At 41.8% G+C, this 288,358-nt stretch overlaps 3 protein-coding genes and 1 pseudogene across 3 annotated transcripts in view; 3 read left to right on the top strand and 1 right to left on the bottom strand.

The window, feature by feature from the left end:
* The window catches only part of SPRY3 (sprouty RTK signaling antagonist 3), a 13,022-nt gene extending 8,142 nt beyond the window's left edge, over positions 1–4,880 (bottom strand). The window contains exon 1 of the mRNA XM_043974225.1: positions 4,609–4,880. The gene's annotated coding sequence lies outside the window, so the exon portion shown is untranslated. The remainder of the gene's footprint in view (positions 1–4,608) is intronic.
* Positions 4,881–109,910: 105,030 nt separating this feature from the next.
* TMLHE (trimethyllysine hydroxylase, epsilon) lies at positions 109,911–210,082 on the top strand. Its single transcript, XM_043974224.1, has 8 exons — positions 109,911–110,021; positions 154,899–155,077; positions 169,614–169,790; positions 194,492–194,768; positions 203,023–203,142; positions 207,146–207,382; positions 208,381–208,519; positions 209,734–210,082. Exons 2-8 carry the CDS (start codon positions 154,900–154,902, stop codon positions 209,863–209,865), a joined length of 1,260 nt encoding a protein of 419 aa, XP_043830159.1. The 5' UTR covers positions 109,911–110,021; position 154,899; the 3' UTR covers positions 209,866–210,082.
* Positions 210,083–216,777: 6,695 nt separating this feature from the next.
* On the top strand, positions 216,778–218,801 carry LOC122734003 (annotated as a pseudogene).
* A 13,861-nt stretch (positions 218,802–232,662) lies between these two features.
* FAAH2 (fatty acid amide hydrolase 2) lies at positions 232,663–261,639 on the top strand. The gene is made up of 12 exons (XM_043974549.1): positions 232,663–233,506; positions 233,797–234,282; positions 236,112–236,194; positions 236,820–236,956; positions 237,679–237,888; positions 245,744–245,863; positions 247,089–247,224; positions 251,665–251,782; positions 255,524–255,643; positions 256,178–256,289; positions 258,460–258,654; positions 259,770–261,639. Exons 1-12 carry the CDS (start codon positions 233,396–233,398, stop codon positions 259,943–259,945), a joined length of 2,004 nt encoding a protein of 667 aa, XP_043830484.1. The 5' UTR covers positions 232,663–233,395; the 3' UTR covers positions 259,946–261,639.
* The last annotated feature ends 26,719 nt before the right edge of the window (positions 261,640–288,358 follow it).

Below are 288,358 nucleotides of genomic sequence, written 5' to 3'. Positions count from 1 at the left end.
AGGGATTGAGAGACAGTGTGCACCACTAGGGGGCGCCACAGTGCACAGAGCATTGGAGCTGGAGTCAGGAAGGCTGAGTTCCAATCGGGCCTCAGACACTAACTGTGGGACTCTGTCCAAGTCACTTAACTTCTGTCTGCCTCAGTTTCCCCATCTATCAAATGGGGATAACAATAGCACCTACCACCCAGGGTTGTTGTGAGGATTAAATGAGATAAGATTTGTAAAAGGCTTAGCACAGTGCCTAACACTTAGTAGGCACTAAATACATTTATTCTTATTCTTATTATTATTAATCATTCTTCTTCATCATCATCATAAGGAAAGAACCCCAGATTTGGAATCAAAGGACATGGATTTTCCAATCTGAGCTCCTTCTGTATGAGCTATATGAGTTTAGGCAAGTCTCTTCACTTCCCTATGTAAAATGAGAGGGCTGGACGAGATGACTTCTAATGTCCTTTCCCAGTGGTCCCTTCTAACCCTGACAATTTTAGGGAAGACATGGGTAACAGCCGCCCCAAATAGGTGGGGGATTTGGGATCCAGTGATCCGGCCAGGAGGGTGTAATGCATTCCTTAGGTCTAAGCAATTTGCACCTGGTCACCTTAACCAGCAAGGACACCAAGATTTACTAAGGCACACTGTGCAAATGAGCCTAATGTCCTATGGGTTCCAGAGGTAGAGCTAAGAATGACCCTATTGTCTCCAGTGGACTTCCCTGTGGAATGAGGAATTCAGAAGCATTAATATCCATCTCCTGCATGGTGCCCGAAAAGTACAAATATCCAGTAGGATTCAGAGGACCTGAAAGGAAGGTTGTTAGACTGGAGATCCCATTAAACACTGGCCTCAGACAAGACTGAGGGAACAGTAGGGCTCAAGGATCCACAAAACTGCAAACCTCAGAGATCTGGCTCAGGGCAAGGACAGGAAAACAACGAGAGGAGGGGTGGGGGTCTAGGGCACAGTACTGAGGATTCAAAACCGAGGACCCCAGCAGATGTCAAGGGAGCAAGCCAGACAAAAGGAACCTTGTAGAGAAAGATACTAGGGTTCTCTGGATCACGAGTGTAGAGGTTATGGGATCACAGGCTTTTAGATCATAGAGGTGGAAGGGGCCTCGGAGGTCAGCCAGTTCAAACCCCTCATTTTACTTTACAGAGGAGGAAACTGTCCCAGAGAGGGCAAGTGATTTATCCAAGGTCACATGGGGTAGACCTGGGAAAGAGTAATGAAAAGGAGAAACACTTGGACTGGGTGACCAGCAGAAGTTCCAACATTTCCAGGGGTTGGGGGTGGGAGGTGGGGAAGAAGGGAGGAGGAAGTAATCTCTAAGACCAGATGTTGCCCTCTGGCTTGGGGATGGTTCTGCAGGGGGATGTCCAAGACGAACCCACCAGGTTCCTTTTCGCTTGGCAAAGTCTTTTAATCAGCAGGAACGCTTGATTCCCAAATGGAGGAACAGCAGGACAGTGAGCGGGGTTTCAAGGAGACCTGGGGAAGGTTAGGGTGCTGAACAAGATTGGATGAATGACAGCAAATCGTGTGTCATTTCAGAATGCTGGATCCAAGCTAACTAACGGGAGGAAGGGAAAGGGGGCCAGGAGCTCTGAAACCAACAGGCTGATGCAACAGATACAGGGAGAAATAAACGATTACCAACATGGTTTTTTCTGATCCAGAAAAACCCTGAAGCAACAGCACTGTAAGTTACTAAAGCTGCTGGGCAGTTTCTTTCCCTCTTTGAGGAGTGGCTTTTTTTTTTTTTTAACAAGGCACATACTCTTAAAAGGTGGTTTAGGAGATTGCAAATTCTTGACTGCAGGGTGGAGAGATCTTGTTATTTCAGACGGATGCATAGTGCCTCTGCAGTCATGAATGATGCATTGTAAGCCCACTCCCATTGGCATCCCTCTGCTCAGGTACTCACAACTTCCTGAACACTTTCCCTCTGGTCCTGGAATTTGCTCTCTCTGACCTGATGTGAATTTTGTTTTGCAGATTGCTTTGAGGGGACAGAGACATCCAAAGTCCATTCAGGGGGACTAGGATTTTTCTTCAAGACAAAATACTCTTTGCTTTGTGAATGTTGAGCCTGAAGTTCCCCAAAATGTGTCTATCTGCCACCACCTTGCTGAATGAAAAATGTGGATAGTTGTGGTTTCAGGGCTGAATTCCCTACTGACATAATGGGAGTCAATGTTGATTTCAGAACAAATTGGGTAAGGACGGTGGAGGACAGGCTGACCCCACCCCCATCTAGTCATGACAGTTATAACTTGTCATGTCTCTGTGACATATGAGCTAACTCAAAGAATGACTTCCAGCAAATAGTGGGATCTTTACAATGGTCTTAACTATGTTTAATTCCTTGTTTGGACCCTCACTCTCTAAAATTTCCTCATTGTACAAATGACACCCCTCCTGGCAAATTCCCACTTGCCCCCTTCCTCCATGACTAAGCTCTCCCCCTCTAATTGTTCATACCTTACTCTAACCTTTGCAGCATGCTGGGAAGAGCTCAGATTGGGGATTCAGAGGACTAAGGGTCTTCTGCACTGCAAGGGTGGGACCTCTGCCAATTGCTCTACTTGCTCTGCACCTCAGTTTCCTTATCTGTAAAAAGACAGTTGATACTAGAAGAACTCTAAGACCCCTTCTAGCTTTTAAATTCCATGATTCTTTCACAACTTGCCAAAGTAATCCCATCATAATTCAGCCATCATTTCTGCATCTCACTGCAGGTCCCTATATTGCTTAATTCTTATCTCATCTCACTGCTACCCTACTCTTAGCTAAGGAACTGAGTCAGGCAGTTCATTTCTAACCCTGGCAATTTGAAGATTTCAAGTGCTCAAACCTAATGAATACAAATACTTTTCATACACCAGAACATACTGAGAAACTAGTCTTTCCTTTCTGAGGGCTTTGTGGATTTTCTTTTTTAACCCAAGCTTCTTTGATGAAAATTAAGAGATCTGGATTCTGGTGTCAACCCTACCAGTAATGAGATATACTACCTTGAGACTTCATGTCTTAGGGATTCAGTTTCCCTGTAAATAAAATGTGAGGGGTTCAACCACTAAATCAATAGGGTCCCATCCAAGCCATGGCATTCTATGGGGCTGTGCTAGGTATAGGGCAGGGCAGGAGGAGAGAAGTCCCTAATTCTAAGTCTCTAAGGCTTGGTGTTTTACACACCCCCCCCCGCCCCCGCAACATAGAACACATTCTAAAGCCCCTTCATTTTGAAGACCTCCCTTTCAAAAATGACCAAGGGTGCTTAGAGGCTATATGCCATGGCCACAAAGAAGCCCAAACCCTGAGCCAGAAATTAGATTGAACTTCAGATCAACACTTTGGGGGCTTACTGTGCTCAAGCAGGCTTTTCATTGCATGTGGCTGGCATATTGGGGGGGGAGAGTAACTGGATCCCTAATATTTGCGCATCCACATAATTCCTATGGATCTGGCAGGATATTTGTACTTTGAAATAGCTTTTCTGCCTAGGAGTTTAGTTTTATCTCCAATTACCCAGTCTGATTTTCAATATTTTACAAATACCCAGAAGGATGGATTGAAGAATGACCAGCCCCAGATTCTCCCAGGCAGCCACTGGCTAAATTGATTTGTGTGCAGGTGCCCAGTTTCGGGGAGGGGGGTAATAAACCCAACTCAAATACCACTTTCAGATTCGTGCCCACAAAGACATAACCCCCTAGATTTCCTAACAGCTGCTGTGGCTTAATGTGACGAGGGGGTTCCACTCTGCAAGTTTGGGCCATCTTTTTCCCAGGGCAAGGTGATATGATGAAATCAGAAAGCTGCACCAATCCAAGCCGGGAGCCATTAGCAGAGGAGGCTCTGGTCTGGCCCCTGCCTCAGTGGTCCGCTCCTTTAGGCAGCTTGTCTGTCTGTTATTCCTCCAGCCAGCTAGTGCTGATGACCTGGAGCTGTCTGGAGCTAGGACAGACAGGCGCGCGCAGGCGCGCGCTCGCGCGCCAATACACACACACAGACACACACAGACACAGACACACACACACACACACACACACACACACAGACACACACACACACAAAGGTATTTAAAGGTCAATTGGAGAGAAATGGACGTAGCTTCGGGCTTCCAAAGGGGTGATTATTTAGAGTATTCTTTTAGTTTTCAAATGTCCAATTTGGAGTTTTCTCTAAGTGCTGACTCATGTCAATGGATTTTACTGTTTTCCCAGGCTGGGTGTAATCCACAGAGCCCAGGGCTAGGCAGCTCTAAGGAAAGCCAATCAATACATTGCATAGATAAATAAGGTGAGATAGAGACCTGGGTCTGTATTTAAAGCTGCTGGCAGCCTACAGTCGCCCTCCCCCCCAACACACACACACACTCGCACACAAGCGCTCGCATAGACACACATTCACACACACATCCACATCCACATCCCACACACACTACATTCACACACACACACACACACACACACACACGCGCGCGCGCGCGCGCGCACGCACATACATACATACATACACACACACACACACACACACACACACACACATATCCACGCACACGCTGGGGGAAGTTCTGGTCTACTGAGGCTTACTTACTTGGAGAGGAAGGCAGGTCCATGGCGAACAGGAGCAGGAAAAAGACTGAATCCCCAGGCTGGCTCAGGGGACCTTTTCTGGTGAGTCTCTCAGTATCTCCACCTCTTCAGAAAGTCTGAATGAAAACTCCTCCTCCAGCGGTGGAGCCCGAAACAGAGGTACTTCTGTCTGCGTTCCTCTGACACAGCAGAGTGGGAGGGGAAAAAAAATTCGAGACCTGTTACTGGCAGATACTTTGTATAGGTTTTACATAGAGATATAAATCAGGGGGCACATATTCCCCAAAGAACGCCAGTCAGGGCAAATTCCCTCCTCCTCCTCCTCCTCCTCCTCCTCCTCCTCCTCCTCCCTCCTCCTCCTCCTCCTCCTCCTCCTCCTCCTCCTCCTCCTCCTCCTCCTCCTCCTCCTCCTCCTCCTCCTCCTCCTCCTCCTCTCCTCCTCCTCCTCCTCCTCCTCTCCTCCTCCTCCTCCTCCTTCTCCTCTTCCTCCTTCTCTTCCTCCTCCTCCTGCTGTTGCTGCTGTTGCTGTTGCTGTTGCTGCTGCGGCGGTGGCGGCTGCTGCTGCCTTTCCTCCTGCCCCTGCCCCTGCCCCTGCTCCTGCTCCTGCCCCTGCCCCTGCTCCTGCTCTTCCTCTCTTGCTCCTCCTTCTCTTCCTCTTCTTCTCTTCCTCCTCTTTGACAGATGAAGAGAATGAAGGGAATGCAGTTGTAGCCTCAGTGCATCTCAGCAGACCAATAGCTATTGCTTGCGTGTAGAGCTCTAATCTCGCTGTGTTTGGGTATAATGAGGGTGGGGGGGCGGGGGGCGGCGGGCAGTCAGAGGTGCAGTGTGCTCACTCGGTTCTGCTGGCTAGCTGGTGAATATAGATGATTTCCGCAGGTCTTGTGAATGAGTTCCAGGGGAGGAGGGGAGAGCTTTATTGCTCCTTGGAATCTCTCCCTCTCCCCTCCTCTCTCCTCCCTTCCCCCTCCTTTCGCCGTCCCTTCCCCTCCCCTCTCCTCCTCCCCTCTTCTCCTCCCTTTCCCCCCCTTCCCTTCCCCTTCCCCTTTCCCTCCTTTCCTTTCCCTTCCCTGTCCTTCCCTCCTCTCCTCTCCCCTGTCTTCCCTTCCCCTTCCCTTCTCTCTTCCCTCTTTGATTCTCAGGGCTAAATCTGTTCATGTTTGGCTAAGTGGCATCATCCAATTTAAATGGAACGGTCTATGAGAACTCCCCATAGGAATCTCTGCATCCAGACCCTGGAATGACTGCAACGGAATTTACAGAGGGAAGGGGTGGGGGAGGGGCAGTAACAATTTTAAGGGGCATCCGTTTAAACCTTCCCCAACTCCCCCAGGCTCCCAGCATGCTTTCCAGCCATTTCCCACCTCGCAGCCAGCCAGCCTCTAGAAGGAAAGCAAAAAGCGTCTCCTTTGCCTGAACCTATGTCTCACCTGGGAGCCCCTCTGACCCTGAGCACTGAGCACAAAGGCCTTTATGCTGGATGCTGGGTCACCATAGCAAAGGCTGTGACAACCAGGCAAAGGAGCTTCCTCCTCCACAGGGTGCTATGACATTGTGAGCCCTACCTTCTTCCTTCCTTCCTTCCTTCCTTCCTTCCTTCCTTCCTTCCTTCCTTCCTTCCTTCCTTCCTTCCTTCCTTCCTTCCTTCCTTCCTTCCTTCCTTCCTCCTATCCCTTCCTTCCGTTCCTTCCTCTCTCCTTCCCAATAAAACTCTCCCTTTTCTCTTTCCTCCTTCCCTCCCTCCCTTCCTTCCTTTCTTCCCCCTCCCTCCCTTCCTTCCTCCTTCCCTTTCTGCCTTCCTCTTTCCCTCCCTCCCTTTCTCCTTCCCTTTCTCCCTTCCTCCTTCCCTTTCTCCTTCCCTCCCTCCCTTCCTCCCTTCCTCCTTTCCTCCCTCTCTCCCCACCTTTCTTCCCTAGCTCTTGGTTATGTAGGGCCTCGTGCTGAGCCATCCGGAGCCAGGCTTTCCACCAGGATGCATGAATTAAAGAGAAACCCTGAGGGCTGTAACTTTGTGGGAGGTGCAGAGGAACCCAAGCATTTTCTCCCTGAATTCAGTGAGTGAGTTACAGGCTAAGGAGTAGCAACCAGCAGCATTAGAAGACTGGGCTTTTATGTCCTGCCTTATCACTGACAAACTACAATTCGAGGCCATACACTTGCTAGCAAGAAGAGCAGCAACCAATACTTGGGCACTGAGGGCAATCCAGCATTTGAGTCATTCAGGGTCACATCCCAGAGGGCTAAAATGCATACACATGGTAGCCACATTAGATTAAAGTGCTCTGTGAAGTCTAGGGTGAGGGTAGAAATTTGTTACTGACAATGAGATCAAAGAAGTCTTCCTGGAGGAGGGGGATAAGGACGAAAATAGAAATGGAGGGGCAGGTGGAAGGGTTAGCCAGAGTAAAGGCACATTGTGCTTACTGAAGCCTCATTCGAGCCTATACAGAGTATGTGGAGGGGATTGAGATGAGGCATCTGTGGAGGTGCCAACACAGGACTTGCAGTTTTATTCCAAAGGCCATAGGGAGCCTCTGTGGATCTTCAAGCAGAGGGACTACATGACCTGATTTGTGAAAGCTGGATGGGAGGGTCGGCAAGAAGGGCTTAGGATGTCATGGCAGTAATCCAGGTGAGTGGAGAGGACCTGGACCCTATTGGCCACTAGGGACTCTATTCCCTGGAGACTATAGGAATAGAGAGGAGGGGGTGAATGGGAGAGAGGCTGCAGACAGGGTCTCAAAGGGCTTTGTGGAGTGATGGGATTGGAAGGTAGGGGAGAAGGAAGAGTCCAAAAATAACTCTGGGATTACACACACCGGTGATCAAGGGAATAGTAGTGTCACAGGCAAATAAAGGATTAGAGTAGAGTGGGGAGACAGCTAATGAACAATTTTAGACACATTAAGCCTGAGGTGCTGCTAGCAGGACATCATGTCCTGAACATAGGTAGAGGCCTGGGGCTGGAGCTCAGAAGAGAGGTCAAGACCTTGGGAGGCCAGTAGAGATTTGGGAGTTATAAGCATAGAACATACAGTTGGAGGCATGAGAGTGGAGAGAATGGGGAGGAAAGGGGAGAGCAGAGGCCAGATACTTAAGAACCACCCATGTTGAAGGAAGAGAATGATGAGGGGGTAGAATGAGGGAAGAAGTGAGACAAAAGACTTAGGAGAAGAACTTGGTAACTGTTGTCTATGAAACCAGGTAAGAAAAAGGGAATTCGACAGCAAATGGATAAGATAGAAGGACCAAGGCAGGACTTTTTTAGGACTCTAGTGGGAGACCTTAGCCAGCATGTTCATAGGCAGATGGGTGAGAGGCAATGATGCAGGAGAGATTCAAGTTGCAGAAGAGAAGGGATGGCCACTGGGGGCAGGACCCTGCTAGAAACAGTAACTTTAGTAACTTAACAAGTAGGTAACCAATCCATCCATCCATCCATCCATCCATCCATCCATCCATCCATCCATCCATCCATCCATCCATCCATCCATCCACCCATCCATCTACTGAACCCACCCACACACCAGTCAATAGACAAGCATTTGGTAATTACCTACTGTGTACAGGATGTTGTGCTGGTTATTGATGATGAAGACAATGACATCCCTGTTCTCGGAGAGCTTCTGTTATATTTGGTAAAACAACATATATACATCTAAGTAAATGCAAATTACATACAAAGTAAAAGGGGGATTGTCAGCTCAGGGATCATGAGAGATTCCATGTTGGAGGGGGCATTCGAGCTGAATTTTGAAATGAACTAAGTGTTTGAAGAGGCAGAGATAAAGAGGGAGAACATTCCAGGCAAGGAGGATAACCTGTGCAGAGGTAGAGAAAGGAATTAGAATGTTGTATATGAGGAAGGGAAGCTAAGTGGTGCCGTGGATAGAGTGCTGGACTTAGAGATAGGAAGACCTGAGTTTGAATCTGGTCTCAGACACTTCCTAACTGTGTCACCCCAGACAAGTTGCTCCACACTGCTTGCCTCAGTTTTCTCATCTGTAAAATGAGCTAGAGAAGGAAATGGCAAACCCCTCCAGTATCTTTGCCAAGAAAACCCCAAATGGGGTCACAAAGAGTTGAATACAACTGAAGAACAACAACATGAGGAACAGTGGGTGGGCCAATTTGGCTAGAATGTTATTAAAGATATTAAAGGTGATGAAGTTCTAAGAGATGGGGATCTCTAAAGTGTGTGGCTGAAGTGAGATGTAGATGGTGGTTCTTGGCACTGAGGAAATTGAGGATTGGTGGGGTCAGCTTGTCAGAGGAGTTAGGAATGTGAATTGAAGTTCCCCAAGGGTGATTGCAGGAGATGGCATGAAGAGAAAGACTGTAATCTCTGGGTCATGATGGCATTGAGAAATCTGAGGAAATGACCCAGAGATCTCTCCGTGTGCTACAGTTACCCCCTCACTCATATAACATGGAGATGCTGGTGGGCAATAGTATGGGGTAATGGAGAGAACTGAGGATGCAATTAGCAAAGTAGGCAGCCCTGTGCCTCAAGGAGCTCCCATTCTATGGGTGAGACAACAGAGGGACAGTTTCAGCTACGTTGGAAAGTCCCCCTGGTCCTTGGAATGCAGTGGCAAAGCAGATGGTCAGGTCTCTTCTGTAGTCATTTCCACTGATAAGATCATTTCCATTTCTAATGTTGAACCACTGGACAGGGCCAAGGACTTTGGTGGCATGAACTCCTTTCTGGGTCTGCATTATCTGCCGAAGTGGTCCCAAGCCTGCGTCTCCACAAGAAATATGGCTCAGGGCACTGGCATGGAAGGGAGGTTCTTCGGCTTGGGGTGTCCCCATCAGGGTTTGAGGGAAGATGGTGCTCAAGGGGGTGACGATGGTTTGGCTTGCTTGGCGCATGCAAATGAGATCAAGCACCAAGATTGGGTTTTTTAAAAAACCTTTTAAGGACAAATTATTGCACGTTTACTGATAATTGATTCCTGACATTTTGGAGAAAATCCAAAACAAAAGTTTGGGTATTAAGGGATTCTTTCAGTACAAAGAAGTATGGGAAGACTTAAATGATTCAGAGTGAAGAAAGCCATATTAACATTATGTGTCATTTAAAGTCCTGGACACCATATCTTTCTAGACTTTTTCATTCCTCCTCGTGAACTCAAAGGGCCCCATTTGATGGTCCCCATTTATGACATCTCATCTCTCACCTCTGCGACTTTGCACCAGCCACCTCCCAACCTGGAACATTCTCCCTTCTCATCTTCACCTTGTAGAATCTCCACCTTCAAGACTCACTTTGAGTGTCACCTCCTAGAGAAGCCTTTCCTGAGTGCTCAATGCTCCCCACCCCAGAGATTGTGTAGGGGTGATTTTCCAAATCCTTTGTAATTAGTTACCGGCTGTTTCCCACCCGTTTTTGATGTACACCCAGTCTCCAACACAATATTGAACACATAGTAGGTACTTAATTAATGCTTGTTGAATTGAATTGAGTGGAATTAATAACAGCAACAAGTCAGAAAATACACCAAAGAAAACAAAAGTTGAGAAGATGACAGAGAAACAAACAGGATGATTCTGTAAGAAACAAAGAATATGATGTGGTTACCACCTTATTCACATGAATTTAGACTTTTCAAAAAGAAATCATAAAGAATGGGAGGTTCTGGTTTTGTTTGCAATTGCGTTCTTGTGGTGGTACTATTTTGTGTCTGGATATTTGTGTTTATCAGTGGTTTTGCTAATATGATAATTTCATTTTTGTTTTTTTTTTGTTTAGAATTTTATGTTCCAAATTACATGTGAAAGCAAATTTTGACATAAATTTTTAAAAAAACTTTGTGTTCCAACTTTTCTTCCTCCCTCCCTTCCCACTCCCTACCCCCAAGAACTCAAGAAATTCAATGTAAGTTATACATGAGTGGTCATGGAAAACATCTCTACATTAGCTAGGTTGTGAGAGAAAACAGATAAAAACAAGACTTCGGATTAAGGGATTGTCCAAAAAAATGTGTTTCAGTTTGTTTTCAGATACCATCAGTTCTTTTTCTGTAGGTGTATTGCAATTTTCATAAGTCCTTCAGAGTCATATTGGATCATTGCCTTGCTGAAAATAACCATGTACTTCCCAGCAGATCATCTTACACTATTGCTGTTATTTTGTATATAGTACATTTCTCTCTGCCTCAGTTCATGTGGGTCTTTCCAGGTTTTTCTGATAGCATCCTGTTCATCATAACTTTTATATAGTACCTTAAACTTGATAAAGAATTTTCTTCACAATAGCCCAACAGAGTAGGTACCATGTGTTTTGCCATTGTAGTCAATCATCACAACTATTTCCCTCCATCCTATTCCCTTCCAATGATATTTACTCTATTTTCTATCTTATTTTGCCCTATTCCTCCTCAAAAGTGTTTTGCTACTGACTGCCCCCTCCTCCACTCTACCCTCCCTTCATTCACTCTTCCCTCCTTATCCTCTTCCCCTCCTACTTTCCTGTAGGGTTAAATAGATTACTCTTCCCAATTTGGTGTGTATGTTATTCCCAACAATTTTTTTTAAAGAAAAATATTTTTATACAACAGTAGTAAAAAGGTATTCTGCCCTAAAAATGTTTTCCCTTTACATAGTCAACAATTCAAGTCAATAAGTATTAAGTGCTTACTATGTATGAGGCACTCTGCTAAGTCCTGGGGATACAAAGAAAGGCAAAAATCAGTCTCTGTTCTCAAGGAGCTCAGTCTAAAGGGGGCAACAACATGCAAATAATGATGTACAAACAAACTATGTACAGGATACATAGAGGATCTCAGAGGGAAGGCACTAGAATTAAGAGGGATTGGGCAAGGCTTTTTGCAAAAGAGGGAACTCTATTTGAGACTTGAAGGAAACCAGGAGGTAGAGATGAGGAGACAGAGCTCCAAGCATGGGGGCTAGGCTGGGAAAATGCTCATATATGAAATTACTTGTGTGAGGAATAGTAAGGCTAGTCACTGGATCAGAGTATGTGAAGTACATCTTTTCTTTCTTTTTTAAAATTTAGAATTTTCTTTTTTCCAAATTACATGTAAAACTTTGTGTTCCAAACTCTCTTCCTCCCTCTATCCTCACCCCCCTTAAGAATTCAAGCAATTCACTATGTTATATATGCGCAGTCAAACAAAACATTTCCACATTAGTCAGGTTGTGAAAGAAAACAGAGAAAAAAGACTTTAGAAAAAGGAACTAAAACTATGCTTCAATCTGTATTCAGATACCATCAGTTCTTTCTCTGTAGATGAATTGAATCTTTCACAAGTCCTTCAGAGCTGTCCTGGACCACTGCATTGCTGACAATAACTAAGTTATTCACAGCAGATCATCTCACAATATTGCTGTTATTTTGTATACAGTACATTTCACTTTGCATCAGCTCATGTAAATCTTTCCAGATTTTTCTGATAGCATCCTGCTTATCATTTCTTATAGCACAATAGTGTTGCATCATAATCTCATCCCACAATTTGTTCAGCTATTCTCCAATTGATGGGCATCTCCTCAATTTTGAATTCAACTTTTTGTTTTTTATCTCTTTTTGGATACCAACCTAGAAGTGGTATTACTAGGTCAAAGAGTATGCATGCTTTTATAGCCCCTTGGCCATAGTTCCAAATTGCTCTACAGAATGTTTGAATCAGTTCACAACTTTACCAAGAGTGTATTAATGTCTCATTTAAAAAATCTCACCTTTTTTTTTCTTTTTTGCCCCAATTCCTCTTAATTCTAATGCCTTCTTTCTGTTGAGTATTTCCAATTTGTCTCTATGTGTCTTGTTTTCTACATATGTTGTCTCCCCATTAGCCTGTAAGTTCCTTGAGATCAAGGACTGTCTTTGGTCTTTGTGCCCCCCTGAACTTAGCATAATGCCTGCCACATAGTAGGTGCTTATTAAGTACTTATTTCCCTGATGTAGAGGCAAGTAAAGTATAAGTAAGAGACCCAGTTATGAAGGCTTTAAAAGCCACACAGAAGGTTTTATATTTGATCCCCAAAGTAATATGGAGAAATTGGAGTTTCTTGAATAGGAATGGGGTAGGATGATGGTTAGGATTGCACTTTAGGAGGATCTTTTTGACAACTTAGTGGAGGATGCATTGGAATGGGGGGATACTTGAGGTAGGGAGACCCACCCACAGGCACCAGGGTGGGGACAATGTCAGAGGAGAAAAGAGAGAATATACAAGAGATGCTAGGAAGGTAAAATAGACATTCAAACAGATTGAATGTGGTGGTGGGAGGCTGGTGAGAGAGAGTGAGGAATTGAAGATGACACTCAGGTTGTGATCCAGGGTGACTAGGGGACTACTGTTATACTCTATAGTAATAGATAAGGTAGGAGTGGGAGGGAGAGAGTTTAGGGGGAAAGATAATGAGTTCAGTTTGGAACGGGTTGAAGTTTAAGATGTTTATAGGACATCCCGTTTGAAATGTGAGATGAGATCAGGGAAAAAGTTAAGGATAGATAAAGAGATCTGATCATATCTATACAAAGATGATAATTGAACCTGTGGTAGCTGATGACATCACCAAGCAAAACTGCATACTGGGAGAAAAGAAGCAGGGCCAGGACAAAGCCTCAGGGGACACCCAAGGTTAGTGAGTATAACTTGGATGGAGATCCAGCAAAGGAAACAGAGAAGGAGTGGTCAGACAGGAAGGAAGAGAACCAGGAGAGAGTGGTATCATGAAAGGCCGGAGAGAAGAAAGTATCAAGGAGAAGATGGTGGTCAAGAGTGTTCAAGGCTGCAGAGAGGTCAAGAACAATGAGAATTGAGAGAAGGCCATTAGATCTAGTAATCAAGAGATGATTGGTAGCTTTGCAGAGAGCAGTTTTGGTTGAATGATGAGGTCAGAAGTCAGAATGAAGAGAGTTAATAAAAGAGAGGCAAGGAGAGGAAGTAGAGGCACCTATTGTAGATGCCTTTTTCAAGTAGTTTAGCCACAAGAGGCAAGAGAGATATGGGACATATAAAGGGAGCAGGGTTTTTTTTAAGAATGAGAGAGACGTGGGGATGTTTGTAGGCAGTAGGGAAGCAGCCAGTAGACAGGGAGATGTTGAAGATAAACGATAGAGTGAGGATGATAGGGCAATCTGGTGTAGAAGAAATTGCCGGTCAAATCTCTGGGTAGGGGAAGAGTTCATGACCAAACAAGAGAAAAAGAGATTCATGGGAGGTAAAATGGATAATTTTGATTGCATATATTTTTTAATGCACACAGAAAACCAACGCAACTAAAATTAGAAGAAAAGCAGGAAACTGAAGGGGAAAACTGCAGCAGGCTTCTCTGATAAAAGTCTCATTTCTTAAATATATAGAGTACTGAGCCAAATTTATAAGAATAAGAGCCATTCTCCAATTGATAAATAGTCAAGAGATATGAACAGGTAGTTTTCAGAAGAAGAAATCAAAGCGATCAATAGTCACAAGAAAAAATGTTCTAAATCACTAATAATCAGAGAAATGCACATTAAAACAACTCTGAGGTACCATCTCATATCCATCACATTGGCTAAGAGGCCAGGAAAGAAAAAAGGGAGACAGTGAGAGAGTAGGGAAACTGATACACCTGTTAATGGAGTTGTGAGCTGATCCAATCATTCTGGAAATCCCTTTGGACCTATGTCCAAAAAGCTATTAAATTGTGCATACTCTTTGCTCCAGCAATGCTGCTACCAGGTCTGTACCCCCAAAGAAATAAAATAAAAAAGAAAATGACACAGACATACAAAAATATTTATAGGAGCTCTTTCTGTGGTGACAAAGAATTGGAAATTGAAGGGATCCCCATCAATTGGGGGAATAGCTGAACAAGTTATGGTATATAAATGGGATGGAATATAAAATGCTGTTATATGAAATGATGAAGGATATGGTTACAGAAAAACCAGAGAAGACTTATATAAATTGATGCAAAGTGAAGTGAGCAGAACCAGGAGAAGAATCTACATAGTAACAGCAATATGACAATAAGACAAATGACTGTGAAAAACTTAGTAACTTATCAACACAATGACCCACGATAATTCTAAAAGACTCATAAAGAAAAATGCTATCCACCTCTAGAGAAAGAACTGATGGGTTCAGAGTGGATTGAAGCATATTTCTTTCTTCTTTTTTTGGTGGGGGGAGAGAGCGGAACATGGCTAATGTGGGAATTTGTTTTGCATGACTTCAAATTTGTAATGGGTATTATATTTCTTGCCTTCTCAGTGGGTGGGGGAGGTGGCAGAAGGAGGGAAAACATTTGGAACTGAAAATAAAATAAAGTTGAACAATTCAAAAAAGAAATACAAGTTATAGTAGAGCTGACTATCTACATTGCTTAGCACAATCCCTTGCACATAGTAGACACTTAAATCATTTTTGATTTATTGATTTGAAAAATAATATAGTCCTGGATAGGGTGAGCCATACAGCATCTTTTGTGTTCTCTGCCCTCAGAAAAGTGAAGGCAGTCAAGACAGTCAGTTCAAATCAATCTGTATTTTCACTTGTTTCTATTTTGTAGTGACTTGTCTATAGATTTGTTGTTTATCCCAATAGAATGTGAGTTTCATTAAGGCAGGGATCATTTCATTTTTGTCTTTGTGTCCCCAGTGTTTAGTACAATGTCTGGTCCATATAAAGCGTGTGAGTGAGTGAGTGAGGGGATGGATGGATGGATGGATGGATGGATAGATGGATGGATGGGTGGATGGATGGATGAATGAATGAATGAATGAAAAAGCATTTATTAAGTGCTTCCTATGTGTGAAGCATTGAGGATATGAATGCAAAAGCTCAAATAATGCTTGCCCTTTAGGAATTACATTTTTTTGGGGGGAGGAAGGCAATCACTATTCTGGGCAATATGTTGAGCACTCTGGATGGAGCCTTATATTCCCAGCTTTTCCATGTAGGTCTGGTCATCAGTCCTCCATAAACAAGCAGGATCCACCACAGCATCACTGGAGTAGGACTCATATGGATCTTTTATACTCAAAAGACTGAAGATTTTACTGCAGGCTTTATAAGCAGGGGGCAGAGGGTAGCTAGGTGGTACTGCAATGGATAGAGTACTGGCCCTGGAATCAGGAAGACCCGAGTTCAAATTTGACCTCAGACACTTACTAACTGTGTGACCCGGGGCAAGTCACTTAACCCTGATGGTCTCAAAGGGAAAAAAAGCAAGGCAGGGTGTGGGGAGAGACTGGAATTAGAAATCTGGGTTAGTATTTCCATTTAGTCATGGGCTATCTCCATAATGTTCTAAGGGGGAGGTGGTAGTTGAGGGAGTAGCAATGGTTTGACCTACCTAGTACATGCTGCTTCCTCTCTTTCCTCCAAGTTACCTTGCTGCTTCAGTGAAGCTGGCTTGCCTTTGATGGCAGTTGGTGTTGATAAAAATGGTGAGTCTGAAATGAATAGGAAACCAGCTGCAGGAGCAGGGGTACTTTCAGGACACCAGGACTAGATCAGGAGACACGATACAGGAAATGCCAGGGAACTGATTAGCTAGATCAGAGAGTCTCCCCTAAACTTTAATCTTTCATGGCAGCTGCTTATATTACCTTTCCCCAATTCACACCAGTATGGTAGCACAGTCATGGACTGGGTCTATATGTCCCCTCCGGACTCATCTATGCAAGTAAGGTGTTGGGTTTTGCCACCATCCCTTTCTGGACTTTATAGGCAAAATCTGATGGTGTGACATTGGTAGGAGTCCTTTGTCAATTCTGGACTCCATACACTATTTACTGGCTACTACCTCCTCTCCATAGGGCAGTGACCCTGTCAGTCTACTAAGTAGTAGAGGTAGTCCCATTGCTTCCATTAGTCAAGATGGTAATAAACAGTGCATTCTTCCTACCCATTCACAGTTAGCAAGGAAGTGGAGGTGACAGTTTAATATCTAAGTAAGTAGAATAAAGGGTGGATATAAAGGGAAACCCCAGCCCATGATGGAAAAGGAACCTAATGCATCTTTCTGCTAGTGTCTGAGAAGATGCAGAGCCTATGAGAACACAGCCAGATCTGTGCTTCTCCATGCAAGGGCTCCGGGGGGCGGTACCATGGCAGCTATCCCTTTTGGGACACCTCTTTGGCTACTTGTAAGGTGTAATGAAAATTCAACACCTCCAATCCCTCAAGTTGTCGTTGTAAGAACTGTGGAGGCCATAATTCATATGGAAAGGCACATTTTGGATAGACAAGTGTGCTAAGGGCATGACTGCACTGAATGAATGGTACTGAGAGTAGGAGGCAGATCACTGGAAGTACTGTTCCAGAGATTCTTTTATTTATTCTGTCTTCCCACACAATCTGAAGGATTGTGAACAAACAAAGCAGCCCAGCAAGCCAAACCAAGTTTCCCAACTGGAGTGGTGCTGTGAGATGCAAGACCATACTTCAAAACCTCAACTGATGTGGGGCTTGAGGCGATTAACACAATTAGCATCATCTGCAAACTAAAGTTGGCAGGAGCTTACTCTCCAAAGGTGATTTCACTTCCATTTGGAACTTGCCAAGGCCCTCCACAACAGTGGTAGTCCCCTTTGGGAAGTACACAGCTCTCTGCTTCATGCTGTCTTTAAGGTTAATGATCAGAGAGGGGTTGAGCAGAGTTTTCTCTTTGGTTGTATTTATACAAGAATTTTCCATGATCTTGCTATATGCATGAGAGACTGTGGGAGGACAGCCTTCTAAGCTGCATTTCACTAGACCAGAGCAAATGGTTGTTGGCATTGCTCTTGTTTTGTAATTGAGCACCACTAAATGCAATAGGATCTTGAAATGACAAGGATGACATTATGAAAATGAGGGACAGCCAGGGTAAAGGCCCAGAAAGGAAGTTGGAGTGTCAAGGATGAGGATGGGGCAGGAGTTTGTGGGCTGGGGGATCATGCATAGGAGGACTGGGAAAATGGGGTGAGGTCAGCTTCAGATGCCAGACAGAGGTGTTGAGATTTGGTCTTGGCTCTGTGCTTTCCCATTGTGTTTGATGTTGGAATGAAATTTGTTGATCTCAAAGCATACAAAAGGAGTTCTCCTTAGCCCTGACACAGCGAGGCTACGCGTTAGCACAGTGCCTCGTAGAGGAGATGTTAGGAAGGTGAGAATGACAAGATTTGGCAGCAGATTGGGGATGGGGAATGAGTGTTAGAGACTAGTTGAAGACAACACCAAAGTTGCAAATCTCAGCAATCAATGCCCTTGATGGAGTCCTCCTCTTGTTGATGTTGGATTTTAGGGGTGCTTTGGGAATGTGGGCCATGTATGGCAATGACTTGTAGGCAGACTGGACAGAAAGCCATAGTTCAAGTTCCTCTGCTGACTCTTCCCCATCACAGCAAAAACCCTTTCATTACTGCAGACTCAAGGGAATGTCTTCAGCTCCATAACTTGGCCTGGGCTGATCAATGGCTATTTCTAGGCATCTGTGGCTAAGTAGTTGTGCTTGAAAAAATGGAGGTAGGGTGGTGGAATTCTCTGGCTGTCCCCCTTTCATCACTTCTTAACTGTGTGACCTTTGGGAAGTCACTCATCTTCCTTCTAGAGCCTGTTTCCTCATCTGCTAAATGAGGGTAATAACAGCATCTACATCACAGATTGCATATGTTAAGTGCTTTGAAAACCTTAAGGTAAAAAAGAAATGTGCGCCATTACAATTATCTTGGCTTTTGTTAGGTGACAAGCCTATCTATTCTTTTTATCACAAGATTCCTTGATGACATCATTTACTCCTACAGAGTAACTCCTACAGAGTTTCTCATTAGTTCTGAGTTTCAGCCTGCAAACACCTACCAGGAGCCTCTTCTTTGCTCTCTGGGTGATGCTCATCTCTAGTTCTTCACAGGCAGTTATGTGCCTTGTCTTGCTGCTACAGAGTAACTAGTGATGGTAGGATGATAGTATTGAAAAGTGCGCCTCCCCTGTCATGATGGATGTATCTGGTCAGCCAGTCAGCGGGCTATGGCAACTTGGTTTCAGGTACTTACCCAGGTGGCTGGGACCTTTTATGCCCCAAGGCCACATAAACTAGGCTCAATCAAGCTGTGCGGAGGGAAGAAACTGCATGGGGCAGGGAAGCTGCATTAGGAAACTACTGGTCTTAACACATAATTCCTGGTGGCAAGGTTCTAATGATCTTAGAACAGAGATGTTAAGCATGTGGCCTGTGGGCTGCATGCAACCCAAACCATCTATCTATCTATCTATCATCTCTCTATCTTTTTGGATACCAACCTAGTAATGCTGTTACTAGGTCAAAGAGTATGCATGGTTTTATAGCCCCTTGGCCATAGTTCCAAATTGCTCTACAGATTGTTTGAATCAGTTTACAACTTCACCAAGAATGCATTAATGTCTCTACATATCCCCTGCAATATTTGTCATTTTCCTCTGCTGTCCTATTATCCAATCCAGTGGGTAATAGGTATTGTTTTGACCTGAATCTCTCCAATCAATAGTGAGTTAGAGCATTTTTTTATATGGCTATAGGTAGCTTTGATTATTTCATCTGAAAACTTCATGTCTTTTGATCCCTACACTCCACCATATTGGCTCTGTCCAAATACAGGTTGTTATAGGAATATCTGGTATACGGGGCAGCTAGGTGGCGCAGTGGATGAAGCACCAGCCCTGGATTCAGGAGGATCTGAATTCAAATCCAGGCCTCAGACACTTGACACTTACTAGCTGTGTGACCCTGGGCAAGTCACTTAACCCTCATTGCCCCACAAAAAAACAAACAAACAAAAAAAGACTCCTCAAGGACCTGATATTACATGCTGTTAACTTCATGGGGTGGTTTGGATATCTCTAATGGCCTTCCATTTGTCTGTACCTGCAGTAACATGCCTAGAGGTTGCTGAAGGTGCCCATATAAATACTGAGTCCATAGCTCCCCTCCCCTGAATGGACTTCCCTCTGTACCCTTCTGAATGGGGCAGCGGCTTTGGAGAATACCTCAGGCTTGGGTGGCTTTGAAGGGCCTCTCCTGCCCAGGTGTTTAATGAGCTGGCTATCTCTTACTTTCTTATCAACCCCATGATTCCAGAGTCATACCCAAAGCTTTCCCCCCCACCTCCCGCCTCTGCCCACCAACAGAGAAGGCTCTGTGACTCCTCCCCTCATTCCCGGAGTGTCTATTTATACCAACAGCAGTGTTTGCCCAGGCCACAACTGTCCCAATATCTGCTCAAATTTCACCAGTTGATCTGTTCACGCCTGTATGGTTTTGTGATGGGAGAGCCCCACAGCTAAAGTCTGAGGCAATTCTGGTGGGGCTCTACTTAGAAGCTGGGATCTAATTGCTCTTGAAAAAGGCTGGGCATAGAGTAAGGCTAGCCTTGAAGGGGCCTAAATAAATCCAATCTTTCAAACTCATTTCCTTTAAGAACTTCATCTCCTTCCTGTCTGGGAATTCACCTTTAGAAGGCCTGGTGTAAATAATTCCATATCTTAGCCTCTTAAAAAGAGACAGGAGCCTATCCTTTCTAGAGGCTGGCATTTTCATTTAGCTGGTATTGTAAAAAAAAAAAAAAAAGAGGTCCTCAGAGAGTTCCCCTAGGCCATGGGAATCTAAAGCAAAGAGCCATTCTCCACTGGCTTCTCAGGCAAACTGGGACCAGTGAAAGGCCTCAGCTTAAGAGGCCAAGGTTTCCTACTGCATACAGACCATTGCCAGTCGTCCTGACGTATGTCTTGAACCCAGATGGCTCCAGAGGAGAGAGTGAGGCTGGTGACTCTGCACAGCCCTGCCTCTCTTCATTCCAATTCAGTGCAAGTCATGACATTTGCCATGGTGCTCTTCAAGAATGAAGGACAGGGGCAGCTAGGTGGTGCAGTGGATAGAGCACCAGCCCTGGAGTCAGGAGTACCTGAGTTCAAATCTGGCCTCAGACATTTGACACTTACTAGCTGTGTGACCCTGGGCAAGTCACTTAACCCCAATTGCCTCACCAAAACAAATCCAAAAAAAAAAGAATGAAGGACAAACAACAACACCAACAGACCCATGCTCACAGGAGTCATTGCTCCAGCTTTCTGTTTGAACTTCTCCTGCGGTTACCACCTGCTCTCTTTGGCAGAGATGATCCACCTATCCCTTGTTCCTTCTGGGCAAGGAGGCACTGTCTTCCAGGGAGGAGTGATAGGATGTTGTTGTTCAGTGGTTTCACTCATGTCCAATTCTCTGTGACTCCATTTAGGATTTTCTTGGCAGATACTGAAGTGGTTTACCATTTCTTTCTCCAGTTCATTTGACAGATGAGGAAACTGATGCAAACAGGGTGAAGTGACTTGCCCAGGGTCACATAGCTAGTAAATGTCTGAGGTCAGATTTGAACTTGGGAAGATGAGGCCTGGCGCTCTATCTACTGTGCCACCTAGCTGTCCCAGTGATAGGACAGGACCTTCTAAACACTGGTGGTAGTTCCTTAGTTTCTGCCCCAAGCCTGCTTTCTTATAATTTCATGACTTGAATCTCAGCAAGAACCTGAACCTGAGTGTTAGAGCCCGGAGTATGGGTCCCTGGCTCAGACCCCTTCAGGCACCCTTATTTGAAGAGATCTCTCTGTTTGCTCCTACAGCAGTTTCACTGATTGTCCCTAGGAGTGTAAATAATTGAATCCTAAGGAAGCAGTGAATCAAAGAACAAATCCTAGAAACCATAGATAATTTCATAAAAGAAAATGACAACAATGAGACAATATAGCAAAATTTGCATGATACAGTCTAAACAGTCCTCAGGGGAAAATGAATATTTCTAAACACTTTCATCACCCAAAAGGAAAGGAATGGGATTAGTGAATTCAGCATGCAACTAAAAGAGCTAGAGATAGAAATGTAATAAATTAAAACCACAATTGAACACCAAAATAGAAATTCTGAAGATCAAAAAAGGTGAATGAAATTCAAAGCAAAAAAATGTAATTAATAAGTGAAACTAGTAGCTGTTTTTTTAAAAAAGCTAATAAGATAGAAAAATCACTACCTATTTTCATTTTTAATAAAGAGGAAAACCAAATTATCAGTGCCAAAAATGAAAAAGAAGCATTCATAACAAATGAAGAGGAAATAAAGGAAATGACCAGATATTACTTTGCCCAGACTTTTGGCTAAGACAGAGATATCTGAATAAAGGCAGGCTGCCAAGTTCTCCCACATCTACTATAGCAAAAATTTGAAGTTTGCATCAGACTGAATAATAATCAAGAAATTCAATTAGAAACTATAACAATTGACTTCTTCCACCCCAGAACCGCATACACAGTCAGCATCAGTTCAGTCAAACAAGCCTATAGCCTTCTAGCTTGATGAGAAAAGGGTGAAAGATAAGCATACAGTCTGTAGGGCTTTCTGTTCAGAGGCAGAAAGACTAGAGAGCTCCTTTGAGAAAGCCCTGGGATGGTTGTAAATACATAGTAGGAAACCCTTAGAAGCCCAGGGAGAAGCATCAACCAGTACAAGTATAGTTCAGACTGGGACACTCCTGGAATACAATAGAGGGCCCTCATGGGCTAGGGTGGTGGGTGGAGCATTTACCTCACCAGGAGGAGGTTAGTACATACATGAACAAGGAGACCCAGGGTGAGCAGAAATTAGGCAATGACCAAACAAATTGTGATATAACATTGTAACAGACTATTACTGTGCTGTAAGACATGATGGAGATATCAGAAAATCCAGTGTAGTATGAATTGACAGAATAAAATGAACAGAAACACCCAGCTATGAGGGCAAGAACTCACTACTTGATTAAAAAACTATTGGGAAAACTGCAAAGTAGTCTGGCAGAAAATAGACATAGACCAACATTCACACTATATACCAAGAGAAACTAAAAATGTGTTCCTGGTTTAGACATAAAGGGTAATAAACAAATTAGCAGAGTATAAAAGCAATTACCTATCATTTCTATGGATAGGGAAAGAATTCACGACTAAATTGTTTTTGTTTTTGTTTTTTGTGGGGCAATGGGGGTTAAGTGACTTGCCCAGGGTCACACAGCTGATAAATGTCAAGTGCCTGAGGTCGGATTTGAACTCAGGTACTCCTGAATCCAGGGCCGGTGCTTTATCCACTGCACCACCTAGCCGTCCCATGACTAAATAAGAAATAGAGGTTCATGGGAGGTAAAATGGGTAATATTGACTACATAAACTTAAGAAGTTTTTGTACAAAGGAAACTAATGTAGCTAAAATTAGAAGAAATGCAGGAAAATGGGAAAAAATTTATAGCAAGTTTTTCTGATAAAAGTCTCATTTCTCAAGTATGTAGAGAGCTGAATCAAATTTATAAAAAATAGGATCCATCCTCCAATTGATAAATGGTCAAAGGATAAAAACAGGCAGTTTTCAGAGGAAAAAAATCAAAATTAACAATAGTCACATAAAATGCTCTAAATCACTAATAATTAGAGAAATGCGAATTAAAACAACTATGAGGTACTATCTCACACCCATCAGATTGACTAAGATGACAGGAAAGGAAAATAACAAATGTTGGAGGGGATGTGGGAAAATAGGTATATTGATGCACTGTCGGTGGAACTGTAAACTGGTCTAACCATTCTGGAGGGCAATTTGGAACTAGGACCAAAGGGCTATAGAGTTGTAACATAGCCTCTGACTCAGCAATACCACCACTATGTCTGTACCTTAACAAGATGAAAGAAAAAGGAAAAAGGACACATATGCATGAAATATTTATGGCAGCACTTTTTGCAGTGGTAAAGAATTGAAAATTGAAGGGATGCCTATCAATTGAAGAATGGCCAACAACTCATGCTATATGAATGGGATGGAATACTACTATGCTATAGGAAATGATGAAGGAGATTATTTTAGAAAAACCTGGGAAGACTTATATGAACAGATGCAGAGTGAAGTGAGCAGAAATAGAACAATCTACACAATGACAAGAATATTATAATGATAATCAACTGTGAAAGACTTAGTAACCGATCAATACAATGACCAACCACAGTTCCAAAGGACTCATGATGAAAAATGCTATCCACTTCCTGAGAGAGAATTGATGGACTCAGAGTGCAAATTGAAGCATATTTTTCCTTAATTTTTCTTTCTCCAGGGAGGAGTAGGAAGAATGAATGATACTCAGAAACATGTTCTGCAAAATGTGGGATTTGAGTTGAGTCTTGAAGGAAGCCAAGAAAGGCAGAAGGTGGAGGTGAGGAAGAACAGCACTCTAGGTATAGAGAAAAACCAGTGGGAGGAGGCAAAAGCTGGTGTTATATGTAAGGAACAGCATAGAGGCTGTTGTAGCTAGATCCTATAGTATTTGGGGGGAAATAAAATATATTAGATCAATAAACTCTCTGTCCACAGGGAGTTTATAATGTCATTAGAGCTACGATCTGGTTGTACTCTACCCATATTTTCAATCAGATACCAAATCTTGTTGACTCGATCTTTATAACAACCCTTGTATCCATCCTCTCTTTTATCTACTGTAATATTTAGAGAAGAAACAAATTCCTTCTGAATCTTATAAGATTCACTGCTAATCTAAATATCCCCCTAAATAAGGAGTTGGTAACTTTGTAACAACTATAAGCAGAGACCCAAGGGGAAAAATGAATTCTCTCCAAGGATTACATGAATCCTTGAAATCCTAGATGAAATGAAACAAGAATCAAATGAAATAAAAGTAGAAATAAAATGAAGTAAAAGCCTTGGAAGAAAGAATTAGAAAGAAAATAAGTAGCTTAGATATGAAAGGGGCAAACCTCACCTAATAATATACTCTCTGAAAAAGAGAATAGACCAAAAGGAAAACAAGAACTCCAGGAGATATTATGAAAAATTAGAGCAAAATCATTGCTGATTGGAAAAAAGAAGAAAATGTAAGACATCTGATATCAAAAATAAATTACCTGGAAAACAGATCAGACAAAAGTAGGAAAACAGGAGAGAGACTTTAAAAATTATCGAATTCCCTGAAAATTATGATTAAAAAAAGCCTAGACATTAATTTCTAGAAAATTATAAATGAAATCAGTGAGGGTCTGTTAGAACTAGGGAATAAAATGAAGATAGAATATATCAGTCCCATCCTGAGAGAAACCCCAAAAAGAAAAGTCTCAGGAATGTCATAGTCAATATCTAGAATTCCTACTTTAAAGGGAGAAAAAAAAATCTATGTATCTAGAAATAAGAAATTCAAGTCCCAAGAAAGTATAGTCAAGATTGCACAAAATCTCCAAATGAAAACTGCCGAGAACCTCATAGTCAAAATCCAGAACTTCTAGGTCAAAGAAAAGAATTCCAATATTGAGAAGCCACCTTAAAGTCTGATCACACATGATTTAGCAGCCACCACTCTAAAGGGGCAGAGAACTTGGAATATGATATTCTAGAAGGCCAAGGATATATGCTTCCAGCCAAAATTAACTTACCCAGTAAAATGGAATGTAGTGCTATGGGGGAAATGGATCATTAATAAAATAGAGGACTTCCAAGCATTCCAAGATCAATATTACATAGAAACCTGGAATCTAAGCTCTATGAACCAAGGTAAACTGGATGTGGTCAAACAGGAGATAGAGAGATTAAGCACCAACACCTTGGGTGTCAGTGAACTTAGATGGTAGGGAATGGATGAATTTCATTCAGATGATCACTCCATATACTACTGTGAGCAAGAATTCCTTAGAAGAAATGGAGCAGCCCTCATAATCAATACAAAGGAAGAAAAGTAGTACTGGGGAATAATCTGCAAAATGATAGAATTATATCTGTTTGAATCCAAGGCAAACCATTGAACATGACAGGAATAAAAGTCTATGCTCCAACCACTGATGCTGAAGAGGCAAAAGCTAATCAGTTCTATGCAGACCTGTGACATCTAGAAATAACACCCCCAAAAGACGTCACATTCATTATAGAGGATTGGAATGCTAAAGGAGGGAATCAAAAGATAATTGGAATAAGACGCAAGCTTGGCCTTGGAGGACAAAATGAAGCAGGGCAAACACTAATAGTCAAGATGACTCACTGGTCATAGCAGACACTGCTTTTCAACAACATGGATGTCACCAGATGGTCAACATTGAAAATGGATTGGGGCAGCTAGGTGGCACAGTGGATAGAGCATCGGCCCTGGAGTCAGGAGGACCTGAGTTCAAATGTGACCTCAGATACTTAACACTTACTAGCTGTATGACCCTGGGCAAGTCACTTAACCCCAATTGCCTCACCAAAAAAAAATGGATCAATTCTATACTTTGTAGTCAAAGGTAGAGAAGCTCTACACAGTCAGTTAAAACAAGACCTGGAGCTGACTGGGGTTCAGATCATGAGCTTCTTATTGCAAAATTCAGACTTAAATCAAAGAAAGTAGGGAAAACCATCAGACTATGTAAGTATGACCTAAATAACATCCCTTACGAAAATGAAGTAGAGGTGATGAATAGATTTGAAGCAGAAGACATTGCAAGATATAAAAAACTATGCAAGAAAAAAAACTGAGGGGCAGCTAGGTGGCACAGTGGATGGAGCACCGGCCCTGGATTCAGGAGGACCTGAGTTCAAATCCGGCCTCAGACACTTAACACTTACTACCTGTGTGACCCTGGGCATGTCACTTAACCCCAGTTGCCTCACTAAAAAAAATAAAACTATGCAAGAAAGATCTTAACATCACCAATAATCAGGATAGGTGGGGGCGGCTAGGTGGTGCAGTGGATAAAGCACCGGCCCTGGATTCAGGAGTACCTGAGTTCAAATCCAGCCTCAGACACTTAACACTTACTACCTGTGTGACCCTGGGCATGTCACTTAACCCCAGTTGCCTCACTAAAAAAAATAAAACTATGCAAGAAAGATCTTAACATCACCAATAATCAGGATAGGTGGGGGCGGCTAGGTGGTGCAGTGGATAAAGCACCGGCCCTGGATTCAGGAGTACCTGAGTTCAAATCCAGCCTCAGACACTTGACACTTACTAGCTGTGTGACCCTGGGCAAGTCACTTAACCCCCATTGCCCCGCAAAAACAAAAAAAAATCAGGATAGGTGGTTATTGATCTAGAGCCATTTATCTTGGAGAATGATGTCAAGTGGGCCTTAGGAAGCATTGCAAAGAATAAGGCTAGTAGAGGTGATGGAATTCCAGCAGAGCTATTTAAAGTCCCAAAAGATGATGCTGTTAAAACACTGCATTCAATATGCCAGAAAATATAGAAAACACAACATTGTCCATTGGATTGAAAAAAAAATCAGTTTATTCCCTGATTCTAAAAAGGGTGATGCCAAGGAATGTTTAAATTACCAAACTATTGTGCTCATTTAACATGCCAGCAAAGTTATGCTTAAGACTCTGCAAGCTAGGCTTTGGCAATATGTGAACCGAGAATTCCCAGAAGAACAGTATGGTTTTCAAAGAGGCAAAGAAACTAGAGACCAAATTTCCAGTCTTTGTTGGATTATGGAAAAAGCAAGGGAATTCCAGAAAAACATTTACTTCTGCTTCATTGACTACACTAAAGCCTTTGACTATGAATCACAACAACATGTGGCAAGTCCTGAAAATGATGGGAATACCAGATCATCTTACTTGTCTCCTGAGGAAGCTGGTCAAGAAGCAACATTTAGAACTGGGTATGGATCAACTGATTGGTTCAAGATTGGAAAAGGCTGTATATTGTCATCTTATTTATTTGACTTATATGCAGAATACATCATGTGAAATGCCAAAGTGGTTGAATAAAAAGCTGGAATTAAGGTTTCTGGGAGAAATATCAACAATCTCATATATGCAAATGATACCACTCTGATGTCAGAAAGTAAAGAGAAATCAAGAAGCTTCTTGATGAGGGTGAAAGAGTGTAAAATCTGGCTAGAAGCTTAACATTTAAAAATGGAGATTTTGGCAACTGGTCTCATCACTTCCTGGCAAACAGAGGGAGGAGAAATGGAGGCAGTGTCAGATTTTATATTTTTGAGCTCAAAGATCACTGCAGATGGTGACTGCAGCCCTGAAATTAGAAGATGCTTGCTCCTTGGAAGGAAAACTATGGCAAATCTGGACAGTATAGAAACAAGCAGAGACATCACCTTGCCAACAAAAGTCAAAGCTATGGTTTTTCCAGTAGCAATGTATAGCTATGAGAGTTGAACTATAAGGAAAGCTAGGTGCCACAAAATCAGTGCTTTCAAATTCTGGTACTGGAGAAGACTTTTGAGAGTCCTTTGCACAACAAGGAGGTCAAATCAGTCAATACATAAAGAAATTAATCCAGGCTATTCATTTGAAGATCTAATACTGAAGCAGAAGCTTAAAGTTTTTGGCAACATAATAAAAGTAAGAAAAGATCCTGAGAAAAAAGTCAATAGTTTGAAAAGCCAAATGGGAAAGGAGATAGAAAAGCTCTTTCAAGAAAATAATTGCCTAAGAATTAGGATTGAACAAATGGGAGCTAGTGACTTTATGAGAAACCAAGATACAGTAAAGCAAATCCAGCTGAATAAAAAAATAGAGGGCAATATGAAATATGTCCTTGGAAAAACAGCTGACCTGGAAAATAGATCCAGGAGAGATAATTTGAAAATCACTGGACTACCTGAAAACCATGACCAAAATAAGAGCGTAGACACCATCTTCCAAGAGATTGTCAGGGAAAATTGCCCTAATATTCTAGAAGCAGAAGGTAAAATAGAAATTGAAAGAATTCACTGATCACCTCCTGAAAGAGATAGCCCCCCCCCAAAAAAAAAAAGAAAAGGAAAGATCCTGATATTGGGAAAGATTAAATACAAAAGGAAAAGGGGATGACAGAAGATGAGATGGATAGATAGTGTCATGGAAACAAGGAGCGTGAGCTTAGACAGACTTTGAGAGATAGTGGAAGATAGAAGGGCCTGGCATGCTGTGGTCCACGAGCTCAAGAAGAGTCAGACATGACCGAATGACTGAACAATAACAAAAAGCATTCCTGATGAAAAGACCAGAGCTGAGGATAAACTTTGAAGTACAAAAACAGAAATGAAGAACATAAAAAGGTAAACATAAATGAATAATGATAGAGGAGTAAACAAGGATAAACTGTTTACATTTAAATATGGGGAGATGACATGTATCCCCTGTGAACCCTACCATCATAAGGCTTCAGAATGGTTATGCTATTTCTTGATGATATTAAGAAAAGAATGGGAAGAGAGGGAAAGAGGAATAGATTGGGGGAAGGGAAAGAAGATTATGGAAAATTATCTCACATAATCAAGGGTGCATGAGTGGGCATCTATATAAACAAGCAGGAGGGAGTAGAAGGGAGTTGCTAACACTTGAGCCTTACTCTCATCTGAAGTGGTCAAAAGAAGGAAGAATATACACAGAGTTGAATACAGAAATACATTGGACTCAACAATGATATAGGTTGTTGTTTTTTGTGCTGGAAGAGGGCCAAAATGACATCACTACAGTGATATAGGAGGGAAATGGAAGAAGAGGGGAGGGGAATTATGGGGAGGGTATATTAAATGAGGGATTAGTCCTAAGTAAAATTCTTAGTAGAGTTTCTTCTAACCAAGGATGTACAAAAAACATTTAGAGTTTTTTTGAGGTGGCAAAGAATAGGAATCTGAGAGCTTCCCATTATTGGGGAATGGATGAACAAGCTATGGTATCTGAATGTGATGGAATATTCTGAACTCTTATCAGCATAATGAGCAATCAGGTGTTTTGTTTTTCTTGCTTTCTCAAGGTAGGGGAGAGAGAAGTGGGAGGGAGAAAAGGCTGATCTTTGAAAATAAAATGTAAGGGGAAAAAAGACAAGAGAGGGATCAACACACTTTCCCCACTCTATTCCCTCCCTACTCATAGGCTGATCACCTGAAATCTCAGCACTAGAAAGAATGACTCAGCACCTTCCCAATTCATCCTCAGTGAGTTGCCTCTCCCTTCTGACTAGAGGGCAGAACCCTAACCCCCACCCAAAGCCTTCCTTTATAGAGGACTCTCAGTCTTCCTGGTAAATCCAGTTTGTATCAGCTGCTCTGTTTTTCTTCTATTAGCAGACTAGGGATGCATGGGGTGTCCAGGAAGGACTAGCACCTTTGGTGTAAGGGCTTGCTGGGCCCTTTTCATGGCTGTTCGTCCACCTTTGATGTCCAACCAGTCATGTGATTCTCATCTGGGGCTCCAAGAAGCTTGTAGCATGCACAGCAGCCACACCCTGGTAAAACCATCTTGGCAAATGGACTAAATCAAGTTGAGGGTAACTGATGGGTCTCAAACCAGTCAGTGAGTTAGGGGGATTTCTACTCCAAGCATGGGAAGACTTTCCCTGGCAGAATGGGTGGATGAGAACAATTTCTTGTAATGGCCATGAAGGCAGCTAAAGCCAGCACCATGGAGAGCTTAAAGCTTGATTAGACATCAAAGATGCCAAGGTCACCCACAAATGGTGGGGGTTCATCCTGACTTTTGTCTTGCCACTGGATTTAGAGAAAGTGAGGTTGATGGCTTTGTGTGACTCTGCCTCACCTAAATCCAATTCACCTTCAAGTTAAGACATCACCCCATGATGTCAGTGGTTCTCTTACAAAAATGAAGGACAAACAACAACTAGCACAGCCACCACCCCCCCTTTTCAAGTTCCTTTTAGATTGTAAACTACTTAAGGGCAGGGACTATCTCTTATTTGTATCTCCCAGCACTTAGCACAGTGCTTACCTAGCACATAGTAGCACTTAATAAATGTTTATTGAATTGAAAAATAGAAGGGGGTAGCTAGGTGGCACAGTGGATAAAGCACCTGCTCTGGATTCAGGAGGACCTGAGTTCAAATCCAGCCTCAGACAATTGACACCTACTAGCTGTGTGACCCTGGGCAAGTCACTTAACCCTCATTGCCCTGCAAAAAAAATAGAAGGAAGGGTAAAAAGAATAGTATGTGAGTGTAGAAAAGAGGAGGAGGAGGAGGAGGAGGAGAAAGGAGGAGAGGGGAACTTGCTGTGGCATGTGAAAGGAAAAGGCTATAACTGGAGAAAATGGTGGCAGGAGCAAGAATAAAATGGACTTTGCTGTTTGAAAGGGAAAAGGGAAGTTGAAAACAGAGATGGAGAGGGGGAGAGAGGGAGAGAAAGAAAGGGGGTACAGGTAGAGACAGAGAAACAGAGACAGAGAGAGACACACAGAGAGAAACTGGTACAGCAACACATCAAACTTCCACAAGAGACAAGTGAGGATTGGGGACAGAGTTGAAGAGGAAGGATAATATGGGAAAGGAACAGCAAAGCAGGCCTCCTGATCCTGAGTGAGGATTGAAAAAAGAAAGAAAGAAAAGCATAGAACTAGAATCTCAGTGACTGATCATCAATCAGGAAATGACTGGAAAAAATGTTGTGTGTCAAAGTAATGGAATATCATTGCATTGTAAGAAATTAGGAGAGGGATAACTGCAGAGAATACTGACTAGCATTAACTTCTACAGAGTTTGCTGTGCATGCTACAAGCTTCTTGGAGCCACAGGTAAATAGAACCAGGAGGAGAATTTATTCAAGTACAGCAACATTGTAAAGAAAAGCAATTTGGAAAGATTTTTAAGAATTTGATCAAGCCAATGATCAATTTTGTCTCCAGAGGACCTAAACATGTGATCTACCTCCTGACAGAGAGGTCCTAGACTCCCAATTCAGAAAAAAACAGTTTTGTATATGACCACTGTGTGCATATGTTTTGACTATGCTTATTTGTTACAAGGATTTTTTCTTTCCTTTTTTTAAGTTGGGGGTGGAGGCTGGGGTGCAGAAGGAGTGGTTAGTAATACTGGTGCAAAAAAAAGAAAGGGGGCCATTGAAACTTTTTTTAATGCACAGAAGGAAACAGAAGGAAGTTAAGAAGGAAGCACAGACAAGCAGGACAGTCTGAAAGTAATGTGTGGAATTCATTATATACTTAAACTGAACAAGCAGGATAAAATGTAGATTCAGAGTTTCATATACAATCCTGCTTTTGTATTCTTGTGTGTGGAAATGATCTCTCTTTTTTGGGTTTTAAGTTCAAAATAAAAAAAAAATAAATAAAATAAAACAAATAAGAAACTATTTTCCTCAACTATATGCCAATAAAACTGACAACTTTAATGAAATATATGAATATTTAGAAAAATATAAAATATCCAGACTCACAGGATAAGAAATAGAAAATGTAAATAACTGAATCTCAGAAAAATAAATTTAACATGCCATAAATGTATTCCCAAAGGGAGGGAAAAAACCCTCAGGCCAGATGGATTTACAAGTGAATTCTGTCAAATATTCAAAGAACAACTAATTCCAATATTAAAAAAGCTATTTACAAAAATAAGAAAATATGAGATCCTACTAAATTCCTTCTGTAGCACAAACATGGTCTTGATGCCTAAATCAGAAAGTCAAAACAGAGAAAAATTATAGAGCAAAATCCCTAATGAATCATAGATGCAAAAATGTTAAATAAAATATTAACAAAGAATATAGCAGTATTTTAAAAAGATAATGCATGATGCCCCGGTTGAATTCATACCAGAAATGCAAGGTTGGTTCAACATAAGGAAAAATATAAAAATAATATACTACATTAATAACCAGAGAAAAATTATATGATTATATCAATAAATACAGAAAAGGCTTTTGACAAAATTCAACAGTTTCTGTTAAAAACACTAGAAAACATAAGAATAAATAGACTCTTTCTTAATATAAGTGGTATCTATCTAAAGCCAAGAGCCAGCATTAAATGTAATGAGAATAAAGACCTTTTCAATTAGATCAGGAGTAAAGCAAGAATGTTTATTACCACCACTGTTATTTGATATGGTGAAAAATAGCAAAAAGGCAAGAAAAAGAAACTGATGGAATAAACGTGGCAAAAACTCCCACAAGTATCACTTTTTGCAGATCATATGTATTTTCTACAAGCTTTTTCAGTGAGGCAAGATAAGAAAATGTTTTCATAATTAAAAAAAAAAAAGAAAAGTTAGCTAAAAATAAACTGTGAGCAAAGCAATTCCTAGGCATTTCAGGAACTCTCTACCAAAGGCTTAAACAAAACAAAACAAAACTGCTTTTATATTCTTTTTGTCCAAAAGACCCAAAGCTGGGTTTCATTCAGATCAATTCACCTGGGGACAAAATGAATTGCCCCAAGTCTGCACTGTAACTTCTTTATTTGCAACAGTACCCACTAGTGTTGGGAAAGTGTGGGGAGTTAACTCATCAATTACCGTTTCTTCTTTTTTTTTTTAAAGAAAATGTCACTGCTCTCTTCTGTTTCTTATTATAGTTATCCTAAATATCCCTTCCATGTCCTTTCCCAGAAAGTCATCTTACAGGACAAATAGTATTTATTTTAGAGAGGGGAAAAATCTGTACAACTGATCACTACATTGAAAAAGTATGATAACCAGTGCAATGTGTAATATCTTTGGACCTCCTGTTTCCACAAAGCGTTTGGTTGGGCATGTCCTCTCATATCTCTTCATTTGGGTCATCCTTGATCTTTATAATTTTGTCACATTTACTTTTTTAATTTATTCTTTCCATTTACACTTGGTATATCCTTTGTACTTACATTGTTGTAGTGACTGCATATAGTGTTTTCTCGTCTCTTTTCACTTCACTTTGCATCAACTCATGTGGATCTTTTCATGCTTCTTTGTGCTCATCACACACATCATTTCTTGCAGCACAGTCATTTTCCATTATATTTGTGTACCACAATTTGTTTAGCTATTCTTCAAATGATGGACATCTATTTTGTTTCTAATTGTTATCTATTTTTTTTAAGTGCTGCTATAAATATTTTTATGGAGTCATATGGGAACTTTCTTCTTACTGATAGCTTCCTTGGGAAGCTCAGCACTTAAGGCCAGCAATGGACTCTTTAGTTTAAAGGGTATGGACATTTTAGTCACTTAATTTGCATACTTCCAAATTGCTTTCCAAAATGGTTACACCATTTCATAGCTTCGCCAACAATATATCAGTGTGCCTATCTTCCTAAACCCTCTCCAACACTGACTGTTGCTATTTTTCTCTTTCTTTCTTTCTTCCTTTCTTTCTTTCTTTCTTTCTTTCTTTCTTTCTTTCTTTCTTTCTTTCTTTCTTTCTTTCTTTCTTTCTTTCTTTTTGCCAATTTGCAGTGCATGAGGTGAAACCTCAGGGTTGTTTTTATTTGCATCCCTCTTTTTTTTCATCGAGGCAATTGGGGTTAAGTGACTTGCCCAGGGTCACACAGCTAGTAAGTGTTAAGTGTCTGAGGCCAGATTTGAACTCAGTTCCTCCTGACTCCAGGGCCAGTGCTCTATCCACTGCACCACCTAGCTGTCCCTACATCTCTCTTATTATTAGTGATTTGGAACATTCTTTCATGTGGTTGTGAATACTTTGCAGTTCTTCTTTTGAGAACTGTTCCTATACTTTGACCATTAATATATTGGGGAAATGCTATTAGTCTTATATAAATTTATTAGTTGTTTGTTTTTCTTGCCTCCAAACCCCTATCAGAGAAATTTGATACAAAGACTTTTTCCCATTTAACATTCCCTTCTTATCCTAGGTATATTTATTTTGTCTGTGTAGAATCTTTTCAGATTCATGTAATCAAAGTTATCTATTTTATCTTTCGTAATTGCCTTTATTTCTTGTTTTGTTAAAAATATATCTCCTAACCATAGATTTGAGAGGTATATGATCTTTTTGCCTCTAATTTTTATAACAACAACAACAATATATATCCACTTAGAATATATTTTGGAATATGGTATTAAGTGATGGTCTACACCTAATTTCTCCCAGACAATTTTCCAGTTTTTCCAGAAGTTTTAATCAAATAAGGATTTTTCCTCAGTAATTTGTTTCTGCTTTATTAAACACCGAGTTATTGAGATCTATTTTTTCATTCTTCCTTGTCTAGTGTGTTCTACTCATCTACTTCTCTATTTTTTGACCAATACCATATGGTTTTGATGACTATTGCTTTATAATATAGTTTAAGAATAATACTATTTCTTTTCATCATTTCCCTTAATATTATAGATCATTTGTTTATTAAAAATGAATTTTGTTGTTATTTCATCAAGTTTTATAAGATATCCCCTTTATAATTTGATTGGTATAACAGAAATGTAGATTAACTTTAGTTGTATTATGATTTTTATTATATTGGCATGACTTAGCCATGAGTACTGAATGTTCCTCTAATTATTTAAGTTGTTCTTTATTTCCTTAAGAAGTCCTTTGACATTGAATTTATAGAAATCTTTTGTGTGCTTTGGCAGGTTGATCCCCAGAGATTTTATAGATTTTTCAGTTATTGGTATTTGTATTTTATTATTGCCTCTTGGATTTTGTTTTTATAATATAATAAAGCAGTTGATTTTTGAGGGTCTATTCTATAGCCTTCGAATTTTCTTTTTTTTTTCTTTTTTTTTTTTTTTTTGCTGGGCAATGGGGGTTAAGTGACTTGCCCAGGGTCACACAGCTAGTAAGTCAAGTGTCTGAGGCCGGATTTGAACTCAGGTACTCCTGAATCCAAGGCCGGTGCTTTATCCACTGTGCCACCTAGCTGCCCCCTTCAAATTTTCTAAAGCTATTACCAATAATAGTCTCAATCTTTGCTGATTCTATAATATTTTTGAAGTATGCCATCATATTATCCTTAAATAGAGATAGATTTATCTCCTCCTTACCTATATTTTCTTTTTGTGTTTACTGTTTACTGATTACTGTTGCTAGCATTTTTAGAACTATATCAAATAATAGTGGTAAGAATGAGAATCCTTCAGTTGTTGTTCAGTCATTTTTCAGTCATGTGTAACTCTTTTTGACCCCATTTGGGGTTTTCTTAGCAAAGATACTGTTTGCCATTTCTTTCTCCAGCTCATTTTACAGATGAGGAAACTGAGGCAAATAGGGTTAAGTGACTTGCCCAGGATCACACAGCTAGTAAGTGTCTGGCCAGATTTGAATTTAGGAAGATGGGTCTTTGGGACTCTAAACCTGACACTCTATCCAGTGCGCCACCTAGCTGCCTCAATCATTACTTTACTGCTGAAGTGCAGCCTACCTAGTATTATCATGGGAAGTGGGGAAAGGGTCCTGAGTAAGCTCAGGGTCAGTGAATGTCAATTCTTTTGGATTCTAGGTATCCTAGACCATGGGAACAACTGAAGTTGTTTTATCTTTGATACATAGTTTCTGTTCTGGAGAGGTTTGAGAGAAAATGTCTAGTCTGCCATTTTGCTCATGTAACCTGGAACTTATCCCTCCCCATTTCTACTAATGTAGAATTACACCAGCACGGACCTTCCATCTAAAATTCATGGAATGCCTTCCATCTGAGCACAAATTAGTCCTCTTCTCCTTAATACTCTCTTCTCTCTATGTTTTCTGGACCCCACTTTCTCCTGGTTCTCTTCTTCCTTTTTTTTTTTTTTCACGAGGCAATGGGGGTCAAGTGACTTGCCCAGGGTCACACAGCTAGCAAGTATCAAGTGTCTGAGGCCGGATTTGAACCCAGGTACTCCTGAATCCAGGGCCGATGCTTTATCCACTGTGCCACCCAGCTCCCCTTGCTGGTTCTCTTCTAATCTACTGCACTCCTCCTTCTTGGTCTCCTTTGCTGATTCTTTATCCAGGTCACATCTACTAACTGTAGGTGTCCCATAGGGCTCTGTCCCAAACCCTCTTCCCTTCTCCTTCTATACCATTTCACTTGGTGATCTCATTGCCAAGGGAAGATCATAAGCATTTATATAGCACTGTGCTAAGCACTTTTACCAAATAATTTCTTATTCAGTCTTCCTAAGCACAAGGCCAACCATGTCACCTCCCTCCACAGGAAGCTCTAGTTGCTTCCAGGATCATATGCACAATTCTCTTTATGACCTAGTCCCTATCTACCTTGCCAGCCATTTTACACCTGATGGCCCTGCCCCCACTTCATGTCTTGGATCTAGGCATTTTCTCTGACTGTCCTCAGTACTTGGATTGCTCTCCCTCTTTATCTCTGTCTCCTGGTTCTGCTGGCTTCCTTCAATGCCCAGCTTCAATTACACCTTCTACAGAAAACCTCACCAATTTCTCTTTATTCTAATGCCTTCCTTTCTGAAGTACTTCCTGTTTAGCCTATATATAATTTGTCCATAGTGGTTTGCATGTTGTCTCCCCCATTAGACTGTGAGCTCCTTGAGGGCAGAGACTGTCCTTTGCCTTTCTTTGTAGCCTCAGTACTTAGGACAATGCCTGGCATATATTTGGTCCTTATTAAGTATTTATTGCCTGGTTTACTGATTGACTGATAGTGCAGGGCCCTTTTAGTGATTTCTAGAGCTCAACTTTCATATTGGAGAATGGAGGATGGGCAAATTCAGGAATGGCCAGAGGGTAATCTGAGGGAGTTAAACTCTCTTAGTTGTTCCTTTCTTTAAATTTCCATTGTGATTTCATTAATCCAGGCCCTTGTCACCTTGAGTTGGCATTTCTATGGGAAACTAACTGGTTTTCCTGTCTCTACTATCTTCCTGCTCGGAACTAATGCAATTCAATTCACTGTGCATTTATTAAGCATGTATTATGTTCTGAGCATTGTGCTAGGTACTCGGAGATACAGACAAGAATTAGAATAGTTCTTCTAGTAAAGGAGTTTACAATCCACGTCAGGCAAGACTAATCTATCAAAAACATGGATTTTATGTTAGAAACCCTGCAATTGCCCATAATTCCTCTGGCATCAAATGCCTCCACCTGGTGTCCAGCTTGTCCATAATTTGTTCTATCCTACATAAGTCAATCTTTCACAACCTACATCCCCTGCTCAGTTGAGTTGGTCACTATCTGGCTACATTCCCGACTGGTTATTCTTGTAAATACATTAAGGTCCCAGGTTAGCTTGGTATAGGACATATTCAGTGGACCAAAGCTCATCAGTATCCACCACCTAGTGATAATGAGCAACTCGTTCAGTCAGACCCACACACTGAGTAGTACCCACAGAGCATCAGAACTACACAATGAAACTGTTCCTTTTGGTACAACAAGCATCTTAGTCAGTTGATGTACAAACATTTATTAAGCTCTTACTATATGCCAAGTACAGTGGGATACAAAGAAAGCCCTCAAGAAGCTCATGTTCGGGGACAGCTAGGTGGTACAGTAGATAGAGCACTGGCCCTGGATTCAGGAGGAACTGAATTCAAATCCAACCTCAGACACTTTACACTTACTATCTGTGTGACCCTGGGCAAGTCACTTAACCCCAATTGCCTCATCAAAAAAATAAAAATTAAAAAAAAAAGAAGCTCATGCTCGATTGGGGAGACATGGAATATACAGAAAGTGAATAGAAGGTAAATTTGGAGGGAAGGCACAGATAGCATGTGAAGATGGGATCATGAAGAACTTCTTGTAGAAGGTGGCCCTTGAATTGACTGAGCCTTGAAACAAATCTGAGAGTCTAAGAGTCGTCAGGAAGCAGTGCATTCCAGGCATGGGAGAAAATGGAAAAGTATGGAAATAGGAGTTGGGATGCAGTGTGTGTAGAAAAGTGATTAGATTGTAGAGTTTGTGAGGTACATGGGGTGCTGAGGGAGCACTGGGGTGTGTGGAGTGTTCAGGGAGAACTAGCTGCTCTGGTGTGAGGGCTGCTTTCTACCTTTGGTGTCTACCTTTCACCCAACTCTTATCTGTGGCTCCAAGAAGGTGTAATTTGTGCAGCACCCACGTGCTGGCAAAACTCTCTTGGCAGATGGGGTGAACTAGGTTGAGGGTAACTGACAGGTCTCAAACCCATCAATGAGTTTGGGGGGTTGTCTACCCCAAGCATGTGAAGACTTTCCCATATAGAATGGGCAGATGAAAACCATTTGTTCCGGGGGCAGCTAGGTGGAGCAGTGGATAAAATACCAGCCCTGGATTCAGGAGTTCCTGAGTTCAAGTCCAGCCTCAGACACTTGACACTTACTAGCTGTGTGACCCTGGGCAAGTCACTTAACCCCTATTGCCCCGCAAAAAAAAAAAAAAAAAAAGGAAAAGAGAACCATTTGTTCCCATGACTGAAGCAGGTGCTATGGAGTGCTTAGAACTTGGTCAGACATTAAAGACACCAAGGTCACCCACTGTATCCGGGCCATCATCAGTCATTTTCACTGGACTTTGATGACTCTGTAAGAGAGAGTGAAGCATATGACTTTGTGCAACTCTGCCTCACTTAAATCCAATTCACATGGAAGTCAAGATATCACTCCATGATATCATTGGTCCTTTTTCAAAAATGAGGGACAGGGCTGCTAGGTGATGCAGTGGATAAAGCACCGGCCCTGGATTCAGGAGGACTTGAGTTCAAATCCGGCCTCAGACACTTACACTTACTAGCTGTGTGACCCTGGGAAAGTCACTTAACCCTCGTTGCCCCGCCAAAAAAAAATGAGGGACAGACAACAACAGTTTGTGGAAAGAAGTATAAGATGATTGGAATTATAAGGAGGGGCTAGGCTGTGAAGGGTTTTTAATCTCAAACACAGGAATTTGCATTTGATCCTAAATATAACAGGTTACTACTGGAGCTTATTGATTGATAGTGGTGGTAGAGTGACATGATCAAACATGCTTTAAGAAAATTGCTTTGGCTGCTGGGTGAAGGATAGATTGGAATAAGGAGGGAGATAAAGTAGGGGAACCACTCTGATAGTCCAGGTGCCTGAAATATGGCAGCAGCTGTGTGAATGGATAAAAGGGGATGTATACAGGAGCTGTTGTAAGAGAATAATTTGAAATGACTTGGCAACAGATTGACTATGGGGTGAGTGAGAATGAGTAGTCAAAAATGACTGGAAGGATGGTAACACCCTTTATAATGACAGAGACATTTAGAAGAGGACTGGTTGGGGGGGGGGAGAAGATGGTGAGTTCTATTTTGTTTGGACGTGTGGAGTCTGCAATTCCTACAGGACACGCAGTTTGAGCTGTCCAAAAGGCTATACATCATACAAAAGGTGACACAGGACTTGAGTTCAGGAGAAAGACAAGAGTTAGATATACAGATTTTTGAACCATGTAGGAGGATGATCATCGAGTCTATGAGAAGTTGATAAGGGCAATAAGTGGGACAGTTTAGAAAGAAAATAGGAGTCCCAGGACAGAGTTGTGAGGGAGCACCTACACTTGGTAGAGGAGACATGGACAATGAGTCAGCAAAGGATAATGACGACTAGTTAGAAGGGTAAGAGCAGGACAGGAGGGAGCAGTGTCATAAAAACCCAGAGAGAAGAGAGGATCCAGAAGGAGAGACTGATCAGCAATGGCACATGCTTCAGAGAAGTCGAGAATGATGAGGACTGAAAAAAGGCCATAACCATCAGATCTGGCAACTAAGAGATCACTGGCACCTTTATAGAGCAGTCTCAGTTGAGCAATAAAGTCAGAAGCCACTGTAGATGGTTTAGAAGGGTGTGAGGGAAGTGGAGGGAACTAGTTATACATGGGTTTTTCAAGGAGTTTGGGACAAAAAAGGAGAGTTGAATGATAGAAGGTTTTTTTTTTTAACAGTAGAATAGTATTAGAGAATAATCCCTCACCTCCCCAAGGCGGCAAACAATCTGATATGGGCCATACATGTATGATCATGCAAAACATCACCATACTTGTCCCTCTGTCCAAACAAACTTAATCATAAAAAATGGAAGAATGTGAAAGATAACATGCTTCAGTCTGTTCCATCAATATCAATTCTTTATTTGGAGGTGGATAATATGTTTCATCAGTTGTCCTTTGGGACTGTCTTGGATCATTGTATTATTGAGAATAGTTACATCATTCACAGTTCTTCATTAAATAATATTGCTGTTTCTGTGTACAGTGTTCTCTTGGTTCTGCTCACTTCCCAAGACATCATTTCATACATGTCTTTCCAAGCTTTTCTAAAGTCATGCTGATTGTAATTTGTTTTTTTTTAATTATAAAAGTATTTTATTATTTTCCAGTTACATGTAGAGCTGCTTGCCATTTCTTATGGCACAATAATATTCCATCGCCATCATATACCACAGCTTGTTTAGCTATTCCCCAATTGATGGACATTCCTTTGATTTCCAATTCTTAGCCACCACAAAAAGAGCTGCTAGAAATATTTTTTTGATTGTGAGAAGGGGTGGGAGGTGACATGATTGGGTTTTAGTGGCTGAACAGAGAACAAATTGGGGTGGGGAGAGACTTGGGGTGGGCAAATCTACTGGCAAGCTACAGTAATAGTCTAGGTATAAGGTGATAAGGACATGCACCAGAGTGGGGCAGAGTCAGAGGAGAAGAGGTCATATTTTGGAGATGTTGCAGAGGCAAGATGGATTGGCCTTGGCAACACCTTGGATATGAGGGGTGAAAGAGAGTGAGGGGTCAAGGATGCCTCCTATGTTGTTGGTCTAGGGGATTGGGAGGAGAGGGTTGACCTTTACAATAATAGGAAAATTGAGGGGCTTTGGGGGGCAAGATAATGAGTTCTGTTTTGGACACATTGGGTTTAATATGTCTAATGGACATCCAGTTGGAGATGTCTAAAAGAGTTGGAGATGTAACACTGGAGGACAGTTTAGGGCAGCATAGGTAGTTATGAGAATCATCAGCATGGAGATGGTCATTCAATCCATGGGAGCTGATGAGATGCCCAAGTGAAGTAGTACAGAGGGAGGAGAGAAGAGGGTCCAGGACTTAACCCTGGGAGACACCTATAAGCCATAAGTTGGAAGAGGATGAAGCAAAGGAGACAGAGGTGGAGGTGTCAGATAGGCAGAAGGAGAACCAGGAGAGAGGGGTGGCCTGAAAAGCCTAGAGAGAAGAGAGTATCAGGGAGGAGAGGGTGATCCACACTGTTAAAGGCTGCAGAGAGGTCAAGGAGAATGAGGATTGAGAAAAGGCAACTAACAGATCACCAGAAACTTTGGAGAGAGCAGTTTGGGTAAATGAATGAGAAGGTCAGAAGCCAGATTGTGAGAGGTGAAGAAGAGAGTGAGAGGAGAGGAAGTGGAGAAATGGAGAAGCCAGCTTTAACCCAGCTGGGTAGCTGTGAGACACTGGGTCCTACAAGCCAAGGAGCAACTTCTCCATTGGCTATGACATACCAGAAGTGACCTTTGCATTGGGGGTGGGGGAGGTGAAGTTCTTGCTGCCACTTTAAATGGAACCAAGTTGTGTAGAGAGGAGAGTCTGCTCCAAGCTTATGTTGTATATCACTCCTTGCTACACCTTCTCAATAAATAATCCTTTGTAAAAAAACCAATTGATGCTAATTAGGTCATTGATATTGAGGATGTGTTTACTGATTGGTTGATCAACAGTGGGGAAATACACTGGATTGAGGATTGTGAAAATAGTGTCAGACACCTCCAAACCCTCAGGGTTATCTGAAAGGGAGCTGTTTCCAGCCAAGCTCTAGAAGCTTGACATGTCAGTCTGAGTATGAGTTGAGAAAGTGAGCCTAGTGCTTGTACTATACAAAAATTTTCAGTGGACCTGGTAAGAACAAGTTCATGACTTCCTCTGGCTCTATTCAATAGCACTTGAATTGGACTGGAGGAGGTGGATGGTGGGAGTAATCTAGTAATCTACTACTAGTAGTAATCTACTAGTAATCTAGTAATTTAAAAGTTTGTCAGAGCATGAGTAAAGGGCCAGGGGAGCACTTAGGAGAGTCATCCAGATAAAGGGTTGAAGGAAAATTTGTTCTGTGAACCTTATAGGACATTATTCATACCAAAGCAATGGAGAGGCCCTTAAACTCCAAGCATTAAGCCTATGATGGGGGTACTAAAGGCACCCAAAGGGCTATAAGTTAGCTATATCCTGAGACAGTGATGAGGGAAGCATAGCAGCAAATAAGAAAAATGGAGAGACTTAGGACAACCTCTCCTGGTATTCTTCCAGCCTCTGCTCCAGTAACTTTGAGCCAATTACTGCAATGCTTCTCTCCCAGCCCCAGGAAGTAAAAGAGCACTGGCTCTGGAATCAGAGACCCTGAGTTCAAATGCTACCACTTTTGCCCATCACCTGCTTGACCCTGGGCAAATCACATAATCTCCCTGGAACTCTTTGTCCTCATTTCTGAAATTAGGGGAGTGCATCAGATGACTTCTGAGATCCTGTCTACGTAGGCTGCCATGATTTTTTGAATCCATTGAATGAGACATGTCTACAAAAGGTGTTGGTTGCCTGGGGAAGCAGTGAATCTTCCATCACCATTGATAGGCAATCATAGACTAAGGGCTGTAAAGGACAACGAAGGTCATTCAAAAGAATCTCTTATTTTACAGAAGAGGAAATTGAAATCAAAGGAAAGGGACTTACCTAAGATCACACATTTAGTTTCCAAACAAAAATTTGAATCCAGGTCTCTGGGCTCCAAATTCGGCCCCTTTTCTACATCTGCCCTTAGAAAAGTTAGCTCAGTCCTTCCTATTTCCCATGCTATAGATGCCTTCACAGCCGGGTTAGCAGTGGGTTACCGTGCTGCATTCCTTGGGCTCACTCCTCCCAGTAATAGGCAGCCCCTCTCTCAAGGCCTAGAAACATCATGTCTAACTGCACCCCATCCCCCTTGCTGCAGAGAGCAAAAAGAACCTTTGTGCTGAACAAAATTGGCTTCTTGCCTCAAGGATCAGGATGACTCAGGGGACAGGACAATTGAAAGAGACAAAATCACTCTGAAAGATCCCTTTTTAAGTCATGAGGAGGAAAAGGGAGAAGCTGGTTTCTGTTCCTCATGTGGCTGCTTTCCTCTTCGTAGCCCATCATTCTCTCATATTTCCTAGCCTATCACCCCAAGTTCTTAGCCGCATCTCATCAAAAAAGCGTTACTTGAACTCAGCTTGTGTCTGTTTCTCCCCCAATCTCAGCCCCATTCTACCTTCTAAGGCTCCAGAAACTGGGGAGCAGGGTGATTCAGCTGAAGGAAGGAAGACCAGAGTTGTCTGAAAAGAGAAGAAATGACAAGCAACGTGTCAGAATTGGGTACGACTGCACTGAGAAGGAGAATTCTCAGCATTGAGGGGCTGAGGACAAAGAAGCTTCTTCACCATCTAGCAGAGTAAAAGCCAGAGACACTCATTCCCAGAACTGCAGGAAGAAAGCAGAAAGAGATGTCACGAGGGGCTCTCAACACCCACTCTATTCTTGCACAAAGAGAGAGGAGAGAGAGGCTAGGTCACAGCATCAGAAGATATATGGCCTGGGCCAGGGATCATCCAGCTTGCCTTCTTTTACAGGGGAGGAAAAGAAGGCTCCGAAATGAAGGTAGCATCACCTAGTGTCTTCATGTTAGGGCCTAGACTAGAACTCTGGACGCATGTCTGCTATTCCAGTGCTCTCTCCTTCCCTGGAGGCCTCTGATCACCCAGTGGCATAATAGTACTTACACACCTCATCTCTCCGGACACTCTTTGGCATCTCATTGGCACTCAGAGGCCAACGTTAAAGATGAATGCTGTCTCCAACATCATTAATTGCTAGGCATGCAGCCTCCAGTTGGACTCCCCAAGGAGTGGAACTCCTGAGACAGCCTATCATACTTTGGGACAACTCTTGTTGTTAGCAACGATTTCTTTCTAGTGAGGCAAATTCAACTTATTTAGTATATACCCATTACATAGTCATAATTATAGCTTTGAGAACTTCCCATTCCACTTGGGTTGACTTCCTATGGCTCAGGCCATGATATCCTATATATGTTTTTCTTGAACTCTTTGAAATTCATTTTCCTGAGGTCAAGGGTGAATTTCACACTATTCCTGGTGTTCCCCTTCTTCTTTCAAACTATAAGATGAGATGATCCAATACTAATGTGAGGGTAAATGACTTTAAAGCACCTCAGACCTCTGACTAAAGCAGTGACCAATTCTAAGACATAAGTCAGAGGCTGAAGCATACTTCCCACCTCTTAACTTATTAGGTAATGGATTAGAATAGGGGTTGGCAAATATGGTACATGGGCCAAATACGGCCTGCAAGGCCTACACTCAGAATGATTTTTATCATTTAAAATAATGGGGTTTTTACATTTGAAAATGCTAAAACCTTAGCTCAGAAGTCATACAAAAACAGGCAGTGGGTCAAACTTAGCCCTCAAAGTGAGAGTTTACAGACCCCTGGACCAGAGGCACAAAATCAGACACGCATTTTCCAACAAGGTTTCTGTTTTGCTTAGCTATACATATTCATTATAAGAAACGACTTCTATTTGGAGAGGGAGACAATTTGTGGATAATGATAGACATGAACTCATTTTCCCATAAGGCCAGTTATATCTCCCTCTGAAAATTCTTGTGGTACTCCTAAGAAGGTTAAGACCTTTTCTAATGCTATCATCTCAACAATAGTGTATTCTCCCCATTATCCAATGTACAATGTACAATCCAAGTACTGTGATTGGAGTCTCAGTGTCATTTCTTTTTTTTTTCATTTTTATTTATAGTTTTGAGTTCCAAATTCTGTTCCTCTTTCCCTCCCTCCCCTCCCTCCTTCCTGAGGCAGTAAGCAATCAGATATAGGTTATACAATGCAATTGTGGAAAACATGACCATATTAATCATTTTGTATAAGAAAACTTGAATAAAAGAGAAATATGAAAAAAGTACAAAATAACCTGCTTCAGTCTGTGTCAATCAATATCAGTTCTTTCTTTGGAGGCAGATGGTCTGCTTCATCATTAGTCCTTTGGGATTGTCTTGGACCATTGTATTGCTGAGAATAGTTAAGTCATTCACAGTTTTTCATCAAACAGTATTGCTGTCACTGCACAGTGTTCTTCTGGTTCTACTCGCTTCACTATACATCAGTTCAAGTAAGTTTTTCCAGGCCTCTCTGAAGTCATTCTGTTTATCATTTCTTATAGCCCTGGTGTCATTTCAATGAACATTAATTAGCTTTCCAGAGGGATTTCACTTAGATGATATAGCAAGGATAGAAAAAAGTACAAACATTTCACCGAAAACAAACACATGGGACACATTCCCTCCCCATAGACCACTTTAGTCCCTAGGGAGAATGAGCTCAAGCTTAAAGCAGTTTTTGCAAAACATTTGTCCCATCAAGTTCTCTTCTGAAGGTGGCATAGACAATGGCCCAGTCTCTTTCTCTTGTAGAAGCCAACATCCTGGCTACAGGGTAAATCCCCTACTAGGGTTGAGTCCCTGTCACCCCTTGAAGCTGTGTTGGTGAACCACAAATGCTAGTCTTGATTCTTCCCTCTTTACCTCTGAAAGTTTACTCTGCTGAGCCTCCCAAGCTTGCTAGTTTACAACTTAGTTCTATGTCACCTATCTTCTTAAACTGTGGGGCTGAGTAACTGAATGTGGGGGGTCATGAAAAATTTGACACTAGTAAAAAGTTATATATACCAATACCCTATGTATTTATATACCCAGAATCAAGTAAAAATTTCTCATGTGGAAAGGGGTCATGGTCAAGAGTGGAAAAAGTTTAAGAAGTCCTGCTCTATGCCACCAAGAACAGGACAGAATAGGCACAACAGGTAGAAGAACAGCAAGGCCATGCATTCCTAGGCTATGTAGAGATGGCCCTGGAAGAGAGGCCTCTATCCCCACAGGGAGGCTTACCACAGTCCTTGCCTAAGTCCCTCTTAAGCAACCAGGCAGGAAAGAGAAAATGACTAGGTCAGTGAGTGCCTTTTGAATGCATTCTTATGTCTGCTTCACAAGCTTACTCTCATGTCGCAATGCATTCCTTCTCAGCCTAAACAGGGATTGGGGACTATCACAATCTTTGAACCACAAGGGCATACCTGGGAGTTCTTCAAAGGGCAAAGTCTGCAAGAGCTCTATTAAAAAGAAGGAATGAGGACTTCAGAAGCTGAGCAGCAGAAATAGAGAGAAAGCATCCAAAAAGTCACCTAATAACTTGATGAGTTAAGTCAGGAAGAGTTGGTGGCTGGAGGGGCAACAGGTAAAAGGAGAAACAGAAAGGCAGGCCCAAGCTACTGGCTGTACTCGCCTCTTGAAAAACTAAGGGAAATTCCAAAGATCAGCTCTTTCTCTCACTTTCCCTACCCATGGCTATGCAATAATAAATACTGTCATGTATACTGCTTGCTTTTTTCCTATATCCTGATTTTGAACAAAAAGAAGCCGGGGATTGGCTAGAGATAAACATAAATATAAATTAGTGCAGAGAGCCAAACCTCTGCGGAATGTTAAGAATCTTCTGAATCAGAAGCTGAACTATTATAATCATACTCCTAACTTCTTTTTAATCAGGTACAAATTCCATTAAACAGCAAAGGATAGGACCATGCAGATGTTGAAGGGCATAATGTTGCCATTAGACTTAAAAGGAGCTAATTATTCTAACGGGGTGTGACTGATTAAATCTCCCAGTGAGAAAAGGGAGTTGCTGAAAAAAAATCATTCTACACCGCCCCCTCAGGTTTGGGAGAGAGAGATAAAAAAGTATGTTTTGGACCTATTGAGTTTGAGGTACCTAGGCAATATCTAGTTCAAAATGTCCAATAGGTAGTTAATGATATGGAAGTGGTGCTCAGGAGAGAGCCTAGTGCTGGATCTAGAGATCTGGGAGTCATCTGTATAGAGATGATAATTAAACCCATGGAGGCTGATAAGTAACCAGGAGAGACAGTATGTAGAGAGACTATATAGATATTGTTAAGAATAGGATCTGAGGAGACTACTTTTTTTTTGCGGGGCAATGGGGGTTAAATGACTTGCCCAGGGTCACACAGTTAGTAAGCATCAAGTGTCTGAGGACAGATTTGAACCCAGGTACTCCTGAATCCAGGGCCGGTGCTTTATCCACTGTGCCACCTAGCTGCCCTCAACTACTTTAACTGTCATTCCAGAGGGATTGTAATAGCTGAAGAGATACTATGAAAAGACAGAGGAAGTATGGAGAGAATTTCTCTGCTGAGAGAGCCATTTTTAGCTCTTACCTTATGAAGTAAAATTATAAAGATAAATCTTGAAAACTTTGGCTGTTCTTCTGCAAAGTAAATGGTGGTGCCAAGACAAACCCAAATAGACAAATAGAGCCAGATGTAAAAAAAGGACAAATATTCATTGTTCATGGGTAGGCTAAGTTAATATAATAAAAATCACAATTCTACCTAAATTCATTTAATTATTCTGTGCCATACCAATCAAGATACCAAAAATTATTTTATCTGGATTCATCTGGAAGAACAAAGGTCAAGAATATCAAGGGAATTGATGAACAAAACATGAAGGAAGGTGGCTTAGTTGTACCACAGGTCTCAAACTGTTTTATAAAGTGGTGATCATCAAAACAATCTGGTACTGGCTAAGAAATGGTGTATCAGTGGAATAGAGTAGGTACACAAGAGACAGTAGTGAATGACCATAGCAATCAAGTGATTGATAAAACCCAAAGATCCAAGCTTTGGGGACAAGAACTCATTATTTGACAAAAACTGCTGGGAAAACTGGGAAAAAAGCAGTTTGACAGAAACTGGGCATTGACCAACATTTCACATCATATACCAAAGCAAGGTCAAAATGGATATATGGATACATAAAAGGTGATACCATAAACAAATTAGGAGAACAAGGAATAGTTTACCTGTCAGATCTATGGAGGAGGGAAGAATCTTTGACCAAACAAGAGATAGAGAGAATTATGAGATGTAAAATGGATAATTCTGATTATATTACATTTTAAAGTTTTTGCAAAAACAAAACCAATTCAGCCAAGATCATAAGGAAAGTAGAAAGCTGGGGGAAATTTTTTTTATAGCAAGTATCTCTGATAAAGACTATATCTCTGAAATATGCCCCTTTCTCTAATTGACACTGTCCCAACTCTGATCCAGGGCCATATCGCCTCACACCTGGCCTATTACAATAGCCTGCTGATGGGTGTGCCTGCCTGAAGTGTCTCCCCACTCCAATAGATCCTTCATTCATCCACTAAAGTGATTTTTCTAAAGCACAGATCTGATCATGTCATACTCCCTACTCAATAAATTCCAGGATCAAATACAGAATGCTCTATTTGGCATTCAAAGCTCTTCATTACCTAGCCTCCTCCAACCTTTCCAGTCTTCTTATTCGTTACTCCCTGACACGTACATACTCTTCAGTCCTGTGACACTGGTCTCCTGGCTATTCCATGAACAAGCCCCTCCATCTCTTCAATCTGAGCATTCTTTCTGGCTGTCCCCTATACCTGGAATGCTTTCCCTCCTCTGCTATGACTACTGACCTCCCTGGTTTCCTTTAAGTCCCAGCTAAAATTCCTTCTTTTAACTGGAAGGTTTCACCAGCCTCTCTTAATCTAGTGCCTTCCCTCTGTTAATTATTTCTGATTCATCTTATCTATAGCTGGTTTGTATATGTTTGCTTGCATGTTGGCTCTTCCATTAGCTTTTAAGCTCCTTGAGGGCAGGGGACTGTCTTTTGTTTTTCTTTGTATCCTCATCACTTAGCATAGTGCCTGGCACATCTTAGGTGTTTGTTTGTTTGTTTGTTTTAGTGAGGCAATTGGGGTTAAGTGACTTGCCCAGGGTCACACAGCTAGTAAGTGTTAAGTGTCTGAGGCCCGATCTGAACTCAGGACCTCCTGAATCCAGGGCCAGTGCTCTATCCACTGCGCCATCTAGCTGCCCCACATTTTTTTTTTTAATGAGGCAATTGGGGTTAAGTGACTTGCCCAGGGTCACACAGCTAGTAAGTGTCAAGTGTCTGAGGCCGGATTTGAACTCAGGTACTCCTGACTCCAGGGCCGGTGCTCTATCCATTGCACCACCTAGCTGCCCCACATCTTAGGTGTTTAATAAATGTTTATTGGCTGATTGATTGAGTCCGCAAAGTCAGGAATAGGGCTAAGAGAAGAATGAGGCTTCAGGAGGAAAAAATACACACATATGATTTCCTGACAATTAGAAATATTCAAAATCAAGTATATCACCTGAAGAGATGTTGGGCTCCATCTCACTTGTAGATCTTAAAGGAAAAGCAGTATGATGCACTACTGGATATGTTGGAGAAGGAATTCTCAGTTGGCTACTAGTTGGACTCTATGGCCTCTGAGATACCTGCCACCTTTGAGATTCTAGAATTCTGGGAAGGGCCATTGGCATAAGGTATATAGTTTTCGCATATTTATTTGCTGTTAATTCTGCTGTGGCCTATGCTGAATGAATCATGTGAGGGAGTAAAGTCCAACCGCCTTTCAGATGAATGCATTCATAATGACAGTGCACTTAGCCCAGGGAAATAAGTAAGTGAGGCAGAGGATGTTGAAAAGGGGCATCATTTTTCCCTTTGATTTTTCTTTTCTTTTCTGTACCCTATTTACTAGAATCCTGTGCTTTTGGGAAGTGGGCCAGGGTGGGGGTGAGGTGGACACTGAGGGGGATCAGAGAAGAAGAAAGGACTGAAAGGCCATAGGAGAAGACTCAGTGAAGAAAGTCCTCTACTAGGGGAGAGGTGAGGACAGCGGAAAGGAGAGACTGGGGACTTGTGATTCAGCCAAAAGGAAACTGGGTGAGATCAGGAAAATGAGGCCACTCTCATGATCAATTCTTCCTAAGGAATGACAACAGAAGTGAGGGTTCTCTGCCATCCAGCCACTCTTGCCAGAGCTATATTACTGTAAAGAATCCAGTTAGACTTGGCCAGGCTTTCCCCCTTCCATTGGGAACATTTGGCTAAAGAAGAAAAGAACACAAGATGAGCTGCTTGCAAATGAGTAGCCTTGCTATCGGCTTGACCCCACTGGGAGACACAGAGAGTGACCCAGAGGTTCTATCAACCCAGCTGCCTGAGCCCAATGGCACTGTGTTCTGCCCCCCACCTCATTGAGTCTGTCTCTGGGCCCCTCCTGATGGCCCCGATGGGGTAGAGCTGAAAGAGCTGCTTTTGTCCAAGTAGCAAGTCTTGCCCACTCACTCACTGTGTCACCTTGAAAGAAAGCACCCATTTCTTCATTATCCAGTCAGCATCCCCCTCTGGAAAATGAGGAGGCTGCATTACATTACTTCTTCTTCTTCTTCTTCTTCTTCTTCTTCTTCTTCTTCTTCTTCTTCTTCTTCTTCTTCTTCTTTTTTGGTGAGGCAATTGGGGTTAAGTGACTTGCCCAGGGTCACACAGCTAGTAAGTGTTAAGTGTCTGAGGCCGGATTTGAACTCAGGTACTCCTGACTCCAGGGCCGGTGCTCTATCCACTGCGCCATCTAGCTGCCCCTACATTACTTCTAAGGTCCCTTCTAGCTCAAGTCTTCCGGGCCTCTATCCCTTTCTTTGGTCACCAAAATCCCCTTGGGGACCCCTCCCAGCCTATTCCCTTGTTGGGACAAATCATTCACCTTGCTGGATGAGTCACTTGCTCCTTTGTCCCACACCCATGTGCCAGGAAGTAACTGTTACATGGGAGGAGGCAGCTGCCCAAGAACTTCAACAGTCCAAGGGCAGAAGAGGCAGAGGGATGCCCACCAGAATTCTGAACCCTTGTGGATATGAGAAGGTCCAGAGCTGAAGAGGAACCTCAGAGGCCATTTGCTCAAACTTGTTCTATGGATGGAGAAATTGAAACCCAGGGAAGTTAAATGACTAACCCAGGGTCACATGGATACTATAGCCAGTTTAAGGGTAACTTTTGAACCAAGGGCCTCTGACTTCAGAATCAGTAGCACATTAATTCCCTGAGGGCAACCTCTGAGAGAGCAGTTTCAGTTGAGTAGTGGCTAAGGAGATAGTGGTTAATAATTCTGAGGAGGCATCATTTATAGGGAATTTTTTCATGCTATTAATTGTGAAGGGAGAAAACAGATGGGAAATGAGATGGGCTAGAAGTCCTTTTCTTGTTATTGCAAAAGAGTTCTTCCCCTTCCTGCCCCCCCCCCATAGAACATGCTTAGTCATTATTCCTGGTTTCTACCAATGGACACCTGGAAGAACTGGGGAGGTGGGAGTTAATCTCTTACATTCCCATAAGTCAAATCAAGAAATATTTGTGCTGGGGATACAAAGAAATGCAAAAAAGCCATCCCTGCTCTCAATGAGCTCACAATCCAATGGGGGAGATACCATCGAGACAAGATAGATACAGGATAAAGTGGAGATAATCTCAGAGGGAAGGCACTAAGATTAAAGAGGACCAGAAAAGACTTTTGACAAAAGGTTTATCACTTTAGCTGATACTTGAAAGAAGCAAGGAGATAGAGATGAAGAAGGAGAGGGCTCCAGGCATGGGGGACAGCCAAGAAAATGCCCAGAGTCAGAAGATGAAGGGTCTGGGCCAGGAGACTAGTGTCACTGGATTGAATAATACATGGAAAAGAGTCAAGTGTATGCCCAAAGGGCTATGGGACTGTGCATACCCTTTGATCCAGCAATACCACTGTTAGGTTTATATCCTAAAGACATCTGCAAAAAGAGAAAAAGACCTTTTGGCACAAAAATATTTCTAGCAGCTCTTTTTGTGGTGGCTAAGAATTGGAAATCAAAGGAATGCCCATCAGTTGGGGAATGGTTGAACAAACTGTGGTATATGATGGGGATGGAATATTGTTGTGCTATAAGAAATGAGGAACAGGATGATTTCAGAAAAACCTGGAAAGACTTATATGAACTGATGTATAGTGAAGTGAGCAGAACCAGGAGAATGTTGTGCATAGTGACAGCAATATTGTTTGATGAAGAACTGTGAATGACTTAACTATTCTCAGCAATACAATGATCTAAGACAATCCCAAGGACTAGTGATGAAGCATACTATCCACCTCCAAAGAAAGAACTGATATTGATTGATACAGACTGCATGATGCTATTTTTCACTTTTGTTCATTTTTTTCTTTTATTCTGGTTTTCTTCTACAACATGACTAATATGGTAATGTTTTACATAATTACACATGTATAACCTATATGTGATTGCTTACTGTCTCAGGGAGGGGGGAGGGAGGAATGGAGGGTTAAAATTTGGAACTCAAAATTTTAAGGAAAAATGTTTATTATTTTGAAAAACGAAAACAGTAAAGTGTAAGAAGACTGGAATGGTAGAAAGGGGTCAGGTTATACTTTGGAAGCCAAACAGAAGATTTTATATTTGATCCTAGAAGTAATAGGAAGTAATTGGAGTTTATTGAATCAGGGGTCAACACAGTCAGACATGCACTTTAGGAAGACCAATTTGACAGCCGAGTGGAGGATGGACCGGAGTGGGAGAAACTTGAGGCAGGGAGAGCAACCAGCTAGCTTTTGCCATAGTCTAGGAATGCTGTGATGAGTTGTATATGAGAGATGTTGCAAAGGTGAAATCGATAGGCCTTGGCAATAGGTTGGCTACAGGGGATAAGACAGAGTGAGGATTCAGAGATAACACCTAGGTTGTGAACTCGTGTAACTAGGAGGACCCTCAACAGCAATAGAGAGGTTGGGAAGAGGAGGAGGAGAGAATTTGGGAGGAAAGATCAGTTCAGCTTTGAATCTGTTGAGTTTAAGATTAGATATGTTGAGTTTTAAGATTCCACAGGCACTTGGTGATGTGACAGTGGAGGTCGAGAGAGAGGTCAGTACTAGACAAACAGATGATTTCCATAGATATCACGATTGAATCTATGGGAGCTGGTGAGATCGCAAAGCAAAAGAATATATAGAGAGAAGAGGGCCCGGGTCAGAGCTTACGTTTACCAGGCAAGATGGACAAAGATCCAGTAAAGGAGGTAGTAGTGGAGAGGAGAATCAGAACAGTACCATGAAAACCTAGAGAGAAGAGAGTATAAAGGACATCAAAGACTGCAGGGTTTGAGAAAAGGCCATTAAGATCTCATTACTCATTTTGGAGAGAGCAGTTTGGGTTGAAGGATTAAGTCAGAAGTCAAAATGCAGAGAGCAGAGAAGAGAGTGACAGGAAAGGAAGTGGTAATTTGTGACTTTCTCAAGGAGTTTAGCCACAAAAGGAAGATAAGATAGCTGGTAGGAATAGAGGATCAAGTGGATGGAGGAAACACGGGCGTGTTTGTAGACAGAAGGGAAACAGTCAGGAGACAGGGAGAGATGGAAGTTGGGTGAGAGAGTGAATAACAAAGGGGGAGCAATCTGTTGGAGAACACGGGATGGAATGGAATCTCTTGTGCTTGTAAAGGAGTTTGCTTTGGTGGGGAGAGGGACTACCTCTTTATTTGAGTTTAGTGAAAGAAGAGATACTAAGATAAAGATTTTGAAATGGTTGGTAGACTCAAGTTGGAGTACCCAGTTGGGATTGTTGCTAGCAAGAAGATTGTGATGCAGACATAGAGTAGGTCCAACTAATTGTGCCCTGAGGTGGATTAATCTGGGATCCACATATGGGACCTTTGGACAAAGGAGGGTAAAACTCTTCTTAGGACTGGCAAAGAGCTCTGGGGAAACTTCATTCTGGCTGCTTTATAACCTTCTTGCAGGCAGTTTTTTATATCTTTTTTATCTTCTGGTCTCCTTATAAACTGTCTAAGGGAATGGCTTCTACTTGGTGTATTAGGATATATTTTTAGGAAAAGGATTGTTTGTTCAATCTCTTGGCTCTGAGTAATCAACCAGATAAAGAATAGTAGCCTGGACAGGCTCCCTAAGCAAGAACCCAGCACAAACTGTGATGGCTAAGCACAGAAGAGGCAGTGGTATGTGTTGACAGGTCCTTTGCTTCTGATAACCGTTCCTGTTATGCTATAATAATTAGCTTTAGGCTTGTCAAAACTCTTGGGAGATATCCCATTTTAGCTTCATATCAACACTAGGAGGTAAGTACTATTATTATCATCCTCATTTTATAGATGAGGAAATTGAGGCAGACAGAAGTGATTTGCTAAGAGTGACAGCTAATAAAGAGCCTGAATCCTGATTTGAACCCAGCTCTTCACGATTACAGGTCTGGAGTCCTACACGCTATGCCACCTAGCTAGATTGGTGATACAAGCAGATATGTAGGCATTTGGGATGAAGCCCATGGAGAGGGAGGGTTTGACAATGCATGAATGAGAGGGGAATTGACTGTGTTGGAGCAAGTGGAGGTGATCACCTCTTTTCTGGTGCTGTGTCCAATTTAGATGGAGTTGGTGAGTCCACAGTTACTCGAAACCAAATCTTCTTAAACTGTGGGTTGTAACCCTATATGGGGTCGGTCCATAACTGAATGTAGGGATCATGAAAAAATGTGGCACCAGTAAAAGGTTATGTATACCTATTTTCTATACCTATAGACCCAGAGTCACGTAAAAAATTCTCAGGTGGAAAGGGGTCATGGTCAAGAGTGTAAAAAGTTTAAGAAGTCCTTTCTATGCCACCAAAAACAGGACAGAATAGGCACAACAGATAGAAGAACGGCAAGGCCAGGCACTCCCAGGCTATGTAGTGATGGCCCTGGCAGAGAGGCCTCTCTCCCCACAAGGAGGCTTACCACAATCCTTGTCTAAGTCCCTTTAAGGCAACCAGGGAAGAAAGAGAGAATGCCTTGGTCAGTCAGTGTCTTTTGAATGCATTCTCATGTATGCTTCACAAGATGATTGAATCAATTTAGAATTTTAGCAATTTATGTTTGAAATGTATGTTACCGGTGTAAAAAAAGCCATTTATACAAGAAATGTTGGTTAAAAAAATGAAAAATACAACTCTCTTGACTCATGAATGACAAAATATTAACTCCAGATTCTGAAAAGTGTAAGAAGAGTAAGCAGAAAAGAGAGTACGTATGATTTATTTTGGAAAACTGCTTTGACTTTATCTTGGTATATATACATTGTGAGGTGATGGTCTATGCCTAATATCCACCACACTACTTTGTTTTCCCAAAAGTTTTTGTCAAATAGCCCTGAGAACTAAGTCCTTTGGGTTTATCAAACCCTAGGTTACTGTGCTCATTTGCTTCTGTATATTGCGTACCTAATCTGTTCTATTCATCAGCCACTCTATTTCTCAGCCAGTACCAAATTATTTTGCTAATTACATCTTTGTAATGTATCTTCAGATCTGGTGCCAAGAAGCTTCCTTACTTCACATTTTGTTTTCACTGAATCAATGATATTCTGGTTAATCCTGATCTTCTATAGATCGCCCCATGAGTTTTCTTATTTTTCTAGCTCTCTAAAATAATTCTTTGGTAGCTTGATTGGCACTGAATAAGTAAATTAATTTAGGGAGTGTTATTATTTTTATTATATTGGTTCATCCTACCTATAAGTAATTAAGATTTATCCAAGGGGCAGCTAGGTGGCGCAGTGGATAGAGCACTGGCCCTGGAGTCAGGAGTACCTGAGTTCAAATCCAGCCTCAGACACTTAACACTTACTAGCTGTGTGACCCTGGGCAAGTCACTTAACCCCAATTGCCTCACTTAAAAAAAAAAAAAAGATTTATCCAAGTACTTAGAATTATCTCTATTCATGTGGAGTATTTTATAATTGTGTTCATATAGTTCACGTATATGTCTTGGCAGGTAGACTCTCAAGTTTTATATACTATCTGTAGCTATTTTAAATGGATTTTCTCTATCTCCTCCTTCTAGGTTTTGTTGCTAATATACATGCTAGTGATTTCTGTGGATTCATTTGATATTCTGCCAGCTTGTTGAAGTTGTTCATTTTTTCAATTAGTTTTTCAGTTAACTCTCTAGGGTTCTCTAACTCAGCCATCATATCATCTGCAAAAAAATTAATAGTTTTGTTTCCTTGTTGCCTGTGCTTATCCCTTCAATTTCTTCTTGTCTTATTATTATTGCTTTTATTTCTAGTACAAGACTGAATAATAATAATGACAATGGATATATTTGCTTCATCTCTGATCTTATTGGTTTCTAACTTAACCCCATTACAGATAATGCTTGTTCTAGGTTTTAAATAGCTATTACTTATCATAAGGAAAGCTCCATTTATTCCTGTACTTTTTAGTATTGTTTTTACAAGGAATGAGCATTGCATTTTGTCAGAAGCTTTTCCTGAATCTTTTGAAATAATCATGTGATTTTGTTGGTTTTGTTATTGATATAGTCAATTAAGCTGTTAGTTCCCCTAATAATGACAGCTCTACATTCATAGCATATGACATTAGTGATATATTGTTAGAATCTCCTTGCTAATAATTTATTTTTATTTTTGCATCAATATTCATTAGAAAAATTGATTTATAGTTTTCTTTCTCTGTTTTTTGGCTCCCTTCAATTTAGGTATTGATGCCATATTTATGTCACAGAAGGAATATGGTAGGGCTTCTTCTTGACCTATTTTTTTTCCAAACAGTTTGTGTAGTATTGGAATTAATTGTTCTTTAAATATTTGGTAGACTTTGCAGCTAGGTGGCACAGTGAATAAACTACCAGGCCTGAGTCAGGAAGACTCATCTTCAAATCTGGCTTACTAGTTGTTTGACCTTAAGCAGGTCACTTAACCCCGTTTGCCTCAGTTTCCTCATCCATAAAATGAGCCGGAAAAGGAAATGTCCAACCACTCCAGTATCTTTGCCAGGAAAACCCCAAATGGGCTCATGAATAATCAGACATGACTGAAAAACAGTTGAACAACAACAAGAATTTGCTTGTCAATCCATCTGGTCCTGAAGTTTTTTCCTTAGAGAGCTCATTTATAGCTTGTAAAATTTTGTTTCCTAAGACAGGATTATTTATCTTTACTTTTAAAATTAAAATTAAATTGAATTTAACTTCATTTAAATTAAAATGGAATATTTAATATGATTTCCTATTCTGTTAATCCAGTCAATTTGTATTTTATAAAATGTTAATCCATTTTATTTCGACTGTCAGTTTCATTGGCATATAGTTGGGCAAAATAACTCCTAATAATTGCTTTAATTTCATCTTCATTGGTTGTGAATTTACCCTTTTCATTTTTTTATGCTAGTAATTTGATTTTATTCTTCCATTTTAAAAGCAAATTAGCCAATGGTTTATCTTTTCTTGTAAAAACCAGCTCCTAGTTTTATTTATTAGTTCAATGGTGTTTTTAACTTTCCATTTTTATTAATTCCTCCATTGATTTTTAGGATTCTTATTTTGATGTTTGGAAGTTTTTAATTTATTGTTTCTCCAGAGTTTTTTAGGTGAACACCCAATTGGTTTATCTGTTCTTTTTCTCTTTTCTTGATGTAAACTTTTAAAGATATAAATTTTCAGGTGACTTCACTTCATTCACATTCACTGTTATGATTGCTAACTTGTACTTCCTTCCATCATATTCTCTTATGCTTATTTTTCTCCCTTCTCAAGAGTGTGCTTGCTTCTTTTCCCTTTCTCTTATTTCTTTTTGTAGCTATGATACTTACTTATAACTGAGGTGTCAAACAGCTGCCCAAGTTCTGGAACCAGACCAAAATGTCATTGGGAAATATTTAACAAAATAAACAAAAATAGAGTAGGAAAAAAAGAGTCCATTTGCTTCTGACCACTGTCTCCCTCTTCATTCTCCACCCCATTTCCCTTTTCTCTTAACCCCCTTTCCTCTTACTTTCCTGTTGAATTAAGATGAATTTCTATACATGCATCATTGTGTGTTTGCATATTTTCCCACCTGGAACCAGTTCAGATGTGAGGGAAATTCAAGTTTCTCTTGCTCCCTGCCTTTTTCTCCTCTTTGATATAACTTCTTCCTTCTGTATCCCATTTATGTCAGATAATTTCCCCTTTTCTTCTCCCTTCCCCCCTTTCCCAGTGCATCCTTCTTTCTTAACCCTTCCATTCTTCTTTTGAGCTCATCTCATCATAATAGAATCACATCCAGGCCCGCTGTCTAATTAGACTCCCTCTAAGACCCCTGGTGAGGACAAAGTTCTGAGGGGTTACATGTAACATCTCTCTATAGAAGAATGCAAAAAATTTAACCATGTTTTGTCTCTTATGATTTCTCACTTGTTTACCTTTTAATGCTTTCCTTGTAACTCAAGAAAAGCTTGTTTGGGTGTCAAATTTTCTATTCAGTGCTGGGTTTTGCAACAGGAAAAAAACTGAAAGTTCTCTTTTTCAATAAATATCTCTTTTTCCCCCTGAAGGATTATGATCAGTTTTTCTGGGTTCATTATTCTTGGTTGTAATCCTGGCTCTTTTGCTTTCTGGAACATCATAGTTCAGGCACTCCATTCCTTTTGCGTGGTAGCTGCTCAGTCTTGCATGATCAGTACTGTGGCTCCACAGTTCTCAGATTCTTTCTTTCTGGCTATTGACCTTAGAGTTTTGGATATTTCTGGGAGATGTTGTTTAGAGAAATGTTTTTCAGGAGGTAACCAGTGGATTCTTTCAGTTTCTCAGACATCTGGGCAGTTTCTCCTTCTAATTTATTGAAATGTGATATCTAGGATTTTTTCTTTGTTTACGGATTTCAAGTAGTATAGTGAGTCTTAAATGATCTCTTCTTGATCCATTTTCCAGGTCAGTTGTTTTTGCTATGAGACATTTAATGCTTTCTACTATTTTTTCAGTCTTTTGACTTCGCTTTGTCATTTCTTTATTTCTCAAGGAAGGATTAGATTCAACTTAAACAATTCTAATTTTTAAGTACTTCTCTTTTATTTAATATTTTATTTTCCCCCAATTACATGTTTCATTTCTTTTTTTGTGGGGCAATGGGGGTTAAGTGACTTGCCCAGGGTCACACAGCTAATAAGTGTCAAGTGTCTGAGGCCGGATTTGAACACAGGTACTCCTGACTCCAGGGCTGGTGCTTTATCTACTGCACCATCTAGCTGCCCCCCTAATTACATGTAAATGAAATTACATTCATTACATTTTTTAAGTTCCAAATTCTCTCCCTTCCTCACTTCCTTTACCAAGCTCCCTGAAATGGTAAGCAATTTGATATAGATTATATATGTGCAGTCATGAAAAACATATTTCCATATTAATTCTGTTGTGAATGAAAACACACATAAAAACCCAAGAAAAATAAGTAAAGTTTTTTTTTTTAAGTATACATTCAGGGGGCAGCTAGGTGGCGCAGTGGATAGAGCACCGGCCCTGGAGTCAGGAGTACCTGAGTTCAAATCCGGCCTCAGACACTTAACACTTACTAGCTGTGTGACCCTGGGCAAGTCACTTAACCCCAATTGCCTCACTAAAAAACAAAACAAAAAACAAAAGGTATGCACAGTTTTATAATCCTTTAGGCATACTTCCAAAATCTTCTCTAGAATGGTTGAATCAATTCACAACTCCACTGACTATGCAGTAGTGTCTCAATTTTCCCACATTCCCTGGTCTTTTTTTTTTTAAGTGAGGTAGAGGGAAAAATTGGCAAAGAAAGGAGAGCAGTGCAAGAAAATGATGAAAAGAGAATGAACAGCCTGGAATGTCTTTGTGCACTGGTACTCCTTTCCCTGAGTCCTTACTGTCCCTGGGTACTGGAATGCTCCCTGCTACCATGCTCCTGCTGCTTCTTCTATGGTGCACTCCTGGCCAACCCCCACCCCTTGTCTGCAGACCTCTCTGTCTATCTTCCTAAGCTTTCTTAGGCTGGAAAAATGACTCATGGTGATTTTTTTTCTTGGCTTTTCCAATCAGAATTCAGTCTGGTACATTTTCTTGGTCATCTTGGAGGAGCTAAGCTAAAACTGCTACCTCTCACTCCTCCATCTTGACTGCCCTTTCAACTCTATTCATTGTCACCAGCTGTTGCTCATGCCTGGAATTCTCTACCACCAGGTCCCTGTCTTTTTCTTTGTCTTCACAAAGAAGTGAAGGCTAAATATTCCGAGTTTCTTCCTGTGATCCTTATTTGGAATGATTTTGAAGTCTCTCACCAATCTTCATTCCAAGGTCACCCTACTCCAGAAGTTCCTTTGCTCATCAATGTCCTTCCTAATATGTTGGACCCAGAATTGAATACAGTACTAAAATATTTTGTTTGCTAACGACATTCCCTGTGCCTGAAATATCCCCCACCTCATCACACCATCTCCAGCTTTGGATATTTTTGCCATCCTTCAAGTCCTGGCTCAGATTTCCCCTCTTCCATAGAGATTATAAGCTCCTAGTTGGCAGGAGCAACATCTTATTTATAGACCCCCCCCCAGCTATATTAGTACAGTGCATTGTACATAATAAGATCTACTTGATAAATGTTCAGTTTGCTTAGTTGAAGTATTCCTTTCTGTCTCTTTTACCAAATTAAGGTTAACTGAAAGATGTATTCCAAATTTATTTGTATACATACATACATGTATGTCTCAAGTTTGCCATGAACTTTCTCCTCAATTTAGATCAGTTCAACCAACCTTTAAGTGCTTGTTATATACAAGTTCCTTCTTAGGCACTGAGACTACAAAGATGAACAACAACACGGGAATAATATGGGTCAAGGAGTTGTCATTTAATGGCGAATAAGATACACACACAAATGAATTTTATATAAGGTGCAATGCAGTAAAGCCAATGGAGAAAACATAAAGATAAGAGAGCTCATTTTCAGCTTGGAGGAATCAAAGAATGCTCCATAAAGAAGATAACCCTTGAGCTAGGCTCTGAAGGAAGAGGAGATTTGATTTGATTTGATTTTTTTAAATCATAAAAGTATTTATTATTTTCCAGTTACATGTAAAGGTAGTTTTCAACATTTGTTTTTATAAGATTTTGAATGTAGGAGAAGATTTTAAAAGGCAAGAATGAGGATGACGGGCAGCTAGGTAGTGTAGTGGATAGAGTGCTGGCCCTGGAGTCAAGAGAATCTGCTTTCAAATCTGGCAAGAGACACTTACTAGCTGTGTGACCATAGGCAAGTCACTTAACCCCAATTGCCTCCAAAAAAAAGAGTGAGGATGAGGTGAATTACAGCCACAGGAAGTATCTATGGAATACACAGAGGCAGGAGAATCAAAGTTGATATTGAGTTCAAACTAATAGTTCAGTTTGCCTAGAACACAGAATGTGAGATAAGCCTAGAAATGTAGGGTGGGAGCAGATTGTACAGGACCCCAACTACCAGCCCAAGGAGTCTGTATTTTATGCTGTGTCCATTGGAGAGTCCCTGAAGGTTTTTCAGCCAGAGGAACGAATGGACCCTCCAGAAATCATGCCTCCTATTCCCTGGAGAAGGTAATTCCCTCAGTTTAGAAACCCCAAGCCTGGACTCAGCTGACCTGATTGGTGAAATTCTTTGTGAGAAGGAACCGGCTTGCTTTTGGCTTTGCTAAGTCCCCAGAGATTCACCCAGTGTCTGGTGGTTAATTCTTCCTTCTTTTTTTGCAGGGCAATGGGGGTTATGTGACTTGCCCAGGGTCACACAGCTAGTAAGGGTCAAGTGTCTGAGGCCGAATTTGAACTCAGGTACTCCTGAATCCAGGGCCGGTGCTCTATCCACTGCAACACCTAGCTGCCCCTGGTGGTTAATTCTTAATGCTTTTTCCCTTCATTGTTGTTGTTGTTCAGTCCTGTCTGACTCTTTGTGACCCTGCGGGCCAACTATTCTTGGCATTTTCTTGGCAAAGAAGCTGGAATGGTTTGCCATTTCCTTCTCTAGTTTTATGCAGGCAAGGTTTCAAGTGACTTGCCCAGGGTCACACAGCTAGTAAATGTCTGAAGTCAGATTTGAACTCTGGTCTTTCTGACTTCAGGGCCAGAGCTTTATCCACTCAGGCACCTAGCTGTCCTTTTACCTTCATAATCAATCAGATATTTGGAAAAATTCTGTCATCGCACTTTAGAGATGGCTTTTCCATTCTTTCCCTTGCTCCCAAATATCTATCTGGGAATGATTTAATAAACAGATGTGCCACTCAGAGGTAATACTATGGCTACAGCATTTCAGTCATGACTACTCAAGAAAGCAAGCTGCTGACAGTCTCCCCTTGGTGAAAAGTGGCTGATTTATCAGCCTCTCATCACATCAATGATAATATCTAGAACCATTTTGGTCTTCTAACCAATGCATAGAACCAAGATCAAAACAGGATTACACACCAATAGTTGGAATTAGCTATAGTTGCAAAGGGTTCTGCCCTACCTAGAGACCTCTGGTTTATTAGCATGACAAGCCATCTCAAATCCTGGTTAACTATTACCTTCCTTACATCACCATTCTTTGGAACCATTTAATTCAGTAGTCATAGGGTGGATCAACACTCTTCTACAGTAGGCTGAAGAGCTTAAATAAATTTTAACTATTTAAACAGTAAAGGCATTCTACATACTCTTATAAGCCTGTCTTCAGTTGGCAATATAAGTTCATTCATCCTTCCCTCACTTAAATCCAATTCACTGCAAGTCATGACATCATCTCCTGATGTCATGGTCCTCTTTGAGAAGGAAGGACAAACAACAATGATAAGTCCATTATATAGTCCTTAACAAGAGACCAGAATCTTTGGAAATTGTGCTAGAATCGGAGCTTATAGCTTCTCTCTGGTTTGTGTCAGTTACACTTACCTATAGCTTGTTATATTGCTCCCATTTATATGAATAAATCCATCACAGCAGTCAGATCTTCAGACCTAATACCCATCTCAACATTACATATGAATCACAGTCCAAGTCTCCTCAACACTGTGAAATTCTTTCCCGACTTGTGATGACATAGTCCTATATCTTCCAAACTGTGATGCCCCAAACTTGGTCCCATTTAGGGCACAAACATAAAGTGAAACTTAAAATATCAAACCTAAAAATAAACCATATTTTCAATAACATTAGTTCAAGTGAATTAATCTCCAAATTACTGCTATAGATAAACTGCTCTAAGCAAGAGCCACCTGGTTTGGCCATTGTTTCATGTTGCTTACCTTCAGAACAAAATCTAGATAGCAATGTTAATCGGAGCCGGAACTAGAGGGTGCCAATGTGGTGAGATGATGTGCATAACCTGGGCAGAACATGTTTCTGTGATTTGTCCCCAAGGGACCTATAGGGTCTCCCTACCTTATGTGGACGTTTTCTCTCTAAGTATGTTACACAACTGCCTTATGGCATTACGCTCTTCATTTCTCACCTGGCTGCCCTACTTTTTTTTTTTTGGTGAGGCAATTGGGGTTAAGTGACTTGCCCAGGGTCACACAGCTAGTATGTGTTAAGTGTCTGAGGCTGGATTTGAACTCAGGTCCTCCTGACTCCAGGGCTGGTGCTCTATCCACTGAGCCACCTAGCTGCCCCCAGCTGCCCTACTTTTGAGTTGACTTCTCTCCCAGTCCCAAGGAAGCTCAGTATTGGGATAACATCATCATCCTCCAGGATCCCATCAACCTGGAGACTCTCCCTCATCACCACCCTCTGTCCCTTTGATTGGAGGGTGGGACCAGTCCAAAGCTCCATTTAAGGAGGGAATCCAGGTTAGAACATCTTCAAATCTCTCCCCTTTTCCACCACTGGGACTCCCTCCCCACTGCTTTTTAGCTTCCCCCATTAGATTGTAAGCTTCTTGAGGACAGAGACTGGTTATTTATATCCCCAGCACTTAGCAGGGTGCCTGACACATAGCAGGTGCTTAATAAATATTTCTTGACTCATTGACCTAGGAGGTCTGCCACCTTTACTCATCTGGAAGTGGAACTGTCCTATGTTATGCCCCACTTTCCTCATCAAATGATCCTTCTTGTGAGCTGTAACCCTGCCCAAACCCTGCTGAATTTGCCTCTTATTGCTGTGATGATATTAAAACTGCCTGCAGAAATGTGGCCCCATTATACTGTCTACAATAAATATCAAGAATGCTTTGGAAAAACTAACTAATATGTGTTTGTTATTATAACTAATATATCCAACTAATAACACCAATAGGTATGTTCCCAAATAATGGAGTGGATCCAAATAGATTCATTTTTTTATTTCATTGGTATGGATAATGCCCAGTGTATAAACCCTCTCCACTTATGCAGATTAATAATGTCTCTGTACTTTCTAGTCTTAGTTGTCTAGAGCACTAAGAGGTTCAGTGACTTGCCCATGCTCACAGACAGTAAGAATTGAAGCCAAGGGGTCCCAACTCAAAGGGTAGCTGTCTACCCGCTATGCCATGCTGTTTGTCAGTAGAGTTAGACCAAGTCTTCTTGTTCCTCTATTTTCATCTTGAGATTTATTGTATTGCCTGCAAATTAAAACCGATGATCCTTTATATATCAAGTAAAATCATATGTTTGCAGGAGGTATCGCATTTTTTTCAGACAAATATACAAACTATTTGGTCTTCCAGATGAGATCAGCTGTTTTTCCCAGTTCCATGGCACAGCATGCCTGTGCATACACACCATAAGGTCCTCCCATTCTCTTCTGAACCCGGGATCCCAAAACATACTTAAGGACCAGATCTCATTTCTGCAGCTTTTTATTCCTTACGGAGACCTGTTGTGGGATGCCTCTAGAAGTGGAAGGCTGATGATAATCTTAGCTTGTTCCCTGTAGGAGGGGAGAGACCCATGTTCTCTCTGCTGCTAGCTCTATGTTGCTCAGTGTAGGCCAAGCTACTTTCTTCTAGTTTCTATTTTATAGGCTCCCAGACTTAGAACCAGAAGCTACCTTAGAGACCATCCTGTCTTGTCCAACCCCTCCATTTCACAGATGAGAAAACTGAACCTCAGAAAGACTGCATGAGGTAGGATTGAAACCCAGATCTTTCTGGCTCCACACTTCTGAGATTCTCTTTTCAAGCCCAATGTAAATCTCCAGCTACTTATTCTTTCTTTATTAGCTTTTGATTGAGTTCAAGTATACTGCTGTGCTGATTCAAACTCTCATTTGGTTTTCTGAATATCCAATCATTTGCAAATTTCTTCCTACTCAGACTAATGCTGTTGCAAGTGAATGCTTTTGTCTCTGTGTTGATTTCATAGATGCTTTTCAAAATTGGGCAAAGAGGGAGAAAAGTGCCAATCTCAGGCCAATAGGCTCAAGGATAACTTTAAAAGCAGACTCTAGGGACTTTCCAGACTCCTTTTAGATTACAATTGCAATTCAGCCCATCATCCCAGTTATCACAGGAACCTTCCTGGACATTCTTGTGAGGAGAGTCACCATATCAATAGGTATTTCAAATGGATTGGTCCTGAAAACTCTTTGTTTTTAGCTCTGTCCAAGTGTCACAGAGGGCACAAAGCACTATACTTCTCATCCCTTTTCTCTCCTGCAGATATCCCCAGAAGATAATGTTATAGGCCCAGACCACCCTGGGAGTTGTCTGGGGAGATCAAAGAACCTTCTCATTGAAACCCCAGAAGTTTTTCAGGGAGATCAAGGAACTTTCTCCTTGAGAAACTAAACCAAAGGACAGACACACCTAAAGAGAGAGTGGCACCGGATGGGGGACTGAGCTAGCTCCAGGACCACCACCCTTCATTCCAGTCTCCCCCACCCCTGGGGAGATAAGATTAGGTGTGGTTGCTGCCTTTGTGGCTTGAGGAGGAGAGAGATGGCTTGAGAGATCTGCAGCCACCCCTCATCCAATTCCCCTAGCTACCACCAGTGGGGGATGGTCTTCCCCCAATAAGGGAACTTTCCACAGTCAGATGATCACCACCATCAGTCCTCTATAAAAGTATCTGCCTGTCTCCTGCTCGAGGAGATAGGTAACTCAGAGCCATGCCTCTGTGCTATGCCTTCTGCTCATGAGAAGAAGTCCAAGGATTTCTCTCTTGGTTTCCTTTCCCTAGCCCCTAAATAAACTATTATTTTATTCTAATTGGATTGGTTTGCAAGAGGGCATAATTCTTTAATGAGGAATTCCCAAGAACCCCTACCCCAAACCCCCACTCTATTTCCCCATAACAATAAGATCAACCACCAAGCAAAGCAATTGCTTCTTGGAATATCTTGGATATGAGACCCTTATCAGAGAAACTTGCTGCAAAGATTTTTTTTCCCACTTAACTGTTTGTTTTCTAATGTTAGCTGCATTGGATTTGTTTGTGCAACAATTTTAAAAATTTTTATGTAATAAAACTTATCAATGTTATCTTCCATGATCCTCTCTATCTTTTGTTTGGTCATAAATTCTTTTCTTATCTATAGATCCAAGCACTATGGAGGTACTTAGGTGGCACACTGGATGTAACTCTGAGCCTAGAGTCAGGAAGACCTGAATTCAAATCCAACTTCAGATGTTTACTGGCTGTGTGACACCGGGCAGGTCACTTAAGTCTGTTTGCCTCAGTTTTCCCATCTATAAAATGAACTGAAGAAGGAAATAGCAAACAACTCCACTATCTTGGCCAAGAAAACCCCAAATGGGGTCACAAAGAGTTGGACATGACTGAACAACAACAACATTGGAGCTAAATGAGGCTCTCTTTCTCTTAAACACACTGGTTATTTTTTTTTCTCCCTCCGACCTCCAAAACAAGAAACAAATAAGTGTAGCCAAACAGAACGAATCCCCAAATTGACCTTGTCCAAAAATGTATGTCTCCTTAATATTATTCTGTTGCCTTTGTGTCAGGAGGTGGGTGGCATTAGAAGTGGGCAGCATCCTTCATTATTGGTCCTCAATCATAGTGGTGAGCCCAATCTCCTGTGTGAAAGAGGGAGGACTGAATTCCCAAGGCAGCATGATCCCAGAATCTAACCTTCAAACTGGAGAAAGGAGCTTTTTGGGACAGCATCTGCTTTTAGAGTTTCTTCCTGCTTAATCTCAAGTTTGAGAGTTTCCAAACTGCCATTCTTTCTCTGGAGAGAGAAGGGAATTTCCTGATGCTGCATGCTCTTTGGAGAAAGAAGAAGACTCTCTGTATAGTTCCAGTGCAGTATCCTACTTGGAAAACAAAGCAAGTGAGTTACTCAGACAATGCAGGTCAACTAAGAAGCAAATGGCTTATTCAGTAGCCCCCAAACTGTGGTTACTTTCTGGGGAAGTCTAAATCACAGAGCAGTACTACATGTCTTCAAGAAACTATATAGACTCTGTGAGAAAGAAGGACTCACTAGTATGTCAGAGTATTAACCAGATAGCTGCTTCCTGTTCAGCTCCCTCATGAAAGAGTGTTTTACATGTCCTTCGAGTCTTGTGAGTACTTTGCATTGTGTGCGAAGGGGGAAATAACGGCTGCTGGGAACCATATTTGGGGAAACCAAATTCACTAATATTTCACCCAATGCTATGCTACAAGGATATGAAGAAATTTTCCTGGAGTAAATTCCAGGTAGAGTTAACAAGACAATACCATGAAAATGACCCCTTTGGGCATTACTCACTCATATAGTTTTGGTGAATTTATGAACAAGTTTCTTCTTCCTATTTGATTGCCAATGTCTCAGCAACTCTTTGGCTTTGCTCTCCAAGGAGGATGCTATGCAGGAACTATAGGAAATGATCCTCTTTCTCAAAGGAGAGAATCTCTGTATCAGAAAATCTCTTTCTCTAGAAGCACCTAACTTGGGAGGATTACCCATAAAGCAACCTCAAGATAACTTGCCAACTATCTGGTACAATTTTCACAGGTACATGCATGCAAACAGATGAAAGTTTCTGGAGACAAGAAAGGATTTAGCCCATATCCAGGGATTCCACAAATCCCCATTTCCTTCAGGGAAATTCTTTCAAACATCATCCAAGTTGAGATCTGATTTAGCTACCTTTTCCTGGGCTGACTGTGGCTATCGCTCCACAGCTTTCCCTCCTCACTCCAGTCCCATGTTTGTGGAGTTGGTGGGTGGGGAGGGGAGGTAGAGCAGAGAATAATTAGGCTTCTCCCAGTAGTTTTGGGGGGGAGGGGTCAAAAAGCTGAGATGCCGGCAGGCACACACTTAGCAGTATTCAATTGGGAGGCTTTGCTTGCTTCCTCTTGGCCTTCCCCTGCAGCCAAGTAGAGCTGTGCTTAAAACACTTTAGCCACTGTTTAAAAACAGAAAAATCCATGGCTGAGTCTGGAGTTCCCCTTATTTACCATACATTTCCCCCCTTAAGCATATAGTTTACCAGCTCATGCCTTACCTTAGCCTTTCCGACTAAAGCCTCTGATAGGCATGTGCAAGTGCTCGTGCGCACGCACGCACACACACACACACACACACACTCAGAGCTGTCTCAAGCTATGCTGTAGCTACATATTATAATTATATATAATAATATAATATACAAAAATAATATATTATTATATATTATATTATATATAATATACATACACTCAGAGCTATCTCAAGCTAAGCTGTGTATATATATGTATATGTGTATGTATACACACACACACACACACACACATCTCTTTCCCTTTGGAGACCCTTCTTCTAAGTAAAGCCACTATTCCTTGAGATACCATCCTTTGATATCAAATAAATCCCTCTATTTCTATATCTCAAGGACCAGCAATGTACCTGAACATTCCTTAAGAGTTTATTACTGAACAGAAAGACCATTCACATGACTCATCAAAAGGATGCAAAGAATTCCTGTGCCCATCGGCTCTACTGGCCATACCCAATTCTCTTTCTTTCTTTCTTTCTTTCTTTTTTTTTCGGTGAGGCAGTTGATGTTAAGTGACTTGCCCAGGGTCACACAGCCAGTAAGTGTCAAGTGTCTGAGGCTGAATTTGAACTCAGGTCCTCCTGAATCCAGGGTCGGTGCTTTATCCACTTCGCCACCTAGCTGCCCCTCCAATTCTCTTTCTTTCTTTTTTTTTTTTTTTTGGTGAGGCAATTGGGGTTAAGTGACTTGCCCAGGGTCACACAGCTAGTAAGCATTAAGTGTCCGAGGTCAGATTTGAACTCAGGTTCTCCCGACTCCAGGGCCAGTGCTCTATCCACTGCACCACCTAGCTGCCCCTCCAATTCTCTTTCAATTAATTCCCTGTCTGTTTTGGTCCCATGTATGATCATTTCAGGTAACCCTAGTCCTTCCCGGGATTCCAGGCCAGGTCTGAGCAGCCCTATAAATGTTAGGGATGACCCTGCTTTATATTTGGGAGTCGTTGGAGTCTTCAAATATACCAACAAACCCCAGGGACTTTGGGAATACATTGAGAATGAGAAAGCTCCATATAGATGTATTTCCTTTGGTGTGTGGATGGGTGCTTGAGGGCCTGTCCTCATGAAATAATCAGGCATCCAAATTGTTTCTGTCTACCTGTGCCCTGTTCCTTAACATTTGCTTTTTTTCTTTTAGTGAGGCAATTGGGGTTAAGTGACTTGCCCAGGGTCACACACCTAGTAAGTGTTAAGTGTCTGCTGAGGCCGTATTTGAACTCAGGTACTCCTGACTCCAGGGCCAGTGCTCTATCTACTGCGCCACCTAGCTGCCCCCTGTTCCTTATAAGGGAAGACCCTCATCCTGTTGGGACTGCATCAGCAGGTAGGAAGCTACCATGTGACCTACAAGTATTTCTAATTAAGAAACTATTTTCCAGTATCCTCTCCTTGTACCAGCCTTCCCCTGAAGGTACCAAGTAGCAAAATATATGCTGACTTGTTTTTTAAGAGGCTTGTCAAGTTAATCCAATGTTTTTAAGCTTTTATCCTGTGTGGAAGATGCAGTCATTTTCCCAAGCATCTATTTGTGTAGGCACCTCATGAGCACTGCTAGGTGAGATGACTAAGGGCCCCAGGAAATTATTGTTTCTCATTGCCTTTGGGAGCACACCAAAGCCCACTCCACCAACTTCTTTAGTCACCTCATTGAGTAGAAGCTGGGATTGTCCTTCACTTTAGCCGAAATGTCTTTATTTCTTCTCATTTCATTTAGCGGAATTATGTCAATATGGATATGGTTCAATTCTTCCAGTGGTGTACCAAGTCATTAGTCATTGGACAAAATTTCTGCCAACAGTTAAATTAATATTTGTAGATGGCCCCAAAACTGTGTGATTCTTAACACCCTCTGACCTCTTGCTTGAACACTGCAGAAATGGAGGGGGAATGTACAGGACTAATGGCTAGTTTGGACTTTTATTTGTTTAGCAGATGCCCATGGCTAAAGTATTTGTCCCCTACTAGTTTAGCTTCTGTTGATGAACTTTTCCATATCTAGCTAAGCTGCTCTTTGGAGAGCAGACACAATTTGTTACCAGTACTATACTCAAAGTCTTTTCAGCTTCTTGCACCTAACAGAGGTGATGGTCTCCTGATGCTTCAAGTGTTCCAGGTCCCTGCCACACAGTAATGGATCAAAATAGGCATTCTTCACCCACTTGGTATTTCTACATGGATGGTTAGACTGAATTCTTTTGAGTGATTACAAATGTCATTTCAGAGGCTTTGAAATGATATAGCATGTTACTATCAGCATGATTGTCATTAACAAATATGAGGAAGACCTTCTCATCTCTAGGGAATTTTTCCTCAACTTGTACTTTATGAGGAATCTCCTCAATGATAGTAGTCAACACATTGCACCTCATGGCAAGCACATTTGATACTTCATTTTATATTAATGGCCATAATGTACTGATAGTAATAACATATGCAGGGGGAATTCTACCATATATTGAAAGAATAATGAATCCTAATATTATATAAACCATTTGAAGAAATAGGAAAATAATCTTATCAAATTCCCTTTATGTTATAAATAAGAGATATTAATACCTGATCTAGGGAGAGACAAAGAAAGAATATTATAATCTCATTTCCCTGATGAATATCAAGAGAAAGGTTTTAAATAAAAAATTAGTAAAGCAGTTATACCAACATATAAAAAAGATTGTATACATTCTGATGAAGTAGGGTTTATACTAGGAATGCAGGATTGAAATTAGGAATTAGAAATTAGGAAAACTATGAATATAAAAACAATCACAATTGTATGGTTATATCAATAAATGCAGAAAAAGATTTTGACAAAATACAACTCTCATTCATATTAACAGCATTAAAGGCACAGGAATAAATGAACCTTTCCTTTATTTGTCAAATATGATTTATCCAAAATCAAGAGCCAGCATTATACGTAATGGTGATAAACTGGATCCCTTTATAATAATATCAAAGGTAAAGCAAGGATGTCTATTATCATCACTCTTATTTAGTATAATGTTAGAAATGCGATTGATAGTAATAAAGAGAAGAAAATAAAACCCAGGAAATAAGCATAAGCAAAGAAGAAAGAAAAATATTGGTTTTTGCAAATAACATCATGGTCTAACTAGAGAACCCTAGAAAGTTATTGAAACATCGATTTCAGCAAAATATCAATATATAAAACAAACCCATGCCTTTCCATATTTTACCAACAAAACTTATCAAGAAGAGATAGAAAGAGAAATTCCATTTAAAATAATTATTGGACATAAAAATATTTGAGTCCATCTACCAACTCACACATCGTAACTATGAAACACTCTATGAAAATAAAGACACCTAAATAAATGAAGAGATATTAGTGGCCCATGGTTGGGCCTTGTCAATATAAGTAAAACAAAAAGATTATAACAAAATTAATTTACTTTTTCAGTGCCATCCCATTCAAACTACCAAGGGATTACTTTATAGAGCTAGAAAAAATAACCAAATGTATTTGAAGGAATACAAGGTCAAGATTCTCCAGGGAAATAAAGGAAAAAATGAAGGAAGGAGGCTAGCAGTGCCAAATCTTAAAGTACACTACAGTACTCATTAAAATTATTTGATAATGATAAAAAATAAGAGGTTAATCAGTAGAACAGATCAGGTATACAACATACAGAAACAGATCAATATAGAAGGTTAGTGTTCAATAAGCCCAAAGAAACCTTCTGAAGTAATAACTCATTATTTAACAAAAATTGCTATGAAAACTAAAAAAACAGTCTGGCAGAAATTAAGTTTAAATCAGGAGTTCTTGACTTGGATTTTATGGATAGATTCCAATGGGCAATGTATTTGGATGGGAAAAAAATGACATCTTTGTTTTCACTAACCTCTAACTGAAATTTAGTATGTACTTCAATTATTTTAAAGCACTGCACTCAGAAGGGATACATAGGTCTCACCAGATTGCCAAAGGGGCCCATGATATAAAACACATTAAGAACTCCTGTTTTGGACTAACACTTCATACCACATACCACAATAAGCTACAAATAACTACATGACCTAGATACTATGGCTTACATCTTTAATAAATTAGAAGATCAAGAAAAGAAAATGACTTTTGAAACTATAGATGGAAAAGAGTACATGACCAGACAAGGTATAGAAAAGATCATAGAAGATAAGATGCACAATTTTGATTACATAAAACTGAAAAGGTTTTACATAAACAAAATCAGTACAATTAAAATTAGAAGGGAAACCAATAGCTGAGAGAAAAAACTCTTTTCAGAAATGTGTGATACCCAAGTTATATAGGAACTGATTCAAATATATAAGAATAATAGCTATTTCCCAATTGATAAATGGTCAAATAATAGGATAAGAACAAGCAATTTTCAAAGGAAAAAAATATAAATGATCAACAGCTATATATGAAAGAATGTTCCAAATTAGTAATAATTAGAGAAGCTCAAATTAAAACTGAGCTTCCAACTCATACCTATCAAATTGGCAAAGATGTCAACGAAGAAAAATAACAGTTTGCTGGACTGTGGGAGGAGAGAGGCACACCATTCATAGAGCTATGAATTAGGGGCAGCTAGGTGGTGCAGTGGATAAAGCACCGGGCCTGGATTCAGGAGTACCTGAGTTCAAATCTGGCCTCAGACACTTAACACTTACTAGCTGTGTGACCCTGGGCAAGTCACTTAACCCCAATTGCCTTACCGAAAAACAAACAAACAAACAAACAAAAAAACAAAAAAACAACCATAGAGCTATGAATTGGTCGAACCATTCTGGAAAGCAGTTTGCAACCATGTTCCAAAGTCACTAAATGGTATACCCTTTGACCCAGTTATGGTATGTGGATTTAATTCAGCAGTGTGTTGATAAATGTTTAAAAAACCCAACCCTCTGTAAAAGTGCATGTATAACACATTTAAGTTTAATCTGCATTATTAACATTTCCCCCATCCCTTTCTTAAGTGTTGACAACAACAACAACAAATCAAGCTCTGATTTATAGCATTTACTAATTTCTGTGGTGTAACAATTGACTCTCCAGGAGGTACAAACCACCCTAAGAATCCCCCAATTTAATTAAATGTTATCTCACTATATTAAATGACAAAAGACATATTTCAGAGAAACCTGGCAAGGCTTGTATGAATTGATGCAGAATGAAATAAACAGAACCAAAAGAATAATTTATATAGTAATAACAGTATGGCAAAGACAAACAGCCCTGAAAAATTTGAGAAGTCCAACCAACTCTAGAAGAATGATGAGAAGATATGATAGTAATCTCCTGAGAGAGTGCTGATAGACTCAAGGTGCAGAATTAGAAACACCTTTTTTGGATATATGAAATGAATGTTTGAATTTGTTTTAATTGATTATGCTTATTTGGTTTTTAAATGTTTTTCTTTTGGGATGGAGAGAGGAGATAGGTATAGAATTGCCTCTTCTCCCCCCTCCAAAAAACAAAAACAAAAAAAAGCAAAGAAAAGAGGGAAAGGAGGATGTAAACAAGATGGAGGACTAGATATTTCCCCCAGTCCTTATGACTTCTCCAAACTCTCCAAAATAGAAATTATATTTCAAAAATAAAGCAATTTCAGCTTTCTCCATAGTCTAGAACACCTGGAACTCAAAGAAAGGTTAAAAAAAATTAACAGACACTTACCTTGATCTTGCAGAGCATGCCCTAACCTATTTCCCAGCACACTACTTGCAGCAAGGCAACACAAGCCATCCCAAGGACCTGACCCACAGACTTACAATAAAATCCAACCTAACACCCCAATACCTGTTTGCTTTTTCCAGAGCCATAGAGATCCAGGTTCCAGGTTGCAGAATTTGCCTGGGGCCTTAGTGGTCAGTGCCACAGTGGCAGCATTCTGTGCTGCAAAGATTTTCTACAGGAGAGCAGAGATTCAAGAAATAAGACAATAAAACTGCCCATAACTTCTGAACACAGAAAGCAAAGTACAAATCAAAAGAATCCATAGACCACTTCTGAAAAAAACAAACAAAAACCAAGATTGCAAACTCCAACAAAGATAATGGTTAAATATAATGGAAAAAAAAACCCCGAAATATTTCAAGAGATCAGAAGCATTTTGAAATACAAAAGAAAAGAAATTCTAATAACACAAGGCAATTTTATACTCACCAGAAAACACAGGAGGAAATGGAACAATGTGTTCTGAGTTCACAATGCAGCCCAGGGTGACCTTCCCTGAAAATCTGAGTTTATCCACAAATGAAGAAAGAGTGACATTGGAAAAGAAAAGAAAGCCCTACAATCTGTTGCTTACAAGAAGCACATTTAAAAAACAAAGATACATACATACTAAAATCAAGGAGATGAAAAAAATGTGCTATGCACCAAGCAAATACACAAAGTTAAGAGTTGCCATCATACTATCAGACAAAGTGAAAACAAACACTCAAAAAATAAAACCATGTCCCAATGGATAAGTGGTCAAATGACAGGAGTAAGAAAGCATGGAAAACTCTACATGAACTGATGCAGAGACAAGAAAACAGTATGACTACAATAATGCAAATGGAAAGAAGAACCACAAAACAATTAAAAGTGAATGCTGCAAATTATGAAGAAAAAGCATAGTTCCAAAGAAGAATTATAAGAAGAAATCCCTCTCCTACTTCTCTGCAGAGGTGGGGAGTGTGAGAATGGTACATTGAGCATCTTTTCAGATTTTTCCCTATGTATTGGTCCATTTTGCTGACTTTCTCTCTTTTTTACTTTTTTTTTCTTTATTTTTTTGGGGGAGTTGTTATATGGGCTGGCTTTCTAGGAGAGGACACAGGGAGGGGATTCTTGAAGATTTTTAGGTGATGTATAAAACATATCTATAAAATATCTTTTTTTCTTTTTATGTTCTCATTTTAGAATTTTATTTTCCCAAATTACATGTAAATACAAATTTCAACATCAAATTTTTTTAAGACTTTGTGTTTCAAATTCTCTTCTTCCCTCCCCCCATAAGAACTCAAGCAATTCCATATAAGCTATACATGAGCAGTCATGGAAAACATTTCCAAATTAGCCAGGTTGTGAAAGAAAACAGACAAAAACAAAACTTCAGATAAAGGAACTAACAAAAAAATTATGCTTCAATTTGTATTCAGATGCCATCATTTGTCTCTCTGTAGATGGACTGCATTTTTCATAAGACCTTCAGAGTTGTCTTGGATCATTGCATTGCTGAAAATAACCAAGTCATTCACAGCAGATCATCTTACAGTATTGCTGTTATTTTGTATACAGTACATTTCACATTTCATCAGCTCATGTAGCTCTTTCTGGGTTTTTCTGATATCATCCTGCTCATCATTCTTTTCATAGTAAACTACATTTATATAGTACTTTAAAGAGAGATTTCGTTACAATAAACCCATGAGGTTGATTCTTGCAACAACAGTAATAGACAACATTTATATAGTACCTTATATATAAAATATCATTAAAAATAAGCTTCCTAAAGCTGAAGATGAGGGAACCAAGTAGTCGTTAGGGGCATCAGTGTCCTCTAGGCTGAAAACAAACTAATTCTTGTAACAGGGTTACATTAATGACATGGTTTTGGGTTGTTCCTAAACATGTGGAGGAAATCATTACCATATGAGTAGGAGTGAACTAAAAATCAATTGAAATAGATTTAGGGCCATGGAAAAATGGAGAGATTGTTTCATCTCTGTCTTTGAATCCTCAAAACCTAGCACAGTTGTTGGCACATAGTAGGCCCCCAATAAATGCTCGATAAATTACATTTACTGAAACTTCAGGGAGCTCAAAATCCGAGCCAAGTCCAAGGACCTGAATTTCATGCATTTAAAGTTTAAACTCATTTACAAGGAAAGAGAAAAGCACACATTTCTGGATGTTGACTCTGTGTATCTAGTCCTTTTTTCTTATAGACCTCAGAAGCAAACATCTATCTCTAGTGATAAGAATTAGAACATTAAAAAGTTTGTGTAGACAAAGTTAAGGTACACTCTGAAAGCTACTTAGAGCAAATCACTCATTTTTCCCATTATGCAAAAAGTCATTTTGTCAATCATGTTAAGTCTTATTAATCATATTAAAACTAGGTAGCAGCAAATTTGAATATGAAGTAGAAATCATGTTCCCTATGACAAATATTCGTATAGCATTAGTTATGTGCTCTAGACTTGGATTTAATTTGGAGGTGGAAGAACCCTTAATCAGATGTCTAGTCCACTCCTTTTGTTTTAGAGATCAGGAAACTGAGTCCCAAAGAGATTAAGAAAATTGTCCAAAGTCTTACAGACAATAAGGAGCAGAGTTGGGATTTGAACCCAGGCCCTCAGAGTCTAAATCCAGTGCAATTCTTTACTCTCAAATGGAACAAAATCAATTCCTCTCAATAGGGAGATGGGACAGAGATACTTCATTGAGTAGAAGTTTGGGGATTTCCTTTGTGTGTAGATTCAGGAGCAAAGCATTGTAGATGCTCCTGGCTAGTTTCACTTCAACTTAAAGCAGAAGGTATTTTTTTGTTCTTTCCACTCACACCCAGGTAAAAGGACATATCCCTACTGGGCCAATGCTCACGGATGGAATTCTTCTTTTTAAAGTTGTTCCCTGATGGAAAGTACCAAAATAATTATTACTCGCTCACAGGATATAAGGGTATCGTCCCTTCATTCTGCAAGATAGATTTTCCAAGTTAAGAATACATCTGAATTTTTCCTCATTGTCAACTCCTTTAAAAATAGGAGAGCACTCATCAATCATAAGGTGATATAACAAGAGTTATCCAAATTCATTAAAACAATTGATATTTGCTTTGCCAAGGGACAGTAAAAGAGCATCCAAATTTCAAATGCAAATCCCTTCGCTAATTTGAAAAGTGAAAGCTCTGTTAATAAATTACAGAGAATTTCCCTTAAACTTGTTCTCTTAGTTATTAGTACAAATGACATTTTTGATTGATGACCAAACTCAATATGAGAAGATCACTTTGGAAACACTCTCAGTAATTTGTGTTTGAAGCCCCAATCTCACAAAGAGTTCCATATTTCAAATGCTGTTAAGGGTTTGAGTGAACAGCAATCTCAATATGAGCCAACACTGGGACACAGCAGCCAAAAAAAGCTAATGCAATCTTCCGCTGCATTAATAGCAATTCATTGTCCGGAACAAAGGAAGTTCTTGCAGTCCTGCTGTCCTCTGCCCTGGTCACGCCACATCTGAAGGATTGTGGTCAGTTCTGGGGGCCACATTGCAGAGAGTACCACAATAAACTAGAGAGCACGGGCTCTGAAAATCATGTTTTATGAGCAATGACTGAAAGAGACGAAGACATTGAGTGTGAACAATGAAAATCTTTACAATAAAATGTTTGAATGGCTCTTGTGTGGGGGATGGATTTGGCTTGTTCTATGTAGGTGCAAGGGGTGTAACTAAGGACAGTCTGTAATTTATAGGAGAGAGGTTTCAATTCCATTGTAGAAAGAGTTTCCTAATGATCAGGGCTCTGTCACAATGGAGTGGGCTGCCTTGTAAGTTAGAGAATTCACTGTCTTTGGAAATGGTCAGGAACAAACTGAATGATCACCAATCAGGACTATTATAGAAGGGATTCCTGCATTGGGCAGGACATTGGTAACTTTGGCAGTCTCCTTCAACTTTGGAAGAGCCTCTGATACCATACCCAGCGCTCATCACCTCTTTCCAGTGAACACGGCTGTCGGGGTCACTGTTGATTGATTCAGGGAGATAAATAGCTTGGGACTGATCCTCATCCATCTGGATTCAATGTGGCAATACATGGTTAAGGAGGATGCTTTTTCATTTGGGAGTATGCTAAAGAAAAAAAGTAATGAAAAGTCCATTCCTTTTGACCCAGTACTTCCCTTGCTAAGTATATTCCCCAAAGAGGTCAGTGATAGCAGTACTTTTACAAAATATGTTTTTCCTGATGTCTTTTGGTCTTATATCATCCTTATCTCCCTCTTCTTCCCCCTTGTCAGAGAGCTAGCCTATATAACAAGGAACACTTTTAAGAACAAAAGAGGGAGGGAAAAATGGATGACATGGATCAATACACTGAAAAACATGACAATATATGTAAATGTTCCACACCTGTTAACCTCCCACATATAACTCTTCTTTGGGGGCATGCTGGTTCTTTGTAGTTTTGCAACATTTACATTTAACTCTTTTATGGTTCTTTCTTCTGCCTACATTATTGTAGTCATTGCATAAATTGTTTTTTGGCTCAGCTTATTTCATTCTGTAACAGCTCATATAGATCTTTCCAAGCTTCTCTTTATTCATCACATGCACTATTTCTTATAGGACAGTGATATTCCATTACATTCATGCACCACAGTGGTTAGTCATTCTCCAACTGATGGGCATCTACTCTTTCAAATTCTTGGCTACACAACAGCACTTTTTTGTATTATCAAAGATCTGAAAATAAGGTAGATGTCCATCAATAGGGAATGCCTAAAAAAGCTGTGGCAGATGAATATACTAACAGACTATTACCGTATGGTCAGATACAATGACTATGATCAATTCAGAAACATGGGAATACTAATATAAAGACTGACTTAAAATGAAATAAGTAGAACCAAGAAAACAATATCTACAATGACCGCAACAAAGGAAAAATGCATGAAACTGAACACTGTGAAATTATTATCCATCTTTTTTTCCTGAACTTTTTTCTCTCCTTTTTAAAAGCTTTATTATGAGAGATTGTCCGTTGTGTATGGGAGACAGGTTGGATATATTCAGTAATAAGGGTGACATAAAACAAAAAGATAGTAAGCAAAATACTCACATTTTGCATTTATTATTTGAATAAGCAAATTAATGTTTTCATCTGGAACTTCTTCCAGAAGCTAGGTCCACAGAACTTGATGTATCCATATGCCTTCTACTATTTGTAGCTAGCACCAGCAGAACAAAATTACATCTGAGATTAGTGTTAATGGCCTTGACATTCTTAAAATAGAAGAACAGATCCTTTGTTAGGTGGGTGGGAAATATAAGTGGAGAGTAGGGGAGAGAAGAAGAAAGTGCTGATTATGATAGAAGAGATTACTTCATTCCAGAATCTTCGGATTGGGAGAGACTTCAGAAGTCACATCTAGACTAGGCCACATGTCACCAATGATCCCCTTGACAGTGGGGACAGCAGGACATTGAGTCTACATATGAAGCTCTCCAGTGAAGATCATACGAAGTAATCAAAAGAGCAGATGCAGACATAATGGACTTTGAAATGGAGGCTTACTAGCTTATAATTAACTTATAAGAAGTAGATCATTAAAAAGTTAAGGTACACTCTAAAAGCTACTTCTTCAGAAATATGCCCAAACTTATACATTGAGTATCATGGACTCCCAGAGGTTGTTCCTGTTGTTCATAATTCATTTCTTTTTCTTTTTTTTTTGTGAGGCAATGGGGATTAAGTGACTTGCCCAGGGCCACATAGCTAGTAAGTGTCAAGTGTCTGAGGTCGGATTTGAACTCAGGTCCTCCTGAATCCAGGGCCAGCACTTTATCTGCTGTGCCACCTAGCTGCCCCCATAATTAATTTTCGTTTGTTTTGGGGGATTTTTGTGAGGCAATTGGGGTTAAGTGACTTGCCCAGGGTCACACAGCTAGTAAGTATTAAGTGTCTGAGGCCAGGTCCTCCTGGCTCCAGCATCATTCATTTTCAAAGAGGACCAATGACATCACAGGGTGACATCTTCACTTGTGAGTGAATTGGATTGAAGTGAGGCAGAGTTTCACAAAGTCCTCAGTTTCACTCTCTCTCCCAGAGTTATCAAAGTCCAATGGCAAGACAAAAGTCAAGATGACTGGCAATGGCCTGGAATGCAGTGGTGACCTTGGTGTCATTGATGCCTGACCAAGCTCTAAGCACCCCACAGAGCCTCCTTTAGCTGCCTCCTGGCCATTAGAACAAATTGTTATCATTTACCTATTTTCACATACTTGGGGTAGACAATTTCCCCCAATTCACTGATGGGTTTGAGGTCTGTCAGCTACCTTCAACCTGGTTTTACCAGCATGCTACACGTGCTATGGCTTCTTGGAGCCATGGGTAAGAGTTGGATAAGAGGTAGACACCAAAGGTGGAGGAGCAGTCTCCACACCAGAGGGACTGGTCCTTCTGAACACCCCATACACCCCAATCCTACAGGTATAAGGTGCCTTAGGAATGTGCTCATCTAATCCAAGCTCCCACCATAATTTATAAATGGCCCGCTATGAACAGTTCTAATTCACAGGAAAATTCTCCTTCCATCTTTCAATCAGATGGGAGCTGGGATCTTAGCTCTCTTTCCCTCTTCATTGTAACTAAATTTTGTTCTTCAGAATGCTTACCTGACTTTGACCAATCTTACTTTGTACAGCCTTCCAATTTCTATTTCCTGGTCTCAATCAGTCTTGGTTCTCTTGGTCACGGCTTATATCCCTGTTTTTATTCCATCCATCTCTCCAGGAAGCTCACAGTTCAATTTTTGAAATGATCTAGCTCAAAGGGGTGTTGAGAGAATGAATATTTACAGGACTACTGGACCATTTAAATCAAATGAAAAAATGTTAACCTCTTAGATATCTTTCTCTTTCTAGTTTTTCTTCATTGAATAGTTTCTAGAGATGGGGCAATTTATTTCTTTAGGTATTATTTCTTCAGTAGTTGTGTTTTTATTTGTTGCTATATTCATTTTTAGGAGGTAGAATTTTATATGACACTTGAAGGAAACCAGGGGAACAAAGACGTAGAGTAGAGATGAGGAGGGAGAGAATGCAGGGCATAGCCAGAAAAATATGCCAAAAGTTGGAAGATTGAGGATCTTGTCCAAGGAATGATCAAGAAGAGGATGGGATGTGGGAAGTGCAAGAAGAAAGTGTGCATGTGTGGTCGATTCTGGAGGGCTTGGAATGCCAAAAAGAGCGTTTTGTACTTGATTCTGGAGGTGAAAGGGAGCCACTGCAGTTTATTGAGTAGAGGGATGGCAGAGGCAGACCTGTGTTTTAGGAAATTCACTTTGACAACCAAGTGAAGAATGGATTTGAGATAGGCAGAGCGATCTGCAGGCTACTTCAGTAGTCCAGGCAGAAAGTGACAAAGTGGGCAGTGGCAGAGAAAAAAAGGAGGCATGTTCAAGAGATACTGTAAAGGGAAAATGGAAAGACCTTGGCAACAGATTGGATAGGAAGGGTGAAATGAGAGTGAGAATTTGAGGATGGGGACAGCTAGGTGGCGTAGTCGATAGAGAACCAGCCCTGGATTCGGGAGGACCAGAGTTCAAATCTGGCCTCAGACACTTGACACTTACTAGCTGTGTGACCCTAGGCAAGTCACTTAACCCCAATTGCCTCACTAAAAAATAAAAAATAAATAAAATAAATAAAAAAGAGAATTTGAGGATGTAGGTAACTGGGAAGATGGTGTTGCCCTTGACAATAATAGGGGAGGTAGAAGTGAGGAGGGTTTAGGGGGAAAGATAATCAGTTCAATTTTGGACACATTAAGTTTCAGATGTCTACTGAACATCCAGTTTGAGATGTCTGGAAGGCACGTGCGAGACTCAAGGTCAGCTGAGAGATTGGAGCAAGAAGTATAGATGTGAGAATTGTCAGTATGGAAATGATAATGAAATCCACGGGAGGCTTATGAGATCACCAAGTGAAGCAGTAGAAAGGGAGGAGAGAAGAAGGCCCAGGAACGGCCAAGGTTAATGGGTATGACCTAGATTAAGAGCCAGCAACAGATACTGAGAAGTCTCCACAGCACAATTTCCAAGGAATCAAAATTGCAGATGATTCAAAGGACCATGGAGAGACACATTATGAGTGCAAGTAGACTCCAGTGTGTTACCAACAATGCTTTGTGCTAAAAAAACCTGAACATCAAAGACAAGGCATGTGTGACTGGAAAGGGAAGTGGACTTTATCTGTAGCAAGAACAAAGGAGTACAATCAATAACCTGTGTTACACTGGTAGCCAAGAGGAAGCCCTCCAATGCATTAACTATGAAGCATTTATGGAAAAACAGGGAAGAAAATCAAAAAGAATGAGAAGGTATGAATGAATTGTGATCTACATTAGGAGGAAGACCAATGTCAGTAGGAGAATGGATCTGCTGAAATAGTTCATTTCTTCATTATTATTATTAACAATAATTTTAAATTTGCAGAAATATTATTAAATTATAAGTTAAATGTTACCGAAATAATTTTGGAGCAAATGTACTTCCTTTGACAAAGCAAAAGTTTCTCTCTTGACAAAGCCTGTGAAATGGCTCAAATTCAAGAGTGGAATCAACCTCACAAGGTTGTTGTGAAGATCAAATAAGATGTTTGTAAAATACTTAGCACTATGCCTGGCATGTAGTAGGTGCTATATAACTGTTTAATTCCCTTACTCCATTAGAGCCTCCAAAATAACATTGAAAACAACCATTGGGCATGTCACCTGGGCAATAATCCATAGAACCTTAATATGAAAGAAGAATAGTTGGAGAACAACTTGACCTCAGACCATTTCTACCTGAACCCCAACCCACAAGGTGAGGACCAGATAACAGCGATCATAAAAATCTTTCTTTCTGCAGTAGCCTGAGGTCAGAGCTCAGTTCTCCAGAACTGTTGTCTCCCCTCCCTAAGGAGGCCTGCTTAGGGAGTTCCAGTGCAGTCTATCACTCTCTCTGGGCAGTGCATAAATTGAGGTATAATGGAAACTAAGCAAGAAGTCTCCAATTCCTCTCCATATGTGACATCTCCCCAGAAGAGTCCTGGGTAGCCCGAAGCTACTCAAGATAGACACACGAAATAATAAACTCTCATGATTACTCAGAACTATATTTGAACGCCCGAGAATGGAAGGAGGGCAAGAAGTAAGCTATTACCTTGGCTATATTTTGTCAAAGTCTGAAATATTGTTGTCTGGGAAAAATGTCCTGCTTATTTTTTTTATTCCCATTAAATCATGTTACAATCATCTATATCGTTCTTTCAAGGATATCCTTGTAAGAATCTTGGATTAGCTCTGGATCTGAGCACAGGGATTTAGGAGAAAGAAATCAGCTGCAAAAGATGGATTTTAGCTCCTCATCTGAGTATCCTTATAAAATATCCCTTTTCTGGAGGGAATAATAATGACATCGTTTTCACAAGAATTTGCAAGTAATGAATCCCCAAATAGTGATCACCGCTGCACTTGCCTCACAGCAGGGGTCTCAAATGTGATTTGCCGAAGTTGAGATGCATATGTATGCCAGGCCACCCCATGGAGGGAAACGTGTCCAGTTCTAAAATGGCAAAAAACTACATGGGCAAGCTGCCTGGAGACAGAGATGCTGCATTCCTTCCTGGCTGCCGTTCCCAGGGGGCAGAAATGATGAGCAGTGCACGCAACCCAGGGGCATGGCTATAGCAACTGTGCTGCTTGGAGATGTCTGAGTCCTACCCTGACCTTTCTCTCCTCTTTCCAGAAATCTCTCTGTGACTGCACAATTTCATCAGCTAGTTTACCAAAACACATGGACAATCTTAGTATTGCTTTCTTCCCTTAAATACCTTGGCTAATATGACATGGGGCAGCAATCCATTGGCATACTGCTGTAGCTGCTTGCCTCTTACCTACTCAGCCTCATTGCCCTGCCTTACCTACTGTGCTAACAGAATGACAGAATACTTATTCTCTCCTTCTCTGGTTTCATGACACCATTATCTTCTAGTTTTCTACCTATGCTTCTGACTGCTTTCCCTCAATCTCCTTTGCTAGGTCTTCATACCTATTACTTCTCCTAATTATAGGTGTGTAACAAGACTCTGTCCTTAGTCTTGGTCTCTTCTCCCTCTGTACTCTTTTTCAGTGACCTCATCAGCTTCCATGAGTTAAATTATCATCTCTATGCTAATAACTCCAAGATCATGCTCACGAGCTCCAGTCCTAGATTGCCAACTGTCTGTTGAATATCTCCACCTAGATGCCCCATAAGAATCTTAAATTCAACATGTCCAAAGGGATTCACATCATCTTCCCCTCTAAAACCCACCTCTCCTTCCAAATTCCCTGTTCCTGTCAAGGGCACCACCATTTTTAGTCACTCAGGTTAACAGCCTCAGAGAAAATCTGGACTATCCCTTCTTCCTCACTTCACATAGCCAATCAGATGCCAAGCTACTGTGGTCTCTTAGTAGGATTAAAAGGGGCTTTTGAGAAGCATCAAATGAACCAGTCAGTGCTGAAGGCAGTAGGTCCTTTTATTTGATGAAGTTACGGAAAACCACGTGGCTTAACCAGCGATTGGAGCACAGAAGGTGAGGCAAAGGCAACAAGAATATCCTAGAATATCATGCAGCACCACCTCTAACTAAGGTGGCAACTGACGTCTTGCCTGGTCCCCTTCCCCTTTTATAGAACTTCCTAGATCAGGATCTTCTATGTCCAAAAGTTTCCAGACTAGAAACAGTTTCTGGCTCTCTGTAGCTTCCAGGACCTCAGAGAAAGGAAAAACAAGCTGAAGCACCTAAGTGAGACCCCACTTCTTATAAATCATCTGAATTATCCTGCACGGAGAGTGAAGATGAGCCCAGGAGTCCCACTAGTATCTTGGGATAACAACATTCTAAGTGCTGGGAGCAACCTTTTACCTTAATAGTATTTGAATTTTTTCCAGTTACATGTAAGCATAGTTTCCAACATTTGTTTTGATAAGATTTTGAGTTCCAAATTTTCTCTTCCCCCTTCCCCAAGACAGCAAGCAATCTGATATAGGTTATATATGTACAATCACATTAAAGATATGGGAGCAACCTTTTGAAGAAATGTAAAGGAATCCCTTCTGCCATGGTCTAAAGACAAATTTCCAATTTTTCCAGCTGTTTTGTTGAATACTGAATCCTTACCCCAGTAGTTGGATCTGTAGAGGGTTTGGTTTTGGGGAGGAACAATATGCTACTAGACAGTATTTCCAATTCCTGACAGATATTAATCTTCAGGATTCAGGAAGAAGAAATCAGAATTCCTGGTAATTCTCAAAATCATAAGTTATTCTGTATTTTTATAACATTATATTTACATGTTTTTACATAATAATTAGTGACCATAATAAACAACTACGAATTGATTTTCAGTGATAGTTATACTAAAAGTTTTGAAGATTTTTTTTGTTAAAAAAAAGAGATATAAGGGGGCAGCTAGGTGACACAGTGGATAAAGCACCGGCCCTGGGTTCAGGAGTACCTGAGTTAAAATCAGGCCTCAGACACTTGATACTTACTAGCTGTGTGACCCTGGTCAAGTCACTTAACCCCCATTGCCCCACAAAAAAGAAAGAGATGTGCAATATATATGGTTTATTATTATTATTCTGAATCAATATATTGTGGTAATGATTTAAAACACATGGCAACTAGTTGACTGATTTTCCTTTGTCTTTATCAAAATATTTCCAACATTTTTGGTATTTTTACTCATTATTATGAATAGCTAAATAACTTTACTTAATAAACAAGAAATATTATGTTTAATAATATTTACAAGCAACTATAGCCTATAGTGAATCATAAAACTATGGAAAAAACAAGAAAACATTATTAGGTAGGCCTGAAATAATACAGCATTCATATCTCCTAGTAGGGTTAACAATCCTGTCCAAATTGTCAATTTAAGGATCTATTTTACTTCTAAAAGTTGTTCTTTCTCAGAACACCATTCATAGGATTTGCATACAGTATAGTATACATATCAACTTAGTAATATTTATTTTATTTGCAATAATCACTCACCATTCATAGCAGACAGGGCTATGACTGCACAATTATAGCATGTCAACAGTGAGAAGAAAGACTAACTATTTCTCTTGTCCTAATTCCCAGAAATGTTGACCTGATCTTCGACTCCTTTCTTCTCTTGCTTTCATCTTGATGTAAATAGATTCCTTAGAACCAGTAACATCTCAATATTGATTTTTAACAAGAATTTTAATATTTTCCCCAATTTTTGAATATTTTTTCTAGGGATTCAGGGTTCAGAAAAACATAAATTTCTCAAAAAACTCTGGGAAGGAATTCCTGAATACATACACTACCAAAAACTATATAGTTATTTACTCCTGGAGCTTATGTATGTAATCTATTCCATGATCAACTTTTCTTTATATGAATCAGAACCATGGAGTTTTAATGATTATTGTTTCATAGAACAGTGTAAAATTTGGGGCCCCCCTTTCTTACCACATTTTTCATGATTTCCCTTGAGATTCTAGACCCTTGGTTATGCCAGGTGCCTTTGGTTACTATTTTTCTACTTCTATGAAGTAACTCTTTGATCATTTCATTGGTACAACATTGAATTTGTTCATTTATTTAGGTAATATTATCATTTTTATTATATTAGCATAGCCTGACTATGAGTAATATTACTATTGGTCTATTTTTGTTTTGTGTTTCTTCTCCATCATATCATAGAAGGCCTTAGTATTGTGATAAAATAATGGAATTTGGCAGACGCCCAGGGGCCCCCACCTGAAGATTGATTTGGAATTGATTGAATTGGGTGAGACTGAGAGACTGACTGAGAACTTACTTAAGGTTGATTAAATCAAGACCACACCTGGCTGGCCTGAGTGGGGTGCTGTTCTCAGAGGCTGTGGACTATGACATCAACAGGAGACCACCCTCAACCAATCAGCTTGAAGGACCTCCCCTTCCGTGGAGGGAGAGAGGAAGTAGGAAGATGAGGCTGCTTCCCTGGATTGGCCCTTTTTGTGCTGGGATTTCAGGTTGGTGGCAGAGAAAGAGAGAGAGAGAGAGAGGAAAGTAGATAGACTTTTCTTGCATTACTGTACTCCATGTATTGTCTTTACTCTTTAATAAATGTTTAATAGCCTAAACTCTTGCTGAATTTATCAGTAAATTGGGGCAGCTAGGTGGTACAGTGGATAAAGCACCGGCCCTGGAGTCAGGAGTACCTGAGTTCAAATCTGGCCTCAGACACTTAATACTTACTAGCTGTGTGACCCTGGGCAAGTCACTTAACCCCAATTGCCTCACTAAAAAAAAGAATTTATCAGTAAATCTTAGCTAGTTTCCCCAAAAAAAACTGAAGGGGGTCAGGGCAGGTAAGGATACACATTAGATTTTAAACATCACAGTATTTTTCGATAAGTGGATTTCCATCTTTTATACATTCAGAAGTTATTCCCTATTGGGTTTTGATGGTTGATATTTTGGGTGGGTATATTTTCTTTCTTTTTTTTTTGGAGGGGCAATGAGGGTTAAGTGACTTGCCCAGGGTCACACAGCTAGTGAATGTCAGGTGTCTGAGGCTGGATTTGAACTCAGGTCCTCCTGAATCCAGGGCCAGTGCTCTCCACTGCACCACCTAGCTGCCCCCAGGTGGGTATATTTTCAATCCTGCTACTTTGCTGAGCTTATTAGTTATTTTAACTAATTGTTTAGTGGAAATCCAAGGGTTTTACATGTAAACCATCATGCTGCCTGTCAAGAAACCAGTGATTTCATTTACTCTTTGCCAAAAATAATATTAAAACTGTAGGCTTTTGGCATGTCTTCCAGACAAATTTTTTTGATTAATTTCTCATTCTAATCCAAACATTGTTCTGCTTGAAGAGAGAAATGTCCACACCAACAAAGTTCCTTCATGCCTCTTCAGCATCTTTCTAACACAAGACATTTTGAAGTAACATTTAGAATAATTTAGCATTCATATTTTCCTTCATCTAAAACAACCATAGTCCATGAATATTTTGGGAAACCCCCTAGAAAATTATTCTCCTAAAATAACTCAATCCCTTTTTGACCAATTCTTCAGACACTTTTCCTCACTCCCAGGTAGTCACAGGAGGCCTGAATTAATCCCAAAGACCCCCTCCCTTTGATCTGTAGTTTAATCCCTTTCGGAAATGGAGAAAGAGAGTACTTTCTTTCTTGTTGTTCAGTTGTGTCCAACTTTGTGACCTCATTTGGGGTTTTCTTGGCAAAGATACGAAAGTGGTTTGTCATTTTCTTCTCCAGCTCATTTTACAAATGAGGAATGTGAGGCAAGCAAGGTGAAGTGACTGGCTCAGATAGTAAGTGTCTAAGACTGGATTTGAACTCAGGAAGGTAAGTGTTCCTGACTTAAGGCCCATTACTCTATCCACTGTGCCACCCAGCTTCCCCATAGGTAGGTCCCTTCAGAAGATGGGGGGGGGGGACAAGAAGGCAATGAGTTAAACTAGACATCAAGGATTTTTCCTTCTGATTTTCTTACCCTGCTCCACCTTATACTCCACTTTCCCAAACAAACAATTTAAGCCTAAGAAAAAGGTAGGAAGGATTTTAGGGAAGACCCTTCTTGCCTAAGAAATTTGCTAAGTCTGGAAAGGACTTAATATGGGGAAAATATTGGTTTCAATATTTTCAGTTGAATTAAAAGAGATTTTTAATATGTTTCCACAATATGCTCGTTCCCTCATTTTCTTTTTATCATATTGCTATGTCTATCATTTCTAGGACTCAGTCAAGTCATAGTGGTGGTGGGGATTTCCAGCCCATACTAAAATGGTGCATAATATTTCCACAGATAATGCTCACTTCAGGTTTTAAGTTGATACTAGAAACATAATAAGGAAAGATCTGTTTATTTTCCTGCTTTTTTTTGGCGGGGGCGGGGGCGGGGCGGGGTTCAATAGAAATGGCTATTGTATTTTGTTAAAAGGGTTTCTCCATCTACTGACGTGATTGTGTGATTTCTTTATTAACAACTAGGTGTCACAATGGATAGAATGCCAGGACTGGAGTCAGGAAGACCTGAGTTCAAATCTAGCCTTAGATACTTACTAGCCATGTGTCCCTGGGCATGTCACTTAAACTCTCCCAGCTTCAGTTTCCTCAACTATGAAATAGGGACAATAACAGTACCTACCTCCCAGGGTTGTTGTAAGGATCAAATGAGAAATAATTGCAAAGCAGTTAGCACAGTGCCTGGAACATAATAAGCACTGTATAAATGTTAGCCATTATAGTTATTATTATTATTATTATTATTATCATCATCATCATCATCATCATCATCATCATCATCATCCTTAAAATGGAGGTTCCAGGAAGAACCAATCAACCAGAGGGAGAGGTCATAGAAGCACAGTATACTCCAGGGGTGGACTAAGCTTCCAGAGTGAAGAGGCTTCTATGGAATGGTAAAGAAATTCCTATGGAAATGAGTCAGCAGTGTATCCTGGCGAGTAATGGTCTATTATATTGAGTGTTTTTCTAATATTGAATCAATCCTACTTTCTTGGTATAAATCCAACATAGACAGTGTTGTATTGCATAAATGTATAACATTTTCAGTATGCTGATATAGCCTGTTTGCTATATCTTATTCAATATTTTTGCTCTGAAATTTATTAGAGGTATTGATCCACAGCTTTCTTTCTCCACTTTGTCACTCCCTGGTTTAGGTAGGAAGGCCATATTTGTTTCATAGAAGGAATTTGATAAGATCCTTTCCTTTTCTTTTTTTGCAAACATTTTACATAATATTTTCATTAAGTCTTCTTTGAATGTTTTATATCATTCACTTGTAAAGCCATCTGTTCCTTTTTCTCTTCTGTTATAGTTGATTTACATATTATTGGTTATTTTTTACAAGGTGTGCTGATTTAGATTTTTGATTTGTTGTTTTCTTAAGCTAGACATTTTATATTTTTACAAATATTCACCCATTTAATTTATTACCAGTTTTGGTGGCATATTATTGGGCAAAATAGTCCCTAATAATTTCCTTTATTTTCTCTTCATTTTTTGTGAATTCTCCATTTTAATTCTGTTGACATTTGGCCACTAGGTTTTCCTCTCCTTTTAAAAAAAATCAATTTACCAAACAGTTTATCTATTTTATTAAATTTTCAGAATTTCTATTTTTATACTCAGTTGGGGATTTTTGTTTGTTGCTTTTATTTTTTGTCATTTTATGCTTCATTCATTGATTTATTCTTTCTATAATTTGTTGATAAAAGTCTGGAGATATTTTCCCCAAGGACTGTTTTGGTTTGCATGCCCCAAATTTTGGAGTATGTTGTCTCATTGTAATTTTCTTTGCTGATACTATCTGTTGGTATTTTGTCTCATTGTTTCTTTGCTGATGTTATCTGTTGATTCTCTGATTTATTCTTTGACCCATGAATTCTTTAGGATTAAATTATAGAGTCTCCATTTATGTTTCAATTCTCATTTCAAGTACTTTGGATTGTATATAATATTACTGCATTGTAGTTAGCAAAGAATGTATTTAATATTTCTGGTTTTCTACATTTGTTTATAAGGTTTCATATGCCTAAACACACAGTTTTTATGCTCAAGGTCCTAATTAATTGTTTTCTTCTTCCTGAGATCTCTGGTGATTTTAGTCTTTTTTTCATTATTTCTTTTTTTTTTCTTTTTTTTTTTTTTTTTTAGTGAGGCAATTGGGGTTAAGTGACTTGCCTAGGGTCACAAAGCTAGTAAGTGTTAAGTGTCTGAGGCTGGATTTGAACTCAGGTACTCCTGACTCCAGGGCCAGTGCTCTATCCACTGCGCCACCTAGCTGCCCCCATTATTTCTTACTTTCTGACTTTTTCAACTTTGTAGTTTCCCTGGTGCTAGACCTCAAAGCCATACAGCCTTCTCCTACACTGGGCACATTTCACAAGCCTCAGTATCTGCCCCAAGTGATTTCTGGGGTGATGCAACTGGATGCTGTGCTTTTTTAAGGGAGTGCCACACAGTCACACAAATCTGTCCTGCCCCAAATCCCTCCATTCTCATTGTAGTCCAGAGCACTGTCATGCTGCTGTCCCAGCCAGAGCAAACTTCTGTCTTTTGGGTTTTCCTGGCAGTGGGAGGGAGAAGTAGTAGAGTTTTGTTCTATTTCAAGCCAATGAGTTGGCTTATATAGCCCTAACTCTGTCATGGGTAATGGGAGAGGGGAGCTGAGTGAGGGAGTTAGGGGTTCAGGATTTTAGCCTTTTCTGTTAAAAGTACATTGAATTGTAACTTCACTAGGGTTCTTGGTATCCTAGTCCATGGAGACAGCTGAAATTTCTTTATCTTCTGTGTATAGTTCCTGTTTTGGAAAAGTTTGAGAGGTCCTAAGGATCAGAGGAAATATCTAGTTCTCCATCTTCTTGGTCACATGATCCAGAGTACCATAGAGTTTTTGTAAAATTGCCATATATAGCTGAGAAATACCTATATTCCTTTCAATCATAATTTAGTAATTGCCAGAGATCTATCATATTTAACTTTCCTAAAATGCTATTCAGTTATTTAATATCTTTTTTTGCCAATCTTTTTTAGATTTGTCTATGTATGAAAGGGGTACATTGAGGGGCCCAACCAGTATAGTTTAACTGTCCATTTCAGTGGCATATCTGATAAGCTTTGCCTTTAAGTACTTAAATACTTTGACATTTAGTGTATATGTGTGTATAACATATTGATATTCTTCCATTATCAATAGTATCATTAAGTATAATATGGTTTCTCTGATTATCTTTTCTTTTTTAATTTAATTTAATTTAATTTAAAAAAATTTTTTTGTGGGGCTATGGGGGTTAAGTGACTTGCCCAGGGTTACACAGCTAGTAAGTGTCAAGTGTCTGAGGCCAGATTTGAACTCAGGTACTGCTGAATCCAGGGCTGGTGCTTTATCCACTGTGCCACCTAGCTGCCCCCCAATTATCCCTTTCAACCATGTCTATATTATTGTTGCTTTTTTGAAGATTATTATTGGAGATCACTACTCCTGCTTTTTTTAGTTAGTTTGAAACATACTAACTTCTGCTTCAGAACTTCATTTGAATTTTGTGTGAATCTTAATGTTTCAAATATGTTTCTTGAATATACTATATGGTTACATTCTAATCCCTTGTGCTACCCTGGGGCAGCTAGGTGGCACAGTTGGTAGAGCGCTGGCCCTGAAGTGGGGAGGACCTGAGTTAAAAATCTGACCTCATACACTTACTAGCTGTGTGATCCTGGGCAAGTCACTTGACCCCAATTGCCTTAAACATGCGGAGCCATCTTCAGTCATCTTGATCTATATCTTGCCACTGGACCCAGATGGCTCTGGAGGAAAGAGTGAGGTTGGTGACCTTGCACAGCCTTCCCTCACTTAAATCCAATTCACTGCAAGTCATGACATCCCCCCAATGTCATGGTCCTCTTCAAGAATAAAGGACAAACAACATTGTGCCATCCTTCACCATCTTATGAGAGTTCACACCATTTCCATTCACAGATATGATTGTTAATTGTATATTTCCCTTCATAATATGCTTTTATTTGTTTCTCTATTTGCTGCTCACACACCTCTTTATAGAAAAAAGAGTAGAGAAAGAGAAGGAATGTTATCAACAGTATTAATCTATAATTAAAGTACTCTCTACTCTCACTTTAGTTCTCTCTTCATCTAGCCCAGACTCTGTCTGAGTACTGGTTCTTAAACTTTCTTTCATTCCTTTCTACACCCTCTTAAACATTGTCCTTTTTGTCCTCACCTTGTCCTATTGTATTTAATGTATTTCTACACCATGGCTGGTTAATCTAGAACCCTCTCTCACCCACCACAGGGGTTCATGGAGAAATTTCAGGGGGTCCATGGGAAAAATGCATCTTTATTTTTGCTATCCTCTAACTGAAATGTAGAATTTCCTTTAATCATTATAAAACATTATTCTGAGTAGGGCTCCACAGCCTTCACCAGACTGCTAAAGGAATCTATGATATAAAAAGATTAAGAACCTCTGTTATTCATGTACTTTTCTATGCTCAACCCTCTTTTGTCCAGTTCCCCTTCTATCTGTCTATACTATTTTCCTCTTGTGTTCCAATTATGAGAAATATTAGTTTCCTAATTTCGTCTCTGGTATCTTCCCTTTCCCCTTGCTTTTTCTTTCTTTGATTAAGTCTTTTGGGTCATGTGTGCAACAAGATGGAGAACTAGACATTTTCTCTGATCCCTATGGCCTCTCAAACATCTCCAAAACAGAAATTATGCACCAAAAATAAATCAACTTCCATTGTCTCCATGGTCTGGGATATCCAGAATCCAAAATAGGGTTAAAATACCTTCAAAAACCATGAACTGATATTCATTGGCCCTGAGCTCACTCAGCACCCCTGTCCCACCTCCCACAATACAAACAACAAAGTTGTACTAACAGAGCCAAGGACAATACAAGCTTACAACTACCCCCCAACTCCTGTCCCTCTTCCCGCTTTATAGTGCCATGGAGACTCTGGTTCCAGACTGCAGAAATTTGCCCTGGTTGAGACCAACAAGCCTGTAGCTCCAGCAAAGATCTAGTCAGGCCCCAAACCTCATAACACCAACAGAGCCAGTGCCAGGATGGACAACCCTGTAGCACCAATGCTTCAAAGCTCCAAACGGCCAGTGCTACAAAGCTCTGAACTGTCAGTACTTAGAAAAAGAACTAAACAACAGAAGGAGCAGGTCAGGTCACGAGGACAGGACATGGTGCAGATTGGAGGCTGTGTGTAAAGTCTGAGGGCTTACTCAATATCAGCATCAGTGAAATTCCCTTGCAGACACCCAACAAGACACCCCCAAGTGTGAAATTGTACATTTTCATTCATTAACTATACAATTCCATGTTCTTTTTTATCTTTTTTTCTTTTCTAGTATCCAGCTCGGGCCAGTTCTGAACACAGAGACCTAAGCTAGTAAACAGTAAATTGCGCAGTATTGGAGGAGTCTGAGATACTCTGAGGCCCAGCCCCCAAGGAAACTATCATCAGAGTCGAGTCAGGAAGTAAGTGCAAGAGGGAAAAAGTGTTGTTGCTGTTCAGTCATTCAGTCATGTCTGACTCTTTGTGACCCCATGGACCATAACACACCTGGTCCTTCTATCCTGCACTATCTCCTGAAGTCTGTTCATTGTTTCCCTGATTGTTCCCCTCATATAGCAAAGGCAGGTCTTTGTGTGGCTCAAAGAGATTCAGAATAGACATCTCCAGCTTCTTTTTACCCCACTTTTCTCTAGAGGAGAAGGGAAGCAGGAGTTCAAGGCCAGATGCTGCCACTTTGCTCTCCTCAGAGAGCTAGAATTATATCTATCTGCTCTCTTGAATATTAATAGTCCAGAGCATGTGAGTTTCAGGTCCAAGCTAACTTCTGGTTGCCATTTCAATATTGGGGGAAGGAAGACCCCAAGATCTGTTGCCCTCTTTCCCTTCAAATAGCAGTTCCACAATAAACACACATAGCCCTTAACAAAAAAATCATTTATCCAAATCATTATCAAAACAGAAATCAGATAATGTATACATAAGAGAATATATACTGGACAATAAAGAGTGAAGGAGCTCTACTGTTGAGAGCTCAGTTTAACTGAGAAAGGTTCCTGGATATCATCCATAGAAATTTCCCTGAAGTATCTAGTGTAGCAAGCTGGAGATATGGACATGAGGGAGACTGTTGTCTTTTCCTTCAGCAACTTGAAGCAGAGTTGACTTCTTCCATTTTCCCTATCAAGTATGGAAGCCAGAAGCTCCAAAAGTCCAAAGTGATTCAGTGACTGGAGGATAATTCAAAGAAGACTCAAGAAGACTGAAGAGCAGTCCTCTCTCCTATTCTCACCGTCTGTACCTCACCTTTCACACGGGCAGGGGACATTAACCAATTAGGAGAGAGTTTTGTACCAGTGGGCTTTGGGACTGGGGTTATATTCTTCTCCTGAGCCAAAATTATTTTCAGTCCCTTGCAAAGATTAGCTGGGGGCAATTCTAAAACCTATAAGTATTCAATGTAAACAAAAAACCCCAGTGTCTTAAAACAACAAGGATGATTTTCCTGGCATGCCAGGTAATCAACTTTAGGTATCGTTGAAACTGAAATAAAATGAATACACATTTACAATATATGCAGTAGACATAACACCATACAGAGCATCACTCGTGAGTTTACTTCAGGGATAACATGTCTAACTACATACAGGATATGTAACACATGAACATTTCAAAAGTACATGCATATCCATACTACACAGCAATCAATCAAATGCAATAAACACAACTACCTAACAAAGCAAGGTTAGCTAGTTGCAACAACAACAACACTCTCAATAAGCCTATATAGAAAACATAATTTAACTAAAAGCAGTAGCATGTATGCAAAACAATGAACAAGTAATAGGCATCGAAACAGTGTGAACAGAATATAAAACATAGTTGAAAGAATATAATAGTAAAATAAAAAAAACAAGTATACCCAAATATGCAGTGATTCACATGTGCAATAGTAAACATATGCAATTATATGGAAAGCATTTTTCACATGAGCAGCCTCTAGCATTATCACCTACAGACACATCTAACTCTATCTTCAGGCTTACCTGTAACATCATGACTTAGCCTAGTAACTGGTCCAATAGTACTACTTCTCCTATCACTGACTGGTATTATTTGGTGTGGGCCAACAATCAGGATCATTCTAGACTTGTGTATCCACACTTGAGCTGGCAGCTATGTCAGGTTGGTTGTTGGTATGTTTGAGCTCTGTGAGTCAAATCTGTACCTGAAGAGGTTCTGTTGCAGTTTAGTGAAGAATAAGAGTTGCTTCTGGGTCAGGTCTCCTGCCCTGTATTGATGCACATGGTTTGCTTCACTGAATGCATCACTTTCAATGCCCATATGTGGGTCAGAAGGGTTTTGTGTACATCTATTGGACAGTCTCTTTTTCTCAGCCTCTTCCTAGGTGAGTGTCCATCAATTCTCTCCACCTGCTGGTTAGAAAGTCCAACTAACTTTGCTATGGGCAATAGGTACTTATGGTCTGTCATTTATTTTAAATGGCTTAGTTTTCCTTCAGTCAGCTACCTTGCAAGTCCCTTGAATGCCAAGGTTTCTCAATTTATGCTTGATTCCTTCTCCTCTATGTGAAGAAATAATGAGATTTAGCAGGTACTCAAAGACCCACCTGGAGATGAATCTAGACTGATTGAATCAAGTGAGAGTGATTGACTGCCGATTAGCCTACTTCAAGTTAACTGGATTGTAATCACACCTTGAGAACACCTTCAGAACCAATGGATTTGGATGACACCAACCAATCAGCTTGAAGCAGTGTGTAAGGCCCGCCTCTGTTCCAGACCTATAAAAAGCTTCCACAATCAGTCTGCTGGAGGGAGTTCGTGATTGAAGCAGGCTTGTGGCAAGCTTGAGGAAGAACCAGACCAGGCTGGAACGCTAGGCTAAATAGGCTTTTTTTCTTAACTTTCTGAACTCTATGGGAATATCTGTATGCTTTAATAAATGTTTAATGTCCAAGGACTGGTGCTAAAGCTTCTAATTTAAGGTGACCACAATTTAGATTTTAAACATCACATCTAAATATCAGTTCCACAGTGAACACACATAGCACTTAGCCAAGAAAACCATGTATTCAAATCGGTGGCAAAACAGAAACCAGAGAAAGTATACATGAGAGAATATATAGCAGATGATACAAAGTGAAGAAGTTCTCCCATTGGGAGTGAGGTAACTCAGACCAGCCAACAGATAGAATCCCAGATCTCACCCAAGGGGAAGTTTTCTGGGAATAGGGACATGATGGAGAAAACCAGATCCTCTCATGCCTTCCAAGAGTCTTTTCCTTCAGTAACCTAAAATAGAGTTGGCTTCATCCATCTTTCCTCTTGAAGCTGGAAACCCAAAGTGATTCAACTGGGAGATAACTCAAGGAAGACTCAAGAAGACTGAAGAGCTCTCATCTTTCCTGCTCTGATCCTTCACCCAGGTGTAGGATAATGATCTTGGCCAATAAGAAGTCCCATACCAGTGGGCTTTGGAACTGGAGGTACATTCTAGGGCTAGGGTGGGGATGGGGAAGAAGATTAAAATCACCAATGATTTGGGGAACAAGAAAACCTAAAGACCTTGAGCATAAACAAATGAATCAACAGGAAAAAAGGAATAACAGGAGGAAATATGACCTTCTGATCTACTAAATAAGTTTGGGAATCCATGATTAAACACTGCAAAATGAAGGAATATTATTCGGTACTTGATGAGGCAGAGCACCCTGCGGAGTTTGAGAATGTAGTTCCTAAGTAATGTAAAAGAGAAATGAGAATTAGGAGAGTAGAATGTATGTCCTGCAGAACAAGAATAAGGAGCAGGAGAGAAAAACTGAAATCTTCCATAGCAAGTTTCACCAAAGAACAAAAACTAAAACCAGAACCTGAAAGGGAATAATAGAACAATAGGCAAATGCAAATAGACAGAAATGAAGGCAAATCTGAAATAGAAGTAAAAAACCCCAATAACTTTTAAAGAAAATATGCTCACGATGCAAGCAAAACAGACTGATCTCAAAGACGATAGGTATTAGGCCAGAGTTGTACCTATATGCCATACCTCAAAGATTGGTAGTCTAAGGGTAAGATTTTTCTGAAGGTAAAGATGAATACCACTTTCCCTGATTGCTCTCAAGAGGGGGATAACATCTTAGTTCCCTCCCATCTCATGCTTGTTACACAAAGAAAAATCTCATGTAATGAGCAAGCCCAATTACCCAAGCAAAGAGAAAGCAGGAATTGGGGGAAATGTACAGATATACAGTATAGTAAATGTATAGTAGGTATAAGTAAATGTACACTAAGCAAAATAATATACAAGAAGATATGAGCTCTTCAAATGGGAGCAAGATAACTCTCACCTCACACTGTAAAAGTCCACCAGTAGCAGTCTCTGGGGTTATGAAACTGAAAGACATGGGGATGGGGAAGAAGATTAAAATCACCAATGATTTGGGGAAGAAGAAAACCCAAAGACTTTGAGCATAACAAATGAATCAACAGGAAAAAAGGAATAACAGGAGGAAATATGACCTTCAGATCATATTTCCAGGGAGATCTCCCACCTGCTATTCAAAAGTCCACCCTTTCTCTCATCCCAGACTTTTTTCCATACTATATCTTCACCAGTGTCTCTAAATCTCAAGTCCACTTACTCAGGGATGCATCATCGTAAGCTCAGAGGTCTTTAAGTGAATCAGGAGTCATATCTCCCTCCAAGTATCACAGCACCACAGGGCTTTCCTTCAGGAAACCATCCAATTCACCTGGAGTAGGGGTATTCTGTTCTTCCTCTGGGCTGAAAATTTTTTGCAGGCCCTTGTGAAATTAACCAGTGTGTGCCTGAAAACTCTAACTATACAGCATAAGTAAAAACATCAGTGCTTTAGAACAACAAGATTGATTTTCCAGATGTCAAAGCTAACCTATCTACGATACTTCTGAATAGAAAACAAATGCACATTAACAGTACATGCAGTGGACATGGAACTATACAGCACATCATCTGATAGGGTTCTATAGTGAGAACATATCTAGGTTAAAAGCAAGATAGTACATGCACTTCCCAATTGAGAAATGGTCAAAGGATATGAACAGGCAGTTTTCCAGATGAAGAAATTAAAGCTATCTACAGCCATATGAAAAAATGTTCTTAATCACTACTGATTAGAGAAGTGCAAATTAAAACTACTCTGAAGTACTGCCTCACACCTATCCAATTGGCTCATATGACAAAAAAGGAAAATGATGAATGTTGGAGATGTGGGAAAATTGAAACACTAATGCATTGTTGGTGGAGTTGTGTACTGATCCAACCATTCTGGAGAGTAATTTGGAACCATGCTCTAAGGGTTATAAAACCAGGCATACCCTTTGACCCAGCAATACCACTACTGGGTATATCCCAGAGATCATAAAAAAGGGGAAAGGACCCATATGTACAAAAATATTTATGCAAGCTCTTTTTGTGGTGGCAAAAAAATTGGAAATTGAGGGAATGCCCATTAATTGGGGAATGGCTGAACAAGTTGTGGTGTACGAGTGTATAGGAATACTATTGTGCTGTAAGAAATGACAAGCAGGTGGATTTCAGAAAAACCTAGAAAGACTTACATGAATTGATGCTGAGAGAAATGAGCAGAACCAAGAGAACATTGTACATAGTATCAATAACATTGTGTGATGATCAACTGCAATACATTTGGCTCTTCCATCCTTTCAGGGCATTCCAGCTCCCTTAATCGATATCCTTTTGGCCATTTCACTGCCATCAATTGACAGGCTAAGGCAGCTTCTAGGCCTGACATTCTATGCTCCAAGTTTCACATCACAGAAACATGGAATGTCAGACTAAGAAGAGACATTAGACAATATTAGGGCCACCCAAAACATGAAGAAGTATGTCTCCTCACTTACTTCAGCCAATTGTCAGCCACGTTCAATGATACCAAATACCTTCTCGTGACACCGCTTTGGATCCGTGTACTTCAGGAACTGTTGACCAATATGTATTCCACTGTCCATTCCACTGATGACAGCCAAAGGACACTTCTAGGTCTGATAGACTATATTCCAAGTATTTCAATATCATAGAAAGATAGAATATCAGACCTGGATGGGACCATGAATGTTGATTTGTTCAAATCAAAACCTGCAAAAGGATGACCTGTAAACCAGGTTTCCCAAAGGTTATCCATGTTCAGTGATGCACAATTTCATCTCACAATAACAGTTTGTGTTTTAAAGGTATATGCTTCACATTCATGTCTAAAGGGCCTTACATCTTAGATAATCTGTATCCTCAGTTCTACCTTCCCTTCTGCCTCTGCCCTTCTGTGTTCAATGGGCACTTTCCATCTATACAATCTTTGTTCTGACTTCATTCCCAGCTCTATCATTCTATGTTCTGTCTTCTAAGGCATCTCTCAGCCCTGACAGTCTATATCCTATGGACTTCCAATACAGTCCTTCAAAGATCTAAGGAGGCCCTTTCTGTTCTGACAGTAACTACTAAAGGTGAAAAGCTCAGTGGGTACTGATGTACTTACTTTTTGTGATGAGACGTCTTCTGCTGTGATTCTATGTTCTATGTTTGAAGACCCTTTGTAGGAATGCCACTCCATGCTCTTGGGTCCTTTCACCTTATTCCATTCTCCATCCTCTTAGGAGATAGCCAGAGGACACAGCCAGGTTGGATAGACTATACTTCCAGTTTTATATCACAGAAAGATAGACTATCAGACCTAGATGGGACTTTGCATGTTGATTGTCCATTCTGCTGATGACTGTTGAGAGCCAAAGGACGCTTCCAGGTCAGATAGCCTAAGTTCCAAGTTGTATATCATGGAAAGATAGACTATCAGACCTAGATGGGACCTTAGATGTTGATGAGTTCAATTAAAACCTTCAGAGTGTTGACTTTTAACACTTCCCTCTGAATGGTCATCCACGTTCAGTGATGCATGGCTTCTTCACAAGATACCACTTTGTATCCTTGTACTCCATGATGCTCCTCAATCACACTATATTCCATTTTCCATTCCACCGATGACAGTTGAGAGACAAAGGACACTTTCAGGTCAGATAGACTATGTTCCAAATTTTACAAAGTAATAGAAAGATAGAATATCAGACCTGAATGGGAACTTGGATGCAAAACCTGCAGAACTATTGACCTGCAAACCATCCCTTCCAAAGGTCATCAATGTTCAATGATGCACAACTCCTTCTATCAATACCTATTTGTGTTCTAAAGCTATATGCTTTAAACCCATTTCTGGAAGGGCTTATAACAGTCGGCATTGGCAGTTCTAACATCTCATCTAGCCCTCCCTTTCTCAGTTCAGTGGGCACTTCCTCCCCATATAATCTCGGTTCTAACTTCGTTCTCAGCTCTGTCACTCTATGTTATGTCTTCTAAGACAACTCTCAGTGCTCACACTATGTGTTTTATGGACTTCTTTTTTTTGTGGGGCAGTGAGGGTTAAGTGACTTGCCCAGGGTCACACAGCTAGTAAGTGTCAAGTGTCTGAGGCCGGCTTTGAACTCAGGTCCTCCTGACTCCAGGGCCGGTGCTCTACCCACTGCACCACCTAGCCGCCCCCCTGTTTTATGGACTTCTAACACTTTCCTTCAAAGTTGTAAGGGGGCTTTTACTGTTTTGATAGTAACTGTCCTGTGGTTAAAAGCCATGAGCATTGGTGGTATTGATTTCTATGGTCTTTTCACTGTCATTACATGTACTATGTTTATAGGTATGCCCCTCCATGCTCTTGAGTCCTTCCACCTCAATCGACCTATATCCAATTTTCCATCCTATTGATGGAATACACAATTGAAAATCAACGGACACTTCATGGTCTGAAAGACTAAAGTATAAGTTGTATATCCTAGAAAGATCGAGTATCAGACCAAATGGGACCTTGGATATTGATTATTTCAGAGCAAAACCTACAGGGCTAAGACCTGTAACCCATCCATCGCAATCCTTGTTCAAAGACTCATAGCTCCTTCTCATGATACTGATTTGTATCTCTATATTCCATGAACTCAGGCCCTTTCACCTCAGTCTATCTGGTTGTACATTCCACTGATGATATTTGATAGTCAAAAGACACTTCGATTGGTTCAAACCAAAACCTGCAGAGCAACGACTGTAAAGCAATCTTTTTTTTTTTGGGGGGGGGTGAGGCAATTGGAGTTAAGTGACTTGCCCAGGGTCACACAGCTAGTAAGTGTTAAATGTCTGAGGCTGGATTTGAACTCAGGTCCTCCTGACTCCAGGGCCAGTGCTCTATCCACTGTGCCACCTAGCTGCCCCCCCCCAAACCTTCCAATGATCATTCATGTTCAATAATGCACAGCTCCTTCTCATAATAACAGTTTGTGTTTTAAAGGTATATGCTTTAAATTAATGTCTGAAAGGTCTTCTATCTTGGATAGACTGCATTCTCAATTCTTTTTTTTTGTTTTGTTTGTTTTTGGGCAGGGCAATGAGGGTTAAGTGACTTGCCCAGGGTCACACAGCTAGTAGGTGTCAAGTGTCTGAGGCTGGATTTGAACTCAGGTCCTCCTGAATCCATGACCAGTGCTTTATCCACTGTGCCACCTAGCTGCCCCCTGCATTCTCAATTCTAACATCCCTTCTACCTCTGCCCTTTCCATGTGCACATTCTTTGTTCTGACTTCATTCTCAACTCTGTCACTGTTTGTTCTGTCTTCTAAGGCATCTCTCAGCCCTGATAGTCTGTGTCCTGTGGACTTCCAATACTGTCCTTCAAAGAGCTAAGGAGGCCCTTTCTGCTCTGACAGTAACTACTAAAGGTGAAAAGCTCAGTGGGTGCTGATGTACTTACATTCTGTGATCTGAGACATCTTCTTCCACTGTTATGTATTCTATGTTTGAAGACCCTTTGCAGGAATGCCACTCCATGCCCTTGGGTCCTCCCACCTTGATCAATTGATGTCCCATTATGTGTTCCTCTGATGAAAGCTGAAAACCAAAGGACACTTCCAGATCTGATAGACTACTTTTTAAGTTTTTACATCACTGAAAGATAGACTATCAGACCTGGAAGGGACCTTGGACATCAAGTAGTTCAAAGCAAAACCTGTAGAAGTATGACTTGTAAACCATCGTTACTAAAGGTCACCCATGTTCAGTAATGCACAGTTCCTTCTCATGATAACAGTTGGTGTTCTAAGGGTATACACTTTACATTCATGTCTGAAGGGCCTTATATCTTGGATAGTCTGCATCCTCAGTTCTACCTTCCCTTCTGCCTCTGCCCTTCTGTGTTCAATGGGCACTTTCCATCTATACAGTCTTTGTTCTGACTTCATTCCCAGCTCTATCATTCTATGTTCTGTCTTCTAAGGCATCTCTCAGCCCTGACAGTCTATATCCTATGGACTTCCAATACAGTCCTTCAAAGATCTAAGGAGGCCCTTTCTGCTCTGACAGTAACTGCTAAAGGTGAAAAGCTCAGTGGGTACTGATATACTTACTTTTTGTGATGAGACGTCTTCTTCTGCTGTGATTCTATGTTCTGTTTGAAAACCCTTTGCAGGAATGCCACTCTATGCTCTTGGGTCCTTTCACCTTATTCCATTCTCCATCCTCTTAGGAGATAGCCAGAAGACACATCCAGGTTGGATAGACTATACTTCCAGTTTTATATCACAGAAAGATAGACTATCAGACCTGGATGGGACCTTGGATGTAAAGCTTGCAGAGTTATGGCTTGTAACCCCATCTCTCCCAATGGTCATCTGTGATGCACACTTGCTTTTAATCTTGATAGTCTGTTTTCAAAGCAGATCATTGAAATTAATATGCTGCCCCCTCTCCTCAGGCCATCTGTGCCCACAACTCCAAGGTTCCTCCCAGCAGTGGTTCCCTCTCTTTGATACTTCCCCCCTTTGCCTTCCACATTTTAAGGTCACTTCCAGCTCTGTCCCTGTTTTCTTGTTGCAAGGCATCTGTCAGCCTGAAATTCAGTGTTCTGTGGGCTTCCGATATGGCCATTCAGTATTGGAAAGTGGCCCATTCTGCTCTGATATTACCTGTCCTAAGCTGAAAGGCCCCTTGGCCACTGATGAAATGTGCTCTGATGACGCTCTATGTCTTAAGGAATTCCTGCTTGTTCATTGCCTGGCCTGAGGCTTCTTCTAGCTCTGCTGCTCCATCTATTTTTAAAATATCTTCTCAGGTATGACATTCCATGTTCATGGTTCCTTCCATCTCCCTAAATCCATAATACACTGTCCATTTCATTACTGACTGTTGATAGCCCAAGGCTCCTTCTGGGCCAGTCATTCCATGTTCTAAATTTCACAGACTCATAGAAGCAAAGATATGAGATTAAGAAGGGAATTTCCATGCGATTAGATGCAACCCAAACCTTAACAGGTATGCCTTATTAATGTTCATCACTGCAGAGGACATTCTGATCCCAAGAGTCCATGGCTTATGTCCCTGTACTTAATCCCATACTTCCTAGAGAATCTTTGTTCAGAGATCTAAAGTCCTTTCTGGTCCTGATGTTCAAGGTTCTAACGATCCTTGCTGCCTAATTGGTCTGTGTTTCCAGCTCCTTCCTGCTCTGAATCTGGATCATATGATAGAAGGTGAAGGCCCCTTCTAGCTCCGTCAGCTTGGATATTCTAGGATCTGTGGACTTCTACTCGGTCATTCTATGTTCTCAAGCCCTTTCTCAATACCTCACAGGCACAGGTGTTCTTGCTTTTTATGATCTGAGATCGCTTCTCACTCTATCATTATGTGTGCTGTGTTCAAAGGCTCTTCACGGGCATGATACTCCATGGTCTTGGTCTTTCCACCTCAATCGACCTATATGTGAGTGTTCATTCTTCTGATGACAGTTGAGAGCCAAAGGACACTTCTAGGTCAGATAGCCTAAGTTCTGAATTGTAGATCATAGAAAGATAGACTATCAGACCTAGATGGGACCTTGCATGTTGATTAGTTCAATGCAAAACCTGAAGAGTGATAATTTGTAACACTTCCCTCTGAATGGACATCCATGTTCAGTGATGCATAGCTCCTTCTCAAGATACCACTTTATATCCATGTACTCCATGATCCTCTTCAATCATGCCATATTCCACTGATGACTGTTAAGAGCCAAAGGATGCTTCCAGCTTTACCAGTTTGCGTTCTAAAGTTATATGCTTGGGGGCAGCTAGGTGGCTCAGTGGATAGAGTACTGGCTCTGGATTCAGGAGGACCTGAGTTCAAATCCAGCCTCGGACACTTGACACATACTAGCTGTGTGACCCTAGGCAAGTCACTTAACCCTCATTGCCTCCCCCCTCCCCCCAAAAGTTATATGCTTTATATCCATGTGTGAAGGTTCCGTGGATTATCTGCATTATTATCTGCATTAATATTCATATGAATAGTTTTAATATCTCTCTTAGCCTTTTCTTCCTGTGTTTTATTGGCACTTCCCAATTTAAGTGTACAATCTTTGTTCTGTCATCATTCCTATCTTTGTCACTCTAGGTTATGTCTTTTAAGTCATCTCTCAGCCCCGATAGTCTGTGTCCTATGGACTTCCCTGTTTCCTATTGTCTACTTTTCTGAATACAGTCAATAGCTAAAAGACCCTTGTAGGTATGATAGACTATGCTCCAAGGTTCACAACATTACAGAAAGACAGACTATCAGACTTGGATGGGAGCATGGATGTTGAGCCATGAGTTTAAACCTCATGGTTTATAGGGCTCTTTCTGCTCTGATAGTAACTGTTTTAGTGTAAAAAGCCTCATGGGCATTGATGTTCTTGCTTCTTGTGGTCTGATACCTTTTCTTTCTTTCTCATTATACGTCTTATGTTTGAAGACTCTTCACATATATGATACTCCATGATCTTAGGTCCTTTTGCTTTGATCAAAATATATCTGGTTGTACTATTCTGATGATACATTTTTTTTTGCGGGTCCATGGGGGTTAAGTGACTTGCCCAGGGTCACACAGCTAGTATGTATCAAGTATCTGAGGCCGGATTTGAACTCAGGTACTCCTGAATCCAGGGCTGCTGCTTTATCCACTGTACCACCTAGCTGCCCCCATGATGATACATTCTTTTTTTTTTTTTTTTAGTGAGGCAATGGGGGTTAAGTGACTTGCCCAGGGTCACACAGCTAGTAAGTGTTAAGTGTCTGAGGCTGGATTTGAACTCAGGTACTCCTGAATCCAGGGCTGGTGCTCTATCCACTGCACCACCTAGCTGCCCCCGATGATACATTCTTAAGACAGATGAGAGCCAAAGGACACTTCCAGGTCAGATAGCCTAAGTTCCAAGTCGTACATTGTAGAAAGATAGACTATCAGACCTAGATGGGACCTTGGATATTGATTAGTTCAAAAGCAAAACCTGCAGAGTGATAACTTCTATCCCCTCCCTGTGAATGGTCATCCGTGTTCAAACATGCACATTTCCTTCTCATCTTAACTGTTAATTATCTTCTCTTTCTGGATACTCTCTTCTCTCGAGTTTTTCATGTCACAGTTCTCTTAGTCTACCTATATATATATTTGTACATGGGGGTCCTTTTTTTGTTTCTTTGGGCATCTAGGCCTAGTAGTAAGCTATTCTTGTCAACTTTGCCAATTGGAGAATGGGTGTTATTCTTATAGAATTCAATCAGTCAAATATATATACAAAGAGAGACAGAGACAGAGAGAGAGGGAAGAGACAAAGAGACATAGAGAGACAGAGACACATGCACAGAGAGAGATATGGAGATGGAGACATGGAGAGAGAAACAGAGACAGAGAGAGACAGAGGGAGGAGAGCCAAAGACAGAGAGAAAGAGAGAGACGGTGGCAAGTCTATGTTTTCAGACTCCTAGCTTTAAAAGTCTATTTGTAGCTCTGGCTATCTATGCTCTGCTGATACCCTGCTATCAGCAGAATCCCAATATCCTGTGCTCAATGTTTCTTAAAAACAGGAACAAAGGAGCTCTGAGGTGGAAGGAATCTTGAAAGCCATCTGATGCACAGATTCTTCCAGTTCCACCATCTTGTGTTCTGTGATCTAGGGCCCCTCTCAGTTCTGACCATGTATGTTACAAAGCTCTGTCTTGCATTGACATTCACAGAATCAGAGAAGTAGATGATCTTAGAGGTTACAGAGACCTCAGCCATCATCTAGTTCATCACAGAAATGAACAAGTAATATAACCAATGAAAACGATAGTTTTATGTGTTCTTTATTGTAGATTCTTCAAGAACTCGTAAGTTCTAATGTTCATTCCAGTTCTGATCTTCTTGGATCAGATCTTAGGTTCCTCCATCCAGCCCTAAAATTCTAGGGTCTAAGTACCTGTATCTGCCATTCCATGTTCTCTGTTCCAAGGTCTCTTCCAGACCTGCCAGTTTATATTCTAAACCTCCTTCCAGCTCTGAGAATCTTTGTTCTGAAGTTCATTGCAGTTCCAATCATCTATCCCTGTTTGAAGACATCTTCCTGTCAGCCCTGATGTTCTATGCTCTGTGTTTCACAAAATCATTGAACAGAGAATTGCACCTCAGAACCCTTCCAGTAGAACTCACTCCTGAATAATATCTTCTTAACAACATACCCAACCAACAACCACCTGAGCTCTGTGCTTCATGGTCCCTTTCAGCCTGACAGTCAGCACATTGTCTGTTCCAGCTAAGTCCGTGTGTGTTACAAAGCCCCTTCCAAGCCTCATGTAGCAAACTAATGTAGCAATGTTCTCATTTTCGTGGAATCTTTGACCCTTAGGGAGGGTCTCACAGCCCAATCTATCACTGGAGCAGAATCTATTCTTGATACTATTTAGCCCTAATACTCTATGTTCTGAGGACCCTAACACACTGTGTTCTAAGGCCACATACCAATGTCACAGTCTGATTTCTAAGGTCCCTTTTGGTCTTGGCATAGTATATTATGAGGTGCCTTCTAGATTTATCATTCCATGATCTAAGGTCTATTCCAGTTCTGACATTTTCTTGTTTTAAGGACCCTTTACCACCATCTCCCATTCCATTTTCTTAGGGGTCTTTCAGTTATGTCATTCGATCTTTCATTCCACAGTTCCTTCTGTGCCTAATAGTCCATGAGACCCTTCCATTGCTGACAAAGGACCTATGATGAAGTGGATCTTCCTTCTAACAGAAAGGTGATGGATACAAGGTATAGACACATACGTTTTCAAAATATAGCCACCATATGTATTCATTTTGCTTGATTGTGCTTATTTGTTACAAGTTGTGTTTGTTTGTGTTTGTTTTTGTCTTTGAGTTTGGAAGTTGGGGAGTTGGGGAAAGGAAGGGAAGCAATATTGAGACCAGGGTGGGGGGCAGGCATTGGAATATTCTTTTAAATGCACAAAAGAGAACAGAAGGAAACCTAGGTAAGCAGGACAGCTTTGGCCTCATGTTCAGAATATATAATTAAAAAACCAAGAGGTAATGAAAACTGATTTACAGTTTCATATACAATCATTATTTTGGGTGTGTATTCCATATGCAAATGCTATTGTTGGCATTTAAATTCAAAAGGAAAAGTATATTTTTATGTCAGATGATGGAAGTTTGAGTGGCATTCGATGCCAGCACTTACTGCATGTATGTATCCCATTGGGCAGCTCAGGCTTTGGCTTATGGGACTGGGAGGTGGCTGAAGTCGGGTGCTCCTTCTTCCCCCTCTCCCTTTCCCCAGTTACTTTGTGTTTACTTTGCGTTTACTTATCTGTGTGAGTCCGGAAAAGGGGGAAAGGAGAAATACCATATCCCTATTGGTATTTTCCCTCCTAACTGATGCCAGAGCACACAAATCAGCTGCAGTTAATTGGAAGTACAGCTCCCAGCTTCTGTCTGAAGAGGGAAATAAAGGAACGGGTTGAGTTGGTTTTATTCAAAACATCGAGCAATATTATTTCATGGTATATTTGGTCATCTCATCCTGAAATACGAAGGATGAATGGAAGTAAGTAGGCTGCCAAGAAGAGAATGAGAGCTTTATTATTTTGTTGAATAGGCAAGGAAAGGGGACAGTGTTGCAAACTGTTGTGAACTATGATAAGGGATCAAAAGAAATAACAGACGATTTTTTGGTCTTTGGAAGACAGTTGTGAGGCACTGGGAGAGACAGTGGAACATCATAACAAAAAGGGGAATTGACTGTGCCCCTCACCAAAGAAAAAGAATTGTTTACTGAGGTAGCAATGGCTTTCCGATCAGTGCTCGGGGTAGCCAGATCATCAAAATTAGAGCAAAGGAAAAAGTCAATACTAAAATAGATGTAAAGATAAAGATGCAAGGCCACTGAGTGTAGTACTCATCCCTCCAACCTCAAGGGTGCAGGAGGGACAGGGGAATCAGTGTGGGACAATGCAAGGAGCCCTGAGTGTCTCATGAGGAGACCATGCTTTAAGTCCTTATCTCCATCCCATACGACTCATGTAAGCGTGGGCAAGTCATTTCCCCTCCCTGGACCTCACTTTCCTCATTTATAAAATGGGAAGTGGAGTTAATATGTGTAAAGTGCTTTGCAAACTTTTAAGCAAGGAGCAAACACAAACTGTTGGTGGAGAATAATAAAAAAACTCGAACAGCATAAGCTTGCGAAAGAGTGAAAAATCGTTTGGGGGAAATTGATCCCGTAAGTTGCTGTGCTGCGCCATCCGGGCTATACTCTCTGCAGCTCAGGGGTCTGCGGGCTCCGCCAGCTCCGATGCTAGCAGGGCCCGCCTTCTCGCCCTCCCGTTCTCGCCCCCCCCCCCGCCCCTCCCCTCCCCCGTCTCCCCGCCCGCCGCCGTCCGGCGCGCGCAGAGCTGCCATTCCCTAGTGTTAGCTCAGTGCCAGCGCGGCACAGCGGGGAGGGGAGCGGGGGGCGCGGCGCTGCCCGGACCTGGCAGGCTCCACGTGGCGAGCCGACCCCCTCCCGCGGGCCCCCTTAGGCCCTCTCCCCCTCCTCTCTCCCTCGCAGGCCCGGGGGAGCCCGGGAAGGGCCGCTTAGTCGTCGTGGCCGGAAAGAGCTGGTGGGGGCGGGGCCGAAATCTCGGACCGCCATCCCCTCCCCCTCCCCCTGCCCTCCCCCTCCCGTTGGTGCCCTAGGGGCCGCCCGCCGCCCGCCCGCCGCCTCCCGCGCAGGTGGGTGCCGACCGCAGACAGGGTGGGCTCGGGGCGGGGCAGGGCTTGGGGGGGCGGCCCTGGGGGGCTGGGGATTGGGAGGGGGCGCCTGCTCCTCCCTCCCGCCCCTGAAGGGGCTCCTTCTGCGCCGGCTAAGGCGGGGAGGGGGGGGAGGGGGGAAGGAGGACTGCCCGCAAGCGCAGAGCAAAGATGGGCCGGGGGCGCCCCTGGCCAGCCTGCTGCAAGCTCTGGCCATGGTCTGCACCCTGGGGCCCCGAGACCGAGGGCCCCGGGGCCCCAGGTTGTGAGCTCCAGCGCCGGGGCGGACTTTTCAAAGGTCATCGAGTTTAACTCCGTCATTTCCCAGATGAGGGGACCCAGGGCAGACCCCGGCACAGCAGAGCACAGCACAGTGTGGAACCCAGGGAGGGGAGAAAGGCAAGAAATGGCTATTTGGAAAGGTGGGAAGGAGGCTCTGTCCGCCCTCGCAGGTGAGCAGGCCTCACCTTCATCAGCCAATGCTTAATTAACTCTTGTCTGCTGAGACAGGAGGCGGCCTGTTCTCCTCAGTGGTCTGCACTCAGCGCATAGTGGTGACAAGGGCTGCTAAGATGAGGGGCCTCATTCCCTGCCAGGGCCTGGCCTCTCTACAAGTAGCTCCCTCCAACTGGAGGCACAGGTTTCTCCCTTGTCATTCCCATTTGATCACTTCCTAATCTTAGCACTGACAGTCTCCCCACCCCCTTTAGCCATCTTCCCAATCTTTCCGATGAAAATAGCCCGGTCTGCAAAATTGAACAGTGACTGGTGGTAACAAGAATTGGAAAAAGGGTAGGAAAGGTACGGATATTGGCAAGGAATGTAGAGGCTAAAGGAGGGAATCAAGATATCACCGGGATACCTCTCCATCAGCTATGTTGTGTGCCAGACCCAACTTACAGTAGAACAGCTTAAAAGCCAAGTGGGATATGCCAATGAGAATGAAAATGCCAATAATCACTAACATTTACATAGCACTTGCCATGTGCCAAGCACTGTGCCAAGTGCACACCTGTGAAAGGAGAACAGCTCAGAAAAGTGATGGGACTCCCAGCTGGATCTCAAAGCAAATGGAGGTTTCAGATAGAGGTGGGGACCACTGATGTTCTAGAAGGGGAGAACATTCTAGAAAGGGAGAAGCAGCAGAAGAAAAGCTCCAATGGAGGTAGAAGATGAACTTGTGATATGCAGGAAATCCCCACGAGGGCAGCCCGTAGGAGGCAAAGGTTCTGCCATATCCCAGGGATTCATGAAAGGTACTGAGCCCTTTTCAAGTGTAAATTTACCAGTTAATATGGATCCTTGCTGTTCCTAAATGTTTGTTGGGTCTTGGATTGGTTGAAGTCCCAGAAGACCTAGTAGAGTCCCCATGCCTAGGGCACTGATGTCCACGACAGGCCATTAGGAGCCAATGTTGACATCCTAAAGTGGTGCTTTGGGCCATTTCATATGAAATTGTGGCACAGTATGATTTTTTTTTTTTTGCTGAGGCAATTGGGGCTAAGTGACTTGCCCAGGGTCACACAGCTAGTAAGTATTAAGTGTCTGAGGCCAGATTTGAACTCGGGTCCTCCTGAATCCAGGGCCGGTGCTCTATCCCCTGTGCCACCTAGCTTCCCCTGGCACAGTATGAATTGAAAGTGGAGCCAAGTCTTGGAGGGCAGCGAGGAGAGGCACTTGTACAGATTCCGGTAGGGTTGGAATAGGCTTGAACCATAGCAGGGTGAATAGAGAGAAAGGGACAACTTGAGAGAATCTGCAGAGAATTCCTTATCAGTGGGAAGTGGGGAGTAATGGACTATGAAGGACAAGGATGCCAGCAAGATTTCCCTTCTAGGGCACTGAAAGACTGATGGTGATATTTCCAAAACTGAGAACATTTGGACAGATATCCTGGGGATGTGGTAGAGAGTTTGATCGATTGGGTTTTAGGCCTATCAAGATGACATGACCAAGGGATGGGTCTGTAAATATGGAACTAAAGCTTGGGTAAAAGGTCATTTCATAGATGAGTAAACTGAGGACCAAAGAGTCTTAAGCAGTTTGCCAAGGAAATCACACCAGCGGAAGAGGCCGAGTCAAAATGTAAATGCAGGACCTTGAACTCCAAGTCCACCCCTCTTCGCACTTCCACTGCACTGCCTTCAGTTGTAGGGCTCTGCAGAGGAATCAGATGGCTAAAGAAATGGCAATGTGTGATCTCTCTGAGATAACGAGCAGGAGAAAACTAGGCACCCAAGAATTGACTGAACAGCTAAACAGACAGGTAGCGAGGGAGACTAAAGAACAGGGAGGTGACAAAGACTTTGGAGACCATATAGTGGTACTTTCTCATTTTGTGAAGCCCAGAGAAGGGAGCCCAGAGGTCGCCCAGCTTGCTAGTGATGGACTTGAGACTAGAAGCAGGGTCTCCTGACTCACATTCTACTTCACTGCCGTTCTATGTGATGGGTTCCAGCCCAGTTGTTCATAAATCAACATTCCATCACTCAAAGCCCTGGGCCAGTGTAGCAGTAAGGAATTCGAGGCTGGAGTCTAGCTGGCTGAGATGTGGCCTGACAGCATTTCCTGTTTAGCTAGACAGCATGATTGAAAGGTCTAAACCCCAAGATGTGGCTCGAATGGAACACTGCTGAGGTCACCCTCACTTGGTAGAGTGAGAGTCTTATTCTCTCCATTTAGTTCCCTAGTTGGGCCCCCAAGTTACTGATGTACTCCAGAGGCTCAGGGCCATGACTCCTTGCCCCCCTTTGCAACCAGAGACCAATGTGGCTGTCCCTTCTAGCCTGGTAGCACAAGAGAAGCATTGACCTCCCAACCTGGAACCATTGGAGGAGTTCTGGATTTGTCAAGAGTTCCTGAGTGTAAATTCTGTCTCTGCCACTGATTAGTTATGTGAATTCCCGAAGCCCCATAATCCCCATGAGAGCTGCAGGACCTGTGTCTGAAATGCCGAATTTGAATTATATGACCTCGAAAGGCCTTTTCAGTTACAAATCTCTGACCCTAGACAGGAGAATTGACTTATGAAATCATTTATGAAGGAGGGCCTGGCATGGGAGGGGGAAGTAGCCCTTAGTCCACGCCCCCAGCCTGGTACTTGCATCCTTCCCCCAGGCAGCTTCTGCAGGTATGCAGAAGGAGTTATGGAAGTTCCCAAAAGTTTACAAAAGAAACACCAAAAGAAAAAAAAACAATTCCCCTTTTTATTCTTTCTTTTTCTGGGCCCGTCCTTCTGATCTCTCTCTTCCTTGAGCCGTCCATTCACAGCCCATTGATCTGGGCCATGTTGCAGCCTCAACTTTTTTGGTTAGGATTCTGGCTAATAGCTCTCAAACCCTCACCTTCCCATCCCTTCTCCTGCTGCCAGCCAAGTTCAGACCCTCCTTACCTCTCACCCATTTTATTGCAATAACCTCCCAGTAGGTGCTCCTGCTTCCACTCTCTTCCCCCTTCTAGTCCAGCCTTCCCGCTGGTTAGGAACATCTCAATGCTCCTTACACACACCTTCAATTACATCCCCCACTGTTCGTGGGCTTTCGTTGGCCGCCCGTTGCCCACTAAATGAAATCCACATTCCACAGTGTTAGTGGCCCTTCTTTCTTTCAAAATTCTGTGTTGTAATTTCCCTTCAGAATTGTGAGAAATAAGCCTACCCTGGCCTTGGGTTCCTTTTACACATATAAAAGAGAAATTGGGACCTTTTTGCTTTGGCTAGAAGTCCTGATAATCTCTCACTCTTATAGATCTCTCCTTGAAAACAGAAACATGACTGTATTAAGCATGTAGAATTAAAATAATCATTGATAATCTTGAGAATTTTTAGTTCAAAAACATATGTAAACCATCATTCATCAAAATAGGAATTAGTTAAATCGTGAGGAATTTATATTAGGAAGAGCCTCCCATAGTAATAGACACATCACAGGCAGAAAAGACTTGTCCACAGAAGGGAGCAGATGCACTTATCCTTCAGCTCAATTTGGGGACCAAAGTCAGGCCTGAACTTGCTGGACAAGCACTTATGCAAAGCCAGGCTAGAGCAGGGCTTCTTAACCTTTTTCCAGTCTCTACCCCTTTTTGCCTGAGAAATCTTTACACAACCCTGTGGTATATAAGTATGTAAAATTGGCATACATAACCTTATATTGTTGTCAGATTTTTCAGAACCCCCACATTTAGTTAGTTGACTCCGTGTGGTGTCAAGACCCACAGTTTCAAAAGCTTTGGGCTAGAACAAGACAGATACCTTTCTCCGAAGCCAGGCTGGGCATTCTTTCTGGGGGCGTGGGATTCCTTATCCCGTCGAAGAGCTAGGGCCTCCTTGGAAATGGGCTCCGAGAGCATCCATCCCCTCCAGCAGAGCCCACTTGCAAGCAGATGCCCAAGGGGAGAGAAGGTGAGCTGGTTCCCACCAAGCTCTCCAAGCCGGAGGCAGCAAGAGAGGGAGAAAGTCTTAGACGTGTCTCTTGGCTCTTCGTTGGGGTTGAGCCTTTTTAAAAGCCGTGGAAGATATTGATAATGTTAGTCACTCCCCTTCTTTCCCATGATTGGGGTATCTCAGGAATGTTCTTGGTTCTATCACATTTCTTTCTGTTCCAGTTTGGTTTTGCAAATTTGTTTCTTTGTACTCACAAGTTAGATAGTTGTGTAGAAGAGCATTATAGACAATCCTTGTATCTTCTTCAAGGACCAGAAAATCTTCCTGTGGGAAGGGAGGAGGTGTGGCTTCGTAGGGACATTGTGTAGACTATGTTCTGCCAGCTTGTACTCTGAGAATTACAGAGTGACCTTGTCAAGGTTTTGCTGATCCTAGTTTTTCTTAAACCTGTTGCTCTCCTGGGTAAAGTTTATCCTCAGAAGTGTTAACAGTTGACTGTGATCAATCAGATGAAGTAGAATGGAGGAAAACAAAGAGTTGTTACTAAAAGTCCTGCCGCCACCCTTAGGGGGGCTCTTGCTCTAGACTGTCCTCACTGCTCCCAGATATCCTCCTGTGTGGCAGGGAGAAACGTGATTGTGACTTGGTGATGTCTTTCATGACCATTCCAGTAATCAGCATGCTCTTCTTAGACTGAGGCCCATCACTCCTAATAATCAGTTGTCCCACAGTAGAGTGGTTGGCCTCTGGAGGTGGCAAAGGCTGCAAGACCTGTGGCATTTGAGTGTGGATTGGCCTGGAGGTCTCTAAGATCTTTTGTGCCTCTGACATCCTGACATTCTGTAATGTGCACCCATCTTTGTCTCACTTTATAGATTTTCATGTTTATTTGGTGTTGGCCTAATGTAACCTGCTCTTCCATATTTGTTCATCTTGGTTCCTATACCTACAATGCTACCGCCTCCATGAAGTCTTCTTTGATTGCCATTGTTGGAGGGAAAGCTCTCTCCCCATGAAATCTTCCAAGTCTTTTTATACTTCATGCAGGTCTCATGTTCTGCCATGTTTTCCTGTTACTTGTATTCATCTTGTTTCCCCTGAGAAATTTTAACCTTCTTGAAGGCAGGGTCATATCTTATCTATCTTTGTAACTTCTCCCAGTGCCCTACACATAGTAGGCGTTTAATAAATGCTTCTTGAACTTGCCTAAGTTCTGCTACAATAGGACACCTTTTCTAACCGTGAAAACATAACTGAGTTGCAAAGTCCTCATGCCCACAGCCTCATGCTAAAAAAGAAAAATGGCAGGCCTGGAGGGTCAGGGTCTGATGCTTAGACTTCTCTCTCAGGAAGGCTCCATTTCCAGCTTGAAGCACTCCAGGAAAGTAAGTGCTTTTTTGGCTGGGGGAGGGCAGACTGCAGATTTAAGTGCAATAGGACAGTCCCAGTATGTAAACTCCTTCAACCAACCCTCAGAGAGCTGCCTAGGACACCGAGAGCTTAAAAGAGGATGGGGTGGATGGAGCACCGGCCCTGGATTCAGGAGGACCTGAGTTCAAATCTAGCCTCAGACACTTGGCACTTACTAGCTTTGTGACCCTGGGCAAGACACTTAACCCCCATTGCCCCACCAAAAAAAAAAAAAAAAAGAGGATGGGTCAGCCTGTATGTACAAGCATGAGAATAGCTAATGTTTAGGTGGCACTTGAAGGTTTGTTGCCAAATACTTTACATATATTATCTTATTTGACCAGGTAGGTGCTATCCTTACTATCACCATTTTACTGATGAAGAAACTGAGGCTTACAGCAGTGAGTCAGTCAATAAACATTTATTAAAGCTCCTAGTATGTGCCAGGCACTGTGCTAAGCACTAGGGATACAAAAAGAAGCAAAGGTAGTCCCTTCCCACAAAGAGCTCAGTCCAATGGGGAGAAAACACACAAAAAGAAGCTGAAGAGTAGGGGGATTGGGATGGGAAGCTCTGATGTGGAAAAGTCAGAGAAATCCCAAAGGTGGCCATCCAGGTGAGAAACTGAAGACATGTTCTGACCTGGGTCCTTCTGTAAATGACGTTTATGCATCTAGGAAGTATCTGAAGCAGACTTTGAACTCAGGTCTCCCTGGCTTCAACCACATTTAGCTACCCCCAAGAGCCTAGAATCTGGGTTTTCCTGCTCTGAAACTGACTTTCCATACTCTATGTTGGACTGAGCTCATGTTACCCCGCTTATTCCTGTTTCTCGCTGGAGGTGAAACTTCATGAAAATGAATTGCCTGTTAGTTATTGTTTCTGATGATACATCAGTGAAATGACATAAAAAGCCACCATTTTATGTCAGAAACAAAAGTGTAGATGATGGAAGCACGGCCTGTAGACAATCAGGAGGCCTTGGCCTGCTCACTTGAGGACAACCAGTGCCTGAAGCCGTGTGGCTCCTGAAACTCCCACCCCAAGCTAGTCAGTCCCCTTGAGCAAAGAGAGCTGAATTGGGAGTTGGCGGGCAAAGGTTCCAATCCTAGCTCTGCCATTGATCACCATGTTGTGTGACCACAGACAAATCCTCCACCTTCTTCATCTGTAAAATGAGCAGCTTGGACTAGACGGTTTTTAAGGCCCCTTCTCACTCTAGCTCCATGACTCCAGAGGCCACAAGGAATGAAGAGCCAAACTCCCTCAAAGGCCCTCCTCAACCAGAGTTTTGCTGTCTCCTATCTATTCAGTACTTATATTTTGACCTTTTCATCTGGAGGAAGACAAGCTAGGCTTGATAGCATTCTGTCAAGAAGGCAGGGTAGAGTGGGAGAAGATGGTTGTTGACATGGTTTCATCAGCTAAGGAGAAAAGTTCCTCAGATCTTTTTAGGCAAATGATAATACTTCAAGGATAGGAGAATTCAGCCATGTGGGTACTTCTCCTTCCTCCCCTGATCTGTGGCACAGACCAGAACCTTACTACTCTAGGCCTTAGTAAACATTTACCTGAGTTAGGACTGAAACCTGGCATTTAATTTATCTAAACTAGTCTTTGTATACCAGACTAAATGCTGTGTGTGTGTGTGTGTGTGTGTAGGTGGGGGTACTCTGTGCTAGGCCCTGAAGATATAGAGACAGAAGTGGGATAGCCAATCAGACCCGTGCTTTACCACATCACTTTGGCAAGTGTATAGAGAAAGGGATTTGCTTCTGACTGCCCCTTCCCCCAATCTGCCCTCCCTTCTTTTGCCCCTCCCTCTTTATCTTCTTCCCCTCCTATTTTCCTGCAGGGTTAGATAGATTATACCACCCAATTGAGTGTGTATGTTATTCCCTCCTGGAGCCAATTCTGATGAGATTAAGGTCTTTGAGCCAATTTTGATGAGTGTTAGGCTCTTCTACTGCCCATATTAAATAGATTACTCCATCCAATTGGGTGTGTGTGTTAATCTTTCCTTGAGCCAACTCTGATGAGATTAAGGTCTTTGAGCCTATTCTGATGAGTGTAAAGATCATTTACTGCCCTGCTCCTCCCCCATCTCTACCCTTTCCGGTTTCTTCCATGGGATTTTACCCCATGCTACCTCTCCCTTTCCCCCTCCCCCAGTGCATTCCTCTAACCCCTCAATTTAACCCTAAAGATGTCATCATGGGTCAGCGAGATGACACAGGGGACAAAGCACCCACCCTGGACGCAGGAGGACCCCAGCCCAAATCCAGCCTCAGACACAAGACACTCACCCACTGCACAACCCCCAGCATGTCACCCAACTCCAACCACCCCACAAAGAGAGATAAACAAAAAATAAATACTTTGCAGATATCATCCCTTCATAATCAATTCCCACCTGTGCCCTCTGTCTAAATTTATTTCTACCATCTGCCCTAATACTGAGAAAGTTCTTATGAGTTAGATGTATCATTTTCCCATGTAGGAATGTAAACAGTTTAACCTTTTAACATCCCTCTTAATTTCTTTTCCTGTTTACCTTTTTATGGTTCTCTAGGGTCTTGTATTTGAAAGTCAAATTTTCCGTTCAGCTCAGGTCTTTTCTGTAGCATTCAACACTATTAACCATCCTTTCTTCCTGGATACCCTCTCCCCACTAGGTTTTGGTGATGTTGTTCTCCCTTGGTTCTCCTGTCTAATAATTCCTTCCGAGTCTTCTTTGCTGGATCATCAGCCATCTAATACATCCTAAATGTGGGTGTCTCTTAAGGCTCCACTCAGGGCCCTTTTCTCTTGCTGCACTCTCACCAATGGATTCAAATCTTATCTGTATGCAGATGAGTCCCAGATCTAACTATCCAGCCCTAGCCTCTCTCCTGAACTCCAGTCCTGAATCACCAACTGCCATTTGGATATCTCTCAGTGGATGTCCCATAGGCATCTCAAACTCTACATATCCTAAAGAGAAACTCTTTCCATTTTTCTTCTTCCCTTCCCTCTGTTTGTCAGGGGTGCAACCATCATTCCAGTCATGCAGGTTCATAACTTTGGAGTTGTCTTGAACTCCATCTCTCAAATTCTTTCACTTCTACCTCCTCACATGGCCAATGCTCTCCTGTAGATCTTCCAAATGACTTGCTTGTGTATTGTCTCCATGGGTCAAGTCTCTTCCCTTTCCACACAGTTGCCAAAGTGATATCTCTAAAGCAGAGCTCAGAGCATGTCATGGTTCTGCTAAATAAACTCCTTATATTCACAAGAATGGAATGCAAATTCCTGTTTGCTTTTTAAAGTCCTTCCAAGCTTAGGTCTAACCAACCTACAGGATCACAGGCTATCTATAGATATAGAGATGTAAGAAGCCTTGAAGGGTAACCTAACACCTCAATTTTATACAGGAAATGGATGCCCAAAGGTCATTATGTAGTAAGTGCCAGTGGCAGAATTTGAATTCAAGTCCTGGGACTGGCACAAGTCCAGTATTCTTCCCATTGCCCCCTGCTGCTTTCTAGACTTACACAAATTGACCTTGTTGCTATTTTTTTTTTGGTGGGGCCATGAGGGTTAAGTGAATTGCCCAGGGTCACACAGCTAGTAAGTGTCAAGTGTCTAAGGCTGAATTTGAACTCAGGTCCTCCTGAATCCAGGGCTGGTACCCTATCCACTGCGCCACCTAGCTGCACCCCCTTGTTGCTATTTCTTACACCATTTCATCTCCTATCTCCTTGCCTTTGTACATGTGCCTGAAATGCCTTCCCTCCTCATCTCTACCTTTCAGAATCCTTAGTTTCCTTTTGAAGCCCAGCTCAAATGCCAATATGCTATGAGGCCTTTCCTGTTTCCCCCCCAGCTGTTTGTGCCTCCCCTACAAATTCTGTTGTTTTTATTTTGGATTTACCTTGTATATTCTGATTTTGGTGTATATATCCATTTCCAGCCCCCCACGCCTCCCCCATGGCAGCTCTGATTTTGGTCTGTGTTCTCCATGTATAGCACCTTAGCTGATTGGTTGATTGATAGTGCCAAGAATCATTTTGTTCTTGCAGTTGTTACGTTAACATGAGTGCCTCCATTTTGCCTTTATCTACCATTTTGTGAAGTTAAGGTCTAACTCCATGTGAGTCACCTGATTTTGATACTTTCACAAGACTAGTCCCCCTCCTGACAAGACTAGTCCCCCTCCTGACTATCACCCAAGCACAAGAATCGCCCTCTACCCCTTCCCTGAGTGTCTCCAGATCCCTTCTACCAAAAAGAAACCAGATGGCTTAATCCTTACATCCTATTTATCACTCCCTCCAAATCGTGTATTACCCATAAAGAAACCAGGATTCAGGGCCTCTTGTGCTACTGGGAGCCTGGGGTCTGATTTGTTTTTGCAACTGCATGCCTTGCTGAATAAATCACTTGCCTGGATCATACTTGGGTTTTTTTTTTTCATTTCATTATAACACAATCTAGCCTCAATTGGCTTCTTTTCCACTTCTGCCCTTTGCTTCTGATTCTTCTCTCTGGGGCTACCCAACAGCCCTTGAAGGCAGTTATTATTCCCACTCCGGTCTTCCCTTCTCTAAGCTAAACAGCTCCTGGTTTTTCAAGTGATCCTCCTATGGTGGGAACCCAAGGCCATTGCTCTTTTGTAGCCTTTCTCCAGTTTATCAACATCTTTCTGAAACTGTTGGAGCTTGAGAAGAACATAATATTCTCTCTCTCTCTCTCTTTCTCTCTCTTTTTTCAAAAACAGTTTCTGCAACAAAAGAATTGTTGACTTTTTGAAATATTTGCTAGCGTTCATGCGTGTCTTTGGGTTTGTGATTTGATTTTAATGTGGCAGCTTCTGGATAAGCTGTTTCAGTTTCTTTTGGAAATATTCATTTGTTATCTCTTTCATGCCCTTATCTATTTTTTGTATAGTCCGAAGTTTGTTGCACTGTATGTATTTGCTTTTAGCATTTTTAACATTCTTGCAATTTTCTTTGTTTTGTCTCCATTCATTTTAACCACCTATCTTTCTCTTTCAAAAGAATTGATCCTTTGGTTTTCTCTCTCTCTCTCTCTCTCTCTCTCTCTCTCTCTCTCTCTCTCTCTCTCTCTCTCTCTCCTGAATGGGGGTATGCTTGATCAATATCCCAGATGATGCCGTGAAAATGTTCAGGAGTTCAGAGTTATTTCAGGTGCTGAATCTTCTAGGAAGCTCCCCTGGGGGGAAGAATGCAATGAGAATAATAGAATTTCAAGGTTGAGAATGATCAGCTTGTTCAGTCCCCACTGAGCAGGGTCTCACTTTTCCTAAGGAGAGTCGCAAAGACTAAAGTTTGCTCTACTGAGTCCAGTGCAGTCAAGGAACACTGAAGGGTCTTATATTTTCTCTACCACTCAGTCAACTGTGTTACTGTGAAAATGTGGTCCACTGCAGCGAATTGGCTATGAAAGCCTGTCTGTTCACTTCTCCTGTTCTCATCAGGCCTTTCCCTGATGTGGGCCTTCTCACAAGCCTTTAATAATACATTCTCCCAATTCACCAAGAATCCAAGTCAAGCACGTAGACCTGTAGTTTGAAAACTTCTTCCATTTTCCCCACCTTTGAAAACCAGACCCACACTTCTTCCTATTCTGCCTTGTGGCACCTCTCCATTCTCTGTTATTTTGCCAAGGTCACACACAACAACTTAGTCCTTAGTTCATGGCCCCCTGGGGACTTAAATTCCCGTGACACTTAGGTGTTCTCTTTATAACTTCCTTGATCTTGAGATAAAGTTGTCTGTTAACTACTTGGATTGTAGCCCTTTCAGTTTGAACACCCCCCTCTACTGAAGAAACAGAAGTCAAATAGGAGCTGAGTAGCTGTGCTCTGTCTCCCTCACCCATGGTGTCCAGACTGTTTCCCCCAAGTAGTGGTGCTGGCCCTTCTTCTGCCTTCCTCTCGTCACCCCCCCCCCCAATAGCTCAAAGAGTGCTTTGGACATCCTTAGCATCCATTCATGGCCAGACCCAGCTCCTTCTGTGTTTTCAAGTTCCCGGCATTCTTACAGGATAGAGCCATGCTTTCTACCTCCCCACTTGCTTCCATCCTCTGTATATGTATTTTCAAAATTGGACTCAGTTGCTGCATTCCCTGAGTAACCCCCTTGATCTCTTTAGACAGTTCCTTCTTTTCTTCCCCACTCAGTTTGTTTTGGGGCTGTTGGAATTCTGTTCTCTATTTCACTTTTCCTGTGATGTCCTAAGCCTTGGGACCCTGCCTCGCCTTTATTTTTTAAGATGGAATTCTTATAGTACTTTGCTAGACATATGTCATTTCATTTGACCACTTTCTCTGACTACTTTTCTGAAATTTTGATCCTTGTCTGATGGGGCTGCGAAGATGAGATACCCAGGTCATTTTCTCCCAAGTTTGTTGTCACTTCTCCCTGGCCAGCCACACTGGTCAGAATCATGCCCACAAGAATAACCACCTTTATTGCAGTTTGGTTTTCTAAAGGACAGAAGAATTACTAAGTCAGGAATATCTTCTCTGTTCTGTTTTTAGGAGAAAAATAAATTCCTTCTCCAAATATCCAGTAATTCTGGCCTCTTAGCATGATCATATCCTGCTGTCTTGGGCTGTGCTTTTGGACCATTTCCTCCCTTGCTTGCTCCTGTCTGGATGGCTTGTGACATGTTCTACCTACAGTCTCTCTTCTCTTTCCCCTTCCACTAATCCTTACCCAAGTGTTTTTGACCTTGCTTCATGGATTTCCACACAGTACTTTATCTTCTTGATAGGTCCAGTGTTATATCACTGTCCCACAGATCTAATCTGGTCTTTTGGAATCAACTGTATCCTGCATTTACCCTATTTCAGCCCTAGGTTGGGCCCTCCCTCCAATCTCAGGGACCCCTATAATTTGAATGTACTTTGTTCCTTGCATTGATCCAATGATGAAATTGCTCTGGTTGGCCCAGATGACCTGCAAAGCCTGGTTCCTGACTGTGGGGCCCCTGGCTCCCTTCAAGGATTCCCACAAGTGCCGCTTCCTTCTAGAGGGCTCTCCTGCCTCTAGCAGTGGTTAGTACTGACCACCCCTTTCCACAGTGATTTTGTATTCATGTTGAATGAATTAAGTATGACTTATCTGTGCCGTGTTTTCTCCTAGCAAAATGGTCTTCCTTGAGAACAAGGGCTTTCTCATTTTTGCTTTTCTCTCCCAATGCCTGGAACATAGTAAGTTGTCATGGTTAAAAAAGTTTCCATAATGGCCAGCAACACAACAGTCACAAAGAGTTGGAGCCCAAGCATGGCACCTCACATCCTCTGAGGGTAACCCTCAAGGGGCTGGTGTCACTGACATGGCTCCCTCTGGTAGGACCTTCACCAGCTTTGGCGAGCTGATTGCCTGACTTGATCTTAAGGGCTTGAACATTCTCTAAGGGAGTTCAGTTGTTGTCGTTGTTAGGAATTCAGAAGAGATGCAATGCTATCTAAGGAGAAAAGCAGGAGATGTGGCCTTGTGTACTCTCATTAGCAAGCCATCAACCCATGATTTCTTCTTGTTGTTCAGTCATTTGCAGTCATGTCTGACTCTCTGTAACTCCACTGTTGTTGTTGTTTTTGCCATTTCCTTCTCCAGCTTATTTTACAGATGAGAAAACTGAGGAAAAAAGGGTGAAACGACTTGCTCAGGGTCACACAGCTTGTAAGTGTCTAAGGCCAGATTTGGATTCAGGAAGGTGAGTCTTCCTGACTTCAGGCAAATGGCTTCATTTTTCCCACCTTCAGGTTTTCTCATACGTAAAGTGGGGATAATAACAGCACCAACCTCACAGGACTATTGTGAGGATCAAATAAGATAATATATGTAAAGTGTTTAGTGTGGTACTGGCACACAGCAGGTGATTAATAAATGCTTGTTCCCTTCCCCTTGTTGTTCTTGTTGTTCAGTCATATCCAACTCTCTGTTACCCCATTTGTTTTTTGTTTGTTTGTTTGTTTTTGGCAAAAATACTGGAGTGGTTTGCCATTTCCTTCTCCAGCTCATTTAACAGGTGAGGAAACTGAGGTAAACAGGGAAGTGACTTGCCCAGGGTGACATAGCTAGTACATGTCTAAGGCCAGATTGGAATTCAGGAGGATGAGTCTTTCTGACTCCAGGCCTTGCGCCCTATCCACTGTGCCACCTGGCTGCTCTTCCCTTTCCCTTAAAAAGCAGTAAAACCTTGTCAAAAGTTCCCTCCCTCCTTGTGAAGCTCAGGGTGGGCCCCATCCATCAAGAGTAAGGAGGTTCCTCAGACACCAGAGGGCAGTGGTGAACTTAGGCCTGAGCTGGGATGAGCTAATGGTGGGCATGCCAATGGAGGCAGCCTACTTCTCACCCCCTCCAGCTGGCACTTCCCAGACTCGGAATCATAATAAGCATATGTATATTGATGTAGGGATTTAAGGGTTCCAAAGGGCTTTTGTCACAGTAACCCAGTGATGGATATAGTCTAAGTATCATTACTACCCACATTTTCACAGAGGAGGAAACAGGCCTGAGAGCCAATGACTTGAAAGGGAGCAAGATACAGTGGGAAGGAGGAAAAAAAAGATACAGCAGGAAGGGTTTGGCTATGGTGGCAAGTTCTTCCCCTGCCCTGGCTTTCAGTTTTCTCCGTTGGGGAAAGAAGAGAGCAAATACCAAGAGTCTAGAAAATAGTTTCAAAGCCTTCTTCATTCTGTTCCACTCATCTTCTTTTTCTTCTACCTGTCTGTGACTCTGTCTTAGCTTCAAGAGGCAAGTTGTCACAACTGGGAGGTCAACTGCTCTTAAAACCCCTACCTACATCTCAGGGGAACTGAATCCAAAGTCAAAGGGATCTCCAGAGGTAGGAAAGGAGAGGCAGGCAGGGAGTTTCAAGAAGGTGAATGTCAGGGCTTTGTCCTTATCCTTTTTTGTCATTGACTTGGATGGAGGCACAAATGCTTGGCCAATGTTCAGATGAAACAAAGCAAGGAGGGGTAACTAAGTGTGTTGGATGACTGACTCAGGAGTCACAATGATTCCAACCATTAGAATGACAGACTAAACCTAATCTGATGGAATATAATGGGAATAAATGTCAGGTCCTACATTTGGGCTAAAAACATCAGCTATTCAGGTACAAGATCAGAGAGGCCTGGTCAAATGATAGTTCCCATGCAGAAGGTCTTGGGGTCTTAGAAGACTGCCAGCTCTTGATGAGTCCACTATGGGATGTGGTGTGGTCAATGGCTAGTGCACTTTTAGACTTTCTTGAGAGCCAGAACTTATAGGACCACAGATGACGATTGCTCCGTACCCTGCTTCGATCAGACAGTATTTGGGGGATTGTCCTTAATTCTCAGTACCATGTTTCAAAGAAGGACCTTGGCATCGTAAAGGAGATTCCTGTCCAATTACAGGTTCAACTAGGCCTCTGAGACTTCTTCCTCTTCAATTTCAGATAAGCTGGAGTGTGTCCAGATGAGGGCAGGCAGGATCGGGGTGTGTGTGTGGAGAATGTAGCCCAAGTCACATGAGGAAGAAAAGGGGGGAGGGATGGGACACACACTAGCTGTTTTAAAATTTTGGAAGAAGGAGTAGCCTTATTCTGCTTAGCCCCAGCGGAAGGAGGAGCAAGTATGGAAAATTTCATAGATTCTCCAAATGTCGACTTGATGGAATGAAAATCTACAAATTAGAAGCACCTCAAAAGTGGAAGGGGCGGGGCAGCTAGGTGGCGCAGTGGATAAAGCACCGGCCCTGGATTCAGGAGTACCTGAGTTCAAATCCGGCCTCAGACATTTAACACTTACTAGCTGTGTGACCGTGGGCAAGTCACTTAACCCCAATTGCCTCACTTAAAAAAAAAAAAAGTGGAAGGGGCCAGCCTCCCTAGGAGGTAGTGAGTTCCCTGTCACTAGAGAGGATTTCCATGTGGAGGACATTCCAAGCTGATGTTTAGAAAGCACAGAAAGGTTTGCAGAAGCATGCTCATATGATTTACAACAGGCCTGAAAGGGAGGTCATTTGGGGGTTGTTTTGAGCTGGACCTGTTTTTTTCATCCATACAGGGACTTCTAGGGAGGGAGGAAAACTCCTCCCAATGCAGATTAACAACTGTTCAGGCCCCTCACACCCTGAGACTCAGAGAGATGAAATGATTGGCCACCAGTGGAGGAGGGATTAGAACTCCAGTCTTCTTGCCTCTGAGGCCAGCACTCTAACCATTAGGCCATGAGTTTGGGTATATATAGACACAGATGGCCTCCAGAGTTTCCAAAGCCCTTTCCAGCTCAGAGATTCAATGAGCCCTCATACTCCTACCCTGGGACCTACTTTCCCCTGCTCAGTCTTATTCCATTTTGTTTTCAGTCACCCTAATACCTTGTTTACCCTCCATTGTCCACAAGCTAGTTGTTTCGCAGAAAGAAGTTTTCCAAAGTACCGAAGCCTGTTGCCATGTGGACTCAAACTGTTTTTAATGATCTTGTTGGAAAGGTTTGTCATGCATTCTTTCTGTTTCCCTCTTCACAGGACATCTCCCTTTCCTTCTCCCCCATCCTGATGAACCCAGTCCCTGGATGACTCAGGGTCATAGTTAAGTACAGAAATTCTATGCTGTGCTGTAATATCTGACTGTGATCATGCAATTACTGAAACCTCTGGGAATGAGATTCCCGTTTAACAAAAAAAGAAAGGGGGTCCTTGAATCATTAGCGGAGTTGGAGTGAGTCACATGGCCTGACATCAGGGTTCCCAGGCAACCCAGTGGCATGGGATGAAACACCTCTGGACTCTAATGGCCCCTCACATTTTGGGCTGGAGGGAGTGAGCCCTGGTTTGAGAAGCAGTTGTAAGTCGGGGGTTCTAATTCTGTCTTGGTGGGACTTCAGACAAAGCTCTTCTCCTCTCAGGTCCTGTCTTTCCTTCTGCCCAATAAAGGAATGCCTTGGTTTGGGGTGAGGTTTGGGGGATTCCAAAGTGTGCTCACTACGGGGACATCTGGAGACACAGGCAGACAGCAGTCAGGAGCCAGAGAGGAGAGCAAGCCAGCTTTACTGAAGGGAAAGACAAGAAGGGAGGGGGAAACAGGTTCACTGGGATCCCAGTGGGATTGGACACCCAAAGCCAATGGCTTTTACTAGGCTCGATTACAAGAATCTTCTGGGGTTTTGGCTTAGCGGATGCCAGAAGAAGGCAACAGACAGGTACATTACTCTCAGGCAGGTAGGTTATTTATCCACTCAAGAGGCGATGGGTATGTGTGCTTCACCATCCCACAGATGATCCAACACACACACACACACACACACACACACACACACACACACTCTCTCTCTCTCTCTCTCTCTCTCTCTCTCACACACACACACACACACACACACACACACACACACACACACACACTCACACGCACACACGCATTCATGCTCCAGCCAGCCATCAATCAACATGTATGCCTATAGAGATTCCCTCCTCCCAAGCTACCTGCCCCTCACAGCCTAACAAAAGCAGCTTCTTACCCAGAAGTCTGGGGTTAGATCATGTAGGGCAGGAAAAGATACTTCTTTGGATGCTTTAATTGTTCTACTAAGGAAAGAATGTGTCCTTTAACTAGCCGGTTCACAGCAGAAAGAAGAAAACAGTATCTTCTTTATCCGTCAGTTAGTTAATTAGCATCTGTTAAGCTCCTACTGGGCCTTCTTCGATAGGATAAAGAGAAGGGAGTGAGTTCCTGGAACTATTCAAACGCTATGAGTTTTCTTTTGTAACCATAAAGTGATTGGGGGAAGGGAAGTACACAAGGACACATTCAGTCCTTGTCAAAGAGGCATCTCCCAGAGACACAAAGAAATATAGTAACAAACGGCAAATATAGGGCAAAATGCAGTCAGTTCTGTTCTCCCCCAGATCCACGTCTAACTGTTCTAATCTGGGTCAAGTGAGAGCAGGCATTGGGGGCCGGAGCCTGGGACCACCTGGGTCCTGCTGTTGATTCACACTGGGGGGAAGGGGAGCTGGGTGCAGCCATCACCACAGACCTTACTTAATTGGCTGGGGAGGGGGTGGCTAGGTGGCGCAGTGGATAAAGCACGGGCCCTGGATTCAGGAGGACCTGAGTTAAAATTTGGCCTCAGACACATGACACCTACTAGCTGTGTGACCGTGGGCAAGTCACTTAACCCCCATTGCCCCGCAAAAAAATAAAAAATAATAAAATAAAAATAAAAATAAATAATAATAATTGGCTGGGGAGATTCTCCCAGACAGCAGGGCTTGTTGGGCAGGACCCCTGAGATCCCCAAAGCTGAGCCTGAGAGGGATGGATGGAGCCCCTCTCAGGGTTCCAAAGCCATTTCTTAGCAATGGTCTTGTGTGGGCCATACTGGATGTATTCAATGCCACTCCTCCAGCTTCTGACAGAAGGGATTTGAGACTCAGCAAGGTCTAGTGACTTGTGCCAGTGCCAGTTCTTCTGAAGAAATGTGATGAATAACTGAAAGCTAGCCTATGGCCAGATGGTTAGAGAGCCACCCCTCAGACTGGTGTCATGGGAAATAGGTGCTGGGGGTCCTAGGGGTCTAAAGAATGACAACTCTCCCACACAATCCAATTAGAATAAAGATGGGTTTTTATTGGAGCACTGGAGAAAGTGACCAAGAGGGAAGTCAAAGACTTCCCCTCCAGGGGAGGAAATGGCCTAGAGACATCTTTCTCTCTGAATGGAGGAAAGCCCAAAGCTTTGGATGGGGTGACCACCTGACAATGGAAAGTTCCATTTGGGGGTGGGGTGGGAGTGGGCAAAGATTCCTGAGGGTCAGGGGTTTTTTTTTCTTGGAATTATACTCCAGACCTTTGGAGTTAGCTCCTAGCTGAGGTTAACCATGCCCAACTGACTTTCCTGCTGTAGAATTTTATCTCCCCTGACTTCTTATGTGTGTCCCTCTTGATAGCCAGTTGGCCAGTTTAAACTTTAATAGTCTCTTAATTCCTCGATATGTCCCAAGCCCAGTGTTACTGGACACCCATGTCAGAGGTCAGCTTCTTTGACTAAACTTGTTAGTGCTTGCCCACTTAGGAGTTGCTCTTCTGCAGTGGTGAAGAGAGTTTCCCTAGTAGGAATCCCCCCACAAAGAAATCTTTTTTTTTTTTTTGCAGGGCAATGGGGGTTAAGTGACTTGCCCAGGGTCACACAGCTAGTAAGTGTCAAGTGTCTGAGGCCACATTTGAACTCAGGTCCTCCTGAATCCAGGGCTGGTGCTTTAATCCACTGAGCCACCTAGCTGCCCCCTCCCACAAAGAAATCTTGACAGAGTCCTTTGTGTATCCAAATTAGAGTGATACCTGTATATTAGGACTTTGGCCTCCATCTCTTAGTCTATTTGCAATTCAGTTCCATTCAGTTCAACTCCTGCTAGGCACTGGGGGAAAGAAATATGCACCCCCTCCCCATTAGAGGTTCTGTCTAGGGCCTTCACAGCATTTCTGGTTAACTATAGAAGAGGAAGAAAAGGTTGAAGGGGAGATGAGTCAAGAGGCCAAAGCTGATGGTTCACAAAGGACCATACCAGCTAGGAATGAGGCTTCATTTCATTCTCTACCATCAAATCGATCAATGAACAAACATTTTTTTTATCATAAAAGTATTTTATTGTTTTCCAATTACATGGAAAGATAGTTTTCAACATTTGTTTTCATAAGATTTTGAGTTCCAATTTTTCTCCCTCCCTTCCTTCCCTCCCCCCTCCCCGAGACAGAAAGCAATCTGATATAGGTTATATATGTACAATCACATTAAACATATTTCTGCATTAGTCATATTGTGAAAGAAGAATCAGAACACAAGGGAAAAACCTCAAAAAAAGAAAAAAAACAGCCAAAAAGTAGAAACAGTATGGTTCAATCTGCATTCAGAATCCACAGTTCTTTTTCCTGAATGTGGAGAACATTTTCTATCATGAGTTCTTTGAAATTGTTTTGAATCATTGCACTGCTGAGAATAGCCAAGTGTATCACAGTTGATCATCAGACAATGTTGTTGATACTACGTACAATGTTCTCCTGGTTCTGCTCCTCTCACTCAGCATCAATTCGTGTAAGTCCTTCCAGGTTTCTCTGAAATCTGCCTGCTCTTCATTTCTTACAGCACAATAATATTCCATTACATTCATATACCACAACTTCTTCAGCCATTCCCCAATTGATGGGCATTCCCTCAATTTCCAATTCTTTGCTACAACAAAGAGAGCTGCTATAAATATTTTTGTACATGTGGGTCCTTTTCCCTTTTCTTTGATCTCTTTGGGATACAGACCTAGCAGTGCTATTACTGGGTCAAAGGTATGCACAGTCCCATAGCCCTTTGGCATAGTTCCAAATTGCTATCCAGAATGGTTGAACCAGTTCACAGCTCCACCAACAACATTACTGTTCCGATTTTTCCACATCTTCTCCAACGTTTATTATTTTCCTTTTTTGTTATATTTGCCAATCTGATAGGTGTGAGGTGGTACCTCAGAGTTGTTTTAATTTGCATTTCTCTAATGAATAGTGATTTAGAACGTTTTTTTCATATGGCAATAGATAGCTTTGATTTCTTCATATGAAAACTGCCTGTTCATATCCTTTGATCGTTTCTCAACTGGGGAATGATTTGCATTCTTTTTTTTTGAGGGGCAATGAGGGTTAAGTGACTTGCCCAGGGTCACACAGCTAGTAAGTGTCAAGTGTCTGAGGTTGGATTTGAACTCAGGTCCTCCTGAATCCAGGGCCAGTGCTTTATCTACTGCGTTACCTAGCTGCCCCCAACTTGCATTCTTAGAAATTTGATTTAGTTCCCTATATGTTTTAGATATGAGGCTTTTATCAGAAATACTGGCTGTAAAAATTGTTTCCCAGCTTTCTGCCTCCCCTCTAATTTTGGCTTCATTGCTTCTGTTTGTACAAAACCTTTTTAATTTAATATAATCAAAATCATCCATTTTGTATTTCATAATATTCTCTATCTTTTGCTTGGTCATAAATCATTCTCCTCTCCATAGATCTGAGAGGTAAACTATTCCTTCCTTTCCTAATTTACCTCTGGTATCCTTTATATCTAAATCATGTACCCATTTTGACCTTATTTTAGTATAAGGCGTAAGATGTTGGTCTATACCTAGTTTGTGCCATACTATCTTCCAGTTTTCCCAGCAGTTTTTGTCAAATACTGTGTTCCTATCCCCAAAACTGGAGTCTTTGGGTTTATCAAACAGTAGATCACTATAGCCGTTTACTACTGAGTCTCCTGTGCCTAGCCTATTCCATTGATCCACCACTGTATTTCTTAGCCAGTACCAAACAGTTTTGATGACTGCCGCTTTATAGTATAGCTTCAGATTTGGTACAGCTAACCCACCTTCCTGTGCATTTTTTTCATTAGTTCCCTTGTTATTCTTGACTTGCTGTTCTTCCAGATGAATTTTGTTATTATTTTTTCGAACTCTATAAAATAATTTTAGGTAGTATGGCACTGAATAGGTAAATTAATTTAGGTAGAATTGTCATTTTTATTATATTAGCTCGGCCTATCCATGAGCAATTGATATTTTTCCAATTATTTGGATCCGATTTGATTTGAGTGAAAAGTGTTTTGTAATTGTGTTCATAGAGTTCCTGGGTTTGTTTTGGCAGGCAGACTCCCAAGTATTTTATATTGTCTACAGTAACTTTAAATGGAATTTCTCTTTCTGTCTCTTGCTGCTGAGCTTTGTTGGTCATGTATAGAAATGCTGACGATTTCTGTGGGTGAACAAATTTTTTTTAAAGGCTTACTGGGTGGTTGTCATTGAGCTAAGCACTGAGTGGTGAAGGGCCTGAGACGGAGAGCTGGTAGAAACTTTAGAGGCCATCGAGTCCACCTTCCTCATTTTATGGAGGGGGTCCCAGACAACTGAAGTGAGTTGAGCACAGCCACACAGTAAGAGTCTTAGGATGCAGGGAACACTAAGTTAATGCTTGCAGAGTGTGAGGGGTGGTGCTAACCAGGTACTGGGTATAAAAGCAAAAAGAAAAGTGCCCCTTTGCAGAGTACATTCTACTCTGCTTACAGATTGGATATGTAGACAGAGGAGTGAGTGTGAGGAAAGGCGGAGAGCAGAGTTAGGGGCAGGAAGGCTAGAACCTGAAAGAAGTGCTTCCCTAGAGAGCAGGAGAACCAATGCGAGGGGACCAGGCAGCTGCATGCTTCTATGAGAAAGAGAAACACTGTGTTCATTCTATAGTTCACCTGTGGGAGAGGCCACCCGAGCTGAAGGTCAAGCAGTGAGCCAGTGGTAGCCAGAAGGGTTAAGCACATGACCAGGTCCCTGGGGTCCCGAGGAACAAAGAATGGGACAGCGAAAGGTTGGCACAGAACTGGAAAATTGTCCCCACAGTCCAGCAGCCCAAGGCAGCCTCCTCTAGCCGGAGGGCCTAGAGGAGGTGTCAATCAGGAGTCCCAAGCTGTACTGAGAGCCTCGGGAAAGGTGGAGACAATGGTGTGTCCAGGGAGCAGCCCTGTAGAGACTGGGAAACTGGGGGGGGGGGGGACCGACGACTGAGAGCCAGGCTCACTTACTGCTGTGCTGTAGTCTCAAGTCCTTTGCATGACACACTGGAAAACAACACTGGGTTTTGAATTCCAAAGGTCTAGCTCAAGGCCCCCACCATTTAATAACCGTTCTTGGGCAAGTCAATTGCTCTGGCCTTGTAAAATGACGGGTTGGACCAGCTGACCTCTGAGATCATGGAGGAAAGGATTTTCTCCCTGACCTGAGCTGGAACTGCGATTAGTGTTGGGAGGCGGGGCCGAGAACCTTAGTGGTCCTTGGGAAAGAAAAATGCATCTGATAGGAGGAGAGAGTGATTGCTCTATTCCCCATTAAAACTGTAAAGAATGTGATGGCATGGGTGCTTTGCCACCGAACCCCACCTCCCATCTCCTGAGAAAACAAGAAAACACTTTGATCCCTGTCTTTGCTCTGCATTTTGACTGGATGGATTTTAGTGAGAATCAGCTCTCTGAGCCTGGGGATTTTCAGCCTTTTATCTCTTAATTGTGGACAGAAAGATTCTGTTCCTGGCAGAGCAACTGCAGGCATCAGTTGGTAGTTGGATAAGTTTTTATTTTTCTTGGGGGGGGCAGCTGAAATTACAACTCTGCTTGCTGCCAAGGTTGGCCCCTTTGGCCCACCTAGAATGTATCTGTGGCCTGCCACGGGTCTTTCTGTCTCTGGTAACAAGAGTGAGTGTGTACTCTTGCTGGGTTCATTGAGACGTGTGTGTGTGTGTGTGTGTGTGTGTGTGTGTGTGTGTGTGTGTGTGTGTGTGTGTTGTCTCTTCCCTTGCAGTCTTTCTGGCCTTCCTTTTGAGCTGCCAGCACATCCAACAAGAGCAGCAGACCCTTTCTCCATGCCCCACCCCCACGCCCCCACCCCTTTCTAATTGGCTGCTTCTCTCTGTAGGAGTCTGAGAAATTAGAGAACCCAGGTCTTTGTTCAAATAGTGTGTAAATTGAGTCCAAATGACGGCCTCAGGGCCTCCCCTACTTTAGGTAGCGGTTTGTGCAAGATGGGGGAGGGGATCTTTTGTACACCTCCTGTTTCCCTGGGCTGGTGTTCTGGATTGCTGAGGTTGCTGAAAGCCAGCCTCCAGATAAGTGCAATGGCCGGCTCCTGCAGCATTATTGGCTCCTGTTTTTCTGTGTAAATGTGCAGCATCGCTGCTACACCCCAAACTCCGTTGGGTTTTGTGGGCTGGCCTAGGAACCTAACCGCAATTTCTAATATTTCTCAGGACAAATGTGTTCCCAGTTCCAAACTTCTGCAAATATCTCTTAAGTCCATTTTTGTACAGTTTCGAGCCCCATGGGACCCATGTTCCCCTCCCCGTGCAGTTGAAGCATAGTGTTAGAATCAATCAGTGAATGAGTATTTCTTCCCCTCAGTGTGTCAGGGTGCCTGGGAAGCAGGAGAGAGAGCCCCTACATGGCCCTTGTAGGAGTACAGCCACAAGGGAAGAGGGCTGGGGCATTCCCACTGGCTCTCTGAGGCCTGAGACATGCGGTGCAGAGATCAGCAAAGCCCCTCCTAGATTTTCCAGGCCCAGGCCCAAACTTCAGCAATATCTGCCTCTTGCCCTCCTTTCCATCTCACCTTTTGTCAGTGGTCTGACCACCGCTATTCAGCCCACCCCCTGCACTGCTGCCAAATTGATATTCCCAGAACAGAGATCTGACCACTGCATCGCCCCCCTACTCCAAAGTCTTCTGGGGCTCCCTTTGGCCTCTGGAATCCAATGCAAACTCCTCAGCCTGGCATCTAATGCCTTCCCCAACCTGGCTGCCACCCAGCTTTCGATACTTATGTCACATTCCTCCCTTTCACACCAAATGGGTCTGCTAGCTGTTTCCTGTCCACAGGCTGACTGGCCGTCCCTCATGTCTTCACCTAGAGTCAGCAGCTCCCCTCCTGTGAAACTCAGCGGGGCCACCTCCTAGGCACAGCTCTTTTGGACACACTTGGTCTTTATCTCTCTGGGGATGGGGGTGACTAAGCAGACATTTCCCATTGATGCAAAGGAAAGAATGCTGAATTTGGCGTCTGGGGCCTTCACCTGTCCAGGCCTCAGTTTTTCATCTCTAAAATGAGAGGGCTGGGCAAGGTGTCCTCTTCAGTCCCTTGCAGATCTAGAGCCAGGACCTGGAAAGGAGTACCAAGAGAGCTAACTAACCCCATTCAACAACATAAGCGTGTGGCAGCAGCTGAGAGGTAGCCGATCACCAGAAGCATTTGTTGTTGTACAACCGACCATTCCTCTCCTAGCTCTGCTTCTGACTTATTGCACTTCCCCATAGCATTCCAGCTGCCTTGTCACCTGGGTACATACACAGCCTTCCAGCCCGGTGGGCACCCTTAGCTCGTTAGGGGGCTCCTGCAACTCCCATTTGGAAGAAGGCAGTTCCCCTTTATTTTGCATCTTCCCCCATTGCACTGGAAGCTCCTTGAGATATATGCAAAATGTGTGTGTGTACACATACACACATACGTACACAAGTGCTTACTTAGCAGGGTATTGGCTTGATGGAAGACACTCAGATGTTCTCTCATGGCCATCAATCAAGTGGATAAAGTATGTCTATTGCCCGGATTATGCCATCCAGTTGGATGCTTGACCTCAGTGTACATATCTGGGACAGGCAGTCTAAATGGACAGTGAGGCAGGCCCCAAATTGAAACAGCACTAGGAGAGTAGGGTGCATTGCAAAGCTCCCTTGATGACCTTAAGCTTCTCTGAGAAACTAAGGCTCATCTTCCTAATACCGGTATTCTACCAGTGTTATTATATGGCTGGGAGAACTCAGAAGAACTTGAAGTATATGTCATATACAGGGTGTATTAGAAAGGCCCATGGTGGGTATGAATAGGCTATAACATATAATAATAGCTAATAGCTAACATACATAGAGTGCTTACTATATATATGCTTTAAAATTAATTATCTCATTTGATTCTCACGACAACCCTGGGAGGTAGGGGCTATTATGATGCCCATTTTACAGATGAAGAAACTGAGTCAGACAGTGACCTGCTCAGGGTCACACAGCAAGCGTCTGAGATCAGATTTGAACTCAGGTCTTCCTGACTCCAGGCCCAGAGCTCTGTGGACTGCCACCAACATACAACCAATAGGGAACTCCAGAGCAGAACAGAAATAAAGGATGTCACCAGAAAAAAGAAGATGGACTGTGACTTGGCCAGGAGGAATAGATAAACAACCTATGTGTTTCACTGACATTCTTGCAGGGTCAGGAGAAAGAGAACATGGGTTCTCTTAAGCGGATGCCCTGTGGCAAACTTATGGGAGGACATGGGCAAGAGTTATATGGGCATGAATTATGTAACAATCTACATCTTTGGAGGGAACATGCAGATTGAGAAGATTGTAGATCTATTAGAGTAACACACTCAGGAGAATACAGCTTGTTCTGTCCTTTGTCTTAGTATCTGTTGTGCCTAGCACTGTGCCTGATGTGTAGTGGGAACTTAGCAATGTTTGTGGAATTAAAGGGAATTCTGTACGTCCTCGGAGTAAGGTCTCTGCTCTCTCTTCATTACTTCATGGTAATGAGCTTGGCCTTGACTAACTACACTCTAAGTACAGGCAGAGGTGAGAAGGGAGGGAATTTGAGGCATTGGGGACTTTTTGTTGTTGTCCAGTCATTTCAGTTGTTTCTGATTCTTCATGACCCCATTTGGGGTTTTCTTGGCAGGAATACTGGAGTGGTTTGCCATTTCCTTCTCCAGCTCATGAGGCAGATGAGATGAGGCAAACAGGGTGAAGTGACTTGCCCAGAGCCACACAGCTAGGAAGTGTCTAAGGCTGACTCCAGACCTGGCCCTCTCTCCACTGCAGCACTACCTAGCTACTCATAGGGGATAGTCAGTGTTAAAACACAGATGAGAGATGAAGGGGTGTGTGTGTGTGTGTGTGTGTGTGTGTGTGTGTGTGTGTGTGTGTGTGTGTGTGTATGACAGAGAGATCAGTGTGGCCCAGTATTTGAGTGTCACGTGTGGATGAGCATGGAATGAAGATGATTGTGAAGGACTTTCCAAGCTAGAGAGGAGTTGCCATTTACCCCTAGAGGCAATAGGGACCCCCTGCATTTAACTGAGTAGGGGAGTGACATAGTCAGATCTGCAATTAAGGAAGATTGCTTTGGAAACAGGATAGAATGGAATGGGGAGAGACTTGAGACAGAGAGACCAATTAGGGGGCTTTTGCAGAGCGATAAATGATGAAGGCTTGAAGGAAGGGTGTCTATGAATAGAGAGGAGGGGGGGACATGCAATCCATTGTGAAGCATATAGAATTTATATCAAATGGCTTGCCTTTCAAGGGGGAGAGGAGGGAGGGAGAGAATTTAGAATTCAAAATTAAAAAAAAAACACCAAATGTTCAAAATTGTTTTTACACGTAATTCGACAAACCAAATAAAAGCTAGAAGTCCATTGTAAAGGTACCGATGGTAAGATTTGGCAACCGATTGGTGTGAGGAAGCGAGAGGAGTTGAGGAAAATGCCACAGTTCCAGTCCTGGGAGACGAGAAGGATGGTGGTGCCTCAGACAGAAATAGGGAAGTTTCAGAAAGGGGGAGGAGGTGTGGGAAAGGATCACGGGTTCAGTTGGGGATGCGTTGAATTGGAGATGTCTTTGGGACATTGAGGCTGAAATATCCGATGGGCAATTAGTGATGTGGGACTTGATAGCCTGGTCTCTCCCTTTGTAGATCTGACAATCACAGAAATGATAGCAGAGCCAGGGGAGCTAATGAGGTCACCGAAGAGTAGAGGGAGAGAGAAGGGTAGAAGGCCTAGGAGAGGGCCTTGGGGAACACTTGCATAGGGGGTGGGCCACAGATGATGAGCCAGCCAGCCAGGCCTGATGGTGTGAAAGCCTCATCAGGGTCTAACTGGCCCCCGAAGAACAAAGAGGCAGCCTTGTACTAGGTGCTTGAGGTATGTTAATGAAGAGGTTGGCCCTTGCCCCCGAAGACACATTAGGATGGCTAAGATAAATAAGCCCATAATTAGCGATCTACTCCTTTCCCACGCCTGTCACATTCTTCCTGTTGTTCCATGCTGCCAAGTAAATATTCGGACCTGAAGTATGATTAGGACCCTTTAGGAACTGCTAGTGTGAGGAATCCTGGGCCCTTGGGCATGACTTAGGTCTCAGCCACAGTTAATCATGTGCTGGCAGGAATTGATTGGGTTGTTTGTTAGTCATTTCAGGTGTGGAGGGATATTTTCTTTAACTCCATTGTGAACTCTTTTGGAGAGCAGGGAAACAGCACAGCATCAAAACCTGCCTTTGGCACCAAAAGACCTGGGTTCAGAACCTGGCTGGGCTGCATCCCGGCTTCCTAAACTGGCCTTTAGAGTCAGAGCACTTGAGTCAGAGTCCTGGTTCTGCCCCCTTGCTACTTTTGGGACCTTGGTCAAGCCACTGGGCCCCAGGCGAGCCCTTCTTCACATCTGAAACTTAGGAACTGTTGCCATGGAATGCCCTTCTGTGCCTGAGTGGGGCAGTTTAGAGATAGAAGAGACGACTGATTTATTTTACGAAAAGCAGAACTGAGGGAAAGTGACTTGGCTAAGGGCACACAATAAGTTAGCCTAAACTAGTGGCAGGACCCTATTACTCCTAGTATTTTTTTAGTAGCTGAGCCAGATAGTTGGCTCATAGTAACGCTGTGTTCAATTGTCATCCTCTGAGGAATAAGGGAGGGAGATGACGAAACTGAAGGAGAAGGGATTCAGTCTTTTCAAGACCTTCTCAGCTGTGGAAATTCTCAAATTCCCCTGACTTTTTTTCTCCTGACTTTCTATGTCTTCTATCGGGTATTTCTGCACTTGATTTTGGGGATGGGGAGTTTTCTCTCATTGACTTACATTGGTATTGACCCAATACAGTGCTTGCCACATAGTAGGTGCTTAATAAATACTTGTGGATTGATTGGTCATTGTCTTATAACTGGATGGGAGGTTGAGCTTATAGAGATCAATGTTTCCATGGGACCTGCAGTGGGGGAAAGAGGGGGGAGGGAGGAACAGAGAGAATAGAGGAAGGGGAGGGAGGAGGGGGAGAGAGGGGGAGTGGGAAGGAAGGGGAGAGTGGGGAGAGAGAGAGACAGAGAGAGAGAGAGAGAAAGATTGAGACTGAGACTGAGACGGGGTAGGGGGGTGGGGGGGGGGGAGGAGAGGAGAGGATAGAGAGCAGAGCCAGAGCCATTTGTCTTTTTGCAATCCCTTAATACAGTGCAATGAGGACATTTCGATTCTCCTCAGGAACAACTGTCACTGGCTCCAAACAAAATGGGCTGTTGGCTCAGAGCTTTGTAGGAGGTGACTCTTCTTACTTCTTTCTTAGTAATAACCAGGAAGAGATGCAGGTAGACCCATTACATAATTGCCTGCTGTGACTAGACCTGAGAGCAATGGCGAAAGTCCAGCCGCTTTGGCTACTCTGATGGCTGCTTGGGGAATAGTAATGCAATTCAAGGGAACAAAAGCAAATGAAACACCTACTGTGTTCCTGGCACTGTGGTAAAGCAACAGAGCTCCTGACCTGCCCCATTCCTGGCCTTCCCAGGGCTCATGATTGAACTGGGGAGATGACTAAGGTAAGACACGAAATCATTGTGAAGGCAGGAACCAGATTGTGAAGGGCTGGAAATGCCAAGTTGAGGAGTTTTTAGTTTATCCTATATTAAACTTAGAATCACAGGACCATAGAATTTGAAAGTTGATACTCAGAAGGAATCCCCACTATCACATGCGTGATAAACTGTCATCAAGCTTCTACTTGAAAAGCTGCAAGAATGAAGAATGCATCACCTCCCAGGGCAGTGCATTCCCCTTTTTGAACGTCGTTTCAGTCTTGTCCAACTCTCTGTGACCCCATTTAGTTTTCTTTTTTGGCAGACACTGGAGTGGTGTACGATTTCTTTCTCCAGTTCATTTGACAGATGAGGAAACTGAGGCAAACAGGGTGAAGTGACTTGCCCAGGGTCACACAGCTAGGATGCGTCTGAGGTCAGTTTTGAACTAGGGAAGATGAGTCTTCCTGACTGACTAAAGACCAGTGTTCTAGCTACTGTGGTGCCATCTAGCTGCCATTCCCCTTTTACACAACTCCAATTGTTAGGTCCTGCCCCCATGTGATGGCCCTTTGAGGCCTTGAAAACAGTTATCTTATAACCCCTGAGTCTTTTCCTGGCTATAAATCCTCCATTCCTTCAGCTGATTGCTGTTGTTGTTGTTTGTCCTTCGTTCTAAAAGAGGCTCATGACATCAGCGTGATGTCATGACTTGCAGTGAATTGGATTGAAATTGGGGAGGGCTGTGCAAGGTCACCAGCCTCATCCTCTCCTCCAGAGCCATCTGGGTCTAGTGGCAAGATAGACATCAGGACAACTGGAAATGACTCCAGATGTTTAAGGCAATTGGGGTGAAGTGATTTGCCCAGGGTCACACAGCTAGTAATTGTCTGAGGTGAAATTTGAACTCAGGTCCTCCTGACTTCAGCTAATCCTTATGTGACATAGACCCAAGGCTCTTCACCATCCTGGTTACCCTGCTCTGAATGTTCTATCCATCCATCCATCCATCCGTCCATCCATCCATCCATCCATCCATCCCAAGATGGCTTTTGTGGCCACCATATCACACAGCTGACTCATGTAAAGCTTGAAGTAAGCTGCTGTCTAACCAGGCCTTTCCTATCTTCTAACTGTGAAATTGATTCATTGAACCTAAGTGTAAGATCTGAAATTTATGCTTACTGAATTTCATCTTATTAGACTCAGGTCTAATGAGATGTTTTGGGATCCTGGCTTTGATATCCATTGTATTAACCTTCCAAGTTTAGTGTCATCTGCAGATTTCATGAGCGAGTCATTTTTGCCTTTATCCAAGCCTAGATTCTGGCAAGTTAACATTGAATGACTGGACTTCTTTGAGACTGGCCATTCAACCAGTTCTGAATCCATCTAATTGTATTAGGAAGCAGCCAGGAGGCGCCACAGTACACAGAGCTCTGGGCCTGGAAAAAGAACCGAGTTCTGATATGGTCTCAGACACTCATCAGCTGTGTGACCCTGGGCTAGTCACTTCACCTCTGCTTGCCTATTTCCTCTTCTGTTAAATAGGGATCATAATAGCACCCACCCCTTAAGGTTATTGTGGGGATCACGTGAGATAATGTTTGTAAAATGATTAGCACAGTTCCTGGCACACTGTAGGCACCATTTGTGTTAGCTAGTATTTATTGTTGTTGTTGTTGCTGTTGTTGTATTATCTAGTATACATCTTTTCCACAAAAAATAGGATGAAATTCTTTATCAAATGCTTTGCTAAACTCTAAGTAAACCACAGTACTGTTTATTTTTCTCTGATCTTTCTGTCAAAAAAAGGAAATGAAATTCGTCTGGCATGACTTGTTCTTGATAAAGCCATGCCTGTTCTTTTTCATTTTATTTTGTTAAAACATAAGAAAGCATTTCCATTTTGGAACACAAAAAGAAGGCTGTATAGGAAGCCAGGAGTCTCTATTTTATACCACTCATTTTTTAGAAAGTCTATAATATGGCCCATGATAGGCATTTAATGAATGTTGGTTGACTTGATATTATTTTCAATTCTGTGCTGTTTGTCTGTACTCTCTTTGGTTCTCCTCTGGGCATTTACAAAAAAGTACATTTCCACAAGATTTCAGTGGCCCTCTTCAGTTCTTTGTTTTGTTTTATTTTGGTTTCTGTATTACTACCTCCCCCACCCCACCATTAATTAGAAAAAGAAAAGAAAAACATCTTAACAAATAAACAGCCAAACAAAACAAATTTAAATAGTGGCTATGTCCAGATAAGTTTGCCTCTTTCTACATCTTGAGTCTATCACCTTTCCTTAAGAAGGTGAATGACATACTCTATCACATGTCCTTTAGAGACTTGGTCATTGCATTGATTAGAGTTCCTAAGTCTTTCAAAATTGTTTTTCTTTACATTATCGATGTCCTTTGACACATTGTTCTCCTGATTCTGACCATCTTATTCTGTAACAGTTCATACTACTGAATATTCTCTCTAATGGTTTCTTTCTTCATGACTAAAAGTGCAATAATGTTCTATGACACACATTACCATATTTTGTTTAGTTAATCTCCATTTTGTCGGCACTACCTTATATTCTAGTCTTTGCTTGACTTTTTTTCTCCTTTTAATCCTCCATTTGGGGATAAGGAAGTTTGTTATCCTCCCTCTTAACACTTCCCCCTACCAATCCTGACTTATTTCCCTGATGAATTTTATGTATTTCTCTGAGTGTGTTGGATCCACCTTTGTCCATTTCAGAGATATCCCCATCCCTTCCATCACATTTGTATATTCTCATATGCCCTAATTATAAGAAAGTACAAGTTCTACTCCCGTCTTCCTCCTCTCTATACTAGTGTATTCCTTTACCCTCATGGTAAATATTCAGAACAAAACCAATCAACCCCCAGGACTTTTTTCTTTAACTCCTTCAATATGAAGACATTAAGGTTATGAAGGAATACTTGTTTCTTCTCCCCATCGTCATGCAGCCCCTTCTAATAATTCAAACAAATTTGCCTTTCTGGGTGTCTTTTGATTATTGATTTTGTTTTTCAGAGTTTCTACTCACCTCTGGTCTTTTCATCAGAAATACTTGAGAATTTAACATTCCATTAAAGATCCATTCACTGCCCATTTGCCCTGGTAGGATTACACTGAACTTGGCTTTTTAAAAAAATATTGATTGTTAAGCCTGTTGAAGTATTGTATTTCAAGATCTCCTCTCATTTAAAGTAGAAGTTGTCAGGTCTTTTGACTCACCCCAGTGATGTCCTACTTCCTTAGTTTATTGTTCCTGATAACTTAGAGTATGGAAAGGTATTCCTTGAGGTCTTTCACTTAATTTTCCAGGAGGGAGAGCAGACACTTGGAACATAGATAACAGTCACTTGACTGTGGCAGAAATACAAACATTGGACACTCTGTGTGAGTCCCTGCAAAATTTCTTCCCTGTTCATACTGACTGATGTTCTCAGCCTTGGTTTTTTAACTGCTCACTGGTGTTGACAACTTCCTAAGCATTTTCTGTTGCCCCAGATCAGCCACTCACAGCCAATCTCTTCACTTAGTTCATCAATATCTTTTACTTACCAATTTCTTTTCTCTACCTTGCCTTGCTAGCTACCTTCTCCTTTTCCTTCTCTTCAGGTCCTTATTCTTTAAGAGCCTTAATCGTGCTCTTTCTTCTTCAGCTTTCTCTCATATTTGTCCAACAATAGAATCTGGACCCGATACTGTTCTTCAAATTCTTCCAGATTTCATTTGGCTGTATTCAGTGATTAACTTCTAGTCCAAACCCCTCCAAATCATTGTAAGAATTTCCTTCTCTTTCTTATTCAACTCAGATCTTCCTTTCCCACTCTTTCTTGTTAATTTTTTCCACAGAAGCTGGAAATAGAATTCACAGTTTCCCTTTAATTCAGGATCTTATCACCTCTCACCTAGTCTAGGTTTCAATAGTCCATTGAAATAGCCTCCTAATTGGTCTCCCTGCTTCCAGACTCTCCCTGCCCCCTCTTTAATCCATCCTCCACACAGCTCCCAAATTGATATTCCTAAATCACAAGTCTGTCCATATACCTCTGCCTAAAATGACTCCCTGTTACCTACGGGATAAAATCCAAACTCAACTTGACATTTAAAATACTTTACAATCTGGCTACCACCTACCACTGAAGACTGATTCAATGGTACTTTTCTTCTCAGTCTGTTCAAGACAAAGTGGCTTAGTAGATATTACCAGAAATTGGTAATATCCGTCCTCCATGCTTTTGCCTACCCCTGGAATGTACTCTCCCTTACTTCTTCCTCTTCATATCCCTGGCCTTATTCAAGCCTCAGCTCACATGTTGCCTCACACAAGAGGCCTTTCTGAATACCCCCAGGTGCTCTCTTTTCTGAAATTATTTTGTATATGCTTCTCTGTGTACATGTTGTGTTTCCCCGGCAGAATGTATGCTCTTTATGAACAAGGAGTATTTTTGGTTTGGGTTTTGCCTTTGCTTCCCTAGGAGCTAGCATAGTGCCAGCCACATCACAGATGCTTAATAGATGCCTGCTGAATTGAGGTTGTGAGGAACTTCCCTGATCAAAAACCTTTCATGACTCCCCATTGACTATGGGACAAAAGACAAATTTCTTATGTTGTATTTTGAGGCAGACTATAGTCTGGATTTTCAGACTTATTTCACATTAGTTCTCTTTGCACACATGACATTCTAGCCAAACCAGCCTTCTAGCTGTCCCCTAAGCACCCCGTTCTGTCTCTCTAATCCAGATATTCGCAGGAGCTTGGAATACACTCCTCCACCTCCACCTCCACCTCCACCTCCACCTCCACCTCTCAGAATCCTTGTCTTCTTTCCAAGTTCAGCTTCTTGCCACCTCTTCCCTGAAGCCTTCCTTGATTCTTCTCAGTTATTGCTACTTTCTCCCTCCTCAAATGATCCTTCATTTCCTTCTGTTTATATGTGGTATTCCCCCTAGTGGCATATAAATTCCTTGAGCTGCAATGAATGGTTGTCTTTGTAGAACCTCACACCTTGCACATAGTAGGTATTTATAAAGTATTTGTTGAATTGAAGGTAATTGTGATAAGCTTTGATGTATGGGTAGGTTTGAATGGGCAAAGGAGAAAATGACAGGCAGAGGGAACTATGGGAACTGTGGATTTGGGGGGCTCTGAGGTTGGACAAATTAGATGGGGCTTAATCGTGGAGGACCTTGGATGCCTGATTGAAGAACTGGAACTGTATCCTGGAGATAATGGGAAGCCATTGTCCTTCTTTCACTAAGGGAGTGATATGATGAAAGTGGTGTTTTAAACGAATTAGTCTGGCAGGGGTGTGCAGGATGAATTGCGACTGCAAGCATGGAGACTGGCTAGGCTATGGCATCTGTCCAGGTGTGAAGTAATCAGGGCATGTCCTAGGCTTGTGGCAGTGGGGATGGAGAGAGAGGGCCGAATTGGAGACACATTTTGAAGGAAAAATCAACAGAAGTAAAATGGGCTGTTGGCTTAAAGCCTTCCAGGAAGAGATCTTTCTTCCTTTGTAATAATGATGAAGAAATGCAGGCGGACACATTATATAATTGCTGGCTATGACTAGAATTTCAAGCTTAAACAATTCAGCAGGAGCTTTGGTTACTGTGCCTGATGTTTGATTGGATGAAAGTAGAGTGAGGACCTGCTGGAAGCCTGGCACTTCAGATGTATGAAAGGAGGGCATGACACTGGCTGTCCTCAAGGAGCTTACAGTCTAGGGAGATGAAGCTTAATAGACATAAAGGAAATACCGAAGAGAATAAAGTGCCAGAATGTTTCTGATAGGTCTCAGGATCAGAAGGGACCTTCGAGGCCATCTCATCCAACCTGTACCTAAGCCCAAATCCCCTTTCTAATTCCCTGGACAAGTAGTTATTCAGTCTTACTTTAGGACCTCAGGTAGTAGGGATCCTCCTACCTCCTGAGGCAGCTCTAATCCATATTAAGTTTTCCCCTCAAATTGAATCAAAATCTGCCTCCCAGCAACAACTGCCCTCCTGGATAGAGGGGGAAAGTCATTCCTTTTCTATTCAACCACCCTTGAAATGATAGAAGTCAGCTCTAATTCCCTCACCCTTCCACAAGTTTTCTCTTTTGCAGATTAAACATCTGAATTCCTTCAATCAAACATTGAATGTCTTGGTCTCTGCTTTTGGTCTCTAGGATCCTCCCCTTCCTTTGGAAATGCTCTAGTGTTTCAGCATTGTTCCTAAAATGTGCCTCGCACAAAACATGGTACTCCAGATGTAGTTTACTCATGCCAGAATATAGTACAACTATCACGTGATCTATTGTGGATGGCGCATTTCTCTTAATGAAGCTCATGGAACACTTTGGTCCTGTCTCACACTTTCATTCATATTATCCTTGTGGTCTTCTAAAATTCCCTAGATCTTTATCATGGGAATTTTTGTCTGTCCATTCAGCTTCCATTTTGGACTTCACTTTTTTTTGAATCCCAATGTCAGATTTTATATTGATCCTTACTACATGTCATTTTACTTACTTCTTCCCATTGTTTTAACCTGCTGTCTTCTAGCCAGTCATCTGTAGATTTCGTCTATGCCTTTATCTATGTTAGTCTTAAAAACATTGAATGACCTTTAAAAGCTAGAGGTGGAACTTATTGTCTCCTTAAAAAGAAAAGCAAGCTATACATAATGAAGACCTACAGTAACATCCGCATTTCTCTGTTCTCCCATGTGTATGGAAATGCCCACTGCCAGGGGGTGGGGGGGTTGATTATAAATATAACATTTTTTAAATGATGAAGGTCATAAGGCAGCTAGGGATATTCTTCCAAGTTGGCGTCAATTCATTGATGAATACTCTTTGGATTTACTCATCAGCCAGTTCTACATTTTTATAACCATACTATCATCTAGCTGCTATAGCTCCATCTTTCCCCAAAGAAATCACTGTATATTCTGACAGTGGAATTTCCTTTCGTCTGTCAGTTATAGTAATCCTCCTCAAAGACAAAAGGAAGTTAATCTTATATCACCATTTTTAGTGAAGCTACACTGGCTTTTAGTGCTCATCACTTCCCTTTCTCAATGCTCCCCAAAGTATCCCTTTGAACATATACTCTAATATTTTGCCAGAAATCAAACTCAGAACTCTAGCAGAAATCAAACTCAGAACTCTAGGCTTACAGTCTGGGGGCTTCACTCTCTTTGTTTTGTTTTTTTCAGAAGTTCAACTCTCTTGTCCTGTATTATCTTTCCCATTGACCACATTTTTTCTGAGACCTCTGACAGTAGCTCAGCAATCACATTTGCTAATTCTTTCAGTGCCATCTAGGCCCCTAGTGACTTGAACTAATGGAGGGTATCTGGGTCCTCTTTTATAGTCTCTTGGGTTTCAATTCCACCTTTAAATCATTATCATCTTGGGTTTCGATTCTTCTTTAACCTTTTCTGCTCTGCCCTTCTCAGAACAGAGATCGTTGTCCTTGGTAGAAAAAGCAGAAGTAATGTAAGAGTTGAGTACTTCTATAATCTCTCCATAATCCTGTATCATATCTTCATAGGTCCCAAGCAGTAGTCCCCCTATTCCATTTTTAATCACCTGCTTGTCCTTCCAACATATTTTTAAAGACCCTTTCTGTTGTCCTCATTGTATGAACCTCCTTGGTTCATTTTGAGGAGAGTGAGTGGAGGACAATACTCTTTACTTATCCATAATAACAGATTAGAACTGGGGCAAAGAGAAATAATCCTAAACTGTTTGCAATATAACGATAATTTGATTTTAGAATGTAGTCAGTACCTAGCTCAGTGTCTTGCATATTGTAGGTACACAGTAAATGTTTGTTGAATTGACTTGAATTCTATAGGGAGCTCAATTGTATTTTCATCAGATTAGGTAGGCAATCATTTGTCAAGTGTTTCCCATGTATTAGATGCAGTGGAAGACTCTAGAGAATAAACAAAGTTTAATGGTCTGTAGAATTTCCTACAATATAGTGGGGGTGGGGGTGGGGGAGAAGTAAACACAGATAACTATAATACACACTGGGGAAGTGAAATACAAAATGCTACATAAGATCTGAGGTAGAAGAGCCTGACCACCTATGGAAAAGCTTCCAGGATGAGGCAGGTATTGGAGATGGGTTTTAAAGAATGAGTATGAACTCAGTGGGAAAAGAGGGGGAGGAAGAATATTCCACACAGAGGAAAGCATTAACAAAGGTGTCACAGGGGAATTGGATAATGGGAGTCCTTAGGTATTCCTCTTTAAAGAATTATACCCCCTCTCACACAAATCCAATGAGAATAAAATAATCTTTTATCTAGGAGCTAGAGAAAGGACACCAAGAGAGAAGTCTAAGGGGAGATGGTTCAGAGACACATGATTCTCTGCCATACCTATCTCTTCCAACAGGAGAAAGGTAAAAGCTTTTATAGATGGTAGATGGGGTGATCGCCTGAGCCCTTATTGGGGGTGAGTTGGGAGAAGTCAGGTGAGGGGCAGCTGTTCTGATTTCTGGAGCTATCTGTATCCCCTTGGGGCCACTCAGGCAGCAGCCACATCTAAGGGGCTTATCTCTTGTTTCTCGAGGTGTGTTCATCGTTCAGATCAGCTTCTCTAGGAGAGTTACCCCAGGCCCGTGTCCTTTAGTTTAGCTGGCCGGTTTAAACTTTAATAGTCCCAAATTCTCAACCCTGTAACAAAAAGTATGGTGGTAGAAGAGCAGAAGGTATGCTTGGTGGCTGGTGACTAGTCCAATTTGGCTGGAGTGCAGAATGCTTAGAGGGGAGTACGATGAAAAAATGCTAGAAAGTTAGGAGGAAGTGAGAGGGGAAAGGCTACACAGGGAAGAGAAAAGAACCCAAAACAGAGTTCTGGACAACACCCACATAAAAGATGTGAGGAGAGGATGAAGAGCCAGTGAATAAGAGAATCAGGGGATTGTGGTATCTGAAGCCAAGGGAGGAGACAGTGGTCAGTAGTATTAGATGATATAGAAATCTAGAGGGATGATGACTGATGCAAGACTGATGGATTGGGTAACAGGTCTTTGGTGACTTTTGGGAACATGGAGGAGGCAGAAGCCTGGTGGCAAAAGGAGATGAAGAAGAAAGGGGGGGTGATGAACAGAGAATGGGGAGGGGAATGGAGAAAAGATGGAGAGAGTCTAGGGAATAGAGGTGGCAGGGCTCCACTTTCCTCATTTCCCCCCAACAAGTTGAGTAGTAAAGGAAAAGAGATGAAAAAGAAGCTTGAGAGGCTAGAAAGGCCAAGGAAAAGGGGATTTTTCAGGATTCTGGAAACATTTCCTGAGCACCTATTGACTGGGTAGGTAAAGAAGGCAGTTCAGGATCATGCCGGGAGCCAGGCAAAGGCAGCCTGAAATACAGATTCTTTAGGCACTTCTAAAGAGGGCTGCCTCTGCAGCTTAATAGGAGGGCAATAATGAAATTTTAGTTGCATGTGTTCCCATCTGGCACATCCAGTGTAGAACATCTGGCTCTGAAAACTGGCATCTTTCTAGAACAGATAGGGATTATGACCAGTGTTCCCTCACTGTATGTTTTTTTGTTTTGTTTTGTTTTTTCACTTAATAGTATTTTTCCCAATTATATGTAAAGATAGTTATTCATTTTGTAAGATTTTGAGTTTCAAGTTTTTCTCCTTCCCCTGACCCCTCCCGAGGCTAACAAGCAATCTGATATGTTATACATCACAATCATGTTAAACATATTTCCACATTAGTCATGTTGTGAGAGAAGAATCAGAACAAAAGGGAAAAAATACAAGAAAGAGAAAACAAAAAAAGTGTTTCGATCAGCATTCAGACCCCATAGTTCTTTTTCTGGATGTGAAGAGCATTTTCCATCATGAGTCCTTTGGAATTGTTTTGGATCATTGTATTACTGAGAAGAGCTAAGTGTATCACAGTTCATAATCATACAATGTTGCTGTTACTGTGTACAATGTTCTCCTGGTTCCGCTCACTAACGTCAATTCATGTAAGTCTTTCCAGGTGTTTCTGAAATCTGCCTACTCATCATTTCTTACAGCACAATAGTATTCCATCACATTCATATACCCCATCTTGTTTAGCTATTCCCTAATTGGTGGGCATTTCCTCAGTTGCCAATTCTTTGCCACCATAAAAAGAGCTGTTATAAATACTTTTGTACATGTGAGTCCTTTCCCCTTTTATGATCTCTTTGGGATACAGACTTAGTATTATTATTACTGAATCAAAGGGTATACACAGTTTTATAGCCCTTTGGGCAAAGTTCCAAATGGTTCTCCAGAATGGTTGGATCAGTTTACAACTCCACCAACAGTGCATTAGTGTTCTAATTTTCCCACATCTTCTCTAACATTTATCATTTTCCTTTTTTGTCATATTAGCCAATCTGATAGGTGGGAGGTGGTACCTGAGTTGTTTTAATTTGCTTTCTCTAATCAGTACCCACTGCATATTTTGTCTACTTCTTGGGAGCTGCCACCTCTCCAAAGGCAGAGGGCTCTGCAGGAATATACACAGGAGACTAGAGCCAGGAGGAAGATTATAGGATGTGGTGTTAAAAAAACAACAAATCCAAACAGCTTGAAGTAGGGGAGAGCTGTGAGTGGGACAATATTAAAGTTTTACTTTTGGTGATGGTAATTTTGCCCCTTCACTTCTGCTGAAATGCCATCTGCCCTTGAGCATCTTTTTTTAAATCATAAAAGTATTTTATTATTTTCTGGTTTCATGTAAAGACAGTTTTCAACATTTGTTTTCATAAGATTTCTAGTTCCAAAGTTTTCTCCCTCCCTCGCTTCCCTCCCCTCTCCCCAAGACAGAAAGCAATCTGATATAGGTTATATATGTACAACCACAGTAAACATATTTATGCATTAGTCATGTTGTGAAAGAAGAATCAGAACAAAAGGGGAAAAACCTCACAAAACAAAAAAAGTAGAAACAGTATGGTTCAATCTGGATTCAGAATCCACAGTTCTTTTTTCTGGATGTGGAGAACATTTTCCATCATGAGTCCTTTGGAATAGTCTTAAATCATTGTATTGCTGAGAAGAGTTAAGTCTATCACAGTTGATCATCAGACAATGTTGTTGATACTATGTACAATATTCTCCTGGTTCTGCTCATTTCACTCAGCATCAGTCCATGTAAGTCTTTCCAGATTTTTCTGAAACCTGCCTGCTTATCATTTCTTACAGTGCAATAGTATTTGATTACATTTACATACCACAACTTGTTCAGCCATTCTCCAATTTATGGGCATTCCCTTGATTTCCAATTCTTTGCCACCGCAAACAATGCTGCTAGAAATATTTTTGTACATGTGGGTCCTTTTCCCTTTTATGTGGTCTCTCTGGGATACAGACCTAGTAGTCATATTACTGGGTCAAACGGTATACACAGTTCTTGAGCATCTTTACCATTACTTTGGGACTTCTCTGACTGACTTCTCCTTCAGGCCCCCGGAAGCCCACTATTGAAATAACCTCCTTATCCCATCAAATCTCAAAAGCCTTCATCCTCTCTTTCTTCACCATCTTCTGCCTCTCTGGAGGGTGGTGAGGTCATAAACTCCATACCTCCATTTAAGGAGGGAGTTTAGCTCAGAACATCTTTTTTCCCCCTGACTGGACCACTTTGGGACTTCTCCATCATGTCCCGATGTCCGGCCCCATTCTTCCACTTTTAATTTTCTTTTGTATCTTGTCTTCCCTCATTGAATTTTAAGCTCTTTGAGGCAGGGCCTATCTTTCTTTTTTCATATTTGTATCCCCAGCACTTAGCATAGTGCTGGCACATAGTAGGTACTTAATATATATTCACCGATTGTGAATCTCTTTTGTTTCCCCTCTGTAACTTTGGAAGATGGAGGGCCAGAGTGGCTGGAAACTTTCTTTGTTTTTGATTTCAAGCTCCAGGAGAAGTATGGAATACAAAAATATCCTACTTTAATTCTTGATATTTTAAAAGGACAAATTTTCTGAAGGCATTTTAATAGAAAAAATAGGAACACCCCTCCCCCCCAGAATTTTCTTTTTCATGTATCCAGAGAGAGGCCAGTTGGTTTGTAAACCATCTGACATAAAGTTAGGGTTTGTATTAAGAATAATTTCACCCAAATAAGTCTTTGTTGATTTCTCCTCACTAGAAGAGAGAAAAGAAGAGAGCATAAGTGATATTCACACCTGGGATATTATATTTCCAGTTGGAGAAGCTTGATTTGATGGACAGTCAGGAGTGATCATGAGTTTTCAAATAAGGTAGTGACAGGGTTTTAAGAAGATTACTTTGGCAATAATGTGTGGGATGGATTGGCAGCAGGAAAACCTGTTAGGAAATTATTACAGTAATACAGGCATAAATTGATGAGGGCCTGACAAGGGAAATAGAAAGAAAAAGGATGAATTTGGTAGACGTAAAGAGAGAACCAATATGCCATGATCAGTGATTGGACACAAGTACAAGGAGAGAGAGAGAGACCTCTTACTGAAATTAGGAAGATGGTGACATTGAAAGAAAAGGAAAAGTTGCAATGGGTTTTGAGAGGGGGAGTGGTGGGAAGGATTATTTGGGACCTATTGAGTTCATCCAAGGGTAGATGCCCTGTAGTCAGCTGGGTTGATAAGTCAGGACTGGAGATAGAGATCTTTTATTTTCCTTTTTAGAAAAATTATTTCGAGTTCTGAATTCTCCCCTCCCTCCAGCTCATCCCCTACCCAATGGGAAGGCAAGCAGTTCTATATCCATTATACCTATGACGTCATGCAACACGCATTTCCACATTAGCTATGTTGTAAAAGGGGAAAAGGCAAGAAACATAAAGTGAAAAAATCTGCTTCAATCTACACTCAGAGTTAGTTTCTATTTGGAGGTGGATAGTATTGTTCATCCTGAGTCATTTGGAATCATCAAAGATCATTTTATGGCTGAGTTGCTAAGTCTTTCACAGTTGATCATCTACAATATTGCTGTTACTGTGTACAGTATCCCCCTGGTTCTGCTCACTTCACTTTTGTCCTTTCATATAATACAATAATATTCCATCATATTCACATACCACAGCTTGTTCAACCATTCCTTGACTTATGGGCATCCCCTCAGTTTCTAATTCTTTGCCACTACAAAAAGAGCTATTTCAAATATTTTTGAACATATGGGTCCTTTTCTTTTTCTTTTATTTCTTTGGGATACAGATCTAGTAGTGATACTACTGGGTCAAAGGGTATTCACAGTGTTATATAGCTTTTTGGGCATAGTTCCAAATTGTTCTCCATACTGGTCAGACCAGTTCATAACTCCAACAGTGTATTAATATCCCTATTTTTTCCACATCTTCAGCATTTGTCATTTTCCTTTCCTGTCATTTTAGCCAATCTTCTGAGTGTGAGGTGGTACCTCGGAGTTGTTTTAATTTGTATTTCTCTAATTATTAGTGACTTAGAGCATTTTATATGACTTGATAACTTTGATTTCTTCTTCTGAAAACTACTTGTTCATATCCTTTTACCATCTATCAATTGGAGAATGACTATTATTTTTTTTAATAAATTTGACTCAGCTCCCTATATATTTGAGAATTGAAACATTTATCAGAGAAAGTTGCTGTAATTTTTTCCCCATTTTTCTTTGAAGCTTTGTCTTCTGAGTTTGTGTCTTCAGCTTCCCTGTTACCACAACAGCTTTTCATAGTCAGGTTCTTTTTTATTTGTTTGCTCATTTTTCTAGCTGTTTTTTTTTACTTTGGACTTTATGTTAGAGTTGGACTCTACTCACCTCTGGAAGTGGGAGGTGGGGAGAGAGAATGACAACTGAGCTTCTGTCTTGTATGCTATTTTCACAGCTAGTGGGGAGAGGTGTGGCCATTGCTCTCCTGGTCTACGGTCTGTTCCTTACTCAGGTAGAGCCCCTGGTCCCCTGCAATTGTTCCTCTCCTCCATGAAACTGCAACCCAGAACTAGTTAAGGGGCAGTGGAGTTGTCCAATGGTACCTGGTCCTATGCCCAGTGTCCTACAGCAGTCCCTTGTAACCTCTTTCTGACCAGGTGTTCAATCTCCTTACCATCTCTGGGTGCGAAGTGCTCTGATTACTGCTGCCCTGCCACCTCCATGACCCAAGCTAGCATCACTTCTGCTGCACTATGCTCCTGGCCAGACACAATATCAGCGCTACAGACCTATCTTTCTGTCCTTCTAAGCTGTCTTGGCCTGGGAAAATGGCCCCCTCTGCCTTTTTGTTCACTGTGCCACTTAGAATTTGATTTGACATTCCTTTAAAAAGTTGTTTAGAGGGAAATGTTGGGAGCAACAAAAGTGTTCCCTTCACTCCACCCTCTTGGCTCTGCCCTTCTGTAGACAGAGACCTTGAAGTAATCATCCATGTCATTTGAAAGTGGGTAAGGTCTCCAAAGGACTGATTGTAGAATTAAAAGAATAGTAGGTAAGGCCATGGGAGGTAGGAAGAACAAGGAGGACCAATTAAAAGGAACAGAGAAATGGTTGAGAAGAACATGGTGTTATAGAAGTCAGGCAAGAAAAAGCATTTGAGGGATGGAGTAAGAGAGTTTAAAGAAGGGCATATTTATCATTGGGATTCAAATGCCACCAAAAAAGTCATGGAATGTGAAAATCTGAAAGAGGCCATTGTTTTAGGTCCCACCGTTGTTTGGGCCACCATAGGGGGTATTCACAGAATTATGCCATTTCAGAGTTGAAAGGGTCATCTATCAGTGGTCATCTAGGCTAACCCATTACTGAAAAAAATCCTAATTTTCTATCTCTAAGAAGTGGTCATCCAGCCTTTGCTTGAAGACTTGCTGAGGAAAATCCAGTACTTCCTGAAGTAGTCCATTTCAACTTTTGCATAGTTCTAATTGTTGGGAAGTTGTTTTTTCTGAAATCAAGCTTAAATTTGTCTTTTTGCAGCCTCCCCCCCATTGCTCTTAGTTGTGCAAGTTGCCTCTCTTCCATGTGACAGCCCTTCAGATACTAAGGCAGCTAGGTGGCGCAGTGGATAGAGCACTGGCCCTGCAGTCAGGAGGACCTGAGTTCAAATGTAACCTCAGACAGTTACTAGCTGTGTGACCCTGGGCAAGTCACTTAACCCCAATTGCGTTAAACATCCAGGGCCATCTCCAGTCGTCCTGATCTAGATCTTGCCACTGGACTCAGATGGCTCTGGAGGAGAGAGTGAGGTTGGTAACTTTGCACAGCCCTCCTTCACTTAAGTCCAATTCACTGCAAGTCATGACATCATCTCCTGATATCATGGTCCTCTTCAAGAATAAAAGACCACCAACAACAATATCCTTCAAATACCTGAGATTTGCAGAAAGATGCAACAATAACAACCTTCAAATACTTGAAGACAAGTTCTCATGTTCCCCCTGAGTCATCTCTTCTCCAAGCTAAGCATGCTCAGCTCCTCATGTGACACTGGTTTCAAGACCTTTCCCCATCTTCCTTGTCCATCTCCCTTGTCCATCTCTGGGAATTCTCCATGTCATCATTGTCCTTAAACTGTGGTGTCTAGAACTGAACACCATACTGGAAATGAAAGGGAATATCTTTGGAAATTATGCCCCTTTATTGCAATGCCATTCCTACATAGAATAGACATCTGAGTTCTCTTCCAGCTGTAAGATTTTGTGATTAAAGTTCATTCGTGGTGATGGAGGCCAAAAGCTAGATTACTGGGGAGCCTGTGGTAATAGTGGGTGAGGCAATTGAATGCAATGACTTGGGGCCCTTCGTGTTTAGCTTTTCCAGATTGAAGTTGACCCTCGGAACTTGAGGTCATTAAGTCCCTTCCACCTCTGACCATGTTTCATGGCATCTCTGACTCACTTTTCCTTTTGCTCTTTTCCCCAGAATGGGGTACTACAGACTATCCCAGATGTACCGCAGCATTCAGCACCAGTTGAGGAGAGGAGTCAGACACCAGGCCCTTCAGCATATCTGCCTCCAAAACAGACTGATAGCAGCTCGATGGCAGCACACAGTCCTGGGGCCTTTGAACCGCACCTGGCAGCAGCATGAGGATCATTTGGGTAGGAGCTGGCTGACAGCAGAGGCATACACTGAGGCCTTTGATGCCATCTTTGATGCTCACTGAGCTGGCTAGAGAATCTCTAGGAATTGAACTCCACCCCCAGCCCCACCAATTAGAGGTGATGGCAGTAAAGATAGTATCAGCTAACGACTTACCATAGCTATTAATGACAATGACAACTCTGTGAATTCAATCGATTTCTCTGTCCTCCCTACAGTGGGTGGCTCTGTGTTGGGCACTGGCAACACAAAGATCAAAATGACAGAGTGTCTGTCTTCAGGGTAGTTACCTGGGAGGATTGGAGAGGTCTAGAAGCTAGTCATCAAGGGGATCACAAAAGAGAATGCCAAGTAGAGTGGTCCTGACCAGCAGTAAGAACAGGGATCTAGGGGCATTTTGGGGAGGGGGTTCAAGTGTGTTGACTCTGTGTGACCCCATTTGGGGTTTTCCTGGCAAAGATACTGGAGTGCTTTGCCATTTCCTTCTGCTCCAGCTCATTTTACATATGAGGAAACTGAGGCAAACAGGGTCGAGTGACTTGTGTTACACATAGGAAGTGTCTGAAGCCATATTGGAACTCAGGAAGAGGAGTCTTCCTGATTCCAGGCCCAGTGCTCTGTGTGCTATGGTGCCCCCTAGCTTTCTGGGCATTGGGGAGACAAAAGGTAAAAACAAAAGGAGCTGATATTCTACTTGTGGGATGGGGAAGAACAACATGAATATAAATGAATATAAGGGATATTTTGGTACAGTGAAGAGGCACTGGATTTGGAGTAAGAGCTCTGGGTTTGAATCCCAGCTCCATATTGTCCTACGTGTATGCTCTTGGGTAAGTACCATCTCTCTAAATCTCAGTTTCCATGGCGATGAATGAGGTGATTGGACTCCATGCCCTCCATGGCCCTTTCAAGTTTCAGATCTCACATCCTATAATAAGTAAATCCCAAATGTATGCAAAGTGGTCCCAAACTTGGAGCCCAAGAGTCAGCCTTGTGTAGGAAGTGGCTCTGGAGCTTAGCCTTGAAGGAAGCTTGAGATTGTACAAAGCGAAGATGAAGAGGGAAGGTTATTCCATGAATGGAAAGCAGCTACTGCAAATATAGGAGATGAAATACTGTGTGTGTGTGTGTGTGTGTGTAACAGTGAAGAAGAGTGATATGCAGTAAGTCTGAAAAGGAAGGCTGGACGGAGACAGTGAAGGACTGCAAATACCAAGTGGAGCAGGGTGGTGTCACGTGGCTTGGCCCATGTTTTAGGGATACCCATTTGGTGGCTATGCTATCAGTTAAGAGGCTATTACATTGGTCTGGGTAAATGAGAGACTAAACTAGATTAGAGGGGAGACACTGGCAAGATGGCAGAGTGAGCCTCTATTATTTCTGCAACAATCCAAATTCTGATGGGGAAAGCCAAGAAAAAGTCACAGTGAGTCATTTTTCCTGCCAAGGGCAGCTCTGAGAGAGAGAAGACCATGGAAATATTGTGCATGGGGAGCAGCAATTAGAGACACTAGGGACAGGGTCTGGCCAAGAATATGTGTGGCAGTGGCAAGGAGCATTCTAGTGCCCAGAGACAGAAAGAGATCCCAGGGTATGATGATTAATAATGATAATAGCTAATATATAATAATATAACATTATTAAATATAATATTATAATGCATATTATTATATTTTATACACACACACACATATATAAACACAGGTACTATACTGAGCACTTTACCATTATTCTATCAATCCACCCTCCCAATAACCCTAGGATGTAGGTGCTTTTATTATCTCCATTTTACAGATAAAGTGACATGGCCAGGGTCACACAGCTACTAAGTGCCTGAGGCCAGATTTGAACTTATGTCTTCCTGACTCCAGGCTCAATGCTCTATTCACTGGAACATCTGCCTGTTCTGTGTGCCACCTAGCTGCTCATGGTATCCCTGAACTAGTACTGAGTTCAGGAACAGATGCCATCTGGCAACTCTTTTGCCCATTACCAAGTTCTTGATACTAGAACAAAGAGGAGCAGTCTCAAGAGTGGGTCTTAGCTGTGTAATGAACAAGAAAACAAGTTCTGGAAATGTAGCCTTGTAGCTCTGTTTGCCAGACCATGATGGTGACTCAGATCTAGCCTTTTCCCCAGGACCATAAGCCTGCAGAGGGATAACTAGGGCAGGCGTCCCAGCCAAAGGGGAGCCAGAAGTTCAGTCATTCTGAATGTAAAGAGCCTCTCAGCCAGCCAGTGGTGGCTGAGTCTAGCAGGTGCTTAATGAAATCCCAACCAAGAACAAGTCTATAGACTCAAACCTGGGTCAGGAATTGACAGAGCACAGACTAAGAGAGTAGTGAACAGGTATCATCTAGTATCTATCACTCTACTTTTGGAGCCCCCAAGTGGAGCTGTGAAAACAACAGAAGGATGGAAAGAGACAGAAGCCCAGGCCAGATATCCCATTTGCACTCCCTGCCAAAGTACACAGAGTGCCTTAACATTAAGTCCAAAGTCAGGAAGGAGGCTGAAAGAATGAGCAAATGAAAGAAAAGGCAAATAATTATAAAGAGCTTCTATGGTGATAGGGAAGGGAACCTCAAGACACAAACTCAGAAGAAGACAGTGACTTGAGAACGTTGACAAGCCTCAAGGAAAATTTGCAGCTAGGACAAGTCTAACAAGAATTCCTAGAAGTTTATTTTTTTTAAAGCAAAAGATATTTGAAAAATAAAATGAATGGGGGGCAGCTAGGTGGCGCAGTGGATAAAGCATCGGCCTTGGATTCAGGAGGACTTGAGATCAAATCAAGTCTCAGACACTTGACACTTACTAGCTGTGTGACCCTGGGCAAGTCACTTAATCCTCATTGCCCTGCAAAAAGAAAAAAAAAGAAAATTAGTGTAGTGGAAGAAAAATTGGAAAAGAGAATTAACACCTTGAAAAAAGAAGTACAAAACCTCACTGAAAAAAAATAACTCTTTGAAAATCATAATTGACCAAATGGAAGCTCATTAATGACTCTATGAGATATCAAGAAATAATAAAACAAAGTAAAAACTCTGAATAAATAGAAAAAAGGTGAACCATCTCATAGGAAAAACAACTGACCTGGAAAGTAGCTCAAAGAGAGATAATTTAAGAATCATTAGACCATTTGAAAGCCTTGAACAACAAAGGAGCCTAGACATCATATTTCAAGAATCATAAAAGAAGACTGCCCAGATCTCTTAGAACCAGAGGGCAAAATAGAAATTAAAACAATCCACCAGGTACTCTCTGAAAGAAACTCCAAAGTGAAAACTTCCAGGAATATTATAGCCCAAATCCAGAGCTCCCGGGTCAAGGAGAAAATGCTGCAAGTAGCCAGAAAAAGAGAATCCAAGTACTAAGGAGCCATAGTCAAGATCACAAAAGCTTTAATAGCTACTGCATTAAAGGAATGAAGAGATTGGAATATGATATTCCAGAAGGCAAAAGATCTAGGCTTACAGCCAAGAATAACCTACCCAATAAAACTGGGTATTTAATCCAACAGGGACAGTTGGGGAGGGGGTTGGGAATGAACCTTTAATGAAATAAAGGACTTCCAAGTATTCCTGATTAAAAAAAAACAGTGCTGAAGTTAAAATTTGACATAGAAAATACAGGACTCAAGAGAAGTATAAAAAATAAACATAAGAGAAATTATAAGGGATGAAACAAGATTAAAGTGTTTACATTCTTATATGGGGAAATGAGACATGTATTATGGAAATATCCAATGATTCGTTGATAGATATTGCTGCCAATCATACTTATAAACATGCAGAGACATTTTAAAACCAGCTTTTATTATGCTCAGAGCAAAGGCTCATGATTTTAAATAACCTTTGGACAGTAGACAAAGTTCTGGTAAAGCTTAGTTACCAGTTACATCAGAGAGGAAAAAAAGATACAGTTGCCAAAAAGAAAAGGTAAGAATTTACATTTCAAAGATAAACTTTAGAGTAGGAAAATGGAGAGGAAGGAGGTTTAGAAGTCAAAAGATAACTGGAAGGGGGATAAAGCATGGGCTCTGGAGTCAGGAGGACCTGAGTTCAAATCCGGCCTCAGACACTTGACGCTTACTAGCTGTGTGACCCTGGGCAAGTCACTTAACCCTCATTGTCCCACAAACAAAAACAAAAACAGATAACTGGAGAAACATTATATTATATCAATTTGTAAATTGATCATCAAACATAGCCAGGAATTAGTATACCAAAGTGTTGTGGGGGAAATAGGGTAGGGGTTTGGGAAAGGGGTAGGGGTTTGGGGTCCTTAGGAATTCCTCTTTAAAGAATTACACTCTCTTGCACACAAATTCAATAGAATAAGATAATAGTTTATTTAGGGGCTGGGGAAGGGAAACCAAGAGAGCAATCCTTGGACTTCTTCTCATGGGGAGAAGGCATGGCACAGAGCATGGCTCTGAGATACCAATCTCCTCGAGCAGGAGACAGGCAGATGCTTTTATAGAGGTCCGATGGTGGTCCAATGAGGTGATCGTCTGACTGTGGAAAGTTCCCCTATTGAGGGAGGACCATCCCCCACTGGTGGTGGCTGGGGGATTTGGGTGAGGGGTGGCTGCGGATCTCTCCAGCCATCTCTCTCGTCCTCCTGGCACAAAGGCAGCAGCCACACCCAAACTTATCTCCCCAGGGGTGAGGGAGACTGGAATGAAGGGTTATGGTCCTGGAGCTAGCTCAGTCCCGATCTGGTTCCACTTATCTCTTTAGGTGTGTCTGTCCTTTGCTTTAGTTTCTCAAGGAGAAGGTTCTTTAACTTTGGGGGTGCTAGGCCCTATAACAAAAGGGTTATCTCAAAATGAAGCCATTATTAGAAGTCCCAGCTAAATTCTAAAGCCTCAACTGGCTACAGAGGAAATGGCTGTCCTGGAGGCCAAATAGAAAAGAAATTTAACAACTCTTAAGACATTCTCCTTCTTGGTTGTAGAGGGAAATGGAAATAAAATGTCTGTCTGTGACCATATTCTTCCAGTCAATCACTTCTCTGAATGCCTCAATATCAATTATATGACAAGCATTTCTATAGGCAGATACAAGTATTGGATAGCATTGGATACAACAGCAAACCAAAAGCAACACATATTGGCGTTATACTATAGTTCCCTTAGTTCAACCCATTCTCAACTACCAATCCCACATGTCCATTTAGACAACGTATTTCTTATTTTGTTTTCTTGAGTTTAGCTGTCCAGTGAATGTCATCTGTTCTAGGAAACATTTTCCCTCGCAAATATGGTGCTAAAAGGGTCTGGCCTGGACCCTGGTTTATGAAGTTGTCCATTTTAGTTCAAACATCCTAGTGTCCTTAATTAGGATTTATTAGTTGGCAATAATACCTGGACCAGGCTTTGTTCCTTAGTGGGGTTTTGGAGAGGTGTTCCTTCCAGTAGATCCATTTCCCAGGTTCCAAATCACTTGCAAAGGTTCCCTAGGTAATGCTGTTTAAACCTTCTAGCAATAAGATGGTATAATTTAATATAATAACCTGACAAAATCTAATCACATTGGCTTTCCGGTAATTAATTCATGTGATGAAAACTAGGTTAGACCTTATGCCTTATGGAACTAACCTTATAAACAACAGCTATAAGAAGAACATTAAATTAAACTGCCTAAAGTTCATTTGAACGTTCAGAGAATTTCAGTGTTTACATACCACTTGCTTTTTCTATCTTTACCTAACCCTTATGCTAGATAAATAGGTAGCTAGCTAGCTAAAGAAAATGAGAAAAGTGGTGGTCACAAAGCCTGAACAGTTAAAAAAAAAACCTCTTAAAGCAATGGGGTCATTTATACTTAACACTTCAGAGATACTTGCTGATTGTAACAAAGATCTATTATAAAACGTTAGAGAAAGTTATTGTTGTTATGGGAGTTCATGTAGTGGGTTCTGTTGAATAAGCATATTGCAATTATAATTATAGAGGTAAAAACCTAAGTTTTATTGTGTGTAAGCACTGGTTCAGGAAGTAGAAAAATGACCCTCAACAAAGAATAGGGTTCTAATGAGACTTTTTTTTTTAAATAAAAGTATTTCTGATGAAACTTTTTATAGACAAAGTTATGTCAGAGAAACAAAGAAATAGTTTTTGACATATAGCAATCTAGAACATCTTCTTAGGCCATAAAAATTGAACAAACTTAATTAAACAGAATCATAATTTCATGTATCTCCTAAGGAAACATAGTTAAATATACTCTATAGGTAAATTATGTCGTATTACAAATGAAAAACTACATTTTGAGGGTTCACAATGGACTGATTGAGAGATGAGATTTACATGCCTCAGAGATAACTAGAGTAGGAGTCAGTAAAATAGCTTCATAAATAGTTAGCTAAATCGCCTTGAGAAACTCAAACTCCTCTTTGGCTGAGGATTGTCAAAAACTTCCCTTAATATTATCATTCCCATGAGTCGGGTTTAGCCAGATGAGATAAATAGGAGCAGAAAATAGGCTTCAGTTAGCCAAAATGTTCCAGAAAATAACAGTGTAGTAAAAATTAACAAAAAGAAATCAAAAATGACGAATTAACATCACACTATGAAAGGAGGAGCCAAATTAGGACTGGTTTCCTCAAGGCCAAAGTTATCAATTCACCTATCATAGGTATAGCAAGGGAAAATTCCTTTAGCTCAGTTTGAATTCAGGTAAAAGTCATAGATACCTTTTGGAATAGCCAATTGGGCAACAGAGTTCCACAGTATTCACAAGATTTCATAGCCAAGCCCAGAATCAATCAGGTAGGAAACATTCCTGTTCAGAAATTAAATAATTCCATCTTTTCAACCTTCCCAGTCTTTAACATTCAGCAGCAGCATTCCCAAAAGGGACTTAATCTAAGCAACATTTAGCACTTCCCTTGAATGATGTATTTAGGGTTTAAGAAAAACAATTATACCTGAATTAAAAATTTAGAGCAATTCAAATCACAGTTCCTTCCCACATACAGACTTTCTACTGCTTATAATTTAGAGAAACAGTTTTCGTGTTGCATAAACAGTAAGTAACAATATTTACTGAGTGTATAAAATATCATTCACCATTTACTTTGTCAGGTTAAACACATCCTGGTATAAAAATCAACAGAAATCTGAGAAAATAGCCCCATTCTAGAAATTTACATAAAATGAATACGCATCATGTTCACATATCACCTAGACCATTCTTTATGTAAAGAACAACTTTCGCTGTGAGAATCCTGGGGGAAGGGCATATTGTCTTCTGCAAAAAAAGAGGATTTCTAAATAAACCCCAATGGAGCCTCATTTAGTTATTACAAGCGATCTAAGTCAGAAAGGCAAGTTGCCATCGAAATAAAACAATAAAAAATGATTGCGTTCTAGGTACAATTCAACAGCATTTCTTACATGATGGTTTCCCAAAAGTGCAGTGGAAGAAATTATGCATAATAACATAACATCCAGAATTTAGATCATAGACCTAAAACAGAACTTATTGCCAGGCAAATGACATAAACTCAGTTAAATGCATTCTTAAATTTTCTTGCAGAAAAGAAAGTGATTAACCTGTGAAGTTAGGCATTCTATATACCAGGTATATCCAGAAATCAGTATAAAGCAATTAAAAATCCAGTTGTGCTCAGGGTTACAAAAGTGACTCATTCTTGCAGTTTATAAACATTTTACCTTAATTCCAAATCCCAAAAGTATTTTCCATCAAAAGCTGTTTAATTTAGAGAGGGTCAAATACTGAGCTCATTCTTAGAGGGGGAAGAAAGACAAAACACATGTTACTTTAAATAAGACTTCATTTCAATATTGTTTCACAGTCCACTGCTAGAAGTCAGCATAGGATGCCGACAAGTAAATCTGCAGATTACAAAGGAGGGGTGCTTAATTAGCATAGCTTTGTACTCAAGATCCAAGAAAACAGAACCTTATCAGATAAGGTAAGAAAAAAAGAGAGAGAACAGACATTGTATTTTTAAGCTTTTCCTGAAGTATGTGCTACAAAACCAAATTTTGAAGTACTTTCTGAAACAAAGGATTTGCCAGGGTAATCTTCGTTAATTGGTAATGAAATAGGGATCTCACAATTTAGTGTAACAAGCCTATCTTGAAAGAGTATTCACAAATTCACAAATCTTCATATTTCTCCACACTGATCTAACACTACCCTTTCTTGATCCCTCACAGCCCAAACATATCTCAAAGTCAATTTTTAAAATTATCTCTTCCATTTACTGAGTCTCCTTCACAATAAACACTATATCCACTAAACTAAGATCCAAGATAAAGTCCATAGTCCTATGTTGAAGGAAATCTCCACTCTTTTAAGAGATTTCCTTCCCTGTCTGAATATGCTCATGGAATCAACTAAGAGACTTCCTACACCTCCTATCAGACTTCTGTCACTTCACAGAAACATAGGTCCATTCCTGTTTCTATTTTAGCTTGTAATTTCCCTAGACAATTTCATTTTAGTTAAATAATTTACAGTGTTAAGGTAACAATTCTCCTCTAAGAATCAAATGTTATCATCACTACATAATAAATTTTCCTTATTTTCTCTGGAGAGTCCTCCAGGAGAATATCCTGGGAACTAAAGAATGTGACAGAGGGGTGTTTTGTATAACAAAGATCCCCTTCACTCCAGAACACTGGGATATTTCAGATCTTTCAAACCACATTTTCATGAATAATCAATACATGGAAAACCAGTTTTCTTTCAGATACTGCAAAAGGAAACCTTCGATTCCCCCCCTCTCCTCCCCACTTTCCTCCCACCCCCCAGCCCTCCAGAATCAGAAACAGAATAATAAGGGGGGGGGAAATCTCCAGGCTTTCCTGCTTACTTAAATTCAACCTAGGGGACAGTGGAAATCCCTGATTTGCAGGAAAGCAAAGAATCATAAACCACCCCAACTAATTTAAATATGAAGCTTCATCAATTAACATAAGGATACATAAGATTTAAGTTTTTTTAAAGCCCTGGGGTTGGGGGTGGGGGGAGAGAACAAGGAAGTTCTGTTTTGGCTTTTTCCACAGTTCAGAAAAGATTTATTTTTATTTTAACCAAACCGGAGCTCCAAAGCCTAGAGTAGATACTACCAGGAAGTGCTTTAACTTCTGAATCTACAAGTCTGTTGGAACACACCAAACTGACCAGATCCCTCTCTGAGTCCATCAGTTCTCTCTATGGAAGTGGATAGATAACATATTTTATCATGACTCCTTTGCAATCATGGTTGATCATTGTATTGATCAGAGTTCCTAAGTCTTTCAGAATTGACTGTTTTTACAGTAGTGTTGTTATTGTATAAATTGTACTCCTGGTTCTGCTCGCTTAATTTTGAATCAGTTTAAACAAGTCTTCCCAGGTTGTTCTCATATCATCATTTCTTACATCACAGTAGTATTCCATCATGTTTATATTCCATAACTTGTTCAGCCATCCCCCAATTGATTGGCATCCCCTCAGTTTTCTGATTCTTTGCTACTACCAAAAAAGCTGCTACAGATATTTTTATACACATGGGTCCATTTCCTCTTTCTTTCATCTCTTTTGGATACTCCTCATAGTGATACTCCTGGTATGATAAGTTTAATAGCTTTTGGACATAATTCCAAATTGTTTTCCAGAATGGATAGACTAGTTCATTGCTCCCCCAACAGTACAATATTTCCACAGCCCCATCAAAATTTGTCTTTTTTCCCCCTCACCCGTGCCAATCTGATGGGATGAATGTAATGGAATATTACTGCGTTGTAAGAAATGATGTATGTGATGGATACAGAGAAGCATTGAGGGATCTATATGAACTGATAGCCAGTGAAGTCATCGGAGCCAGGAAGGCAATCTACAGGGTAACTACAATGATATAAATGGAAAGAACAAGGACACACCAAAAAATCAAAAATAAATGTGATAAATATGGTGATATAACCTGTAAGAAACAGAAAATATAAACAAAAACTTTTAAAAAATAGAATACATTGTGGAATACAGTGCAAAGTACTGTTTCAAGCCTAATTTCTGCCTCATTGCTTTTTAGTTTTCTCAGAAGTTTCTATCAAATAGGGAGGGGTTTTGTTTTGTTTTTGTTTTTGGGGTTTTTTGAGAGGCAATGGGGGTTAAGTGACTTGCCCAGGGTCACACAGCTAGTAAGTGTTAAGTGTCTGTGGTCAGCTTTGAACTCAGGTCCTCCTGACTCCAGGACCAGTGCTTGATCCACTGCGCCACCCAGCTGCCCCCAAATAGGGAGGGTTTTTTTCCTAAGGAATTTGTGTTTTCAGCTTTATCAAACATTGGGTATTAAGATCCATTGCTCCTGGTTCTCTCTATATAGTTGAGCTTTGTTTTTGTTTTGTAAACCAATAGCAGATGGTTTTGATGACTGTTGCTTGATTATGTAGTTTGAGATATGGAAGTACTATTTCTCCTTTTCATCATTTTCCTGGACATTCCAGATCTTTTGTTTTTCCAAATGAATTTTGTTTTTATTTTATCAAGTGCCATCCCTTCGAAACTTTCATTCATGTAGCATTAAAAGTGTAAATTAGCATGTCCTTTATATGATATTGGCCAGGGACAGACATAATTACTGAATATTCCTCCTTATATTTAAGTTGTTCATTATTTCTTTTCAGGAGGACATTATAATTGAATGTATACAACAGTGGAGCCAAACCCAAATAGAAATTAGGCTGCATATTGACTTCAGAAACCAGAAATGAACATTATTTATGTTGTAAAACATTTCCCAATTACTCTTTCACCTGGCTTGAGCTTTACTTGGGAGTTTTGCAGGCTACACTTTTGACACTTTGGTTCTACAATTCTTTTCTATGCTATGGATTCTGTAGTTATTTGGAACAGAATTTTCCTTTCTTATATTGCCTCTTGGATTTTGTTAGTATTGTAGATAAATGCAATTAGTTTTTTTTAAATCATAAAAAAGTATTTTATTATTTTCCAGTGACATGTAAAGATAGTTTTCAACATTTGCTTTTATAAGATTTTTAGTTTCACATTCTTCTCCCTCCCTCCCCTCCTTCTTCCCTCCCCAAGACAGAAAGCAATCTGATATAGGCTATATATGAACAATCACAGTAAACATATTTCTGCGTTAGTCATGTTGTGAAAAAAGAATCAGAACAAAAGGGAAAAAACTTCAAAAAAGAAAAAAACCACAAAAAAGTAGAAACAGTATGGTTCAATCTGTATTCAGAATCCACAGTTCTTTTTTCTCGTGTGGAGAGCATTTTCCATCATGAGTACTTTGGAATTGTCTTGGATCATTGTATTGCTGAGAAGAGTTAAGTCTATCACAGTTGATCATCAGACAATGTTGTTGATACTATGTATAATGTTCTCCTGGTTCTACTCTTTTCACTCAGCATCAGTCCATGTAAGTCTTTCCAGATTTTTCGGAAATCTGCCTGCTTATCATTTCTTACAGTGCAATAGTATTTGATTACATTCACATACCACAACTTGTTCAGCCATTCTCCATTTTATGGGCATTCCCTTGATTTCCAATTTTTTGCCACCGCAAAGAGAGCTGCTAGAAATATTTTTGTACATGTGGGTCCTTTTCCCCTTTCTATGGTCTCTCTGGGATACAGACCTAGTAGTCATATTACGGGGTCACAGGGTATGCACAGTATGCATAGTTCCAAATTGCTCTCCAGAATGGTTGGATCAGTTCACTACTCCACCAACAATGCATTAGTGTTCCCATTTTTCTAAAACTTCTCCAACATTTATTATTTTCTTTTTTTGTCATATTAGCCAATCTGATAGGTGTGAGGTGGTACCTCAGAGTTGTTTTGATTTACATTTCTCTAATCAATAGTGATTTAGAGCATTTTTTCATATGGCGATAGATAGCTTTGATTTCTTCATCTGAAAACTGCCTGTTCATGTCCTTTGACCATTTCTCAATTGGGGAATGACTCAATGCAGTTGATTTTTGAGGGCTTTTTTGTAGCCCGAAACTTTGCTAAACATATTAATTGTCTCACTTAGTATCTTTGCTGATTCTGTAGAATTTTCCTAGTTTTCCCTCAGCAAATGGGGATAGTTTTATCTTTTCTTTTCCCATTTTAATGCCTTTAATTTTTCTCTTTTGTCTCATTGCTATTGCTAGCATTTCTAGAACCATATCAAATAATAATGGGGAAAACAAATATCTTTGCTTTATTCTCATTTTTTATCAGAAAAGTTTCTAGTGCATTCACATTACATACGATGCAGTGCTTGCTGGCTTTTGGTTTCAGATAGATACTTTTTATGATATTGAAAAAAATAGTTCTCTACACCCAATTTTTGCTGGGTTTTTAGTATAAAAGAGTGTTGTATCTATTGAGATCATTGTGGGGGTTTGTACGTTTTGATTTTAAGATGATGCATTCAATTGTTTCCCTGATGTTGAACCATCATTCTGTCCCTGTCATAAATCCAGTTTGACAGTTTACACTTCACCAGCCTCAGTCTCTGTCCAAAGTGACTTCTGTGGGTTATTGTCACTAATTTTTAGATGAGCAGTCTAAGGCCCAGGCAAATGAAGTCACTATATACTACATAGACAATAGGGAGCCATTGCAAGCTTTGGAGCAGGGGAGCACTTGGTGATCCAAGTTCTGAAGGAACTTTACAGGAAGGCTTTTTCTCCTGTGATAGTCTGTAAATTCTCAGAAAGCTTGCCTTGTCTTCTAGTACACAGATCTGCACACAATAAACATGCAACAACCTGACTTTCCATTCAGATTCTCTCTTACTCCCTTCTACAAACCCTACCCTAGTTAAGCCGATTAGCTCAGCATTTACCCCAGCATGTGCTCCTATGATGACCTCTTCCTGCAATGTCCTCCTCATCGCCACCTCCCAAACTGCTGCCTAGTCTTTAAGGTCATGCCTTCAGTGCCTTCTCTCCCATTCTCCCTGCTAGAAAATGGACCCCTAGAGTTTGGACATGGTGCCACTTGCATGGCTTTGTCCAGTGAGCTTCTTGAAGCCACAGACATTGTGTCGAGACCCTCATAACCTCTCATGTGGACAATGGTAATGACTTCCAAATCAATCTTGCTGTATCCAGTCTTTTCCCTCTCTGATCCAGCCTCTATCCAGTTTCCAGAAGCAGCTTCCTAAGGCACATCTCTAACCATGGCCTTTCCTTGCTCAAGAATCTTCAGTGGTGGGGCAGCTAGGTGGCGCAGTGCATGGAGCACCAGCCCTGGAGTCAGGAGTACCTGAGTTCGGATCCGGCCTCAGACACTTGACACGTACTGGCTGTGTGACCCTGGGCAAGTCACTTAACCCCAATTGCCTATCTAAAAAAACAAAAAAAAAGAATCTTCAGTGGTTCCTCATTGCCTCTAGAGCTGTATATGAACCCACAACCTGGTTTTTTAAGACCCTACAGAATGTGGCTTCAACCTAATTTTCCAGCTTTATCTCAAATGCCTTATCTCTATGCCTTTAGTAGTCTATGTTCTAGCTTAAAAGGACTATAGAACCTACATTCCATCTCCTACCTCCATGCATTTCCACACCTGCTCCTCCTCTTACCACCTCTCAAAATTTTCCAAGCTCAGTTCAGGTGCTGTCCCATATTCCAGTTCCTCTGTATTTCCTTATATGTGGAATCTTATATTACTTCCAGTAGAATATGAGCTAAGGCAGCAGGTGGTACAGTGGATAGAGCACTGGCCTTAGAATCAAGGAGACTCATCTTCCTGAGTTCAAATCTGGCCTCAGACGCTTCCTAGTTGGGTGACCCTGGGAAAGTCACTTCACCCTGTTTACCTCAGTTTCTACCAGGGCCCAGGATCTGTCAGGTGAAGCAAGGACTCCATTTTGTCAGCTGATGTGTCCAATGGCATTATGAAGTGCTTTCTAAGTACAGGAGCCTATGGGTCTCCCCACCTGGGCACTGGCTCTCCTCATCTTTGCCTAGTGGAATCACTCTTGTCCTCCAAAGCCCTCTCCAAAGTTAGTGTCTTCCCCCCCTCCTAGAAATTCCTTTGTATTTCTACATATGTATGTGTGTGTATATGTACATAAATAAACATACACACATATATATGCATATACATTCACATATATACATACATTTTTGCCATTTTTGTCTGTATGCCCAACAGTAAGCACATGACCTATCACATAGTCACTCAAATGCTGATTGAATTGAACCGAGGGCCATATATTCTGGCATTTCAGAGATATGGCAAACTATCAAGATAAGAAAGAACAGGAAGAAAAGCTGTGGGGCTGAAGGCACATATGACAGGTCTCTGGGCTTTGGGGAGGAAAAGACATCCACCCCTTGGTAATGCTCACCTCGAGCAGGTATCTTTCTCCTGCCTGCAAGCCAGCTTAAGGAGATAGGGCTTTGGGGGTATCCATGAATGTGCTCCAGGATCTGTTCCTTGATGATCTCTAGTTGGGGTTGTGGATTACTCTCTGAACCTTGGAACTTTACATTTTTCCAAAGAAATGTCTCTATTGTCAATATTCTCTATCTCTTTCCCAGAACTATGCTATGCTGGCACGGTGATGAGATTTGATTATGTTTGGCTCAGAGACCACTGCCGCTCAGCATCTTGCTACAACTCCAAGACCAATCAACGCAGCTTGGATACTGCCAGTGTGGACTTGGGAATTAAGCCTCAGACCATCCGTATGAATGAGACCATGCTCTTTCTCACATGTAAGTAAACTCATTATTGACAAATGTAGCCAAGAAGCATTCAGTGATAATAATAATAGTTAAGAAGAAGAATTGAGAATTGGAAAAGACTTCAGTGGCCATTGAGTCCAATTCCCATTCTAACAAACCCAACAAGTGGTCCTCCAAAGGTCACTTGAAGAGCTCCCAGGAAGGGGGAATCCCACCACCTCTTGAAACAGCCATGCCACTTTTGTTAAAAACTTTGTCCTGATATCAATCGTAAATTAGTCTCTTTGCAACTCCTACTCATTGCTCCTGGTTGTGCCCTTCTCATTAGACAGAACAGGTCCAATCTCTGCTCCACATGATCTCCCTGAGTGTTCCCTTCTTCAAGGTAAACTTGCCCAAGTCCTTCAATAGATCGTCCTATGGCATGGACTCAAGGCCTTTCACCATCTTGGTTGCCCATGCCTATAGTGAGAAAAGACTTGAGGCAGGCAGAGCCATCCGAAGGCGATTGCAATAGTCCAGGCATGAGGTGTTGGAGGCCTGAACCAGAATGTCTGAGAACAGAAGGTGGCATATATTCAAGAGATCCTATAAAGGTGAAATGGATAGGCCTTGGCAACAGCTTGGATCTGGGGAATGAGAGAGAATACGGGGTCTAGGATGACGCTTAGGTTGCCAGCCTGAGGGACTTGAAGGATGGTGGTGCCCTCTACAGTAATCAGGAAGGTAGGCTTTAAGGGGAAAGAGAATGTTTTGGACATTGTAAAGAGTTTTAGATATCTCCTGGATAGCCAGTTTGAGATGTCTGAAAGGCAAATGGAGATGGGCAATTGGAGGTCAGGATACAAGCTCCATCTTCTTCACAAGAATAGGTCCCTAATCCAAATCTTGGCTAAGATCAGAGAAAACATCTCCACAGGATGCCCCTTATCCTCCAGGTGACTGGCCCTTTCAGAAAAGGAAATCACATTAGTCTGGCACAACCTATATTCTCATCACTTCCTTTTCGAGGTATTTGCCAACCATCTCTTGAATGATATGTTCGGGAATTTTCACTGAAGTCAAAGTCAAGCTCAGTGGTCTAAAGTTCTCTTCCCTCTTTTGAAAATTGGAACATTTGACCTTCTCCAATCTTGTGGTGCCATGGCTTTGCAATTGTAAATGTCAGCTCTTCTGGTATCAGAGAATGTAGTTCCTCTGGGCCAGGTGATTGCTTAAATTGCTGGTGTACTAGGTACTTTCTTAGGATACCCCTAGTTCTCTTGGGTAGCACCTCTCTTTCAGCCATCTTTGTCCTGTTACTTTCCGTTTAAAGGCCCCTCTCCTTGCCAAAGCAAACAGGAGCCAAATCAGAATTAAACAGCTCTGCCTTCTCTCTTTTGGTACTTTTCCAAGCCAAGATTCTGTCCTTCCTTGAGCCTTCTTTTTTTCTTGTACTCATAGCTTGAAAAACCTACACTTTTTTGTTGTCCTTAGTTTCCCTTGCTGGCCTCAGTTCCTTCTAAATGTTAGCACTACTGACTTTATTTTTACCATTGGGTCATACTCTCCCAGTGGAAAAAGTTTTGGAGCTAGAGGATCTCAATTCAAATCTTAGCTTTGTCACTTAATATCTGGTGACTCTGATCATATCATTTAGTTTCTCTGTGCTTCAGGTTCCTCCTCTGTAGAATGAGGGGTTTGCAATAGAAGACCTCTAAGGTTCCTTTCAGCTCTAAACCTATGAATCTTACAACTGATGAATTACTATCCATATGGCCTCTCCTTACTAGAGTTCTGTTGGCACCATGGATAGCTCCTAGTCCTGCCTCTGGCCCCCACCTCATACTCTCCTCCTTATACCTGCCTGAAGTATAAAGCCAGAAGGTGATCCTGCCCAGAGAATTGGGCTCATATGAATTCATGAGGAATGAACATGTGGTTGGAGGGTCAGCTGGAGACCCCTGCAGGGAAAATGGGGGCAGGGAACGGTCACCAGCATCAGAAGTACCATATAAAATTTGGCCAATTTAGTTCAAGCTGTTCATAGCCATTCATCCATAGGAGTTCTCCACAAGCCATTCCAGTATGGACAAGAATGAATGGTTGGTCGCCCAGCTGCCTAGACAGATCACATGCTGCACTAATAAGGAGGCAGGCAGCCTCCTGCTTAGCAGTTCTGTGAAGCTCTTTTCTGCAGGGAATCAAGCCTCATTAAACTACCCCCTTCCTTAACAACCAGATCCATATCCATCCACCGAGAATGTCCTAGCCCTGGCTGCAGAGGAGCCCATAAAGATTGGTGGGATCACCAAGATAGGATTATCGGGAATTGAAATCAGTCAGGAAGATCTGGCACTATGCCAAGAGGCCCTTCTTTATACTATGGGTTATCTGAAGCACAACTTCCTGGCTAAGGGACTAGAAACCCAATGATGCAAGGTGGGTAGGTGGAAAGAGAGAAAGGGAGGTGAAGAGAGCAAAGACTCCATGATCGGGGGCTCCCATACCTCCAGTGTCCCAGGCCCCACCACTGCCTTCTGTGCTTCAGAATCCAAATGGAAACAAAATGACACTTGTTGGCCATCTAACCCTCAGTGAAAGACAGTTTACTCCATAATTACATAGAAAGGACATTCAACAGTGATCCGGTATCATTTCAGGTAGGTGAAGCACCCTTCTCATTTGCCATTGTGGCATACTCTCATTCAGAAGAGTACATGGACTCATACAGCAATGGATACCTGTTGGGCTAGAAGTACCATCAACACTCTGAGACTTACTCACCTTAACCTATTAAGTATCAAGGACATTTCAATTGCATTCCCAGGCAACCTTTTAGGAGAATTAGTCTATACCAGGGCTTCTTACGCTTTTTCCATTTCCAACCCCTTTGTGCCTGAGAAATTTTTATGCAACCCTGGGTATTGTAAGGGCCTAAAATTCTAGCTGTGATGTCTAAAATATAATGAGTGGTTGCCTTAAATTAGAAGCTTTAGCAAGAGTTTAGCCTTTTAAGTATTTATTAAAGCACATTAGAAGTTAGTGAAGAGGGGCAGCTAGATGGCGCAGTAGATAGAGCACCAGCCCTGGAGTCAGGAGTACCTGAGTTCAAATCCGGCCTCAGACACTTAACACTTACTAGCTGTGTCACCCTGGGCAAGTCACTTAACCCCAATTGCCTCACTAAAAAAAAAAAAAAGAAGTTAGTGAAGAGAGAGAGAGATTGAGAAAAGATTCCTTATAGCATGGGAAATCCTAGTTTAGATCTATTCGGTATAGCCAGAGAGAAAAAACCTTCCTTTCCTAGCAGCCCATGTAAAGTCCCCCACCACACCAAAGTCTGGAAATGAAAGGACCTCACTCCTAAGCAGCTTCTCCCAGAAGCCTCCTGTGAAACTGGAAACAGGGCCATCCACACACACACAGCTCCAAGTTAATTGGCTGGTAACTCTGATTAACAGGACCCACGGGTGGCAGACATCATTTCCCGACACCAAAGTCACATGGTTTCTTTTCAGGCCAGAGCTCACAATGTCCCTCCCAGCAGGGAGTGTCATTCCAATTCTCACAGTATATAGGTATATAAAATAGGTGTATAGAACCTTTTACTGCTGTCAGACTTTTCATGACCCCTACATTCAGTTATATGACCCCATATGGGGTTGTGGCCCACAGTTTAAGAAGCTTTGGTCTATATGTTAGGGACCTTCTAGTCTTTTTAGTCTATTAATTAATTTTTTAAAAAAGCATTTACTATAGGGGGCAGCTAGATGGCGCAGTGGTAAAGCACCGACCCTGGATTCAGGAGTACCTGAGTTCAAATCCGGCCTCAGACACTTAACACTTACTGGCTGTGTGACCCTGGGCAAGCCACTTAACCCCAATTGCCTCACTTAAAAAAAAAAAAAAGCATTTACTAGGTGCTTGCTTACTATGTGCCAACCACTATTCTAAGCACTGGGGATACAAATACAAAACCAAAAACAGTCACTGTTCTTAAGGGACACTTTTGGGGGGGGCAGTGAGGGTTAAGTGACTTGCCCAGGATCACACAGCTAGTGTCAAGTGTATGAGGTCAAATTTGAACTCAGGTCCTCCTGAATCCAGGGCCGGTGCTTTATCCACCTTGCCACCTAGCTGCCCCTCGGGAGACTTTTTTTAAATTAATTTTTTTAATCAACGAAAGTTCCTCTTCTTCCCCTTCCATCCCTCCTCTCCCCCTGGCCCATGAGAAAGAAAAAAAGTTATAAATATGTAGAGTCAAGCTAAACAAATTACCACGTTGACCATGTCACCGAAACATGCCTCAGTCTTCACTCTCTGGCAGGAGGAGGGTAGCGTGTTTCATCATAAGGCTTCCAGAATTATGGTGATCAGAATTCTCAAGTGTCTCAAAGTTGTTTGTCTTTGCAATATTGTTGTTATTGTTTAAATTGTTTACTTCACTTTTCAGCAATTCATGCAAATCTGCCCATTTTTTTCTGAAACCTTTTTTCTTCTTTTTTTCTTTTCTGAAACTTTTGTCATTTTTCATAGCACAATAGTATTCCATCCCATTCATATATCACAGCTTGTTTAGCCATTCTCCAACCGTTGGACATCTCAGTTTCCAAGTCTTTGCTACCACAGAAAGAGCCACTGTAAATATTTTTGTACATACACTTTTTCTCTTTCTTTGACCTCTTTGGTGTAGAAAACTAGTAGTGCTAGCTATCACAAGGTATACACAGTTTAATACCTTATTGGGCATACTTCCAAATTGCTTTCCAGAATGATAGGACCAATTCACAGTACCACCAACAGGGCAGTAAGGTGCTTGTTTTTTCATAGCCCCATTTGCATTTGTAATTTTTCTTTTTTTTTTTTTCAGCTTGCCAATCTGATGGTTTGAGCTATTTGAATTTGAATTTCTCTAGTTATTAGTGATCTAGAACATTTTATATGGCCAGTGATAACATGGATTTCTTTCTCTGAAAACAGCCTAGTCATATGCTTTGACCATTTATCAGTTGGGGAGTGGCTCCTATTCTTATAAATTTGAATCCATTTCCCATGTATTTTAGAAATGAGAACTTAACCAGAGAAATTTACTGCAAATTATTTTCCTGTTTCTCTTCTAATTAGCTCCATTGATTTTGTTTGCAAAATTTTTTGTCATCCCTTGTAAATCCATCTGGCCCCAGGGTTTTTTCTTTGGAACTTCACTTATGGCCTGTTCAATTACTTTTTTTTGAGATTGAGCTATTTTAGCTATTCTGTTCATTTGAACATTTTCTATTTTGTAAATATTTATCCATTTCATTTAGATTGTCAATTTCATTGGCATATGATTGGATAAAATATTTTCAATTAATTTCTTTCCTTTCTTATGTTAATTTACCTTTTTCATTTGTGATGCTAGAGATTTGGTTTTCTTTTTTTAAAAAATTAATTAATTTATTTTTTGCGGGGCAATGGGGGTTAAGTGACTTGCCCAGGGTCACATAGCTAGTAAGTGTCAAGTGTATGAGGTCGGATTTGAACTCAGGTCCTCCTGACTTCAGGGCTGGTGCTCTATCCACAGCGCCACCTAGCTGCCCCGGTTTTCTTTTTAAAAATAAAATTAGTTAATCTTCTTAAAAGAGATTTTTGTTCATTTAATTTTTTGCTTCCAATTTTACTAAGCTCTTCTTTGGTTTTTAATATATTTATTTTGGTATTTAATTAGGGGGGTTTGATTTGTTGGTGTTTTTATGAAGGTTTTATTAGTTGCACATAGATATGTTCTTTCTCCCTTTTATGGAGGAAGGAGTTCTGAGAAGTAAAATTTCTCCTAATGACTGCATCAGATGCATCAGGAAATTATGGTATACCATTGCTATCATTATCTTTAATGAAATTACTGATTGATACTGTGATTTGTTCTTTGACTCATCAATTCTTTAGAAATAAATTTTTTAGTCTCTAATTAACTTTTTTTGTGAGGCAGTTGGGGTTAAGTGACTTGCCCAGGGTCACACAGCTAGTAAGTGTCAAGGGACTGAGGTCGGATTTGAACTCAGGTCCTCCTGAATCCAGGGCCGGCGCTTTATCCACTGTGCCACCTAGCTGCCCCAAAGAACTTTTGTTTGTTTGGTTGTTTTGTTTTGTTTTGCAGGGCAATGAGGGTTAAGTGACTTGCCCAGGGTCACACAGCTAGTAAGTGTCAAGTGTCTGAGGCCGGATTTGAACCCAGGTCCTCTTGAATCCAGGGTCGGTGCTTTATATACTGTGCCACCTAGCTGCCCAACTTTTATTTAATTTTTTAAAAATTATTGATATTTCTGTTTTCTTATGTCACCAAAGTATCCCATGTATTCCTCCCTTTCCCCCTCCCCAAGAGCTTTCCATTACATGTGACAGATAGTATTTTTAGAGAGAAAAAAAGTCAGCACAAGTAATCAATACATTGAAAAAGTATAAAAATATGTCCCATATATAATGCCTCTGAACCTCCTACATACATGAAGGAATAAGTTTGAGGTGTCCTCTCATATCTCTTTGTTCTGATCTTGATCTTTATAATTTTATTACAATTGCTTTTGATTTTGTGTGTGTGTCACTGTTCTTTCCACTTACATTATTGTAATTACTATGGATATTGTTTTCTTGGCTCTGCTTACTTCCCTCTGCATCAATTCATATAGATCTTTCCATGTTTCTCTGTATTCATAAAACATACCATTTCTTAAAACACAGTAATATACCATTACACTGATGTACCACAATTTGTTTACTCATTCCCTGTTCCATGGACATTTACTTTGTTTCCAATTCTTAGCTATCACAAAGAGTGTTGGTATAAATATTTTCGAGTGTATGGGGGCTTTTTTTTCTTATCAGTGGTTTCCAGTAATGGAGTGTCTCAGACATTTTAGTGACTTTATTTACGTAATTCCAAAATGGTCATACCGTTTATTTTGTAACTTGCAACTTTGTTGAAGTTATTAATTGTCTCAATGAGTATCTTTGCTGATTTAATCTCCTCTTTACTTATCTTTATTCCTTTTATTCCTTTCTCTTATCTTACTGAACATCCTTACTTCACTCCTGTATTTATTGGGAAAGGTTTCAATTTCTTTCAATTTAGTAAGCATTTATTAAGTGCCTACCATGTGCCAGCCACTGTGCTAAGCATTAGGGATACAAATAAGAAAAAGAATAGCCCCTGCCCTCAAGGAGGGATACAGTCTAATGCGGGGGGAAGCAAACAACACACAAAAGGAAGCTGGAGGGGCAGCTAGGTGGTGCAGTGCACTGGCCCTGGAGAACCTGAGTTCAAATCTGGCCTCAGACACTTAACAATTACTAGCTGTGTGACCCTGGGCAAGTCACTTAACCCCAATTGCCTCACAGAAAAGGAAGCTGGAAAGGGGGTGGGACCTGGAGCTGCCTGGCATGGGGTAGGATCTTGTTCTGTGGAATTGAAGGTAAGCAGAGCTGCAGGTAGAAAGTGGGTTTTGATGTATGCCTATGTGGTGTCCTTGGGTCTCCTAGTGTGGCCATGTTGCTGCTAGTGTAGCAGGTGGAGGAGGAGAGTACTAAGTAAACTCAGGCTTAGTGATTATCAGTTCCTGTATTTGTTTTTTGCTTTTTGTAACTTTTTGGATTCTTGGTGTCCAAATCATGGAAATAGCTTCGGTTGCTTTATCTTTCGTGCATAACTTCTGTTTGAGAGGTTGTAGGAATCAGAGAAAGTATGTAATCCATCATCTTGTTAGTCACATGATCTGAAAGTCCAGATTAACAGAAGTGGAAAACACAATTCTCAGATAATTCTGTCATTGACATAGAAATTGGACAAGCTATACGTGGACTCCAAAAGAAAAACAAGCAAAGTCTACCAAACTTTTAAAGAACAATCAATTCCAATACTACATAAACTCTTTGAAAAAATATAAAAAGAAGTGTTTCTAAATTCCTTCTATGACCCAAATATAGTCTTAATTCCTAAAAGAGGAAGAGTTAAAACAGAGAAACTAAAAGCAGTATCTCTAATGAATATTAATACACATCGTGAAAAGAAAACATTAACAGCAATATGTCACACATTATATGCTATGACTAGGAGGGATTTATGCCAGAAAGGCATATTAATGATCAAAACAACAAAAATCATGATTCTATCAATAGATACAGAAAAGGCTTTGGACGAGGCAGGACACTCATTCCTTTTTAAAAGACTAGAAAACAAGAATTAGTGGAACTTTCCTTAAAATAAGTAGTATCTAGGGGGCGGCTAGGTAGCGCAGTGGATAAAGCACTGGCCCTGGATTCAGGAGTACCCAAGTTCAAATCCAGCCTCAGACACTTGACACTTACTAGCTGTGTGACCTTGGGCAAGTCACTTAACCCTCATTGACCCGCAAAAAAAAAAAAAATTAAAGTAGTATCTATCTAAAAGGAAGAGTCGTCATCTTTTGTAATTGAGATGAGCTAGAAGCCTTTCCGGTAAGATCATGCATGGGTAAAAGGCAGTATGTCCTGGGTCATCATTGCTATTCAATATTATACTAGAAATGGTAGTATATAGGCATTAGACTAAGAAAAGAAATTGAAGGAATAAACACAGGCAAAGAAGAAACAAAATGATCATTGCTGCAGATGTTATGCCAGTTTACTTGGGGAACCCTAGAAAGTCAAGTAAAAAAGCTACATGAAACAATTTCTTCAGCAAAGTTGCAGAATATAAAATAAATACACAAATCATTTGCATTTCTGTCTATTAATAAAATAATCCAACAGGAAGAGATAGAAAGAGAAATTCCATTCAAAATCACTGTAGAATGTGTAAAGTAATTGGGAGGCTACCTTCTGAGACACACGGGAACTACATGAACATAGTTATAAAACATTCTTTAACCAAATAAAGGCAAATCTGAACAATTGGAGTAATATTTATTGCTTCTGGATAGGTCAAGCCAATATAATAAAAATGACAATACTCCCTAAATCAATTCATTTTTTCAGTGCCATACCAATCAAATTACCAATCTAGTTTGTAGAACTAAAAAAAAGTTATAACAGAATTTGTTAAGAGGAATAAAACATCGAGTATATCAAGTGAATTAATGAAAAAAGTGGTAAGGAAGGAGGCCTAGCAATACTGGGTCTCAAATTTGACTATAAAACCTCAATCATCAAAATGGTTTAGAACTGGATAAGAAATAAAAAAGATTGGTAAGTAGAACAGATTAGCTACACGATATATAGAAACAAATGAGCATAGTAACCCTGTTTTGGATAAACTCAGAGATCACAGTCATTGGATCAAGAGCTCGGTATTTGACAAAAACTGTTGGGAAAACCGGAAAGCAGTCTGGCAGACTTTATATATATATCAACATAGTCTGACACTTTAGCCCCAGACAAGTTCCAAATGAATCCATGACTTGGACATAAAAGGTCACACCAAAAACAAATTCAATGAGCAAAGAAGAAATTACCTGTCAGATCTGTGGATTGCAGAAGAGGTCTTAACCAAGTAAGAGATGGAGAGGCTCATAGGTGATAAAATGGACAATTTCCATTACATAAAAATTAATGGGTTTTGGCCAAATTAGAAGAGAAGCAGGAAGCTGGGTGGAAAAACTCTTTGTAGCAAGTTTTTCTGATAAAACCCTCTATAATATATGAGGAAGTGATTCATATTTATAAGAATAAGAATCATTCTCCAGTTGGTAAATGTCATCATTGTTGGTTGTCCTTCGTTCTTTTTTTTTGTGTGTGTGACACAATTGGGGTTAAGTGACTTGCCCAGGGTCACACAGCTAGTAAGTGTTAAGTGTCTGAGGTCAGATTTGAACTCAGGTCCTCCTGAATCCAGGGCCGGTGCTTTATCCAGTGCGCCACCTGGCTGCCCTTGTCCTTCATTCTTGAAGAAGACCATGACACATGTCATGACTTGCACTGAAGGGGATTGAAGTAAGGAAGGGCTTTTGCACACTTAGCAGCCTCACTGAGCTACTTCCCACTGAAGGCAGATATTTTCAAGTCTGAAAACTCTGGTTTATTATGAAGCTTTTCTTTATGTTGAGTCAAAATCTGCATCTGTGATATATCTATTGCTTCTAGCTTTGTCCCTTAGTGTTTGTACATCCCCAGCCTCTATGAGGATGGAGCCACCACGTAGTAGTGATTAAGGACAATTATTTGATCCTAAGGGAGAGACAATTAATAGACTGGAGGGAGGGAAAAGAAAAGTCCAAGCCATGATATGAAAGGTTAACCAGAAAGGCACATCAAGCTAAAGATTTCCCTGGGGTCTATCAATTCAAAAGCCTCAGGCTGGAGTCCTGAAATGGATAGAAGGGCAGCAGCCTGTTGCTCAGGTAACGCTGCAGAAGGAACAGCATAAAACCCTGGCCAGTGCCAGTCTGTCTCATGTTGCCTCCAGCACATCCAGCATCTTCCCCTTTGATTCGTCACTTTTTGTTTCTGTATGGGCTTGGCCAGGAACCGTGGAAAACAAGACTGATCCTTTTATGGGCCAGCCCTTCAGATACCTGGAGATGGCTCTAATGTCCTGCCTGAGTCTTCTTGCCTTTTAGATTCACTAGACTTTTTTCTTGGTTGATGGCAATCATTAATCACCACTCCTTGGTTCTCAGTATTTAACTAGTTTCAATCTAGTACCATCTATTCACAAAAGATAACATAAGAGACTTTGAAGAAAAATACCTTACTCAAATCTAGGTATACGATGTCTATGCAACACCCCTGATCTACCAATTGAATCATCCTGTCAGAAATGTAAGTGAGGTTAGTTTGGTATAACTTAATCTTGTTGACTCCATGCTGCCTCTTTATGGTCCCCTTTTCTCTTTTTAAATCCACAGAGATCTTCCCTTATATGTGTTATCCAGTTTTGCCAGGAATTGAAATTATTGGGCCATAGTTTAAAGAATTTCCTGTCTTAACCTTTTTTGGAAAATCAGGTGATATTTGTTGTCTCCAGTGCTGTGACTCTGTATTAGCCACGGTCTTTCAGCCATCACTGTCAGTGACTCACCAGTTGTATCTCTTCATTCTTATGATACCCTGGGATGTAGATCAATCAGGCCTGATGATTTGGACTCATTGAAGACTGCTGGGGCATTATCTTACTACTCCCTTCCTTACCTGGAGTTTCAGATTTCTGGTAATTTTGTTTAATCCTAGAATTTATTTTTCAATAGTCATCCCCTCACCATGTGACCTTGAGCTTCATCTGTCTGGGGCTTAATTCCCTCATCCCCCTAAATGATAAGGACGTTTGAACTCTATTGACCTTTAAGGTCCCTCCTAGCTCAAATCTATTATTATAGGCAAAACCCAGAGGACATTAGACACTAATGATGTTATTGTATAACAAAGTAAATTATCACATTTTCTGTACTTCATGTCATCCACAATCTTAAGCCAACAGAGAAAGTACATGTTCTCAGATTATCAGCCATAAGAATAGGGCTAAACATTAAAATGACCCAGAGTACATGGTCTGCTTTTCCCAGAAGCTCACAATTCATTCTCCACCAATGCTCTCTTCTATGTCCTGGTTCATAAAAAGGAAGCCCTAAGCTAAAGAAAGGAGTTAATCAGCTAGCTATTTCACAGGCATTTCAGCATTTCATGCCTGACGCGTCTAAATCAGATGTTTACAGATCAGAAGCCCTTGGCCCTACCTGACAAAGGGGCATCTAGGCCCTTATTTGGCACATCTAGGGGATCCATTTGAGTGTTGGCTCTATCCTGGTCATGGTCAACCATGTAGCTCTATCTGGTTCCAAAATGTCCTCTCCTTGGCAAGATTGTTCTTCAGTCTACTACTGTCACCTTACCTTGGCATGAAACTGACAGTTGACTTCCTATCTTAAAGTTCTATCACATTCTTTTTGAAAGCCAGATCCTTGTCATACCTAATGGTAAAAGGAACCCTTTCTTTAGATCACACTCAACATGCTGAGCTTGAAATGCCAGGAAGAACAAAATTGGAGGTCTGTTCATCCCTGTGTGTTACTAAAATGGAATGAAGATAGATGTTCATCATGGAAATTTAAGAGGCTGATGAACTTGGCGGAGGGGGGGGTGACGCAGATTTCCTGAGGGGGGATCAATACAGGTAATGCCTGAGATAGAGAGTAAGCCAAGTCCTGAACTTCTTGAGAAAAAAGAGTGGATTTTTTTAGTTTGAATCATCCATTTGTTTAAACGTTTATTGAGTGCCTACTGTGTGCCCTGTGCTGGGCTATGAGAAGGAGGGAGATAAATAAGGCATGGTCTCTCCCTTCAGGTCCCTCCCAGTCTACATGACTATGAGGATCTGCATAATAAAGGATAATAAAACTAGGGCATGTAAATCTCTAAGGAAAAGAGCTTGCTGGGTAGTGGTTACAGTGAGAGGCTCAGGAAGTGGCAGTGGGGAGTCTCTTGGGCCCAGAGTGTCTGGCAGAGGATGAGCAGGAGCATGAAAGAAGCTACATCTAGTAATGGGGATGCAGCGTCTTCTGGAGGGAGCTGTGTTTCTGTGAGGACGAGATGACAGGCAGGAATGTGAGAGGAATAGAGCAGGTTTGCATAATGTCTCCAGGAACAGGAGTGAAGGAAATTGCCTGGCAACACAGTGAGACAGATAGGAAATGAATGAGGCAGCCATTTCCCAGCATCCTAGCTCCCTCTTCTGTTGCCTTTAAAAAGACTTCTGGCTTCCCGTTGCTCTCAGGGCCCTGCAGCTGTTGACTCCTTGTGGCTCTTGCTAATATGTGTGTGTGTGTGTGGGGGGGGCACTGCATTCACAAAAGCAGAATTGGGACGGATTGAAAACCAGGGTTTGAAGCAGAGACAGGGCTGAGACATTAGGGATAGCAGATAGACCAGCCACCAGATAAAGTGGGGACCCAAGCAGATCGTCAGCTGTCATAAAAGCCAGACCAAGGAGGTCCAACTTGGAAACTGATCTCAACCCCTAAGGCTTTCCTCTGCTTCATTGTTCCATAGCTTATTTCAATAGGTTCCAAATAGCAATCCTTCCTTTCTTTTTCCCCCCATCTACCAGCTGGGAATAACTGGGAAGGGGGCAGAGATATGCTGGTAAATGTTTAACAACCAGATTTCCAGAAGGAAACATGCACATGAGAAACTTTGAAGTTTCATCAGCATTATTAACATTTTCTCCATCACTTTCCTATATTTAGACATCTACAAAACAGTCAGACCCTGATTTCTTGTGTTTTTCAGTTTCCAAAATGCTCCCACTGAAAATTGAACAACCACAACCACTTTCCTGAGCCTATTCAAAAGCGTAGCTGGAGGTGGTGGAGATGAGGATCATGGAGTAAAGAAGTTTCTTTTTTTTTTTTTGAGAGGCAATGGGGGTTAAGTGACTTGCCCAGGGTCACACAGCTAGTAAGTATTAAGTGTCTGAGGCTGGCTTTGAACTCAGGTCCTCCTGAATCCAGGGCCAGTGCTTATCCACTGCACCACCTAGCTGCCCCCAAGAAGTTTCTTTTATTAATCTTGTTTTTATTGATATCTTTTGCTTCATTTCCAAATATATCCCTCCCTCATTGTCATTCCCTTATAAAAATAATTTTTAAAAAGAGGAGAAAAGTAATTCAGCTAAACCAACAATACAACAATGACACCTGAAGCAGATGCACAATTCTACACACCTATAGGTCCCCACACCTGCAGGTATATTTTCTTTGGTCTCTTTCTGGCCAAGCTTGGGAATTATAATTACATAAACTTCAGTTTCAGTTTTTGAATTGTTGCAGTCATCACATGGATTGTTTTCTTGGTTATGCTCACTTTAATCTGTATAGGTTAATATTCATCATTTTTTGAGCCACGGTGACATTCCACTACTATATGTTCAGCTCTTCCCCAATCAAGAAGTATCCACTTTGTGCTACTACAAAAAGGCTGCTGCGAATATGTCGTATTGGGAAATTTGTTTTCATCCTTGTGCAGTGGTATTTCCAGGTCCTGCAGGATCATATATAGCTTCTAGCTGCCTTCAGTGAGTTCCTCAGTAGATCTAGTTGTACTCCGCTGCAGGCCCTGAAAGAACCACCTGGCATGATTACTGAGATGTTAAAAAAGGGCCTTCTGGTATTGCCTCAGGGTAAATGGCCTGGTTTTTCAAAGAAGGAAGGGTAGAAGTCTATAAAACTATAGGCCAGTGAACTTGCCTTTAATACTTGACAAAACTCTGGAACAATATCAGAGGGATGGCTCTGATTTCAAGAGCATTTCAAGGGGAGGGAAGTGCAAAGAGGGAGTGAATGGAGCTTCATAAGAACAGGTCTTTTCAGGTGCACTTCATGGCCTCTTGGACTTTTAAGATAGATAGGTAAGGGGGAAACCTTACCTGGACATGATCTACCTAGATTTCAGCAAGATGTGGGATAAAGTCTCATGCTGTCTTTGTAGAAAGGATAGAGGGTTGTGGACTAGATGGTAGCACAGTCAAGTGGATTGGGAATTGATCAAATAATGTAATCCAAAGAGTAGTAATTGGTAGATCAGTGTCATGGTGGAGGGCGACAAGTGAAGTGCCTCAGGGGTCTGGCCTTGTCTTTATACACATTAGCATTTTACTAATGACTCTGATGATCACATTCATAGGTGGGATGTTTATCAAATTGGCATCAACACAAGTGTTCAGGGTAGAGGGATGGTTAATCTGTTTAGCTTGGAGAAGAGAAGATCTGGAGTGAGAAAGGGGATCTAATGACTATCTTCTGCTTGACCTCAAAGGCAGAACTAGGAACTGTAGGTAGAAGCTCCAGATGGGCCAACTGAGACGTAAGGGGAAACATCCCTAATGATCAGAGTCCTACAGATGTGAGTGGGTCAGGATCCCTTGATAGGATAGCATAGGATCCTTATGCTGGGGGTGACAACTTGTTAAAGCCTGAGCGCTCAATGACCTCTGAGGTCATTCCACTTAAATGACGGATTCTCTGCTATTGCAGCCATGGAGTCTTACTCAGCCCTACTCCTCTCTATCCAATCAGCTGCCACATTTTGTCCTTTCTACCTTCTTCCCATTCCTCCCCTTCTCAAACAACTTCATCACAGCTCTTGCTTGGCTTATCTCAATAGCCTCCTTCCCAGCTGGTCTCCCTGCTTGTCTCCAATCCATCCTCCACACAGGGGCAAAAAGGATATTCGTAAAGTTCAGACCTGACCGTGCTAATCATCTACTTTACAAGCATGGCTGCCTCCCTCCTGCCTTCGGAACAGGAGGCCCAGGAACATGGATGGGAAGAAAGCCAAACCACGCCATCTTTATTTTCACTAACCGCTACATGAAATGTAGCATTTCCTTCGATTCTGAATGGAGAAAGGATCCATTGATTCTGCTTAATTGCCAGAGGGGCCTGATACATCCCGAGGTCAAAATCCCAGCTCTTCTCTTGGGCATTTCAAGCCTTTCCCAGCGTGTGTGGCTCCAGCTGCCTGTACATCTCTACCTACGTCTGCTTTGCATCTTCCACCTACATGCCTTTGCTTTGCCTGGGGCCCCTGCAAGGAATACCCTCCCTCACTCCTGTCTCTTGTAATCCCTAGTGTCCCCCAAAGCTCAGCCCACGGTCCACTTACTTATATGAGGGTTTTTCCCTGCCCCCCCCCACCCCAACTGCTGTATTTTCCAGTATGTACTTAGACATGTCTTGTTTCTCCCTGTAACATGTAAGTACCTTGGAGGCAGAGACCTTTTCACTTTCTTCTTTGTATCCAGAGCCTGGTACATGGAAGTAAAAACAAAGATCTAGCTTTGCTCCCTTGATTGATCGATTCAGCAGTCTCTGGGTCCCCCTGCTGGGGAATGGAAGTACAGCAGGCATCCCTGTCATTGCGGCTAAAAGCAGATTGTCTATGTACTATGCCCAGACAATGACGTCATAGACTGTCTGAAAGACCAGAACCCTGATTAGTGAAATCGCGGCAAGGGCAGAGAGGCATCTTGGGCCCAGGGTCCACCTAGGATAGGTAGAGGCTATGTTGGAGATGAAGAAACAAAAGTGTGATCCAAAAGGTAGGGCAATCCGTCCCCCACATGTAGCAGAGGGGTGGCCTTGTGTGGCTCAAAAGGAGGCAGAAGAAATATCTTTCACCTCTTCTCCCCCACCCCATTCTGCTTTCTCCAAGGGAGACTTTCCTTCCCTCTGGGAGGGGAAGCAGCAGGGTGGGGCTGGAGGCTCTGCTCAGAGAGGGGGTACCAAGCTGTAGCTAGCTCCCTGGAATGTTAAGGGTTAAGCCATATCTAGGGGATGCAATCTTCAGGTTTTAAATAAACTTCTGATCGCTAATCATTAATGGCGAAGGGAAAACCCTGAGCTTCATATTTTAGGCTTGACTTGAACTCACACAATGAACTCACATAGTCAGTAGAAAAGAAACCCATTTATCTGAGTTGATAGCAAAATAGGAATCAGAGGAAGTCTACATAGGAGAGAACAATTATATTATATTATAAATGATATATTATATCATATTATAATATATTATATCATCTCATATTACATATTATCATATAATATCATATTATATATTATATTGAGTGAATGACCTCTCCCATTGGGAGTGAGGCAGTTCAGCCCAACTAATAGAGAAAGTGCTAGATCTCACCCAAGCTGGAGATGAGGGCATGATGGAGATTGCCAGAGTCCCATTTTCCCTAAAGTGTGTTTGGCATCCCCCAAAGCTACTGTAGAGCACAAAGAGACTCAAAAATTTGAAGAGACCAAAGCTCTCCTCTTTCCCATTTTTGTAAACTCCACCCAACTTCTCATGTAGGTGTGGAGTACTGATCTCTACGATTGAAGAGAGAGTCTCATACCAATGAGTTTTGGGACTCAGATTACACCAGAATCCCAGAGTAACTATGAAGTATTGATAGTCAAAGACTCAGAAATTATTTGGACAGCTTTATAGTCATTTAAAGCCAAGGGGGTTAAATGTTGTTGTTGGTTCCCCATGATCCCATTTGGGACTTCCTTGGCAGAGATACTGGAATCGTTCACCATTTCCTTCTCCAGCTCACATTACAGATGAGGAAACTGAGGCAAACCAGGTTCAGTGACTTGCTCAGGATCACACAGCTGGTAAGTGTCTGAAGCTAGATTTTAACTCAGGAAGATGAGTCTTCCTGACTCCAGGCCTGGCATTCTATCTAGGAAGTCAGACTTACCGGAAAGTTAGAATTTCATCTGATCATTCCCACTCTCTCACATCCAATGTCTCCCTATTTACTGACTCCTTCCTGTCTGTGTATCAAGTTCCTCTGACTCTTCCCACTCCAGTCTGGCTCCATTTGCCCCTGTGGATTCTCCAGGTAGCTTGAGGAGTTCTGGAGTATTTCAATTCTAATGGCATTGACTCAAGCTCCCACTGGTTGTGTTGCCCTTACTGTTAGATGCCAGTGAGTGACTAGCACCTCACTTCCAATTAACCACTTAACATCAATTAGCTTTTACAAAAGGCATATTTCCCTGGAAGATACAACAGAAACAAAAGTATACACATTTCACCCCAGCAACATGGGGCACACTCCATTGATCCCACCACAATCTCTGGAAAGAGTGGGCTCACTCAGCACAATTTCTACAGAGCCTTGACCCTACCGAGTTCATGTTGTTGTTATCCTATCTAAATTAGTATCACATAGACTTACTCTTGTCAGCAATACAATGGTCCAAGATAGTTCCAAAGGACTCATGATGGAAAATGTTCTTCAAATTCAGAAAAAAAGAACTATGGAATCTAGATGCAGATTGAACCATACTATTTCTATTTTTTGTTGTTTTTCTTTTTTGAGGTTTTTCCTTTTTGCTCTGATTCTTCTTTCACAGCATGACTAATGCAGAAATATGTTTGACGTGATTGTACATATATAATCTATATCGAACTGCTTACTGTCTTGGGGAGGGAGAAAAATTTGAAACTAGAAATCTTATTAAAACAAATGTTGAAAACTGTAAATATAACTAGGAAATAATAAAATACTTTTAGGGAAAAAATTAGTATCACTGCCAACTGAAAGTCTTTGTTTCAACCAGTGAAGGCCTGAAGGTTGCTCCTGAAGAGCATTCCTTGCTCCTAGGGGCATCAATGCTGAGCTGGCTACAGAACCCAGACATTGGGACACCAAGCTACCTGGACCCTTCAAACTCCTGAGTTTAGGATTTCCAATCCCTTCACCTAAACCAGAAAAGAATAAATAGAAAAAATAAAAAGCTAGAGGGTCATTTCCCTGGACCATGTATAGGCCTCAGAGGGAAGAAGGCTTCCCCCCTTCCAGCATTATCATTTCCCAGACATTGTTACCAAAGGAGTTGAACCAAGAAAGAGGGAAGAAGAGGATAATGAAAATGAAAATGCCTCTAGCTTCAGTTCCATAAGTGCAGCTCATCAAAGAAGCTTCTCCTAACCATGTAGTTAGCTGTCTAAAACCACTTGCATAATGGCTGGCCAGATTTCATGATCTTTCCAAAGCGCTTCCATTACGTGTCATCATGATTATCCTAGAAACAGATTCTCCCACATGGAGAATTCCTGTCAGCTAAGCATGCCAAAGAGCCACTTGGTGGGCCTGGAGTCAGAAAGACTCATCTTCCTGAGTTTAAATCTGGCCTCAGACACTTCTTAGCTGTGTGACCCTGGGCAAGTCACTTCACCCTGTTTGCCTCGGTCTCCTCATCTGTCAAATAAGCTGGAAAAGGAAATGGCCAACCACTCCAGGATCTCTGCCAAGAAAACCCCCAATGGGGTCAGGAAGAGTCAGATCCAACTGAAATGACTGATTAACAACAACGAGCATGCTGGTACACTCTGTACATGTGGTAGTCCTCAGTTACACCTAAAAGCATGTCCAAGTTTCCCCTTCCTTACTAAGTCTTCACTTCCCCCTTCCATTCTCTCAGGGCCTAATTCTCTCCTCTCTTACTGCCACAGTTCCCTAAGCACTAACCTGCTCTCTCTTCACTGCCAATTCCAATGACCTTTTCCCTCTTCTCCTTCTCCTTGATGTCTTTGCATATCTTCTGTTCCTTTCCTTTCCATGACATTGCACTCACCTGCTTCTCCTCCCTCATGGGCTCATAGACTGAGATCTGCAAAGGACCTTAGAGGTCAATTAGTCTTCTTCATTTTACAGATGAAGAAACTGATGTCTAGAAAGGCTAAGTGACCTGCCCAGAGTCAGACACAAACAATAAGTGATGGAGCTAGGATTTGAATTTAGACTCTATGAGTCCAAATCCAGTGTTCTTTCCACCATACCACACCAACACCTATTTAATTACTTCTTCTCAAGTCTCTTTCAGTGATTCAATGTCTTCCTCCTGTCACTTGGGTTTTCCTCAAGGCTCTGTCATTACCATGATTTCAACTGTCACCTCTACAGAGATTTCTAAATTAATGTGTCTCCCTGGAACTCTAGTGTCTAATTTCTAATTTCTTGGTTGACACATTCACCTGGATATCCCACTAACACTTCAATCTCAATATTTCCAAAACTGAAGTCAATACCTTCCTCCCTAAATTTGCTCCTCCTCTCAGACTCCCTTTCTGTTGAGAGCACCAGCATCTTCATGGTCACTTTTGCTCAAAACATTGGAATTATCTTTGAATTTTTCCTTTTCTTCTCCCTTCCCCACTCAAATCCAGTCAGCTTGCGAATATTGTAGAATCCCTATACATACCAGCTTCTATCTGTTCACCTATCTCCACTCATGACCACTGCCCCCTCCTCCCTTCCCTCATATCAGATTTTTATTACCCTCAGAGGCTCATAAATTTTGGAGTCTGAAGACATCTTTGGAATCATCTATCCCAACCTTTTTATTTTATTGGATATGTGACTTCAAGCAAATCCCTTAACCTTTTTCAACTGAACTGCTATAATTGGGAATCAATTGATAAATGACTGAAGAAGCTGTGTTATATGATTGTAGTGGAATGGTCTTGTGCTATAGGAAATGACAAACAGGATGATCCCAGAAAAACCTGGAAAGACTCATATGAACTGATGTATAGTGAAGTGAGCAGAACCGGGAGGACATTGTGCATAGTGACAGCAGTATTGTTCGATGAGCAACTGTGAATGACTTAACTATTCTCAGCAGTGCAATGATCCAAGACAATCCCAAGAAACTAATGAGGAAGCTTACTATCCACCCCTGTAGAAAGAACTGAAAAAAAAAAGAGCACTTGTGGATTGTACACATATAACATATATCAGATTGGTTGCTGTCTTATGGAGGGGGGAGGAAAGGGAGGGAGGGAGAAAAATTTGGAACTCTAAATCTTATGAAAATGAATGTTGAAAACTACCCTTACATGTAACTGGAAAAAAATAAAATAAATGCTTGTTGCAAAGGCAAAAAAAAAGAGAGAGGAAAAAAAAAAAAGAATTGTGCATACCCTTTGTTCCAGCAATACCAACGCTAGGTTTATATCCCAAAGACATCCCCCAAAAGAGAAAAAAACCTATTTGTACAAAAATATTTATAGCAGGTCTTTTTGTGGTGGCTAAGAATGGGAAATCAAAAGAATGTCCATTGATTGGGGAATGGCTAAACAAGCTGTGGTATATGATGATGATGGAATATTATTGTGCTCTAAGAAATGACAAACAAGATGATTTCAGAAAGGCCTGGGAAGACTCATATAAACTGATGTATTGTGAAGGGAGCAGAACTAAGAGAACCTTGTGCACAGCGACAGCCATATTGTTTAAGGAAGAACTGTGAAAGACTTGACTATTATCAACAATACAATGATCCAAGAGAATCCCAAAGGACTAAGCATACTATCCACCTCCAAAGAAAGGACTGATATCGATGGAACATAGACTGAAGCAGGCTAGTTTTACCTTAATTTTTTTCTTTTATTTAAGTTTTATTGAATAAAATGACTAATATGGTCATGTTTTCCATAATTGTACATATATAACTTCTATCTGATTGCTTACTGTCTCAGTGAGGGGGAAGGGGAGGGAGGGAAGGAGGGATCAAATTTGAAACTCAAAACTTTAAATAAAAATGTCTGTCTCTTGTCTGGTCATGAACTCTTCCCATAGCCATAGTTATGACAGGTAAAATTTTTCACACTCCCCTAATTTGCTTATGATATCACCTTTTATGTCTAAATTATGTACCTATTTTTTAATTCTTTTGTTTTTTTGGCGGGGCAATGAGGGTTAAGTGACTTGCCCAGGGTCACACAGCTAGTAAGTGTCAAGTGTCTGAAGCCCGATTTGAACTCAGGTCCTCCTGACTCCAGGGCCAGCACTTTATCCACTGCGCTACTGAGCTGCCCCAATTATGTACCCATTTTGACTCTGTCTTGGTATATGGTGTGAGATATTAGTGTGTGCCTCGTTTCTACTATACTGTTTTCCAGTTTTCCCAGCAGTTTTTACTGTTTACTCTTGGTTTTAGATAGATACTACTTATCATTATAAGAAAAGTTCTGTTTATTTCCATGCTTTCTAGTATTTTAAATAGGAATGGGTGTTATATTTTGCCAAAAACTATTTCTGGGGTGAAGGTAGGTGGCGCAGTGGATAAAGCATTGGCCCTGGATTCAAGAGGACCTGAGTTCAAATCTGACCTCAGACACTTGACACTTACTAGCTGTGTGACCGAGGGGCAGCTAGGTGGTGCAGTGGATAGAGCACTGGCCCTGGAGTCAGGAGGACCTGAGTTCAAATCCAGCCTCAGACACTTAACACTTACTAGCTGTGTGACCCTGGGCAAGTCACTTAACCCCCATTGCCCCACAAAAACCCCCAAACCCCAAAACCCCCCCAAACTATTTCTGAATCTATTGATATAATCATATAGTTTTTGTTGGTTCTGTTAATGATATGGTCAATTATACTTATAGTTTTCCTAATAGTGAACCCTGCATTCCTGGCATAAATTCCACCTGGCCATAGTGTATGATATATTGCTATAATCTCCTTGCATATATTTTATTTAGAACTTTTGCACTGATATTCATTAGAGGAATTGGTCTTTGGTTCTCTTTCTCTGTTTTTTGCTATCTCTGGTTTAGATATTGAATATATTATTATTAGAATATATGCTATATATATGTATAGAATATATTATTAGACATTGAATATTAGATATTTGTGTTGTAGAAGGACTCCTTTGGTTGGTAGGACTCCTTTACTGATTTTTTAAACCAGTTTATGTAATGTCAGAATTAATTTTCTTTAAATGTTCAATAGAATATGTTTCTAAATCCACCTGGTCCTAGGGATTTTTTCTTTGGGAGCTCATTTATGACTTATTTAATTTATTTTTTGAAGATTGGGTTAAGTATTTTATTTCCCCTTCTGTTTATCTGGGCAATTTATATTTTTGTAAATACTCATTTCATTCAGATTTTTCGTTGTATTGGCATATAGTTGGGAAAAATATATCCTAACAATGGTTTTAATTTCATCTTTCTTAGTTTTACATTCACTTTTTTCACTTTGACCTGTAGCCTTTCTTCCCCAAGATGAGGACTCTCACCTGTTGGCTCCTTTGTCTCCTAGTCAGGAGCAATAAGATTTCACTTTCCAGGAGTTCTCTTGGAAGGAATTCAACCTCTGTCATCAGGTATTGAACCAAAGCAGTCTCCCTACAGGTTTCACTGAGCTCCCCATTCTTTCCTCTCTGCAAAGCCATTCATTCAAGAGCATAGTTCCCCTGCTGTTCTAGCTTCAATTCTAGCACGTAACAAAACGAGTTTATTTCTCCTTGATATTCTGATATTCCAGATGTTCATTTCATTGCAGCTAGTATGCCTGTCACCTCGACTTTGAATGGAAAGCTTTCTCTTCCCAGAGTCACTTATTAGTTCATCTGCATCCTTCACTGCCTTGCTATGACACCTGGTGTGTTTTGCTCAGGGCTACTTGCTTGCTGTAGGCAATTTGCTCTCATGGGCTACAGAAAGTAATGAGATCTGAGCTACGGAAGAAACAAGAGGAGTCACAGGCTCTCACACAAAACATCTTACCACTGTATTGCAGAATGGGATGTACTTTGCAGACTTACAGGTTGTTTTGTCTTCTGCAGCATTTAAAAAATATATTTCCCAACATCAAATTTGAAGAGTGTTTTGTAATCTCAGTAGCAGGGTTCTTATCCCCTGTATTTCTGCCTTTGATTCTTGAGTCAAACATATTGGCAGTGTCATGAATTGATTGACAACATTTTTTCCCGTTATTAATAATGTCTTTCCTTTTTCTTTATTCTGTACTTATAAGGAGAAAGACCTGTAGATATTATGTGAGTGTATGGATACTAAATTGGTTTTCTCGGGGCCATTTGGTGAGGAACATTTGGCAGAAATGGATTGATTCAAATACAGTAGTTGGTATAATTAGTTTTACATTAAAATGTTTCTATTTGTAGAGGTCTTGGGAGGGTGAAGGGGGGGGAACAAAGCCCAGATGGCCCTTAGAGTAACACTTTGATTCCGAAAATAAATTATCATCCCATTTTTAGAAACCTGTTTTTCAGGGCCTAAAGGTCCCCAACAGGGAACCAGGAGAACTGAAAGTGTGGCTCAGCTCTTCCACTAACTTTATTTGTGTCCTTGAGTGAATCATTTGCAAACCTCTCAGGTTCCTCATGTATAAAAATGATTCTATATTAAACAAGTGAATGAAAAACTTGGCCACTCAAAGAGCATTGATTAAGCACCTACTATGGGACAAGAAATGTTAGGGATACAAAGAAAGGCAAAAAGGCTGTCCCCACCCTTCAGGAGCTCCCATATAATGGGGGAAACAATATGCAAACAGCTGTGTATGCCAGCTAGCTACAGGGTTATGTTATCCATAGCTTTCCTTCCAAGGAGCAAGCGTCTGTTCATTTCATTGTTACAGTCACTGTCTACAGTGATCTTTGAGCCTAAGAACACAAAATCTGACATTGCTTCTATTTCTTCTCCTCCAATTTGCCAGGAAGGGATGGTACCAATTGCCAAGATCTTCATTTTTTGGATGTTAAGCTTCAAGCCAGCTTTTTATACTTTTATACTCTCCTCTTTCACCCTCATCAAGAGGCTTCTTCATTCCTCCTCACTTTTGTCATCAGAATGGTGTCATCTGTCTATCTGAGCTTGTTTATATTAATTCCAGCTTCTGATTCATCCAGCCTGGCAGTTCACATGATGTACTTTGCATATAAGTTAAAGAAATAAGATTGACCTCCTTTTCCCTTCTTAAACCAATCAGTTGTTCCATGTTCAGTTCTAACTGTTGCTTCTTGGCCACATACATAGTTAGTAGAAGGAAACCTCAGAGAAAAGGCCTCCTGTATAAGCCAGAAGGCAAAGGTCAGAAGGGAGAGCATTCCAGCCAAGAGGATCAGCTAGTGAAAAGGCACACAGTTGGGACACGGAAATTCATGTATGAGAAACAAGCCAGTGACACTGGAACATTCGGTATATATGATTTCCATTGAGAAAATGCTATTCCTCTCAAATCTTGAACCATTTTACAACACCTAGGACTTTCTTTGGCTACGAGAACATTCTTTTCTGCTTCTTCGGTAGCTGGGGCTGTTGAGGGGGTGGGTGGTGCCATAAACCTTTAAACCCACTAAAATATTGCTTAGGGAAGAATGTGGCCCTGAGTAATTGGTTACTGAGAGCGCCAGTTCCAGCCAACAAGTCCCCTAGGATCCCACCCAGACATCATGTTTTGTGACGCTTCCTTCTTTTTCCCTCTAAAGGGCCAGATGGTCATGTGACCAGGTACAGTTTGGAGTGGCTGCTGAAGAATAGCTACGAAGGGCAGAAGCAGACTGTCCAGCCTAGAATTTTGTGGAATTCAGAGATCTACCGGCAGGCCCAGGTACAGCCTGTAGACTTCCAGAGCTTTTTGGAGACCAAGGATGGCCTGAAGGAGTTTCTGCAAAACTTCCTGCTCTATGGAATTGCATTTGTAGAGAATGTCCCTCCAACTCGAGAGGATACAGAAAAGTTGGCGGGCAGAATCAGTTTGATCAGGTAAACATTAGCAGGACCTAGCCAGCATCCAGTTTCTCGATTCCACCATGATTAATTTGCAGAAATCACCTATTCTCATGCATAAATTCAAAATATCATGTGGCAGTATCAGAAGATACTTCATTTTATGCTATAATTTCTAATCTCTCCAAACCAGAACTTCTGTTTGAAATATGAAGGCATCTGGAGCAATCCAAGAAATTTTCCATCCCATTGATTCTCCAAGTATGTACTGGACAGTACTGTATTGTGGTTTGAAAAGGTCCATCCTAGAAACCAAAACAAAGGGAAGGAAAGGTGAATTCTGGGGACGCTTGGTGCTGTTCCCTGACAAAATTCTAGAACAGATTGCACATTAAAAGGCAAAATGATCATAAAGAATTCACATGGGTTCAGGAGGAAGTCACAAACTGTCTAAATTTTCCAGGGGGAAATCAGAACAGGTGTGGCAAGAGGAAGCTTTAAATAAGAGGCAAATAATGGTTGTTGCCTTTTGTTCTTGAAGAGAACCAAAATGACATCATTGTGTTATAGTCAAGTTACAGTGTGTCCAACAGTGCCCGATCAGACCAGTATGAGCTCGGAATGCTCTGCCACAGGTCAGGTACAGATAGTCCATGTGAACATTTGGTTTGGATTCTTTAAATTTGTGTATTTCATGTTTCTTTTAAGCTACTTCAATTCTGCTTTACTTATGGAGCACAGCGCCTTCTGATGGGGGTATTCCATGCTGGGCGGCCCTGTGCCAGTGTCTCCCTTGTCATGCAATCAATTCCATATCTCTTCAGAGTGCCCTCACATCTCTTTTTCTGACCATCACATGAGTGCTTGCCTTCTGTGAGTTCTAGTTTTTTAGGCAAGCATACATTTGGCATTCGAACAATGCGGCCAGCCCATTGGAGTTGTGCTCTCTGCAGGAGAGTTTGAATGCTTGGCAGGTTAGCTCGAGAGAGAACCTCAGTGTCTGGTATCTTATGCTGCCAGGTGATCTTCAGAATCTTCCTAAGGCAATTCAAATGGAAGCAATTTAGTTTCCTGGCATGGTGCTGGTAGACTGTCCAGGTTTCACAGGCATACAACATGAGGTCAGCACAACGGCTCTGTAGACCTTCAGTTTGGTGTTCAGTCTCACACCTCTTCTCTCCCACACCTTCTTTCAGAGCCTCCCAAATGCTGAACTAGCTCTGGCAATGAGTGTGCCAAACTCATCATCAATATATACATCCCTCGAAGGTATACTGCCAAGATAAGTGAACTTATCCCCAGTATTCAAAACTTCTCCGTTTGCTGTAACTGATGATTCTATATATGGGCGGTGTGTTTTCTTGGCATTAATTGTTAGGCCAAAATTATCACAAGCAGCAAACAGTTGGTTCATACTTTGTATCTCAGCTTCAGAGGCTGCCTTGAGTGCACAATCATCTGCAAACAAAAAATCATGCACAAACACCCCCTCCTTAGTCTTGGCTTATAGCCTTTTCAAATTGAAGAATTTGCCATCAGTATGGTAACTGACCTTGATGCTGTGTTTATCCTCATTGAAGGCATTTGGCAACATGGCTAAAAACATCATGCTAAAAAGCATAGTGGGGGGCAGCTAGGTGGCGCAGTGGATAAAGCACTGGCCCTAGATTCAGGATGGCCTGAGTTCAAATCTGAACTCAGACACTTGACACTTACTAGTTGTGTGACCCTGGGCAAGTCACTTAACCCTCATTGCCCCACCAAAAATAAAAATAAAAAGCATGGGGGCAAATACACAGTCTTGCTTCACTCTAGTGGTACCTGGGAAAGTGTGAGAGTCCAGAACCTGGGCTAGCATGCTGTCATGAAATTGATGAACTTCCCCAGGCAACCAAATTTTGACATAATTTTCCATAAGCCCTCATGACTGACAGTATCAAAGATTTTGGTCAAGGTCTATAAATTCTGTGTACAGGTCTTTGTTCTGCTCCTGGCATTTGTCCTGGAGTTGTCAGATAGCAAACAACATATCAACCATTCCTCAGCCCTTTCTGAAGCCACACCGGCTCTCAGGTAGATGACCATGTTCTAAGTGAAGGATCAGCCTATTAAGGAGGACTTTGGCAAGAATCTTGCCAGCAATGACTAATAGAGAGACACCTGTGATTGTCACAGGGCAATCTATTTCCTCTACCTTTATAGAGATAGACAATGGAGGCATCCTTGAACTCCTCCTCTTGCCATATAACCTAGAAAATTTCAACTTTTCTATTACCGATGGACCCCCAACCTTGTAAATCTCAGCTGGAATACAAGCAACACTAGGTGCTTTGCCACAGGAGAGGAGTCAAATGACATTCCAAACCTCTTCTTCAGTTGAAAGTTCATTTAGAGGGGGATTGACTTCAACCTGAAGCATACAGTCAGTGGCTTCAACATTGATTGATGATGGTCTGTTGAGAACACTATGGAAATGTTCAGCCCATCTCTCCAGAATCATGTCTTTATCACTAATCATATGGCTCCATCAGCACTGGGTTGGGATGCAGCATAGGTCTTTGGCCCATAAATAGCTTTCAGGGCATCATAAAAGTGCTTTGGATTGTTACTATTGGTATAAAACTGCATTTCATCTGCCTTCTTACTGAGCCAAGAATCCTGCATCTCTCTAATCTTCACTTGTATTTTACTTTTGATGGAGTTAAACAATGCTTTCTTAGGGATTGATGAACTGTCCTGCTGGTAAACCGTGTGGAGTTCTTGTTTTTCATTTAGCAGCTTCTGAATTTCCCCATCATTTTCATCAAGCCAGTCTTGATGTTTGTGAGTATTCTGACCCAGATGAGCAAATGCCATGCTGTACACCAAATCTCTGAAAGCTTCCCACTCCTTTTCAGCTCCACTGTTGCCAGTCATTTGTTGGTTCAGCTTGCCCCTCCAAGTTAGCACCAAACTGTTCCTGCTCAGAGAAGTACTGTAATCTATTGACATTAAATCTTCTGGTAGTCATCTTGCCTTGGGGCTGCCACTTTTGTTGAAAGCAGATATTTAGCTTGGAGAGGATAAATCTCATAATTTTCCTGTTTCCTCTCCTTACAATGACGTAGTCTATTAAATGCAAATATTTGCTATGAGGATCCATCCATGAAGTTTTATTGCATTTAGGTAAATAGACAAGTCTTCAGTAGTAAGTGACTATTGCTGTTTATGTTTCCAACTCCCAAGGACTACCTGCCATGTCTGGTAGTCTGAACCTACTCTAGCATTGAAGTCACCCAGAATTATAATCTTGTCCTCTTTTAGCACAGAGATAATGAGGGTCTCCAGGTCTTCATAACATTTTCTTTGACCTCATCAGGGTCCATCATGGTGGGAGCATAGGCACTAATGATGGTGGTGTGGTGCTTTCCTGCAAGTGGCAATCAAATTGTTAGGAGCCTGTCATTCATGCCTTTTGGGAGGCATCCAAGCTTAGTTTTGATGGTGAAACCTATGCCAGCTTCCCAGTACTCCCCTTCACTGCAGCCACTCCACAAAAACATGTATCCAGCTCGGACTTCTATAAGCTGGTCTTCATCTGCCAGCCTTATTTCACTCAGGGCTACTCTTTGGATGTGATACCTGTTGAGTTCTCTCACAACAAGAGCTGTTCATCTTTCAGGTCTACTGGATTTTGTGTTATCTAAAAGTTTTCCTACATTCCATGTAGCAATGTTGAGTGGAGTCATCCTTGCAGAGGTTTTTATACATTTTTTGCGTGTGTGTTTTGACCACATGGTGGGACCCCTGCCCACTGTGGTAATAGGCCGGGGTTGAGTGAAGCAGACAATTTTGAGGGTACCTTTTCTAGCCCCCTCCTCACAGCAGGAAGTGAGCAGAATGCCACTGCTGCTTCCAGTGAGAAGATGACCCTATGGCCTGGGGTGTCTACGTGCAGGATTGAGATCACAGCTTCCAGTGTATCTGCACCTGCTGCTTTGTCACTCACCTGTCACCATAGGACTTTGAGATAGGTAAAGATGGTAAAATGATATGGGAGAAGTCCTTTGACTTGTGTATAAATTGGATTTAAGTGAGGCAGAGTTGCACAAAGTCGTTGGCCTCACTCTCTCTTCTAGAATCATCACAGTCCAGTGGCATGACAAAAGTCAAGGTGGTGGCTAAGGACACAGTGGATGGCCTTGGCGACTTCAATCTCTGACCAGGCTTTCAGTGTTCCATGGTGCCTGCTTCAGCGTCCTTCATGGCTGTTGGAACAAATCGTAGACAGGGAACCAGGGGAAGGTGCTTAGGGTAGATACCCACCTAACCCATCAATGACTGCTGAAATAGTTTACTAGGGTGTGGCCACTGCACATGCTTCAGCTTCTTGGAGCCACAGGTGAGAGTTAGGTGGGTCGGGTAGACACCAAAGGTGAAAAGCAGCCTTGGAAAGGACTCGGCAGCCCTCATGCCAGAGATATTAGTCTTCCCTTAACACACCCTACACCGGCCCAAGAGGCAAGTAGAGCCCTGGACAATCTCTGTTAGAGCTCAGACAACAAGAGTATGATCAAATGACTCAACGGCTCATTTCAATTCCAGGAATTACTAAGTGCTTGCTATGGGCTGTGCACTGCCCTTGGTGCTGGGGGCACAAATACAGAGATGGTGGGGAGGGGAGCGGGGGCAGGTAACTGATAGCTGAAGAGATCTGGACAGGAGGTGGCTGCTGAGCTGAGCCTTGATTGCCCAAGGTGGAGGTGAAAGGTGAGGAGGATGGAGGCAGCCAGACCTGGGGGACAGAAGATGAAATGTATATAGGCAATGGCAGGTAGGACCATTTGGCCACACAGAGAATGAATCAGAGGGAGTCTACACTGATAGGTTGGAGCAGGAGAATAGCATGGAAATTCATTCCCATACTCCATTAGTTGTGTGGAATATAGGTTGGGAGAGACCAAGATCATGGTGACGCTGGGGCGAGAAGCTGCTATTAGAACATGGGGATCCAGGGGTCATGCCACAGGCAGGGATTGAGGCCTGATGGGATAGACGGGGGCAACCTGAGCTGTCAGAGATCTGAAGGCCCAGGACAGAGGAATGGGCAGAGGCCAAAGCTAGAGGCTAAGCATGGACTCATTCTCAGTGGCTTTTGGTGCAGCAGCAGATTGGTTGTGTCCACAGCACGGTTGGGAGGGACACTGGACTTGGAGTCCAAAGAGAAGTCGCTTAACACCTGTGGACAGTCATTTCCTCTCTCTTGTTCTGGGGATGATCTTAGTCATTGCCAAGAGCTCACAAGGTTGCTTGTGAATGACAAGCATTCAATAAGTTCTATTATATGCATGTGTGCTCTGCTTTGTGAGTTGCTATGGCTTGCTGGTGGGAGCCCAGGAATTATTCCTGTCCTCATGCCGTACCAGCTATTTGACTGCAGACTGGGAAATGGTCCAAAGGATGTGGTCTGCTCCATCAGGATCAAATGGGGGAACAGGTGAGAAAGCTCAAGGCTACCAACGACATGGACATTCTTCTTGCTGTCCCCAGGGTGGCCATTTCAGGGGTGCAGTTCATTAGGGTAGATCTGTTCCCCTAGCTTGTTGTGACTAAAGGTCCTCTGTATCCCGTGCTTTTTCCTTTACGGTGGAGCTTGGGTAAAATCTTCTTCCTTAAGAGTTTTCTCCTCTGTCCAAAGGGGTCAAGGTGGGTTCAATGACCTCTCAAATCCCTTCCAACTCCAGGATCCTGGCCTTCATTAGATTTCTCTGATGGCCCCTGGAGCCTGGCACGAGCCCTGGGCATAGTGATATTTTCAGATTAAACTGAGTGCCTGGATGTGGTTAGCCACTTCCCAAGTCTGGCCTGGGTGGCAAACACATGGGCAAAACTGGAGATTCCTGTGGTCATTTGTCATAAGATCAAGAGAGGACTAAGGATCCTTGTTGCAACCATGGAGCTCCAGGAGTATGGCAGGGCATGGACTTGTATATGTAGTGGCAAAGAACAAGTCCATGTGCTCCACATGTATGTCCTAAGCATGTTCTAGGAAGGGAAAGGAGCAGAGCTAGAATTCCCAGCAGGTTTCTGGCTTCCCCAGCCCACACTCCCTCTACAACACTCTGCCAAGAAGATGCTCTTCAGCCCAGGGATGAGGGGAAGGGAGTCATCTCTGATCCCATCAGTTGATAACGATGGACTGAATAAATCCAGTAAGGGGATGAAATCTTGTTGTTGTTTGTCCTTCATTCACTTTTCTTTCTTTTTCTTTTTTTTTGGGGGGGGCAATGAGAGTTAAGTGACTTGCCCAGGGTCACACAACTAGTGTCAAGTGTCTGAAGCCGGATTTGAATTCAGGTCCTCTTGAACCCAGGGCCAGTGCTCTATCCACTGTGCCACCAGCTGCCCCCTTGTCCTTCATTCTCACAAAGGACCATGACAGCAAGGAAGAGGAAATGCAGAATAGAAAGAAACATAAAGTTCTACACTCAAGTTTGGAAAATCAGTTCATCCACACAGGGTAGTGGAGGCACAGCTAAACAGCAGTGTCCGTGAACAGACCCTCAGAGTTTTCGTCCACACAGCTAAGTACACTAACGCTGCAATCAAAGAGATAGATACATCATGCGGGCCAAGGAAGATGCTAGGCCTGCTGTCACTTGCCCTCGTGAAACTACATGTGCTGCACTGGTGGGGAGGTTGGGGGACATATTTTTAAAAGGATATTTTTAAGCTGGAGTGTCCAGAATAGGGAAAGCCTATGAGGCTGTCTAGCCTGGAAAAGACCAAATTGGGGGGAGATCATCACAAGTCTCTTCAAGAACTTAAGGGCTGTCCCAGAGAAGAGGGATTAGACTGGCTTTACTTGGTCTGAGATGACAGAACCAGGAGCCACAGGTAGAAGATGCAAAAAGGGTTATGGGTTTATGTTAGGAAAATCTCGCCAAGTATGAGAGCTGGCCCAAAGTGGGAGAGGCCACCCTGGGAAGTAGGGGATCCCTTTCACTAAAGGTTTTCAGGCAAAAGCTAACTGGCCAATGCTATGGAAGAAATTCTTGTTCAGGTCAAGGCTAGACTAGATGGTTCCTGAGGTACTTCTCATCTTTGAGGTCCTATAATTTGTTGAATGAATGGATAAATGAGATGACTAATGTCTGATGACAGAATCAAACATTCATAAGATTCACCTTAGAAAGATGAGGTAAAACTTAAGAGAAATGAATGGGGACAAATGCAAAGTTTATACTTGAATTAAGAAAAATAAACTTGGCAGGGTACAGAATGGGAGGAAAAAGGGCTGACTAGCTTAATAGGGGTTTATGGGCAAAAGGCTTCAAGTTCTCAGTTGACCATCAGTTCCATGAAATGTGAAATGATCAATGAAATCTCTTCTGATGATACTTCAGGTTCCTGCAACGCTTTACCTAAATTTCTCTCGGTCCTTACAACGGCCCAGTGAGGAGACAAAGCAGATGGTTTGTATTGTCACTACATTAAAGCTGCTGAGGTTCCAGGTTTGAGTCACTTTCTCAGCTAATGAACCAGGAATAAAGTCTTCCAACTGTGCTTTTCGCAAGAGCAATACTTTCCAGGTGTCCTAAGTTGGTCAGCTCCCATTTGGACAGATTTACTGGTTAGGTATAATTCTTAGGTGCCACAATCTTAGGACACAAATGAAAAACATGCATTCATTATCTGGATGGTTATGGGTATGAAGACTAAGCCCAGAAAGAAATTAGAAGGAAATGGAGATGCTTTGTCTGAAAAAGAGAATCCATAGGGACGTAGTAGTCTCATACCTACCCTCAGACATTTGTGGGGTTGTCAGCATGGAGCACTCTTATGTTATCTTAGCTGACTATAAAATAACTTCCTGACAATAGAGCTGGCCAGAGAAATCAGCCCCCTTGACGGTGAGCTCCCTGTCGTTGGAGGTATTAAAGCCAAGGCTGAATGCCCCCCTGTTAGGTCATTGGATGAGGGTTGTGCTGAATAATCTCCAGAATCCTTCCAACTCTGATTTTCTAGTCTGTGGTTCTAAGAGGTCGCTCGAGGTTTTGGAGCCCCCAGAGATTTAGCCTCTTTTATACTCTAATGCCACCTTCTTGACAGGGAGATCAGTAAACAGACTTTGGCTGAGGATATTGCCATATTCAGCTTTGATGAAATCTGTTATCTTTTTTTCCAGCCTGGTTGTCTTATTGATTGCTGTAGGAAAAAATAAGAAAGTATTTCAGGGGAGATAGTGGGGAGATTGAAGGGGAAAAATTAAAATGTCAAGCAATTCATCTTCCATCTCTTTATCTCACAGAGAAACCATCTATGGTAGGGTGTGGAATTTTACTTCTGATTTCTCCAGAGGAGACACGGCCTACACCAAGCTAGCCCTGGATCGCCACACTGACACCACCTATTTCCAAGAGCCCTGTGGGTATGTGAGCCAACTAACCAGGATCAGAGCTTGCCTCTTAGGCTGATAGCGACTGTGTGCCCTTTGTAGGCTGCTGGCCCTTTCAGTGCCATACCAAAATCTTGCTTAAAGGCCAGTGATTTGCATTGTTTTTTCCTGTCCTTGTCTTCCTGGAAGCACAGTCATTCTATGATTTTAGCTTAGTGAACCTTCACATTTGAAACAGGAAAAGAAAGTGATCTAATTATAGAGCTAAGGGTTTACATTTTCTCAAGTTGGGTTTTTTTCCCCAAAGCAATTGGCATCTTTAAGTAATTTTGTTCCCCAGAGTGATTATTGTATAGGATCTAGAATTCCGTCTTTGTAGAGCAAATGCCCTTTCTCCACACATTTTGAAAAGATAATCAAAACCAAGGTGCCCACCCCCTAACACATCCCCAAGATCCATATTGCTCTTTTCCCCTTCCTCTGCAATGTTAATCACACTCCCTACATTGTTTTCTTCTAAACAGGATAGGCCTTTTCCTTGATGAAAACAGAAAGGACACAGAAAGGGGGACATTAAAAGGGGGAAATCATTGTCTCTCACTGTAGAGGAGGTCAAGGAAGGGAGAACTAGTCAAATGTTAGCCCTCTGACCTTGTCTAGCTGGCTCTCCCCTCTATGAGGAGAAGGCTGCTGATGTCACTGCTCCCATTGCTGCTGCTGCCGCCACCGCCACTGTAGCTACTGGCACTACTAGCTATCACAACTTATTTCTCGACTCAGAACTAGGGCATGAAGCATCAATAAACCCCACCTCCGAGTCACTGGTCGTTGATGGCCACACCTTCTTTCCCCTTGGATCTCTCACTTACACCTAACCAACACTGCTATGGAACCTAGAGTGAGTCATTAGTCCTAACAACAGAAGACTTAAAATTCAGGCTAATCTGTTTTGTAAAAGAAACAGACTACTACAGGATATCTGTGCACAAAGGAGTCACCATTATTTATGGCAGCTAGCAGGAGAGAAACATTCAGCAGACTTCCATTTCTCCATGCTAGCAATCAACTTCATTAATCGAATGCATGCAACCATTCACTTATATTATTTATTAGACAAAACAGACATTGACATCTCTAGAAGCAAACCACCAACCTGATTTCTTAGGGCTTCCCACTAAATATGTCTTTTTTATTGTTTTGTTTCTGTTTTTGCAGGGCAATGAGGGTTAAGTGACTTGCCCAGGGTCACACAGCTAGTGTCAAGTGTCTGAGGCCAGATTTGAACTCAGGTCCTCCTGAATCCAGGGCTGGTGCTTTATCCACTGCGCCACCTAGCTGCCCCCTAAATATATCTTAAACTAATACTCAACAGTGAGTGAGGTTCCCTCTCTGCCCAGTAGGAGTCCATGTATCTCCCTCTGAGGTGGTGACCCAGAAAGTCAGCAAATCTCTGTCAGGAAATTAGCACTGCCCTCAAGCTAACACAGGGGAATCCAGTCTCAAGTGCAGGGAAGGCAGGAGTCAGCCTCCATCATGACCCAAGAGCAGGCTGAAGACTAGGGGTGTCTGGTGGGTTTCTTATAGTTCTAGCTATAGGTATTAGTTGCCTACACCCAAGTTCTGATCTGTGGTTGATTACCTAAGCTTATGATGAAAGGAAACTTCATCAAAATTGATGTTGTTGTTGTTCAGTCATTTCAGTTGTGTCCAACTCTTTATGACCCCATTTGGGATTTTCTTGGCAAAGATACCAGAGTGGTTTTCCATGTCCTTCTCTTTCTCATTTTATAGATGAGGAACTGAGGCAAACAGGGTTAAGTGACTTGCCCAGGGTCACACAACTAGAAAGTGTCTCAGGCCAGATTTAAATTCAGGTCTTCCTGACTCCTGGCTTCAAGTCTGGCGCTCTATCCACCATACCACCTAGCTGCCCAAAAAGGTGAATGTAAGATTCCTTACAGGACCAGCCTGAGAAAAGTTCAGACCTCAACTGACCTCAACTGTATAGGTGGAGAAATTTTGTTGTTGTTGTTGTTGTTGAGTGGTTTCAGTCATAACCAACTCTTCATGACCCCATTTGGGGTTTTCTTGGCAGAGATATTGGAGTAGTTTGCTAATTCCTTCTCCAGCTCGTTTTATAGACAAGGAACCAAGGCAAACTGGGTTAAGTGACTTGCCCAGGATCATCTAGCTAGTAAGTGTCAAGTGTTTGAGTCTGGATTTAAACTCAGGAAAATGAGTCTTCCTGCTTCCAAGCCCAGTGCTTTATCCACTGCACTGCCACCTAGCTGCCTTATATCATTAGCAAGTGTTTATCAGTTCTTTACTACATTTGGGAGACATAAACATTAAGCAGTTGTTTTCCGAACCTGGGGAACACACATGTCATCGGTAGTTATTTAACAAACATCGGGGATGGACACATCATTAGTAGTTGTCTACCAAATTTGGAAGACACACCTGTCATAGCCAAACTATACCATTAAAGTTCTTAGCTTATTACAGAAAAAACGACTTATATAATAATTACTCAGGTACCAAATGGAGTTGGTCATGTGGAGGCAACAAACTTATCCTTACAACATTGACCAGGACCCAAGTGTTCAACTAATTCTCTACCTCATGCTGCCTTTTAAAAGTAAATATAGGGGGCAGCTAGGTGGTGCAGTGGATAGAGTACTGGCCCTGGATTCAGGAGTACCTGAGTTCAAATCCAGCCTCAGACACTTGACACTTACTAGCTGTGTGACCCTGGGCAAGTCACTTAACCCTCACTGCCCTGCCCCCCAAAAAAGTAAATATATTCAGAATGGCTTTTGGGAGAGGTGAGTTATAATAATAAAAAATAATGGTGTTTTCTCATGACACTGTATTTCTGGATTCTTTGTGCATCAGGTCTTTTTCAACACTCTTATCTTTTAATTCTGAAATATTCCATTAGATTATTTATTGGAGGGGGCAGCTAGATAGCACAGTGGTTAAAGCACTGACCCTGGATTCAGGAGGACCTGAGTTCAAATCTGACCTCAGACACTTGACACTAGCTGTGTGACCCTGGGCAAGTCACTTGACCCTCATTGCCCTGCAAAAATAAATAAATACAATTTAAAAAAAAAGATTATTTATTGGAATGCTCTCCCTCCTCACCTCTGCTTCCTAACTGCCCTGAATTCCTTCAATCCCAAGGGTTGAAATCCTACCTTCTACAGGAAGCCTTTCCTTATCACCCCAATGCTAGTGTCTGCCCTCTGCTGGTGATCTGCTACTTGTACTGTATGGGGCTTCTTTGTCCATACCTGTTTGCTTGTTGCCTCCCTCATTAGACTTCAAAATCCTTGAGGGAGAAGGAGGGTGGACTGAATTTTGATGTTCATTATGTTCTCAATGTTTAGCACAATCACTGACACATAGTAGGTGATTAACAAATGTTTATTGACTGATTTCATTTCAATGCCTGCCATGTACCAGACCCAAAGCAATCCTCTCCAACCCAACAAGCATTTTGTAAGTGTCTTGTCCATTATTTATAAGGCACCGTGACAAAGATGAGAAAATAGTTTACGTTCCACCTGGGGTTGGGGAGGGGCGGCCGGTCATCAGATGTTAACTTAGAAAACACTAAGGACATGAAGGGAAAACATCTAAACTTTGTTTTGGAAAAGAAAGAGTTTTCCTAAACTATCCAAAAAGGAACTAGGCATTTTCTGAGGAGGGAGGACAGTTGCAGTCCTGGGAGGGCTAGCCTAGGCCAAGGCCCATATGCAGGAGATAGAGTTCAGAAGGGGAAGAATGTTTCATGAGCCGAGAACGGTGGGCTTTAAAGACATTTCCCTGTCATGTATCTTTTATCCTTGAAGCAGAGGAGTGATGTGCTCCGAGGAGACTTTAGGGACATCATTTGGGCAGCCATGTTTTTGCTGGATAATTTTGTGATGGGGATTTTCTATTTTTCCCCCCAATTCTTTCCTGTCCCAATGAGATCCTTGGTTCACTGATGATCAGAGGGCTTTCCTGATTTCCCTTTTTTCCCCTTTAGCATTCAGGTATTTCACTGTCTCAAACATGAAGGGACTGGTGGTAGGACCCTGCTTGTTGATGGATTCTATGCAGCAGAAAAGGTCCTTCAGAGAGCTCCTGCAGACTTTGATGTCCTCAGCAAGGTGCCATTGAAACATGAGTATATTGAAAATGTGGGAGAATGCCACAACCACATGATTGGGGTTGGTCCGGTCCTGAATATCTACCCATGGAACAAAGAGCTCTACTTGATCAGGTGAGCATGAAGAAATTGCCCCTTGCCTGGGCAGAGCGTGTGACAAGCAACCAGAGCCCAATAGGGTCTCACCTTCCCTAAAGTGACTCTTGATCCTTAAGCAAATCAGCCGAGTCCTTCCATTTGTGCTCACCATGATATTGACATCTTGCACCATTGGGGTCATTCCCTTTGAGGAGCTTCCTGGGAATCAGTTGAAATGATATGCTGCTGCCACAGGCTTTATCACTAAAGACCTTTGCTCCAGGGAGAATCTTAGAAGAAGCTCTTAGGCAAGCTCAGAAACTAAAAAGTGAGAACAACCCCACAACAGAGGCTTGGATTCAGGGAGATTCAGTGACACGCATTTCCTAAAAGAGGTGGAAACCCAAAAGTCAAATCTAAATGGGCCCTGCCTGACTCATTGATTTTCCACAAATTAGTAAGTAGAACAGCAAGAGTCACTTTGAATGTGTCTAAGTCCCTTTTACTAATGAAGATATCAATGGTCTCTGCAATATGGACACACTAGATGAAGGCTTCTTCAACCGTGGGTTCAATTCCATATGGGGTTGCATAACTGAATGTGGGTGTTGTGAAAAATTTAGCAACAGTAAAAGATTTCTGAATGTGCACTGACCAAAATATATATATATATAAATATATATATATATATATATATATATATTCCTATATACCTGGGTTACATAAACATTTCTTGGAAAAAGTTTAAGGAGCCCTGCTCTAGATCATGTTTTACCTATGCTAAGAGGCAGCATAATAGAAAGCAGGCCTCAGAGCCCAGAAGGCCTGGGTTTTGGGTCTGCCTCTGGCTCATCCTGGCTGGGTGACCTCTTAATGTCTGAGATAAGAAATTGCAGAAGTTGCTGATCTGCATTATCTCCTGACCCCTTTTCCCCTCCTACTCTCAGGCTCTCAGGCTCACAGTTGTTACTTGGACTTAGCTTACAGCCTTCTTTATAAAAGAAGATTTCTCTTTTTTCTGGGTTGTACCATAGGTACAACAATTATGACCGTGCTGTCATCAACACTGTGCCTTATGATGTCGTTCACCGTTGGTACGCAGCACACAGGACACTCACCACAGAGCTGAGGAGGCCAGAGAATGAGTTATGGATCAAACTGAAGCCAGGCAAGGTGAGTTCCCCACTTTCGGCATGGAATGAAAGTTGTTTGCCCTGGATGTGATGATAATTGAGCCAAGGAATTAGATATTGGTCTTTCCAGATGGTGTCATTGCTCTTGCTTTCAGCATGAACTTGAGATGGTCATTAAATGCATGGGAGCCAATGAGATCCCCAAGTGAAGTAGAATGGGGGGGGGGCGGGGAAGAAGAGGGCCCAGGACTGATCATTCAAATGCCTGGGCCTTCAGACTAAGGAGTAAGAAAGTCTAGGGAAATAGCACAGTGATGGCATTTTGTATAAAGGAAAAAATAGTAGGGTCCTTTCACCAGCACTGATTATATTGCAAAAGTGTCCATCAGAAATACAGCTGCCCAAATTATCTCCCTAAAGCCCAACTTTGGCTACATCACCCCTCTGCCCAAGAATTGTCAGTGGCTTCCTACTCCTTCCAGAATAAAAGATAAAAGACTGAACTTGGTCTTTAAAGATATTCTATCATTTTTGCCTTGTGAGAAGTCTGATATCTTTTGAGGAAGAGCAGAAGGGTAACAGAAAAAGAGGGATAATTTTACTCAGTCAATCACCAAGTAGTTACTAAGCTCACTAAGTCACTAAGCATATAAAGACAGAAATGGAAAAGTCCCTGTCCTCACAGAGCTTGCGTTGTGTCTTTAAGCAGGTCCAAAATAAGTACTATCCAAGGTAATAGGAGGAGGAGGCACTAGCAGAAGGGAGATCCAGAAAGGTCTCACTGAGGAGGTAGCACTTTGGGAGGACTCCAAAGGAAGGCTGGGATCCTCAGAACAAAATGCTCATGGACATGACCCTGCCAAATGCTCCTTTGGACCTCACAACATTCCTTGGAAGTAGAGAGACACAGCAAGTTTCCCAAGGCCATAAGTGATAGGCCTTTGAGGCCAGGGACTGTTCAGTAGTTGCCTGGCTTCTTTGGGTCCTCTCTATGAAGAGAGCATAATTTCAACCAGTTCAGCCTCCTCAAGTATAGGTACTGGCTGGTGCTACCGTTTCCCTTTGTAGCTTCTAACAGGGCCCACCACAGGGACTCCACAGACACTGAGCATCCAAACATGGTGACTGGTTTTCAGAGCTCACTCAGAGCTGTCCAATGAAAGCTTTTCTTTAAAGTGATCGCCAGTGATTTCAGAACCCCGTCATTGTCTTCTTTCCTGACGGTGGCCTCTCTTTGCTTTTGTTCATTCACAGGCCCTATTTATAGACAACTGGCGTGTTCTACATGGCCGGGAATCATTCACTGGCTATCGCCATCTGTGTGGCTGTTACTTAACAAGAGATGATGTGTTAAACACAGCCCGCTTCCTAGGACTTCAAGCTTAAAACTCCAGCCGTGGAAATGAAGCACACTGGCTCCCAGAAAGCATTGCATATCCTGAAGAGCAGGAAATCTCTCAGTCACTGATCGGCCTCCTAGGGCACCCCAGAACATTTAAGCTCTCTCTTGTTACTGCCATGGGGGCACACATAAGAGAGGGTCTACTAGGCTCCAAAGTCCCCCATCGGATAGCAAAGCACTTCCCATCTCTTCTACAGAGCAGAAATTTGTTGTTGTTGTTCTTGGGCCTATCCAGATCAATCCAGATCAGCTCACTCCCATGCTATACCCACAATAAATCCCACTGTATCTGAATCTCTTAAAATAGGCTCGACTAGGAGGAATATTGCTTAGACTTGGAAGAGAGCTAATCATTTAGTTCAACCCCCTCATTTTAGAGATTAGGAAAACTGAGGCCCTGAGAAATTGAATGACCGATTCCCATGTCATACATCAGAGTCAGGCCCCAAACCCAGGTCTCCTTTCTCCCCCTCAAGGGAAAGGTTGGAGGGAGTGTCAGGAGGTCTCTACCAGTTATCCTTTGCTTTCTAGCAAGGTCAGTGAGCAGAGGTAGAATCAGATCAGAAGTTTAAATTTAGACAGAACCTCAGAGATAGTCCAATTTCCACATTTTATATAAGGAAGTGGCTTATCTAAGCTCACAGCAGTAGTAAGTGACTGGGCTTGAATTTGAACCCAAGCCCCTGACTCCAAAGATCATACTGCTTTGGGGTTGGAAGAGCCAGCATGTGAACCTTGGTCTTCTGATTCCAAATCCAATCTTCTCTCTTCACTGAATCATGGGAAATGTCCTTAAAGACATGCAAGCCCTTCATTTGACAGATGAGAAAACTGAAGCATAGATAAGGCATCAAGGAACACAGCTGGGATGCAAGAACCTCAAATGCACTTCACACTGAGACACCTTTAAGTTAGCAGAAGCTGGTTGTCTTCTGCAGTGTCCAGAATTGTATAACTTTGTTGTAAGAAAGCATTCTCATACTTTGGCTCTGATGGTTTCTTTCTTAGGTAGGGTGGTTTTCTAGAACATGTTATGGTTGGAGTTCTCAGCCATATAAATCTCCCGTGGGACTTGGGGAGGGGGGTCACAGGATGGCAGCGATAGAAGTGACCTTAGGGACCATCTGATAAAAGCACCTCCACTTATAGATGAGGAAACTAGCCCAGGGAGGAAAAAGGACAGGCTCATGGGATCATGGATTTAGAGCAAAGGCCCTCAGAGGCCATTGAGGGCAGGCTTCTCATTGGACAGGAACCCAGAGAGCTGTAATGTCTTTGCCCCAGGTCACACAGTAAGTGGCAGAACCCAGATTTGAACGCAGGCCCTATGACCCCAGATTAGTACACATTTGATGTCAGATTACAAAGAGATTTTAGAAATAAACCAGGCCAACTGCCCGAATTGATAAGGAAGGAGCTGATGCCAAGAGTCTCACCTCTCACCAAGTAGTAAAGAGGGATGATTTCTTGACCAAAGTCCCTGCATTGTTCTGCTTGTGTAGTTTGCTACACAGGGAGACAGTCTCTGGCCTGGCTGGTCAGTGCCACAGCTGCCATTTCTCTTGGGCTTCCAGGTTTGCAAAGCAATTTAATTTGGCTCATTTCTGCCTCCTAATAGCCCAAGAGGCCGATATTACAGGAGTCCCCTACAGGACAACCCAGACACAGATGAGAAACCACAGAGTGGATGGATGAGACAGGGGTGTATGTGTGTGTGTGTGTGTGTGTGTGTGCGCGTGTGCGTGCGTGCGCATGTGCATGAGAGAGAGAGGAGGGAGAGGAGAAGGGGGTTGGAAAACTTAAGGATTTAGGGGAAGGGAAGGGAAGGGAAGGGAAGAAGCATTTCTAGAGAATCTGCAAGGTGCCATGAATTGAGCTGGATCCTCACAACAACCTGGGAGCCAGGTGCCATTTTGATCCACCATTTCACAGAGGAGGAAACTGAGGTAAACAGAGATCAAGTGACTGGCCCAGTCACTAGCGTGGCTAGGTGTCTCAGGCTGGATTTGAACTTAGACCTTTCTGATTCCAGGCCTAATTCTCTGTGCACTGTGGTGCCCCCTGGCTGCCTATAATTCCAAGCCAGTGGCCTCACTGTTGCTGTTGCTAATCATAATACCCTAGATATATATAGCACTCAAATGTTTCTAGAACATTCTCCATACACTATCTCACTTGAGCTTCCTAACCGTGTCCAAGAGAAGGCAACAGAACCATTTTACAAATGAGCAAATGCAAAGAGTCATCATTGTCTACCTTGGAATCACAAATCCCACCTTGGAACCCACTGCCTATGTGAGCCTGCATAAGTGGAGGGAGTCTCCTCACCCAAGAAGTTGCTGAGGAAAGAACAGGTTCATACCCAGAATCCCCCAAAACAACAACAACAAAACCCATAGGCAGAACTTTTTAAAAAGATGAGAAAACCGACTGTCCAGAGTCTTCCCAGGTCTTTGGCCCCTACCCAAGGTAATTCCAACCTTCTTCTTTCACTGTTGGAGCAGTATAAAACACTCTTCACACTCCACCTTTTGTCTGGGCAAGGGAATGGGGGGTATCTGTGCCAAGTCGTCTAAAGAGCATGGTGGCATACCCTAAATCCAGACTGGTGGGTTTTCCCCAAATTTTTCTGATTTTCCTTCTTATGAAGGAAATGCTATATACGGCAGGCACCTTATTTCCTATTTGTTCATAGGAGTGTAGATGCAGAACTGGAAAGACCCTCAGAGGTCATCCCGTCCAACCTTTCTAATTTTCTGGATGATGAAACTGAGCCCAGAAAGGTACCCAAAGTCACACAGGCAGGATTTGATTCCTGTTCTTCTGAACACAGAGCCATTGGACCACACTGCCTCCTCCCAGGACTGGAAGGTCTAGATCCAAAGGCTGTCCAGCCCATCTATTTATTACCAACCCCTCTGAATCCAACCATCCAACTTTAACTTTGGTACAAAGGGGCAGCCACTTGTGAGATTTCAAGTCCTTGATGTTTTTGCTGTCAGAGGATAATTTGACACCCGCCCCTCACCCCAATATCCACATCAGTGGAATAATGAAGTGTCTTGTAACAGGTGCCAAATGTAAAGGGTTTTGCATTACAATGTTTTCATGTCATTTCCTAAGGCTTTTGCCTAATAAAAACCCAATGCCCTTTACTGTGGAGTTATCAATTGGACCGTGCATTCTTTTGGGGGAGCGGCCAATGAGGGTTAAGTGACTTGCCCAGGGTCACACAGCTAGTAAGTGTCAAATGTCTGAGGCCGAATTTGAACTCAGGTCCTCCTGAATCCAGGGCCAGTGTTCTCTCCACTGTGCCATCTGGCTGTCTTCCTGATGCACATTCTAATGGATTTCTCATGTTCTCAGGAGTAAGTTAAGAAAGGGTGAGATTAAAAATTGTTTTTACACGTAGTTGGGAAAACAAAATGCTAAATAAGAAAAAAAGAAAGGGTGAGATTTCATGAGCTTGTGTTCTGGAGCAAGGATTTCTTGGCAGTGGTTATTTTCTATGGTTTTCCCCCCAATCTCCTGTGGTCACCTTCACACATGCTATATCTTTTCTATAGTTTGAACTGACTTGAGAACCCTAGACTCATAAGGGGCTTCATGGATTGTCAAGTGCTACCTCCCCCTCACCCAGTGCAGTAGTTGTTGAGTCATTTCACTCATGTCTGACTCTCCATGACCCCCTTTGGGGTTTTCTTGGCAGAGATACTAGAGTGGTCTGCCATTTCCTTCTCCGGCTCATTTTATAGATGGGGAAACTGAGGCAAACAGGGTGAAGTGATTTGCCCAGGGTCACACAGCTGGTGTCTGAGGCTGGATTTGAATTTGGGTTTTCCTGACTCAAGGCCTGGTGCTTGAAAACAACCCTAATAATACTCTGCTTGAATGCCTTCAAGAACCAGGAACTTTCTACCTCCTGAAACAAGTATGCACCATTGTTGGTCACCCCTGATTGGTTGGATTCATTCACTCAACAAGCATTTATCAAGGGCCTTCTGTGTGTCAGCCCCTGTGCTGGGCATGGGGGATACAAAGAGAAAAAGAAAAGTCTGCTCTCAGGGACCTTATGCACTATTTTTTTTTAGTGAGGCAATTGGGGTTGTGACTTACCCAGGGTCATACAGCTAGTAAGTGTTAAGTGTCTGAGGCCGGATTTGAACTCAGGTACTCCTGACTCCAGGGCCGGTGCTCTATCCACTGTGCCATCTAGCTGCCCCCCACTATTTTTAAAAAATATTTTCCCCCAATTATGTCAAAACAATTTTTAGCATTAATTTTTATAAGATTTTGAGTTCCAAATATTTTCCCTCCCCTCTTCTTATACTGGTAGGCAATTTTATATAGGTTATACAGGTGCTATCATGTAAAACCTATTTCTACATCAGTCACAGCTGTGAAAGAAGAAACAGATCAAAAGACAAAAACTAAAATGAAAAAAGCATGCTTCAATCTATATTCAGAGTCCATCAGTTCATTATCTGCATGTGGAGAGCATTTTCCTTCATGAGTCCTTTGTACTTGTCTTGGATCATTGTGTTGCTGAGAAGAGCTGAATCCTTCATAGCTGACCATCACACAGTTTTGCTGATTCAATGTTTTCCTGATTCTGCTCATTTCACTTTGCATCAGTTCATATAAATCTTTGCAGATTTTTCTGAAATCTGCCTGTTTATCATTTCTTATTGCACAATAGTATTCCATTACATTAATATACTACAGCTTGTTCAGCTATTCCACAATTAATGGGCATCCCCAAAATTTTTAATATTTTGCCACCACAAAAAGGGCTTCTATAAATATTTTTATACATGTAGGTCCTTTTCCCTTTTTATGATCTCTTTGGGATACAGACCTAGTAGTCATTTTGCTGGATCAAAGGGTATGCACAGTTTGGTTGCCCTTTGGGCATAGTTCCAAATTGCTCCCAGAATGGTTGGATCAGTTCACAACTCTACCAAGGGTGCGTTAGTGTCCCAATTTTCCCACATCCTCTCCAATATTTAACATTTTCCTTTTTTGTCATATTAGCAAATCTGATAGGTGTGAGGTGGTACCTCACATTTGTTTTAATTTGCATTTCTCTAATCAAAAGTGATTTAGAGGGGCAGCTAGGTGGCGCAGTGGATAGAGCAGCGGCCCTGGAGTCAGGAGTACCTGAGTTCAAATCCGGCCTCAGACACTTAACACTTACTTACTAGCTGTGTGGCTCTGGACAAGTCACTTAACCCCAATTGCCTCACTTAAAAAAAAAAGTGATTTAGAGTACTTCTTCATATGCTTATAGATAGCTTTGCTTCCTTCATCTGAAAACTGCTTTTTCATATCCTTTGACCATTTATCAATTGGGGAATGACTTGTATTCTTTAAATTTGACTCAGTTCTCTATATATTTGAGAAATGAAACTTTTATCAGAAACACTTAGTTTTGTTCCCCAGCTTTCTGCTTTCCTTCAAATCTTGGATTTGTTGATTTTGTTTGTGCAAAAGCCTTTTAATTTAATATAACCAAAATATCTATTTTGCAGTTTGTAATACTCTCTATCTCTTGTTTGATCATGAATTCTTCCCTTCTCCATAGGTCTGACAGGTAGGCTATTCCTTGATCTTCTCATTTGCTTTTATGTCTAAATTGTGTACCCATTTTGACCTTATTTTGGTATACAGTGTGAGATGTTGGTCTATAGCTAGTTTGTGACCTATTGTTTTCCAGTTTTCCCAGCACTTTTTGTCAAATAGTGAGTTCTTATCCCAAAGGCTAGGGCCTTTGGGTTTATCAAACGCTAGGTTAACATGGTCGCTTACTACAGTGTCCTATGTACCTAGTCTATTCCACTGATGCATCACCCTATTTCTTAGCCAGTACTGGATAGTTTTGATGATTACTATTTCATAATATAGTTTGAGATATGGTATTGCTAGGCTACCTTCCTTTGTGCTTTTGAAAATTTCATTAATTTCCTTGATATTCTTGCCCTTTTGTTCTTTCAGATGAATTTTGCTATTTTTTCTAGCTGTATAAAATAATGTTTGGTAGCTTGATTGGTATGGCACTTAATGAGTAAATTTAAGTAGAATTATCATTTTTATTATATTAGCTTGGCCTACCGATAAGTAATTGATATTTTTCCAGTTGTTTAGATCTGACTTTATTTGTGTGAAGTGTTTTATAATTGTGTTCATATAGTTCCTGGATTTGTCTTGGAAGGTAAACTCCCAAGTATTTTATATTGTTTACAGTTATTTTAAATAGAATTTCTCTTTCTATCTCTTACTGCTGGGCTCTGTTGGTCATATCATATAAAGAAGTGCTGATGGTTTATGCAGGTTTATTTTATATCCTGCAACTTTGCTAAAGTTGTTCATTGTCAAGTGGTTTTTTTAGTTGATTTTCTAGGCGTCTCTAAGTATAACATCATTTTATCTGCAAAGAATGATAGTTTTGTTTCCTCATTGCCTATTCTAATGCCTTTGATTTAATTTCTTTCTCTTATTTTTTTTGCAGGGCAATGAGGGTTAAGTGACTTGCCCAGAGTCACACAGCTAGTAAGTGTCAAGTGTCTCAGGCCAGATTTGAACTCAGGTACTCCTGAATCCAGAGCCAGTGTTTTATCCACTGCACCGCCTAGCTGCCCTCTGGGCAAGTCATTTAACCCCAATTGCCTGACCAAAAAAACAAACAAACAAACAAAAAACCCAGAAACCCTTAAAAGTGTGGTCATTTTAATGGAGTATCCTGGGTGGGTGGTGGAATCCATGCCCCCTCTCAGTGGTGTCTTGCTCCCTTTCAACCCCAGGAGCCAAGGAAAAGAAGGAGGAGGTGGCTCCATGGAGTGGGTGGGGGTGAGGGGTCATGCAAGGGCCCGAACCAAACTTGCCCTGAATCCCTTGTCTTTAACTGTCTTTGCCCATGGGCTGTGTTGGGAGTTGTTCCTTCCTGCCTGGGCACTATCATAACTGCTCCTGGATTTTGAGATTGATTTGAATCAAAAGACAAAAAAGGTAACAAATGGAACATATGTCTATTACTAACACTTCACAAGTAATTTCTTTCTTTCTTTTTTTTTTTTTTTTGCTGAGGCAATGGGGGTTAAGTGACTTGCCCAGGGTCACACAGCTAGTAAGTGTCAAGTGTCTGAGGCTAGATTTGAACTCAGGTCCTCCTGACTCCAGGGCTGGTGCTCTATCCACTGCGCCACCTAGCTGCCCCTTTTTTATTTCTTTTTTAACTTCCACAAGTAATGACACATATCTGAGCATTGTTCATAATTCAATGTACCTTAGACAAAACGAAGAATATTAAATTTTCAGCAATAGAAAATTTGGTAAAGAAGCTAAAAAAGAAGGATGGATTGGATTCTTTAATAACAGCTATAACTACAAATGGGCCCAGCCTAGCAAATGTCTCACAGCACAGAGGACATTGGATGGCAGGCTTCAGGTAGCTGGTCAGGAAAGTTTCCCTCATGTGCTAGATGCTCATCTCTGGAGGTGGCCTGATCTTCACAAAAGTGAACTTAAACATGTCCTTTTGACCTAAAATATGATCGTGTCTTAAGAATCCATATCATCATGAATAAGTTGTATCACCTGGCATTGATCTCTTAGGATTGACAAGGCAAAGTTCTGCTCCATTTAGTATGTTCATGACTTCGAGGGACGTCCATCCTTGTCCTCTGAAGGACATTCAATTTAGACCAGACAGCATCTATTGAGTAACTGTGCATCTTGAGAGATCTACAACAACTCAACCATGTTAGATCCACCTGAGGGATTGGGAGGGAAGGTGAGTGATTGGTCCATGAATGATTGACTCAAAATACATACATACATGGATATGTCCAACAAGCACATTTGTTTTGCTTGACTATTTGCAGGTTTTGTTTCTTTTTCTTATTGTTGTTTGAATTATGAGTGGTATGGAAGGGGGGGAGAGTGGGAGGGAGAGTCTAACACTACCAGCAACATTAACTTTCCCAACATTCCTGTGGCTTCTATGAATCAGCCCACCAGTATACTGATACGTTTCACTGATGGTGAAGGACTTCAGATAGTTTCAGCACCTTAGCCAGGACAGCAGCAAAATGGATTTAACTACCACTACTTGGACAACTCCTTGCCATCATAACAGTACTACCACCTGGACTGGAGGTAGAGCTGCAGCATATATGGCTAATGTTCCTTACCACCCAAATAGTCACCTTTAGCATCACCTGTCTATATCACCCATAGTGAACATTACAAGTCAGTTCACAAATGAAATTGTATTCCAGCCTCTCCTTTCCATTCATCCTGTTCCTGAATACTGCTGTTCAGTTGCCTACTTTGAAATGGATGTTCAGGTAGGAGAGACATTTAAAGTTTCTTTAGGCCCAATTGTTACTGCCAAAAGATATAAGGACCCATCTGGAGGAGACCACTTTTGCTTGGGTCAGCTCTCCAACATTCACAGAACTGAAGCCATTGAGAGAGCAAAGCTGTGCATAGGCAAGTGTGTGCAGTTGGAATGTTAAGGAGAAGGTGATGTTTGGGTGCCTCAGCGATCATGCAGTGTTTGTACAGAGTTACTGACTAGACAGAGAAACTGGCCAGCACCAGGAAAAGCTGTTCATCAGATTTATCGCAGTGCATATATTAAGGTGTTTGGTTTATAGCAGTGCCATTGTCGGATATGATAACAGGTGGCCATTGCACGAGCTGCAGCAGCTGCTCAGGCTGGAGCAGGAGGCAGTGGCTCAGGACGGGAAATAGCCCCTACTATCAGTCTGTCAGCTGTTGCTCGGATTGCTGTGGATGATCTAGACCAGTCTGCATACTCAAGATGAGTTTTACAAAAGTCTGGGGACCGGATTGCCTAAGACACAGCTGGATTGAGGTCCCTTTACAGCATGCCCTTCAAATCCTTGATTTATTTTAATTTTTTTTGAGGGGCAATGAGGGTTAAGTGACTTGCCCAAGGTCACACAGCCAGTAAGTGTCAAGTCTCTGAGACCGGATTTGAATTCAGGTCCTCCTGAATCCAGAGCCAGTGCTTTATCCACTGTGCCACCTAGCTGCCCTCTTCAACTCCTTGATGAAGTACCATGCCCACTACAGGCCCACAGTTATCACACTGAGAGGTCCCTGTGCTGTGGTCAAGTATCAGGATAGTGATCTAAACAAAACCCAATCCTGTCTCTAACCTGAAGATTGAGTTTACTTTTGCCCTGCTTCACCTTTTCATATCAGAAACTGGATTTCAAAATTTCCCCTTCAGTTAGGAACTCACTCCCACATGAGATATGACTCAGAGCTTAGAACAGGGGAGAACCTATCCAGATGAAGTCCTTGCCAGCTCTATATGAGGGAATTGTTCCAGGCATGAAAAATGTAACCTTTATCACATACTAGATACTTTGTATGCAAAACATATACATGTATGTATGTATGTATGTGTGTATAATCTATAGATTCTATTCCACAGAATAAATTCAGTATTGCTAATGTTTAAATGTAGAGAAGGTTCTCAAAGGTAATTCACCTCTGTCTCATTCTGTCTGTGAGTGATTGCTGTTAAGCATATATCTTAATATAGAATACTGTGCCATGTGGGTGAGTTAGTATTTAGGTGTTAGGTGGGGCAGTGAGGGTTAAGTGACTTGCCCAGGGTCACACAGGTAGTAAGTGTCAAGTGTCTGAGGCCGAATTTGAATTCAGGTCCTCCTGAATCCAAGGTCAGTGCTTTATCCACTGTGCTACCTAGCTGTCCCTGGTGAGTTAGTATTAAGAGCAGCTTGACTCTGTTTAAGGAGGTTGGGTCACAAAAATTTCAGTGTAGCCTCTTCCCAAAATAATTTCTTTGAAACTTGAACAAGTGAAAACAAAATTTTAATTCATGTTGTCTTGCAGTTTCAGTGTTACATTTGCTGAGATTAATATGTATGCACATAATTGAAGATTCCTTGGGGGCAGCTAGGTGGCGCAGTGGATAGAGCACCGGCCCTGGATTCAGGAGGACCTGAGTTCAAATCCGGCCTCAGAAACTTGACACTTACTAGCTGTGTGACTGTGGGCAAGTCACTTAACTCCCATTGCCCTAAAAAAAGAAAGAAAGAAAGAAAATTCCTTCTCACTAGACAAAAAACTTATTTTATGTTACATTTTGTTCCCTTTCTGATAACTGGGATTAACAAGAAGTATTTCTCTGCCCTGTTGAAGAATAGCAGTTTTATTTTTTCCAAATTTCTGGGCATCAAGTCTAGTTACTAAAAAGCCTGGGAAAGGAATTGCTTTCCTTCACTAATTCCGAGGGAAAACTTTTGTATTTTTAAAACACTGAAAGAAGTATTATTATTCCACTTAAATTTCAAAAAGATCTGCAAAGCTGAGGATGCTGACACTAAATAATGAATAACGAGTATTTTGGAAAATGCTAAAATCTGTGTTAAATACTGGGCAGAATAATGGCAGTATTAACTATTTTCATTCTTGATTTCATATACAGTTTAGATCATGTATGCTTATGACATTGTTTGAAATTCAGGTTTTGTATCTTGGGACAAGGCTGCCAACAGGTTTTATTTTATACCTTTGCATTATTCCAAGCCTTGTGCCATTGACCGCTACACTAATTGGTCATGACTTTGTATAGGAAAGCTAAGTAGAAGAAAATGGCAATTGTATTGACTGGACAACAGACACAAATATGTAGGCTTTTTATCTATTTAGTAGTATAAATAAAACTCCGAAGATCTCAGTTAAAAAAAAACCCGGGGCAGCTAGATGGCTCAGTGGATAAAGCACCAGCCCTGGATTCAGGAGTACCTGAGTTCAAATCAGGCCTAGGACACTTGATACTTACTAGCTCTGTGACCCTGGGCAAGTCACTTAACCCCCATTGCCCCACAAAAACCCAAAAAACCCAACAACAACAACTTAAAATATGTGTACACATACTTTTTTTTTTCCTGGAGAGCCCAGTTGCTAAGCATTTACCAGTACACCCCTGGGTTCATTCTGTCTCATCTTCTCCAGCAGATTACAACCTCAAGCATCTTCTCTCCCTTCCCCCTGACCTCTGTCTCTGTGTCTGTCTTCTCTTTCCCAACCAAACACCTGGAAAAAGCCGTCTATGGTCATTGCCTCCACTTGCTTTCTTACTTATTCCTCAAATCTTTGTAACCTGGCTTTAAGCTAACCTCATCACTCAACTCATTAAGAGACTCCTCTCTCCAAAGATGCCAATGAATGATCTCTAATTCCCAAATCTGATAGCCTTTTCTCAGACCTCATGCTATCTGCTACCATGGACGTATATGATTTTTGGAGCTAAATATCAAGCCCGAGTCTCTCTCTCAAAGTCCAGTGCTACATTATCTATTGCCTATTGAATGTTTCCAACTGTATATCCCAGAGATAACACAAACTCAAAAGTACCAAAACTTCCTTCAACATCTCCTGCCTCTGGGCTTTTGTCCTGACAGTCCTCAAATACACAATGTCACCTCTGCCTCAGAGAAAGCCTTTCTTCAAGCACCATCTTCTACAGAAAGTATTTCTGGAAGCATCTTCCCTCTCAAACTACTTTGTATTTAACTACTTCGCATTTCTGCTCCTGATATTTATTCTCTACATACTTAGATTTGTACTTTTTATCTTTCCTTCTTTAGAATGGAAGCTCATTGGGGATAGCTGTTGTTACTTTCTTTGTTGTTTTTGTACTCTCAACACCTAGCACAGGGCCTAGCACATAGCTGGTGCTTAATAAATACTTGTTGCTGATTGGTTGATCGAATTGAGGAATATCTGGACAAATCGTGACAGTGCATTAATAGAATAGAATGTGATTTCACTGTAAGAAACAATGAAAATGAAGGATTCAAAAGAAAATGAGAGGGGCAGCTAGGTGGTGCAGTGGATAGAGCACCAGCCCTGGAATCAGGAATACCTGAGTTCAAATCCAGCCTCAGACACTTAACACTTACTAGCTGTGTGACCCTGGGCAAGTCACTTAACCCCAATTGCCTCACTAAAAAAAAAGAACATGAGAAAATGAATGAACTTATGCAGAATGAATGAATGAATGGATGGATGGATGGATGAGAAATATGTATTAAGTGTTTACTATGTGCCAGGCATTGTACTCAGCACTGGGGGCACAGATACAGAATTGAGACAATCCCAACTCTAAAGCGTCTTACATTCTGAATAGGGGAGACACTGCATAAAGGGGAGAAGTGGCCAGTGATTTGATAATGGTTCCAAAGTAAGAGACAGAGGATAGGGGAGAGAAGGAGGAGAGAGGGAGATACTCATGTGGCAGCAAGGCAGATGGCAAGATTACCTTGGTGAATGGCTGAATGGGATGTGATATGATTTGTATTTACCAATTAAGTCAGCTCAGCCCTGGGGCTGGAAATTCCAAAACTAAGGAGATTAAATTTCCCAGGTCTCTGAAGGTTGAGGTTATGAGGGTCAGCAATGGTAAGTAAAGTAAAATCATTACAATATATGCAATGATGGCAATGTTGAAAATGGGAATAACATTAAAACAAGAGTGATCATTTAATTATAGTGACCAAACAACTCTAGAGAATAAATGAAAGAATTCACCTCTCTCCCTTCCTTGGAAAAATGAGGAAAATAGAGATATGGAATATATATAGTCAGACTTGATTGATATGATCATTTTAACATTATAATTGTTTTTCTCCCTTATTTATTCTTTGCTTCAAAGGACACCTAGCTTGATAGGGAAGAAGGAAGAAATATATTTAGAAGTAAAGGTGATATAAAAATAAAAGACATCAATAATAAAAAATAATGCATTGTTTTGTTTTATTTTTGTTTTGGGGGGAGTTTTTTTTTTTTTGGCAGGGCAGTGAGGGTTAAGTGACTTGCCCAGAGTCACACAGCTAGTAAGTGTCAAGTGTCTGAGACCGAGTTTGAACTCAGATCCTCCTGAATCCAAAGCCAGTGAGTTCTTTATCCACTGTGTCACCTAGCTGCCCCGAATTGTTTTGTTTTAAAAGATGAGTCATGCCTGACTAACCACATTTCTTTTTAGATAATCTACTAAATTGGTAGATTATAGAAATGTTTTAGATGTAGATTTACCAGAAAGATATTCAACAAAGTCTTTCAGAACTTCCTTATGGGCAACATGGAAAAATCACAGACTGGATGATATTACAATGAGGTAGATTTAGGGAAAGATAAAATAACCAGATCGCAAAAATATCAATTAAAAGAGTGATGTTTACTTGAAGGAAAGGTCTCCCATCATGGAGTGTAATGGTGTATCTGTGCTTGACACTATTCTGTTTGGCTTTCTTATCAACGAATAGATTGAATACTGTGAGGAAAATTACGCCTCAAGAATTTTCTGGAATTCAGGGCGGTGATGTGTCAAAGGATCGTTTATTGTCACTCTTGCGAGAACGGGCCACCCCATGTGCAGCTGATGGGTGACCAAAAATGGAGGCTCACAGACCCCCTTTTACCTCCTCATCCCTAATGTGAAATGGCCCTTCCCTTTTTCAAGGGTTATAATCTACTAGCAAGAACTGGCTAATTGGGATTCAGTATTCCCACCCCTCTGCTTGACTTTTTCCATGGGAAAAATCTCTCTATCTTGATTCACTCATCACCTTCCCAGAGGTTCTAAATTAGCTTTTGAATTGATCCCTATTGAGAGGAGACAACTCTATCCCCCAATTCCTCACAAATACATAGATGGTAAATCTCAAATTTGCAGATAATAGGAAGCAGCTGGGAGGGAGAACTGACAAACACACTGGATGACTAAACCAAGATCCAGAAAGATGGTGACAGACAAACTAGAATTTCCAAATAATTCGAACTATTCTCAATGAGAAATTACCTGTTGTTGCAGGTATGCAAGAAGAGGCCTGTCCTCTACGGAGGGATTAAAATAGGTGATTTGGAAAGTCCCTTTTAGACTTCAACAGATCCATGATCTCACTGATATGGCTATTCCCTCCACCAGTGTAGAACACAAGCTATCCATACTTTCTTATCCTTACAGCCCCCACAAAGTGTTCACCCAATGTACTAAAGCCTTGCTCTAGGTCTTTTTACATTTCATGGCTGCCAGTGGATGGGGGGGTGGTGTGTGGATAAACACTGCTTTATCCGGTAGGTGATGTTATTATCCCCATTTTATAGTTGAGGAAACTGAGACAAACAGAAGTTATGAAAAAATGTATGATCCAGAAAGGAGGTGAGCCAGAGTTCTGAATATCAGATGGATATCTATATGTGGAGGCTCTGTGGAAGAACTTGCACCACAGGATGAGAAAGTATGGGCAGCTTAGGATCTACATTGGTGAAAAGTCATTTGTCTGAGGTCAGATTTGAACTCGGGTCTTCCTTACTCCAGGCCCAGCACTCTTTTTCTTTTTTCTTTTCTTTTTCTCTTCTCTTCTTTTTTTTGGTGAGGCAACTGGGGTTAAGTGACTTGCCCAGGGTCACACAGCTAGTAAGTGTTAAGTGTCTGAGTCCGGATTTGAACTGAGGTTTTCCTGACTCCAGGGCTGGTACTCTATCCACTGCGCCATCTAGCTGTTCCCTCAGCACTCTTTCCACTGTACTACCTGGCTGTCTCTGAATGCCTCTTATGCCACTTTTTGAACATGTCATCACTAGAAGTATACTATAGCATATATGAACCTATGAGAATTTACTCATGTTATTTTCTATCACAGGCAGCTAGGTGGCCCAATGGATAGAGTGCCAGATCTGGAGTTAGGAAGACTCCTCTTCATGAGTTCAAATCCAGCTTCTGACACTTACTAGCTGTGTGACCCTGGGCAAGTCAGTTAGCCCTATTTGCCTCAGTTTCCTCATCTAGTATCTTTGCTAAGAAAACCTCCACTGGGTAACAAAGAGACATGACTAAAAATGACAATAAAAACACACTTTCCTATCACCCTCTGTATTTTGCCTGGAACCTAATGCTTTGAAACCCAACTGACTGAAAGCTGCTTCCTCTGGGAAGCCTTTCCTTATTGTCTAGCTATTCTTCCCCAACTGGTAACAAGCTGCTCAGACTGCATAGAATATGGATATTGGATATGTACATTCATATACATATGGAGATATACATTAAATATACATATGTATACGTATATTTAATGTACATATCCAATATGTATACTTCGGAGCTAGCTATCTTTGGTGGTGTCTTCTGTTACTAGACCCTCAAGTTCCCTGAGACTAGAATCATGTCTTATCTAAATTTTCTCCCAGTGCTTAGCAAATGTTGGGAACATAGTAGGGGCTTAATTTGTTATTATTATATTTGGGGGGGTGAGGCAATTGGGGTTAAGTGACTTGCCCAGAGTCACACAGCAAGTAAGTGTCAAGTGTCTGAGGCTGGATTTGGGGTTTTTTTGGTTTTTTTTTTTTAGTGAGGCAATTGGGGTTAAGTGACTTGCCCAGGGTCACACAGCTAGTAAGTGTTAAGTGTCTGAGGCTGGATTTGAACTCAGGTACTCCTGACTCCAGGGCCACCCAGCTGCCCCTATTATTATATTTTTGACAGTAGACTATTCCCCTCATTTTCCAATCTCTGCTCCCTTGGATTCCTTGCCTGGTTCCTGCTGTCATCTCAAAGTCAACATGTCTGAAATGAAACTTGTTATCTTCTCTCCCCCCACTAAAACACCCATTTTCCCTCACCTGAATTCCTCATTTTTGTTGAGGATGTACCTTTGTCCCAATCACTGTTTCAAAAATGAACCTTCATTTTGTCTGTTTATCTATTCACCCACTCGTCAAACTTTCATCCACCTACTCCTCATTGTGGGAGAAGTCATGCACTCATTTGTATTGGTGAGTATTCATGTGCATCCAAGTCTTTTGTGGAGTTGTGATTTGTACACATGAATCTCCACACTTACAGGTGTGTATGTGTTTGGATGGGTGCCTCTGTGGGTGTACATGTTTATGTTAATAACAGTGGGTGGAACTGGCCCTGGCACCACATGTGTTTTCTATGTCAGAGGTTCTCCAATTAGGCTACCTGAGACATGGAGAGGCATCAGAGCACGCTGCATAGAGCAGTGGAATTAGAATCCGGAAATGCTTCAATCCCAGGTTCAAATGCTACATACTAGCCATGTGATGCGGGATAAATCATTTTATCTCTCTGCATGACCATTTCTCTCCCAACTAACCTGTAGAAGTTTTATTTCTTAGTAACAACATTCATCTCCTCAGAACAGGGGAAATGGAGATAGGGTAGGGCACAGGGCAGTCTTTTACAAGTTTTTTATTAGTGTCCTGAGATTTGTTGTTGTTCAGTCATATCTGACTCTTCTTGGCCCCATTTGGGGTTTTGTTGGCAAAGATACTGGAGTGGTTTGCAATTTCCTTCTCCAGCTCATTTTACAGATGAGGAAACTGAGGCAAACAAGGTGAAGTGACTTGTCCAGGATCACACAGCTAGTCAGTGCTTGAGGCCGGATTCAAACTCATGAAGATGAGTCGTCTGGACTCCAAGCCTAGTCCTCTATCCACTGTGCCATCAGTTGCCCCTAAGAGATAATTCCCAGTCAAAGGCATCGGCCTGTATATCAAGGACAAATGAGAACTAAACAAAAGGGAGTAACTGAATTGTAGCAGAGTTTCCTGCTCTGACAAGAACAATTTCTCTACAGTGTCAAGCATTTCACAATGAATTCATGAAGAATGACCTAGGCTAGATTTGGCAATGTTCATCAGTTACCAATCTGGAAGACAAACAAAGTTTAAAGGCAGGTGAGAAGCACCAATGATGCCATCTTGTATACCTAGCCACCTTCTTTTTTTTACAGGTACATGCACAGGAACTAGGATGATCTCCCTCCACCCCGCTCCACCTACTCAGATCCTTCATAGCCTAGCTTTGTGAAGTAACTTCCCAAAGCCTCCCCTGGCTATTCCAGGCCATACATTTGGGAATACCTTATAGTAGAATCTGTAGAACACAATCTTGCAATTAAAACAATGGTTTTCATTTTTCTCCAGTTGTTTCCTCTACTAGACCATAATCTCCTCCAGTGCAGGGATCAGGCCTTACGAATCCCTTATGACATTTACATATTGCTGAGCATTCAATCGATCTTTATGGACTGACAGAATGATTGATGGAGGCAGGCACTCAGTGGCCTACCTGACTTTTTGCATATATTGGCATTTTGGCTGCTGTGTACAGAGTTGGCTAATTAAGATGAATGACTTTAGTGCTGAGTGCATTTTTTCACTTCCCAGAAAAAAACAAGCCAACCTTTATTAAGGAAGCGTACAACACTACAGAGAGGTAAAGAAAAATCAATGATTTTTTTAAAATCAGATTAAATATTTTTGCTAAAAATGCTTTACTTTAAATAAACAAATTAGCCTTTGCAAAATAGTTTTAAGATGCTGAAGACCAAAGATATTACTGATCTAGATGATTTCAAACTCTATAACATTTTAGACAATAGAGTTATTTAACTGTTTAATAAAAGTTTTATAACTAGGTCACAATCATGATTCTTCTTGCTGATTGCTCCATTTCATTGTATTGCCAATATCTCCAGCACCTTGGAATCCATAATTGCTGAAGAAGACAAGCTAGCCACGTCTTAGACCTACAACTAGAAGATAGGCTTGGTACCAGGAGACAGAAATAGGAAGAGTCTCCTTAGCTCAGTAGTACTGGGTGTAAGCATTGGCGATCGTTGGTGATCATTGGCTATCACTGGGGATCATGAGCATTAGCTCAATCTGAAGGAAAGTTCTCTCATTAGGTAAGTTTTCCTCAGACGGAATGGGCAGCAGCTGCCTTCAGTGACACTGACTTTCCCTGATAGTGAAGATCTTCAAGTAGATGTTGGCAAAGCGATTCCATTGATGAATTAATCAATGAAGTGTCTGTCATTTTCCATGCCCTGTATGAAAGGCTATGGACATAAAAAGTGGCAAATGATAGTTCCTGCCCTCAAAGGGCTCACAATCTAATGGGGGAGACAACATGCAAACAAATATATATATATATATAAAAGAGGGATTGTGGAAGGTTTCCTGCAGAAGGTAGGATTTTCTTTGGGACTTGAAGGAAGCCAGGGAAGTCAGTAGGCAGAGCATTCCAGGTATGGCCAAAGAAAATGCTGAGGGAGGGAGGGTCATGGTCATGGAACAGCCAGTAGGCCAGTGTCACTGGATCTAAGAGTATTAGAGGAGGGGGCTAGGTGATGAAGGGCTTTGAATGCCAAACAGAGCACTTTGTATTTGATGCTGGAGGCAATAGGGAGCCACTGTAATTTATTGAGTGGGGGAGAGGGTGACATGGTTGGATCTGTGCTTTAGGAAGATCACTTTGGTAACTGAATGGAGAATGGACGGGAGTGGGGAGAGACGAGGCAGGCAGATGCGCCAGCAGCAACTGCAATAGTCCAGGTGTGAGGTGGCAATGTCAGAGGAGAGAAGGGAATGTATTCAAGAGATAACGCAAAGGTGAAGTTGACAGGCCTTGGCGACTGATTGTATATGAAGGATAAGAGATAGTGAGGAGTCCAGGATGACTCCTAGATTGTGAGCCTGAGGGAAGAGGAGAGCAGTGGTACCCTCTCCAGTAGTAGAGAAGGGGGAGGTGGAGGGTTTGGGGGGAAAGAATGAGTTCTGTTTTGAACATGTTGAGTTTAAGATGTCTGTAGGACATCTAGTTCAAGCTATCTGAAGGAGTTGAAGATACAAGACTGGGGGTCAGGAAAGGTAGATCTGAGAATCATCGGTATGGTCATTAAATCCATGGGAGCTGATAAGATCACCAAGTGAAGTAGTCTGGAGGGAGAAGAGAAGAGGGCCTAGGACAGAACCCTGAGGGCCAGCTACAGTTGGATAACGGGGTCTGGAAGAGGATCCAGCTAAGGGGACAGAAAAGGAGCAGTCAGGTAGGAGGAGAACCAGGAGAGAACCTAGAGAGAAGGCAGTATCAAGGAGGAGAGGGTGATGGACAGGGACAAAGGCTGCAGAGAGATGAAGGAGAATGAGGAGAGAAAACTCCACTGGATTTGGCAATGAAGAAATCACTCGGAACTTTGGAGAGAGCAGATTCTGTGGAATGCTTGTAAGTCTTCTGCGAAAGGAAGATTATAAGGGGTTAAAAAGGGAGAGGGGAGTTAGTGGAGGCCTCTATTGTGGGTGGCCTTTTGGAAGAGTTTAGCCACAAAAGGTAGAAGAGAAATAGGATGATAGCTAGAGGAGACGGATAGATTCAATGCGGGTTTTTCAGGATGAGGGAGGGCTAGGCACATTTGCAAACAGCAAGGAAACAAGGAAGGATTGAAGGGGAGTTACAGAGTGGGGATGAGAAGATGGAATGGAATGGAATGGGATCACTTGAACACGTTGGGGCTTTGGTAAGAAGTAAGGCCATTTCATCCTGTGAGACAGAGGGTAAAGGGGGAGAGAGGGGCAGAAGACATTTACTATTGTGTTAAACAACGGGGATTCAAAGAAAGACATAACCACTGTTCCTGCCCTCAAGGATTTGATTGATACCATTTTAGGCAATAGGGAGCCACTGAAGCCTTCTGAGTAGAGGACTGACAAAATAAGAGCACTGCATTAGTACCAATATTGGGCATCAGTGTGAAGAATGGACTAGAGAGAGGTAAGAATGGAGATGGGGACACCGATTAGGATAATAATCCAGGTAAAAGGTGATGAGGGTTTAAATGATGTCTGTCAGCGTAGCTAGGTGGTGCAGTGGATAAAGCACCGGCCCTGGATTCAGGAAGACCTGAGTCACTTACTAGCTGTGTGACCCTGGGCAAGTTACTTAACCCTCTTTGCCCCCTCCCCCCCAAAAAAGGGAAAAAAGAAGGATATTAGAGAAATTGTTGGAATTAGAATTGAGAGAATTTGGCAATCAATCAATGGTGGTGTCTAAGGCACTAAGCGGGAAGGAAGAGTGAAAGACAACAGTGGCTTGCCTCTACATAGTGCTTTAAGTTTTTCCAACATACTATCTCATTTAAGCTCTTCCACAATCTAAAGAGAAGGGTGCTGCAGATAGTTTTATTCCCTTTTTGCAGAAAAGGAGACTGATACCTAGAGAGTTTAAGGGAGCTGCCCAGGCTTAGAGTGATTAAATGTTAGAGGTTAAGATTTAAATGCAGGGATTACTGCCTCTCTGGACAGCACTCTATTCATCTCAAACCTGAGTGATTGGGAGAAAAACGGTGTCATCAACAGAAATAGACAAGGTAGGGGCAGCTAGGTGGCGCAGTGGATAAAGCACCGGCCCTGGATTCAGGAGTACCTGAGTTCAAATCCAGCCTCAGACACTTCCTAGCTGTGTGACCCTGGGCAAGTCACTTAACCCCCATTGCCCTGCTAAAAAATTAAAAAAAAAAAAAAGAAATAGACAAGGTAGGGAGACGTTTAGTACGAAAAAGTTTTAGATGAGTTCAGTCCAGGGCATGTTGGGGTTGAGGGGCATCCTAGATGAAGATATGCAGCAGACTGCTAGAGACATGCGACTAGAGCTCTGGAGGCAAATCAGGATGGGAAATGTCGACTTAGGAATCATCCATGTAGAAGTGATAACTGTAGGCAGGAGAGGAGATAAGATTGCCAAGGGTGGGAATATGCAAAGATGAGTTATGGGTTAAACAGACTTTTGAGAGCTGGCTTTGGCCGTTAATTAAACATGATTCACAACACAAAATGTTTTCCAAGGCAAAGATCGCAGAACCCATAGACTATCAGAGACAAAAGGGAACTTAGATCATCTAGTCCAAATAAGGGATGAGTTCTGGGGACACAACCTGTTTTGCAAATTGGGGTTGCATGAACCAAGAATTTCCCAGAATTATGATTCCATAAAATGGTAGAGCTTGAGGGGCACACAGTGGTCATCTAAGCCAGCCCACTTCATATTCACATGAGGAAAGTGAGATCCAAGGGAAAGTGCTTTGTCCAAGTTCATACAGCTAGTGGGTGAAAAAGCCAGAACTAACTCAGTACCGCTGTGCTCTGTATCTCCAGTATAAGGACATGTAATCACAATTGCTCTTCAAAACAAGGACTCTGAGTTCACGATCAGCATGGGGCTGAGTGTTGGTAGGAGAAAGCACCTATGCCAGGAGGAGCAAGAGAGAAGAAAGGTATTGTGCTCTTAGCACAGTGTCTCGAAGTAGTGTTGCTTAATAAAATGCTTGCTGATGACTGATTTCTGGGAGGCTTTTGGCAAGGCACAGAGATAGCCGCTACCAGCCAGTTCTGTGGTACTGAAAGTAGGGAGGCAGATAGGAAGTGGGGGACTGGTCCTGTATAAGAAACCAGGAACGTTGAGGCACATGTCTCCAAAAGCTTCCCAAGAATTGAGAAATGATGGGTAAAAATCCTCTTCCTCTGGAGAGGGGGGTGAAGTTTGTTTTGGGGAAAGACTAGATTGTTGTCCCTGCCTGCAAAAATGCTCTTCTTCCCCCACTCTGCCCCTCTAGAAATGACTAAAACAGGTTTTTCTACAAGTCCAGTCAAATATATGATTTTGGTAGCAAAGATCCTAAAACTATATTATACATACATATAGACATGGAATATATACTTACATATACCCACATACATGTATGTGTATTAATAATATTGTTTACCTTTTTTAATCTTGGAGCTCATATTTTTTTTTTAAATCTTAAGTTTTTTATTATTTTCCAGTGACATGTAAAGATAGTTTTCAATATTTTTATAAGATTTTGAATTCCAAATTTTTCTCCCTCCCCCCTCCCCTAGGCAGCAAGCAATCTGATATAGGTTATATATGTACAATCACATTAAACATATTTCTGCATTACTCATGTTGTGAAAGAATCAGAACAAAAGGGAAAAACCTCAAAAGAGAAAAACAAAGTAGAAATAGTATGGTTCAATCTGCATCTAGATTCCAGTTTTTGTTCTTGATATGGAACACTTTTTCTATCAGGAGTCCTTTGGAATTGTCTTGGAACACTGTATTGCTGAGAAAAGTTGTCTATCATAGTTGGTCATTGCACAATGTTATTGTACAATGTTCTCCCGCTTCTGTGCACTTTATTCAGCATCAGTCCAAGTCTTTCCAGGTTTCTCTGAAATCTCCCTGCTCATCATTTCTTACAGCACAATAGTATTCCATTATATTCATATACCACGACTTGTTCAGCCATTACCCAGTTGATGGGCACCCATCCCCTTGATTTCCAATTCTTTGCCACCACAAAGAGAGCTGCTAGAAATATTTTTGTACATGTGGGTCCTTTTCTCTTTTTTATGATCGCTTTGGGATGCAGACCTAGTAGTGGTATTACTGGGTCAAAGGACTGTTTACCATTTTGATAGCAGGAAGGGAGGGGTTAGAAAGCAAAAAGGGGGAGGGGAATCAAATAGGGGATTGCTGCAGGAGTGAAGTGTGCAGAACAGAAAATTTCCTTGATGACTGCTACGATTTATCCTTTTTCTCTTCACTGGGGACAACAAATAATTGGGAGTCAGAGCTGTGAGGCAGAGTTTTATTGGTAGTCAAGGGCCTTGAGTCCTGTTTCATTCAGTCACTAAATATTCATATTATATATTATAAAAGTTCTAAATGTATATATAAAATAGATTGCAAATTATCAATGTAATATAAATATTGCTAGGGATGCTATGTCTGGTTTGACCCCCTCCTCTTTAAAATAAGGGAATTGGATAAGATACTTTCTATCGGGCCCTCCAGTCTTTATATTTTTATGTCAGGGTGAGTTCCAGGCTTCTTCTCTTTCATCAGTGCAGATGGTTTCCTCAAATCTAGACGGCCACAGTCCTTTTCAACTTACTGCATTGATTTGGGGAGGTCGTTTGGACGAGAGATTCATCAACTTGTGGCCAGCCTAGTGACGAGCCTCTGGCCCTTCCTTCAGCTAGACAGGTTTTCGGACCTGATGTGAGGTCCTTCACAGTTCTGTTCAAATCCTACCTCAGACGCTCACTAGGTTCATCACCCGGGGAAGTTACTTGATCTCACTGAGCCTCAGTTTCGGTAGCTGTAAAGTGGAGTAAATAACAGGCCCTGCCTCATACGGTTGACATTAGGAACAAATGAGTGAATATGTGCTGCCGGAAAACCCCATTATCTAATCTACTGGACTCAAACCCCACTTTGAACGCTTTCAACCTATGTGATCCTGGGCAAGTCACTTTGTGCCCCTTGGCCTTGGTTTCCTAGTCGGTAAAATAAGTGGGTTGGTCTAGCTGACCTGTCAGGTTCCTTGTAGATCTCTCTGGTCAGTAAGCAGGCACATCGAGAGCACTGCATTTTACAATTATCATCTCATTTGCTTAGCTTAGTGCACGGCACACAGCAGGCGCTATATAAATGCTGTTTAGCATTATTAGGGGTAGTGATATTACCAACCCCCTCCTGGATGCCTGCCTTGTGCTGGTGGGGGCTTGGGTAGCTCAGTGAAACTGCGTTGTGCCGCGCAGCGGCCCAAGACAGGTCACAGTGGAGAGTTCGGATAGAAGGGAATGACCAACCACTCCGGCGTCTCTGCCAAAGTCACCCTAAATGGGGTCACAGAGAGTCGGACGGGATTGCAAAGAATGAGTGAACAACAAACAAGGCGGAAGAGGCATGAGGTAAGTTCGGCAACAGGAACAACAGGTAGAAGGTGCATAGCCCTAGGTGGCCTCCCGTCCGGAAAACCTTAGGTTAAGGCCGGCTGCGGTGCGGGGGTGGAGGCTCCCCTCCCTGGGGCTCTTCCGAGGCTGCTGGCCGTTTGGGGATGGAGAAGGGGGTGACCCAGATTCATTCGCCCATCAATCAAGGAGCATGTGCTAGGGCTGGGCACAAAAGCAAAGTCCTGCCTCTCAAGGAGTGGCCATTCCAGGGGCAAACAGGTGACTCCACGCGTGTCGGCCTGTGCTAGGTACGGGGAGTAGTGAAAGAGATACAGCACTTCTCGACCCCAAGGCACTCACCCAAGCCCCACCCCCACCCCAAACCTGGCCCGGATCAACGGGAACCGGCTTTGGTCCGCGTCATCCGGCAGCCTGTGGCCTCGGAGGGCGAGAGCTGTCCAGACCCCGGCATCTCTGGCACCGAGCCGAAGAGGCGCGGGCGGGGCCTCGGCGGAGCATTGTGGGTAAGCGCTTTAAAAGATGTCCCCGCGCGCCTAGTCGGCCAGGAGCAGTCCAGTCGGGCTTCTGTCAGCGCCATGCCGCGGTCGCTCACCAAGCGCGGCCTCATGCTGCTGATGCGCGCCATCGGCTTCTTCATCGGCCTCATCGGCATCGCGGCACGAGCCCTCGACTTCACCTGGCGCCACGGCGGCTCCCGCAGCACCAAGCCCACAAGCGAGCCCCTGCTGCTGTTGTCGGGGATGCAGCTGGCCAAACGCATCCGCCAGAGGAAGGTGAGAGGGCCGGGGCCGCGCAGGGGCGGGGGGAGGAGGGGGAGAGGCGCGGGCGAGCGACCCCCAGCCGCCCCTCCGGGCCGCAAGGCCTTCTGGGAGTTGCAGTTTTCGGCCCTCTGCTGAACCGGCTTCTCGGGAGCCCGGGGCCCACTCCTCGGGAGCCAACTCCACCCCCGCCTTCTTCCGCTTTCTGAGGCGGCTCATTAGCAGGCTAAAAGCCTGTTCTCGATTTCCTCGGCCGTGGCCCTTTTCCCTACTCCACCCCTCCTCCTCATTCAGTTCACCTCCTCTTTCCCTTGCCTTTTTTCCCCGCGAAAACACGTTTAGCAACCCCTGTCCTTGGGCCGTGACAACTGAAAGGGGCCATACCAATCGCCTAAGCCATTCTTTTCCCGTAACAAAAGGGGAAACCGAGGCCCACAACAGCGCAAAAGGCCCCACAGAGTCTTAGTAAGTGGCAGAGCTGGGGCCAAAAGCTAGGGTCCCAAACTCTCTCGCAAATGCTGGGCTGCCCCCGATGATAACCTTAACTAGGTTTCTCTGGTAGGTATAAAAATGGCAGTGGGGAAACAGAAGGTAGACCATGTAATGGGACTTGATAATTAGTCCAGTAGAAGCAGCCCTTGGTGCCAAAAGTATTAGGACACACTCCACAGCACACTGACTTGGGGAATATCTACATTTTATTAAATGGTTAGTAAATGTGAATTTAAGAAGCAGCTAGGTAACTCGTGGATAGAGCTCTGGACCTGGAGTCAGGAAGACCTGAATTCAAACCCCGCCTCTGAGACTTAGCAGCTGTGTGACCCTGGCCAAGTCACTTCACCCAGTTTGCCTTAATCCACTGGAAAAGGAAGTGGCAAACCACCCCAGTATCTTTGTCAAGAAAACCACATGGACAGTATTGGCGTGATATGATAATGAAGAATCTGACATGATTGAATGACAAAATGTGGATATAATGATTTTATTAAAATCATTAGCCCTAGAGTTGGAAGGGACCTCCCCCCCCAACCCCTCATTTTAGGAAATGAGAAAATCAAGATCAGGTCCACAGAACTTGCATAAGATCTCACAGGACGTAAGCAGGGGCAGGATTCCTTTCCTTTTTCTCTGTGCCAGTTACCCTATGTTCCATTCTTCTAACACCCGGCTCTCCTGTGTAGGAACAGAAGTGGATATACATATTCCCAATAGCAAAGTGGGAAGCTAAAGACTATTTTTATGACACCTGAGGGATTTTGCGGCCACATTTAATCCCTATCCCCTCTTTAATATTTGAAATTCTGCTCCTCATTCCCCTTCCAAATTTCTTTTCTTGTTTGTTTTTGGTTTTGTTTTTGTTTTGTGGGGCAATGAGGGTTAAGTGACTTGCCCAGGGTCACACAGCTAGTAAGTATCAAGTGATGTCGCATTTGAACTCAGGTCCTCCTGAATCCAGGCCCGTGCTTTATCCACTGCGCCACCTAGCTGCTCCCCAAATTTCTTAAATGACTGCTATTTGAGTTCTCTTCCTAGTTCTCTGAATGTTATTTTTTCTTTCCATCCCCTAAACACAATATTCCTTAAGGTTCATTTTTCTCTCTCCCCTCCTCTTTGTATTCTTTCCGTACTTTCATTCTTTTTAGTAAATATTTCTTGAGTCCCTACCATGTACCAGGTATCTTGCTGAACATCACTTCCTGGCATCACTGTTGAGGTGAGAGAGATGACTGGAGTTGGACACGTGGTGGTCAGCAGCATAGTGGGGACCCTCAGCTGTGGGAGTGATTGTGATCAGCTCTCTGAGAGCTTCTTAATGCACGGTATTGTTGTTTTTAATTTTGCAGGTGAAGTGTATAGATGTCATTAACACATATATTGCCCGAATAAAGGAAGTGAACCCAATGATCAATGCAATTGTCAAGGATAGGTGAGTCCCAGTCCCAGGACGGTCCTTTCTAATTACTCAAAAGCAGGCACAGCTTGCTGCAAGTGAGAGGGAATTGTAATTCTTCCCAAAGGCTGTCATCTCTTTTAGTGACAATAATTTGAAAACAGAATTTCCTCAAGGAAAAGGCTGGTTCTTGGGGGCTTCTCGGTGCTTTGGCTTCATTGTGCATAATGGCTCCCTCTTCACCAACATTTTATAGCACAGTGTACAGCTCGGAAAATGCTTTGGCAAGAAGTAGGAGGCAATCTTTACAAGGAAGGGATTGGAGCTTGCCCATCTTGGACTCCTTTCCACTCAATAACCCTTATATTCCTGTTTCCACTATCTTTCGGTGACTCTTGAGTTCCAAGTGACCCAAGGTCCTTCGGTGATTAAAAATGAAACTGCTTGTCACGAGAGTAGAGTATTTTCACTCTTGTATTGAAGACATCTAAACTGAGGTGCTGCCAAGAATTTGAAAGGGATTTTTGTTTGTGCTGTCACTTGAAATACTGGCTTCCTTGGGGTAGCAGAGTAGAGTGCAGATACTCACAATAGCCGTCCTTTTGCCTAGCAGTTTTCCGATTTGTCTGCTTTTCTCTTAAATGAGGGTTTTTCCTCCTAGATTCGAGGCAGCTCAGCGAGAAGCTTTAGCAGTGGATAAAAGACTATCAGAGGCACAAGAAGATGAGGCAACACTAGAAAAGAAATGGCCCTTCTTGGGGGTCCCTTTGACTGTCAAGGAAGCCTTTGAGTTGAATGGTATCCTTTTCTTTTTCTCAAGGGGTATTTGGATTGAACTTAGAGGGGACATACATTTCCCTGGGACGAACATTTATTAAGTGCCTACTATGTGCCAGGCATTAACACTAGCTGAACGTCATGCAAGGTAATTTGGGTGGGAATTGGGAGAATTAAGACAGGCTTCCTGTAGGAAGCTAGAGGGAAGTGGGTGTACACTAGTTCTGGAGGCCAGCATGTGCAAAGGGTTGGAGATGGTTGTTGCCTTGACATGTACAAAGGAGAGCAAGGGTTGGAGTTGTGCATTCACTTAATGGCTTGAGTTCCATTAGACTTCCTTGTTAATTTTATTTATATAGTTTATTTATTTAAAATACATTTATTTAACCTATTTGAATGTTAATATTAAACATATTGTTTGATATCATATTAATTTATAAATATTTCTATAAGTAACTATATAATACATAAATATATTTGACAGATAATATATTAATAATATATTAGTATTTAATGTATTTAATTTTTAATGTTTAAAATATATTTATTTATATAGTTTATTTTTATTTTCTTTATATAGTTTATTTTATTAGTTTATCAGGCTGCTCTGGTTTTTTTTTTTTTAGAACACTGGGCATGTGGGCAAACTGTGATCATTAGACCCAACATAAGGCTGGTTTTTTCATATTTTCCTACCTAGAATCCAAGAATTGAAGCCATTTGTCCTTTGCTTGTTCTTCTAGGAATGCCCAATTCTTCAGGCCTGGTGAACCGTCGGAATGTCGTCTCCAAAACTGATGCCACAGTAGTGGCATTGCTAAAGAAAGCTGGTGCTATTCCCCTTGGAGTGACCAATTGCAGTGAGCTTTGCATGTGGTATGAGTCCAGCAACAATGTCTATGGCAGAACCAACAATCCGTATGATGTGCAATGCATCGTAGGTGGTAGTTCAGGTGAGTTACATGTTTGAGTTATCAGGGAAGAAATAGTGCATTAAGGCTGCGAAATGAAGTAAGGATCAATCAGTCAATCAATAAGCATTGATCAAGTACTTCCTATGTGCCAAGAACTCTGCTAAGTGTTGCAGATACAAATAAGAAAAAGAAAGACTGTCTCTGCCCTCAAGGAGCTTGTAATCTAATGGTTCTGTTTGCCCAATTGGTCTGACTTATAAGCTAGTAGATAAAGACATGGCTATTTTAGGAAAATCTCTTCAATACATATGTAAACTTTGAAAAGAGATCAGTTCAGGATGGTCATTTTTCTCACAAAGACTTTCTAACTTTAGGATGAGATTCAGTCAATAAGTATTTATTAGCTACCTATTGTATATCTAGGACTGTGGTTTTCTCTATTTAAAAAATATATTTTGTTTTTACGCTGCCTTCCTTTCTAATTTAATACTTTATTTTTTATTCTGCCTTTAGCAAACACAAAAAGAACATTTCCATATACAAAGTAGAATAGAAACCGAGGGTCATTTGTGAAAACTAGTATCTCTTTTATATACAGTTTGCTTTTAAATATATATGTAATATGTGGACAGCCAGGTGGTGCAGTGGATAAAGCACCGGCCCTGGATTCAGGAGTACCTGAGTTCAAATCCGGCCTCAGACACTTGACACTTACTAGCTGTGTGACCCTGGGCAAGTCACTTAACCCTCATTGCCCTGCCAAAAAAAATGTATATAATAAATTAACCATGTTTTTTTTACCTTTGAATTTTTTCCAATTAACAAGCATTTATTTTAGCTTTCTCCCACCCCACCCCCATTGAAAAAGAAATAAAGAAAACACTTAGATAAGCATAGTGAGGCAGAACAAGTTCCCACAGTTATCATGTCAAAAAAAATATATGTCTCATTCTACATCTTGACTCTATCACTAACAACAATAATGATGATAATAGTAGCAAACATTTAAATAGCATTTACTATGTGCTAGGTACTTTGCTAAGCACTTTACCGATATTATCTCATTTGTTACTTGTGACAACCCTGGGAGGGAGGTGCTATTATCATCCTCATTTTGCAGATGAGGAAACTGAAACTGGTGAAGTGACTTGCTCAGGGTCACACAGCTAGGAAGGATCTGAGGCTGAATTTGAACTTGAACTGTGATGCCCCAGAGCTGCCTCATTACTTCTCTGTTAGGAGGTAGGCGATATTCTTCATCACAAGTCCTGTAGAATTCTGGATGGTAATTGCATTGATCAGAGTTTTGGTCCGGGCCATATACAAATATTTTTTGAAGAAAAAAAAGAGGAAGAAAAAATTATAAAATATATGCCATGTTCCACACCTATGGCCCTCCCACCTCAGCAAAGGAGTAGTAGTAGTAGGCTTCTGCCAGTCGAGGATGACCATGGATCAGTGCTTTGAAGAGCCACAGGCCACAGTGTGGCTGTGCGTGTTGTATCTACCCCATGAGGAGTAGCTGGAGTGTTCTCTCCAGGGTGCTGGCCTGGACGGATCAATATGGAGAATGAGCTGTTGCCCATGCAGCAGGTTTTCCCTCTCTGTGACATTGGTGGATCCAAAGGAGAGGCAGAGCCAGTACAGTTAGGCACCAGTGCCGCTGCAGGAGTTGCCAGAGGGATGTGATGTCCAACATCCAACTGCCTAAGGGACTCCGACTCCTGATTTTTCCTCGGTGGGAGTATCCCTTCATATCCCTTCTTTGGAGCTATGCTTGTTCTTTGTAATTTTGCAACATTTGCTTTTGATTGTTTTGTGGGTTTTATTCTTTTCATTTACATTGTCGCAGTCATTGAGATTGTTTCCTTGGTTCTGCTGGCTTCTTTTTGCATTAGTTCATATAGATCTTCTCTGTATGCATCATACACATCATTTCTTACAGCAGTCTTATTCCATTACATTCATGTGCCATAATTTGTTTAGCCATTCCCTGAACACTAGACATCTACTTTGTTTCCAATTCTTTGCTATCACAAAATGAGTTGCTATAAATACTTTTGTACATATGGGTTTTTTTCCTCTTTAACTGATGTCTTTAGAGTATAGGCCTGGTCATGGTAGCATTAAGTCAAATGCTATGCACAGAGGGCAGCTAGGTGGTGCAGTGGATAAAGCACCAACCCTGGATTCAGAAGAACCTGAGTTCAAATTCGGCCTCAGACACTTGACACTAGCTGTGTGACCCTGGGCAAGTCACTTAACCCTCATTGCCCTACCTCCAAAAAAAATGCTATGCACAATTTAGTAACTTTGGAGGAAAAATTCCAAGTTGCTTGCCAGAATGACTGAAAAAGTTCACAGCTCCACCAAAGGTATAGTTATGTACTTGTTTTCCTTTAACCCTTTTAATACTGGTCACTTTCCTTTTATGTCAACTTTGCCATGGGTATGAGGTAGAATCTCAAATTCATTTGTTCCTTCCAAGTCCACCCTGCCCTGTCTGTATTGTCTTTTTTTTTTTGGTGAGGCAGTTGGGGTTAAGTGACTTGCCCAGGGTCACACAGCTAGTAATTGTTAAGTATCCAAGGTCAGATATGAACTCAGGTCCTCCTGAATCCAGGGCTGGTGCTCTATCCACTGTGCTACCTAGCTGCCCCCTGTATTGTCTTTTAAATATGCTTCTGTTCTCTTCTGTGTATTCTAAAAAGGCTTCAATGACCTGCTTTTCAACAATCTATCTATATTCATTCATTTATCTTTTTATTTAGCAGCACTATGAATAGTTCCCCTTTCCCCCTCCTTTCCAACACTCCTTCCCCTTAAATTAAAAAAAAAAGAAAATCACAATCCTTGTAACAGATAAACATTGTCAAGGAAAACAATTCCACACATTTACCAAGTCCATAAATGTATGGCTCAGTCAGTAAGTTGGTAGCATGTTTCCTCATTAGAACTCTGGAATTGTGGTTAGTCATTTTATTGATCAGAGTTCTTGTATTGTTCAAAATTGTTTGTCTTTACAATGTTGTTAGATCTGTATGAATTGTTCTCCTGGTTCTGTTCACTTCACTTGCATCAGTTCATATAAGACTTCTCAGGTTTTTCTGAAACCATCCTCCTCCTTATTTTTTACAGCATAATAGTATTCCATCATAATCATATACCACAGCTTATTCAGCCATTCCCCAGTTGATGGGTATCCCTTCAGTTTCCATTTCTTTGCCACCACAAAAAGGGCTACTATAAATTTTTGGAAATATGAGTCCTTTTCCTTTTCCTTTGATATCTTTGGGATATGGACCTAGTAGCACTATTTCTGGGCCAAAGGATATGCACAATTTGATAGCCCTTTGGTGATTATTCCAAACTGTTCTCCAGAATGGTTGGAGCAGTTCACAGTTCCACTGGCAATGTATTGGTGTCCCAATTGTTTCACATCCTCTCCAGCATGTCATTTTCCTTTTCTATTATGTTAGCCAGTCTGATGGCTGTGAGGTGGTACCTCAGAGTTGTTTTAATTTGCATTCTCTAATTGATAATGATTTAGAGCAGTTTTGTCATATGATTATTGCTATCTTTAATTTCTTCCTCTGAAAATTACCCGTTCATATCTCTTGACCGTTTATTAATTAGGGAATGGCCCTTATTTTGTAGATTTGGCTCAGTTCCCCTATATAACTTAGAAATGAGACCTTTATCAGAGAAATTTGCTGCAAAGATCTTCCCCAATTTCCTGTTTCTCTTTGGATTTTAGCTGCATTAATTTTATTTGCAAAAAACATTTAAAATTTTATGTCATCAGAGTTATCTATTTTACTTCCTCTGAACCTCTATATCTCTTGCTTCATCATGAACTCTTCCCTTGGCCATAGATCTAACAAGTAATCTCTTCCATGCTCCCCTAATTTGCTTATGAGATCAACCTTTATGTTTAATCATGTATCCAGTTTGAGCTTATGTTGGTATACTGTGTGACATATTGGGCTATGTCTCATTTCTGCCAGACTTCTTTCCAGTTTTCCCAGCAGTTTTTGTTAAATACTGAGTTCTCATCCCATTAGCTGGGATCTTTGGATTTATCTGTGCTAATTTGCTTCTGTACACTGGGTACCTCATCTGTTCCACTGATCAGCCTCTCTATTTCTTATCCAGTACCAAATTGTTTTGATGATTCCAGCTTTGTAGTATAGTCTGAGATCTGTTATGCTTAGGCTTCCTTCCTTCTCATTTCCCCCTACTCACTGCTTCCCTTGATAATTTTGACCTTTTCTTCTTCCAGATGAATTTTATTATTTTTTTCTTGCTTTATAAAAGAATCCTTTGATAGTTTGATTGATATGGCACTGAATAAGCAAATTAATTTGTGAAGTGTTGTTATTTTCTTATATTGGTTTCGCTTATCTAATTCATCATCTTTGCCAGGTGCCAAAGCTAATGGCCTCTTTTCAATCCTCTTCCATCCTAACCTCTCAGCCACCTTTCAGTCAGTCACTCTCTTCTCCTTTATACGCCTTTTTCCTCTTGGTTTTTGTGACACTTTTTTTCTGGTTCTTTTATCTGTATGAATTCTCCCCAATGTCCTGGGCTGGATCTTTATCTAGGTCATACCTGCTAACTATGGGCTTCCCCTAAGCTCTATCCTGAAACCTCTCCTCTTCTCCCTTTATACTTCTTGGTGATTTCATCAGCAACCATGGATTCAATTCTCTTCTCGATGCAGATGAGTCTCAGATCTATTTGTCCAATCCTAACCTCTCTCCTCACCTCCATTCTCACATCTCAACTGCCTATTAGACATCTTAAGTTCAACATATCCTAACCTGAATTCATTATCTCTTCTCACAAACCCTTCCTGCTTCCTAACTTCCCTATTGCTATCAAGGGTGCCACTGTCCTCCCAGTTACCTAGGTGACTCTAACCCCACTCCCATATCCAACCAGTTGCCTAGTCTATCTTAGTTTCTACCTTAGTAACATCTCTCCAATCCTTTCTCTTCTGACACTACTCCAGCCTGTCGTTACCTCATCATCTTACACCTTGATCATTACAACAACCTGCTGGCAGGTCTCCCTGCCTCAGGTCTCTCCCCACTCCAATCTATCCTCTATTCAACCACCAAAGGGATCTTCCTAAAGCTCAGGTCTGATCGTGTCTCCCCCTACCCAATAAGCAAATACAAAATCCTCTGGTTTTGAAAGCTCTTCACAATGGCGCTACTGTCTTTTCAGTCTTATACCTTATTTCCTTCCATATACTCAGCAATCCAGTGACACTGGTCTCCTTGCTGTCCCTCCCATAAGACCCTGTATTTTCTGACTTAGTACATTTTCTTTCTTTCTTTTTTTTTTTTAGGGCAATGAGGGTTAAGTGACTTGCCCAGGGTCACACAGCTAGTAAGTGTTGTGTCTGAGGCTGGATTTGAACTCAGGTCCTCCTGAATCCAGGGCCAGTGCTCTATCCACTGCACCACCTAGCTGCCTCCGACTTAGTACATTTTCACTAGCTTTTCTGGCTTCTCTCAAGTTTCAGCTCAAGTCCCACATTCTACGAAAAAGCCTTTCCCAGTCCTACTTAGTCTTAGTACCGCCCTCTAATATTTTATCTTGAATTTATCCTATTTTGATTTTGTTGTCTCTCTCGTTCAACTGTGAGCTCTTTGAGAGCATGAACTGTTTTCATGTGTGGCCCTGGCACATGGCAAGGCAAGGTGCTTAAGGCTTGAGCCTTTGCTTCTAGATGACCTTGAGCTATTCTCTTCTGAATATTCGGTCTTTTGTCATGTTTATTCATTTTTCCAGACTTACTTCCTCACTTGGAGCTTTCTGTTATGGCCAGGCTCTGTGAACTTCAGAAGAAATGATGAGTCTGCCCTTGGCACTGATCTATATTATCTCGATTCTGAGTAACAAGTACTAAGACCTCAGGAGAAGCAGTAGCCAGCATGCCACACCACCAGAATAGTCAGGTGGCATCTGGGCCTTGATCGCTGCCATTCTGGTCCTCACCCCTGGTTTGGGGTCAAGACAACATTGCCATAGGCTGCAGGCTTCCCTGGCTGGGCCTGTGCCCATTCCCATTTGCCCAGAGGCTTTTGGCTGTCTTTTTATAGGGACCTAAGTACTTACTGTGAGGCAGCTAGGTCTTAGAATGGATAGAGTGCCAGGCCTGGAATTAAGAAGACTCATTTTTATGAGTTCAAATCCAGCCTCATATACTTACTAGCAGTGTGACCCTGGGCAAGTCACTTCACCCTGTCTGCCTCAGTTTCCTCATCTGTCAAATGAGCTGGAAAAGGAAATGACAAACTATTTCATTATCTTTGCCAAGAAAACCCCAAATGGGGTCCCTGAAGAGTCAGAGATGACTGAAAAACCACTGAGCAACAGCAAAGTACTTATTGTAGTTTCTCCTCTGATTTCTCAATCATTTCTTAGTCTGAGGGCTGGCTCACTTTTTAATCCTGTTGGAGTAGTTGTGAGAGAGCTTTGATTTTTTGCTTCAACTCAATGCTGCTGTCTTGAGCAAAGTCCATATCATTTCTTCATTTCTCAGCACATCCCTTCCCCCTCTTCTACCCAGTGAGTCATCGCTTGTAACAAAGGTCAAAAAAGAAAGAAGACAAAGCCAGCTGTCACCAGACCATCCACAGTCTGGCAGGATACACTAAGTTCACACCTACAGTCCCCAGCTCCTCAATGCAGAAGGAAGGGTTATTTTCTCATTTCTTCTTTAGTACCAAGCTTGGCCACTATAATTTTTTTTTTTGGTGAGGCAGTTGGGGTTAAGTGACTTGCCCAGGGTCACACAGCTAGTAAGTGTCAAGTGTCTGAGGCCGGATTTGAACTCAGGTCCTCCTGACTCCAGGGCTGGTGCTCTATCCACTGCACCACCTAGCTGCCCCTTGGTCACTATAATTACACACTCTCTCTCTCTATAATTACATGCTACTCTTGCCCATGGCTCCAAGAAGCTGTAGCATGTGCAGTGACCACACCCTGGTAAAACCCTCTCAGCAGACAGGCTAAACCAGGTTCAGGGCAACTGATGGCCATTGGTGAGTTAGAGGGATGTCTACCCCACGCAGAACGGGTGGCCATGAAGACACCTGATGCTGTGGAGCGCTTAGAGCTTGATCAGACATGGAGATCATCCATTTTATCCCAGGCCACTGGAGCTTAGTGACTCTGGAAGAGAGAGTGGAGCTGATGACTTTGTGCAACTCTGCCTCACTGAAATCGAATGCACGCACAAGTGAAGGCATCACCTCATGATGTCACTGGTCCTTTCTGAAAACAAAGGACAAACAACAATCACATAATTATATAACACTCAGTTTCTTCTCTTCCCTTCTCTGTTTTTCTTGCCTCCCTCTCCCCCTCTCTCTTTGAAATATTTGTTTTCTGGGAGGATTACGGTGAGACATCCAAGGGGAAATGTTGGTGATGTCAAAGAAAGATCTCATTCAAAATTCATTTTTCAAAAGTCCCATAGAGGCCGTTAAGGCATGAATGCAAATAATTATTTTTGGGTGGAGGGAGCGGAGGGGAAGGTGTGTTCCTCTCCCATGGCATGTAAAATGTGCAAACTGTGACAAGGCAAGTTCATGGCCAACAAACAGAGAGGTTGCTCCCACTAGGATCCTGCCCAACCTTTTCGACATAGGTGTTTCCAGGGATAGATCTCCATGTATTTACCACAAGAGATCTCCCTCTGATCCTCTGCTTCCTGCTCATGTTCTAGGTTGTTACCGAAAATCCTAACAATTTGGAGACAGTTTGGCACCATAGGGGGTGACTTGCCGGTCTTTAGCAGCAGTGGCTCTTGTTTTGCTGCCACTGGGGTCCAGTAGGCTTATTTGTTTGCCTGAAGGCTCCTTTCTTGTGTTCTCAGGAGGTGAAGGCTGTGCTTTAGCTGCTGCCTGCTCAGTAATCGGTGTGGGCTCAGATATTGGTGGCAGCATCCGGATGCCAGCTTTTTTCAACGGCATCTTTGGACATAAGCCCACATCAGGTAAAGTTCCTCTGGGGCTGGGAGCAGCAAGGGGCATGGGGGAAGAGATCCTGGTCATTGGGAAGATTATACTCTATTACACAGGGCTGATATTTTCCATAACTCAGAAATACACATAGGGTTTGGGAAATAGAAGCTCAAGTGCCATGGTAATCGTGGATACTATAAATTAGTCTGTCTCCTCAGTAATGAGTATATATGCACGGTAAGCACCTCACAGTGAAAGAGCACAGTTTCAATCTCTCAGAATTGAGCAATACAAGTGGAAGGTACAGAAAATAGGATAAAAAGTGGAATCCATGAAGAAAAGTAAGAGAGATTTGAGGTATTTAGCATGGGAAAGAATGCAAAAGAATAACACCAGAAACATGGGAAGATAAATTGACTGCTTTGCTTATACATAGGCTTAAGTGGTAGCACCAGAGAGGAGGGGTAGGACAGACGTGACTATATGGGGGGAAATTGTCTTCTCCTGGTGACCATCCTTCTGGGAAGGGACGGCCTCTTGAGGTGTGGCAGTTTGCAATCTACGTCACTCGAGGGTGAGGTGGCCATGGCAGTAGGATTACAGACCCTTGAAATCCTGAAACAGGCAAAGATTTGAACACTGAGACAGACCCCTCCCCCCAACAAAGAGAGGCTAGTTCTGTCCACAACGCAAAGCATCTGTGACAAGGAAATGTAAATGTAAATCCACCTGCAGAAGGGAGTGACCCAGATGTTTCTAGGTTCCATTTTTGGACTCTGGACAGAGGGATGGGGGCCCTCCCAGTTCATCTAAAGCCAATGGTATTATTTGCCGATAATTTCCCCCTCACCACCTGACTCAGGGGAACGTTCTAGAAATCATGTGTTTTCTGAGTGCTACTTCCTTTCTACCAGGAGATTAAAGCTAGTGGCTCGCAAATGAACGAGTTTTACGTCATAATGGAATACCTGGCTGGGAAGAAGTTGAAGTACATCTCATTGTTTTTCTCTTCCTCCTAAAAGGACCATATCTCTCCTTTACTTCTCTAACCAAAGTAACACTAAAATCATCCTTCTCCCTTTGGTGTCACTTCTGATACAGCTGTGGTAGGCCAGAGTGGCTCCAGTGAGGCCTTTAGTCCTATGTGGAGAAACTTGTGTGGACCCAGCTGGAAATCAGAAGCATTTGGACCATTGGGCTAGGAAGGAAAGGCTTTTCCATGCTAACATGCTAACAGACATGTGTCTGTGCTTTCAGGAGTGGTCTCCAATGAAGGCCAGTTTCCCGTGGCCGTGGGAGCCCAGGAGAAGTTCCAGTGCACAGGCCCCATGTGTCGCTATGCCGAGGATCTGGAACCCATGCTGAGAGTCATGGCAGGACCTGGCATCCATAAGTACCTTGATCCTATGCCATAGTTATTTGCTACCATTTCCATTTCCTTTATAATAATAGTGCCAGCCATTCTCGTGGTGCTCTAAGGGTTCTGGAGTGCTTTAGATGCAACCTGGCATTCACTTCCTGGAGCTACCCCAAGAGGTTGGTGTTATAGGTATTATTATCTCCATTTTCCAAGAGAGGAAACTGAGGCTCCTAGAGGTGTTGAGACCTGTCCATGGTTACTTAGCTAGTAATTGTTATCAGTGGTATTGGAAATCAGGTCTCTCCTCCAGGCTCAGCATTTCAGCCCTTAAGTCACACTACCTCTGAATGCTTTTGACGCAGTTCTCATATCCGTAAAATAGAGGTGCTGATTCTTAGCCTCTAACAGAGAAATGTTATAAGTAGTAAGAAGCCACTATGTGTAAATGTTGATTTTTTTGGAGCTCGCTGAAGAAGGTACCGTATAAAAAGCAGGGAAGCGATTCGCTCTGATTCGTTTCCTGATTGGTTTTCCATCCTGTGGTTCTCTTACTTCAAACTGTATCTGAAGGCAAGTCTAAAGGAACCATTTGCTTGAAGGCTCTCTGGTCCCCATGGGACTGTTAAATCACTGACATGCTATTGTATGCAGATTAGCAAAGAGAATAGATGGAGGGAAGAAAATAGAAATCAAGGAAAGGCAGAAAAAGTTTCCCCTGACTAGAGGGAATCAGACCCCATGTTTGATCCCTACGCTTCCTTGAAGAGAGGAAGCAATTCCGCTTAGTGCCCCAGAATGGAGTTGGGTCAGGGAGCCCAGTTGAATCCCCACTAGAGAAGACAGTTCAAAGTACACCTAGAGAAGTACTTGACACATACTTTCAAGCTTTACTGATTCAAATTATGGGATCTTAAAGTTCATCTGCCCAACCTTAGGGACCTCAATGGAAGCAACCATTTATTCCCACCCACACTCTAAAGGAATCTCACACCGTGACATATGTGGTAGGTGGTTACTGCCTCAAGATCTCCAATAAAGGAGGGAACTCATTCCACTTTTCTATAGCTCTTGACATCTCACTACTTCCTGAGGCTTCCTATCCCACCTTGAAACAGCTCCACTTGTTGGGAAGTTAAGTGACTTGCCTGCTATCACACAGTTGTCTAATGGGTGATTTGAACGTACTGTAGATTCCAAGTCCAGAGTTCTGTCAACTCTTATATGCCACACCCTGCCTCACCTGAACAAATTGTTGTCTAGCCACCCCTTTCTCCTCCAATACTGGTAGAGTGGAAAAAAATGGCAAGACTTTCCATTTACTCCTTTTAAGTTCATTGTATTTCATTTGGCCCATCATTCTAGTGCGCTGAGATCTTTTTAGCCGTGTATCTAATGTGTGTTAGTGGATCCTCCTCGCTCTTAGTTGGGGGGCAGGGAAGGGGAGAAAAGGGAAGGACTTTTGTTGTGCTTGGTCTAGACTTAACAAAGTGATGGAGAAAGTTAATAATGGAGATTAAACTTAAAAGTGTATCTTGGGTACTTTTTTCTTTTTTGGAGAGCTGGTTGTTAAACATTTACTAGCACACCCCTACTTCTATGCCCAATTTATAATTTGTTTCCCTAACTCCTCACCTAATTCCTCTTTCTGCTCTGGTAGACTGATGGCAAGACAACTTTGGTTTTCACTCTGTTGACTCTTGCCCAAACGTGACTGACCATGCATTCTCCCTTCCAATTCTTGACATGGATTAGAGAGATTAGAGATTAGAGAGAGAGCTTAAAAGGATCCCAATTCATTTGATTCCCAATGTGGTGCTCTTTCCAACTACAGTGTGCTATATCTGTTCTGTAGGGTTTTGAGGATTAGAAGAAATAACGTGAGGGCAGCTAGGTGGTGCAGTAGATAAAGCACCGGCCCTGGATTCAGGAGTACCTGAGTTCAAATCCGGCCTCAGACACTTGACACTTACTAGCTGTGTGACCCTGGGCAAGTCACTTAACCCCCATGGCCCCACAAAACAAAAACAAAACAAACAAAAAAAAGAAGAAATAATGTCCCTAAAGTGCTCTGTAACCCATAAAACTTGATTTAAATATCTGCTCTCACTAGTAGTAGTGGTGGAGGTGGTAGTAATATTTCTTCTACATACTCCACAGACTCAGAGTTGGAAAGGAGCTCAGGAGGAGTCACTAATCGTACCTGGACCTCAACAAGAATTCCTTATGTAATATCCTTGACAAATGGTCCTCCAGCCATTGCTTGAAGATCTCCCATAAAGGGAACCCTGCTCCATCTTGTGGCAGCTGTAGTTCTCCTGGCTAGAGGGTTTTCACTTAATTCTCCCTCTCTCACTTGTACTCACAGCCTATGGTTCTGCACCCTGGGACCAAGTAGAACAAGGTTTTGTTCTCTTCCACATGGCTCGGAGACAACTCTTCTGGCTTCTTTGACGCTTCTCTTCTCCAGGCTGAATGTCCCCAGGCTCATGGACCTTCTTCATCCTGTTCCTCTTCCTCCTCCTCTAGACACTTGCCAGCTGCACAATGCTCTTCTTCCAGTGGGGCACCCCCACACACAGTTTAAATTGTATAGTAGAGTGCTGGGCCAGAAGTCAAGAAGACTCATCTTCTTGAATTAAAATCTGGCTGCAGACACTGACTATGTGGCCCTGGGCAAGTCACTTCCCCCTGTTTGCCTCAGTTTCCTCATCTGTCAAATGAGCTGGAAAAGGAAATGGCAAACCCCTCCAGGATCTCTATCAAGAAAACCCCCAATGAGGTCACAGAGAGTTGGATAGAACTGGATCCTTTGTTCAGAGGCAAGACAGCCCTAGAAGAACAGAGGAGCCCACTGAGGGGGAAGTGGATTGACCTCCACAGGCCCTGACTTCCTAATGGTGTGGAACACATATACTTCCCTTTTGCATGAACATATTAGTTATGTAGAGGTGAGCCTCTCTAAGCCTCAGTTTCTTCCTCTGCAAAATAGGGATAATACCTGTGGTACCTACCTCCCAGGGTAATTGTTATAAGGCTCCAATGAGATCATGTATAGATGTGTTTTATTGTTCAGTTATTTAGTCATGTCCGACCCTTTGTGACCCAGTGGATGATAGCACACCAGTGTTGTCCGTGGGTTATCTTGGCAAAATACCAGAGTGCTTTGCCATTTCCTTCTCCATTTAGTAAACCTTAAACCAAAATGGAAAGAACACCCCATCTAAAGTCAGAGGACCTCGGTTCAAATCTTATTACATGTATAACTTTGGGTGGGCCATTTAACCTCCATCTGTAAAATGAGGGAACTGGACTAGATGCCCTGAGAGTTCGGTCTCTGTCAGCTCTAGAACTTGGATCCTGTGATCCTATATAAGTATCTGCTCCTAAATTAGAGAAGGCAAACAATATAGAAAAGCAATAGATAAAAGAATTGGTGAAAAATGTGCTTGATCTTCCAAAATTTGTTGTATTGTCACTTCTGCTGTCCCACATTTTGAAGCCATCACTCCAGTAAGATATGCCATTTCAGCATAAAGAGTTCATCTAATCCTCACCCCACCCTGTCTCTAGTTCATGGATGCTGCATCAGGGAGCAAGAAAAAAGTCCCAGCTGTCCAATACCAAGTGATTTTAGGCCAAGTGGAATAACCAAGAGATTTAGTGTGCTTTTCTAGTCTTTATCTTTGTATGAAAAATATCATCTTTTTTAAAAAAAACCACAAACAAAAACTAGAATTTGTCTGTTTGGTAACAGCAACATTTCCAACCTTCATTGACAAATGATGTGATCGGATGGGCTCTGTAGAGGAAGTCCTGGAGTGAGGAGAGACTACAGGCAATAAAAGTGGTTAGGAAGCTCAAGCACTAGTCTAGGGGACAGGTGAAGGGGGCCTGAGCAAGAGGCATGGCTGTGAAAGTAGACAAGGAAGGGGATGTCACCAGAGCACGATAATAGGGATGTGGCTTCTGATGGCGGGTTGCCGGGGGCAGGCATGGAGAAGGAGATGTCAAGCTTAGTTGGCAGCCAAATGCTTGAGGTGTGCCCAGCCTTCATCATTGCTTGCTCCTGTAAGGTAGTCATTCACTTAAAATTATTACAAATTAGACCCAACCCATTTTTAATTCTATTCTTGTACCCAAGGTCTCTTCATGATCTAATTTGTAGGGGCAGATAGGAACTTATTCATATTCCTGAGTTTGTCATCTGTCTGCAAACAGATATTGACTGCCCCTGTCTTCTCTTGCCTCTCTGGCTGAAGGTGCTGCCCTAACCTGAAATCCATGCTTTGCTCTCTTTTTTTCTTGATCATGCTTACATAATGGGTACTTTTGTTTTGGAAGAGCTCACCATATCTGAAGTCTGAAGATTCTGACAATCTTGGGAAAAGTATTTCATAGCTCAGTAGTTTAGGTAGTGGGAAAAGACAGAGATAAATATTTTCTTATTATACCTGTTCTTTTCCTTACCTTCAGGTTAAAGCTGGATAAAAAGATTCCAGTCCAAAAAATAAAATTCTACTGGATGGAACATGATGGGGGCTCATTTCTAGTGTCCCCTGTGGATGTAGAACTGCTTCAGGCCCAGAAGAAAGTAAGTTCTTTATGATAGTCATCACCTAAGAAGTGACATACTGCTAGTCAAAATACTAATGGTAGACATGTGGGTAGTATTAGACAAAGCCAAGTTGAACTGTTTAGATGCCATTTCTTGTGATTACAGCAAGTCCTACCAGACTCATACTCCTAGCTTCAACTCAAGTTAGTGTATGTGTGTATGTATATGTATATGGTGGAGAGAAGGCATGGGTTCATAGATTTAGAGCTCAAAAGGACCTGAGAGATCATCTAGCATAACTCCTCATTTTATTTTTGAAATGGTTTCTTGATGCCTCTTACCTTTATGCTTAGTCACAAATAGACATGAATATAGGCATTTCTTTTCTTTTCTTTTCTTTTTTTTTTGGGTGAGGCAATTGGGGTTAAGTGACTTGCCCAGGGTCACACAGCTAGTAAGTGTTAAGTGTCTGAGGTCAGATTTGAACTCAGTTGCTCCTGAATCCAGGGTCAGTGCTCTATCCACTGCGCCACCTAGCTGCCCGAATATAGGCATTTCTAAATAATTGGAGAAATATTAATTGCTCGTGGATAGACCGAGCAAGATAATAAAAATGACAATACTACCCACCTAAATTATTTTACTTATTCAGTGCTGTACCCATCAAACTGCCAAAGGATTACTCTATAGAGCTAGAAAAATATATATAACCAAGGTCAAGACTCCCACGGGAATCAGTGAAAAAAGATTTGGAGGGAAGGGAGCCTAGCAATGCCTAATCTCGAACTGCTCCAAAGCCATAATTGTCTAAACAATTTGGCACTGGCTAAGAAATAGAGTGGTTGATCAATGGAATTCATGAGGTACACAATTAGGTATGTAAATGAGTGTTTGAGAAACCCAAAGATTCCAGCTTTGGGGGCAAGAACTCGCTATTCAGGAAAACCTTCTGCGAAAACTGGCAGACATGTATACATAGACACACACACACACACACATGTGTGTCTGTATATGTGTATCTATACAGATATATACAAATATATTTGTGTATGTGTGTGTATATATGTGTATGTATTGTGCGACTGTGTATGTGAATATATTTGTGTGTGTACATATGTGTATATATGTATGTATATGTATATGGTATGAGTGAGTGTGTGTGTTTATCCAATTTGGACCTAGTCCTTTGCTATAATTTAAAAGGCTGCTATTCGTATGTTGGTACATATTCAACCTTTCTTTCTTTCTTTGGGTTATATGTCTACTACTGTGATTGCCATGATAAAAGGTATGGTCAGTTTAGTCATTTTTCTTTAATAATTCCAAACTGAAATCCAAAATAATTAGATCACTCAATTCATAGCTTCATTCAAAGTGTCTCATTGTGCTTGTCTTCCATAGCCCTTCCAATATCCTTTTTAAAAATCCTTGCCAGGGGGCAGCTAGGTGGCCTAGTGGATTGAGAACCTGGGTTCAAAGCCGGCCTCAGACCCTTGACACTTACTAGCTGTGTGACCCTGGGCAAGTCACTTAACCCCAATTGCCTCGCAAAAAAACTCCCCAAAACCAAAACAACAAAAAAAATCCTTGCCAGTTTGTATAGAGTGATGTGAAACTTCAGACTGATTTTATTTGCATTTGTAGCATGTTTTCTGTGGTTGTAAATTTTATTATGAAAGCAATTCATATTCTTTGACCACTTATCCTTTGGGGAATGACTTGATGTTATATATTTGTGTCAGTTCCCTGCATAGTGTGTATGTTGTTTTCAGTCGTGTCTGACTCTCCATGACCCCTTTTGGGGTTTTCTTGGAAGAAATAATAGAGTGATTTGCCATTTCCTTCTTCAGCTTGTTTCATAGATGAGGAACTGAGGCAAACAGGATTAAATGACTTGCCCAGGGTTACACAGCTAATAAATGTCTGAGGCCAGACTTGAACTCAGGAAATGAATCTTCCTGACTTCAGGTCTGGCAATCTATCCATTATACCACCTACTTGCCCCTATATAGTTTGGATATCAAACTTTCATTTCTAATATTTTATGAATTTTTATTTTTTTGCATTACTGTGCCTCTTCTCATCCTCTCTTCATTTTATCTGTGCAAAAGATTTTTAATTTTATGTAATTGAGGCAGCTAGGTGGCACAGTGGATAGAGCACCGACCCTGGAGTCAGGAGGACCTGAGTTCAAATCCGGCCTCAGACATATAACACTTACTAGCTGTGTGACCCTGGGCAAGTCACTTAACCCCAATTGCCTCACTAAAAAAATTAAAATTAAAATTAAAATTTTTTTATGTAATCAGGATTGTCTATTATATCTCTTGCCATCTCTTCTTTCCTTTATTTGGCTGGGAATTCTCCTCCTAGCTCTAGTAAGAAGTACCAGATCTCATTTTAGGTTAATTTATTTTTTAATGGTGGGAGTTCTTCTGTTTAGGTTGTGTATCCATTTTGAGTCGTTGGTACTATATGGTGTAAGATGATTTAATCAGTTTCTGCCAAACTGATTTTCAGTTTTCCTAGTTGTTCTTGTCTTATGTTATTGAGTTTATCAAATATTCTACTGTTTTGGATTGTTTCTGAAATAATAAGCAAGATGAGTTCAGAAAAACCTGGAAAGACTTACATGAAGCAAAGCAAAGTGAGCAGAACCAGGGGAACAGTAATGATCAACTGTGAATTACTTAGCTCTTCTCAGCAATAATGATCCAAGACATTTCTGAAAGACTTAGGATGAAAAATGCACTCCACTTCTAGAAAAAGAACTGATGGAGTTTGAATGTAGGCATATAACCTTTTACTTTATTTTTCTTGGGGTTTTTGGTCTGTTTTCTTTCATAATATGGCTAATATGGAAATATGTTTTGCAAAACTGCCAATGTTCAACTTATATCAAATTGCTTGCCTTCTCAATGAGGGGGGAGGAATGGGAGGAAAGGAGAGAATTCAGAACTCAAAAAATTTTTAACTGAATGTTAATTTTTATATGTAATTAGAAAAAATAAAATATTCTTTAAAATGCACAGAAGACCCCAAAAAACAACCCCAACCTAAAATGCACAGAAGAGAAGTGAAAGAATTTCAGAAGGAAGAATAGATCAATGGCATGGTTTTGAAAGCAACATGTATGAAATGGAGATTCATGGTTTTCTATGAAATTTTTTGTGTGTTCTGCTGTAAAATAATAACTAAAAGATAAATACCTTACTTGGAGTTTTCTCTCAGACTGGGTTTCATTGTGATCTGAAACTTCTTCCCAAACAATGCTCAACCAAACAATGCTCAACTCTGGGCATGGCCCAGCAGGGGTCTGTGACTATGTGACTATGGATGACTTTGGGCTATGGAAGTACTAAAAAAAGGGCACCTGGGTATAGCCAGGTCTGCCTCAACATTCTTAACCTGGCAGTACTTCTATCATTGTCTCTTTAGCTTACAGCCAAAATGTTGTTAGCCATTCATCATCCAAAGAGAGTTATTAGGGGCAACTAGGTGGTGCAGTGCATAAAGCACCGGCCCTGGATTCAGGAGGACCTGAGTTCAAATCCGGCCTCAGACACTTGACACTTACTAGTTGTGTGACCCTGGGCAAGTCACTTAACCCTCATTGCCCAGCAAAAAAACAACAACAAAGAGTTATTGGTTCCCTCTAGCAGGCTAAAGGATCAAAATGGACTCATCTCCTTGGAGTCCTTGCTTGTGCTCTGTAGGATACTTTGATCACTTTTTTCAGTTGATGATTTTTTCAATTTTATTTCTCTTTGCTCTTAGGTGGTGAAACATCTGGAGACTATGCTAGGTGCTTCAGTTCAGCATGTAAAATTTAGCCAAATGAAATACTCTTACCAGATCTGGGTCAGCATGATGTCAGCCAAGAACTATGATGGCACGGTACAGCGTCAATGGGATTGTGGTATCACGATATGCTTCAAGGATTGTGGGTTTTCTGTGGCTGAGAATACAACCTATTTCATGCAGTGGGTGACAGAAATGCTGATTTTTAATCCTGCAATTCATGTTTATAGTGACAAGAACTTTGGAGAAAGCCTGTTTCTTTCTTGATCATCATTTTTTTCTCTCTCCAATTCTGTTTTTCTGTCTCTTGGCAGACTTTATAGTAACATGAAAAGGCAGCAAATGTTGTTGTATGGTTCTCTCCTGGATACCTGCTGGCTGCAGGTCTGGAGGAAGCTGGGTAAAGGAAGCCATACGTATTGGTATTACTTTTCTCCTATAGACAAGAAGGAGGGCCTGGTCACTTCTCAGGAAAAAGGGATGGTGGGGGCAGTTAAGTTCTTCAATCATATCTCTCTTTTGATTAATAGCCCTGGGACGAGTAGCTCAGGAGATTTCCCCAATCTATCTGCCAGGAAACATCATTCAAACAAGTGTTCAACTCTGTGTGTTTTGTTTGACAAATTCCAGGAAGCGGTGAAGTTCCAGGAGCTGCTAGGAGATCATGGAAAGCCTGTGTGGCCCCTCTGGGAACTGATGAAGTGGGTCCTTGGGATGTCAACACACACCATCCCTTCTATTGGTATATCTAGCCATCTTCTCTCATAGGGAAAAGGCAACATGCAAGAAACCTGAGCAAATTTTGAATCCTGAAATCCCTGAAAACTTCATTTTGCACAGGATAGTTCCCTCTATGGATAAGGCCATCTGTGAATTATGAGTATAGCTAACCCATCAGAAGGGCAGCTCTCAATCTGGGGAGTATTGCCTAAGTCTTATAACTCGTAAACTAGTTTCATGAGGAAATAGCTAGGGTGGTAAGGACTGACCTAGAAGAAACAAAGTGGGTTTAGCCTATTGTATTTCTTTTTTTTTTTTTTTTTGCAGGGCAGTGAGGTTTAAGTGACTTGCCCAGGGTCACACAGCTAGTGTCAAGTGTCTGAGGATGGATTTGAACTCAGGTCCTCCTGAATCCAGGGCCAGTGCTTTATCTGCTGCACCACCTAGCTGCCCCTCAGCCTATTGTATTTCTTTTCTTTTTTTTTTTTTTTTGGTGAGGCAATTGGGGTTAAGTGACTTGCCCAAGGTCACGCAGCTAGAAAGTGTCAAGTGTCTGAAGTGGGATTTGAACTCAGGTCCTCCTGAATACAGGACCAGTACTCTATCTACGGTGCCACCTAGCTGCCCCCAGCCTATGGTATTTCTAATGGAAGCCCTTGTGATGTAATGAACCTGGAGAATTGTTTTGCTCATCCCCTCTAATACTGTGTAGTGGCAATGATTGGCCAGACTTTTGTTTAGCCATAAACTTGATGTTCTTCCAGCCAGTGGAACTCTTACCGATTGGTAGGCCACATTTTCTAGTTCTTGGAATAGGGTTTTCAAGCATCTGAGTTCTGTTGCTAATGCTAAACCACTTAAGATAGCAATATGAAAAATAAATCACACACTGAAGTATCACTCAGTCACCCTTTATTATTATTATTATTATTATTATTTTATTTTTTTTTTTTTTTAGTGAGGCAATTGGGGTTAAGTGACTTGCCCAGGGTCACACAGCTAGTAAGTGTCTGAGGCCGGATTTGAACTCAGGTACTCCTGACTCCAGGGCCGGTGCTCTATCCATTGCGCTACCTAGCTGCTCCTCAGTCACCCATTATTGAAACCATGGCTTCATATTTGCCTCCTCTTCCTCCCTTGAAGCAGCTAGTGCTTCTGATCTGGGGAACGAGATGGGGCAGAAGGCGAGACGAATGACAGTAGGCAGGGTTTTTCTCTAAAATGCAGCAAACTCCTTTATTCCCCTGCCTAGCAATCCTCTTATAGTAAAACAGAGCATGAGCTCATGAGAACATTTTTGAATAACAAAACCATCCATCAAGTTATACGTGACAGTTACAGCATATTCCCAGGAACGGTTACAGGATAGTGAGACCACCTGGCTTTTTGTTTATACCTTAAGGCCCACGAGAGCTTTTCCTCCTAACAATTTTGTTATTGTCTTCCTTACTCCCTGTCCTTGATTATCAGAACATTTTGATTGTTCCTCATTAGCCCAAAGGTTTGGCATAACACCAGGGATGGGAACTTCAGAAAAGGCCTCTGGCCCTCTGAGTTCTCTACACTCCCTCATTTCCTCACATCCAGTTAATCAGCAAGTCTGGGCAGTTCTTCCTTCCCAAATATTGAACAAATACATTTCTTCCCCACCACCACTGGCACTATCCTCGTTACTGGGAGGGCCTCAGTTTCCTTTTTGGAGGGCAGGGGGAGTAGCTAAGTTTCTTTCTGTTGTTTTCTTTAGTGACTACAGTAAATTAGTCTGTAGGCAAGCCTTGGATGCTAGATACACGGTGTCCCAGAGGATTCTGGCATGAAAATGTAGCTTATAATTGGAGTAGGGAACTGCTGCTCAGCTACCACAGGGCTCTTCAGCTGCTAGGGAGAGGCAGCAGTTTAACCAACCTGTGCCACTTTTGGTGGCAGAGCATCTTGACTCTGTCCACCTGGTGATGAGAGATGAATGACCTCCTGGGTTGTGCCATGGATATAGCAAGAAAGGTTACTAAAGACCAAGGAAAGAGAGAAAGCTCTCCTTCCTTAGGTACTGAGTGTCTTTGGAAGGCCTGGATAATTCCTCTGAGGTAAAGTATGAGGAACAGAGACCATATGTGGGAATACTCTCCCAATCATGGGGTATGAAACATGAGTGCTCTTTCTAATTTCATGTCGATTTTTATTGTTATCCATAGGTCTGGGTCTGCTGGAGTCAGTTCTCAAACATGATCCTCAAACCTATGCCAAGTTTGAAGAACTGAGGCAAACCCTTTGGTCAGAGCTTGTAGGCATGCTGGGAAACGATGGGGTCTTCTTATACCCCTCCCATCCTCAAGTGGCTCCCAAGCACCACTTCCCTCTGACAAGGCCATTCAACTTTGCTTATACAGGTGGGTTCCAGCTTGTCCACAGCTCACCCTCAGAGCTATCATTCATGGGACATCTTTGGGGCCTATTCCAAAGCCAGGGTCTGCCAGCTTACCTGTTGGGTGCCTCTTTCCATAACCATTCCATTTGTGAAGTCCTTAAAGGCCATGGGCATGGGTAGCCTTGAGACTCAATTCAGTAGGGATGTTGTGCTTGTGGTGGAAGGGGGATCTGACTTGTTCTGATAGCTCACAAGGACAGAACCAGGAAAGAGGGATGAAAGCAGCAAAGAGATAGATTTAAACCAGATGTCAGGACAAACTGTCCTAATGTGGCAACTTTCAACTGCCTTGAGAAGTGGTGGGCTCCTCCTCCTTGGAGGTCTTGAGACAGAGGCCGCACAAGTGCTCCATGGATGTTATCGGAGGCATTTCTCTCATGTATGGGTCAAACTAGATGACTGCCCAAGTCCTTTCCTACTCTCAAGTTCTGTGTTTTTAGAAAACCACACAATTGGCATGAGCACTGATGACTTTCTTGTAATTTATGCTCTGCTTTCTTTTGGCAACATTCCTGCCTTCTTAATGTAGTAAGTTCCCAGAAAACGATCAAGATTTCCCCACTTTTTGCCCTCCCGTGCACTAATTTGCTGGAGTGGCCACATTAAGGTCCTCTCGTCATTCTCAGTAGGTATTAATATGCACTGACCACAAGGTTCCCAATGGATTGATACCCATTTGTTTCTGAGTATAGCCCTCTCCACTCCTCTTACTAGCAAACCTTTCCTTGTCACAAAAGGTGGCACCCTGCCCCTGCCCAATAGCACCCATGGTCCCCTATCTCATCTCCTCACTTTTCTTATGTCATGCATGGTTTCTTTTTGTTGGTCTTTCCATTCGCGTAGTTGTCCTTATCACACAGCAGTCTTTTCTGTACCATTCATGTGTGCGTTGGGGAAAAAGTGACACAGCCAGTAGTGCCAAAATGAGATAATTATGACCTTTCCTTCTGTGCTGGCATTCTCCAGAACTTAGAGAAAGTGAAAGAAATAGCTACAGTTTTCTGTGAAGAAAGTGGAATGAATGAATCTTCAAAAACAAGTGTGATTGTCAGAATGTTATTCTTCTGTTCCCTTTAGGCATCTTCAATGCCCTGGGCTTGCCTGTGACCCAATGCCCACTTGGCCTGAACAGCAAGGGACTCCCTCTGGGTATCCAGGTGGTAGCTGGCCCCTTCAATGATCACCTGACTCTGGCTGTGGCTCAGTACCTGGAGAAGAGTTTTGGTGGCTGGGTCTGTCCTGGAAAGTCCTAGAATGACCTTCCCACAATTCAATTTATCCAATTTGTGGGTGACAAAGAGCTAAGATGGATAACTAACATTCAATTCAAAAAAGCTCTTGATAAGCTTTTAGAGATCGAATCTAACAGACGAATGAAATTTAACGATGGATAAAGTCCAACATCTGGACAACGACAGAAGACAATGGGGAAAACATGACTAGACAACAAATCATGTGAAGAAGAGTTGGAGGCCTTATTAGACTGTAATCTCCACGTGACCACAAGAGCCCACAAAGTGCAAACAATCTTAGGTCACCCTGAGTCACAGGACTTGGGGAGACATTGTATTCCTTTTGGACTCTGTCCTCGTTAAGCTGTCTGGAGCGCTTTGTTCCATCTTGGCACCACATTTTAGGCAAGATGCAAATGAGCCTAAGTGTGGGATGCAAGGAAGTAGAAAGTATGTCATACAAGAATGATTGAAGCACCTGGGAACATTTAGCCTCAGTGTAGCATCTATGATCCTGTCATTCTAAGGCTGTTAGGAAATCTGTTCAGCAGTTGGAGGCGGGGACTCTCACTGGTTTTTTCCTGGGAAAGTCACTTCCCCACCTCTTTTGGCCAGGCCATAGTTGTACTGGCTGGAAGAAGCCTATTGCCAGCATGGGAGTGAATGCAATTCAAAGGGACTGGGGTTCATTTGAACTTCCCTTCCTTTGCATCTTTCACATTTAGCCAGTAGATCTCAGTAAAAAGAAATGGCTCTTCAAAGGAGAGGGGCAGTTCACAAGGATTAGCAAGCAGAGCACCTTCCAAGAGAAACTCCTGGCACAGTCCAAATGGCCAGATCTATTGAAAATCATTTCCAGAACTAACCCGTAACATTCACATGCACACTTCTGTAAAGAAGTTAGTAGTCTATCATAAATCAGTACCCTCCTCCTTCCCAGTGGGGGATTCTTCATTAGACACAAGACCCCACCGTTGTATAGCTCATCAAGCCCAAGTATGGTATTTAAAAGATGGAGAGAAGGTAGGAGAGAAAAGAACAGAGAGAAAATGAAGACTTAGTAAGCCTTCAAGGCCAATGAACACAGGATTTGTACTTCAGGTCCAGTGTGAGGAAAGAGGAGGAAGGTCGTTAAGAACAGCTCTTTGTGCAGAGGAGAGGAGGCAAGAGTTACTGACTGCTCCATTCTCTGGCTTGACAGGTGTGATAAGAAACAGAGAGATGCAGGTAAGCAATGCCCTGCAGAGATGGTTAGCCAGCAAGCATTTATTAAGCACCTACTGTGTGCCAAGCACTCTGCAGGAGCCTTCCCTATAGTATTCTTCCCACTCCTGGACACCTGGAAGCTAGTCTGACAAACCTTGCCCATTACCCCTTTAGCATCTCCCTAACCTGCTCTCTGGGACTCGGAGGCAAAACCTTACCTTGTGTATCCCAAGATGTTATATACGACATATTGGGTGGCAATCAACTTCATTTTGATGTGCCTCCCTTCTCCAAGACATTGAGTCAATGAGTTCTTTTCCTGACAACAACCAAGTTTCCATTTCGATCTAGGAATGTGGTCTAAGTTTTATTATGCTGGTTGGAGTCTGGATGGGGCAAGGGAGTTAATGTGCTCCTCACCTCCTTCCTCATTACCACACCTCGAGACTCCAAATTGCACAGTAATTCTGTCTCTCTAGGGATATGTGTAGATCCTGGTTTTTTGTTTTTTTTGTTTTTTTTGTGAGGCAATTGGGGTTAAGTGACTTGCCCAGGGTCACACACCTAGTAAGTGTGTCAAGTGTCTGAGGTCGCATTTGAACCCAGGTCCTCCTTACTCCAGGACCAGTGTTCTATCCACTGCACCACCTAGCTGCCCCTGTAGATCCTGTTTTGATGTTGGTCCATGGACTAAGGTCTTGGCTTTTCTGCAGAAAGATAATATAAGTCCTGTTGCAGCTAGAAAGCTGTTCTGTGGCAAGATTCTTTTAGAACTGAATGAGGGGCAGCTAGGTGGTGCAGTGGATAGAGCACCGGCCCTGGATTCAGGAGGACCTGAGTTCAAATCCAGCCTCAGACACTTGATACTTACTAGCTGTATGACCCTGGGCAAGTCATTTAACCCCAATTGCCTCACTAAAAAAAAAAAAAAGAACTGAATGAGCCCTGGGTGCTGGTTTGCTTGAGCTCTGGAAAGTCCATTGTTGGATCCTGCTGGTGATTAAAGCCCATGAAAACTTCCTGGCCTAAAGTAGTCCTTTCCAGACTTTTCAGGGCTCCCCAGTTCAGCATGCAAAAGAGGCTTCAGAGCTCATCTGTTGCCATTCCTTTGTCTTAGAAATGGGAAAACTAAGGTAACATTGGACAAGTCACCTATGCCTTGGTTTTCCCATTTATAAGATATGGGGATTGGACTACATGGCCTCTTCTCTTCCTTCTAGCTTAAAAGCCTGTGTCCCAGGGGGCAGCTAGGCGGCACAGTGGATAGAGCACTGGCCCTGGATTCAGGAGGACCTAAGTTCAAATCCGGCCTTGGACACTTGACACTTATTAGCTGTGTGACCCTGGGCAAGTCACTTAACCCCCAACTGCCTCACTAAAAAAACAAAACAAAACAAAAAACCTGTGTCCCAGAAGGCAAGGCCAAGCTAGAACCTGGACATGTGGCCTTCTGCTTTCTTGTCATACCTATCCCCATAGCTTTGCCCTGCAGGGCTACCTCACACCCCATCTGAAGGGGGTTGAAGTCAATGCATTTCCCCCTTTAAAAAAAACAGATTTCCTTTCTGTTATCACAAACTTGAGAAATGCCAACAAATATGAACATTTTCCCATACAAAGAAATGAAAAAGATTGCACAGCTTAGGAAGTTTTTGTGTATTTCACATTTTAATTCCATGTGCTTCCTGGGTCCAGACTTGTCTTCTCATCTTGTTCCCATGTTGCCCACCCAACCTTTTTCTAGTTTCTCTCAGGTTTGCCTCATCACGGTTGCTTGTACCCTAGGAAATACTTAAATCTTTTCTCCATGTAGCTTTTGTGGCTTCTTGCCTGCAGCAAGGTCACGTTCAGTGCAGACATTTAATTGCAACTCTCTCAGCTAAAATGTGAGTTTCTAACTCTAAGGTCCTAATTGACAGAATTGAAAAACAAAGGACACTCACTAGTAATAGCTACATTGCTACTCTGGAAGCATGGAGTATATCTAAAAATCAAAGTTTGGGCAATTCTTTTTCTTCTTCCTCTTCACTGTTGTCATAGAAATGCCACACAACTTAATCTTCACTTGTTCTGAATCACTTGGCTTTTATTTTAAAAACTTCCGTGACTTTCACTTAAAAACTTTTTTTTTCGGGGAGCAGCTAGGTGGCGCAGTGGATAAAGCACCGGCCCTGGATTCAGGAGGACCTGAGTTTAAATCTGGCCTCAGACACTTAACACTTACTAGCTGTGTGACTCTGGGCAAGTCACTTAACCCCCATTCCCCCCCCCCCAAAAAAAAAAACCAACAAAAAAACCCCACACCTTTTTTTTCCTTATTGCAACCCTCGAGGCAGGGTTTTAGCAGATTTAAGAGGGAAAGTCTTAACTAGACTTTTTGGTACCTGGGGCAGATGATAGTGTAGCCTAGGATAGTACTTTTTTCTAGTAAAAATAAATTTAATAATGATAAATAGAATATTACATATCAGATAAAAAAATCAATCCCACAAACACAAAATGTGAAGGGAGGACTAGATAGCAATTTGCCTGAGAAAAAAATGTACGAATTTTGGTGGGCAGCCATTTCAGTATGAATCAGCAGAGTTCTGATACAATGCCTGGCACACAGTAGGTACTTAATAAATGATTACTGAGTTGACTTGGCAGGCAAAGAAGCTAATTGCTTTTTTAAAAATGATAAACATTTTTATTTAAAGTTTTGAGTTCCAAATTTTATCCCTCCTTCCTGTCCCCCTCCCTGAGGTGGTAAGCAATCAGATGTGGGTGGGTTATACATGTATGATTATGTAAAACATTAGCATATTAGTCTTTTTGTATAAGAAAACTTGAATAAAAGAATAAATGAAAGTGAAAAATAGCCTGCTTCAGTCTGTGTACCATCAATATCAGTTCTTTCTTTGGAGGTGGACAGTATGTTTCAGCATTAGTCCTTTGGGATTGTCTTGGATCATTGCATTGCTGAGAATAGTCAAGTCATTCACAGCTCTTCATCAAACAATATGGCTGTCACTGTGTACAACATTCTCCTGGTTCTGCTCACTTCACTATACATCAGTTCTTACAAGTCTTTCCAGGCCTTTCTGAAATGATCCTGCTTGTCATTTCTTGTAGCACAATAATATTCCATCACCATCATATACCACAGCTTGTTTGACCATTCCCCAATTGATGGGCATCCCTTTGATTTCCAATTCTTAGCCACCACAAAAAGAGCTGCTAGAAATATTTTTGTTCAAATAGGTCTTTTTCTCTTTTGGGGGATGTCTTGGGGATAAAAACCTAGCCGTGGTATTGCTGGATCAAAGGGCATGCATAGTTCTATAGCCTGAAAATGGCTTCTCAGTGTCCTGGGCTCTGAGTCCCATTTGGGGCTCTGTCTCTCGCAGGGGCTTCCCTCCTTAGGGCCCAAAGGCTTCTGCTGCCCCAGGAGCAGGACTGCCCTCTGGGGTCCCGAGTGACCAAGTCTTGTGGAGGTCAAAGGGCCCTAGGTTTCTCTTTGCTGTGCCAAGGCAGACTGTCAGTTGAGATTGATTTAGAGGATGCCAGGGGGCAGGCAGGGTGAGGAGGAAGAGCTGGGCCCTGGGCTGGTGAGGTGCCCTGGGCGGAGCACGCATGGAGGCTGCGAGCTGGTTTGGGATCTCTCCTGCAGCCGAATCACAGCAGGGGTAGGGTTGGGCTGGGCTGAGGCGGCCAAGTTCTCTCAGTCAGGGCGGCAGCAGCATTTGGGGGGACAGGTGTGGCCACTTTGGGAGCCGCGGCCGAGCCCTAGCGTGGCCCATGAGGGAGATAGAGGCTGAAGGAAGGGGCGGCCCTGTGCCTCCGGGAGCCCCGTGGCAGCAGCAACAGGGCAGCGTGAGGAGCCAGCAAGCAACCCATGGAGAGGAGGCCGGACCGAGGAGGAGGAAGAGGAGGAAGAGGAGGAGGAGGAGGAGGGGCAAGGGGGGCCAGTGGAGGGCGAGGGGAAGGAGTTGGGAAGCCATCCAGGGCAGGGCAGTCAAAGGGAGCCTGTGGCGAAAAAGAAACGGGCCAAGGTTGGGGGGAAGCTGAGGGAAAGAACCTTGAGCCAGGGGAGTGGGCACGAGAAGCCTCTGAGAGGGAGGCAGGGAGGGAGGGGCAGCAGCTGAGGCCCATCGCCAGGGGGCAAGGTCTGCTGCCGTCTAGGAGGCACATTGAACCCCTGCCCGATGCCTCAGGAGCAAAGCTGCCTGTGCCCCTGGCTGGCAGGACAACAGTGGCCCAACATACCCAGCACTGGCATGATCAGCAGCTGGTTTTCTCCCCTTTACACTTGCCAGGACAGGGCAAGAAAAGAAGGGGAATCCTGCCCAAATAGGCACTTGTAGATACTTCCTTACACCCATAACACCCTCATGTTTCATGGTGGCAGATTCACGTAGTAACTGTCATTAAGCAAATGCAGAAGGCCTGATTGAGAGACCAGGTGGTAGCCTTAAAATCCAAATCCATTGACACATTGCCACACGTGAATGTTCTTGGTGCATCTTCAATGACTCCTTTCATGCCTTCTTCCTTTGTCCAAGGGTGGCTGCAGCAGGAGTGAGTGGAGTGCCTGCAGTGGAAATGAAGGATCTCCCTGTGTTCTGAGGATCCAGTCACCTTGGGGATAGATTTCTGGCCTGGGGTTCCAAGAGCACAGGTAAGATTCAGGAAGCTCAGAAATTTGTGGAGCATTTCAGTCATTATGGAAAAGTTCCCTTCAGCTAAGTGCCCTCTTACAGGAGTCACATTGATTGGATGCTCTTGGCAGACAGCTTCTTTAGGGAACCTGAAAATTAGGTATTTAAAGGGATCTGTGTGAATTCACAAAGCAAGTCCAACACAAAATCTGACAAGGCCTTCAGTGACCATAGAATCTAAAACCTTTAAAAAAGACATGAATGGTCAAAGAATATGAACAAACTACTGAAAAGAATTGCAAAATATTAACAACCACATGAAAAATACTTCTATTGCTAATAATAATGAAATGTAAATCAAAACCACATTTTACCTCACACTCTGCAACTTAGCAAACACAACAAAGATGAGACTAGGCAGATGCTGGAAGGGACTGTGAGAAGATGGGCATCTTGGTGCATTGCTGGTAGAACTTGGAAGCAGTACAACCTTTCTGGAAAGGAATTTGGAATTAGAGAAATAAAGTGACTAAAATGCCCATCCTCTTTGACCCAGAAATTCTTTGATTAGGCTTATTCTTCTAAGGAAGCCCTTGATAAGGAGAAAGTCCCCATGTACACCAAAATATTTTCAGTAATACTTTTTGTGATAGGTTATTTGCTGTTGTGTAGGGACCGGCTAAACAAGTTGTACCTGAATGTAATGGAAGAGAAGCCAGGAAAGAGCTACATGAATTGATGGAAAATGAAAGAAGCCCAGCTAAAAGAGCAATATCTCTGATGACTCCAAGGAAAGCAGAACCACAAAAGAAAAGGTAGGGGGAGACACTCCTACCTCATCTCCTTTATAGAGCTGGGAGGTCCCCAAGTATTTTCAGACCTTTCCCATGTACAGTTATGCTGATTTTTTTGTTCCTTTTCTGCCTTTAAAAGTACTATTTGTTCAACTACAGTGACATAAAAAACCCTCATCAGTAAGAACAATTCTCCATTCCATCTTAGAATTGGTGATAGAGACAGCAGGATATAGTTTAATGTGCACCCTAGATTTTTGGAGAATAGATTTCAGATGTTTCAGAGAACGGATATAAATGAAGTATTAGAAACTAAAACAATACAAGAAATAGTAGGATCGTACTTTTAGAGCTGAAAAGGACCTTGAAGGTCATCTCATTCAACTCCTTTATTTTTTCTCACGAGGCCCAAAGAAGTCAACATCACAGAGAACTGGCAGAATGAGGATCTGAACCAGGTCTTCTGTTCTGCAAACACAGGAACTCTTTGTAGGGCTTCACACAAATTCCCTAAGTTAGCCCAAGAGCTCTTAGTTTTCAAAGGACTCAAATCTACTTCAAAATTTGTGATATTTAAACAAATCAGGAAATAATTAACACAAATTATTCTAAGTAGGAGGGAGAAACATGGGCACCCCAATACTATCCCTAGGAGGTAGTCTCTGGGACATTGTTCCAGCTTGAGAAAACAGCAAACACTCTGAGGCATGGATCCACACAAAGCATTTTGTGGAAAAAAAGATCAAATTCAACAGAGAAACAGGTAGGAAGGGTCAGAAGCAAAACAAGCTCTAACTCTGGAGGGTGGATTAAAGGAAACAAAAAGAGAAACCCTGTGATCAAGGTCTGGGTAAGGGGAAGTGAAGAGGGGGTGTTGGAGCAGAAGCACACTTGTTCTAGCTCTTGCTAACTTCTTTGTAAAGGAGGAGGGAGTGGCATGCACAGTAAGATGAGTGGGATGGACCCCAGGCCTGTTGGAAAGAAGTGCACCTAAGGAGAAGCTACCAAGTTGCTGTGATAGCTGTTAGCTCCTGCTGTTTAGATGGTAAGCTCAGTTATTTCTGGGCTACTGGAATACAAGTACCCAAAATGTAAATGTAACAATCTTTAAAATTTAATATTTTTTAAAAATCGTTTCAAATTTTTCAACCTCAAAATTTCAGTAGCCATGGGCAAACTTCAGGTTATCCTGGAGGTTTTTAATTTCTGAGAAACAGTTAATCCAGTATTCAAACCTCTTTCCTTGGAAGTCTTTTAGATCAGATTGCAGCAATAGCTAGCATTACAAGGCTAACCAATTGGGCAAGCCTTCCTATCTGCTCTGAATGAGGAGCAGCCATTTGTGTTTCTGTCTAATTGCATAATTAATTTTTATACTATTATGTTTTCTTGATTACAGTCCTTTTGGCCAGAATCAGCCTTGTTTGGTAGAGAATACAGATAAGATGACTGAGGAAATGCATCTGGCAAGAAAACAAAAACCTTTCTATTGTGTTTGACTGATTCCTGGTTTCTCATGGAGTCATTAGTTTCCAACTGTCCAATTTGAATTTTTAAGGCATTGTTTTCTTCAGTCAGATTATGCAACTCCTTTTCCATTTGGCAAAATGAATTTTTTAAGGAATTGTTTTCTTCAGTCAATCTTTGTGCTTCCTTTTCCAAGCTGCTGATTCTTTTTTCATAATTTTCTCGGGTTGCTTTCATTTCTCTCCCCATTTTTTCTTCTACATCTCTCAATTGATTTTTAAAATCCTTTTTGAGCTCTTCCAAGAAGGCTTTTTGGTCTTGAGACCAATTCATCTTCCCTCTTGAGATTTCACATGTAGGCAATTTGAGAGTACTGACTGTCCTCATCTGAGTTTGTGTTTAGCTCTTCCCTGTCGACACAGAAGCTCTCAATGGTAAGAGCTCTTTTCTGTTTCTTACTCATATTGTGGCTTATTTATTTAAGTTGAGGTCTGCTTCTGGGGCACCAGGGTCACTGTTTCAAGCTTCTTGTGCTGGGGATAGGGGGCTGTGTCACTGGCTTTCTACTCTGAGGCCTCTATGGCTTGTGGATTTCTCACTGCCCTGGCCTTGTTCCTTGTTCTTGCTCCTGGCATGCAGGGATGGCTAGGCCTGGTCACACCTGTCCTATGGGTGGCCTTCTACCTGGCAGCCTGCCCTCTCAGCTGATGCTGGTGGATCTCATCACTGGCCTGTTGCACCATCAGCTTGCTGAGCCAGGATCAAGGGACCTCAGTTGTCCAGCTGTGGCCTAGAGCTTCCTGCTGACTTGCTCCAACCCCCTCCATGCTGCGCTGCACTGAGGTGCGCTGAGCTCCCCTTTTGCCCGAGTAAGACTGACCTTTCCTGAAGTCTTCTAAATTATCTAAGGTTGGAAGATTGTATCTCTCTGTCTTTTGTAGGTTCTGTAGTTTCAGAATCTGTTTAGAGGCTTGATTTAATGTTCTCTTTGAGGGAACCAAAGGAGAGCTCAGGAAACTTCCTGGCTTCTCTCCGCCATCTTGGCTTCACCAAAACCTTTCTATCGTGAAAGGGCAGCTTTGCAGCCAGAATGTTGAAATCTGTGCCCGACCCCTCCCTCCCTCCACCAAGTCACTTTCACTTGCTTCTAGGTATCCATTGTACAGAGTGATCCATTAGTTCAAACTTTTTCATTTAATTGCCATGAAAATTTGATAATTTCATCTGAAAGGAGGGTTGAAGCAAACTCAGGAAGAGCTCTGATGACTGAAAACTGGAAAAAATTCATCTTGATTAAAGCATTTCCCCCATGAAAATGGGGCCCTCCTGAACTCTGTGAGGGTTGATTATGGGGAGGCCATTCTTTGGGGAATACAATAACAAACTGTACTTACTTGAGGATTTTCCAAGAATATTGGAGCAAAGGAGTGAAGACGTCAAAGAAGCCCTTCAAAGCTGTAATTTCATGGAATGTTGGCAAGAACTTACTCCAGTTCCTCTTGAAAATGAAGTACCAAAATATGTGAACCACTCTGCAAGTCCATGATGTTGTAAAGAATGTCTGTCAGCTGTCATCACCAGTAAAGCTTTCAGCCTGAAAAAAAAAAGATTTCACCAGACTCGGGTCTTTTCTCAAGCTAAATTGCTTAGCATTCAAACTCTACTACATAGAGCATAACTGATAGGCTGGCCACATTTTTTGAATGCCAAATGTACATTTGCCTAAAAGACAATTTTATGGAGACAAGAACCCATGTGGAAGTCAGAAGAAGTAATACAAGGACACTTTCAAGATCTCTCTGAGTCATGAGAAACCCTGGCAAAGGATCACTCAGCATGGCATGCACACATCAAAGAAGGTGCTATGCTCTATGAGCAAAGTAGAATTGTAGTAGCTCAAAAATGTGAGATGTACACATTTAGAGACATCTGTACTCCAAATGTTGATGTGCCTGACCTGTGGTAGAGTCTACTGATCTCATATTGATCTGAGGTACAGTTGACCCAAACCTAGTGATGTCGTTTTTGTCCTCTTCAAACATGTAGGACAACAACCATTGTTGCTGAGCTCTAATTTTCAGATTTATTCAGGAGCAATCAGAATTAGACTCAAGGAAGAGAAAATGCATGATGCTGCCATAGCAGAGAATTTGGGAATGCATTTCTGGGGACATTGGGCCCCTTTGCTCTTTCATTTCCCAATATTTGGGTGGTCTCCCATGCCATCCACCTTTTATATGGTGGACCAAGTTTTCTTACATAGATGGAACAAAGTTAGAGAATGTGATGCTCTTGTCTTTACTTTTGCCTTCTCTCCCACACAACTATTTTCTCCATGGCTCTGCACTCTCACTGAGACCGGACTACTTCCTGATGACACTGCACCCCTACCACCCTTTTCCAGTATTGACTGCACTCTTTGGTTTAACTCATTCTCCACAATTCACTGGCCCTTGATGGGGAAGTAAGAATACTCCTTACTCCTCACAGTCACTCCTAGACACTCTCTATCACCATCACTCAGTAACCTTTCTGTTGAGATTCATTCCATCTAAATTCATCACCCATTCAAGATTCTGGTAACGTATCTAGTGACCCCCAGAATGTTCTCCTTCCTTCCTCAAAGAGTTCAGTGACTAGATTACAGTCTTTATCTCCTCCCCAATTCCTGCCCTCATACTCAGGGACTTCAATCAATATATTTAAGGTAGCTTAAATAGCCAAGCTTCCCATTTCTTGTTTGTTTTTTATTTTTTCCAGGACAGTGAGGGTTAAGTGACTTGCCCAGGGTCACACAGCTAGTAAGTGTCAAGTGTCTGAGGCCGGATTTGAACTCAGGTCCTCCTGAATCCAGGGCCGGTGCTTTATCCACTGTGCCACCTAGCTGCCCCCAAGTTTCCCGTTTCTTTAATGCGTCCACTTCAGCTACACACAGAGATGGTCATACCATTGATTATGTCATCACCCATGTACATGAATGGTGAATTTCCTTTATCTGACCATAATCTTTTGTCATTCTATCTCTCTTTGTCCTTACTGTGACCTCCATTGCCTCCACTGCTCAATTCTTTGCCAGACCAATCCTCCTGAATGAACTATACTCTTCTCCCTTATCTTAACTGCTTATTTCTCTTCCCCTTTCTCCTCAACTAGATCCTCATTGCAGCAAGAAATACTTCCCTAAGTGACTCTTTACCCTACTCACCACAGTACCATTTACAAACCTTTTCATTACTCCTCAAACCTTCCACAACTCCCCATCTCTTCTCAGACTCTTGCCTCAGATTTCACTGAAAAAGTGGAAGCCATTTGCCAAGAGCACCCATTTTTATTAATCACCTACTAAGTGTCAGGCACCGTGCTAAGCACTGGGGACACAAAGAAAGGCAAAACAGCCTAATGGGGGAAACAGCATGAAAAAGCTATATAAAAATAGGCTATATACAGGATATATTGGAAAGATTCAACAAGAGTACAGGCACTTGCATTGAAGGGTATGGGGAAAGGGACTTGAGGAAGCTGAGGAAGTCGGGGGATAGAGAGGAGGAGGAAGAGTGCTCTGGGCATGGGGGACAGCCAGGGAAAATGCCCTCGGGGTTGGGAGATAGAGTGTTGTATGAACAGAATAGCCAGGAGGCCAGTGTCACTGAGCTTCAGAGTACATGGGGCAGAGGAAGGTGTTGGAAGACATGGAAAGAAAGGCAGGGTATGGAAAACTTTGACCACTAAACAGAGGATTTCATATTTGATTCTAAATGTGGCAAGAGATTCACTGGAATTTATTGACTGGTGTGTGTGTGTGTGTGTGTGTGTGTGTGTGTGTATATGTGAGTATATGTGTGAGAGTGTATGTGTATGTATGTGGGGGGGGGAGGGAGGGAATGAGATCTGCTCTTTAGGATGAATATTTTGAATGGAGGATGGATTTCAGTGGGGAGAGACTTCAAGCAGACAGACACACCCCCACCCAGCAACAATTGTGAAAGCACAACACTGGCCCTGGATTCAGGAGGACCTGACTTCAAATCCGACCACAGACACTTGACACTTACTAGCTGTGTGACCTTGGGCAAGTCACTTAACCCCCATTGCCCCACCAAAAAAAAAAAGAAAGAAAGAAAGCACAGGTATGATGTGATGAGGGCCTGCAGCAAGGGGTGGCAGTGTCAGAGGAAAGAAGGCAGCTTATTCAGCAGATGTTATGAAGATAAAAATAGACAAGATTTGGCGATAGCTTGGATATGGGGGTATTGGTGAGAGAAGGTTGAAGGATTTCAGTTTGGGGCACACTGAATTTAAGATACCTTTTCCTTACCCCTGCCTCATATGAAGAGGTAGTCCTTATCGTAGATCCCATCAAATCTTCTCCATCAGATTGCCTTCCCCACTCTCTAATCTCTCCCTATCCATTGCCACCTTCTCTGCTGCCCAAAATCATGACCACGTGTCTCCCATCGTTAAAACACTCTTGCTTATTATCCTATAACCTTTTTTCTGGTTAAATTCCTTGAGAAAGCTCCATCTACATTAATGCATTCAATTTCTCTCACTCAGCTCTAAACCATCTCCAGAATGGCTTCTGACCTCATCATTCCACTGAAACTCTTCTCTGTAGTTTCCAGTGATCTATTAGCCGCCGAATCCAGTGACCTTTTCTCAATCCTCATTCTCCTTGACCTGTCTGCAACCTTGGACACTATTGATTGCTCTCTTCTCCAGTCAGGCTACTTCTAGCAAGATCCTTACACAGACTGTAGGTATCCCCTAGCATTCAGTCCTGAGATCTCTTCTCCCTCTAGACTACTTGACGTGGTGATCTCATCAGCCCCCATGGATTGAATGACCATCTCTATGCTGAAAATTCTCAAATGTATTTATCCAGTTCTACTCTCTCTGTTGACCTTCAGTATCACATCTCCAAATACCTATCAGACATCTGGAAGGTCCCTCAGATGTCTTAAACTTAATATGTCCAAAATATATTTCCCCTAAACTCTCCCCCTTCTAAACTTCTCTGTTACTGTTGAGGGTAGGAGCATTCTCCCAGCCACTTAGGTTTGAAATCTCAGTGTGGTCCTTTGATTACACTCACCCAACATAACCAATTAATTGCCAAAACTTGTCATTTCTAATTTCACACTATTTCTGGTATAAATCCCTTTCTCTACATTCACACAGTTGCCATCTTGGTAGAGATGATTATCCTCTCACATTGGGACTATTGCAGTAGGTTCCTGGTTGGCCTCCTTGTCTCAAGTCTTTCTCCACTCTGATCCATTACCCACTCAGCCACCAAAGAAATTTTGCTAAAGTCTGACCATGTTCACCCTACTCAACAAACTCCAGTAGCTCCCTATTATTTCTAGGATAAAATATAAGGTGTTCTGTTTGGCATTTAAAGCCCTTCACAACCTCACCTCTTCCTTTCCAAAACTGGACTCCCACTCCACACTTGACTCCTCTCCACAAACTATATCAGTTCCAGCTACAGGGGCTTTCTGGCCATTTCTCAACTCTCCATTTCCTGGCTCCATGCCTTTTTATTGGATGTCCTCAAGTTAAGATGAAGAAGGGTTTTTTTTCGGGGGGGGGGAGATAATGAGTTAAGTTTTGGATATTTTGAGCTTAAGATGCTTATGAGATATCTTGGTTTTTATGTCTAATAGGCAGTCGGAGGAGTTGGGTCACTAGGTAGTGCAGTGGATAGAGTGCTAGGCCCGGTGTCAGGAAGACTCATCTTCCTGAGTTCAAATCTGGCCTCAGACACTAACTCAGACCCTGGGGAAGTCAATTAACCCTGTTTTCCTCAGTTTCTTCATCTGTAAAATTAGCTAGGGAAGGAAATGGCAAACCACTCCAGTAATACAGACCTCAAATGAGAGTTGGATATAACTGAAAAATGGGTGAACAACAACAGGTAGTTAGAGATGCAAGATTGGAGGCCAGGAGAAAGGTTAGGGGTGGGTAAGTAACTTTTAGAATCATCATCATAGAGATGATAACTAAACCCATGGAAGTTAATGAGATTACCAAGTGGAATAATATTGAGGAAGAAGAGTAGAAAGCCCAGGACAGAGGCCTGAGGATCACTCATTCAAGTTGCAGCTACAGTTTGAGAGAAGAAATAGTAACAATAAACCTTCAAACCAATTGCTTCTAATATTACTTCAAAATTCAAAGGCATCACAAATGAGATAGTCTAGGCACAGAAGATCCATGAAAACATGGAAATCCAGATCAGGCTTGCCCTCCCCTTATCTCTGAGCCTCACTAGAAGGCCAAGATTTTTCCAGTGGCTGTTAGATTTCCTTTCTCTTGCTCCTCTAAGGTCCTCCATGTGCTCAGGGTTTCTAAGCTAGTCCTTTCTTCCCAGGGGGCAGCAAGTGCTCGACTTTCTCTTCCCTTTTCCCCACTGAACCTCATTCTCTAACAAGAAGTTCTCAGCCAGCTTTCATGTCTGAATCAAATTCACACTGAGCTGAATAGCTAAGGCTTATGGTATTACCTCTCCTAGGGAGCATTTACATTTTTAAAAAATCTTGGTAGCGTTCAAAGTTCTAGCCAAGTCAACCTCCCGTAAGAAACACCTAAGGAATGATAGCAAAGTATTCAACAAAACCACCAGTGATCTCCTAAATCCAATCATAGGGATCAGGCTCAAAGTCAGCCTGAGCTGGCCATAAGACAGAGTGAAACTACCCCCAGGGTTGGGGGCCCTGCTAGAAGACAACTGAAGCTCCCAACTGTGGCAGTGGGCAGAATCTTATCCCTCTTCTCAGTGCCAGAACAGGGCTGCAGAAAGGGGCCGGGTTTGGCCCCAAGTAGTCTCCCAGTCATGGATAGAAGATGGAACTAGTACACGTTCACCTCATCCCAAGCCATAGCTGAGCAGCAGCATCCAGATTTCTGCAGTGGCAGGAATTTAGCACCCTCACAGTACTGTCATACTCTGAGAATATAGTGAAAAGACTATAGGAACTGGGCCTAAATGCTCCATCCAATATTGTGACAGATGGTAGATCCCTTGCCCTGGCAAAATGTTCCAATCAAAGAATCAAGGTTGAAGACATGAGTAAACACAAGAAAAGTCCTAATATAATGAATAAACACAATGGGTTAAGAGAATTTCAAGATAAAACTTCAGGAGATGGAAATGAATCTTCAAAAATTACAAACAGAATTTGTTGTGTGAATTTTCTTTAGCTCATCGACTAGCCATTCACTGCCAATAAGCCAGTATGAATCAGAGACAGATGGTATGCAATTTATTCACTCAGAGAATGATACATTCCACCAGCAGTTGGTGGAAATGTGGCAATTACAGTTTGGCTAGTAGTATTTATATATTACATGAGGCAAAGTAAAACAAAAGGTGGCTACTCACTATAGTGCAGCTGGTTATTTTAAAAAGTGTGCTTCTTAAGGAAAACGGCTACCATCAGCTATAAGAGATTGAGAAGGGATAAGTCCTTATGAGTATATCTAGTTGCACTAAATATAAAGGAAATATACCTCACTTATCAGACTAGATAAAAGAGGGGAACACTCCTTAGGCTGTTGAAGTCTTTCTTTTTTTGTGGGGCAATGAGGATTAAGTGATTTGCCCAGGGTCACACAGATAGTAAGTGTCAAGTGACTGAGGCCGCATTTGAACTCAGGTCCTCCTGAATCCAGGGCCGGTGCTCTATCCACTGTGCCACCTAGCTGCCCAAGTCTTCCTTTTTTAAAGCAATTATGTGTGTGTGTGTGGGGGGGGTTGTACCTAATGAAAGAGTAAAGAAGATACTGAAGGGAAACAGCTGGTCCTGTAGTTGGGATAGGGATGTCATACACATCAAAATGGTGAGTACAAAACAGAGTCAGTTATGTCCTCCCCAAAATCCACTTTCAATAATCTCTCCTTCATCCCTAGATAAAACCATCATCTCGGGTCATCTAAACTAAGTGTAATATCCACAGTACCTTGTCAGATTTTTGTACAACAAAATAGACAACTTAGGCCAAAGGAAATCATAGTGGTTATGAAACAAAAATAAGCAGCTACCAAATACTAAGTATCAAACTTCAACCAATATAATCAATGACACTACAGTAAATCTAAGAAGGATAAGAAAAGAAAAAAGAAATAAAGTTTGAACAAAACTTCTTAGTAAGATTCGAAGGTCATAATAATTTCCAAAACAATTTAGGAGACTAAGAGACAATGGACAATAAACACGACTCTATCAGGGGACAAAAAGAACAGAGAATACATCTTAATATCTATTTAGAAAATGGGTTTCTTCTTCTCTCGTCTTGGGTTTTGCTATTTCATAAAGTCATCTGCTTCCAGGAAACATTTTCCCCATGGAAATTCTGTACCAAAGGGGTCTCTCCTTGTCTCCTGTCCACAAACTGTCCAGTTTGTTCTCCTTAAACTCAGAGACGTGCATTCTTGAATCAATATCTTGTTATCTTCAACAGGGCTATTAATTGTTAATAGTACCTGGAAAAAGCCTTTTCATCTTAGATCTTAGGCAGATTCAGAGTTGTTTCTTCTTGTAGATCTATTTGCCAGGTAGTAAGCCACCTGTGGAGGTTCCCTTAGGTAATGCTGTTCAAATCAGCTAGTGATAAGTCAATTTAGTAATTTAGTCAATTTAGCCTTCCAGTTATTAGTTCATGTGGTGAAAACCAGTGCAATGCAATCCTTATGGAATTCACCTTATGAACCTCTGGGCTAAAGGAAGAGCATCAGACTGGGTCAGCTGTAACTGATCTGAAAGTCTGGAGAGTTTTTCATATTCACACCCTATTTGTTCTTTCTACCTTGCCTGAATCCTGTACGTGGTATACAATTTATGAGCTAAAAGAAAAGTCTTGAAAAGGATCCCTGCGGGCCTGACTGTAAAAACAAGCCCTTCTATATGTAAAATCTTTAATCCAATTTGAGACTTTATAGACAGTTATCAAAAAGTAACCAAAACCTGTTTGGGGAACCATTTTGGGGACAAGGCATTTGTGGATTTTCAAACAGTCCTGAAGGAGACTTAGTACCTTTTCAGTCTTGTTCTCTATTGATTCCTGGATCGATTTAAAATACATCATCTGGGACCATTGTGTTTACTTGATCTTTTTGTCATTGTTTTCAACAGAAAACATTTGGTAGCCAATCACATGTAGGTTGGTTCTCAAATAGAAAGTTTGATCTTGTTGCTTTTCTTAAAGTAAAGATGACTACTTCATTAAAAATTAAAGCTTTTACATCTTTAACATATTTGTCATATAGCCCCTTTGAGAATCTGTTATCCTCATTCAGAAAGAATCTAATATTATAAGAATGTAATATACACTGGAGATGTCAATATACAAGGAGACGGCACTTTTAAATACTAATTTGTGCTTGTTGCCTACGTTAGGAAACTAGAACAACTAGTGGCCACAAATTCGGAATATGAAAAACGAAAACAAAGTACTTCATCCCTTCATCCCATTAGAGTATCTCAGAGATGTGTTGATGATTGCAACACTGCATCTTCAGCCCTGCTTGCTTTGAACTCTTGGGAATATGATGCCCCTCCCAGGAGAAGCTGATCACCTGAAATTTCATCACCTATTCAACTCAGCTTTGGCTACTCCACACCTTCCCTACTCCCTCAGCCTCCGTTTCCCTCGGATTGGAGGGCTGGAGGGCCAAGTACTAAACTCTTCCCCAAACTTTCCTTTATAGGGCTGGGATCTGAAATTTCCAACTAATCCTTCACTTTCCATCTATAGCTCTTTTGGTTTTAACTACATGGAACAAGACATCCCGGGTGTTCCCCATCCCCTCTTCCTCAGCTTCTCCTTCCAGCTGTTTTTTATGTGTTGTCTTCTCCAAGAATGTAAATTCCTTGAGGGCAGGGACTGTCATTCTTTTTCCCACTTGTATTCCCAGCACTTAGCATAGTGTCTGGCACATAGTAGGTGCTTAATAAATGTTTATTGAATTGAATAAGATTTATTATAAAACATTTACAAGGTCTGCTGTGGTTGGAGAAATTTGCTATGAAAGGAGGAAGTAATTGTAACAATACGAAGATTGCTAAATCCTAAGGGTAAAGGCACAGACTCACCTATCATAGGTATAACAGAATAAAACTCCCTTAGTTCTGTTTGATTTCAGGTAAAAAGTCATAGATAACTTTTTGAAACAGTCAATCATGCAATAGAGGTCCATTTTATTCAGAGAGTATCATAGCCAGAATCAGGATCAAACGTGGGAAACTTTCCTGTTCAGAAAGAAAATAGCACAGTGGAGAAACTGAGTCAAGAGGCTCCTGCCATTACCTTCATAAGGCCATCTTCACCTTTCCAATCATCTATATCCAGATCACACTCCCTTTGAATAGCTCATGGCATTTCCTTTGCACAGCCAAGTGCTGGCTAACAATAATTCAAACAAATCCCCCCCCCCAAACCCCAATAATTCAAACAGTTATACCTGCATTCAAAACTCAGAGCAAATCAAATTAGTCCTAGATTTCTTGTAACATGGCAAGTTTCACTATTCACAGCTTAGGACAGGGTATAGTTGTTTTTCTTGTTGTTACAATAATATTCAGTTAAAAATAAGTAACAAATAATTTTTAAAAATTTATCCTCAGTGCTCATCAAGTACATATAAGATCTTTCTAAAAACAAACTTTTGTAAGTCTTAAAAAACTTTCATTTGTATATTTTAATTATATATATAAATACAAATATATCTATTATATATATACTCACACATCTATCCATCACACTTAAGGTATCCTGATATAAAAATCAATGATCAGGGGGCAGCTAGGTGGCGCAGTGGATTAAAGCACCAGCCCTGGATTCAGGAAGTCCTGAGTTCAAATCCGGCCTCAGACACTTGACACTTACTAGCTGTGTGACCCTGGGCAAGTCACTTAACCCCCTATTGCCTGCAAAAAAAAAAAATCAATGATCAAAGATTAAGGAAATAATCACATTCTGGGGTCTTTTAAATTAGTCTATTGATTCTAAGTTGGCTCAAAGATGTAAATCCAATACATACTCTTCTAGGTATAATTTTAGCTAGTTTAGTTTTCATAAATTTCACAATTAGTATTCAGATAAATCATAAAAATAACTTTTATACTATAAGCAAATTTGTGGGCCATTTCTCTACTTTGGCTGGGTGTTTGTGACAGAGGATTGTTTCCTCTAAACTATCTTAAAATTTACAAGGCTCTCACTAGTCACATACATTCATTCCTTTTTATTTTTTGGTGAGGCAATTGGGGTTAAGTGACTTGCCCAGGGTCACACAGCTAGTAAGTATCAAGTGTCTGAGATGAGATTTGAACTCAGGTCCTCCTGACTCCAGGGCTGGTGCTCTGTCCACTGTGCCACCTAGCTACCCCACATACATTCATTCTTTTTTTTTTTTTGGTGAAGCAATTGGGGTTAAGTGACTTGCCCAGGGTCACACAGCTAGTAAGTGTTAAGTGTCTGAGGCCGGATTTGAACTCAGGTCCTCCTGACTCCAGGGCCAGTGCTCTATCCACTGCACCACCTAGCTGCCCCCATACATTCATTCTTACAGGAGCATACGGGGTATTCAAGGAGGACTAGCATCTCTGGTGTGAGGGCTTGCCAAGTCTTTTTCAGGGTTGCTCATCTACCTTTTGTGTATACCTGGTACTCAACTCTCACTAGTGGCTCCTAGAATCTGTAAACCATCTCAGCAAACAAGGCTACCCCAGGTTGAGGGTAAGTGAGGGACCTCAAAACCATCCATGCGTTAGGGAGGTATCTTCCTCAAGCATGTGAAGACATCCCCCGGTGAAATGGGTGGATGAGAACAATTTGTTCCAAAGGCTATGAAGGCGACTAAAGCAGGCTCTGTGGAGCGCTTAGAGTTTGGGCAAACAGCAAAAATGCTAAGGTCATTCACTGCACCCTGGGCCACTGCCAGTCATCTTGACTTTTGTCTTGCCACTGGATTTCTGTGATTCTGGAAGAGAAAGTGAGACTGACAACTCTGCAACTCTGCCTCACTTAAATCCAAGTCATAAGTGAGACAAGACATCACCCTGTGATGTCATTGGTCCTCTCTGAAAACAAAAGACAAACAACATTCTTAAAGCTCCTTCTCTCACAGAGCTAAGATTTCATGATCTTTCCAAGGTTGAATATCCAGAGGACTTAGCAAGTCCCCAAAGAACCTCATACATAATAAAAATTTACAAGGTCTCTTGGACTTTACCCAAACACTAAGTAATTAGCATTATTAGTCATGTTAAAGCAAAGTATAACCAATTAAATACTTAAGTTTTTTTAAAACATAAGTACCAAAGTCCCTAATAATAATTTGATAGCTCAAATTCATAATTTCACAGCATTCAGATCAAAATTGCAGCTAATCTCATAAGATACAAGTGCAGTACACTCTATGTATCATTTCTCAAATGAATAGTCTTTCTTACCTAATGGTTTCTTCAAATCACAATGCAAAAAAATTAAGAGCATAATATTAACATAAGACAGTATTATGGACTTAGGAACTTATTACCAATCTAAGAGTCCAATTGAATGCATTTTTGAAGAATCTTACATAGAAGAATCATCTTAGTCATTTATCAATTTTGGCACTCCATACTAAGTAGCATTGAGAGGCCAGAATGGAGTAATTAGAACTGAGTTGCTCTCATAGTTACCAAGGTAGCACTCAGTTACAGTTCAGAACACAGATCAACCAGGCTGTGAATAGTAATTGTCCCTAATTATTTGATCGAAACCCGATATAAAGCCAAATCTTGAATTGCTCGATTTTAAATTCTGCAACATAATTCCAGCTACTTTTCTACATCCACAAGAACATCAAAATAGGTGAAATCATGAGAAATCTCCAAACTAACTTTAACCACTTGAGTTGGAAATCTTCCTCTTCTCTTCTCCAAGTGAGATGTGATGACTTACAGTTTTCAGCAAGACTTGGCTAAATCCTCAACTTTTCTTTTGACCTATGTTAGACACTTGGATAACTGGCAAACATGAGGACCTTGTATTATTCCAGCTTAGGTAAAAACCAATCACCAATTCCATATTCTTGCTCTTCAGAAAACCCAAAGTCTTACTTGTCATTGTCTTCACTGAGCTTCACATGCCCATGGGATCCAATTCGCATCCCACTTTCTTACCTTTCTTTCTCTTTCTTCCTATACTTTTTTTTTGCAGGGCTATGGGGGTTCAGTGACTTGCCCAGGGTCACACAGCTAGTAAGTGTCAAGTATCTGAGGCCGGATTGGAACTCAGGTACTCCTGACTCCAGGGCCAGTGCTTTTATCTGCTGCGCCACCTAGCTGCCCCCCTTCTATAGACTTTTATAGAAGCCCTGCAAACTTCAAACATGAATCTTTCTTTCTCCATTCTGATTTGATACTTCAATCCTTTTTTAAGCCCTCACATTTTTATTTCCCAATCATATTCCAGTCCATCTACAGAACTAAATGTCTCCTTTGCAAATTGGCACAAACTTCAAAACCAATTAATTGGAAAATCTTTACTTTTCCCTGATCTTGAAATGTCAAGGTTTGCAGATAATTTCTCATTTTGCCTGATTAAAGATCTTGCAAATGCAGTTTATTGGAATAGGCAATAAAATTCTGCTAAATCCTGCACAAAAGAATATAGTGTGGGACAGCTAGGTGGCACAGGAGATTAAAGTACCTGCCCTGGAGTCAGGAGGACCTGAGTTCAAATTCGACCTCAAACATTTATTAGCTGTCTAACCCCAGGCAAGTCCCAGTTGCCTCAAAAAACAAAACAACACAAAACAAAAAAAAAGGTAGCAAAGTAAAACATTCTCTTAGAATTAGAATTTTGCTTATTCCTAAATTATTTGCTTTCTGATTTAAACAAATCTCCTGCCTTCTAAGCTAGAGAGAAGAATTAATAATTGGACTAAATCGTTCTAAGCACCAGATCAATTTGGAAACTGCAGCCTACAAAACCATTTTTTCTTTCTTTTCTCTGCCTTTGGAATCACTGGAGATGAAACTTTTTAACTGGCTTCAGTTCAATGTATTCTCTAATCAGTGAAATTGCCTTCTTCCCTTACCCTAAGATAATAAACCTGTCACTCTCCAAGAAAGGGCGAGAGTGATAGAGAGGTGTGATGTGTGTGTGTGTGTGTATATTTTACAAAGTTTAAGCTTTTTTAAGTTTTGGGGGGTTGCTATCCTCCCCAGGATATTTTCAGCACTTATAATATACATACAAAATACATTTTCATCATAATTTGAAAATACACAGTAAAAATTACTTTTTGGTCACAAATTTAAGTCTCTGGTTTATAATGCCATAAATTTCAGTCATTTAGATGGACAAAGCTTAACAAAAGCAGACTTGGATATGCCAGCCCTTCTTGGAATTTCTTCCCCCCAATTAACCAAAATGTGTCCCAAAGGGCTATGTTTCAGAACAGAATGACCATATCTCATAATACCCACTAACCACTTCAAACAATGCTTAAGGTTTCTGTCAGGCTTCTGTAGTTATTTAAAATGGATGCCACTGATTCCTCAAATTTTCCTCCAGATTAATGAACATTATCTCTGGTTTGTAACAGACTGAATTAGAAATTTGGATAGGAGGGACAGCCAAAACGCTCGATAAGCACAAATGACAGTCACACAACAGTACAAAAAATCCACAAAGCAATCAAGAGCACAAAAGTTCGGGACCACAACTATTAGTACTTCCTCCTCTCTACAAGTTTTGGAATTGGTAACGTCACCAGATACAAACTGGAATGTTCTTAGAGACGGGGATCTAAAAAGGTCTGGGCTAATCAATTCCATCTAGGTCACCAAAATTGTTGGGTAAATCTTTAGGTCATCATGTAGCTACACCAATAAGCCAGCAGGAATCAGAGACAGATTTTACTGCAGAGCATTCACTTCCTCCCTCCTTCCTTCTTTCTCCTTCCCTCCTTTGTTCCTTTCTCCCTCCCTCCCTCCCTCCTTCCTTCCCTCCCTCCTTCTTTCCTTCCTTCCTGCCTGCCTTCCCTCTCTCTCTTTCTCCATTCATTCATTTATTTCTTTGTTTTGACTAGGTAAATGAGGCCATTCTTTACATATTTCAGGTCAGGCCTTATGGGAATATTACATTTTTTTTTTAGTGAGGCAATTGGGGTTAAGTGACTTGCCCAGGGTCACACAGAATATTACATTTTGAAAGAGAAAGGTTTGTCTTGTGGCCTAATGCACAAAATTCAGTTATTCTGCTATATGGATCCAAAAGTTATTCAACAAAGTCTAAATTAGGGGCCCTGGGATTTGGAATAATCTTACAGCTAGATAACTTTGTTCTCTCTTCCCTTTCCCTTACCTGACCCCAGGAATACTTGGTTTGGCCGCATGAAAGAGAATATGACAGTCACTCACACAAATCGTTTACTATGTTTCCCCAATTATGACACAGCATAATACTGAGGATGCTTATATTCTAAAGTGTACCAGACTGATTTTACTACACATTCAAGCCAGTCCTAAATTCTCTTTCACTGCATTGCCTTCAAAATTTGTTGTTCGGGGCAGCTAGGTGGCGCAGTGGATAGAGCACTGGCCCTGGAGTCAGGAGTACCTGAGTTCAAATCTGGCCTCGGACATTTAATACTTATTAGCTGTGTGACCCTGGGCAAGTCACTTAACCCCAATTGCCTCACTAAAAAAAAAAAAAATTGTTGTTCATGTAACATAGTCTTCTGCCTACAACTTATAACATTAGAAGGAAAATGTACTGCTCTTGATCCTGCTTTCTGAGATGTGATGAATCCATTGTTTTCCATAAATACAGTGGGGCAGGAAGCTGATATCAAGACCCCTCTAAAGACACGGATTACTTGTCCCGCTCTGCAGGCTGGGAGAATTCTGGGAGCTTCCCCACTTAACTGACCAGTAGCTAACTGTAGGGCTATTTTTGGACCAGTCAGTAGATTTCTCTGGGCCTCAGGTCTCCTCTTTGTACAATGAGAGAGTTGGGAAGATCAGGTATTTTTCACCTTTGGGTCATTGATCCTTTGGCAATCTAGTGAAGCCTTCTCAGAATGTCCTTCAGTCAGTAAGCATTTATTATGTCAGTAAGCATTTATTATGTCCTTCAGTCAGTAAGCATGTACTATGTGTCAGGCACCGTACTAAGTGCTTAGGATAAAAGAAAGGCACAATACAGTCTCTTCCAGGTTGGAAATAGAGGAGGCAAAAGGCAGTGACATGGTCAGATGTGCACTTTAGCAAGATTCATATGTCAGCTGAATGGAAAATGGACTGAAGTGGGGAGAGACCTGAGACAGGCAGCTCCACCGTCAGGTTACTGAAATAGTTCAGACCCAAGATGATGAGGGCCTGTATCAGAGGAGAGAAGATCTTAGACTGTATTATAAAGTAATTATCATGGGGCAGCTAGATGGCGCAGTGGATAGAGCACTGGCCCTGAAGTCAGGAGGACCTGAGTTCAAATCCGGCCTCAGACACTTAACACTTACTAGCTGTGTGACCCTGGGCAAGTCACTTAACCCCAATTGCTTCACCAAAAAAAAAAAAAAGAATGAATGTATGTGGAGTAGCTAGGTGGCACAGAGCACCAGCCTTGGAGTCAGGAGTACCTGAGTTCAAATCTAGCCTCAGATACTTAAAACTTACTAGCTGTGTGACCCTGGGCAAGTCACTTAACCCCAGTTGCTTCACACACAAAAAATAAAAAATAAAAAACTTCTTCTTTCAATGCAATGCAATTCGGAGTTTTAGCAAGTGGCCTAGGGCACTTAGAGGTTAAGTTACATATATTACCTCACTTGCTCCTAACAACAGCCCTGTGAGGTACAGAAAAGCATGTATTATTCCTATTTGACAGACGAGAAAACTGAGGCTCAGAGAGCCCATGGTCTCGTTGCTAGTGAGGGTATGAGGTGGGATTCCCAATTCCCACTAGCCCATGCTGAGAGGATTAGACTGAGAGCTCCCAGGTCCCCTCCAACTCTTCCACTCAATAAACGCTACAAGTCTAGATGTGTTCCCTGGCAGTCTTGGAGATGCTAAGGCCAAAATTGATGGCTCCATACTTGCTGTCCAAGTAGCTGCATCACTGATGCATCCCATTAAGCTCAGCATCTGTGGTCATTTGGGAGACGTTCCATTAGTCGGGCAGTTTGTCTCTTTTCTGTCATTCTTTCTACATGGTCCGTAATAGGCTACCACCAGTACATCTGCTCCCCGCCAAACTTCACTACCATTCCTTATTTGTTATATAGGGAGGGAGCTGTATTGTACTAGGAGAAGAAAAGGGGATGGCAGAGGATGAGATGGATAGATTGTGTCATGGAAACAACGAACATGAACTTGGACAGACTTCTCGAGATAGTGGAGGATAGGAGAACCTGGCAAGTTATGGTCCATGGGGTCATGAAGATAGACATGACTGAGGGGCAGCTAGGTGGCACAGTGGATAAAGCACCAGCCCTGGATTCAGGAAGATCTGAGTTCAAGTCTGGCCTCAGACACTTGACACCTACTAGCTGTGTGACCCTGGGCAAGTCACTTAACCCTCATTGCCTTACCAAAAGCAAAAACAAGAGACAGACATGACTGAAACAACTAAACAACAAGTGTTGAATAAAAAGTGGTGGCATTCAGTCATTTCTGACTCTTCCTGGTTTTCTTGTCAGAGATACTAGAGTGGTTTAACATTTCCTTTTCAATTTCATTTTTTTTTGCAGGGCAGTTGGGGTTAAGTGACTTGCCTAGGGTCACACAGCTAGTAAGTATCTGAATCCAGATTCGAACTCAGGTCTTGTCTTCAGGCCCAGTAGATACTAGCTTTTGAATCAGAGTACCTGGGTTTGACTCCCAGCCATTGTCCTTCACTAGCTCTGTGACCTTGGGTAAATGATGTTCTTTCTGAGCTTTCATTTTTTCCTATGTAAAATGAGACGGTTGGATTAGATAGCTCTGCTCCATATCTTTGATCATGTCTTCTAAAAGAGATACTTGGCATACCTTTCTCTTGCATTTTGAGTGACTCCTGGGTTCTGCTCTTAGCATTTTGTTGACATGAATAATTAGGGATAGCCCTAAAGAGTCTACCATTTCTGCCCTAATCTTTATGGATGCTTCATTGTTACTCAGCATTGTGCAAATACAGCTGAAACAAATCTAGGCAATTTTGGATTATCTCATCTAGTCACTACCTATGCTATTACTTCACTGGGACCCGCCCCCCCAAAGGCAGGGGTTATTCTGCATATACTTTGACCCAGCTTAGTTGCTAAGCTCTATTTTTTAGTTCCTTTTCTGAACTCTATCACACTTGTGTACAAGACAAAATCATCTTCAAAAGGCAAATGCATGGGGGGCAGCTAGGTGGCACAGTGAATAGAGCACCGGCCCTGGATTCAGGAGGACCTGAGTTCAAATCCGACCTCAGACACTTGACACTTACTAGCTGTGTGACCCTGGGCAAGTCACTTAACCCTCATTGCCCCGCAAAAAAAGGCAAATGCATGAAGACCATCAACTATAATTCCACTGTTTTATAGTTAAGAAGCTGGAAGAGCACTTTTGAGGTAGACACAAATGGTTAGGACAGCGTTGTTCTACAAACAGATTTCCATTTCATATCCAGTCTGTATCTCCTCTGTAATTCCAACGTCATTTTTCTTCCCATGCTCTCATCTCTCCTCACCTATTAAGAGACAGTTGGGTACAGTGGAGAGCATTCTGGCCTTGGAATTAGGAAGACACACTTCTGCTTTAGGTTACCCTACTCGTGGATGGCACGAAGGAACCCCCTCACTGTCCTGGATTCAGCTTCACACACTGTTGACTTGACATGAGCAACTTCTCATCGACCACTAAACTGTAGACTGATCAGACACAGCTCTCAAATCCCCTTTTCTGCATGTGGACAGAGTGGGGGGCACAATAAGCCCAAAGAGCCTCCCCAAAACTCACAAGTGAAGCAGAGGGTTTATGATCTTAGAGCCTGAAGACTCTCGGAGGTCACCATCAAGTCCATTGGCTTCATTTGACAGATTTTTTCACAAAGAATGAAAGTACGACAGTGCAGTGGAATATTGCATTTAGTGACAGAGGACCAGCCTTTGATCACTACTTTGTATGGCAAGTGGGATTTTTTCCCCAATAGGGCAGCTCCTCCTCTCCTTGTCTTCCCCTCAGCCTGTTCCTTCTTTTAAATTTTTTTTTTCAGCCTGTTCATTCTTTATTTTTTTTTTTTTGCGGGGCAATGGGGGTTAAGCGACTTGCCCACGGTCACACAGCTAGTAAGTGTCAAGTGTCTGAGGCCAGATTTGAACTCAGGTCCTCCTGAATTCAGGGCCTGTGCTTTAACCACTGCACCACCTAGCTGCCCCCAGCCTTTTCCTTCTTTCACAGCTCTGCCTCACTTAAATCCAATTCACTCTCAAGTCAAGACTTCACCCTTGTGATGTCATTGGTCCTCTTTGAGAACAAAGAACAAACAACAACAGTTTCCTTTCCCATACTCTTTACCTATCTCCCGTTTATATCTTTTCTCACAAAAGCTCTTGATTAAGAGGGCAAAGACTGAACAATAAATGTCTCAGTGAGGCAGTCTTTGGAAATCTCAGCAAAGGGTAAAGGAAGTAGGGGAAGGAAAGGGAAGGTGAAGAGTGATACCTAGGCTAAGGACTCCACTGGAAAAGCAGCAACAATGAAGTTCTTTTTCCTTGTGTTTGAGTGGGAATGGGGGAAGTGGGAGGTGATCTCATGAGTTTGGTCAAACTGGTTCAGCAAGAACAGGATGTTTTGGGGCAGTCCCGGAGATCCAGGAGTGACTGAGCCAACTTAAAGCAATTCTGGCATAAGAGGAAAATGACTCATAGGGATCCAGCCCAAAGATATGATCGTCAAAAACTCCTCTCCACATGGCTGTGATGAGCTGCATTTGGCTCCCACTAGCTGCTTCAGCCGGTGAGCCTAAGGGCAGGAGGGAAGGCTGAATTCACACAGCTGCTAGTTGCTCTACATACTTTCACATCAAATGTAACTCATTGGATTTCCTTGGTGCTTGCTTGATTATTATTGTAATGATGGAATTCTACCTATGGAATGTTTGCTTCTTGAGATTTCATATTGAGGTCTTTGATTATTTGTCCCCGTAAAATCTAATATGTGACCAAAACTACTTGGAAGTTTGTTCACTTAAACATTGGCAGAATTCAGTTTGCGTATGGAAGCAGGCTAAGTGAGAGCAATAGAGGCATTGAATACCAAATGAATTTGATTTGCTGTAAGGAGAGAGTATGGCACAGAGGGAAA

The sequence above is a fragment of the Dromiciops gliroides genome, chromosome X (assembly GCF_019393635.1).
Source record: "Dromiciops gliroides isolate mDroGli1 chromosome X, mDroGli1.pri, whole genome shotgun sequence".
NCBI classification, from domain to species: domain Eukaryota; kingdom Metazoa; phylum Chordata; class Mammalia; order Microbiotheria; family Microbiotheriidae; genus Dromiciops; species Dromiciops gliroides.
Note: the sequence above shows the minus strand (reverse complement) of the source record. Positions and strands in the feature narration are given on the sequence as shown.

Bases quoted from the DNA above. Each gene is read 5' to 3' on its own strand.
- TMLHE (XM_043974224.1), top strand. From the start codon at position 154,900: ATGGGGTACTACAGACTATCCCAGATGTACCGCAGCATTCAGCACCAG. The intron at 155,078-169,613 runs GTAGGAGCTGGC...TCTCTTTCCCAG, and splicing joins GCAGCATGAGGATCATTTGG to AACTATGCTATGCTGGCACG. The intron at 208,520-209,733 runs GTGAGTTCCCCA...GTTCATTCACAG, and splicing joins TCAAACTGAAGCCAGGCAAG to GCCCTATTTATAGACAACTG.
- FAAH2 (XM_043974549.1), top strand. From the start codon at position 233,396: ATGACCAACCACTCCGGCGTCTCTGCCAAAGTCACCCTAAATGGGGTC. The intron at 245,864-247,088 runs GTAAAGTTCCTC...CTGTGCTTTCAG, and splicing joins TGGACATAAGCCCACATCAG to GAGTGGTCTCCAATGAAGGC. The intron at 251,783-255,523 runs GTAAGTTCTTTA...CTTTGCTCTTAG, and splicing joins TGCTTCAGGCCCAGAAGAAA to GTGGTGAAACATCTGGAGAC.